Here is a 288,358-nt window from a genome sequence, read left to right as displayed (position 1 = left end):
CATCACACACCCTCTTCCCAAAATGAAAGTAGTCAGACTTTTAGATTTTACTTCAAATTCTATGCATTATTCATTTCAGTTTTATAAAGAACTTCCGCCTTCAAATATGTTCTGGGGTCAGACAGGTTCCTGACAAGAAAAGGGAGTGGAGGGAAGATTATAAAGCTCATTGCCCATGGCTGCTCTGGGTCGGGAAAGGAGGACTCTCTGTTTAGTGTCCCCTGTACCTAAACCGTGCATTTGTTTATCCCATTCCAGTAATATTTTCACTTTGTTCCAACAGTTTCTGCTTTTGCAAGTGTTCTTTTCTTTTTTTTTTTCCAACCTCTTTCCATTTCTAGTTTTAACTGAAGCTCCTTTTCACTCTGTCAGCCCCTCTCCTGACCCCCGGCCCTACACCCCCACATCCAAACACACCTTGATGGTCAGGTTCATGTGTCAACTTTACCTAGGCCCCAGGCTCCAGTCAATCCAACAGTAATCCAGGTGCTGCTGTAAAGGCATTTTTGTAGTTCAAATTAAAGTCCATAACCCCTTGACTTTATGTAAGGAACATTATGCTAAATAATCTGAGGGGGCCTCATTCGGTCAGTCAAAAGATCTTAAGGGGGAGAGCTGAGGTTTTCCGGAAGAATTTCAGCCTGGTTTCCAACTCATACTTCTCAACAGCTTGACCCCAACCCAGCCTCCTAATCTCATGAACTGATTCCTTGCAATGACTCTCTTCATGACATTCTGCTGGTTCTGTGTCTCCAGTCGAACACTGACGAGCACACACACCTTTATATTTTGCCCCCTCGTGGTGTGGAGGGGCCAACAGACCACTGCCACTTACTGCCACCAGCAAGGTCACATAAATGGTCTTACCACCAATAAAACCAGCATAATAAAGCCCGCCTTCCAGGCTTACTGAGAGGATTAAATGGGAGTACTTATACATATTTCATGCCACCAAGAGACTCTCAATAAATTGGTTTCATTTCTTTCTCTTGCCCTGTTTTTCCTTTAATTATTTACGTTTTTCCTCTCCTTGTGACATACTTTACAATTTGTTTTCAGATTGTGTGAAAAACCTTCTCATTGAAATCTCCAATATCTATAAATAATAAAATATCTCTTCAATGGCGTGGGCCATTAGCCTTGGAAATAACTAAGGTCATTGGAATTTTTATTCAGACCTCCTCATTTTTCAGGTTTTAATTCAATAAGTGATATATTTTTTTTTCCTAACAAAAGATTCACGGCCTAAATCACTAAATAGCCAGCATAACTCAGATCCATATGTGAAAAGTAGTCACTGTACATTCTTGAATCATTCAAAGCTTTCAGAGATTCCCTTAAAATGCTAATCCGTCCATTCATATTTTATTATTTTTCTGTTTTTACATGGTTCAGAATAATAGGCTTTTGGTCATGAAAATTATAACATTTCACTTCTTAAAGCTGCCATTTCCCCCTCAGATCCTTGCACCAGTCACCTGTGTGAGTGCTTAGCTTCTAGACATTCTCTTTGAAATATTTCACCAGCTAAGACTTCTAATCCCAAATCGTCTACCCACTGCATCATCAAAGGAAATATACCGATAAAACCGAAATTTCATTATAGTTTACTTAATACATTTCAGTGGGAAACCCAAAACAGAGAAAAAGGCATGAGATAATCTTTGAAAGTATCGTAATGACTCTGCTGTCAGTTGGAAAAATATAGCCTCTGGAACTCATTTTCTCTGAGGAGTAATCCTTGTTATTTTCTAAAAACTAGAATGCTATTCACACCAGAAGTTTTCCAGCCTCTGTGCATGTGGAACCACAGAGTGTCCTTTCCATGTCCTGGTTCTCAGGCTTGCATCCCATACCAGGTACAACAATATCTTGATGACAAGGACTAGGAGACAGGACTTCTCAAATGGCACAACCAAATTTGAGAATCTGTGATGTGCTCTGAGCTACTCTTCCTCAAATTGTGGTTTAAGACCCACTAGCATGATGTCACCTCTTGGGGACCCTATTGGACTGGCAGATACTGAGTCCATCCTAGACCTATTGGATCATAGTCTGCTCTTTCAGAAACACCCACAGATGATTCTCCTGGGCTTATGAAACCACAGCTTTCTTGCCCTGCTTTTTTTGGTCAAATGTCTTCCATAGTCTCTTCATTACTTCTGGTAGAATTAGGACCAGTGAGGTGACCTTCTAGGGTAATGTAAACAATAGATCACTTTTTAAATTTTGTTTATCTTGCATAATGCAAACTCTGTATCTACCTGCCCACCTAGCTTTTTAAGGTAGGATACATGTGTTTTAGGGGATACACAGTTCACCAGTCATATGCTGTCCTTAGAGAGCTTTTCTGGTCCAACCACACCAGGAAGAGTGGCACACACTTCATTATCATCGAAGGCTAAAATGGCATTCCTTTCCACCAAAGCCTGCCATGGAAGAAAGGGCAGATTAGAGAAAATTTCTAGAAGAATATGTCACCCTACTTTGTATGTAATTAGCTCCTTGTTATATCTGAACACTTGACCCTACCTTTCATGACAAATTAGCCACGTTTCCTTCTTCCTCTCTCAAAATAAGTTTCTAATTGAAATTAATTCACAGTCAAGCAAAATATGATTGCCTTGCCCACTTCCCCACATGCATATCTTTTCTTGCGCTGCAAAGTGACATTTGAACATGGTGCAGAAATGCAGGCATCCTCCTGTTTAATGGATCTGCACACCCTTCACTCTTCACCTTCCCCTCTTAGTAGATACCTCATCATTTCTTTTTAACGCAATGCAGAAGTTAATTACTGACTTTCTGTTAACAACGCCAAGTGAGCCTGGAAATTGAACCCAACTGGCTCCAACGAATTTCTTTCCACTTTTCATAATAAATGCACAGAGATAACACAATAAATAGTTTGAAACATGAAATAATGTTTCTATTAATATATTTTTTCTAACTTCCATTATTTTTTTACTCTGTGCAAATGATGCCATTGCATACTGACAATAAAGAGTCAGATATAACAGGAATTTAAGGAATGTTTTCCAAGGATCCCTTGAAGACGTTGAGTAGACATGTATCTGGGGCTGCATCGAGTCCCTGTAATGTGTGGGTAGGACAAGAACTCTTATGCACTAGTTAAGAGTTTCCTAACTTACAATGTTTCCCCTTTACTTGAGTCACTACCAGGAAAAGCAAAAGGTGTCTCCTTAGAGAGACACCTCACAGCCAAGCCTTCCTCCTCTGCTTTTCAGGGTGACATTTATCTCCACATCGTCGACACATCCAGGCAGGCACCCAGAGTAGTTTGGTGCTTGTCTAAATGCTGCAGTGGCAGGAAAAGTCTGCCTATGAGCTAAATACATTGGAAGAAGATCACAGTCCCAATCTCTTCGAATTAAGTTTTAAAGCACTTAGCTACTTCTGCACCCATGCAGTCGGTTGTGTGGTTCCAGTCCGTTCAATGATGCCTTTTCTCACTAGGGAAAATGCTGTCACTTTTCCCACTAGGTCCTTGAGAATCCTCCCTGACATGAAAGCTTTGAATATTTGTGAGATATCCTTGGGGTGCCTGGGTGGCTCAGTTGGTTAAGCATCTGCCTTCACTCAGGTCATGATCCCAGGGTTCTGAGATCAAGCCCAACAACGGAAAAAAAAAAAAACCCAACAACGGGGTCCCTCCCCAGCAGGGAGTCTGCTTCTCCCTCTCCCTCTGCCCTTGCTTATGCTGGCTCTCTCTCTCTCTCTCTCTCTCTCTCTCTCTCTCTCAAATAAATATTTTTTAAAAAAAAAATATCCCTAAACAGAATTGATGTATTCTTTTCTAACCAGTACAATCTTAATATTTTCCTTGGTCACAGGAAGCCACATGATCACCAAGAGAAGCCAAGGAATGAGGCCTGCAGCCGATTTCTCCTTCACAGCCCTCAGAAAGGACCCACTCGGATTACCTTTTGATTTCAGACTCCCAGACTCCAGTCTGAGAGACAGATTTCTGCTGGTTGGGCCCCCAGTCGGTGGTAGGTTGTGATGGCAGCCCTGGCAAGCTGACATAAGCCCCACAGGGTTTCCAGGATTGGAAGACACGGAGGTCAGAGGTCAAGGCAGCTCACTTGCAAATGCACAAGGGTGCATTCCTCATCCAGCAGATAAGGAGCATCTTTTCTAAGAAGGAAGAGTATCAAGTGTTTCCTTTCTCCTGTGGGATCAGCTGTGGCCACTTCCTGGTTCCTCAAGCCAGATGTCAACTCAAAGAGTCTAAGGGCTGCTTGTCCTTGCTTCTAGAGCCTCCCACCAAACACACGGTCCCAGCTTCCTTTCTGACATCTGCGCGAATCCCTCTCCGTCCTGTTCATTCCATGTAAGTGTGTCACCAAGACGAGATGTCAGCTAAATCAGGGCCCGACGTGGCTGGTCCGTGTGTGAATCTAGAAGTCTGAGCAGGTGACTGAGTCCCTCCTCTCCCTCTGCATTGAGTTTTTGAATTCTTTCTTCCCTAATCAGGCTGTCACTTTTATTAGGAGCATTCAACATACTTTTTCTCTCGCCACAACTGCTGTAGTCTCATCAATACCTTCTTGGCAGCTGTTTGATTTCCAAAGAGAATAGCAATTAGTACAGACTTATCTGAAGGCATATTCCCTGAACTCTTTCAACAGGCTTGTAACCAACCTCTTATCTGACTATTTTTGCCAAAATGAGCCATCTCTATATCTATCATTTTTTCCTCTCTCTCTGAGGCTTATTTATGATGGTAAAAATATCTTAGAATTATTCCTGGTGAATTTATAATAGTTCCCACAACACTTTCCATCAGGTGACTGCTGTTTCTCGTAAGCAAATCTTGGGAAGAGAAATCCTTCCTGGGAATCCTTTCTTTTCCTTCCTAGCTTTGGAAACATGGTATCAATCTCCACTTTAACCTTGAGTTTCTATTCTCTTGGGGAGTTGAATGCAGGGAAAATAAGAGAAGTAGCAGTTCCTGTACTCATTTTCTATTTTTTCTTCTCTCTGCCCCCACTTTGGGGACCCCTCACACCACTGTGTCCTTCTGAGCCTGCACCAACGAGCTGCCCTCTTCTCTCGGGAGTGATGCACCAGAAGTGATGCTAACAGGCCTCAGCTAGAGCCCCATGGACCCCCTCACAGGGGCCCTCACATTTCTCTACATCTCTGATTCATGCTCTGTCAGCAAGCAGCAAGTGCATGAGAGGAGCCTGCCTACCTGAGGAAAGGAGGAGAGCCCTGGTCCCAGGCCACATCAGGGGCCTCGTGCACCACAGCTCACTTGTGCCCAGGTGGAGTGGGGCTGACTGGAAGCAACGGGGGAGGGAGAGAAGGTTCTGTGCCTAAGGACAGGCCTAAAAGGGACAAAGACTGGCCTCTCTGGACATTGATGCATTTTCATAAACAGGAAATGTTACTGGCTGAGTTGTGTCCCCCACAAACTCCTGCATCCACGTCTTCCCTCCCAGGACCTGAAATACAACTGTGCAGAGGTGTGGAGAGAAGATCTTTAAAGAGGTGATTAAGGTGAAGCAAGGCCGCACAGGTGGGGCTCTACTCCAACACCACAGGTGCCCTGGTAGGAGTTCTCGAGTGGGCCACAGGTGCAGAGGGGAGACCAGATGAGGCTGCAGGGAGAAGATGGTCATCTAGGAGCCAAGGACAGAGGCCCAGAAGTATCCAGCCCTCTGGCACCCTAATCTCAGACCTCTGGCCTCCAGACCTGTGCGACAGTAAAGGCTGGTGCTTTGCCCGAGCAAACTGTTACAGAAAACCATCTACCTCAGTCTCTACTTAAAACTAAGAGAAGCTGTAAAATAACACTTTCTTTAAATTTCATGGATCAATTTAGTAGGAGAGATTCCCATTTGCCAGGTGCACAAACTGTGACTCCCAGAAGCTGATGGAAACTTCACTTCATCCCTTTCCTGAGCCAAGGTGGGATATGCAGATACTTTATTTTATTTTATGTATTTTATTTATTTTATTTTATTTTATTTGTTATTTTGTTATTTTATTTCATTTATTTTTAGAGAAAGAGAATTGTGAGGGGCTCGATCTCATGACCCTGAAATCATGACCTGACCCAAAATCAAGAGTTGGTCGCCTAACCGACTGAGCCCCCCCAAGTGCCCCAGTTTGCAGACTTCTTGCATATCTTTCCAGTACCTGGCAATCCTTGTCACATCAGCTGGTGTACAAAGCTGCTACCCCCTTTGTCTATGCCGTTCAGTCTTTGGGATGGCTGTGTTATCTGGGAACGGAGGGTCTCTCCCTTCCACCTCTGCTTCCCACCTCACTGCCCCTCTCACCATCATTCCTTGGGGCCTTGCAAGTTCACTAAGAGTCTCTGCTGTGTGACAACCCCCTCAGCTAAGGTTCATCCCAGGCCCAGGTGACACCTCAGCAGGCTGAAGTAGGAGCCACATACCTCACCCTACTGTGACCAGCCTTCCCCGGTGTCATCCTGAAATTATATCAAATATCCATGAATGACTCTTTGTGTGTTTATCTCCATTGGGATGCGAAGTCTTGTCATGGGTAGTAGTCTGATTTAAACGATCATATAGCTTAATTATACGTGCGTGTGTGCATGTGAACACGTGCTTGCATATGCTTTTCTATGCGTTGGTGCTTGCGTGTGCATTCATAGAACATCAAAGGTCTACTGTTGCCAAATTAAAGGTAACCTCCTCAGCCTGACATTCAAAGACCTTTGCAGAATGGCCCCAGTTTTCCTTTGGGGCCTTACCTCCCTCAGTTGAGATGTACATTTTTTATATTTTTCTCCTTGTGATGTCTTCCTGTGGTCAGAAACCTCCCCTCCACCTGGGGGGGTGAAGCAGCCCCCGTCCTGCCTCCCCTGCTCCAATTCTGTCAATTGCCTTAAGGTTTAGTTTCAATGTTACCCTTATCTGTGGAGATATTTCCTGGCCTGCATCACCCACCTACCTCCACCCAGAACCTTAAAACCTTCTTTGACTCTGCTTATTCTTCTCTTATGATTTGTATTCTTGCTTCGTATTTCACGAATGGGTGTTTCTATCTTGTTCCTCCCAGGATAAATGTCAAACCCGGTATGAGTTTGCTAGGGCTGCCTCAACACAGTGCCCCAAACAGGGTGGCTTAAATAACAGAAATATACTTCCCCACAGTTCTGGAGATTGCAAGTCGAGAATCGAGGTGGCAGCTGGATTGGTTCCTTCAGGGGAGAGTCTGTAATCCTCTGTTCTTCATTCCTTAGCTTTGCTACTTAACGCCAATCTCTGCCTTCATGTTCCTATGATGTCTTTCTGTGCTCACATTTCTCCTGTTCACAAAGACAGTCATAGTGGAGGAGGACCCAGCCAACTAACTAATTATATCTCCCAAGGCCCTATTTCTAAATATGGTCACCTTCTTAGGTGTGGCAGATGAGGACCACCTCATAGGAATTTGGGTGGGGCACGATTCACCAAGCTCCTTTACAAAGGCTGCCTTCTCCCTCCATAGGGTTTGATCACCCTACCCAATGCTTCTCTCATTATGGCAACTCCATCATTTTGTTGAATTGAAAGATGCCATTTACACTGTAGTACAAGCTGGTACATAGTTAACGATTCAGCAACACAGTTTAGGTTTTTATTGGCCACAGTGACTTTGTTTTTATGTATTCGAATTGAAAGTTTATCCTGCTATCTCGTTTCCACTTTTATGTGGCACGGCCCTACTGATGCAAGGCTCTGGAGAAGCTTAGAGTCTTCACACTAACAGAACACAGAATAATGGTGTGGTCAGGAGAAGGAGGTTGTAGTGGGTGAGCACAAAAGAAGATAAAGTGGCAGAGGGGAAGAAATTTGTCGTTTGGCAGATACTCAGCTTGTTCAGAATGCAGAAAATCACCTATTTGAACAGTGTCAGTAGCAGTGGGCCCTAGGGACACATTTATTTACATGTTTTCCTCAAGCCACAGCCGAGCCATTTCTTTGAAAGTCTTATAGATCTCAAGCTTGTTGACTCCAGAACTGAAGTGTTAGATTTTTTTATACAACTTTGCCCTTCAAATTTATATTATTGTCTCCCTTTTCAGCGTGTTGTGATATATGCAATTTATATTCAAAATGTCTTCTAAGACAATCTATTCCTCTAGCCCAGGGAAGTACTTTGAAATCTCTTTGTGAAACAGTATTTCTTCTGCTACTTTCTGTCAAAGAGATTTCCAAATGGCCTCTAGAATCATGTTTTTCCTATTACATTTTTTAACAGCCCTGTTCACAACTCACAGTGGGCTGTATAACCGGCTGCCACTCAGGACCATTCACCTAAGCCAACTGGAGTGAGTCTTACTGGAAAAGGATGCCTATTACCTTCAGACATAGTGACATCTTTATAAACAAATGACAATATGCATCTGGCTTAGAAGTTATTTATGAATTTTAGCATAAATAACAAATCAATTAAAATGAAATAAACCTTAAAGTGAAAGCAAATAACACATTTAAATAATTTCTGTGGTCTCTACTCATATATATCACTTCAACGTCATCTAAGAATTAATTTAACACAGTATCCAAACATGAAGATGATTGTTGGAACTTACTAGGCAATGCTATTAATGCTGAGATTTGACGTTTTATTTTCTTCTTTCATTGAATGCATTAGGATGGCCAAATAAAACTTTTGTTTGTTTGGTTTTTGTTTTGTTTTATTGGTTTTTTTTTGTTTGTTTTGTTTGGGTGTGTATGTGTGTGCATTAAGACTTCATTAGAGAACAAATTATGTGGAAAGTGGAAAGACTTAGTCTATTGGTTTTAGTGGTTTGAGAATTGCATATCTGATTTGAAAAAGCCAAAGATTTATTTTAAAATGTATACTATTTATATACCATATCCACAGTAATCAAACTATTGGCGTTAAAATGTAGTCTCTGTAAAACTCTAGATGACCATCTGAAAAAGCAGTTCTAAGAAGGAAGTTCATAGTCATAGATGTCCACCTCATTAATAATAAAAGAATCAAATAAACCATCTAATCTTACAGCTCAAGGAACTGGGAAAAAAAGAAGAAGAACAAATGAAGCCCAAAGTTAGCAGAAGGAAGGAAATAAACATGAGTACTGCAAAAAAATGACATGGAGACTAAAAAGGCAATAGGGGAGTTCATTTAAACTAAGATATGATTCTTTGAAAGATAAATAAAAATTGACAAGCCTTTAGTTAGATTCGCCAAGAAAAGAAGACAGTAGATTCAGGTAAATAAAATCAGAAATAAAAGAGATGTTACAACTGACACTGCAGAAATAAAAGGACCATGAGGCTACTATTAACAATCATACACCAACAAATTGGACAACCTGGTAGAAATAGATAAATTCCTATAAACATACATCCCACTAAGGTGGAATTATGAAGAAAGAAAATCTGACTAGACTGACTACTGATAGGGATAGTGAATCAGTAATCAAACTCTCCTCCCCACCAATGATAAAAGGTCTAGGATGACACAGCTTCATGGGTGAATTCTACCAAATATTCAAAGAAGAATTAATATTAGTCTTTCTCAAACACTTCCAAAAAATAGATAAGAAGAAAGCTCTTCCAGACTTATTTTATAAGGTCAGCATTCCCCTGATATCAGGACCAGACAGGGATGCCAGAGGAAAAAGAAAACTTGGGACCAGTATTCCTAATTCACAGAGATGTAAAATCCTCAACAAAATATTAGCAAACTGAATTCAACAATGTGTTAAGAGGAACAGAAATCATGATCCAGTGGGATTTATTCCAGAGATGCTAAGATGATTCCACATCTGCAAGTCAGTCCATGTGATACATCACATTAACAAAATGAAAAATAAAAATCACACAATCATCTCAATAGTTGTGGAAAAAGCATTTGGCAAAATTCAACATCCATTTATTCTCAACAAAATGTAGAGAAGTAGGTGTAGAAAAGCCGTACTTTGACATAACAAAGTCTTTCCATGACAAGCTAACAGCCAACATTGTAGTGAATGGTGGAAGCTGAAAACCTTTCCTCTAGGATCAGAAACAAGACAAAGATACCCATCCTCACCACTTTTATTCAACATATTTATTGGAAGTCTGACTCACATCCATTAGGCATATTAGAAATAAAAGGCACATGGAAAAGAAAGATGTCACTATTTTCAGATGACATGATTTTATATATAAAAAAGTCATAAAGATTCCATAAAAAAACCTGTGAGAACTAATACACAAATTCGACAAAGTGGTAGGTTACAAAATCAATACACAGAAGTCTGTTGTATTTCTCTGCATTAAAATTAAGCAATAGGGAAAAGAAATAAAAAAAATAAGACCATTCTATTTACAATTGCATCCAAAGGATACAATACCTAGGGATAAATTGAAATGAGGTAAAGACCTGTACTCCGAAAACTACAAGACACTGATGAAAGAAATTGAAGCAGATACAAATAAATGGAAAGACTAACTAGAAAATGTACCTGCATCCCCATGGCCTTTGCAGCATTGTTTATAATAGCCAAGATATGGAAACAATCTAAGTGTTCATTGATGAATAAATGAATAAAGAAGATATGGGAGATATATATGTAATGGAATGTTACTCAGCCATAAAAAAGAATGAAATCCTGCTATTTGTGACAACATGGATAGACCTCCAGGGCATTATGTTAAGTGAAATAAGTCAGACATAGAAAGATAAATAATATACAACCTCACAATCTCCCTTATATGTGGAATCAAAAAAATAAACTTTACTATTAAGTTTTTAATGTAGCCTATATAAAATTCTAGGTTGTCAACTGAAAAAAAGCCATTGATCAAATATGAAATTTAATATAAAGTACTTTTGAGACTTTGACAAATTGCTACATAGTTAAATATATGTCATTAAATTCATTACTTCTCGGATCCCTGGATGGCTCAGCAGTTTAGTGCCTGCCCTCGGCCTAGGGTGTGATCCTGGAGTCCCAGGATGGAGTCCCACGTCAGGCTCCCTGCATGGAGTCTACTTCTCCCTCTGCCTGTGTCTCTGCCTCTCTCTCTCTGGGTCTCTCATGAATAAGTAAATAAAATTTAAAATAAATGAATAAATTTATTACTTCTGTAGAGTTGGCTAATTTTTCTTGATAACTAAAATATGTGTTTATCAAGCTAACATAACTTGCTCCAGAAAAATATATCTACTCTGGATTTGAAACAAGTTTATGTTAATAGTGACTCCAAATTACCATAGCTGTGTATTACAAGGAGATCTCTTGATGAATGCATAATACATGTATATTTGCTTGAGTCTATAAGTGTAAAATAGTCTGTCAGTTAACAACACAAAGAGATGAAGAAAAATCTTCTAAAATGCAGATTAGAAGATATAGAATGAATTTTCATTTTCATATTAATGAAATACACATTTGTATTACACGACGCATGTTAAGTCATTTTTGCTTTGTCTTACTTTGTTTCGATGATTATCTATGAAAAGTGACCGTAAAGCAAATTTGCTTATTTCATGATGTCTAGTGAGCTTTTACAATATACAAGACAGATGATGCTGAACTTTTTTGAAGCCCTGTGCTCCCAGAAAACAGGACTGATTATGAAACACCCTATTGTTTCTTGTTCAATAAAATGGTTAATCACAAAGGACTGTGGCATCCTCAGATATTCTGACATAAGACCCATCTCCACTCTCCCTCATAATTCCCTTGTTTTCTAGAACCCCAAAATTTCTTTCCCTTCTTTGAGATACTGCATTCTCTATGACAATATCCTGATGGAAATGATCTCCTTAATTATCTCATACATAATCATCTTTGATATACCACAATATTATCATGAATGTTTAATTTTGGAGAAATAGTTTATGATTTTCTTACATAATTTAATAGGTAACTGTATAGGCTAATTGGGCTGACAGTATGCAATGCACCTTGCAACGTTATAATTTCCTTTCATATTGAATACTATTTAGACATGGGGAAAAAGAAACTTTAATACAAAGTGATCAAATACCAAAAGAGGCTGGTGTTAAACCAGTGTGGGGCAGACAGTAATTGGAAGCAGCCTTAGAAAAGTAAGTTTGAGGAAAGATAAAGAAAACAAAAATTGCTCTTCCAGCTTAAGAATTATCAAGAAAGCAAAGTTGCTTCGGTGAACCTGTCTCTGTGAAATCTTATTGATTATCAGATAGATTTTTACCACCTTTTTTTGAGGATATGGTGATAATTTGGGAAGCATATATTTTAACTTATCTAAAGAAATTATCTCAAAAATTTCTGGAAAATAACAGCCAGGGGAATCCCTGGGTGGCTCAGTGGTTTAGCGCCTACCTTCGGCCTAGGGCGTGATCCTGGAGACCCGGGATCGAGTCCCACCTTGGGCTCCCTGCATGAAGCCTACTTCTCCCTCTGCCTTTGTCTCTACCTCTCTCTCTCTCTGTCTGTCTCTCATGAATAAATAAAATCTTACAAAAAAAAATAACAGCCAGGAGCCTGAATGTCAAAGGGATGACAGACTGATCTAGAATCTGAAAAAGAACACCCAGCAGTGTCACATCTACGTTATATATTTAGCACTTTGTCACGAGCCTCTATCCAATTAACTCTAAGACTAACTTAGGTTGGGAGAGAAGCTCTGTAGGATTCAACAGTCAGATTTCTTTCTTCCTCTCTCTAAATTGAGAACTTCCTTATTCCTGAAGCAAAAAGTTTCTTTGCAGCTCTCCCTGACATGCCCCTATGTCTCCATTAGCTGCTACATGGATTATGATAAAAAATTGCTTTATTTGCCTCTTCACACTCATATTAAGTAGAACCACTAGACTGTTATTTCTAAAGTACATATTTGTTTATGCTAAATTTTTATGCTATTTTCCAATTGGTGATGGGGAACTATGAAATTTTTTTTAATTTGTGGGTTATCCTAATTATTGTGTATGATATATAAGTAAATTTACAAAATTGCTCCAACTTAGCTTTATATACATGCATACATATACACATGCTTATATCTAAACCTACATATTTATCCTCACAACTCTCTCATATGTAACCTCTACTCCAAATAGCCTGGTCTATTCATGGAACTAGTTCAAGCAAGCCCTACTATTGATTCAAAGGCAAACTCAGGTTGTCTATAAGGGTGATTATATGTGTTTTCATCCCAGACAAATAGACATACACACCACTTGGGCTGTCTAGAGCAAAGTGCCAGGTTTGATCCTCTACTTAGTGTTACTATATTACACAGCAGCAACAATCATGTAATCCTATAGTTGGTGTTTATTGCATCAATAACTTTAAAGGCAATCGCTATGAATCGTTTCCCAATATGATGTAGCATGCCTTATATCTTTCTAATTACTGCCATTTCTCTTCATTTTCTTAGAAAACAGTTTTTTAGTTACATTATATTTGTCTTACTCTTTTCAACACTTTGGTTTGCAAAATTATTCATGTATTATATATACATATATATTTGTATATATTGTATATACATATGTATTATATATTATGTATATATATATATACACATAATGTTGTATTTTGTGTAATAATGGGGTAGGAAAATAGGTATCTGCATTTGGTTATATTTATAAAAAAAAAAGCACTGTAAGAACAAATTAAAAACTAATAAAAAGTATTACCTACAGGGAAAGTGGAGAAGATAGAGAAGAAAACAATATTCCTGAACAGATCTTATTATATTGTAACTTTGAAAAATTTAAATGGTTTGCATATTTAAAAATGAAACTGAATGAAAGAAAAGCAATATCTCAGAATAAAAAGCAAGTCTGCAAATGAAAGTTGAAACTTCTGAAATAAACATAGAAAAGGATTATTTTTTTAAAATGTAGAGCTATCAAGGTTCTGTATCCACAGTTGTATGTATGCAAAGATGAACAGAACTACAAACAAACAAACAAAAAAAAAACACTTAAGCTTAATTTTAAATTTCATTTTTTAGTATAAATAATTGAGATTGTTTTGAAACTATTTTGTAGGTCTAACTGAAGATAAAGCAATTCAGTAATAATGTTAGGATTGTTAAAGTTCTATTTTCTATCTATGTAGGAGGAAGTACACCGATATAAAAATCAGAGAGCTTTCTTTAAAAAAATCTAACAGTGCTTAACTAGAATTGGAAATAGATTAATGAAAGCATGATTTCTTTTCATTTCTAAAAATATGCATATCTTAATTATCTTCAGAAAAAACATAGAAGTAATGCCAGTGGAAGAGTACTAATGAGCACCTTCACACTCAAAAAATGGTTTCTAAATATCATTCCCCATTCTAAAGAACCTGCATCTTCAGAGTAGTGGCCAATCCCGTTGTGGTTTAGGAAACGCATAAATGGTAGTCCCAAAGGACAAGGAAGCCAACATGATGATACAGCCATTGGCTAGAATTGTGAGAATTATATATTAAAAGAGAATAATGCAATTTGGTGGAATGCACCACATAATACAAGTCCATAATGCATTTAGATAAGACAGACATGAACAGAAATCCAGCAAGGCAGAAGCAATAACAGCATTTTGGGCACATTTGGTGAGAAGCGTACCACATCTTCCTCTAAAAATTAGATTGATGAAGGAAATAATTAAGCCTTCTCTTTATAAACTATATTTTATGATATACAAATAGATATAGTTTATTTGAAAAAGTACTTTCCAGAAGAATTCTGCCTATTACATGGGACGGGAATGATTACATAAAGAAATGGCCATTTTTCAACACATAATGAAAATTCAGTCATGTAAAGTCCATCCCAAAAATTAAATGAAAAGTTGATACTGGGCTTCACAGGGAAGGAATCAACCTGTCACCACTTGAACTCACAAAACACAACCCAAGCACCACTAAATATGGACACTGATATTGCATTCTGATATGATTTAAAGTGAAGCACATCACACCACCTATAAAATGTTCTTGCCAAAATGATGAACCTTATCAATCCTTGAAAGCTAACTTGAATTTATATGTAAAATGCAGGTAAGAGAGCAACTTAAGTGATCTCAAGAAACCAAGCTGATAGGTCCGGAATATCGGATATTTTATTGGGCAATTCAGTTTATGCAGTACATCAATGAAAAATAAAAAGAAAGAAAAGGCACGGATGGGAGACTGAACTGCTATCAAATAATGAGTCTGAAGAGACATAATAATAATCTTAAAAAAACAATGTGTGCACTTTGCATCCTCATTCAAAGATTTTTTAAAATTTATTTATTCATGAGACACAAGAGAGAGAGAGAGAGAGACGCAGAGGGAGAAGCAGGTTCCACACCGGGAGCCTGAAACAGGACTCGATCCCAGGTCTCCAGGATCAGGCCCTAGGCTGAAGGCTGCACTAAACCACTGAGCCACCCGGGCTGGCCTGCATGCTCATTCAAATAAAGCATTCTAAAAAGAGACTTTTTAAACTGTGAAAATTTATTGTTAATTTGGTATTAGATATGCATAAAATTATCATTAAAGAATGATACTTTTATTTCACCTTATTGCATTAGAGGTGTTATTTGCAGTAGACATGATAGCGGCATATTTTTAAGAGACATGTAATAAATGACATACATGACACTGAAAATGTTTCAGCATATTTTAAAGAGAAAGAGATGAATCGTATTTGGCAAAATCTTGAAAATTGTTGTATCGGGGTAATGAGTGTTTGTATTATGCTATTCTATTTCTGTATTCTTAAATATTTCATGATATTTTCAGTCAATAACCCTTGGTCAGCTGATATATAACGTGAGTGTCCATCATGTGTTCTAAAGCCAAGTGTATTAGTCCATCCTAATTCCTTAAATGGCTAGTGATTTTATAATGACTGTGAACACAATGACACCTTCCCTTGGAAGCTTCCAAAGCATTTCACAATCAATGTGATAAAACCTGAACCAAGAGTCTCTTATTAACCTCAAACACCGTCATTTTCTTCATTTCTCTAAATTAGGAATATATAATTATATTTTACATAAGTATAATTACATAACTTTATTTTACAGATAAATTATATATAATTGTCTAAAATACAACTATATTATTACCTAATTATTATGTTTTATTTAATTATATATTTTATACCTAAAAGTTGTCATTACCAACTTAGTCTCTTTTATTTTCTTTATCCAACCAAATTCTGCTTATTTTGCCCTTACATATGTGAAAAATCCACAGGCTTCTTGGACATTTTTCTGATTTTCTTGCATCCACTCTTGATCAACTATAATCTGTACTCTTTTAAGAATGTAAATCTTAAAAAAGTCTTAAAAATTTCCCATTTTTCTTAGAACAAACACAAAAGTCCCTCATGTATCCCACAGGGGGTGTCAGATACAGCTCTCTCTCTGTCTTCCATCCAGCTGATTTTGAACTGCATGTGAACTTTTTAAGCTCCTTAAATGTGTCATAGTTCTTCCTGCCTCAGGGCTTTTGCACATCCATCTGTTCTGGCTTAAAAAATGTCTCATGACCTTCCTACTGTTAAGTCCAACCGATAGGTCAATCTCAGATCTTGTTATTTTCTTTTTTTTTTTTGATTCCCTAGATTGAATCAGATGTCCCTTTATTTATTTTCATAAACTCAGATTCCTTTCCTTCTTAGCACTTACCCCTGCTAAACTTTTATTGTTATTTGTGTATTTCCTTAAATTCTCTTTACCTGGATATTTAAGTTCTGGAGTACATGAACCATAGCTGTTTCCTGTTCGTGCTTGTATCAGTGATTGCCAACACAGTGATTGCTAACAGTGCCAACTGCCCAGTTATCTCTCTTTTTTTTTTAAGATTTTATTTATTTATTCATGAGAGGCAGAGAGAGAGAGAGGCAGAGACACAGGCAGAGGGAGAAAGCAGGCTCCATACAGGGAGCCTGACATGGGACTCAATCCTGGATCTCCAGGATCACACCCCAGGCTGAAGGCAGTGCTAAACCACTGAGCCACCAGGGCTGCCTGTTATTTCTTGAATAAATGAATAGATTCATAAATAAATGAGTCTGTGAGTTGCACACTAATTATAGATTTCCTTGCCTCTCAGACTTACTGCTAAATATTTTGTTTTACTGTGATTTTGGATGCATCAAGATCTGGGCCATTCTGCAGCAAAGTTGTGTAGAAAGCACAAATTATTTTCACATTTTCAGCCTTCCTCGTCATTTATCTCAGCTCCCCAGCCTACCATGACTTCTCATTTTTGTGGTCCAGGGACCACAAAGACATGCCTCTGTTGTCTCTCCTGTAGAAAATACCTCTGAGGAAAGAATCTGGAAGACTTCATTCAGTATGTAATGACAGGATTTCTCTCACATTCAACAAATATTTATTCTTTTTACTCTTTATTTTTCTTTCTTTCTTTTTTTTTTTTTTTTCTGGTCACACCAGATAGAAGGCATGCACAAAGCATTGTGCTTACAAAGGAAAATAGAACTCCCTGTGTCCTGTGTCCTAGAGAGGTTGTAATTTGTTGCTACTCCTAGAGGGCTTTTCATTAGTAAGGCATAGTGTCACAGAAAAGATCATTTGTAATATTGGGATTGGTAGAATTTCAGATATGCATCAAGTTGGGAGCTATTTTAGTGATATCAAATAAAAATTTTCCTTAACTATAAACTCGTGTGAAAATGAATCATTAATCCTCAATGGGAAGTCAGGCTCACTATGCAAAGGAGGACAGATGGAAGGCAAATCGCCAAATGGGGAGTCTGCTCTGATGACCACTGGCTCTCAGAAAAGCCCGACACTGAACTATGTCTTAAGTCTGATCGCCTCCTCAGGTCTCTAGTTTCGAATGGTTCCATTTTGAGCATGTCATCTCCCTCCAAATCTTGGCTTCTAATACCACTCAATCATCGTGTCCATATTTGAACTTCATATACATCGATTTATATAGTGCATAGTGTTTTGTGTCTGACTTTTCCTGCTTGACATTATTTTTGCGAGATTTACCCACTTTGTTGCACCCAGTTGGAGTTGACTTATTCTCAGTGTTGTAGAGTATTCCATTACGTGAAAATACAGACTATTCAAATATAGTGTATGAGAACACTCATTGTGGCACTAATAGACCCAAGCTGAAATCTACTCAAATGCCAACCAATAGCAAAATGGATAAATAAATACATTCTAGATACTATTTTGAATTTTTTAAAGCAAATGTTCTACAGCACAAACTATAGAATAGTTTTCTTTAGGAAGCTATTTTTCAAAATAAATGTTCTATATTTATTTAAGAGTCTCATAATGTTATTATTTGTGGTAGTAATGTAATGTTTATTCTTATTTTTGTAAGAAGAGCTTGCTGCTTGGCAGGCCCTGATAAGACTGTGCCTTGGCCAAATACTATTCCAAAAAGAGCTGTGTTTCCTGATTTTGCTTATCACTTCAGACATTGACATCCTGATTATGATTGTCAATTGTCTCAGGAATTATGTCTAAGGATCCATGGAGACATGAGGCTAAGGGGAGGATGTTTTGACTTCAAACTCCATATTGGTAACAAAAGAGTGAATTGAGAGGGAGTGAATCTGCCCTGTGGAATGCAACCTTACAGAGTTTGTTCATTTCCTGTCCAATCTTCAACATACCTGGAATTGTGAGTGAATGTACATGATAATTCATAAATTTGAAACATATTAACACAACACTATAGGAGTCTATTCATCTCCAATCTCTTTCCATTAGAAGTTGAATTAATCTTGGGGTGCCTGAGTGGCTCAGTTGGTTAGGCCTTTAACTCTTGGTTTCAGCTCAGGTCATGATCTCAAGGCCATGAGATTGAGCCCATGTCAGGCTCTGAACTCAGTGCAACATCTCCTTGAGATTTTCTCTCCCTCTTCCTCTGTCCCTCCTGATCGTGGGCTCTCTCTCTTTCTAAAATAAATAAATATTTATTTTTTAAAAAATTGGATTAATCTTTAACAACACAAATCTCAGAGAACTGTCTTCAGACAACTCCAGTGTGGATTATCTTCCTTTGTTATTGCTCAAGTTAAATATTGTGTACTATCTTCATCTTCTTATGGCATGGTGTTTGGATGGGATGTTGGAGCAAGATTCCCAATGATCAAACTCTGCTCCTTGTGACTTGCATGACTTAGCATTCCTTCTCCATCTCAGTAGTCTCATCTGCAAAACTGAAATGACAATGCTCAATTTGGGGCTGGGTTCATACACAGCTAATGTATGACAATCATTACATGGGAGACAATCACTTGCACATATTAGCGATTGTTGGCATGTTGGCATGCATAATAAGATCAGACCCTTTCTAGAAATGTAAGTGCTTTCACTCTTTTGTGCTATAAGTTTTCAAAGGTCAAAATTTTAAATGAAAGTCATTCTGGTCCACATATATTTTTTGCTTCAGCTATTGCTGGTCTGTTTTTTCACAGAAATTAATCACATCATGTTTCTTGTCAAATTATTTTATATAATGCCTACAGTCTTATTTATTACCAGGAATCTATTTGCATGATTCTAAAACTATTCTCTTGTTATCTTTGTATCATCTGTCCCAGTAAATCCTCCGAAGTATGGTTTTATGGTCTCCATGTTCTTGACGAAAACAGTCATTTCTACTTAAGAAGGGCTGGTTGCAGGGTTGTGGGTGGAACCTGTGTCATCACACAGGACCTGCACCAGAATACCACACACTTGGTTTAATACCCTGCCTTGCCATCCTGAAATTATTAAATACTTTTTAAATAGGGTGTCCTGTGCTTTCATTTTATACCAGGACCTCCAAATTTTGAAAACAGTCCTGGCACAAGATGGAAGATAAAAATGTCTTTACCACAGTCAGGCTTCCAAGGAGGACATCTCTGCATGGGAGTGTAGGACATAGGATGGGTATTAAAGAGTACCTCCAGGATCCCTATCAATGGGAAGGATGAGAAGGAAGCATAATTGGACAGAGGGAGAAATTGAGCCGTCATCCAGGACCACCCTTAGCTGAGTGCTCAGGAATTAGATTGTCCCATTAGAAGTGTCCAGATTTGAACTGAGATGACCATGACTTTATCTCTCTCTCTGCCTCTCAATAATCAGTTACTGAATCTAGGCTGTCCCACACAAGGATGAGAACTCCTGGTGGTGGGGGGCGGAGCGGGGGGGGAGTGCTCTGCAGTCAAGGAGTCAATGTAATTGTTGAAAGGCTTGATATCCAAAGATCCAAGTCACCAGCATTGACAGCATCTAGAACTGACTCCTTCATTGTCAAGGACTTGTACAGCACGTTACCCTGTCCCCTGATCTTCTGCCCTTACTCTCCTGAGACACCTGCGTAGCACCCTCAAATATCCTCTTGGCACTGGCAGTCAGCCAGTGTGTTTACTCTTCAATCATTTTCTAGTCACTGTTTCATAAACTGAGTTTTCCTTCTAACTTGTGATGAATTTTTATGGGTCCATCCACACATTCTCACTACTTCCCCTTTGGCCTATTTATGGATTTATTTGTTGGATGGGTATCTATACTCAAAAATTCAGCCCATGGCAATGGAATGGGGTAAGGCTAATTGAAGTGGAATTGAATCTGGGACCCTGACCTCATTACTGTGCCTCTTAGACCAAGAAAATGACCGCATTTGCCTCACGAAACTAGGCTGCTCCAGTTGCCAGCAGAGGAGTGAGGACCATTCAACCATCTACTATATTTATACATATAGCTTATAAAGTCCAGCAAATTTAGGCAACAATCCATTGGCTATCTACTTTAGTATAACGAAATCAATTCTTCATTATCAATTAATAGCAAAACAAATCAATAAGTTCTTAAGTGTGTTAACTTTGCCAACAAATTAGCATAATATGAAGTGCCAGCTAATCCTTCCACTCTGGTTTGCTTTATAAAATCAGAGGCAGCATTAAACACACCCATGCACACACATGCACACACACATGCATGCATAACTAGAAACTTACAATTATGTACCAGAAACTAAAATTTCAAAAATTAGACACAATATCAGGATCTTGCTGATGTGCTCTATTAGAGTAAAAAAATAAATAAGGTAAAGAAGGCAAAAGAAATAAGAAAAAAGAAGTTCATTAATTTAAAAAAATAATAAAAATAAACAAAGGATGGTCTGGACCGGAGACAAAAGAAAGAGGACAGGTCGCTGTTTTCTAGAAACATTCCAGAGATGCTAAGTGAGGTAGGAAGAAGGCATTTAACTTTAATTGTGGACCTATTGATTACTGCTGATTTGGATCAATTTCTTTGAAATTGAAGCAAGAAAAATTATCATTTGCAAATTCTGTGTTGAGACTCTCAAAGCCTAGAAAGCATCAGTATTTCTCCAGTAACTTGACTCCTTTTTCTCTAGTATCATATAAAATGCCAGCTGGGTCACAGTATATAAAAGGCTAAATGGAAGCTGTGAAAAAAAATCATTGTTGCCTAGGTGCTTTCATCATCCTTAGTATTTAGAATAAACAACTCCAAATATTTCCAACTATTTCTGATACCACACTTTTTAATATTGGGTTCCTGAGATACTGGAAATCCATTTGAACCAAACCACCTGTCTCTCTTAAGCAAAGGATATCAACCTGGAAGTTATAAAATTAACATCCAAATGGCTATTGCTTGAAAAGGGAAATAAAATCTTACATGGTATCATTCCAGATATGCTGGAGGGGTCTAATCCCACAAACTAAACATGTATGTGTTCTATTACTGCAGGTCCATGCACTATGATCTTATACCTGATAAAACTGTTAATCCCCTAGAGGACCACATCCCATCATGGTCGTCACTTTTTATACTACTGGATGAATTATTGCATGGCATCTAGATAGAGGCCCCCCCCTTAAGCAGTCAGCCGCCCAGTTCAGTGCACAATAAACCTCGGGAAACACTGTGACTAGTCTTGTTCTTACTCCTGGCTTTGCAATTGCATCCCAATATTTTAAATGCTTACTTCTGGTTTAGCTCCTCCATTACTGGGTGAACTTTCTGAAGTCAAGGATTTTTTTTGAAACTGAATTTTCCTGGCATCGTGCCTGGTTACAGCAAATTCTCAATGAATGCTTGCAGAAGGAAGAGGTAATAGAATTGACGAACACGCACACACACACAAAGAATTGACGAACACCTGCTGCTCCAGGCAACACACACACGCACGCACACACGTGCGCTCACACAGACTTTTAGTATTTAGATAAGAAAATTGAGATTCAGCACTTTACTGACAGATGCAAGGACACTCAGCATGTTGGCAGCTCTGATTATAATGCACAGGCTTTTCATTTGAGGTCCAGCGTTCTTTCAAAGGCATAAACTCTTCTTGCCACTGCAATCTTTTTAATATCTGTTGAATTCTTTTGCTGTCTTCTTTCACATGGACCTGAGGGACACAAACAGCCTTACACTAAAATTATTCTACTCTACTCAAACACATAATAACAGATCCATCCAATTCTGAAACTAATATGAGCCATTACTGTGTGAAAATCGTTCTCACTGAATTCTCAAGCACGGCAGAGTAAGAGTAGCTATGAAGCTGTCTCTGCTTTAAAACTAAAATCTCTGTAGGAACTCCAAAAAATTGTTACCTATCTAATAATAGGATAGTTGTTCCTCTCTACAAAGAAATCGGTAAAATATGCTTTCCTGCGGAGGAGCTCCGTGGCACAAGCATACTAACAAGGGGATTAGACGCTTTGCAAACTTCTTTAGTAAAAGAACTGATTTTTTTCTTTTTTTTTTTTAATGGGCATTTCTGTTTCCTAGCAACTGGAAAGTTCTACACTAATCTATATCCACCTTCTTATGGGAATAGATCAACTCAGGTGCTATTTATGGCACTTGAGCTTTGGGGGGAAAAAGGAGAAAGACAACCTGAAAATAATTTATCATTTTGTTTTGATCCCGGGTTTTGGTTTAAATTATATGGTCCTGATTCAACTGTCTTAGGTTTGTAATTACAGCATCGAAACCAGAGTAGGGGAAGAAAATGTCACTTCTTCCCTTTTAGGTTCTTTGGTTCATCTAATGATTAAATTGACATAGGACAGATTAACAGGAGCAATAGAAACTTAATTTTGTGCATAGGAGAGCTCATAAACATATGGGGCTCAAAAAAGTGACCAGAAGGAGCAGCTTTATGTCTTTTAGACAAACAATATATATATATATATATATATATATATATATATATATGAAGAATTGATGAAATAAAGGAGTTTGCACTTGGGTAGCAGATTAGTGAAGTAACAAGGTTTGTTTACTCAGGCTGCTCAGTACTGAATTCCTTGTGTCTGGTGATATAGATACCTCTTGACCTGCCTGTACAAGGAGTATGACTTTCACTCAGGAGATTTATTTCCTGCTTCCAGGGCGCAATGGAGGGTCAGAGTGTCCTTTGTACCCTGGCTGCTTCTTAGGTAATTTTCATTTAAAATAATCAATATGGCAAATTGGTACATTTGGGGCCACCAACCCATGAACCTGAACAGATTACACAGGTGCTCTATAGTTATTAAAAAAGGAAGACTAGTGTATATTTTTATAAATATTTTCCTATTTTGTTAAAGATTTTATTTATTTATTCATGAGAACACACACACGAGAGAGAGAGAGAGAGAGAGAGAGAGAGAGAGGGGCAGAGAGAGGCAGAGACACAGGCAGAGGGAGAAGCAGGCTCCATGCAGGGAGCCTGACGTGGGATTTGATCCCAGGTCTCCAGGATCAAGCCCTGGGCTGAAGGCATCGCTAAACCGCTGAGCCACCCAGGCTGCCCCAAATATTTTCCTATTAAAAAACAATCCGAATTAGTGTGGTTACTTGTTTCAAAACCCACTCTGAATCTGGAAAGCGCCGCTGTAGTTGTGTACTTGGGAAACGTATCAGGCCATGGGAGGGATGACTCTTCCTCCCTCTCCACCCATGTCACTAAAGAAATTTGGGGATGGAAAATCACAGTTATATGTCCCAACTTGCTTATTTATGCAAATCTGAAGGCAGAAGTCCTGGAAGTAGAATCTCAGGACCATCATTTGTCAAAATTCATCTCTCGTAAAGCCTGGCACTCTTGCCATATACCAAATCTCCTCAAAATATCTCACCAACAATAGAGCTCCAAATTTCCATCTGAAATTCATTCAGGATATGCAGTTCAAACTTGCACAAATTTAGGCATGACACAATGTGCTGGGGATGCAGTTTGAATCAGCAGCCTACAAATATTACATATGCATTTTAAGGGAATATAATATCAGTCCATGATTGATGATTTTGATAGTGCTAAAATACTTCTTTCTGGATTTAAAGTTAGACTTATGGCCAATATCGTTTCTTTACTATCATCCTGTTGCTGGGGAAGAAAAATCTTGTCTTCTCCCTTCTCAGTTCTTTGGCTGGTCCAATAATTAAATTGACATAAGTCACATTAACAAAAGGAAAAAAAACAAATTTAATTTTGTGCGTACAACAACTGCAGAGAGATGAGGCTTCTGGACAGTTGGTCAGTTGGGGCTCCCATGTCATCCTGAGCCAAGAAGAAGGGGGTAGGGGTCTGAGTCTTCAAAGAAGAGAAAGACAATTCACAGGAAGATGGGAAGAGCAAATGTGTGGCAAATAAATGTTTGCCATGTCATGCAGATAAGTCTTTCTGCTGTAAAAGTTATCCCTGACATTATCTCTCTTCTGGGACAGGTTTTCTATGTAAATTCTTTGAGGGATTTAGGGAGAAGGGTAAAAAAAAATACCCTAAAAACCTCTTTCTGTGTATGTTAAACCATGATTGCGTTCAACTCAAAATAAACCACATGCCAACATGGCACATTCTGGGGTCATTTATTTTCCTCCCCCTCACAATCATCTTGGCGTATTTCTAATTTAGAAACTATTTTTAATTAGTAGATTAAAAAATTGTGATGCCTGGTTGGCTCAGTGGTTGAGTATCTGCCTTCGGCTCAGGACATGATCCTGGAATCCCAGGACCGAGTCCCACATTGGGCTCCCTGCATGGAGCCTGCTTCTCTTCCCTCTGCCTATGTCTCTGTGTCTCTCATGAATAAACTAAAATCTTTAAAAAAGTAATAAATAAAAACTCAAGGAGCCCTAGTAGGCAAATGTATAGACCTAAACAGAGGTCTATAAGAAGAGTGTTACAGAGTAATACTTCAGCACACATCTGAGCGCTTTGTTTGAGAACACTTTCTTTTACTGTGGCATCATACAAATTCCTGTTTAAAGTACCATGAGTTTAAGATGTTAAATTAATTTAAAAAATAAACTCTAGGGATCCCTGGGTGGTGCAGCGGTTTGGCGCTTGCCTTTGGCCCAGGGCACGATCCTGGAGACCCGGGATTGAATCCCACATCGGGCTCCCGGTGCTCAGAGCCTGCTTCTCCCTCTGCCTATGTCTCTGCCTCTCTCTCTCTCTCTGTGTGTGACTATCATAAATAAACAAACAAAAAAAAATAAAAAAAATAAACTCTAAATAATTTAATAATTTGAAATACAGTGAAAGAAGAAACTGTATTGTTTGCATTTAGATGTACACAGAATGTATATTTTTATGATTTTATTTTATTTTTAAAAAGATTTCTTTATTTATATGAGAGAGAGATCATGGGTAGGATGGAGCAGAAGAAGAGAGAATCTCAAGCAGAGTCTGCACAGAGCACAGAGCCTGACACCAGCTTGATCTCACAGCCCTGAGATCACGACCTGAGCCAAAACCAAGAGTCAGACACTTAACAGACTGTGCCACCCAGGTGTCCCTATTTTTATAATTTTAAAACTAACAATAAGGATTCCTTAGTGTCTCAGTATGTTGAGTGTCTGACTCTTGGTTTCAGCTCAGGTCATGATCTCAGAGTCCTAGAATCAAGTTCCACACCCAGCTCCGTGCTCAGCAGGTGCTTGAAGATTCTCTTCCTCAGCCCCTCCATTCTCTCCCTCTCTCAAATAAATAAATAAATAAATAAATAAATAAATAAATAAATAAATCTTTTTTAAAAACTAAGAATAATACAGATTTAGATGTATATTTTTATGATTTCAAAACTAGTAATCTAATACTTGGTCCATCACTACTGAATGTATAAGGGTTTTAAAGATGCTTTATATGCAATAATTTCATGAGAAACAAATTTTGATGGAATCTCACTAACATAGGCAAATACGTCAGAGAGGATTTAATAGTACCCACTGCCTTATTTAATCTATTTTACTAACTTGCTGTTATGGTCAATGATATAATCCATTTTAATTAAATCTCAGTTAATCTTTACCTATTATGTGAAGGATATGTGTGATCCAGACTGTATTCAGATATATTAGATAAGATCTCACTAATTATTAAATCAGAATCTAAATCTCTGAAACTAATTTTTAAAACCTACCATCTGCCAATCATGTATTCATGCCTTCATTTGTTCCCTTTAATGTGGACTGAGCACCACAGGAAGTATATCCTTATTGGGAATACAGAAATAAACTAGACATGAGGGCTTACAATATGAGGGATGTGATGTCTATGTAAGTAGGTATTTGATAACATGTGTGAGAAATGTTATAAAAGTGGCATAAACAAATGCTTTAGGAGCTCCAGGAAAGAGCAGTCTAGCAGTAGGTTAACAAGCAAGTCTACATTCTGTTGCAAGGCTGGCTGTTAAGAGGGATTCATAATTGTAGTCACAGTGGCCTCCTGTGGTCATAAGGTATTTCTACAAAGTGATATCCTTCAGTTACCCTCAAAAAAAGTCTTAAGAGCTTATACACATACATTTGTACTTAACGCTGGGACATGAAAAGGGACTGAGGAAGTAGCTCAGAATAGCCCTCTTCCTTATCGCTTCTCTTAACCTAGAATGTTTGCTTTCAAAGATTTAGGAAATGCAACTGAGGAGAGTAGGAAAAACTGACCATGGGGGGCACTTGGGTGGCTCAGTGGTTGAGCATCTGCCTTTGGCTCAGGGCATGATCCCAGGGTTCTAGGATCAAGTCCCACATCAGGCTCCCTACAGGGAGCTTCCTTCTCCCTCTGCCTATGTCTCTGCCTATCTCTCCGTGAAAACCAAAAGCCAAACACCAAACACAAAAACTGACCATGGGTGGTTCTTTTCAAGACAGGCCAATTCTTTCTGGGTCCACATTCTTATTTCAGCACATTATGATTGTTATTTCCATTGTGATTTTTTCATTTTATTTCCTTAAGTCAATTGATTCTATAATAATATTTTATAAAAGAATACATGGCACACAGTTTCAGGAAAATTATAAGCCCCAATTATTTTAAAATCAGCAAATGAATAAGACGTTTGGAGAGGGCAAGAAAACAAAATTATTCAAAACTCAAGAGACAATATTTGTCTTTCAAAAGTCCTTTGATGGAAAGGCCCTATATTCAAAACGAATCTACTAGGGTATCATTTAAAAGAAACAACATCTCAAGCTATAGCCAATCCTGTCATATCAGAAAATAAAGTCAGTAATCATTGGCATTTACCTTCATATATTTCCATGGGAAAGGAAAGAAAGTGGATGGAAAAAAGTAAATGTCTCTGTAAATGATGACAACATCTTTATACTGGCAAATTATTTCAAAGTACAAGTAAACAAAAAGATATGTAGTTTTATTTTGAGTCAAACAGGTAATTTGTTGTTAAAGTTTGATGTCCACTGTTTAAAAAGAAAAATCACATTGTCCTCCACGTTAGAAGTTTTTAAATAAATGGCTCATATTGGAAATATCCAGGCATATGTCTTCTATTAACATGTATAATTTAGATTTTCTAAACTCAAATTTATTTATTTTTTTCTGTTGTGAGATAGAATATTATCTAGAGGACATATTACTCAAAAGTATTCAAATGTCAGGTATGTAGTTCCTGATCAAAAAGACCTCACATTTTGTTATTTTTATATAAGCAAGAATTTCCCACCCCGACTCAGTACAGATTATACAATATGGCAAAATTGGTTATTTAATGAGTCACAACACAGTAGGATAATGTAATGTGGCCAATAAAATGACAAACAGAATTAACTATTAAGTGCCTGATAGGTGCTTCTGCTTCATGGGGCAAAACAATCTATATGGATGTCTTTCCACTCAGTAAATGGGGGAACAAATATTCTCTAAGCTTTCACAGTATATAGATATTCACATGATAACCTCCCAGCCAGGAGCCTCCCTTTCCTAGAGGTACCCACATATTCTTTGGGTTGCTTATCATCTCATTCCCTTCAGAAGCAATAGAAAACCAACAACACTGGTGTCCTCTTTAGTTTAAGAAATTGTCTCATGACAAAAGTTTAGAAGAAATTCCATTGCGAATAGGACCACAAACCTCGATTTTCCCTATCGAAAATGGAAATTATTTCCACTTATGGGTGTGATAAGGAGCAAGTTACATCTGTAAACTCCTGGCATCAAAGATTCACCTGCAAAATTTGGTAACTCAGGGGATCCCTGGGTGATAAGGAGCAAGTTACATCTGTAAACTCCTGGCATCAAAGATTCACCTGCAAAATTTGGTAACTCAGGGGATCCCTGGGTGGCGCAGCGGTTTGGCACCTGCCTTTGGCCCAGGGCGTGATCCTGGAGACCCGGGATCGAATCCCACATCGGGCTCCCGGTGCATGGAGCCTGCTTCTCCCTCTGCCTATGTCTCTGCCTCTCTCTCTCTCTCTCTCTCTCTGTGGGACTATCATAAATAAATAAAAATTAAAAAAAATTTGGTAACTCATCATTCTCACTATGATGACATCATCAGCCTTGAATTTTCACATTTAAAATATCGAGTCAGTTGTGTGGCCTTCTATTCATAGGAAAAAGTATCTGAAATGTTTACCCCATGTAGGTGAATTAATCACGGTCACGATCAATGCCCAGTGAAGCCCAGATGCAAAGAAAAAACAAGCCAGGGCCCGTGAGCTAGGGAGTGGGGGCAGGGCATCTTCTTTCCTTTCCCATAAACTGTGAACCTCAGGGACTCTGACCAACTATTGTAAAATACTATGTTCCCTATAGGCCTATATTTTCTTGAAGACAAAAGTTGTTTTGTGATGAATTTAAATAGTTGTGCACATCCCAAAGTCCAGTGATTGGGCCATAGAAGAAACAAAAAATAATCCTCACATATTAGTGTATGACCTGCTCACCAGTGACTTAACATACTCTTGTCTCAAGACTAAGTTTGCAACTGTTAAGCAGTCAGTTGATGACTACAAATGAAAAGCTCTTGAGACTCTGATTACATTTTCTGAGCTGAGCCACAGCCCTGACACGCTGGCAGCTGGTGCTTCTCTCGGGCACCCAGGCTGGTGTGAATAGAAAGTGACAGCAGTGTGCTACATGTCACATTTGAATGAACAGCTACCATGACAGGAAGACTTTTCTTGTCAACATGATAAGTGTGGCTCTGTGAGAGCCCACATTCCATGTTATTTCTCCCTGGAGGGAAGCTGGTACCTGATAAATAGACTTCATTCCATGAGGTCAACATTTATGTAGGAAGTATCTGCCATTGTCAGGTGCTGGGGTTATCCTGTGGGACCGCGTGCCTGCTCTCAGAGAGCTTTCATTCCCTGGGACAGACAGGGGAGGAGGGGTCAGATAGGGAATCAGGTCCATAAGTAAGAGCATCTGTAATCCTGGGATGAGCTTTGAGTGAAACAGACACTGCAGGGCAAGGGAGACAGAAGGACTGGAATCTCTTGAACACAGAGGTCAGGAGAAGGTGGCTGAGATGAGGAAGGTAGAGCTGCCGTGGGAAGGTCAAGGAAAGAAACATCCCAAGAGGGAAAATAGCAGGGCCAGGTCACCGTGATAGCAAATCTTGGCGAGCCCATGGGCTGAGACAGGCTTTGACAGCTCTATCTGCACAATGTATATGACACATTATGTGACTTCATAGACATAACACGTATGTGATAATACGCAACTATGGATACACATTACATATGATACGATAGGTAATTATATTCACATCATACACATAAGCAAAAGGACTGTCCCCAAAATACATCAATCTGCAAAACAGTGGCTTCTAATAGGTTCTAAAGCAATGTCGAGTATTAAAAAAATGTGTAAGTATTTGGAAATATATTTAGTTCTTAATTATTTGTTATGCTTCCTTTTCATTCATCCCACACCCTTCAGGAGCTGACTCTTCCTAGGAAAAATGCTAGAGTGGAGTTCCCCCTGGCCCACACCTCCATTCCATCCCCATGCTCACAGAAAATGAAAATATATCCCAGAAGATCTCGAAAGGAAGTGCCAAGAAAACTCAATCTAGTCCATTTTTATATCTAATGTCACCTACAGGGAGCCTAGTTATGCCGCCACCCTTGCTGGCGGATACCATGACCTGTTGTACGCTCTTACTCCATTTATGCTGATGACGAAATTCCAAGTGGTCTGTGAATCATCTGCTATTTCCTACACATCTATTTTAGACTTGCCAAGGGAGAAGCAGTTCTGAAATATGTTGTTCTAGCGCTGCTTTTTTCCAAATGACATATGCCACATAATCTCCCATACCGCCACAGGAAATCCTGGACACTTTTTTTTAATTGCACAGCATCCACTGCCACTGATGCAGTCACCAGAGTATTATTTGGCAAGAGGGTATTACTCTAGCCAGGACCAAGCAACACGGCGTGCCAGCAACTAAAACTTGGTGGTATTTTGAGAATGTTGGGGGGGGGGAGCACTTTATCCAGCATGTGATGTCTGATTGATGCTTTGTGGCAAGATCAAGACCTCCCCGTGTCCTCTGCTTCAGCAGCTCATAGTTAGGCCACTTCAAATGCCCTGGGCTTTCAGGCCAGGCTGCTAGAATTTCAAGAGACCATGTTTCAGTTACAAGGTAGAGTTTCGAGCTCAGCCCATTATTTGTAGACATTTGTTTTGTTCATGGCAAATTATACTCACAGACTGAGATTATTTTTGCCACTGATTTAACACTGGTTCACTGGGGGAATCAATATTTCACAAGCCAATAGCACACAGAGTAAGGTCTCCTAAAAAGCCAATAAAGTAATAGCATCCTCCAAATCGATGATAGCTTCAGCATACTGCTGTTCCAGGCAAAGAGGAGCTAAAGAAATAAAATCCAAATTTAGTTGAGTTGTACCTTCCTGGGAGTCGGTTCTCTGAAGAGGTGACTTTGCCAACCAAGAGCGGACGACCAGCTGCCATGGCAAAACAGGGCCGAGGCGCCAGCGCGGGTGCTATCCATGGTGCTGGTGTTGGCAGGCAGATGATCTCCTTCATGGGGCATGGTTTTCACTGCTGCCAACAAGGAGTAGCCTTGCCACCGCAGGGGCTAATGTCCCAAGGTCTTCGAAGTGCTTTTTATATCAGCAAAGAGTGGTCTGGCCCAGACTGAACACTCTTGGTAAATCATCACAAATTCTCTGGATTTAAGCTCTAAATGTCTGTCACCTCGTTGTCACTCCTTCATATGTTCCTCTGGATGAGCACCCAGTGGCACAATTTTGACCACGTCATCCTGACACAGCCTTCTCAGTGCAAATGAACTCAGCCCCAGATCAAAACAGTGTTACTTAAGCTATAAAACAAGAGAATTTGAAACCATAACAAAGTAACGCACCACAGCAATGTTATTCGACAAGTGAGTTTGAAAAAAGGAAAGTGTTAAGGAATGCATTGTGTCATTACTTGTCACATGATTCATTAATTTACCTTTTTTTCCCTAAGGTAATGGGATTTTTTTTTAAATTTTTTATTTATTTATGAGAGAGAGAGAGAGAGAGAGAGAGAGAGAGAGAGAGAGAGAGACAGAGACGCAGGCAGAGGGAGAAGCAGGCTCCATGCACCGGAAGCCCGACATGGGATTCGATCCCGGGTCTCCAGGATCGCGCCCTGGGCCAAAGGCAGGCGCCAAACCGCTGCGCCACCCAGGGATCCCGGTAATGGGATTTTTAAGTAAAAAAATGTTGCTTTGAGCCCAACTGATCCTTTTTTAAACGTTAGCTAGTTTTGCTTGCGTGTGTGAGTGTGCATATATGTAGGTGTGTGTAACAAAGGAACAGGAGAAGGGTGGAGCCTACTACCCCCTAGACGACATATGCTACAGATGCTACAGACCATAAACTAGTGTCACGTGCCACTGAGGCTTCATACTGATCACGTAAAGATAACCAGTGGACAAAAATGATTGCCTGGGCTCTTACTGATTCTGTGTGAGACCTGGTATTTCACAACGATAGCACCAAAACAGAATCATCTGGGATCATTGGACATGTGCATATACTTTCTTCATCATTACTTCCATTTCTAGAGTCTAGACACTCTTAGTTCTATCTGTTTAGCTACTGCAGCATCTTTGTTCCAGGCCAGCTCCCTCATAGGCTAGGAGCATGGAGGACCTGCTCACATTGGCATATACTTGCACCTAAATTAGGATCTTTTATGCAGATACCACATATTTTCCCAGATGCAGGTGCAAGTGCAGGTTTAGGTCTCTTGTGTAATTAACACGACCCAGGCAGAGTTGGTGTAGTATTGAGGGGTATGAGCATGATATGGACAATGACGAGTCCCACATCAGTGCCGTCACCCAAGACTTGGCCACTTAGCTTTTCTAGTGGGACCACAAGAACATTCTTTTTGGAGAGGTGGCATGATGATAGCGGTGTTAGGGAAGTAAAAATCACTACATATAAGTTTTAGGGCAAATATATGATTTTTTATCCTTAGGGTAGAAATCGAAAAATGAAAATATTAAGTAAGTGATTAGAAATATTTTTAAGTCTCTTGTTACATATTTTTTTCTTTAGAAAGCATTTCCACTAATTTTGCCTTTTATATTAAAGAATAGTACTCCTTTGTGATGTTGATTACACTATTAACTTTAATTCATCTTGACTTATTTGATGGGAGTAAATATTTTTCATTTAGTTTACATGCTACAGTTTCATTACTAATGTATATGAATATTTATCATTTTTATTTGTTTAATGTCATTTACATTTTTCTTTCATAAATCGTTAAGTTCGGGTCCATTCCTTTTACTGTGGTGCTGGTAAAAATATGTTTATAAGAGACTCTTAAAAATAAATCCTTTTTTGATCATTTTTAATAAAATATTTTCCTCATTTGTCATTTGCTTATGATATTACTGAACCATGATTGTTTTCACATTTTATATGGTCAAATACATTATGCTTTTTCCTTATATTTTTGTAATATATTTGTTTTACACATTTACATGTTGAAGTGATGATAAACTTTACAATAAAATTTGGAAAGCTCTATAAAAAAGAAAAGAATGCGTTTATAAAACATAAGAGCAAGTCATATAAATGTGATAGATATCAGATTGGATGAGATATTGATGAAAAATATCTCGAGAGAAGAGAGAAAATAGGGTGAAATAAATCCTCAACAAGGGACAAGCAAGGGGGAGGATCCATTTTATTTTATTTTTTAAAAGATTTTATTTATTTATTCATGAGAGACAGAGAGGGGCAGAGATACAGGCAGAGGGAGAAGCAGGCTTCTGAAGGAGCCCACTGCAGGACTCGATCCCGGGACCCCAGGATCATGACCTGAGCCAAAGGCTGAAGATGCCCAACCACTGAGCCACCCGTGCATCCAGAGGAACCATTTTAGAAGAACAAAAAAGAGCATTCCGATTGAGGAGAAGAGATAAAGTCAGCAAGTGAGAAAGCAAAATTCTTGGGAAGAGTGCATTCAAGAAGGAGAGAGTCATTAAGAGTGTCATGTAATGCAGAGCTGCCAAGAAAAACAAAGATTGAGGAAAAGGCACTTGAATTGATCTGCTATTTGTAAAACCCTCAGCTGCCACTCCAACCCTCCAGTACTTTCATGATAAGCCCCAGCTAATGACTCAAACTATCATCTGCAAAGCAACAGAGGTATGTGGAGAATCCCATTTAATGCAGTTAAGAAACTGACATTTATCACTCCATTCCCTGCAATGCAGAATTTGCTAAAATAAAATATCCTGACACAGGGAAGATTGTGGAGATATGAACGCTGGCTATGAACATTCAAAATGTGACATTTGTTCAAGAAGTTGTCATAACATTTTATAGATCTCTACTTTTAAAAATGCAATTTCAAGAAGCATTCTCCCAGAATAAGGACATCTCCTACAACAGCATCAATTGTAAAGTACAATTTCTATTTGGGGAAACAATGTGGATATCCACCTGGGGAAAAGAATCAACCTGTGCTTTCCTTGCTGAAACTGTGCATGTACCCATGCCTCCCCCAACATGCCACCCACTCCTGCATGATTTCCCCGAAGGCCACAAGGCACTGTCTTATATTTTGCCTAATTTTAACATCCACCTTCTGCAAAACAATCAACTGCCATTACAATTCTTTATGTCCTCAACCCCTTACATGCCTTTGAAATCCAACTTATGTCTCTGATCCTCTACACAACCATTCTTTATGGTTTTCTTAACTTTTTGTTTTGTTTTTTTGTTTCATCAAACTCAACAAATTCTATTTATCCTTATGTAACATTATCCTCTGTAGCACTTAACCCACAAACAATTTATTGCCTTGGCTTCTAGGACATGAAAGTTTTCTTGCCCTCTTCTGTGACTGTGCTTTCTTTCTATCTTTTAATGGATCCAAACCCATTTCCATCTCCTTATACTGCCAATCTTTTCCAAGTTTATGAATTTTACCACCTTTCTCTCTCTCTCCATACATTCCACCCTCACCCAATTGGCCATCTCACATACTACAAAGATTTAATTCATAGTTCTGTTATCATGTACATGTTAGTTTTCAGGAAAAAGCTACCAGAAAAGATGGCCAAATATGTGTTGAAAATTTGCCTCAAGGGGCATTTGCTTCTCAGTGTAGTCATTCTAAGTTTAGCAACAACTGGCTTGTTGTGTTATGCATTTCTTATCCTCATTTTTATCCATTTCCTAGAGATAAGTACAACCCAAGAAAGAAACCTTCCTTGTGGATCCGTGATATTTTTGACTGCTGAGTGACGAGCAACACCATCATGTCCCCCAAGAGAACAAAACAACGACCAGGAGGTTGCTATGAGAGCCAAGGGAAAAGACGTTAAGTGATTTTTAAGAGAAACATCAAGATCTCATAGTAGATGAAACATATTTCTCTGTTTTACAGTGATTTTTCTCTAAATATCAAAACTAGTCATTAGCATCAGAATATTTTCTTCCTGCCAGAGGGCACTGGTGTGATACTGACAAATCCTCAGGATCCAATCCCCTAACTCAGGGTTTCCTACCGGTCACCTGGTGGGTATTCATCATTATAATACTTACTTGTGCTAGATCTATTCCCATTCACAGCTTTATGTTAATTTAGTCACATTCGGAATTGAGATGCTCTTATAAGAAAAGACATCTGACCTTTTAATGACATCTAGAAAACTACCTGGTTCTAGTATCAGCACACTGAACGATCCCTTCTCAGATGGGATACCTGGAGAGATATTTATGAAAATCGCCCGCATGACCCATTTTGTGTTGATTTTATTCATCCAGTGCTACGTATTTTCACTTTACCCTGAATGCTCTTGGCCATTTTCAAAGACTCTATGTAGATCACTCCTACCTATCTTTTGAGCTCCAGACTATCTGTGTAGATGACTTTTGACACATTTCCACCATGTTGCCAAAAGCAACCACTTAAACTAAGGCACATTCAAAGTCAACGTCACTGCCGTATCTGTGCCTTCCATCCCTTCCCCCCAGAAACTAATCATCCGTAGTTGCTTCTTGGATTTCCTTTATGGAACATTGTTCTCAACATCTCACCATGCTTTGAAACATCACTATTGGTTCCCCATCTCCTGTTTATATCTACCCTGGACATATTTCTAATCCCATGATACCCATCTTGGTTCAAGTCCTCGATACTTGCACAGAATAGTGCAGCAACCCTCCTTGCTGGACCCCAGCTTCTAATTTCAACTGAATCAATCTTTCTAATTAGCACCAGCAGAATGCTCCTAACTCAGCGTTCTATCTGCGTTGCATTCCTGGCACTAAAGTCTTTATTGGCTTCCACTGGACTTACTAAAACCTAAAGTAAGATACAGAGAATAACTAAAACATAAATGCAATCAGACAAAGCCAGATTTGAATCCTAAATATACCACCTTTTAGATTTATGACTGGCATGAATTCCTTCATTTGTAATATGGGTGTAATACTATTCCTTACTCAGTGTTTAGTATCATACAAGGCAAATATTAACCTATTATTATTATTATTATTATTATTATTATTCAACTTATTTCTCAGAATATTGAAAACACCTGGTGATTTGACTCCAGATAAAGTTTTTAATTTGAATACCTTCACTCTGTCTTTTAAGCAAACCGATTCCCAAATAGGTTCTCAATAAGCATCTACTTTCTCGTTTCCATTATTTTCTTGCTATTCTATTTTCCTAATACAGATTCTGGGTGTCTACTTATTAAATTGTATCCATTCTTTCAAATTCCGATGCATTGCCATTATCTTTAAGAATACAACTTCTCCCTTCATCTTGGTAAGAATAAAATTGATAATATTGATACCATAATCAATATTAATTTAACTATTACAGTCTGTCGTACTATGCCTTAAGAGCTTTACATATATTTCGATGTAATCTCCCTCTCTTGGATCTTCATAGCATTTTGACCACTCTAACTCATCTTACGTACAGTGGGTAAAATTATATTTCTAAATTACTGTTCAGATCGTGTCGTCTTCCTGCTCGAAATCTTTTCCTGGATCCCATTATCCCCCCCAAAAATAGCACTCGAATTCCTCGGCTGCTGATTCAACCCACTACTACTCACTGATCCAATTGTCCTCTGGTCTCCTGGATATACACACGGGCACTTCTCTCAAATTCAGCCATGTGCTACCCTGCATATACTTCTTGCTTTCCCGATGCTGCGTCCCTGCCATGCTGCCTCCCCTACCCAGACACTCTTCCCACTCTACCACCCTGCCTTCCTGTCTTTAGAAACTACTTCAAGTCCTGCCCCCTGAAACCGTCTTTAGTAGCAACAATTTTGAATGATCTCACTCACTGAATATGCAAGTACTGTCTGCATCTCTCATTTGGAAACTAACAATGCAAGAAGTTTTTAGTGTGGGTTTTTTGTTTTTTGGGGTTTTTTTGGGGGGTGGGGGTATTTGTCTCTTACTTCTGGAAATAACTCAAAAGCTATTCAAGGACAAAGAATATGTTTTATGCTTCTTTGTCTAATGCAGACACTATTTTAGGTCTGATGAAATGGCACATCATTTCCTCTTTAGGTTGCCTTTCCTTGCTGCCTTTCTCTTCTCAGATAAGCAAAGAGCTGGAAGATCCCAGGGAAAGAGAACATGGTATTGACCAGAAGAGCCACAGCTTTGAGCCACAAAGAAGAATATTTGGAATCTTACACTAGACAACAATCTTGAAAGTCAAGCTTTGTTGAAAGAAGCTACACATTCATCCATAGGCCGCTCAATGGACCAAGAGGCAGGCTTGGCTAACTTAATCTTTGACCTGAGGAAGGGAAAACCTCAACCAGACTTGAGGAAGACATAGAAAGTGTGTATCTTCAGGTTTGGGGTGATTGAGAAAGGGCTGACTGGAGACTCACCAAAAAAAGTAGGGCTGAGACACAGACATCCGGTCCTTTCCTCTCCAGCTGCAGTCCCAGAATTGGGGCAAGGGTGTGAGCCAGTTGCTATGGGTTTGTTATGTGCAACCCAGTACCTTCACAGAGCTCAAGTCTGCACCGTTGGCAGGCTCTGCTCCTCAATGCGTCAGCTGTGTCAACGCTAAGTGGGGGCTAAAGTCCTTGGAAGGCAAGCTCACTTGTTTCTTCACAGGGTGGTGCTGGGGCGGGACCAGGTGGGAGAGACAGCAGAGGCCCCTCACACATTTCTCTCTAACTCCATATGGATGAATTCATGTTAACTGGACTTCTTATGTTGTGGCTCATTTATGAAAGTGGGGGAGAGAGAGAAAGAGAGAGAGAGAACGTGAAAAGTCTGATCAGATAATCAGACAGGTGTTACTAAGGATGACCCAACCCGCACGCAATGGAAGAAAGTTAAACCCACTGTGGAAGGAGTGTCAAAAAATCTACAGATAGGTTTGGAAAGCACCACAGCACCTATTGCAGTTTCTTTTCTTTTTTTTTTTTTTAAGATTTTATTTATTTATTCATGAGAGACAGAAAGAGATAGAGAAAGAGAGAGAGAGGCAGAGACACAGGCAGAGGGAGAGGTAGGGTCCACAGAGGGAGCCCAGTGGGGGACTCAATCCCAGAACCCCGGGATCATGCCCTGAGCCAAAGGCAGATGATCAACCGTTGAGCCACCCAGGTGTCCCTGTATTGTAGTTTCAAGGAAATCTGAAAACAGAGGAAGACTACCGACCACTGCACATTTAGGAATCTTGCAGCGCCACTGTGCCAGGCACACCTTGCACCAGCATAGATGGAACGGTGTTTCCCTTGTGAGAGCGCAGCCTGTCTGGACGGAGAAAACGCATTGATCCCCTGTGAAGCAGGAAGGATCCCGAAGTTCCAAAAAGCCTCTCAATTGACACACCGAGTAGCAGTGGAGAGGGGAAGACAAACAAGAAGTAAACGTGTTCAGGCTTGACTTCAGGGCAGAGATCAAATGAGAGCTGAAATCGCATGTCATCCCCTCCAAGAGGTAAGATGCGCTGGGACAGGGGGAGAGGAAGGGCCGTGTCCTGACCAAGTCACCGTCTTTGTCACAGGATGCCAGCGGAGCTCAGGAGCAGTGTCGGGAGGGCTGCTTGGTGGAGCGCGACAGCGCCCACCCCCAAGCCCACAAGAGGCCCCTACCTCGAGGGCCGTGAGCGCACACTACCGCTTTCTCATCAGGACTCCCTTAGGGGGAGAAGGTGGAAAAGGCTGAAAGACTGAGCATTACCTAAGGAGCCACCGTATCTATCTGACATCATCTCTGAAAGGAAACGTGTCTTAGAATAGCTGGAAATCACTTCTGGAAAGGCTGGGAAGAGACAGCGAGGTGCTCTTCATGTCTCTAGTACCCAGTGGGGGGCTTAGATTGGAGGCCTTACAGGAGAGACTGATTAAATGTAGGATATGAAAAGTCATACTCTATTTCCTTTGTGCATATAAGTTAATGTAAGTAGATTTCTGACAGTGGCGTGAATATACCCACATTACAACACGCTGTGAGTGCCTTGCATATAGAACGGATTCAATAAATATGTATTAAGTTGGGCCTTAAAGGAATTTGCAAATGCAGAGAATTCCAAAGAGCACTTCAACAGCGAACACACATTACAAGCAATCAACCCCAGGGTGTGTTTAGGAAGGTCGGCGGATGAGTCTTCTGGCCTCGCAGCTGTCACTCATCTCCCAAGGGACTACCTGGCGTGCAACTGGGTGCCTGGCACGCTAGAGCACTTACACGGTGATACAGCAGGGTGGCCGGGGGTGACTCTCCTGCTCATCTCTTGGGCGCAGGACACACATGGTGCTGCCCCTGCTGCTGCTGACAGTTTTGTCCCCCGGCTTCTGCACACCAACCCTGCTACAGGGCGGTCGCCTCTGGCTTCTGTCCACCTGCTCATTTAGTCACTTAGTGACGTGGACCTCCAGCTATGAGCACCAGGCTGAGAGACTCCAGCTACCCGACTTCTAAATAACGAGTGCTGATCTTTCATCTTATAAAGGGAAGGCTTGAACTTCCTGACGAAGGAGTGTGATGAAGAACAATCAGCTTGCCACCACCTTTGAGATCATGAGACAGGCCTTGTGTCTCAAAGTAGGAAAACACCCTTGGCACTTTGACACCTGAGAGAGAGGTCCAGCTGTATGTGTGTGGGGGGGGGTGGAGAGGGGGAGAGTCCACCTGTAAACACTGAGATAGCCACTTACTGGGCATCTGTGATTTCCTCTCCTCTCTGGGTATCTAGTTATCCCTTCTAGATCGCCCATGTCTCACTCCCTTTATTTATTTTTTTTCACCCCCTTTAAATAATACTGTTAATTTACTGTTAATTTTCGGGAAAATGGAGCCATATCAGCCGGTGAAAGGAAAGCCTCTGCACCACAGAGGCTGGTGCAGGTTGAAAACCAGGAAGATGACAGGTCAGACCCGGGATGCTTTTCCCACTTCTGCTTCCTGCCAGCGGCCTCAGATGACAGTGGGCAGAGGGCAGCATCTGCTCAGGACGCAGGCAGGTGCGAGGGTAGGCCCTCAGAGCTTACCTGCCAACCTCGGAAGCAAAGTGGAGAATCTAATCCAGGGCCTTAGGCTGTGTAGACCTCGTTCACTGCGCCATCCCGAAGGCACAGGAGATCCTGGGTCCCTCTTTTCTCCGGGTCGTAGTGACTCGTAAATCACAGTTGCTTTTGCAATCCGTGTCTTACAGTGCCACGGTGTCCTCTCAGGTTTCAGTGTGACTTTAATGTCACAGAACTCCGAGGTCACTGGTCAGCTCAGAACTCACCTGATTCACCCAGCATGTATTTTAAAAGTTTCAGTCAACATCAGGGAGGATATTTACATGCAGACTGAGTTCCTGTGATCCTGGGTCCAGCAGGCTGCAGACTGACGTGATGCGGGGAGACAGGGAGGAGAGGCCAAAATGCAGAGCACCTTCGAGGTCCGATGGGAAGAATTATTAATCACCCGAAGAACGCCAGCTCCCCACCCCAGAATGATAGACCAATGCAGGACAAATGGATAGAGGCGGTGTCCCCAAACATCGAGGGCCCAAAGACAAATAGTGAGAACCTCTGTGCCAGTGTCCAGGGGGAAATAAAAACAAAGAGAAAACAATGTGAGCAGTTAATACTCTAATAGAGGTTTGGGCTAGAATCCCAAATGGGCAGACTGTATCCTCCCCTTGGTTGCCCCCCTTCCCATCAGTGATCCCTCCTAGGATCAAGTCTGTGGCGAGGAGCTAACTGACAGTAAGTCAATCCAAAAATTGAAGACTGGAAGAAAAGTGGAAAGCATTCCCTAAAATGATCTCTCAGTTACTTGAATCTCTATGGCCTGGAAGAGAGCCATAGAGATTTTAAAATCCAGGTATAATGGGAGAAGAGCAGAAATGGTTAATTGCACGGATCAAACCTATATTGTACAGAACCCTCCAGCTTCCCTCCTCTAGAATGTTTCCAGGATCCTTTTGGACTGATGATGAACTTTAGGCTGCTTCAAAGACCCACATGGGTGTCTTCAAAGGGGCTGTCGCCTGTTAACGGTTCCTTAAATCGTATTGATCGATTAACCTCTCTCCACCTAGAAGTGAAGATCTTTGAGGGCAAGTGTTTTGGGCCTTGCTCTATTCCCCACATGGCACCCAAGAGCGTCCTGCAGAGCCACGTAATGCTATTCTGTTCCTGTCCTTTACAGTAATAGCCTCAGGCAGGGCCTATTACCTGCCATTTTTGGAAAAATGGAAAGAACTGACTATGTATAATGAAGGTCATCCCCTCAGCCCCATCCAGTGCAGAGACGAAAGAGAGGGTCAGACTCTGCAAATGTTTAATTTGCATCAGGACCGGGTAGCCACTATCAATGTAATTTCATGCAAAATAAGATTGGTGTCTGGACACTGAATAATTCATATGTAACTTACATAAATATATTTCCATTTGTGCTGAATTGTGCACATTTAGGTTAACTTGGGTTTTTGGTACTTATCCCCTAAAAAGATACTCTTATTAAATGAAGTAGAGATGTGTTATTTTCAAGTGGACTTCCTGTTCCATAGGGAAAGATCTGCTGTGCCATCTTGTAACCCTGGGCTTAGCCAGCCTGCGTGATTTAGACGGTTGCGTGCGGCCCCCGATATTATTGCTCTAGGGTCGTGTGATACCAGCTCCCAACAACAAATAAGTGGCAGCCCGTTTCTGATAGAGGAAGAAACATGACTTTTATTTTGAGCAGTCAGCTTGCATTACTTAAAATATCCCCGGCCTCCTTTTCCCTATGTTTAACAGCTTTCTTCAGAAATAATTCACAGACCATAAAATGTACCTATTTAAAAATATACAAATCTGTGTTTTCCAGTGTACTCACAGCATAGTAAAAACCATCACAACAATGCAAGTGATTTTTTCTGTTCGTCACCCCAAAAAAGAAACCCCATACTTCCCTGGAGTCACCCCCATTTCTCCTGTCCTACAGGAGATTTGGGCCCTACACCGCCCCAAATCTACTTCCTGCCTCTGGCTGACCTGGGCACTGCAGATAAATGGGGTCACAGAATTGATGGTTTCTTTTGTGTTGCCTCCGTCACTTAACAGCATTTTGGTGATTTGTTCATGTCACATGAGTTAGAACTTCCTCCTCTTTCTTGCAAATCCAACGCCGTTGTATGGATATACCACATTTTGTTATGGGCTCACTGACTGATGGACGTTGAGGGGTTTTCAGCTCTCTGGCTAAATCTTGCAGTATTTTAAAAAGATGAATTTTTGAAAATTTCTGAAGCCTACTTTTGCTTTAACACTTTGGAAGTGTGAAAGTCAGCCTCTACTCCACATTCCAACACAGCAGCCTCCCCCGGCTCGTTGGCAGGGCAACCACACCAGACCCTGCCGCCGTTACTATCAAGATGGGCTTCCATTTCTTCTCCCCTTACATTCAGTGGCACGATCAAGATAACTGGCTGTCTTTTTTTCCCCCCTCTCATTCACTGGCTGATTCTGTGTCACCAATAGTCTTCATAATATGATGGAATAAAAATAAACACCTCCCCAAATTTGAACATGGGCCCTAGGATGGTAGCTAGAAAAAAAGAATCTGTTTCTCTTCAATTCAGCTACTGCCCACTGGGGAACACAAGCGTTGTCTTCATTTCCTCTAGACCTGGGGTTGATTTATAGCGGAGTGACCTGGCTGGTACTCTGCCCTGAGATGTAAGAAACTTCGGAAAGAAGCAGCAGCTGTGAAGTACAAAGTGGTACCAAACAAACCAGGCGAAAATCCGAAAGCAAAGCCAGAGCTAACAAAACTCTCATTACTACATATTTTGTTTGCTTGCTATGCTTTTTTGATTTCTTGATTCCTAATTGTCTTTATCTAAACGTGGAATGTTTAATGCGTACAGACACACAGAAACACACACATACACACGGATGCACACACTCTAAGTGTTCAATTAGTAAAATACATTTTGGATTCCTTTTCTTTCCTTCCTTCCTTCCTTCCTTCCTTCCTTCCTTCCTTCCTTCCTTCCTTCCTTTCTTTTCCTTTCTCTCTCGGTCTGTCTCTGAGCAGCGTATGAATTGGGACCTCACTATGTTTTAATTATTCCTTGTTATGGAGCTGTCTTTCTGGGAAGGAGGAGAGCAGCTTGGATGGCCTGCAGGAAATAAGGGACACACCAAAAAGCTGAAGAGACTGCATTTATGAAGACATATTTGACAGCACATATAAGACATGCCTTTCAAACCCAGTACCAGGCTTAGGTTCTGTTGCATTTATCAGAAAAATAAAATACAATAACATGGCTCATGTGGAAGATAAACCCAGAGATCAGAAATCTATGATTAGTATGGCAATTCCCACATCTGATTCAGGGCCAGACTATGGCTGTTCCACTCTACCACCACAGAATTTGTTTTTATCCAGCAGATCAACTCATGGCACAACATGGCTGCTGGGTTTCTAGCCATTACAGCCATATTCCATGTTGTAGGGATGAGGAAGAGAAAGGACAAAAAGAAGCATGCCACATATGGCTTAGCATCTTTTAAACTCATCTTCCATGATGTCATAAACAATCCTCTCACTTAACACTGAATTAGCTACAAGTTTGTCACATATATTCATAATCTACTTACAAAGAAACAGAGAAGGGAGTCCTTTCCTGACTTCACGCTTGTCCCCTTTCCAAGCTGGGTGGTGTTATGAAAGAGCGAGTGGAGCATGTATATTGGGCAGACAACTCTGCTGCTGGGTCTATCTTCCCATGTCCATACAGAACCCAGGACTCGTGCTTATCATAAGTTAAAACAAACAAACAAAAGGATTAAGGACTTTGATTGTTTCACTGACTCATTCCTATTTTTATTGCCTGATATCTCCGCTTATCCACTGAACAAGCATTTCTTGAATTTCTCTTGTGTAGACATCGTTCTAGATTCTGAGATTTAAGAGGATGAGGAAGACAAAACACCTGCCCTCAGAAACTTCTATTTCAAAGGGGGAGACAACAAAAGCAAGACGAACACACACACACACACACACACACGATGACAGGTGGCCATGAGTTCTCAGAATAAACATGAAGAATAAGGAGACAGTGATTAGAAGGGGTTTAGGGAGTATTTGAGCGTTTGCCTAAACAAAACGGAGAAGCCGGCCCTGCCCGTACTTGGTCACAAAACCAAGGTAGCTGCTTTGGGGACAGATGGAGTTTGGGGGCAGGTGGAAATGTCAGTTGGCTGTCGGATATTCGAGGCTGGTGGCCTAGAGACACTCGGTTTTGTGAACTTTCGTGGATCTTCAATGCATGGGAAATGGGGAAGCCCCCTTCCCAGGTGGGTGCCTTTGGAGGGGAGTAGAGTCCCCTGGGCTGCGGCAGGGGAGGGTGGGGCCGAGGCCGGGGGGGGGGGTGAGGGCAGGGAGAGCTAAGCAGGTGCAGCCTATGAGCTGGGAAAGTGTCTGCAGCAGCAGGGGCTCAAAAGGAAGTCACAAGAGGCCTCCTCCAGGAAGGAGAAATAAGCCAAGCTGCCAAGCACTACCGAGAAAAGCCAAAGACAGGGACGGATAACTTGCTGCCGGTAGAGGACCCAGTGATTCCACCGTCATGCTGGTCTCAGAGGCCTTTCTCACCATCGTTTGGTGGATTAGAACAAAAGCTGTTAGTGGCTCGGGTGATGAGCTAGTCTAGACTGGCAGGTCCCCGGTTATGAAGAGTTCCTTTTCCACACCCTCTGCACCTGTGCTCCCAGAGGCCCCACAGCACAGATGTAGGAACTGAGCCCCGCACGCACACCACTTCCGTGTGTATCACTCACGGTGTCCAAGAGTCATTGTGAGGCACTTTAACCACGCTAACGAAAGACAAAAAAGGACTCTACACAATAATTTTTCTTTTTTTTTTCCATAAGAACAAGCTTCAACATCTTTCTTTCCAGTCAGCTACTGGGCTAGTATGGTTCCAAATACAATTTCTTTTTTCTCATCTCAGTAGTTTTATTTGGAAATCATCTTAGATTTCCCAAAGAGTTGCAAAAGACAGTCGATTCCTGGGCACCCTTCGCCCAGTGTCTTCTGACGGTAGCATCTGATATAACCACCGCACATTTATCAGAACTAAATACAGTAAGCTTCACGGAAGGGTCAATTTTTGTTCGAATCCCCCCAGTTTTTCCACAAACATCCTTTTTCTATTCCCGGATCGCAAGCAGAGTAACACTTTGCATTAGTCATGCTGCCTCTTTAGAATGCCCTAACCCATGACCTTTTTTTCTTGCAATGGTTTTCATGACCTGAATACTCGCAAAGAGTGCCCAGCAGGTGTTTTGGAGAATATCCCTCAATGTGGGCCTATTTAATGCTGTCTCCTGGGCCTTGCATGGGCGTTATAATCCGGGGTAAGGACTCAGAGGCTATGTGCTCACCGCCCTGAATCACATCAGGAGGGTAAGTGCTAGGGATGTGACAGATGACTGTGACCATGGGGGTTAATGCCCCGTTGGCCGGGTTACTAGTTTTCTCTTTGCACAGTGTGTTCCTTAGCAAGAATCACCCAATACAGTGCATGCTCAAGGGGAGGGAGGAATGCTGCACATTTTGGAGGAAAGAGTATCAAAGAATTAATGATCAGACATTTATTAAAACCCCTGCACTGGGGAGCCTGGGTGCTCAGTCAGGTGGGTCTCTGACTCTTGATTTCCGCTCAGGTCCTGATCTTGGGGTTGTGAGAAGAGCCTCAGTTCAGGCAGCCCGCTGAGCGCGAAGCCTGCTCAAGATTCTCTCTCTCCCTCTGCCTCTGCCCTCCCATCCACTCCTGTGTGCAAGCGCCCACTCTCTCACTCACTCTGTCAAATAAGTAAATAGACCTTCTTTTTTAAAGCCCATCACAATAATTAAAATAGATTTCGGGAAGACAGTTGGAGTATATGCAGGTGTCTGGTTTCCCCTTCAAGTTCTGCTCACTGATGTTAGCGCTCGTCATGGATTTTGCCCAAAGCAGTTATAACTGTGCTGCTTCAACAGTTCTCTCCTCTTCTTCCCTGTTCTTCTGTCTTCATTAACTGGGATTCTTCTGTAAAGAAGACTAGTCTCTTTCTCTCTCTTTTTTAAAGATTTTATTTATTTATTCATGAGAGACAGAGAAAGAGGCAGAGACACAGGCAGAGGAAGAAGGAGGCTCCCTCCAGGGAGCCTGATGCAGGACTCGATCCCAGGATCCCAGGATCCCAGGATCCCAGGATCACAACCTGAGCCAAAGACAGACGCTCAACCACTGAGCCACCTGGATGCCCCAGGACTAGTCTCTTACTTTTCTTTTCTTTTCTTTTCTTTTCTTTTCTTTTCTTTTCTTTTCTTTTCTTTTTTTTTCTTTTCTTTCCTTTCCTTTCCTTTTCTTCTTTTTTCTCATTCTCTCTTTCTCTCTCTTTCTTTCTTTCTTTTTTCCTTCCTTCCTTCCTTCCTTCCTTCCTTCCTTCCTTCCTTCCTTCCTCCTTCTTTTTTGCAATCATTCATTCCTTCATTTAATCATTTATTTATCTAAGTGTGGATTCATTTTTGTTTTTTGATTTCACTCTCTGTGTTATAATCCAGTACGTTTCAGTGTGTTTCTGTCTGTTGATGTTTTTGCTCACATTGGTCCAGCTTTGGCCATTTGGGAACACCTCCATGTTAGTTTCCAGGTTCTTCTGTCATGTTCCCCATTCTGATATGTGGCCCATCTTATGCATTTGCTGTCCTGGACTTAGAATCCATCATCTCTCCTGGGAGCCCTAACAACAAGTGATATTTATTAGAGAATGACATTTAGAAGCCAATATCTGGGTATTTAATGTCTGTAACACTCTCAAATTAAAATGACTAATTTATCTAGCCCTCTTCTTTTGAAACATGGATCCAACTTTTACTGGTAAAGTTCACGAGAGCAACAGAGTTATTACCTGAGAATCTGAAAAAAAAAAAAAAAAAAAACAAAGACAAAGACAAAACACCTAGATACATCTGTCCTCATAGAGTTATCCGTAATGGATCGAAAGAGAAGTATGTAGTCACCTTCAAAAATAATTAAATAAGTACATTTCCAGGGCCACATTAATTATTAACATATAGAAAAATATATCAGCAAAATAGTGCTTTTCACAGTTGCAGTGATGAACACTAAACGTTTCCGAATCAAACACAAACCCAAGGAGAGGAATACACATAGAAGCAAATTTTGAATATTCAGATGCTGTTGGCATTGCTAGTCTTATCTTACAGGTAGAGATCCAATCCTTGCCGGTCATACTGAATTATTCCTGGTTCCTGAGCATCTCGGACTGAAGCCATCGAGAAGGAACACCTGTTCTCCCGGCCCGGCCTCACTTACCTCCGTGCCCCTGCAGCCCTGTCATCTCAGGAGAACTCCCCACCTGCCCAGCTGCTCAAGCTAAAAAGCATTCCTGGGCTCCTCTCCATTCAGTGCGTCACCAAATCCAAAATTTACCTTGAGCAGAGAGCCCTGGTCAAAATCACTGGCATTTGGAAGCCACTATTTTCTCAGGCTCCTGACAGGTTCCCCCAATTTCATCCTTGTACGAATTTCAATCTGTTTGTCACACAGCAGTTGAGGATTCTTAACACATAAATCTGAGCATGTCACTTCCCTGCTGGGGTCCTTCCCACCACTCCACTCAGGATAAAGCCGATGTCTGGTACAATTTTTGGGACAAGTGGCCTGATCAGGCAGCCCGGTGCCCTCGGCTGGGTCTCACCCCTGCACTTACTCATCTTGAATCTCCTCTTCCTTCCCAGTTCCACACCTTCCCGTAAGAGTCTGCTCTTTCCCCTATATTAACTTCTCTCTACCTGTGGTTTTTCTACTCAAGACCAAATAATCAGAGAGATGGTCCATGGTCCTGTCATCAAAAATAGGGTTTTCTGTTATGTTCACACAGCATGTTCTATTTTCTCCTTATAACATGGATCATGAATTCAGATCACAAATCACAAACTCATGTGTCTATCAAAAAGAACCTTCATTCCCGGGTTGTCATAAATTTAATCTCAAACCTTTGGAGATGTTCTCCATCCTGTGGGTTCTAAGGGGCCAAGTACTGGTGTGACTTTCTGGGAGCAACCACCTGTTCCCTGTGGTCAGTCTCTGTTCTGTGTCTTCATTCAGTGACCCCCTCAGGCCCTGGTGGGCCATCATAAGAATCTACACCCAAGGCCTCTCGTCTCTGCTCACTCATGCTCTACATGCTTATTCAGGTCACACAAGAAGTGTCCTATGGCTTCCATGTGACACCAAGGGGACCTAGTGAGGCTGTCTGTGATCCTGCTGCCTGGATAAATCACCAGCAGTTTCTAAAGTGGGGTTCCCCCTTCTTCCCAGATATTCGCCCAGGAGAAACAGAAGCATCCCCTGCTCCTGGGTTCCCCAGAGCTACTTAGAAGCTTTATCATCACCCTCTCTGAGAAGCTTGGTCAATAGTGGGTAGAGAACAAACCCTCTTTCTCAACAATTCTCCAATGGGAAAACTTCTCCTGGCCTCCAAATGCTTCTCTTCATGGCACTTGCGAACATATTCCATTCTGGGGGAGCTTCCTTCTGCCTACAGCCTGGGTGTTTGCTCACGTAGTGATTTCTGCTGTGTCCTTTCTCACATCCGCCAGGATGTGCTGGCTCAGGATTCATGGCGGTGTTGGCTATGGATGGGTTTTGGGGGAGATGAGACTGGGTTTTGGTGAATATACATAGCCTCTTAATCATACAACTGTGCATAATATTGATTTATTTTAAAATTCTTAGGAAACCCCAGTCAAGTATGAAACCTTGTTTCATTGAGGATTAAATACAGAGATAAACTCTTCACTGAGCCCCTTGCACTTCCCTCTGCATCTTCCTGAGCAGAGAAACCCGGGATGTGCGTTCCACCTAATACACTTACTACATTAGCTGTGAAAACTGCCTGAAAACAATCCTGCTTCTCATTGTGCTTTGGCTTTCCCAGGGAGATAACCCGCGGTTACTTAGAGAAAGCGACAGTCTTTTGATTCTGCACTTCAATTCACACGTTCCACCTAAAGTTCAAGGACTGTATTTTTCTTTCTTTTTTTTTTCAAACACTAGATAAACTTTCAAGAGATACCCCGAGGAAGAGTAATTACTTTGGAATCGATTCTGCTGTTCAAGTGGCTTCTCACTTTGGAGAAACAATTAGAGTTTTCCACTCCTCGGCCTCAATTCCTGGAATAATGGGGCATCGGAATTCTTCAGGATGAAGTGAAGAGCAGAGGCCGAGATGGAGCACGAAGATCTCACAGAGGCAGTGCCTTCCCTTACTACCCTGCAGTGCACCTGCCGCAGGCTCTGTTAAGTTGTGCCAAGTCCCATGAATGTGGAAGCCCCACCGGCCTTGGGAGCCACACATGCATTTCTGCAACCTGAGTCCTCGTGTCTCCTAAGGACATGTGGGTTGGATGCTCGCAAATCCATAAATCCCAATGTCATGCCAAAGGCACGCAAAGCAAATCCCAGAGGAAGGAAGAGAGCTTTCCCATTCTGTGGGAAAAACAAGAAGCAGTTGGATGCAAATAGTGCTGAGCATGGGGCCAGCAGGAACCCAAAATTATGCTGCGTCAGTCCCCAATCTGATCATTTTGGATAGATCTGGCCACGAAAAGTGTTCTCTCTTGTTTCTTCCTAGAATTTTTGGACAGCTGATACCTGTGGCCAGAAAACATTTGTAGGGATTTAAAAAAAAAGAGTAGTATATTTATTATCTAAATTCCGAGTTATCTTCACATAGTAAGAGATTGATACTAGAGATGCACACATAGACAGGAAGTCTCTGGGCACAGAAGTATTTCTGCATCAAATGAAATTACGATATTGGATTTGTCATCACCAAATTTCTTAATCTCATCTTCTGAGGTTGTGGTTGAATCCTCCTGGAATGCATTTTCCTTGGTCAGTTATTTATATCATGTTATAGTAAAACAAAAACAAAAACACAAAACAATAGTGGCATGTTTATTATTTCTGACACAGAATTCTACTAGCAGCACGCACCAAGTCCCTCTCCATGTCACCGAGTCCCTCTCCACGTCAGTCCCGGTACTTAAGCAGTGGGACCAAGAATCGGTGATAGGGTGCAAGACATAAAGAGACACTAAACCAAAGTTCTAAGAATACCTAGTCAAAGAGGGCATACTGTTCACGGCAAATGCACGTTATTACTAAAATGTCACCATGCACTAAAGGGGGGCTAATCTGGGCTACTCTGTTGTGTTTATTTTCTACGTTTAGGTAAGACCCTAGAAGAGAAGACATCCAGCTTAGAAATCAGGTTTCAGATCTTCTCATTAGAATATGATAAAGAACTTGAAGAAATCAAGTCAAACAAATCTAGAATCACTATAGGAGCCAAGTCAGAGGAGCAAAAACGTGTAACTTTCAGCTGGGAAGATGATCAGGGTCTTCTACACTAATTAATAGCACATCAAGGAAATAAATCATCCTGTCATGCCCTCCAAAGGGAGGCCACCAAATGAAGGTCTGGGATTTCACACTATCATACATGAGAAACTGCCCGGGGTTCTGGCCCTTGCTGAGGTCCCAATGAACCCTCATGGGGTGCTAACTTCATGTCAGCTCTCATTTTCTCCTTACTGACCCATCAGCAGCATTCCACAGATGCCTTCTCCTCCTCCTTGACATACCTCTGCACTGGTTCCAGGACACCATACTCCCCTGGTGTTCCTTCCTCCTACGTCAGTGGTTTCCCCTCTTAGGAACATGTCTGCGGCTTCTCCTTTCTTCCCCTAGTTTCCTGAGTATCAAGGGTTCAGGTTTATTTTCTCTTCTCTGTGCTTACTCACCCCCTGCTAATCCAACCCTGTCTTGTGGCCTCGGACCATCTATATACTGGCAATTTCTATATCTGGGTTTTAAGTCTCAAGCTCCTGAAATTCAGACTCATATCCAGCCACCAATATGAAATAGCAACTTGGACGTCTAATAGATATCCCCAAAATGCTGTGTGCATGGTGTGATCCTAATATCTCTCGTCATATCTGCTCCATGGCAGCTTTCCCAGCTATGTGACAGCAAATTCTTCCTTCCATTCCCTCAGTCCAGATCCTCCATCTCATCTTTCACTCATCTCACTGTTGACACATCATGGCCAAGGATTACATAGAAAATCCCAGGACTGTTCCACCTACTAAAAATCCCAGGCTGTCCCACCTACTGAAGAGTAGGAACTGGTTTGGCTCTGTGGGTGAAGTCTCATCCCCCCACCACCCAGCTCTTCTCTGGTTGCACCTACACTGTCTTTCTGCTCCTCCAGGAAGCCCACAGGCCAATCCCCACCTCCCACCATCAGCACCCACCATTTCCTCTGAATGAAATGAAATATTCTTCCCCTAGGTGTCCACCTAGCTAAACCCCATGCTCCCTTCCAGTGTCTGCTTCATGGCGCCTCCCCAGAAAGCCCACCTGTTCCAGCTCATTTGAATTTACAACATGCTCTCCAAATCCTTCTTAGTCTACATTTTACTTTTCCCCAAGGACCTACCACCTCCTCACTATGTGACTTACCTGTTAGTTTTGTTTATGGATGTTGTATGCAAGAACATAAGACCCACGGGGCAGGCATCTCCGCTTTGTTGAAGGATGCACCCAAATGCCTGGAAGAGTGTGAATTATAGAGTATATAGAAACGGGTGAAAATTACTGAACAATCAAGAATTCTGTGAATAAATACCAAAAAGTTAGAAAATATTAAAAAGTTACCAAGAGCGGAATTAAAAGTATAATAGCCTGAAGATGTATACCTGCACGGCCTCTGGGCTAGGTGAGGGCTCCTTCTCCTCCCCCCTTTCCCACCTGGGGTAATGCTCCATTCCAAAAAAGAGCTCTGAAACCACAACGTTGGCAGATAAATAAATGAACTCAAAACTACATGAAGCATCCATATGTCTGGGCTTATTTTATTTATTTCTCTTAGCCTCTTGCTTTTAAAGAGCAACCTTCAGTTATCCATTCCAGAAAACACTGTAGGGAGACTCCTGAAACAAATGAATGAAGAAAATAGGTTTGCAAAATCAGGGAAATTTTGCTTGTTTACATTTTCCCAGCTGTTATCACTTTGGCTTCATTCTTCAAATTCAAAAGAGTAATACGTGGAAAACACAACAGATTTGCCCTTCTATTTGTTTCCAGTAACCTTGTTTCAATATCAATACAGTCCCTCTCTAATCCTTAACTGTTAAATATAGCAAAAAAACCTCCCTTTTTTTTTTTGGATTGTTTTCCACGTGTGTTTTTCTTATTCCATTAAAAATCGTCGTTTTGATGCTCTACCAGGGATGATGTATTCCTTGTTTCAAAAAGAAGGTGGATATCCCTCATAAAGAATCCATTGCTCATCTTTGACTTTGAAAATGGATTTAAAGATCTATAGGAGTGAGGATAAGCATTCAAAGCCTGTACTTCTATTAGTATTAAGAAAAGTAGAGAGAATGACATATGCACACACATGTAGAGAGAATGACATATGCACACACATAGACCCGAACCAAAGTTGGACATTCATAACATGAACCACTGCATAGGGCGATTCAGTCTGTAAGCACAGCTTCCTCCATCACAGGAAGGACACAGAAGCTCTTCAGTTGTGGAGGAGATGAACCAGAGGGATGTGGCACTAAGGGAATCGGGGTCACAGAGAGGAGCGTGTCCTTTTTGGTGGCCTGTTGACTTTGGCAGGAGTTGGGGGTGGGTAACAGAAGGAAGAAGGGACAGCTATAGAGAGCCCTAGAGCAGTGGGGATTGTACTCCTCTGTCAGGACCCTGGGAGGATGCCATCTGCCATAGGTGCCCCCTCAGGAAAGGAAAAGAAAAAAGAAGGAAGCTGAGGGGCAGAGAAACCACGGCAGGAAGTTGAAACCTACTTGATTGACCGTCAACCATGAAATGGCTATGTAAATTGGAATAGATGACAAAAATCTCAGAAACGTACATTTAAAAGCTTTCCACAATCCAGAAGACAGGGACTGACAAAGACGCTAATTTCATCTTTTGAAACACAAAGACAGGAAAAGTTATTAAAATATACTGTGTGATTTTAAAACTGACCCCTGTGGTTGCCTGTACTGTGTTCCCGTTAGTAAAGTTTGATCTAGTCCATCTTGAGTAAATAATAGCCATATGGCATCTTTTAAGATTTTCAGTTTCATTTTCTCTAACGTAGAGCAGGAATCTGCAGAATTGGGAAGCAATCCGATTTCAGAATCAGAATGAATTTTTATGTTTTCTTCAATCTTCTAAATCTCTCACTCATACACAGTGTTTTTTTTCCCACTTATTTCTATCAAGTTTTTCAAAACTATTCAATATAATTTTTACAGAAAAAAATTCTTCCTGTGGCTTCATATCTCATCCCTTTAGATGACAATTGATTCTATGCTACAGTTAAAATAATAAGCTCAACCATGGCACGGTGGTAAAGAAACAAAACCACCTCTTGGTAAGCATACAACTAACTACAGGAAGCAGAAATTCTATAAATTTACAAAGCAGAGAGCATCCAGCTAAGCCCGAAGCAGCCCTAGTCACATGGGCTGATGTCAATATGTCTAAGAAATAGAAAAATAAATAAAATAAAATGAATAAGGAAAAGGAAATCTGGGTTGAATGATAATCCATTAGAGAACATCTCCTTAACTCCAATTAACTTCTTTTTCTTCCTTTTTTTTCCAATTAACTTCTGAAGTAATTATTGCCTTAAAGTCTTCTGAGAAGCATAAAACAAGCTGACGTTATCAGCTTGTTATCAAGGGCCCCCCTTCTGTACAGACACGCACAGGAGGGGAGGCCGCAGAGGTAGGGCGGCAGGTGCACCCTCCCACACCTGCGCAGACACCTGTTCCTAAGGGCCCTCACCTGGCCTCAGGGCTGCGGGCCCGTAAGCAGGTGGCCGCTAATGCTCTGCTAGCTCTTCGTAGGGTGCCCTCTGCTCAATCGCCTACACTCAAAACAGCAAGTCGATTGCAAACATTTTTTTTTAATTATGAAAGTTAATGCATCAACAAACTAGAAGCAAACCATGAATTTTTCATCTAGTTTGAAAACAGGCGGTCAAAATCTATTTTGCAATTAATGTTGCATTTTATTTGACTTGTGATCAATACCTGGAGGGGTTGTGGAGTGTGGAAGGGGAAGCACTTATTTCCATATGCAAGTGTCCGGGCGGTTTCCCCTTTAATGCTCATGCCTATTCTATTCCACTGCTTCTGGAGGCAGAGAGGCAAGGGACAGGCATTAACATAAAATAATTGTATTTTAGGCTTTTAATCACATGTAAAACAATCAGTACACAATTCGGGAGTGCTGGTTCATTGGATGAGATTCAGCCGCCAAAGCAAGATTTTAGAACCTCTGTGCTTGTAGAAAGTTCCATTCTTGTCCATATGAGAGTCCCCAGCCCCCTCTCGTGGTGTCCTCGAGGTACTACCACCACTCAGCCCTCCGAGGGTTCTTTCTGTTAAGTCGGGATTTTCTATTACCAGAAAGTCATTTGGAAGAAATAATTGAGAATATGTTTTTGTCTCCACAACTGCAATCCATTTTAGACATCCCTAAAGAATTTATGTTTCCATCAATTTTAACAAAATCAATTATTTTCCCTTAAAATCCAAATCTCTAATCCATTTGACCAGTGTAGGCGTTTCATTGAAGATTTCTTAAAATCGTGTTTACCTTGAGCAAAACTTGAAACAAAAGCAGAAGTATGTCAATGACCATCTGAAAATTTTGAGCTGAAGAGGCTGACATGGTGAGACAAGGAGCCCTGCTTCGCTGGTTCCTGCCCGGTCAAGCAGAAGATTACATAAGTCCCCCGTAAGCACTTACAGAGACAAAGGGCATAGAAAATCCACACTTCACACGTCACATTAGGGAGGGCATGAGGGCGAGTTTTAACCAGACCCGAGGCCCCGTGCGGCCCTCATTCTCCCGCTTGCCAGTGCTGCGTGGTGATTGACAATGTGGACAATGTCTTGGACATTACCTTAGAGGTGCACACACACACAGCACACGGTGCTGAAAGAGAACTCATGAGACATCTGGAATGCTGGATCACACCAGTGTTGTCCAGGTGCATGAGGTATCCAGGGGGAGACCAGGAGGCAGTGAGATTGCATCTGTAGATAACTGAATTTCAAACAGTTGTGCCGTTTTTTTAAAGATTTTATCTATTTATATGAAAAAGAAAAAGAGTGAACACAAGAAGGGAGAGGGGCAGAGGAGAGGGAGAAGCAGGCTCCCCTGAGCAGGGAGTCCAATGGGGGGTGGGGGAGCTCTATCCTACAACCCTGGGATCATGACCCCGCAGAAGGAAGTCACTTAATGTACTGAGCCACCCAGGTGGCTCAGGTGGTGCCATTCTTAATAGAAGTTTCTCTGCATAACAATAGATGTGTTATAAATAAAGATTTATTTATTTTATATATAGAGAGAGTGTGTGCTCAGGTAGGGGGATGGACAGATGCAGAGGGAGAGAGAATCTCAAGCAGACTCCCCGTTGAGTGTGGAACCTGCTGTGGGGCTTGATTTCATGACACTGAGACCATGACCTGAGCCGAATCTAGAGTCAGAGGAGTGGGACGACTGGGTGGCTCAGTGGATGAGTGCCTGCAAGTCTGCCTTTGGCTCAGGTCGTGATCCCGGGGTCCTGGGATCAAGTCCTGCATTGGGATCCCTCGCAGAGAGCCTGCTTCTCCCTCTTCCTGTGTTTCTGCCTCTCTCTATGTCTCTGATGAATAAATAAATTAGAAAAAAAAGAGAGAGGAGTAACCAACCTGGCCACCCAGGTGCCCCATAATAGGTTCAATTTAGAACAATACTGTCAAAATAGAGCTCTGAAATCATCTTAAAGGATTTTTAATAAAGCAATTTATATGGTTTTTAACTTATCTGAAGAAATCACCATGTTAACTTTATATATATATAAATATCAGCTTTATATATATATACACACACACAGGAATATATACTTGTATCTATATATATAAAACAGGAATAAATACATTTGTATCTATATCTATAGATATAGCCTATATAGAGAAAGAGGGAGAGAGACTTTATATATAAAGATAAACTTTATATATATAGAGAGAGTCAAGTGGCCCTTCAATTTTGCATATAGAAAAGAAGATGAGCTCCCTTCATTTCTTCATGAATCACCTCTACATAACCATATTTTAAAAGCAAAAATAAATTTACTTTGGAATAAGACATTATAAGAAAAGTAGAATGTAGGTTCTTTGTCGAAACATATTCACAGAAAACTCACTCACAGTGTAATTGAATTTAACTCATGCCAAATCCAGAAATGAGTTCAAACCAGAATAACACGCAGTGAGAAAATCAACACGTTCTTCCAGAAGACAAATGATATTTACAATGAAGACACCTAATTTTGGATTCCGGTTACTCCATTTATGAGCTTGGTGATCTTGGTCAAGTCAATTAACCTCAGAGCCCCTCAGTGTCCTCATCACTGAGGCAGAGATTAACTTCTCTGACAGTCATCGTGATGAGCAAGTGAGACATGATCTGGGACAAAGTCTGGGACCCTGAGCAGCAAGGAAACTTGCCGCCTTAGAATCAATACGGGGTACCGAGACAACGCTCAGAAAAAGGATTCAGGATGACAAGGACATGACAGTTCCCAAGACCTAGGGGATGAGTTTGCCCTGATTGCCTATCAAACTTTCAGCTAGTAATGAAAGCACTTTTGGATAACACAGTTATTGTGAAGAGAGAGTACCTACAAGACAAAGCAAAGCTCATCTGCGGACGTAAGGTGCCTTTGGGATAAAGTGTATGAATCAGGCAAGATCCAAAAATATGGAGACGTTCTGAAGCCAAATTGGCCTCCTGTCCCTAGGCCAGGAGTTGACTTTATTGACAATGCGCCACCTGTTTGCAGATCCAAGCTCACCTGATTCCTGGCAGGCTCAGGAACCGTGACCTTGAAAATCTCATCTCCTAGGACCTTTCCTCTAAACAAGGCAGCGGTTATTTGCTGTTTCTTCTACAGGTAAATAAAAACAGGCTTCTCTCTATCACGGTGTCCTTGAAAACACTCTGGAAAGAGGTCTGTCCGAGTTTGGAGGGTGCAGGTTTGGGGTGGTCTCCCTGGTGGGCTCCTCCGTTGCAACAGAAATAGAAGCTCCCTGCTTTAAGCAGAAAAAGAAACAGAATAATGAAAAGGATCGGGAACGCTCACACAGGCACAAGAAGGCAGCTGTGCTGGAGCTAAAAGCCAAGTTCCTGCCATGGGCACACGGGGGTGGACGGGGGTGGCGGGGGTGTAGAGCTGTGTCCAGAGCAGCCAGGGAGACCGGTTTGCACCACTTACACCACCAGCAGCACTGAATGGTGCCAGCAGCCCTGGGGGTGGTCCCGGGGGCAGCAGGTGCCAGTGGAAGAGGTTTGGTGCGGGCGACACCTGCGGAACAGGAAGGCCCTGGGAGCAGAGGAGGCAGGGGGAACCTCAGGCCTGATTAGGTCTCTGGATGGGGGAAACGGGGAGCACGGCCTGGGCAGGAAGAGCCGCTGACCGCGGGGTCGCCTGGGCAAAGAGCGCGCGCACAGAAGCCCCCGTGGGCACGGAGAAGCAGGCGGCCCACCCCCACGCCCAGGCACCGGCTAAGCTGTGGGGGACCAGCGCCCCCCGCCCCGGGGTCCTGGGGACCATCTGGCCCAGCTGCTCCGGGAGGCTCCCGCCCACGCAGGCCCGCGACAGGTTCCCCCCTGCGGGATCCGAGCAGCATCGGCCAGGACCGGCCACGGCAGCCGCGGAGGGCTGGGCGCCCTTCACCGGCCCCGACGGCGAGCCGACGCCCTGGGGGCTGCGGAGCCGGGAGCCCAGGCCCGGGAGCAGACACGCGCAACGCAGGTGTCCTTGGCGAAGGTCGACAGCGCTCGCAGACAGCCCGATGAGAACAGTTTCTAGCACATTCGGGCCACGCCTTTTGGGAGCCCCGCCGCCCCTCCCTCGTAGCTGGTAGTTCTACCCCCCCCCCCCGGGGGCTACGCTGGTAGCGAGACGCGGCTGCCATCCGCGCACCAGGCAGCGCCGACCGCGGCCCTGAGCGATTCCCCCGTCGGGCCACAGGCACCAGCAGGGATCTAACTGGTTGGGGCCGCGGAGGAGCCGCGGGGCAGGGGGAGCTGCGGGGCGGGGAGCTGCGGGCCGGAGCTGCTGCGGGGCGGGGAGCTGCGGGGCGGGAGCTGCTGCGGGGCAGGAGCTGCTGCGGGGCGGGGAGCTGCGGGGCGGGAGCTGCTGCGGGGCAGGAGCTGCTGCGGGACGGGAGCTGCTGCGGGGCGGGGAGCTGCGGGGCGGGAGCTGCTGCGGGGCAGGAGCTGCTGCGGGGCGGGAGCTGCTGCGGGGCGGGGAGCTGTGGGGCGGGGAGCTGCGGAGGAGCTGCGGGGCGGGGGGGAGCTGCGGGGCGGGGAGCTGCGGGGCGGGGGGAGCTGCGGGGCGGGGAGCTGCGGGGCGAGCGGCCAGCGCGGCTCCGGGAGGTTGCTTGGGGAGCAGGGGCTCGGCGGGGCCGCCCTCGCCCCCTTCCGTCGCGGGCCCGGGGCAAGGCTGCGCCGCCTGATTCCTTGCCGGCGCCCCTGAGGGCAGCCTCCTGCGGTCTCACTCGGGGTGTCGGGTTGTCGGCAGAATCCGGTTCCCTGCGGCTTCAGGACTTCCCTGCGGCTTCTTAGGGGCTCCGGGCGGAGGTCATCCTCAGCTTGGAGACAGTGCCCACCCTTGTTCCCTGGCACGGGGTTCGGGGGTCGTAGGACGCGGCGGGGCTCGCCGCCCCTGACCCCCCCCCCCCGCCGTGCCCCTCCGGTCCCTGCCCCCCGGCCGTGCCCTTCTGCCCCTGCCCTGCCCTCCCCCGGCCATGCCCCCCTGCCCGTCCTGCCCCCTTCCCCACTCCACTTCTCGTTCTGAGGCCTCCCGCCGTCACCCTGGGCCCCCCCGCAGGGATAGTTGCCCTCTGTGAAGGTCAGCTGGTTTTTGTAACCGGAGTCTTATGTGCCCAGGACCCTGGGAACAGCATGTAGATCCGTGTGCGATTGAATAACCAGGGCACGGGAGGGGGCCTCCTCCGAAGCGCGCCTGCCCCGAGGCCACGGGACCTCGCGGTGCCCCGTCTTCGTGCTGGCCCGAGAGGTGCTTATTGCTTCCGTGCGTGGCCCAGCTCGCTCTCTTTCACAGACACCCCAAATTTAAAGCAAGAGTCACATAGAACACGCTGTAGTTTTCCTCGTCTTATCCATACTCGCTTACACACGTACAGTACGTAGTAGATATCTACCGGACACGGAGACCATCCGTATACATCTCACACAGACACGTGTAGAGGTCACCCCGCATATTCGCAGAAATGCGGTGCTTCGGGTCGGGTCCTGGACTCGGTGAAGGGCCCGCTCGCAAAGCCGCATCCACACGTACGTGCACCGCATCCCCGACACGTGCAGCCCACGGCCTCAGTGTCCGCGTTTCCTGGAGGCACCGTGCAGGGCGGCGGCGGCGGACCCCGAAGTCCGAAAAGCTCTTGTGCAACGTGCATCCTAATCGCTAAGCCGCGCCCGAGGACCATCCCCGCACGTACAGGGCCCTCCGGGGTTGGGAAAGGAGCTGACATTTGGGGGCACCTGGGACTTTGGTGATCTGCCTTGTTCCATCCCGGAGGGGCCGCCTTTCGGTATCTGAGCATCAGGCTCCTGCATCTCTTCAGTGAGAGCAGCACCTGCGAGGTAACGGCTCCGTCCGCGTGGGAAACCGCGGCCGTGGCGGTGTCCCTGGACGGCGTCTGTGCCCGCACCCCTCCCCGTGCAGAGAGGTGCTCTCGTGGGAGCTCTGTTTGCCCCCAAGATGCTTTGGCGGAGCCCAGACACAGAGAACTTTCCTATCACTCGCATGTCCTCGGAAGTCCTAGGAGTTCTCCTGGGGGGGGGGGGGGGGATAAATGCACTGCGGCCCAGATGGCTCGATGCATCAAAAGCTTTTAATCTTTGTTATTCTGTTTTTTGTTTTTGTTTTCCTTTTCCCCTAGCAGATACCCTTGCATCTCCTCAGTTCGACAGCCACTCAGCCTCAAAGGAAGATGGAAAGATGTGGCTCAAAGAACTTCCAGTAAGTGAATAAAAACAGGCAAGCACAGATGTGGGTTTGTCAGCTTTTGAAGCCATCTCATCACTGCTTTCAAAGTGAATATGTTTTGTGATGCTTCTATGGGCCGTTCGAGATAGCACGTTACCCCTGGAAATCACTTTAATCAAATTACTCCCTTTTTCATACTGGTTTTTTTCTTGTTACAACGGGCACATAATTTTCGGCAGTTGGGCAGAAAAATAATTGAGCATAATTGTATTTCAAAGGCCTATTGATCAGTTCTGGGAAAGATGGAAGAGCCACATGCCTCCCCAGTTCTCTCTCCTAGAACTGGAAATCCCTGGGCATGAGACAACCAACAGGTACAAGAAGACAGCTGAAGGCAGGGTAAAGAAAGCAGAATGGGTAGGGAGCTGGGGATGTGAGGAAGGAGGGGGCCGTAAGTTCCCCGTGTCTCCTGTTGGCTCCCCTACATCGCACCCAAGGGGAAGAGGCCACTAATATGCCTTGATTACTTTGTCATTACTAGGACTGATTACAGGTGCTTAGTTGACAAATGTGCAAACAGTTGGGACTAGACATTACAGAAGTCTCACATAATTCATTTTTGAAAAGTGCAAAAGCCACCTGCATGCACACACACACACACCTATTCTATCTAAGTTATATAGAAAACCAAAACTCACATTTTGATTAAGGATTTTACAAAATCCTGAAGCTAGAGGGGACGATGAACCTCCAGCCATCAACTGGCCATGTTCCCTTCAATCAGACAGGGTGATGTCAAACATTTCAGCTTGTCACCTTCTTTGACATCTGCTGACGGTACAGTGATGGCCTACTTCTGCGATGCTATTAAAAACTCCTCCTAGACTCTAATAAGACTGTTTCTTCCTTGGAAGTTCTCCGTCTTTGAAATAGCTGCTAGCTTTTCATAGGGGAGAAGGGAGGGTGTTGGCGGGGAGGGAGCGATATCTCCTCCTGGGCACATGTCACTAGGGATTAACTATTGGCCTCAAAACTGTCTGAGGCTGTGCCCCAGATTAATTGTAAAACATATTATAGGAACAACTTCTGGACTCATTAGTGCACAATTATCCATGTGAAATTGCATAAAGTTATGGGGTGGAAAGGGGTTGGGGGTCACATGTCAGGAAGTGCAGCTACTCAGTAACTGGGAGGCTTTTCGAGGTAACCAGGTCCTGCTGGTGGCCCAGGCAAGCAGCTCCAAGCACTGCCGGAGGATCACAGAACAGGTGAATACCCTCGCAAGGGACCCATTATGCACACGTTTATTTATATACATGTAAACATCTTAAACTATAGAACTTAAAGATGATTTCACGACCTAAGATCTGAAGTAGTCCACCGGAACAGAGAAAAAATAAATCACTTTCCAGGTATAGTTATTACATTGCAACTATTTCTTAAATTTATATATATGGGCTTGTTTTTGTTTTTTTGTTTCTATTTGTGGCAACTGCTTCGAGCAATTTGCCTGATTCTGTCTCTACTTGTCTGATTTGAATTCTCTCCTTCTCTTTCTCTCTCTCTCTCTCTTTTTTTTTTTTTTAAGATTTTGTTTATTTATGAGAGACAAAGGCAGAGGGAGAAACAGACTCCCTGTGGGAAGCCCGATGCAGGACTCCATCCCAGGACCCCGAGGACCACGACCTGAGCCGAAGGCAGATGCTCAACCACTGAGTCACCCAGGTGCTCCTCTCTCTCTTTTTTTAAATGAAGATCAAACATCATGTGTTCAAAACCTTGGCTACTCCCTCTTCAGGTCCTTCACTCTTGATCTGTCTGCTTTGGCTTATTTCTCCTGAGAGGCAACCAGCTTCTAGGACTTCTCTGTCCCAACTGCTACAATTTGTCACTGTTTCCATTGATTTGAATATTCTATGCAGCTGTTAAAATTAGTTTGCAGGTTTATGCCTCTTATTTCACTGAATTTCACAACTTAAACACATCATACAGATCTGACACGATACTGATGTTACAAATGGGGAAACCAAGGAAACCTAGAAAGACGAGGTGACTGAGCAAAATCTTAACTAGAACTAGCAGCCCGGGCTGTGACAGCCCTTCCGTGGGCTCCCAGCTGCCGTCGGATGTTACAGGGGACCGGCTATTGGTCTCCAAATTGCATCTGAGGCTGTATATAAAATTAATTGCAAAATGTACTAAAGGAACTATTTGTGGCGCATTAGTGCACAACTATCCATGTGACATTGCACAGTTATGAGGCCATTTCTAAAGTGTCTTCCTTTCTTTCTCTAGGTAGATTGTATCTGATCTAAAGTGTTGAGTGGTTACTGTAGCCTAGGCAGCTGGCATAACATGGTGTGCAAATGTACCCGGTTCTTGCCTTCACAGAACTCACAGTTAGAGGTCATCAGATCATTCCACAAACATATTTATCATGACAAACATGAAGTGCTGTGCAAGTAAATATGGGATGTGCTGGGAAGGTAAAATCGGGAGCCGGTTCTAGTCTGCTGGTCAGGGAAGAATTATCTGAGGCAGACATACATGATCTGAAATGTGATGAGAAGGAGCTGATGGGGACGGGCAGGAGGAGGACGTCAGCTGGAGCACTGGTCCTGAGAGAGGGAGTCGGTGGGACCACCCTGGGGACTGGAAAGGAGGTGGGATGGGCTGGAAAGAAGTGAGGGCAGGAGAGAAGGTGGGGACGGGGTGTTTTTGCAGGTTGCAGGGACAGGCAGGGGGGTTCTGGTGGTCTTTATACCAGGAGCCTTGGAAAGCTGAGGAAGGAAGGAAGGAAGGAAGGAAGGAAGGAAGGAAGGAAGGAAGGAAGGAAAAAGAAAAGAAAAAAGGCATATGTCTTCACAAAAAAAATTCTGGCTGCATTTTGGAAAGGATACTACTCAGTGTCGAGGGTGGAGGATGGTGTATTGAGGTGTATCTAAGCTACCACAGTGATCTTGAAAAACCTAAGTGGTCACAAAATATACTCTGAAGATGATACGTAGCAAGAGATTCAGATCCATTCACAGTGAGACATTTAAGGACTCTCTGGAGCTCCGGGTGTGAGGGAGCTTCCCTCCTCCCACAGGCCCGCATTGTGTCAACAAGCACAGTCCTTCCTTTCTTTTTTTTGGTGGTCATTCCTTTGCTCCTTGTCACTTTAAAGAAAACACTGTGGTCCCTCTAGAACCTTTTTTAAATAGATATCTATAATTTTTCATTATAGTATACGTTGCTATAAAGGATATAATCCAGGGATAAAGTATATTGGGACAATGCAAAATAAAATTGTTATGTAATCCTCTGCAAGTATTCAATAAAATATAAGTTTTTTTAAAGATTTTATTTATTTATTCATGAGAGAGTCAGAGAGAGAGGCAGAGACACAAACTGAGAGAGAAGCAGGCTCCCAGTAAGGAGCCCAATGTGGGACTCGATCCCAGGACCCTGGGATCACACGCTGAGCCAAAGGCAGACGTTCAACCACTGAGCCACCCAGGCATACCTAAAAATCTAAATATTATGGCAATCTGATATTTATCATAAGCCATTTAAAATGCTCCAGAACAAGCTCTTCTTTAAAAGCCAGTGACTTTACATTGACCAGTTTCTTCTTGAATCTGTATGTCCTTCCTGCCTCTGCTGGAGAACATCTGGAAGCATGGTTTATTGAATGTCCTGCCATATGTCTGTGCCACAAGACTGAGCATGTACATTTAATTTGCACAACTTCTCTGTGTTCAAAAGGCATTAGGGTAAACATTTATTTTTGACTACCTGACTATTGCAATTATTATTAGCAAAAGCATTTTGAGAAACAAATTACTATATGTTTTATGAAATATTAGGCATGAAAAGCAAATTCATGGGACACGAATCTCATGAGAGAGAGAGAGAGAGATGATGATGATGATGATGATGTTTTCTTTCATTTCCAAATACTTCATAGCTGTGTGTGTTAGCACCACGTCTTGCTACAATGAAGTAGGGTGGGGCACAATTTTATTTCTATTTTACTGTTTTTACAAATGTTAAGTGTTTAAAAACCTGGCTCAGAGAGACAAGAATGGAAATAAAATTTGTTTTACCAATGCCATTTATTTCTTCAAGCCCCTTTCAAGCTATATTCAAATATCACAGAGTGATCTAGAAAATGAAATGATTTTTAATATTCCACCCTGTGACAACTTGATTAACTTTTGTCTAAAAGGAACTTCAAAGACTTAATAATGGGCAAAGAGATTGTGTTTTTTCAATTAAATGTTGGGACATCTTGCAGACCTTTGAGGCTATCTGATCCTCTAGCTTTCTCTGTTTTTCTTTTTCCTTTCTTTTTTTTTTTTTGGCTGAGCTATTTTATGCCTGTTTAAGATGCAGAAAACTGAAGGTAATGATAATTCTTTTTCATAGATATTCAAATGCATTTTATTAGGTGGAAATTCAGTTAATTTCTACCTTTAAGAAAGATGTTGCCAACATTGCATTTTGTGCAAAATCATGTCCGCACTCCTGATGGTTTGTGCGTGTCTGCCTTTGGATTATTGTTTGAAATGGCTTTCCTGTCTACTGGTCCCACCAGTAACCAACAAGCTAAATAAAATCTTTGCATGTGTTTATTTTAGGTCTGTAGGAGAGTCACAGCAACATTGTGACGCTGCTGTCTGGGGTCGTGTAGATCAACCTCATCGCTGCAAGTGGACCGTGTGGGAGAGAGCCAACTGGCCAGCTCAACATAGGCCTTGGCTTTTATTATTCACTTGTGCTCTATTGACCCAACAGAAGTCTGTTTCCAAACTGTTCCCAAGAATGGGCTGCACTGGACTTGCTGAAAAAGGATATGCTGCTGCAATTTATGGGCAATTTTACATGATCATAGATGTAGAACAAATACTTATTCCACAGTCTCTTCCAAGGGAAAAATATGTCTTCTTCAGACCCTTGTTTATTTCAAACTTGAAGTATTTGCCTGATACATTCTGTCCTGCCCACGTCTATTCATACAGGAAATAAGCAAAACACTTGCCCATGTGGAGCTATCCTGCCTTCCTAAGACTTTGGCCCTTCAGGCTAACCGCCCAGTATACTTTCAAATGTTATTTTTATGACCCAGAATTTAGTGTCATCCTTATCACCGCTGTTTCCAATGGCCTCAGCTTATCTCGCTCTGCCTTATAGTGCAGGGGTCCTGCTCCATGTGATAAGAAGTATATCAGCACTTTATTCTTCTTCCCAGATTCCATTTTTCCATTAATTTAATCCAAGATTATCTTGCAGTCATAGCATGCTGTCGCCATGCACAGAGGTTGCAACCCAACGCATGCGACAGGCATTGTCTTGCACTCACAGCTCCTCCTGGCTTCACTTCATATTAATTGTTATTTTATACCCAAATCAAAGTTTTTTCATGACTGTTGAATTTCGTATTTTGAAATTCACCCTGTCTTTCAAAGTTGCTGGGTACAAATTTGGGCATCCTGATTCACTATGCTACGTATCTTCTCTCATACTCAGCTTGGAGTTTTACTAAGAATAGGTAAGTAGGGTCTCAATATAATTTTCAGGGCTTAATAAATATGTAAAAGAGGACAAGGTAGGGCTCAGCAATAATCTTTTCCTCACAGGGATACCCAACAGAACCAGCACTGTTCTGATACCTATCTACCTATGTACCGGCCATCTATCTATCCCAAGATCATTTGTTGACTTGCAATTAAGTTCATATTCAGATCCTTCAAGCTTTTAACATAACACTCATATTTATTCTATCATCAAGCATCCCAGTAAATTTTTAGAAGAAAATCTGGTTTATTTTAGTTAATTAATTTCTACATTGATTCCTTGATATTCCAAGTACATAAACCTCCTTAACATTCTGTTTTTAAAAAATCTTAAGTGACATAATTTTTTATGAACAGCTTTATTGAGGTATGACTGACAAAAACTGCACATATAATGTATGTATTTTGATAAATTTGGACACATATATGCCCCTGTCACATATATATACCCATCATCACAGTCAAGGTCATAAACCTGCCCATCACCTCCAAACACTTCCTCACGTCTCTCCTCTTTTGTGGTAAGAACCCTGACCATGAAATTACTCTCTGGTGTTTTTTTAAAGTGCATTGTTGTGCCCAAGATTACGTGTCCGAGGAACCACCAAGGAGCCGACACCGATGCAAACACAGGAGGGTTTATTTACAAGCTCGAGCTTGGATCCAAGTATACCCGACACAGAGGAGCAGGGACTTGGGGACCCCAAGGTGCGTTCCAGCTTAGTTTTATGGGCTGCTCTAGGGGACCTCTAGAAGGGGAGGGGAGGGATTTCTCAAGTTCTGTTTACATTCTGATATGGGGCTTTCAAGGGCATTGAGCTCTGTTCTCATTCTTTTTTTTTTTTTTTAAATTTTATTTATTTATTTATGATAGGCACACAGTGAGAGAGAGAGAGAGAGAGAGGCAGAGACACAGGCAGAGGGAGAAGCAGGCTCCATGCACCGAGAGCCCGACGTGGGATTCGATCCCGGGTCTCCAGGATCGCGCTCTGGGCCAAAGGCAGGCGCCAAACCGCTGCGCCACCCAGGGATCCCCTCTGTTCTCATTCTAATATGGGGCTTCCTGCCACTGGCTGGGGTTCTCTTCTCATTCTAATATAGGGCTTTCTAGGGCGTTAAACTGTAAACTGTTTTTTCCTGTAACTGAAGCAAGGTAAATTCCAGCTCTTATTCACAGGGGCCTGGGACTGTACTTGTGCTAACGCTGAATTTAAAGTGGAATGGCCTTAATTTTCTCGGCCTCCACAGCATAATACAATATTGTTAACTCTTCATATGTTTAATCCTAATCCCAGTGTGGGATTTGGAGGTGGAACCTTTGGGAGGTAATTAGGGTTAGATTCAATAATAAGGGTAGGGCCATCATGAAGGGATTAATGCCTTTTCAAAAAAGGTAGAGACAAGATTGTTTTTCTTTCCATTATGTGAAGAAGAAGGCCTCCCATGGAAAGCCAGGAAGGGGGGTCCTCCCCGGGAACTGAATCATCTTGGAATTCCTAGACTCTGGAACTGTGATAAATAAATTTCTGTGGAGTAAGTCCCCAGTCTCTGATATTGATATAGCAGGCAGAACTAAGACACAGAATCCATGAGTATACCCAATATTTATATTTTGTGTATCTACAAGATTGATTCAGTGTCCTCAGTGCGTAGCCAGGCTGACCTGCATGGAGAGTGATTCCAAGCATATTTAGATAAATCAGGACTTGAGGCATTGGTGCAATTGAGCTTCCAGTAAGTTTTATGTGACCTTCAGCCTCTTGGAGTTACTCATCCACAGCTACTCCAAGCAGAGGGGAGCAGGACCTAAAACTCCTGCTTTTAGTCTGTTCTGGAAACTGTTCGGTTGTCATTGTGTATCCCAGCTAGCTTTTTGCCTTTATTACTTAGACAAATGACACTTAATTTTTTTATGTGGCTACTTCTAAAATCTGACCTCCATCGGCCTATATTGTTTTACGTTACAATGCTGTACTATCAATTTCTAAGAGATATTAGTTTTCTAGCTTCTAAAATAATCATGCCTATGATTTTTGTATATAAGATTTAAAGAAACATTTTAAAATTTTTAATAAAAATTAATATTTAACAAAAAATACACCATTGGCTAAATAATTTATATATAATTTTTTAGAGGTGGAGCAACACTTGTTTGATTTACTAAAGTATTTTCTGTATTCAGCTTTTGAATTAACGCTTAGCCTTCTCCTGACAATTGAGCATATGGTGCTGTGCCCAAGATTGCGAATCCGAGGAACCACCAAGGAGCCAACAGTGATGCAAGTGCACTAAGTCCAGCTTAGTTTTATGGGCTGCTCTAGGGGACCTCTGGAAGGGGGGGAGGGATTTCTCAAGTTCTGTTTACATTCTGATATGGGGTTTTCAAGGGCATTGAGATCTGTTCTCATTCTAATATGGGGCTTTCTGGGGCGTTAAGCTGTAAACTGTTTTTTTTTTTTTTCCTGTAACTGAAGTAATGTAAATTTTAGCTCTTATTCACAGGGGCCTGGGATAGCAGTACTTGTGCTAACACTGAACTTAAAGTGGAATGGCCTTAATTTTCTCGGCCTCCACATGGTGTTCACACATTTTCATAAATGAATCTTCATAAGTATGGTAACGTGCTCATCATGCAAGTATATGGTACAAAATCTTAGGGCAACGGAAATGTAGTTGTGCTATTTCCCTGAAACAGAAAACTTATCTGATAACATGACATGTCCTCTTCACTCCAGTAGATGTCTCTCTTATACTTTCGCAAGAATCTAGAAACTGCAATAAGGCAATGATCTTTTTAATAGAGAGTTGTCTATAGATGTTTGGTGATACTTTTTTACTCTCTTGAGAGAGAGAGCGTTTTTGAAAATCAATTCAAAACGTGTCATCATTAGGGAAATATTTTCCTACTGTTTATGCATAACTGTATTTTTATTTTATTTCTTTTCACACAACTTTAAGTAAAATTGGAGGATGATTCTAACAATTACAAAGGTGGGAGGGGCTTTCAGTTACTTAGGATGCTAACCAAATGCTTAGGAAAGCAACACCCTGTGCGCCTGGATGTTTGCAGTCTCTACTTCTTACTCTGGAACAGATGATGGCAGACCCATCAGTGTTCTGGAGGGGCAAAGTGTACTGTTCAATCCTGCAGCAAGCCTCAGATTATTTGATCTTGGTTTAACTTCCTGACGCTGCTTTACTTGGCAGAGGATGTCTGGTGACAGCTGTGGGATAACAGCTGTGATTTTTTTCCTTTAATGAGTAAAATGAGCCTTGAGAGTGGGGTAGGAAGTGTCCTCTTGAAGCGCGGTCCCCTCTACGTCACTTTAGATGAATGATTGAGCAAGATTATATATAATAGGGGAAAAAATGCTTCCAAGTGCTCTTTCCCAAAGGAAGGTTATCCATCATCACTCAAATCTATAAAATCCATCATTCTTTCCTCCCCATTTTATGAGACGCAAGAAATGTGATGCAGGTTAAGGGAGAGAACTGAAAGCAAACATTGATGCCTGGAAATTCAAAATTGAGTCTGCATCACTCCCAAGTCACACTCTCTCCACTGCACACACACACACACACACACACACACACACACACACACACACGAACTCTGCTCTCTGGCCTTACAGGTGGCACATTGCCATATCTGAGCTTCATATAGTTTTTGTATTAGTATTCATCATGTATATATGGGCTCAGAAATCAAATCAGTTGCATGACAAAGACTTAAATAGTTTACCTTGAATTTAAAACACTTTTTTTTTCAATTGCTAAGTTTTTTAACTCATTCTTTCAAGGAAGTGAATATTAAAATAAAAACTGGTAATCTATCTTATCATAGGGGAAGGGTTTGGATCCCATAAGATCCTTCTAATTCTAAAACAAAAAAAAAGTCTTCTGGTTTTACTTACCATATATCTTTCAAGTTAGGAAAAATAGAGTAACACTTCTTTGAAAGACTTCTTCAATTCTTGTCAATTCTGCCCATTAAAATACCCTTGTAAACAGTGATATAAAGCAGCCATAGGAACTGAGTGAACCAAATCCTTTAGATCATGACTATTGAATGATAATGCGTAAAACCTAAAAATTCAATGTTCTCGATGAAACCAACATTCTTCCAGTATAAAATAATATCGATGCTAGCTATTTCAATGTTGAAGTTTCCAAAGTATATAATTTTTTTTGTAGTAAAGGAAGTGAGCTAAATTTTTTATGCTAAACAAATTGTACACGTTTGCCTTCAAGTATGAAACAACATGTATTAAATTGTTTCCTCAGCAAGAATAGTACAGCAGAGTATGATTCAGAGCAAATATGACAACTGGGTACAATTTTTGTTTGGTCCTGATATTTGAAGTTACTGGAAATAGTCACAATATAATAGTCACAATACAATCATAATGATGATCATCATCATAGTGTCTTGGTTAAAAGTGTATTATCTTGCCTTCACACTTCTTAGTTGTACATCAATCATGTTTACCCTCCTGGAACATAAGGATGATTATTTGTAGGGGTGATGTGAGCCTATTATTCTAATGTAACAAGTCCCCGATTGATTTCCTCTGTAACTCACTCCCTATAAATGCTTGCTACCTCTCAATAACGATGGAATCTCAGGCTCTGAAGGGCCTTGTCACTCCATCTCTATTGCTGGCTTGGGACAGATGACACCATGAGCTTTCTGACTTGTCAACAGATAAAACATTCTTCCTTTTTAATAAATTAATGGGAATGCCGCACCTTGAAGACATGTTTTTGTTTTCTTATTTTGTTTTTTGTTTTTTTGTTTTTTTTTAAGAATCATATAGGGAAGCTCTGCTTTGATAAAGATGAAAGAGAAGTACCTTTTTCCCCTCTTCTTCCTGCTAAGCACTAATAAAACTCTGAACTTTATATGTAAAGCAAACAGAAGAAAATTCTGAAAGGTAGAGAGAAGAAGGCAGACTAGCCAGTGACCTTAAAACTCAAGAAAGGAGTTAACTGAGTTCCTGGGTTTTCTTTTGGCTCATATAAACCACATACAAAACTGAAGAATTCTACTGGCAACTCGGAATCATGGATGGATGCAGTCAGAAAAGCCTGCTCTCTCTGGCTCAAGGATCTGGAAAGGGGGTGTACTGGGAAATAGAACATTTGAGACAGTAATCTCTCTACTCCAGCAAATACTACAAGAAAAAAAAAAGAGGCCTTATTCTACCTCTGCCATCAAAGAGAGCGAGGAGCAAAAAAACCCTAAATATAAATAAATAAATAAATAAATATAAATAAACAAAGAGAGCAAGGAGCTTAGATTTCTGATTTCCCTAGGCTCTAAACTCCCAACTGGATGGTATCATGCTAGCTGGGCAATAACAAGGTGCCCTCACATAGAGATACTGGACTTCCAGCCCCATCTGGCAGTAATGAGATGCCACATTCACCTCCCTGCTGGGTTCTATCACCAATGGTCTAGTGCCCAGCAGTAATGAGGCCAAGCTCTCCACTCCCCTCGATGTTAGCAAAGGCCAACTTTGGAGCGTTAACAAGCTGCCCCTATGCCTCCAAGCCACTGAGGGTCTGATAGGGAAATGGAGTAAGGAGCATCCCTACCCTACTCCCTGGTATTAAGAGACTGACTGTGAGAACCTGGACCTCCAACCCCACTGGCAATAAAGAGGTGCTGCTCCCTTCTCCTGTCTAAGGGATGTAAGGGGAGACCAGCTAAAAGAATAAATGGAAATGAGACCCAGATTATCCCAATATAATACTCAAAATGTTCTGGTTTCATTGAAAGTCACTCACCACACCAGGATCCAGGAAAAACTTGATTTAAATGAGAAAAATCAACCAAAAGAGTTCAAACACCAAAATGATACAGATATTAAAGTTATTTGTTTGATAAGGAATTAAAAGACATCACAACAAAAAAGCTTTCACATTACAAGCACAAAGGAAAGTAAAGATAGGAGTCTTCAGGAAGGAAATCAAAGATACAAAGATGAAACAAATGGAAATTTTAGAACTGTAGAATACAATAACTGAGACAAAAAGCTCAGTGGATAGAATGGAGAGACAGAAGGAAACCAGTGAACTTGAAGGCAGAACAATGCTTATTGCCTAGTAGCTAAACAAGAGAAAAGCCGACTGAAGAAAACGCACAGAGCAATGGTGGCATGGGCACTTACAGCACAAGACCTGAACCACGGGCCTTGGTGGTCCTGGATGGAGATGGGAGGGCAGGACTGCAAAAGTAGCTGAAAAACAATGACTAAAAAGTTCATGAATTTAGCCAAAGATGTAGACCTATGGATTTGAGAGGCTGTATGAACTACAAAGAACACCTGAAGAAATCCACAGCAAGACACATCGTCAAATTTATGAAAACCTAGGACAAAAGAAACTTTAAAAGTAGTGAAGAACATCTTAGCTGCCATGCAATTATGGGGAATTTCTCATCAAAATAAAGGGTTTTTAAATGCTGAGAGAAAAGGCCTTTCAATCTTAAATTCCGTACTCAGTGAAAATATCCTTCAGTCATGAAGGGGACCTAGGATACTTACAGATGAAGAAAACCAAGAGTACGTATTGCCAGCCCCCATGGTCTGATGGAATGACTAAACGATGTTCTCTAAACTGAAAGGAAGCCACAAAAAATCAACTGTGGAACATCAGAAAGAAAGGAAAGATGCAAGAAGCAAAAAGATGGATAAATACAATAGACTTTCCTTCCTGAGTTTCCTTTATTATGTTTGATGGTAGAAGCAAAAACATAGCATGGCCTTATGTGGGTTTCAATGCAAGTAAATGACACATTTAAGGCAGTTATTTAAAAATGGGGAAGACCACTGTAATATAAAGACAAGTAGAGTTTCTATATTTCCTCAACCTGGTAAAATGTCCAAAGTAGACTGTAAGTGTTGGAGTTATATAGTCCTGGAGCAACCTCTAAAAGTTATCCAAGATCAATCCAAATGCCATATAAATAAATCAAGATAAATTCTAAAAATTATTTAAGCAACTCCCAGAAAGGCAGATAAATGAAAAACAGAGCAAACTGAAAGCAAAACAGAAAATGGCAGATGTAGGTCCAAAAATATCAATAGGCACGTTATAATTGAATGGTCTAAACACTCCAACTAAAACACAGAGATTTGTAAAATGGATATATATAAGAAATGAACAAAACAAAGCAAAACCAACTAGCAAACAATGAAAATAGACCTAAGAAAACTGACCCAACTATAAGCTGCTTATAAGAAAATCACTTCAAATATAATAATACGGCTGGGTGGAAAATTAAAGGATGAAGAAAGATCTACCATGCAAACATTAATGAAAAGAAAGCAGAAGTAGCTCTATTAAAATCAATTAGCATTGACTTCAGAGTAAAGAAAATTGCCAGAAACAGAAACAGACATTACATAATGATCCACCAAGAAGTAGCCATAGCAACCCCGAATGTGCGTGTGCCAAACAACAGAGCTGCAAAATAATGGTAATGCATCAGGGATGGACAGAATCAGGAGGAGAGACAGACAATCCACGCTTCCCATTGGAGACCAGCACCTGTCACTAAACAATTCATAGAACAACTAGACAGAAAACCAACAAGGGTAGAGAAGAACTCAACAACCCTGCCAACCCAACAGGATCTAATCTATAATCACAGAACACTTCAAATAGCAATGGGGTCTGCACTCTTTTCAAGTGCTCATGGCACATTTACCAAGACAGACCATACCCCGAGTCAGAAAACAAACCTCAGTAAATTTAAACAATTGAAATCATATACAAGGTGTTCCTTGGTCACAGTGGAATTAAGCTGGAAATCAATAACACAGAAAGCCAGGAAAAACCCCCAAACACGTAAGGAACTAAACAATATACTTCTAAATCATCCTTAGGTCAAACAGGAAATCTCAAGGGAAATAAAAGAAGTACTTCGAACCAAATGAAAATACAAACACACTGAACCGAATATATTCATAGGATTTAGAGAATGATCCCTAGGGAGTTAAAAAAAAAAGGTAATGAACTAAGATTTACAAAGAAGCTAAGGATGAATCAGTGTCTCTGTCACAAAATATCAGTTTCTTAGTATTTTGATGTGATTGTATGGTGTTTTACCTTATTTTTTTTTAGAAATTAGTAATAATGATTACCATCAAGTACTAGTTTTGTGGTGCTTTAAATGCTTTAGTGTTGTATATATAAAGAAGAATCAAATGGAAAACCGAATATCTACCGCACTTCAGAGAAGCAGTTCCACTTGCAAGTCCTTGCTAGACACTGAGTAACTAGACTATTCCCTCAAATGCACTTACCTTTCTTTTACATTAGAAACAGCCTCCTTCTGGGAAGGGCTTTGTTGTTTAAAGAAAAATAAAGACTTCATTCCATTGCCCTGATCCCAATGAGGACAACTTAGATTCAAGAGAAAGGAAGGCAGCTGATGTGCTTTCTAAACATCTGGCAAAAACATTTTAAAACACTGATTTAACACATTGGGAGGGATTTATAGAAGGTTTTTTTTTTTTTGCATGTAATATCAGAAGGAATGATTATGAGGCTGTTTCATTTTAAACTCAAAGTTCTAACAAACTGATGTGATGCTATCCTCTGAATAGCTACCACTGACCCGCCATCACTTATAGGTTCCTACCTGGGAAGTCTACCTTAAAACCCTGCTCATAATTGTTATATGAGCAAAAAAGAATCAAAATGTCATTTGCTATTCCTAACAGTAAAAGAACACCATGAACTACTCAATACTGTTGATATAAAACATGAGGGAGATGTTATAAAACTCAATGACAGGTATAAACATCCTTCAAAACGCATGTAAGATCAATCAGCCCAATTGATTACCAGCAGCTTCATGCAGGTAAGACAACTGCAGGTCCTGGTGGGAGCCATGCTTATAAAATGCCTTCCACTGGGAGCCCTCCCCCAGGGGGTAACAGCGCTTCCCTCCCTAACATGCCCAGTACACAGTGGAAGCTCGGGGAATTCAGCTGAGAAAACAGGGCGGGTGGAGAATGAGTATGAGTTATGTGATCAATCAAGTCAGAAGTCAATGCAACGGATAGGATAATTAGTATAAAATTAGTGTGTCATTAATCTGAAATGAGGAAACGCGGGTGGGGGGAGGGAGAGAGAGAGGGAGGGGGGGGAAGAAAGATTCAGACAGAGGGAGAGAAAGAGACTCATTCAAATTGCCTTAGGCAGTTCATTTATTGGAAAGTAGTTTATTGTGAAACTGTGAACAATATATTAATGCCTCCAGGCAGATACTTTCTATTTGAAATATAAACTGAATCTTAGAGCTAGAAGGTCCTTGAAAATCATTTGGTTCTTTATTTTACACATGGGAAAATCACGCAATTCAGCGATTTACTCAAAGGCACAGCCAGGCAGTAGCAGAGCTGATCATAGAGACTGCTTCTACCAATTCTCAGTTTATTTCTGATCAGACTGCTTATCCTTCTCCCAAAATTGCTAGTGTCAAACAGAACTCTGGTCTTTTTATTATTATTTTTTTTTTATTTTTATGCACAAGACTACACTTCCTCCGGCTGACACACAGGGCAGTTGGTGACATGCAGAGAGGTGGGTGCTGTTGGCCGGCCCACCAGAAGGCAGGTGCAGGTCACTGACCATGGAGCCTGGCGGGGATTTGGTGCCCATCCTCAGGCCTGTGATCTCACCCCAGCGGGCCAGTTACCAGCACTGCTGTCTTTTGTGAGCATTTAAGACTTCTCTGGGCCTCTCTGTTCTCAGGAGTGAACTACTACACAAATTAACTTTACAAAATGTGCAAACATATCCTACACAGCTACGTGTGAACACACAGGGCTGCTGTTACTCTCATAGTGCTTTCTAATTGGTTCGCACACATCCAGACTTGCCCTTGTCAAAGCATTCTTGGCAAATAGTGAACAGGATCAACCTCTTCCGTCACAGCCATGAGGCTCTGGTCTTCTATATTAGTTCTTCCTTGTCTTCTAATTGCCAACAAATAAAGTATAAATCACTCAGCATGGCTGCAGGAAAATGCCCCACCACCCCCCACCCCCACCTGGCCCCAGGTAGACAGGATGACAGGGATGGTGGCCTGAACACATGACCCGTCTAATCAACTATACCTTTCTGCACATTTATGCCCTGATCAGATCATTCTTTCCTTCCAGAAAAAAAAAAAAAAACACTTTATTAAGTGCCCAAACACAGCCTACTCTATGACGCCTCACTGTGTCAGCTGCAATGTCAACATTGAACATTCGCATAGAAGCCTTGCAGCAACATCCCACTGAGGGACCATGTTTAGGGACTATTTTATAGCTAAAATACATTTAACACAGCCATTTCTCACCATTTAAAAAATTATCCTACTGTGGTTTTCAAAACAGTTCCACATTATATTGAATAAATTCTGGAGGCTGGTAACAACCAGCCTCCAGAATAATATCATAAACTATTTTGAGTTACTGTGATAGGAAACTCAAATTCTAAATTTAACTGAGGACATAACTTACAAAACAGTTAGTCACATTAAAAGAAAATTCATCACTTGATTCTTGCAAACAGTGATTTCCCTGAGTGCTTTTAAAACATCATTTGATGTATGCCAAAGATTTCGGGGGCATGGTGTTGCATAAAGCAAGGTACAAGTTGTTGATTTAGTATTTTCAAAAGGGTGGTTCAGTTCTCAGAGCTGTCAAGATAGAACTAAATATGTTAGAAATTACTGAATTGATATTTCAGGAAAAACTGCATTTTCCCAAAAGTTTGGCACAGCTTTGATTTTTAAATAAAGGATTCTTATTTTTGTTTATGGCTAGTTCAACTGACTTAAAAACATAAACCCAACAATTCTCTTAAATAATATGGTAGTATTATTAGTAAATATATCTGGGAATAATAGACTATGTCTTCAGCTTTAATGGATGAAAAGGAACGTATAGATGTAGATTTAGATGTGATGTAGAGAGATCTATCCTCTTAAGTGTAAAATACCTTAACAGTGAGAATATTAAAAACTGGAGAATCTAGAATATCACATATATACTGTTAATGTTCCGCAACTGGAATCTTATGGAATCAAGACACATTATCCCTATATCCACTGAATGCCAATAATCAATTAAAAAGTTGATTGACTTTTGGTTGTAATAACAGTCGTACTGCATTTATGCAATGAATTAGAGTGCACAATAACAATGCAGGCTTCTTAAGTCTTATCCAGTAAAATCTTCCAAACACTCTGTGCAATAAGTAAGACAGACTCACACAAATAAAAGCTATCTGGGCCACCAGTAAAAAGGGAAAATACATCAAGACCAATCCAATGAATAGATGGCCGTATGAATAATTTGAATTTGAAGGGGCTACTAGTATTATTTTGAGAGATGAGTAGCACTGAAGCAGTAAACTCTCCGGGAGCAGAAGACATCCCATGTGAAGGAGTGTGTGCTGGCAAAAGAAGTGTGTTTTGAAAACAAAGGAGTCCTGTGAGTTGGCTACACCTAGAAAGCTCACTGGTTCTCCTCTGGCCAAGACCATGGATTCCAATGGTCTCTGACCACTACAAAGCATGAACTTTGATGCTGCCTACATGCTGGAAGAGGTGTCTGCAACTTAGTGTGATGCAAATTTGCTGCACAAAATTGTAAGAGATGTTATTTTCTCCAACCCCAGAAACATCTGTTATTAAATACGTTTTACAATTCTTATTTCATATTTACTATGTTAATAGAAAATATGAAAAAGATTTTGCTTATCTGATAGGTGAAAATGCTTCAATGTTTTGTTTTTTTGAATACTAATGAAGTTGAATATTAATCTATACATATTGGCCATGGGGTTGCTTCTTTAGTAAATTGCCTACTCATAACAAGATATACATTCTTGATTTTTCTCCCCAAATTGCTCATCTATTTTCTGCATATATAAAGCCATATACTAAGCCATTGCTGGAGTTCATGTTAAAACCTCATGAGTCATTCTAGATTTTTCTCTGTTCCTTACCCTCCATATAAAATCTTTCAGCCTCTACTACCTATTCAATCTCCAAAATATGTCTGGAAGTCATCTTGTAGACAGCTGCTATAGCTTTCCATCTAGTCTGCATTTCCTGGAGACTTTATTTATTTATTTATTTATTTATTTATTTATTTATTTATTTATTTATTATTGGAGTTCAATTTTCCAACATATAGCATAACACCCAGTGCTCATCCCATTGAGTGCCCCCCTCAGTGCCCGTCACCCAGTCACCCCCACCCCCCGCCCACCTCCCTTTCTACCACCCCTTGTTCGTTTCCCAGAGTTAGGAGTCTCTCATGTTCTGTCTCTCCCTTTCTGATATTTCCCACTCAAAAAAAAAAAAAAAAGAGAGACTCTTTATATAGTCATGTACTTTGAGAGTTTGGCCTAAAACAATCTCAGCTTGGAGGATGGACTGCTACTTTGCAATGCATTCTTCCAATAGGGACCTTGCTGTGTTTTTCCCCACAAGTCACATGTCACGAGTGTTACAATCCTTCCACCCTCCCACTCTCCAAATACACTTTCCACAGAGCTGCCAGAGTGACCATTTGAGATAGAAATCTGATTAGGTTGCTATACAGTTCAGATAGCCATGATTATCTACCATTTAGAAAATGTCTACATTTTTTTAAAAATTATTTTTACTTTGAAATAATTTCAATCTTCACAGAAAAATTGCAGGTACAATACAAAGAACTTTTCCCCAAAAACCATTTCAGAAAAAGTAGTCAACATGTTGTCCATCATTTCAAATATTAGAGTGTGCATTTCCTACAAATGGGGCTTTCTCCTATATAATCACAAGATGGTCAACAAAAGTAGGAAACAAAAGTAGATACATTACTACAATGTCACCCTTAGATCTCATTTAAGTTTTTCTAGCTGTTCCAACAACATTTGTGTGTATGAGTACACATGTGCACACGTGCCAAGGGCAAACTAAACACTTGATAAATGTCAGCTGTCATTTTGAAAACAAATCCAAGCTACTCATTTTACAGAAGGAGAAACTGAGGTCTAAAAGGGAGATGTGACTTCAAAAGCATTCTTTAGAGTAAAATGATCCAGATCAAAATCATATCTTCAAATTAATTACGTCTCTTTCTCAATCTTTTCTTGATTCTGATGCTTTTGAAAATTACAAGCTAGTTATCTTCTATAATGTCCTTTCATTTTGGTTTATCTCCTCTCTTTATAGGATTTGACTCAGGTAATGCATCTGTGAAGCAAAAACTGAAGTATAGTGTGTTATTTTCATTGTGTCCTATCAAGTTTGATTTGAATCATCTCTATTGATGTGAACTTAAAGTTACTTTAAGGTAACTTTATAGAGAAGCCTGGGAGATGCTCCTTGTCTGGGTAACCAACACCATATTTGAGAGCCAGGACATTTCTGTCACCTCCTTCTCTGTCTCTCTCTCTCTCAGTTGTAGCTGTCACATTAGCTAGAAACCAGAACTCAGCTTTGTCTTCTCCCTTTTCCTACTTCCTCCCAGCCAGTTATCAAGCAAATACATCAAAAAGACTAACTTCACTTGGGGGAAAAGCTTTTCCACTTGTCAACATTAGTAGAGACAATGTCAGCTGACAGGGCACTGACTGAATAGAGGAGCCTGATCTTACAGGAAAGAGCTGGGCTGGGGAATCATTAGGATGAGTAGATCATACTAAAAAGAAGAATGAACAAAATCACTTGGAAAACATTTATGGAATAAGGGACAAGAACAGAATCCTTAGAAACACCAACATTAATGGGATTGTTGCAGGACAAGAAGCTCGAATAATAAAGTATCACTGAAAGGGTCCAACAGAGCCACAGGGAGAGGAAGAAGTAGCTAGAAGAAAGAGCCTCATCAACAGCAGAGCTTCATCAACAGCAGATATACCTGCAGAGTGACTTAGCCAGTCTTTGAAAGGAGAAAAAATAGAGATTCGAAACATTTACCTGTTTCCAGGATAAATAAGGATTTATATATCTTGCTCTGGGAAGAAGGAAAACTAACACACACTAGATCCCAATACACATTAGTCATTTTGTTAGGTATCTTAGAATGATCTTATTTAATAAACTCTCATGAGAAAAAAAATGTAAGTAGGCATCATTATTCCTGAAGGTATAGTCCAAGCAATACTCAGTTGGCAAATGTCTTACAAATAGATTAGCACTCCAGTCTTTCAGAACCTCAGCCTATGCTAGACCATGTATGCCAAAGAAAGATGAAAATAAGTTCAGATGTCTATGATGATAAAACTAATACTATGTCAGAGACATAGATTTCTGTTGCCCTCTCTTTAAGTGTTTATATTAGAGTTTGATTTTGTGAGTTATAAGTTCTTTTTTAAAACATTCTGAAGGACAAAATTCTCCTCTGCCTTATAAATGTCCAAAATCAAATGTAGACCACACTAGTGATGATTGGAAGCAGGCATTTGGGAAATAAAGACTGGAGAACATATAATGCAGAAATATTCCCCATATATTTATCCTCTTAGTTACCATGTACTTAGTAACTGCTTAAAATATCCCAAGTGCCCTCTTAATGTAGAGAATACAGTAATCAGTAAAACACACAAAAGTCCCTGTTCTCACAGAGCTTCCTGTCACAGAATGAGATGACAGAGAATAAAACCACCAAATACAATATGCTAAGGGATCATGATCACTATAAAAAATAAGGCAGGGTCAAGGGCTCAAGACAGGTGACAGTGGGGTAGGTGGAGTGTAGGGGCAAAAGAGAATGGAGCAGCACTCTTTAGACAGAGAACCCATGGAAGTCATCTCTGTCAGGATGATAAGTGAGCAGAGACCTTGAATCAGTGAGCCAGTGTCGTGGCTATATAGGGGAAGAGCTAACAAGGCAAAATGGCAGGCCTTTGCCATTTGAGAAACAGCAAGGAGGCCATTGTGGTTGACTTGGAGGAGATAAGAGATGGATGTTTGGAAGCTGGGGAAAGACTGTGTAGGAAGTACTATAGTGGATATTTAATGGTAAATGTTCTATTTTGAACCAGTGAGCCCTTTTTATTTTAGTAATGTATTCTATTCTACTTGATATTCACCAACAAGGACACTGTGCAGATGTTCAAACTCTAAAGATGGAGCACTTAGAATGGAAGAAACCCATTAGCTCACTGCCTCTATTTCTCTGGCAGTGCAGAGCAGAGGTTAAAAAGATACTTAGCAATTATCTACAACTTTAATAAGCTGAGTCCTTGTAATTAGCCATTCACGGCATCCCACTGTGGTACATCTAAGCATTGTAGTTTCCAGTTTCTAGATGGAGAACTGGAGTCAGTAATAAAGCTGAAGGCTCCTAAGGACATTATTTTCAAGTCTAGCTTAAATTTTCGGCTTACTAACTTCATGATATGTTATTAGACTGGAAAACCCCAAATCATGAATTGTTCTAGATGCAATACTCACATGGCTCATTACACACAAAGGTACTTAACAGCTTTTAAGACAGAGGAGGAGAGTTACAATCACAGACCCCTGTCTAAGGATTTTGTCTTCAACTGGAAATGCATGGGTTTAAGGCAGAAAGGTCAAGTTCATCACATGAAGACTTCTGCAGTGGCAGTCCTATAAAGCATGCCATTTTGAACACAGAATCAATGATGTGTCTCTGTAGGGTTACTTTGTTTGAATCAAAGAGAAGTTCTTTATCACCACACTATTGTTATATAAACTTTAGAAACTATTTTTAAAATCATAAGAATATTAGCTAGAAGCATAGAGATAAAAGTTTTGTAATGAATAGAAATAAGGATATAAAACATTGGCAAAATATTAGAGAGGAACACCTCTTAAAAATATGTTAGGAATATGAGCTTTGTTGATAACCAGGTATGGGCCCAGCCCTAGCTATGTAGAATTTGGCAAGATTCTCAATCTTTCTAAGCCGTTTAAAATGGGAAAAGTAATACTTACTTCAGAGTCACTGTGAGTGTCACAATACCTGTAACTTGGTGAGCACAATTCCTGGCATATAGTAAGCACTTAAAAAACTGTAGCTCTTAGAAAAAATACTTTAAAAATTACACTGTTTTTTTTTTATATTTAAGTGATAAAATGTATTAGTCTCCATTTCAAGACTCCTTAAAATATACTTTTAAAGATCTACAAAAGTCTCACATCCAATACTTTAAAGAGATCAATAAAATATTTCCATGCATTTTTATCATGTAATACAGTGTAGGTTTTATATATTATAAAAGTCATTTTTGTAAAATTTCCATGAGGAATTCCAGCTTCTAAAAGAGATCAGTTATATCTACACAACGTGGCAATATCTGATTACATCTAACATTTGACTATAAAGTGTAGCTGTTAGGAAATAAATAATGAAATAGTAAATGGTGTTCATATTTTAAACTATTTTTTTCTGTATGTCATTTCAGCATGTGTTCCTGGGATTGGAAAGAGGCATCCTGCATGGTAATATGACCATAGAGATGTGGGTTATTCATATCAAGGACATTTTAACCCCAAAATTGTTTCCTAAAACAACTCTATATCTCATGCTGAAATAATTGGATAGTGAAGAAAAAAAATAACTTACCCAATCAGAGATATATAAGAATTTCATGATGAAATTGGAATTTTTCTTTCTTGTAAAAATTTAACAGCATGAGAAACATTCACTTGATTGTATAGACATTTGATTGTCTATTATTTCTGGAAAATAAACAGAATAAATCAAATGCATTTTTTCTTTCTATATTCTAAATGTGGTCTTGACACAGATTCTAAAATATAAAAGCTCAACCTTTCCAGAGGGATCAAGCGATACTCACACCACATGGTTGTATGTATTCTGGAATCCAAATAGGAAACCTCCCTGGTTTTATTCCGCTTGGTGTCTCTGTGGGCTGGTGAGTGGTAATTTAGGTTAATGATCGTCAGCTGCATTCCAAGCTTTAACACTAACCACCTCTTTTCACTTGTTTTCTCTCACATTAACTATCTACAGATGATTTCACTTGCAAAAAAGGAAATACTTTAAAGTGAGTCATCCTGAAGCCACACTGTAGGGGGTGCTGGTGGTTGTGTTCTGTGTGAGCTTACCACGCCGGAAGACTATTTTGAGTTGATTGTAGAGTACTCATTGCCTGTTGTGTCATTGGTTAGCAGCAATCTTCATATAGTAACGTGTCACTAAATGCTGTATCACCACTACCTAGGATAATGAGCTCATTGCCCGAATTTTCCATAAAAGAGATACTGAGAAGAAATCTAAGGCAAACCTCAATTACCAAATTCAGATCAGGGGCTTCTGGGTGGCTCAGTTAGTTAAGCGATAGACTCTTGGTTTCAGCTCAGGTCATGATCTTAAGGATCCTGGGATGAGGCTCAAATTCGGCTCCTGAGCACTGAGGGGGAGTGTGCTTGTAGATTTTCTCTCTTCCTCTTCTTCTCCCTCTGCCCTTCCTCTGTTTGTACTTTCTCTCTCTAAATTAGTAGATAAAAAATCTTTTAAAAAATTCAGGTCAACTCTCGGTTAAAAAAAATAGAGTCCAGGATCTAAAAATCAAGATTTATTATCTTTCTCAACAATCTACCATTTTACAGCATTTTCGTGTTATCTCATGCAGCCTATATTTACAGTCTCATTAATCTTCTAAGCCACATAATAACCAGAGTGTATTTTTTTCTGTTTAATAGATGAAAATTCAGGGAGATACAGAAATATAAGTGGTCACACAACAGCTAAGCGCCTGCCAGTCCATCTGGTTTTCCTGTTATGCGACACTTGCTCCATTTTCAAAAACTTCTGAGATGCTGTCAATATTTTAGAAGACATTTATAAAGACTATATCTGCCCTTTGAAGTAGAAATTTAATTGATGCAGCCCATATAGTAATTTCTAGAAATATAAAATTAGACATAAACCCATATCAACATGTATACATACCTCATTCCTTTACTTACAACAAAGTGAAAATAATCTGTATGTTTTAATAACTGATACCAATATTTTCTCAGCAAGGCAACAATAAAAAAGATTTCTGAAAAATATGAACAAACAAATACATAATACTTTAGGACATGGTTGAGGTAGAAAGTCAGGCTTTGTGTTGATAGGATGGCTTCAAAAGAAAAAAATCAGACCAGTGGTCATGAGATGAAAAGAGAGAATTGCCTTTAAGCTTTCAAAGAGAAGTTACATAAAAACATAAAAGTGGGAATTGAGGACTGCAGAGAAGATTCAGGGGAGGACAGGACCCTAGCCATTACATGGAAAAATTGTCAAGAAAATCTCCATTTTTGCAGAGTCCAAAATGACAAACAAAATTTAAAATCTCGGCTATGTGATTTTTAATGTGTATTGGGTTCAAAGACCGGAAGCACATCTTGTGATCCTCAAGTGTTTGGTGAAGGCTTCCTTACTCACAAATGCTTTGAGTAGAATGTGGTTGTGCTGGATAGAGTGAGAGGCTGGACATTTTCTCTCCTGTATTTTCATGAAGGTAAGCAGACTCATGGCATGCAAGCAAAAATGACTCTTAAAATACAAGACTTTTTATACTTAAATGGGAAAAATGTTTTAGAGAGAGCTTAGACACCTTTGTCTTTGGGATATCAATGACTAGCCAATGGGGATTTGGGTCTTCAATTTCATTGGCCAGCCCAGAGAAGTATATGTATACATGAGGCCAATGTGTCTTGGACTCTGTACATTTTTCTGCTCAGCCACCTTCATCATGGCGATTTTTTTCCTTATAAAATCAAAATAACCACTTCATTGTCAGACACTACGTTTACAGTCCAAGTGGAAAGGAGAGAAAGTAAAAGTTGTGGCCCACTTGACTCCTTTTGGGCCAAAACCAATACCATTTGTTGAAGCCGCACTCAGTGAACAGCTTGGGCGTCACTGCCTAGAGCTCATCCACATGGCTGTGTGTAGCTGGGAGGTGGACACTTAGCTGGGCACATAGATGCTCCAAACAAAATTAAGATTCTGTCATTAAAGAGAAGGGACGCAGTGACAACACTTTGAGGCTGCGGAGCTCTCCAGGGTACTGGGGACATCATTCCACCTTATAAAAACAATTCTTAAAGTCTGAAAGTCCAGAGAACTGGGAGTTTGTCATTCTGTCCTCAATTTTAACAACGCTCTACGTGTTCCCCCTATTCGTACCATAGAGTTAATTAATGCAAACGGTAGTTTCCTGGAATAGACTCATTAGGTAAATCCCAAATGGATCTCAGGCTGCCAGTTAGGAATAAAAAGATGTAGGCTTGTGTACAGCGACTGCATTAATTAGAACCCATCTGGTTTCATGAAAAGACTCCAAAATCTTTACAAGCCAAAAGGATGTGTTTTATCTGCTGTGACAATAGCAGCACCTAAGGCTCTCTGTCAACTGGTTTGGTAATTAGTATGCCAGGGCGTCTACAGCTTACTTTTCTGCTGGCCACCCTCCTCCCCAAAGTTCTCCATGTCTAGCATATTTCGAGAAATCATTAAAGTCCACAACATCATGACTGCAGAGACCCATTATTTCTTTTTTTTTTATCTTTTAAAGAGACAATATTTTCCCTTTCAGATTTTGTTAGTATTGACTAAAATATGGTCTTAGGAAATGAAATCTGCTTTGCAGATGCATTAGATCTATCTTGTTTTTTTCCTGACAGAGTTCACATGGTATGTGGGGGGCATTCAGCAGACAGCACTGAACTGACAATGAGAAGGAATGAGGTGGTATTCTCTGATCTGTTGAGAGACCTTCAGGAAGGAACTTGACTATTCTGGCTTCCAACTTCTCATCTGCAAAGCCAGGAGTTTGGGCTAGATGATTCTCAGAATACTCTATGCTATGTAGATCATTTGATAGAGGTTCCTTTTATTAGAGGGTAAAGAGTTGATTCCCCAATGCTTCCAGGTACTGTCATTCACAAAGAAGACTGAGAAGGGAGTGCGATTTGGGCAAAGACTAAAAAACAAAAGAAATGTAAAAGTGTTAGTTTATGTCTAGACAATACTGAGTACCCACCTTGGTGGGAACTAATGAGAGGCACTCATAGGTAGGTTTAGCTATTAGATCACCCCAATTATTTGTAAATGTATATAAATAATTAAATATCCCCAATCAGGGACAAAAAAGTACAGTATGTACAAAAATGCATGATGTACATTTATGTATAAAAAATACTGGTAGCATTCCATGTGGTCACCCTAATGAGGTGGCCGGGAGAACAGGACTTCTGTATATGAAATATAATATACAGCAATATATGGTAATAGTACTATGTGTCACCCTGATGATCGTGATGCCAGGACCGAAGCATCTTTTTTGTTTGGGTGGCAGGAAAAGAGTGATGGGGTAGAAATGAATAAGTCTGAAATGGAAATGATAACAAATGATCAATACAAGGGGACTATGCTTAGTCATGTAAATTAATTAAAAGTGATCTCTGTCCTTTTACTCATGCTAAAGAAGTAAACTTTATATCTACTAGAGTTCCATTTATTCCATAAATAAGTCACAAAAGAATTCAATAAATGCTGTTAATGTTTACAGAGTTGGGGCTACTGGGATGGCTACTGGGATGGCTCAGTCAGTTAAGCGTTCAACTCTTGATTTTGGCTCAGGTCATGATCTCAGGGTTGTTAGATCCAGCTTGGCATTGGGCTCTGCGCTCAGCAGGGAGTCTGCTTATTCCTCTCTCTCTGCTCCTTCCCCCACTCATGCACTCTCTCTCAAATAAAATCTGAAAAAAATAATTTAAGAAGTTGAAGAAAATAGAAGTTAATAAGGAAATAGAACTTCAGTATGCTAACTCCTATATTGAAGTTTTACTGTTTTGTCTCCTCTTGTCCCCTGAAATGTGTATTTTCTAAAACCAGGTATTTTCATTATCCCCTCCAAGACCCTAATAATCTTTATATAGTGACTATTATAATTAGTATTATTAATATTGACCAACAATTTAGTTACTTAGGGAAGATTTTTTTTTAATTTAAATTCACTCTGCTATTTCTCTGGAAGAATACTGCTTTAATCTTCAGGTTCCAAAAGAGATTAAAAACCTCATAGCATCCACCTAATTCTTGGGAAACTTTTATGACAGAAAAACAAATAGACCCAACCACTCCTTCTCACATGGTAATGCAGTTCAGATGGGTTAATTGATAACTCATGCATAATGCAGGATAATTATTCATAAATAAAGAGCAATTTTGGAAGAGACATGCCAGAAATCATGACTAGAATACTTAGTAAAGTTTTGGCTTAAGACTGGGTGGAAGAAATTTGCTAATACATTCTACAAATACTTATTAGACATCATCTGCATCACTCTGCTAGATTCTACTGATAAAATATAAATAGGACCATCCCTCATTGCAAATATCCAAATTTAATGGAGAAAAGCAACCAACAAAAACTGTTATTGCAATGACATATTGTGGTACATTAATCCAAGATTCTGAAAGCAGACTTATAGCGGTGGCCACACCAGACTGATAACGTCAGGCATACTCTGGAATGCAAGAAAGACAGTGAATCTCCTCAGAGATTGCCAAAAGTCAATTTGGCAAACAAAGGAGGTAAGATGATCCTAAAGACCCCAGGTTAAAACAGAAGTTACTGTAATGAAACTAGGTCTCTGAAATTCCAATTTGGCACCAAAGAAATATTTAAGTCAGCATGTTCTTTATCAAAAGGAAAGGAAATTAATCTAGGATGTCCACTTAGAAAATTTATATGCCTGAATGTCAGTAATGGCAATTAATGGGAAATAATATATATGATGACTGAGAAAGGAAGGGCCAGAGAACCTTCAAAGTCACTTAAAGAGGGATTGTCTTTGTTGAAATTTGGTCAACTGTAGTTTGAACTGATTGAAACTCAAAGGAACATTAAAAAACCCTTGAGGTTTACAGGACAAGAGATGGGGTTGAGGGTAGCATTAATGGCTTATAGTATTAGTAGCTTATGGCTACTTTGAAAAATGGATCCTGAAAACTCTGTCCAGAAAATGACAGAAATTTAGGTAATTTCCGTATTCAGAGCACAAGAACATCACTGAATTAGGTTCAGACTAATTAAACTCAGGCTTTCTGCCCTACCTGGGTGGCTTCTCTCACATCAACCTTCCAAGAATATGATCTCGTTTTCCCCACTGTGTTGCAGTGGTTTGCGTGAACACTCGATGACTTTCTTCTCTGCTAATGACCATAAGCTTCTCAAAGTCAGAGAACCACTCTCTTTTTTTGTACATCATTGTCTCTTCAGATCCGGCATGACACTAAGCAAAGTTTGAGTTGCAAGAGTGAACAGTGAGTGAATATATTAATTTACAAGAAGATAATCTGAGCAGGACCTTTATGAGGAAAAGTGTACAACTCGACCTCTGCTTCCTGTCTGGTCTCACCTCCCAGGCAGAACATCTGAAATGGACTGCCCCCTTCTCAACCACTGGCAGCACTCCTCCTCTTTGGAAGGGCCTTGGCAACTCTCTTTCCCAGAAAACATATTTTTCTTTGACTCCCAGCTTAAGAGTCACTGGAGGGGCATAGGCTATGTCTCCAGGCACACTACATTTGAATTGTGCCACTGCCAAAGAAAGTTTGTCATTGTGAGGTCACAGGAAGGCAATGTATATTTAAAAAGAGAGAGAGAGAGAGACCAATTTCAGGCATGTAGAAACATATCCTTTTAATATTCTTTGGGAACTACTGCTTTCACAATACTCAATTTATACTATATTATGCAACATAAATAAAATATATTTCTTTGTAGCTCAAATCTATGGTACTATAATTATTTACTTTTCTTTCTCATGAGAACATGAATGATCATACCTACATTTCTAGCTCTCAGGAGAAGTGTCTAGTACAGATCCTATAAATAAATGACTATTTAATGTATGAACAGATGACTGAATGACAAAGTGGTCAAATAAATATTTTCTGAAACACAAAAATGAGACAGTTTTACATGGGCATAATTAAATCACTTTATTGCTGAACTTTGTTATACATATATGAAATGTACATATATAATTATACATGTACTTTTTAATGCTTTATATATTTGCCATAAATATTTTGTTACTGTTGCTGGTCGAAAGTCACACTAATAAGCACTCTTGATTTTTACCAAAAGCCTGATAAGCAGTATAGGAAAATTGTCATGATGCTAGGCAAAATCCATATGTACAACATTACTTGCATTTGTTAATTAAATTTTTGTATTTTGATTTAAGTTAAGATTCATTTCAGAAGCAATCTGTCAGATTATTCAAGTTGGAAGACAGTACAAACAGTCACTTTATTCTGAGATGCTTTAAAAGAATGTGGGTGGGAGAGAAGAGAGATTCTTCTTCAAGAACAAAATTGAAAAGTTGAGTTTCCTGTTGCCAGTAACTATATTCTTACATAAGTTTCTCTATGTCTTTGCTATGAAGAAGGGTACAGGAAAGGACAGAAAGGATGACAGTGACCTAGCAGATCTCTAGAGTTAAAAAGGAAAAACAAAACCACTCCTTTATTTATACCAAATACTGTAGGTTGGGAGAATATAGTAGATAGAGAAGCCAGTCGAACCCTAACCCCTGGAGGTGGGAAACAAATACCCAGCTTTCAGTATCAAAACCAGTTGCTGATGAGTAACTTAGGCGTGTCCTTGTTAAAAATGCCAAGAGAAGGTGGATTTCAGGAGGCCAACAGGTACTGGGCAAAGCAGTGAAACTAAGTGTTGATCCTAGCATGAAGACATTTCAGACAAAGGAGAAGAGGGGGGCGGTGCTGCTCTAAATCTGGAGCTGTCCTTGGAATTTTTTTACATGTTATTATGCAATTTGCATAACAACTTTACAAGGTAGATACCTTAGTTCAATTTTTTTACATATCCTGGCACTAAGATACACAGAGGGCAGGTAACTATGAAACTTATAAAGGTCACAGATATATTCACTGGAAAGCTTGAATTCAGTGTGTTTGATGCCAAAGTACTTTTTAAAATTTCTATAATTTTAATTGAACACTTTGAATAAGGAATTCTGGACCTTGAAAGTCATACTTAGAGTGGGGGGTTACTTTCTGAAACATACTTTACAGGAGAAATTTTATAGAGAAGTGAGGTGGATTGCATTACTGTTGCCAATGATTTGCTCCCCTTTTCTTTGTCAGACATTTTGCATTCTTCCCCACAGATCTGGGTCTGGCCATTGTTACAGGTTTGGCCAGTGGAATGTAGCTAATATGAAATAAACCAAGACCAAGCAGAAACTTCAGAAATATCACTTGAATGTCTTCCAAAGATCTTGTTTTTTCCTCCCCAATGAGAATCACATGTCCTCAGTGTAAGCTTCTCCTCCAAACCAGCTCTGGAATGAGAAATATGGGGAGCAGAGCTGCAGAAGCCACTGCCTCTGACATTGTAAGGAGAGTGAGATATAAATGTTTGTTTGTATGGTTCACGGATCATATCTTACTACTGCCAAAATGACTATTATAGAAGAAAAATGTCTTGGTGCTGGAAGCTACAAGGCCCCTTGATGTGAAGAAAGAAAGCAAGAGAGAGAAAGGAAGGAAGGAAGGAAGGAAGGAAGGAAGGAAGGAAGGAAGGAAGGAAGGAAAAAAGAAAAAATATTATTTAAAAAATATTTTTCTAAGTGATTTATGTTTTCATTCACCAAATATACATTGATAACCTGCTATGTTCCTGGAATTATATTGAATATTGTAGACAGGGAAGTAATTGAAACAAACAACACAGAGCTGCTGCTCTCCATGGAGTTTCCCATCTAGAGGGATGACTGTTTCCTTCACTAATTGTTGGCCCTTTGGTGTAATGCTTATCTCATTGGGGAGGTGGGTTGAGGAACACAAGTGAGCACCACCCAACAGGGATATAGGAACATAGGTACTGAGAACTGACTGCAGACCAGTGACAGATGGTGTTTCAGCTGAAATGAAGGTCAAACAACAAGGGACAGTGGATATTTAGAAGCTGTAAAATCCAGTAATCAAGACAGAAGTCTCACAAGAACACAAGAACGTATTTTTTCTGACACAATTCTTTTATTAAGTTTATACATTAAAACTTGGCATGATGTTGTTGAACACATGTAAAGGCAAACACCGCCAGGTAAGTCTCCTCTTGGACATTTGTGCAACATCACCATTTATGAAGATTCCAAGAGTTTCAACATTTCAAGTGAGAGAGGCAGAAACCAGGTGTCTTTGTCGTCACCGTAAATGACATTCTGAGTTGGGAATCGTCTCCAGATACATTCTCTGTGATGCTGTGGGGAAGGTTCATGACACATTCACCATACTATAGACCCAGCTCTTTTTCATGCTATTTTGGAAATATTATACTCAATAAATCATGTTTTGCATCCAAAAATCAGTATTCACTTGCGTCTAACAAAATGTTGTCTATAGTCTGGTTTAGTCACAGATAGACAGCATGGTGTATCACTGTTTTGATTGGATTATTAAGAGTCAAATAATATATCTGTGTATACAAACAATGAATTTAATATTAATTCTATTCAATAATAAATTGGCAGCAGTATTATGGATAAAGATTCTTTTATCTCTCAGAGACATAGACAGAATAAGTAACATCTGTAACTGAGAGAAGGCTGTTAATCTTTATTTAGTGGGTACTGATAAATGGGGCTGAATCTCATAACGAACATTTAATAGCAGGTTTTGTTTCCAAAGTGCTTCCTCTGCATTAATCTTTATGACAGCATCAGTGACAGTGCCATCATTTTGCTTTAGGTTTGTATATCCTGCACACATGAAGCTGCTTTTTCTTCCCCACCAAATATAGCTTAATGGGCTGTCCCTTGGTATGTAGTAAGACCTTATATTTATGATCTATGATTTAAAAATACAGGCTTTTAAAAACATTTGCTTACCTGAATATGTCATTTTCATATGCTTGTGCTACATTACCTATCACAAAAAATATATGTAATTTCTTATAAACTCAGTGGGCTCAAACTCTGTACAGACTCAACAAATGGTAGCCATATTGATAATAAAAAGTAAAGTACATTTTCTAGAGTACAGATTTTTAAAAATATAGTCAGTATATAATATACCAATATCATTATCAACACATTAAATCCTTAGTCTCATTTCTAGACATTGAGAAGAAAACTGTTCCTATTTTTGCTTGTATAATGTCATAATCCTCTTGCCTATGGGTGTGCAATCCACTTGACATCAAAGCCAACACATGCCATTCCTGTTTCTTGTCCTCCTACTGGCACTACTCCACCAGTCAAAGCAGTTAGGGTAAATATTCACTGTATCATTTCCATAGGCTTATTTGCCCATGTTAATTCTCTGATGTCTTCTATCATACCCCCCACCCACCCCCACCCACAGTCAATTTGGTAGAATGAAGTGAATTTATTGCAATATACATAATTTTTAAAATTTCAAGTGTGTTCCACCCAGTGGCCAAGAATCACTGCACCTTTACTGGCAATGACACAACTTAGATTAGACCACAGGACAAATCTTCCACCTGTATCCATCAGGGTTCAGTCAGGAAAATAGAATTTCCATAGAAATGATAAGAATGAGGAATTTAGTGTGGGAGTTGGGGATCCCACCAATGTGAGAGATGACTAGTGAAAGCCTGGAAGAGCAGCCACTGCACCGCAGGAACTGGAGAGAAGCCAAAGCTCATGGGGATTGTTGGAGCCTCTACATCTGGTCACCATGATGGAGAACTGGGAGCTCACAGTTGTGGCTGAGAAACTGCTACATCTGCCCACTGCGGCCTCCTAAGAAGAATGACTTCCACTCCATCTTCCCCTCCAAATCCTTTATGAGTTCCTCTCATTGACAAACTCCATCTCAGAGCTAGAGAGGGAAGGGATACTTTTAAACCTAGTTTGCAATCCTAGTAGACAGTGTTGGTGGTGCTTCATTAACAACAGACAATTCAACATAATTCCTATAAAGAGAAACCAAATAAATAACTACTGATGCGGAGGAAAATAGTTTTCATAGAGATAAGGATGCATATATATTGGTTTTTTTGTTTTGTTTTGTTTTGCCTTTACCCTCCAAATGGTTTTAAATTCTTTCTTTGGCATTGGTCATTGAACATCACTAAGCATCAATCCTCTCAAAAGAAAAAACACAGGGCTAGTCATACTCCCCCCAAAAAATCTGGTTCCAAAGGTTGAATTTGGAAAGCGCATATCAAGCATTAGCCCATATCTGGGGCTCAGTATATGAAGTCAGTACTTTGGTAGCAAATGAGTGTGTCAGTAGGAAGCTTACATGAGAATCTGGGAGTCCCACCATTCATTGGCTGTTAACTGGATAAATTGGTTGACTTCTTTTAAGATTCAGTTTACTTACCTGTAAAATGAAGAATGTAATAATATCTTCCTTCAGAATGACAGTCAGGATACAATTAAACAAAACAATGTGTGTCCAAGAATCTTCTTTAGTTAACCTTATCTTACTCGTAGCAACTTGTCATGTTCATGATGAATGCTTATTCTAAGTCATGAGAAAGCTAAGTGTCTATTGTTGAAAACCAGACCCTCTTAACAGATGTGTGTGTTGCTTGCCTTTGCTGTGACTGAGCTCCAGCTTCTGGAGCAGGTATTCTAACCTGCCCAGCACCATCAGGTAAAGAGTGCTCCATGGAAAGCAATGGCATAGAGTCCGGTTCTAAATAGGGTTTTGTTGTGATTGCATTGCTGTTTTATAATAAGCACAATTTCCAAAATGTTTTCTTGGATAGTCCTTAGATATATCCTTTCAGAACTTGATAAGAAGATTGAGCTGTCTATTTACAAAGAATTGCACCAAAAGTGTAATGGTATCTGAAAAAAATACAAGCATATCAATTCCATTATACTCGGTAAACCTTGAGAATACAAATCTCTAATCTTTTCTTCCCAAGTCCACCAGGAATAGTTGAAAGATTCCCTTGATTAAAAAGTAAGAAAAACAGAAAAAAAATGAAATGGTATACTCCAAATAATCCACAGCTGTTTCAAGCCTTGCCATGCCTTGTATACCTTTTTTTTTAAAATCTTGCTTCTTATATATTTTTCTGCTCTTCACATTTATTTATGATCTATACTCCCTTCACAAACTCACCCAAATTTGAATCATAATTCTATACGGATAATTTCTCTAGTGTAAATCACTTTAATATACACTTCTCCACTTGTTCATATGGATTGTCTCAGAGTGATGGCATTAAATTTGCCCCATGATAATTTCTTTTATTATGGAAAAATTTTCATTCAATCAAAAAGTATTTATTGTGCATCTAGGATATTTCAGGAAGGTGTTATATTCTGGGGATACAAAAACGAAAAGGATTTTCCTTCCTCAACAAGCTAGTACACTAGTAGGAAAGAAAGATATCAAAATATACAACTTAGTTATTGTATAACAAAATTAATTTGGTAAACCCCTGCTTCCAGAGGACAGAGTTAGATCATACAGTATTTATCTTATCTCTACATCAAGCCATTGAATAATGAATGACATATGAAAAGAAAATTACTTTGAAGGCAATTCGACAAAGAGGTAATAAGTCCAGGAATTTTACAAGGTACAAATGAAGGATAGGATTTGTCAGTGATAAGCACTTGTGCGAGATTCGACTGGAGGAGATAAGAGGGAGGCCATTATTCTCCAAAGGCACTTGCAGCCAGATGCATGTTTGATACTCACATATGTGCAGGTGTGTTCTTCAGAACTACCCTCCCCACTTGCCTTCTGTAGCTTCACATAGTCTTGTGGCATTTTTCAGAGAATCTTAAGAATCGTAGAATCTTCCAGGCATCATCAGGCTAAGAGCTTTAATGTAGTTTCTCTGACCTTTACTCTTCAGGTTTCCCAAAGGTTATTTAAGCCCTTAATCCCTACATATGTTTTAATGCCTTGAATACATACAGTGGCTTTGGTTTTCTTGACTGCACTGACAGACATGCCACACTTGCTTCATCTCTCAGCTGCACCATTGCATTTCCTCTCCCCTTACTCCTTTCCAGACTATTTTCAACACAGCAGACAGAGCAGAGCTGGAAAAGCAGAGCCATGTTGTGCCAGTGCTCTGCCAAAGCCCTCCAGTGGCTTCCCATTTTAAAATAAATACAGAGCAAAATCCGTATTTTCCAGCATTACTTGATGACCTTTACCTGATCTTACTCCAAGGCCACTCCCCTTCATCGCTTCCTGCAATCTCTCTCCTGCTCTGTCCCCACTCATGTCTTCTCAACCACACCCAGCACACTCCTGCCAGAAAACTCTTCCCTCAGATATTGACAAGTCTCACTACTTTACTTACTCCATTAAGATTGTGGTCAGACATCACATTCTCAGAGACGCTGCCCAGGTCTTTTCCACACGAAATGCCAATTCGGTATCTCAACACTCTTGTTCCCTAACAGCCTTATTAATTTCATTTTTGTCAAGGCACATTCACAACATGCCATATCATTTTTATTGTTTTCACATTTCTTTGTTCTTTATTTTATGTTTCCTTCACCTAGATTATGTGTCACAAAAGGAGTATTTTTGTCCGTTTTGTGACTAAAACAGCTCTGTGCACCTAGTATGGATTCAATAAATATTTATTGAACAAGCTGTTGTTGCTTGTGATGTGTTTATTGAATAAGTTAACAGTGCTCATGATAACCACTTACACAAGCCAAAGGAGCATACAGCTTTGGCACTGAAATTCTTGGAATTCTCAAAGAATTTAACTGTAGGAAACTCCTTGAGGAAGCAAAAAAGTCAGATTTCAAATCAGACTTACAAGAATCACATATTTCATACAGAATCAAAATTCACCAATAATTCAAAGAATTCAGGTAATTATGAGCTAAATGGAATGCATATGGAAACATGGCTGTACAAACCAAACTCACTAGGCCCTTGACAGCATAGCATGGTAGGTGAACCCCAACACACTTTACATACAGGGACTCTCTAAGTGGTGTCTGCAGAGCATCACTTACACAAAGATACTTTAGTTATGAAACATTGTCATTTATTACTGATAGAGTCACATGCTGACTCTTGACAGTTTTTGGCAGATCTTGAACCATACATTAATCCATAAATTCTAAATGCATGTACCGTAAGCAACCAAAGGAGACCATGCCAAAATCATTTCATAGATAAAGATTCTCCATTATTTTTCTCCTGGATCCCTATGGGAATGCCTAAAGCATGCCTTCAAGGAGAAAGGACTATATTATTTATAACGCCTGAGCCTTGTCTTTCCTGTCTCTGTACTTGCGAGGTTAGGAAGAGTGGATTTAAAACATTGACTAAGGGCAGCCCCAGTGGCACAGCGGTTTAGTGCCGCCTGCAGCCCGGGGTGTGATCCTGGAGACCCGGGATCGAATCTCATATCAGGCTCCCTGCATGGAGCCTGCTTCTCCCTCTGTTTGTGTCTCTGCCTCTCCCTCTCTTTGAATAAATAAATAAATAAATTTTAAAAAATAATAAAATAAAACAGTGACTAATTCATTAAAATTAATAGATGGGAAATCAATGAGAAACAATTTGATTCATGGTTAAGACTATAGATTCCGTGGGCACCTGGGTGGCTCAGTCGGTTAAGCATCCACCTTCAGCTCAGGTCATGATCCCAGGGTCCTGGGATCAAGTCTCACGTCAGTCTCCCTACTCAGCAGGGGGTCTGCTTTACCCTCTGGCTCTGCTCCCTGTCCCCTGCTTGTATTTTTTTTTCTCTCAAATAAATAGAATCTTAAAAAAAAAAAGACTATAGATTCTATATCCAGACTTCCAAAGTTTAAATCCCGACCTTATGATGTATTAGTTACAGAATCTTAGGAATGATATTTAACTTCTTTGGACCTTATTTTTCTCATCTGTAAAACAAAGCTAATAATAACAATCTTATAAGGCTGTTGTGAGGATTACCTGTGTAAATACCTGTAAAATACTTAGAACAGTGTCTCATACAAACTGAACACTCAGCAGTGATTACTTATGCAGAGCTCCTGTTTTGCTGGTTCTCATTCCATTGAGATAAACCTGTTCTTTCTGTGACTTCAGAAACGGCTGCATTTGCTAGATTTATGAGGGAAAACATGTGAGTGTTCTGGGCAAAGTCTGGATTGAAGTAGTGTCAAGAATACTTTTTGTATTAAATGAGTTTATCATAACTAGCTATGGTTTCATCTGATTAAGCCAGAAAAATGGATCTTTTCCCCCTGTATAATCACAAACTGCAGAAAATCACAATTTAAATAGACCACAGACTGAGTCAAAATTAGTTCACCTATGAGCCACATTTCGTTGTCTCCTTGTTCCCTTGACATAAAAGTTTGATGGTGGTTGACTTAGATGAAAATTCTTACCACCAGGTGATTAGATTTGAAGACTTTCCTTGTGAAAAATCGAATTTATAACACTTAACTTTTAAAGCTCTGTGGCTGATTAGTTAGAATTTAAGTTATTAGCCCCTACAAAATGTTCTGAAATTTCTCACAGACCAGAGCAGGACCTCTAGGCTCTCCTGAAGGCATCTATAGGCCAAAACTGCCCAACCATTTTGACAAAAACTTTATTCCTGAAGAATAAAGTAAAATTTAAAGATCCACAAAAATCGATTATGGTGCACATAAATGAATTAAGAATTTGCTTGGAGCTGGCTAGGTCAGAAATATGAATTAGAAAGAGGATCCATGATGATTTTCATTTCAATGTCATGTCACTACAAATGATAAACCTCTTCCCCCTTATAAGTCCCAACAAGATTTGAGAAATGCCCAACCCATGAAAGGGAACACTTGTTCATTATAAATATATGCATTATAGTCACGTAAATTTTAACAGTTCATTCTCTAGAACTAATATTTCAGAAATAATTTTGTCAGTGTATGAAATTTAACTAGGCAAAGTGTCACAAGGTAAGCAAAAGAATCTCAGGTAAGAATTTTAAAACGCTCTTAGCAAGGACAAGAATGTCAGTTAAAATCCATCATAATCCTCCAGCCAGAAAAACAGAAAACATATCAGATACATTGAGAGGGACTGTGATACAGGGAATCTATTGTGTAGGGTTGAAAAGCCATGAAAACAAAGAAGGAATAAGGAGGTAACACAGGAATCCTAAGTGATGTGAAGGCTGACCAGGCCTCAGACTCAAAAACCAATAGGAGACTGAGGTTTTCAGAATCTAGAATCTAGAAGGTATCCTGAGGAGGCAGGGCTCAGCAGTGCGGTCTGAAGAGGGCATGCTTTTGCTGGTGCAGATACCTCTGAGGGATGCTAGGGGGCGTGGTCTCCAAGTGCCTCAAGGAGATGGAGGCTGCTGTTGAATCCAAGCAATGATGCTTGGATGACACTGATGGAAACAGGAAGCAAAAAGCAAGTAAGTCCCTGAGGTCTTCAGCCGACTCCATCCTTCTCTACTGCTCTCTTAGGAGATCTGGCGGGGACCCTCTGGCAAAAGAAAGGACCAAAGTGCAAAGTCCCAGGCCTGGTGATTCAGAGCCATCAATTGGAGGGTGAGATAGTTTATCTCAGCCACAGGCCCAGTCCTGAAATAAATAGTACTTATTTACAAGAGACTAAAGGATAAGCATCTGGTCAGAAAAGACTTACATACTTTATAAAAATGATAGATAAGTGTTGGCTATAGAAAGGGAGTAGAGAGCATTTTCTCCCAACTGCATTAACAGTTTATAAAATACTTTATTAGCAATTAATGACTTAATCATTTTTAACATATAAAGACTGTCCTTTCAGAAAGTTGGACAAGTTTATTGTAAGAAAACGTGTTCATGGATTACATCTTAACAATGCTGAACTACTTGGAAAAGTTGCGTTTTAAAGAGTGATATTTTTTAAAAGACACTTCCATTCACAGAGTTGGCATATATGAGAAATTAAAAATCATGAATGGCCCATGGTTCCCAAGTATACTGAATTGATATGTACTTCAAGCAATCCTATTTAAATGTTATTCTAAGTTTTTGTACCTTAAGACTTACCTTTTTTGTTGTTGTTGTTGTTTGTATTTTGTCTCTGCTTGTTTGGAAAACACAATCTGCTAATTAATAATTTTTTAAAAAGCTAGCATGCCAGCAATACCAGTTATAAAATAGCATTTCTTCAGGCATACTTGAGAATATGACTTAGTTCTATAACTTCTAGAAGGAAGGGCTACATAAATAGAGGCCAGGGTGGCAAGTTGGGACAGTGCTTCTATGACAAAGAAATTTAATTATTTCTCAAATCAAATTGTTCTACTCATTTGCTCATTTGACCGACCCACACTGACTGTGCACTTAACAATTATTTTTGAAAGATACCCAGATTGGTCTTATATTTTCTTATATTCTCTGGTCTTATATTCTAAAAATCAGAAATTTTCAATTTCATATTGTTAATACTAGATCTGTATTGGCTTTTCTTCCAGCATCCTCCTCACTGAGGTCGGTTGGTAATAGGCAGTGTCTGACTCTTGTTGCCACCTAACTAATCACTCCATTCCTGCCATTTGGTCCCATCCTTCATAATCCCTCACTCACTGATATCAGTTGATTAGCACCTCTGAAAGGTGAGATCTTTTCCTGAGTTTTCTAAACCTTTGCGAATCACAAATATGGAGCACTCCTGTTTAGTTAGCAGTGCCTGATTCACAGATTTATGAAAGTGCTTTAGACTAGAGACATTTTTCCAATTTAGAGTACAAATTACAGTAAAGCACAGTGTAAAATCTTCAGCCCCCAGGTTGGTTATCACTGATTTCGTGTCATTGTTGGATACCATTATCTCCAAATCTCTCAGCAACTTTTTCATTAGTGATAGGCTCTCCCTTTCACAGATAAAGCCTTCAAAGCTCAGAGGGTTCAAACAGCTTTTTTTTTAAGAGCACTTAAGTAGTATGAAGTGAACCTGAAGTTTGAATTTGAATTCTTCCTGTTGAGCGCACCTGGGTGGTGCCAGGTGCAGATGTTTAAGCATCTGCCTTCGGCTCAGGTCATGACCCCAGGGTCCTGTGATTGAGTGCCGCATTGGACTCCCTGCAGAGCCTGCTTCTCCCTCTCCCTCTGCAGCAACCCCTGCTTGTGCTCTCTCTGTCAGATAGATAAATAAAATCTTTCAAAAATAAAAAATGAATTTTTCCTGTCGAAAATGGATGCACTATTTTTAGTACATTATACCACATTTTATAAGTGTGGCTCAGAAACTGTAATTGTCTATGTAACTGTCTATATGCTTGCTTATCCACTATTTATATCATGCAAATTTATATTGAACAATTGTCTAGGATTGAAAACAGGATTTTCTTTCAAGCGTTGGTATTTCTGTGTATATTGATGACTAGGGCTTTTGGAGTCACCTAGGGCCTCTAGAGTTCAGTAAAATAATGCACTAAAATAAGCATCAGAGAAAACGTCATTTTAGTGAATAACAATCAGTGAGTTCTGAAAGTGAGTCATTTCACTGTGAATACAAGAAGACTGGAAATCATTCTTCATTACTGCTCCTTTATAGAAGATGTGCTTGTTTCATGCCGATTATAAATGAAGTTTACACATGACTTAAGAAACACTACGTATTCATAAGGATATAAAAATATCTTCCAATACACTCATTTTATCCTTAAATGATACAGGGTGAAGAGAAGTTGCTATAATATATATTTTTACAGATGAGGAAACACACAACTATGGAGTTACTATGAATACAAACTGACTTCTTTCAGCAAAACATGCTGTGTTGACTACCAGAGAGCCATATGCACATAGGTAAGTGAGGATCGCTGGCTGATTTGGGCATTAATCAGACTAGGTTTGGTGCCAGATTTATCACTCCCTATTGTGCAGTCTTAGAAAAGTTAATAGAAAACTCTCTTTAATATCTTTGTAAATAAATGGAATAACAACCACAACTGTAACAATGAGTATTGTTATTACTAGTGTTAGAACTTGGTAAGATGATCAGTGGAATACTTGACTGTAAAACACACCAAATGGTGTGCAGCACATAGGGCTCAATGGGTTGGTTAGTCAATCATAATCTTAAGAGTTAAAAAAAAATACAGCAGAAGATAAACAGAAAAGCAAGACAGATGTTTCTGGATATAACAGTTATTCTTTCTTAGTGTTTTGTTTTGTATTGTTTTAATTTCCTTTACTCATTCCTATCTCAATGGAGAAAACATACTGCCATCAGAAGATTCGACTTAAAGTATAATTCATAAAGCATATCACATTAAGAAACATTAAAATACTGTCCTTATAATAAAATATGAATGCCTTGAGATGAAACTACATGCGCTCAGAAATCATGATGCAAATGCCAACCTACTCTTCCAACTATATTTACTATTTCTCCTTTTGTCTACTCCTACTCTTCAGCTAAGTTAAAAAAATACATGGCCTCCCAACTACACCCTGCTCCAATTTCTCTAGGTGAAAATCTCTCCTTGCTCCAGTATTTGATGATCTCCAACCTTCAAGAACTGCTCAAAAGGACAACTATTCATTAAGCCTTTCTTGATTCCTGAGAAGATATTTGTATCCCATATTTATGCTACTGACTTCTTTATTATAAAACATCATCTGGAGGTACTTGTGTAGTGCAGTCAGCTAAGAAGCTGACTTTTGGTTTCAGCTCAGGTCATGACCTTGGGGTTGTGGAATTGAACCCCTCATTGGGCTCTACGCTCAGCTCAGAGTCTGCTTGAGATTCTCTCTCTCTTTCCTTCTGCCTCTCACCCTCCTCATGCACATGCTCTCTCTCAGGTAAATAAATAAAATCTTTTAAAAAATCATTTGCATTGTATTCTCTTGACAACTGAATATATTTTATCTTCCATACAAGATTGTGAAGGGGGAGAACCATTTAGCTTTTTAACATGAAAAACTTGGCAAATAACTTTGGTCTTCATTTTTTGGATCTAGCTCCTCTAAGCGCCTTTTATCCTCTGAAGCTCATAATCCTATTCCCCAAGATTGCTGCCTTTTTTTTTTTAACCATCCCCAAAGCATTTAGGAAGAATCCCAGTATATAGATTGTACAGGATCAAAATGACTGGCTATGTTGATATTAAACTTAACTGGTGAGAAAGTGATGAGAGAGTACAAATTTCATAATGTTACATAATAGAAATGTCTTCTTTTAAACAATGTATACATTGTGTTTTCTGTTCACTGTTACATTTTGCATCTACATCTGAGAGTAAAAAGATAACTTTTCAAAGAATCGATCAATGTAAAATGGCATGCCTCAGACTTTGGAGAGATGGTAGAAAGTTGAGGACAAACAAGAATATTCTGACTGCACATTTCCTAGGAATATAAAGCAGTGTTTTCACTACATCATCGTGCTAGTGCAGAAATAAACAATTTTCTGGAAACCAACCCTAGACCCTTGTAAATGACATAAGTCTGAAGTAGGTAGAGTTTATTATTCTTACTCTGAGGAGTTAAAGTCATATTAAGAGGGCATTACTTCTTTAATAATGCACAAATAAGTACAGAACCAGAGGCCTTACCTACACAAAAAAATGATGATGTATTAAGAGTGCCTGACATTGGTCACTCATGTTTGGTATTTCTATGACACCACTGGATTTATTCGAGCGACATTAGTCAGTTAAAGAAATTTGTAGTACAGTTTAAGCAACTCATTAACAAAACTAATCAAGATAAATCTGTTAAAAAAGGGCCTCAGATTTGTGGAACAAAATTATTTATAAAACCATATTTCTGGCTATTTTTCCGATATATTTTACTTTGCTACTTATTTCCAAACTTTAAGAGAGGAATGGGAAATTTTAATGAAATATGATAAGCGATTTATCATAGATTCAAGGCTTCATTCTTCTATTCTTCATATGTAACAATTCATTGGCTGGCCCCCCATGCCACGAGTGTGACAGATAGACACAAGCAAAGGGAAGAAAGAACGCAGAAGTAGACATGATATTGAAACTGACTCACTTCAGTGAAGTTAGAAAAACCTGAAACTCGCTTTTCAAATCATATACATTTAGGATTCAGAGAATTTTAGAGATTTTATTTATTTAACCTCCCTCTAGAGTTGGAATCTGACAGGACTCATTTTCATCTTTGAAATATACAAACTTCATAATAAGATAAAATGCTATTAATTATTTTACCACCAAAACATCAATAAGTTATTTGCCATTACTTTAATTAAGGTAACAGGAACCAGTATCATATTTTGTCATTTATTATGATATTCTGAGGTCAAGGAAAATCCATTCATGGGATTTTTTTTAAAAGCTATCAAATTTGAGGAAAACTCAAATTCCTAAGGGAGGAAAAACATAGAAAAAGTTGATGCAACAGCTTATGTGAATATTCATTCAGTTTTTGTCAAAGTCCTAACTTTATTAAACACCAGGAATAACAGTTTATGGAGTCAGACCCACTGAAATATTTTTAGTGGAAAAAAATGATGCAAAACAGAAAAGTCAACATTTCCAGTGTGGATTGTTCTCCTTCAAAAGTCCAAAGACATTTATCTACAGTTACGTTTATAGCCACATTTTAATTATCTGACCAAATGAAAGTGATTTATGGAAAACCAACATCACATATGTCTACTTTGCAATATGATGCATAGCAATTGCATGTATATAAAATCAGGTACAAAAAATTTTGTTTCCAAATCAGCACACCAACCTTGAATTAGGCAACTGAAATGCACTTGGACAAAAGTAAGAGGCTGAATGCAGGTTTTCACCGGTGTTGCATAGACTCATGATATGTCTCCCAGTTTTTGAAAGTGAATTCAAAAATAAAGAAATAAAAGGAAAACAGCTATTTTCAAATTAACTAACATAGTGTGCAATTATGTTTTTGGAGAACATTTTGTGGAATTAATAAAGCACTTGTGTAAGTCATATTTGAATTCACTTTATCAAAAAATATAATTATTTATTAAAATAAGTTGATTTGAAACATCTTGAAACATCTTGAACATCTTGAAACATCTCATTCCTTACCTACGATGTGTCTTCCCATTTGAATGTAAATGTAAAGTTGATATTCAGGTGATAGGGTCTGATGTACCAGTAAATAGGAGTTTTTAATATATGGATACATTTCAGTACTGGCTTTTAAAGAGCTTCTTCCAGGGGCCTCCGAGGTATAGTGGAATCCCACACTTTCAAGGTCCTGCATCTAGAGATCTTGAGGGCTAATGTAAGCCATGAGGTCTCTGCCCTGACATCACACTACCTTTCTTTGTGATTCGTCAGTGACTGATATTAAATATTTTTAGTATGACCACTGAGGAGACCTAGTCATCATTTGAAATATTTGTGCTCTCCCCTGGAGTTGTTGTGTATTAAATATACATAAGAAATCCATTTTTATCATTTTGCTTAGTGTGTTTGGATTTTGTTGTTTCATTAGTGGATTTCTAGTGCAAATATCTTTTAAGCAGTGAAACAGCAGATCAGAAGCATCTGCATATTTAGAACTGCCTGTGCACAGCTATAGGGCAAGTGAATGGCAAGTGGTTCACCTCATTTATTTTCCTTTTTTTTTCTGTTACAGATAAGTCTTGACATGAATATCATACTTTTTTTGAGATTATTCATTCAAATTGTTAAGGGTCCTATGAAGATTTCTACATAGGGAAAGTAAAATATGGCTAATCACTTCAAAAATAATCTGTGGATGCATTACATTTGAATTAGAGGGCATAAAAATTGGCATGCAATTAAATAAATCAGTCAAGTCAAATACTAAAGGCTAAATTATGGCATGAGCAATGTGTATAAAATATGTAGCAAAACAACAGAAATAATCTTTCTTTATCATGTTCAATATATTTTTTTCTATTCATCAGTTTATCACATTCATGGAAGTGATTATTTATGAATATCGACTTTTTTTCAAGGTAGGTTATTCAGAATTGCTATGGTAGTTCTTTAATGTTTCTATCATAAAATTTTATTTTCTTTCCCATTTGTTTTTCTAGCATATATGAAGTTGAATTCCTAACAGAGATGTATGTAAGTAATTCATCTATGGATTCATAAAGTCTGCTTGAGTCACAAGGTTTTAACTGTGATAGACCGGAGTACTTTACTATTTGAAGGACAGACTTCTGTAGAATTCAGCAGTTTTGGAGATGTTGGTAAGCAGATTTATAGTAATTCTGATTTTTAAAATTTATTTTCTAAGAATACACATTGAATATTTAAAAAGTATCCATTTATTAAATCAAACTTTCGAGAGTGTGTATATGATTCAATGGCAATCAAATGTAGTATATGATTTTACTTTATTTATATTAAACACATCATGATTAGTAAGCTTTCAGGTATTATATGTGCACCTGAGTATGAGAACAACTCAGAATGGTATAATTTGGGTCATAAAAGGGCCTGTGATTTTAAAGCATTTAAAAAGATTTTACTATTCTAAAAGGAGAACATATTCCATAAAACTTGAGAGATCAAATTTAGAGAAGTAAGCCTCAATACTAAAAGACATCCTAGAGCCTAACAGGTAGAAAGAGTTGATATAAAGTGTGCACTTATGTAAGTCAGTTTTTATCACTCTAATAGAAGAAAACATTTTTCTTAACTCAAGTTAGGAAATATTATACATTTTTATATATCTTTATATAAAAAGTTACAAGTAGCAAGCATATGACACAAAGAAATGGAAGCGTAACAGCAGTTTTTGGGAATGCATGCTTTTTACAATGTGTCTAATAAAAAGGATATTTTTCCAACTCAAATATCGAGTATTGACATGCAGGGTATTTTTTCAGACTCTCAATTCAGTCATATTGCTAAGTGCTTAATCAAAAAACATTTCTATTGATGGGTATGAATGGTAAAATACCTGATTTCAAAAACTCTTTCTGAAACTTAGTATCTTCCTTTGATAGAAAACAAAAAAGGAAATTGGGAGGGGGGAACATTTGGGAAAGACCCCCCAAAAATGAGATGTTTCTTATTGCAATCTAGTTATTTTTACTCATGACTTTTGGCTGCATTTAATCATAATACAACAACAGATGTTTATAGTCCATAAAACTCTAGCTGGTGCTTCCATGGTCCATATTTTCACTTCTTAACTGTAGCATGTTCAAAATCCCTCAGGAACGCACTATTTTCAAGCAGTCTATCTAATGAAAACAACGTACATGTAACACAAAGTTCATCCAAAATTGTGTTGTTCACATATCACACAACGTACAATTATATAACAAGGACATGAAACAACATAGAAACAAAGTGAAACTAACAGTAAAAATAAAAGTTGGGATAGTCTTAATCAGGAACTAATTTCTTCTTCAAGTTTCCAGTAAATCTCAAAATGTATTTAAAAACTAAGGAGCACTTGGTGGCCAGCAACCAAATTACGAAATGAACATATCATTGTGCAGCGGGGATGTCTTGCCGAAGGAATAACAAATGTCTGGAATTCTTAAGTTTGGATAAAGGCAGTGGAATGAATTTAGAAATATGTCCACTTTTCACAATTCACTATAGAATTTTCGTTTCACAGTCCCCATGTTTGTATAAATAGTTCTTCTCTGAAAATAAAACACAGTTAAAACATTTTCTCCCAATGAAAAATGCATACAAATACACCAATTTATTAAGGTAAGATAGAGCATGGAAATGCATTCCCCTAATTCAAGAATAGTTGATAGGCTTGAAGTGTTTTGAAGAGTTTAGCTGTCAAGCAAATTTAATTGGAGACAAATTAGTCTAATATAGATATAGATTATCAAGTGCTAAAAATAAAAGCTCTTACGGTATTTGATCACAAAATAGATGTACACATAGACAACTGGTATTTATGGAACATTTTACATTGTTAAGCATTCAAATTTGATATCAGAATTTGGCATAACATGCTGCATATAATCTTGATGAAATAAGCTACATATTCATGCAAAAATAAGAGTGCACAGATTGCATAAGTACCACCAAATACTTAGTGCATGAGTCTGAGTAGAATATTGCCAAATTAAATAAGAAAATTACCAGCTTTATATGTTGACTTCAGTTATATTGAGACAATATTCCATTTTTTGTTTTGAAAAACTTGCATTTCTTCTGATATTTTTGAAACAAGTTTACTAGTTTTTTTCGATTTTTACCTTAAATCATGTAAAAATTAACTTGCTAATTTAACATCCTCTTTTACTAACATTGTAGTACAATGCCTGATGGTAAGAATATGAACATTTACTTTAAAGATATGTATACTAAAAATCATCACTCCATCAGCATTGAATTCAGTATATCTCTGGTTATGAAATATTATGAAACACTTATCTCAAGAAATAATGAATAAATAGCACATTCTCTAAAAAATCTACAAGACAGTTGCAACAAAACAAAACGAAACAGAATACAACAAGGTGGAAGAAAGAACCAAGGGCATTCGCTTACCTTGAATTTTCTTTTTAGACCCTAGTTGTGTTGTATTCAGATTCATGTTTGCTTAGAGACCCAATGAGGCAGAACCTGGAATGTTATGGCTATTTCATTCAACAAAGTAATATTTGCACAAAAAATAAATATGCATACAAGTATTTACTTAAAAGCATTCCTAAAAATTCATGAAACCAAGGAAATAGATTTGTTCCATCAGCATGCAAAAATATTAAATCAACTAAAAATATTTTAAGTTTTGAGGATGCATAATGAATTGAGAAAGTATGTCCATATATAAAACAAACTAAATGCTAGTAAACATGCAAAACAAAACATATGGATTTGGGGATCTAAAATCAATTTTTTTCTAAACTAAATTTTCTTCCCCCCAAATTTTTACCAATTTTAGGGCAAATAATACAATACAGATAATATTATCTTTATATTAAAAAGAAAATGAATCAAATTTTTCTACTATTTTTTCTACATTTAAATATAAATGTTTAGTATTTTAGCATACCATACTATCATATGCAATTTGTAATATAAGTATTATGTGATATGTGGAAAAAAGGATTTCAGTATTTTCACTTTCATAAAAAAATATAATACATTATATTGCAAAATATGTTATTTTTACATTAAAATTATTCAACAAGATGGCTTAACCATCTTGGTAAGGCAGTTATTTCCAAGTATCATTTCATATCTGAAAGTATATTATCGATGAGAGCAAAATTCATGACTATGTGGAAGGAAGCAAATTAGGAATACAAATTTATAATATAAATTAAAACCATAATTTTCATAGAAATAAATATCATGTGTGTGTATAAATAAATGATCTTTGGCATGTGTGTGTGCTCACACACCCACACACACACCTAGGTACACAAACAGGGTTTAGGAAGGATATGGATAGCACTGGAACAGAAAAAAGTGGGGAAAAAACTTGAAACACTATGATTTAAATCATTAATAAAAAGAGAAACTGAAATATGAAGCTCAAATAGAACACAATTATTCTGGAGGCATTTCAGTCCTCAGGTTATAGGTGTCATCAAAAAATCTATTGATACTGACCGCTGGACGGCTTTGTCGTGTCGGGACAGCCTGTGACTTGTCGTTGGCACCTCCTCGATCTCATCGATGTCACAGGCATCTGCGGCATCTTGCGAGTAGTTGTGTTTCATGACGAGGATGTTTCTTCTGTTCATGGGCGGGATGAGGGGTTTGACGGGCTGCGGGGGCATCTCTGTCAGTACAGAAGCATCTCTCGTGCTGAGGTTACTGCGGCTGCCTTTCGTACTGGACACTTGGGACCCACAGTGATGGTCGTGAACGCACTTGGAAGAGGACCTCCGCAGTTTATGATAGTTCTCAAAGTCATCGGCCACATCTGCAAAGTCAGCGGTAGCTCCTGTCCCTCTGAGAGTACATAACTCATAATGAGGAGGTTCAAACACCTCCTGGAAAACAGTCTGGTCAAAGTCTGATTTCCTTTGGACATACTTTTTACGAGGCTGTTTGATCTGCACAATGACAGAAATGATAATAAGGATGATCACAATGCAGGAAGTCACGCCAATGACAGTCCCACTGGTGTTGGTGAGCTGGTCCAGCAGGCTGGCTTTCCTCTTCTCTACAGGTCGAGGGGAGTGAAAACAACAAACAAAACAAGAAACAATCAACCATGCATTAATATGGTAGTCAAAGCACCTACAAAGAAGTATACTGAGCACAGAATTTTTACAGGCTTATAGTTACATGAAAAAATATTTAAAATGAAACAAGAAGCTTCCCTTTCCACAAGGGCCCCATCTTCTAGCCTTAGCGACAGACCTCCCGTTGCCCAGCATCCCTACTTTAAACATACATTTGGAGAAGATCTTACAAGACCTGTTAGCATGACATTTGGGAATCAAGTAGTTATGTTAAAAACAATAAATCATTTTTCTTCTCATAGGTATAAGGTAACATCTCAAACTCTACGAGTGGGAACATGACCCTACCTATATTGTTCTGAGTTTATTCAAGACATAAATAACTGAACTCAAAGTAACACCAATTTCTGAGACCAAAAGGTAATTAAATTTCATGACAGATACTTCTGGAATGGTGGCATGAGTCTGTCTGTGGGCCTTTTTCCCAGTGAAACAACCACAACTGGGAAAAATGATTAAAAATATATATAGTTTCTGGAGATTGTCCTAATGGAAATACCAAATGCAAGTACATTTATTCATGAAAATTTAGGGAATTTCATTAAGAACAGTGAGAGTCTGTCCTTTAAACCTGTTCCCCCACCTCTACTCCAACTGGCCATGATGGAAGCTTATTTAGGGACTTAGGGAGGTTTCAGACAACAGCATAGTGCTTCCTCTCCCTAATACTCCCCACCTAGAGCTACAGTATCTCCCCGAGAGGAGCAAGCCACAAGCATTTCTCCCCAACCCTTGAATGCATAGTGCAGGCAGGTACTCTATTCTAGGCAGGAGAGGCTGAGTTATCAAGGCCTCTATTTCTCCTCCCAACACCATTGGTAGGATGGAAGCTCTACACTGGGTGCAACAGGCTGAGGATGTGTGTCTCTGATCATACTCCCCTAAGCTCACTCATAGAGTCTATCTGCCTAGAGAGGCAATCTGAGAACCCCAAAGGTTACTATCCTCACCCAGTACTCTATTCATGAAGTAGGGATGTTCCTTTGAGAGAAGTTGGTCACTGTTCCTGCCTCCTTTCAACACCCTGAGCAGTAATGCAGAAGTTTTACCCAGGAAGAGAGGCAGGCCACAAGAGCAGAGAGCACTCTAGCTTTCCTCAAGTTTTTTTTTTTTTTTTTTTTGAAATAGTGTGGAAAAGTTCAAGCCTAGAAATCTAAAACAAAGCCAAACAAAACAAAAACCTAGACATTCTTCTGGTAATCGATTAAAAGCAGACTGTCAAGCTCCTTGGTAGCAACAAACCAGACCCAAGAACAAGTAGAAGCTTAACATAAAATACCAGGAAAATAACAGGTATTAAAAAAAAAAAAGTCCTCCTAGTTTAGAACAAATCATAAAGGCTGGACTCAAAGACTTTTTTAACCCCCAGTGGAATTGAATTTAATTGGATTAAACCTTGGAATAATTTATACTCCTGGGAACTGTCCAAAATCACAGAACACTCATTGAGCAATTAGTGGAGACTAATAGCTGGGTATGATACCGACAAAGACAGATAAACAGAACAGAGAAAGGATGGTCAGAGAGCGCCTTATTGAACCATAATTATCTGAGGCTATGGTATGTGCATCTATGGCACGATCTCCCTACAGCAACATCAGGCACAGACGTCAGTGAAGCAGATCAGCCCTGTCTATCCCTATAAACACATAAACAAGAGAACGATAGGAGCATCAAGCCCTGGGGAGAGAGGAATCAGTATCCAGAATTGCTACAATACATTATCTAACATGAAGTTTCCAAAAAAAAAAAATCACAAAGCATGTAAAAAAAAAACAACAACAACAAGAGAATGCAATCCAAACACAGGGGAGAGGAAAGCCTGCAGAGGGCCAGATCAGATTTAGATAAGGATTTCAAAGCAACTGTGATAAATACGTTCAAGGAACTAAAGGGAGCAATGATTAAAGAAGTAAAGAAAAAGAAGAGGATACGACTTCCGCACATGCAGAACAGCAATGAAGAAATAGAAATTACGAAGCAGAAAAAAGTGAAAAATCTAGAGTAGGACAACATAGTTACTGAAACAAAAACTTCATTTGAGTGACTCAGCAGTACATTTCATCTGGAAGAGGAAAGTATCAGCAAACTTGCAAAGAGATGAGGGAACATTATGCAATTGAAAGGAGATTAAGAAAAAAAGATGCAGAAAAATGAACAGAGCCTCAGGAAATGAGGGAAACTGTCAACAGCACCAACATAATGGATGAGTAGAAAGAGTGAAAGTAAAAGGAAAAGATTCAATAAATAAATCAATAAAAGGTGAAAACTTCCCAAATTTGAGGAACAAATTCACATTCAAGAATTTCAACAAATTCCAAATTAAGATAAATGAAATGATAAGCACACTCTGACATATAAGATTAAAAATGTTGCAAAAAACAAAAAATCTTGAAAGCAACAAGGGAAAAACAACTCCTCACCTAGAAAGGAACCCAATCAGATTAACAGCTGATATATCATCAGAAATTTTGGAGGCCAGAAGACAGAGGCATGACATATTCAAAATGCTGCCGGCAAAACAAAAAACAAAAAACAAAATTCATTGATCAAAAACCTAATATCCAGTATGACTAACTTTCAAAAATGGGGCTGAAATAGACTTTTCCAGATAAACAAAAATAAAGGTAATTTAATGCTGAAAGAAATGCCTTAAAAGAAATATTAAAGTAAATTCTTGGTATTGAAAGTAAGTGACTTCAGACAGTAATTCAAACCCAAATGAAAAAATTAAATGGACATTAAATTAAAAAGGCAAATAAATATTGCCAATAAAGGCAATTATATACATAATTACAAAGGACTGTATAGTTGTATATATCTTCTGCATTCTTCTCTTAACTTTTTAAAAAGAGTAATGTCATATGCATAAAATTGTATTGTTGGGCCTATAACTTAAAAAATCACTAAAGGAATTGAAATGTTACAGAAGAATGTATTCACTCAGTGCAGAAGAGACCAATAAAGGAAGAAAAGAGGGACAAAAATACATGGGACATAGAGGGAGGGAAAGAAGTAAAGTGGCAGATATAAATCCAACTATACATCAATACCAGCATTAAATATGAGTGGATTAAACACTCCAATGAAAAGGCAAATATTTCCAGAATGAATCAAAAAAGAAGACCCAACTATACACTGTCTATAGAAGATATACTTTATAATACAGGTGGACTGAAAACAAAAGGATCAATAAAGATTGGGCATACAAACTTCATTTATAAGAAAGCAGAATGGATGTGCTAGTATTAGACAAAATACTTTAAAGCAAAAAGTTATCAAAAATAAGAAGATAGTTTTATAATGATCAATAAGAGGGCCAATCAGGAAAATACAACAATTTTAAACATATATGAACCTAGCAGTTAAGCTCAAAAATAGAGAAATTGAAAATTTTTCAGAAGTGAAGAAGCAGAAAATTCAACCATAATGTTGGAGACTTCAATAGGTACTTTGAGAAATAGATAAAACAAGGTAGAAAATGGAAACAGAAATAGAAGACTTGAATAATGCTGTAAACCTACATCTCTAGAACAATCCACCTAACAATGGCAACATGCACTCTTTTCAAGGACACATGGGACATTTTCTAGGACACACCATTTATTATTGGTTGATGGAACTAACTCCAATAAATTATAGGCATACCTCATTTTATTGCACTTCACCTTGTTGCACTCCACAGATATTGTGGGTTTTTTTTAAATTGAAGTTTTGTGGCATTGAGCAAGTCTACCAGCACCCTTTTTCCAACAGCATTTGCTCACTTTGTGTCTCTGTGTCACATTTTGATAATTCTTACAATATTCCAAACTTTTTCATCATTATTGTATTTGTTATGGTGACCTGTGATCAGAGATTTTGCTGACAGGGTTCATGATGGTTAGCACTTTTTAGCAATAAGTATTTTCATAATTAAGCTATATAGTACATTGTTTCTATAGACATACTGCTATCACACCCTTAACAGACTACAGTATAGTATAAACAACTTTTATATCCATTAGGAAACCAAAACATTCATTTGACTTGACTTATTGCAATAATTCCTTTATTGTGATGGTCTGGAACTGAACCCACATTGTCTCTGAGATGAGCCTGTCACAATTAATAGAAATGGTAAAAGTGTGTTTCCCTCTCAAAAGAGAATGAATTAGAAAACAAAATACCGGTCTTGCCATCTAGAGAAGATAAACATGGAAGCTCATAATGCATATCCATTCATATTCTCGTCACTCCTCTCTCATGTCAAATAGTCCTTATATACGTGGGAACAAATCCCATTGGGCAAATAAAGCTTATGACTGCCAATCATTAATAGTGCCCATTTAAGATTCTACTACACAAATTAATTTCCCATCCATTCAGAAGTAGTTCCTTGAATAATCACCTCCCCCTCCCCCACCATCAAGGCAACTGAGGCTGCATATGCCTTTCTCCTTGACTGTGAACCATGGCTGCTGTGGCAATGCTTCTCTGCTTTTATCCACAGAAAACATGTTAATAGATAATACTGGTCTTTATGCATGAAAGAGTTTATTGCCTGTTCTTTTCTGCTTGTAAATCAGTTAATATTGAATCTGAATAAAAGAATATGCCTGGCATTTTCAACTTAACTAAAACATACAACATTCAGAACTGAGCCAAGGATTGCTATCTACATAAACAAACCTTTGTGTCCAGGCTAGCAAAGGGAGCAGGGGCATCAGAAGCTGTTTTCACTGGAAAGGAAGAAAAGTATTTTGATACCAGAACTGAAGTCAAGTTAATTGGCTGGAAGTACCTGAAAGCACAAATGTTCCTTCAATGTGCTTCTAGGGCATGCGCATGTTGTCCAATGAAGATAGACTGGGATAAATGAGAGCGGCCGGCACAGAGGAAGGGCTATGTTTTTCCCACCAGGCCTGATGGGAAAAACACACGGCACTAAAAGCTTCACTTCCTCTCCAAGCCTCAGCAGGCTCTACTCAGATGTCTTTAATGAGCATTCGAGTGTTAAAGGTTCTCTACTGTGCATTAATGAATGAGCAAACTTCTGGTAAAAGCAAAGAAAAACGTTTACAAAGGAATTATAAAATATACACGAGGCTCAAAAAAGCCCATATACAAGTCCAATTGTAAGTCTGTCTGATACATCTCCACGTTGTAATAAACTCCTTCCCACTCTATATGCAGAGGATTTTTGCAAATGTTAAGGTCTGATCATTACCTTTACAATGATTTTCGTCCCAAGGATACACACAGTTCTGGAGTCCATTGCAGACCAGCGTATTGTTGATGCACATGTTACTATGGCAGAAGAATGTATTGCCTTCACAGGGAGCTAAAAAAATAAGAAGAAAATAAAAACAAAGAAAAAGTTAGAACTGATCTTCAGTAGTAAATCACTCATATCACAAATCTAAAAACAAAAAGATTAGAATGATAATTTGCCATCAAATTGAGATAAATGATGCGACATTCCATTCTCAGAAGTGTTGCCATGGTGGTAATTATTTCTTGTGTTGCTAACAGAGCTGGCACTTCTCTAGATGTGCTCAGTTTGTAAAACTGGCACAGGAGGGTTTCCATCATAAAAATGAAGTACATTATCTATATGGGTTCTTTTTTAATTTTTTTGACTCAGTGCATTCATTTAACAAAAATTTAATGCCTGCTACATGCATAACTCTATGATTTACACTGAAATTCTATCTATACAAATTTAGTTGTTCAGTGCAAAAAGTCTTAATTAGATTTACACTGAAATTCTATCTGTACAAATTGACTTGTTCAGTGCAAAAAGTCTTAGTTACGGGTGCCTGAGTGGCTGAGCATCTATCTGCCTTTGGCTCAGAGCATGATTCTGGGGTCCTGGGATCAAGTCTCGAATCAGGCTCCCTACAGGGAGCCTGCTTCCCCCTCTGCCTATGTCTCGGCCTCTGTGTGTCATCAGTGAATAAATAATTTTTTAAAAACTTTTTTAAAAAGTCTTAATTAGCACTGAAATAATTTTGTAGAGCACAGGCTTACAAAATACTAATGAAAAATATATATTAAACAAATCCTTACAACATTATTGAAGCATAGGAACAGAACAAAGAATGTCATGGAAATTCAGGACAAGGGAAAATCCTGAACAACATAAGGGAAGTATATATTATCATCAACATTACACACATATATATGGGGATGAAATTAGCCTACTTTGCATGTATTTCACACATTCTAGTAACTTTAGGTACAGTGGTCCATGATTTCCAGATCATTCATTCTGTTTTACATATTAGATACAAAACACATAATTTGGTTAATCGATCAGTGAAAATTAATGATCAGTACTATCTAAATGCCCGTCAAGTTGTAATGACTTTTTCACTTTCAAGACTATATATCACGAGTATTTTAGAAAGTTACCTTCTTTAAATGTATTTGGTATATTAACCAAAGTGTCAGGCAAATAATTAGCACAAAGCAACTTAGTATATTTTAACACTCCTAGAGAAATCCTAACAACAATAACAAAAAAAAAAACCAAAACACTTAAGTCTTGAAAATCAAAAATATGCCAAAGATACAGTAGCCCAAGCAAAAATGATTCCGACTCTCCATAACCTTCCCTGCCACCCCCTTCACAGGAAAACTATTTCTTCTTCCCATGGCTTTGTTTGACTTTAGGTCCCTGACTAAAGATTAAAATCTTTAAGATGTGGTAGTCACTTTGAGAACAAACATAGAGTAGAAAATACTCAGTAGTCATTTTGAAAAGAAAGTATCATGCTTAACCTGGGCTTGTGACTTGTTAAGCATCATATAAGCCTTTTATAATGTAAAATTTAATGATCTGATACATGATTGCAAAAATCTGCTCTTTAGTAAGGAACTAAATTTAAATTTCTGTAGTCAACCATAATGGCTTTTGCAGAACTGATACGGTCTGTTAAGCAGATAATGAATGTTGTCAAAATGTGTACACAGAACAAGAAGTTCTCTACAAATGGAGTGGCTGCAAAATGTCTTAGTAAAGAAAAAAGAAAAAAACTGTAAAAAGTACATATGCACTAATAAATTGGTGGTTCTGAAAATACAGTTATCCATCAAGTAAAATATACCTTTAAGAGAGCATTATTTATTGCCTTTCCAGAATGAGTTGGAAAAATTGCTACAATTACTATTAAGTAGGATGGTTAGTTTTAACAATTTTAAGTATATAAATAAAAATGACATTGCATTCTGTAATGGAATGGAATACAATAGAATATTGGTAAGAGCACTGGAACTTGAATTCTCAATTCTCCAAATGGGATTTTATTTCTAGTTCTGCTGCTTTGTAGTTGTGAACATGTTTCCTAAACTACAAATCAGTGTGTCAGTGTCAGCGATCATTACATATTGGTGGTTTGACTGGTAACAGAACAGGTAATCCAGGACTGTCAACAAATCACATTCCTGACACGCTTCTTCACATCAGATGAGGAGGCAAATGTGCCAGGTAACTGGAATCATCTCACTTTTTAAAATTATTATTATTTCAAGTACTATCTTTTTCTTCTTACTTTTGCCAGAATTTACAGAATTGCTATGCAAACAACAAACAAAAATGAACAAGCAAATCTTGCAATGGCTCAGAAACAAATATCTAACAATTTATATTGGGTTTTGAATGTTCTTGCTATTGTATGTCTGAGTATTTCTCTCATATCAATGCAGACAGGCAAATGGTTCATTAAAGATTCTTATTTCTGTCTCCTGCTGAAAAGATGAAATGGCACCCTCCTACCTCCCAGAGCAAGCTACATTCTTACTGTGCTTCAAGGATGTTTGGACCCACTCTACATACCGACATTATTCCCCATGACCCTCAGCACATTCCTGAGATCTGTGGCTCAGGGCAAACACTTTTTCCCCTCTCTCTTCCTGCAATATCCATTCTTCACTCTACTATCCAAATCGTATCAGCATGGCATTATCTGTACAGTGTTGAAATATTATTCCAAACTACCAGGAAAATTATCTTTTTCTTAAATCCTATTACACTCATAATTTTAAAAAGAGCTTAACACTTAGCATATGCTTATCATCTTTCCCCATGTGTTCCTCGAGGAAAAGGGCATGCCTCCTAAAAATGTTCATTTTTCATCTCTTACATGGTTTAACATTTCTAGGCTTATGGTGAATATTCGACAGATATTTTTAATTGATTAATGTTCCTGAGCAAAATGTTAACTCTGGGGGTGCCTAGATGGGTCAGTCAGTTAAGCATCTGACTCTTGATGTGGGCTCAGGTCACGATCTCAGGATCATGGGATTGAGCCCTGTGTTGAGCTCAGCGTGGAGTCTGCTTTTCCCTCTCCCTCTGCTCCTCCTCCTGCTCACTCACTCACTCAATCTCAAATAAAATCTTAAAAAAAGAAAAAAAAAGAACAGATGAACTCTGGCCAGGGTGCATGCATACCTGAATATCCCAGAAAGCAGGAGACTCTAACAGGTGTGTTTATTAATGGAGATCTAACCTTCAGTGCCATGGTCTTCAGGTATAATCCAATTTGTGATATTCTCAGAAACTATACCTCAGCATCATTTCCACAGCAATCTTACAATGGCAGAGAAGGACACGTTCTACCAGTTTGTGGAGGACTTGTTCTACTTAGAAATTCAATATACATTGTTAAAAGCTCTTGCCTCTTAAAAACCAGCTTCTTCATTTCCTAAAATTACGTGGATGGAATTCAAGGGTAAGATTTACTCATAATAACATGGTGGCCAGGGAAGCTCTACTCACAGTTCAGAGTACTTCATACTCATAGTTCCCAATATCAAAAGTCTACTTATTTCCAGGAGGTTTTCTGTTATTATCAAAATAGCAAAAAAAAAAAAGCTTCATATTGGTTTTTAAAAAGCTAACTATATAGAAGAAACTATTTTCATGGCTTTTTGCCTCTGAACTCATTTTTTTTTGAGAGAAAAAGAGAATGAAAGAGACAATCAAAGGAATCTCAAGCAGACTCCCCACTGAGCAAGGAGCCCGATGTGGGGCTCAATCTCACAACCCTGAGATCATGACCTGAGCCAAAATCAAGAGTCAGATGCTTAACTGACTGAGCCACCCAGACGGCCCATTGCTGAACGATTATAAAGTGTACTGAAATATCCGGAGTGCAGCTATTGCAATCTTGCTTTGGTGGGAGAGCTGACAATGTTAAGTATTTCTTTTTAAGAAAAAGACAGAAACTGAATGTAGTAAAATAATCTACTCAGCCAAAGAAGGTCATGTGTACAAACACTGCATTGCTCTTGATTTAAATCATTCGGGTAACAAGGAAAATGGATATTCTAACATCCATCACATAATGGGTCTTACTTCACCGTTCCCACCTCCCTCCTCCACCAATACATACCCTTTCGGGCAAAGCATTATATTTTTGGGTTATGTGAAAGACTGCATATTAGAATGAAGCTTCATGTGTGTTTCTCCAGACACTTCATCCCAGGACGGCAGAGTCCTGACAACACTCCTGGGGGCAGAGCTGCATCTCGACTGCAAGAATTGATAATCCCTAAGGAGAGACAGCTCCTTCCATGAACACTTACTCAGTTATCACATCTATAAAATGGGGATAAGGACCATACTTACCTAAGTGATTTCATAATTCCAACAGCTTAGGAGAGTGCCAGCCTGTGGATGCAAGCATTACAGCTGTAACCACAAACTGTTCCAGAAGGCAAGCACTGCTCAGGGGCCATGGATTCAAAATGTCTGGGACTGAAACCTGGATCCATGATGTCCAGATTGTGTGAACTTGAGCCAACATTCCTTAAAATGCCCCAGCTTCCATTACACGTGTGTAAGGGGGGGGGGGCTCATCTTGACTACCACATACGGTTGTGGGAATTAAATGTCATCAGTCTTTAAAAATTGTAACCGATATTGTCCAATGGTATAGGATAGATGCACATTAGCTGGTTTTGAATTATGATAATAATTACAAAAAATTAAATCAATAAATGAAATGTACAACATTAAGCAGATAGAGGATACAAAAGTGATGTGACTTAATATTAAATTCCCTGATTTGTAAAGTGAGGAAAGTCATTCACAGATCTCTCATCAGCACTAAATGAGAATGCAGACCTGAAATTCATACATTATAGCATGCAATAAACGGTGTCTAAAATGATGAGTCATACACATAGGTGTCTACTGTCTTGTGTAACAACAAAGCACTGATGTTCTTTAGCTAGTACAACCTTGTAAGAGAAATAATGCAATTAAGTGGGTTTCAGCACATAGATATATAAGCTGTTATATCTCAGGGTAATATTTTAAATATCTATCAGTTCATGGGAACCAACCAGTCGGAGCAGACGGATGCTGACCATTACGCCACACCAGGGCGCTCCACCACAGCCAGGTCTATAGCCACTTGTAAGAAATTGTAAAATAAAATTATGTATCATGAGACATCTTTTTCTCAAAAATGTCTGGGGAATATTTATCTAAGTAGCGTCTCTCGCATATCTTTCTCCAAGCTGTTATTTCCTACAACACCCATCATTCATCTCATAAAAATCCAATCACAAGTGCTAAGCAGACAACTCCCTTCTAGGAGTCAAAAAGTGGTTTTAAATTATTTCTAAAAAAAAAAATTTAATATTACACAAAGTAGCACCATGATAGATAATACAAATAATTAACTTTGCAACTTGCAGAAATTCAGGTGTTTATCCCTCTTCCACCTTGAAAGTAATTATATGAATTTAGCAATATATTTAAATGCGAAAACAAAGTCACTAATATACCAGAGACTTGAATCTCTGAGTTCTTTGATTCCATATTTATGTATAAAAAGAAAAAAAAATAAGTCTGCAACTACTCTCCCTTCTTTATAGGCAACTACAATAAATACACCTAGGATACATTCAGGACTTTACTGAAACTGAAACTTCCTAAGTTATTTTAATATCTTGGGGAGAAATTTATTTGCTATACCCATGCCTTGTGTAAAATACTACTGAAGTTCAATTCTAAAAAAGAAACAAAATAGATATTATGCGTGTTAAATACAACACAAAATGCGGATTGATTTTAATAAGTGCTTGAATCACTTTACAGGAGGAAGTTTTAGGTGTATAAGATAGCTATGATATTCCTTGATTCATAAGATAACAAGACCATCAAGATAATGTGCATTTTCTAACCCTGAATTGAAATGGGAGATATTTAGGTTCCATCTTGGAAAGCCAAGATAGGCAAGTGCGTAGAATAGATCTTGATGTTTTGGCTCCAATATGAAATCCAGGAGTGTTTTTTCTGAAGTGCTTGGTGATCCTATAAACTAAGGCTTGGATGAAAAGGATAACATTGTCCTCCAACTGTAGTAATAAAATTTTCAGAACAGAGAAACACAACACACAGATCTAGTATCTGTATCAATTTTGGCAGTGTTGATGAGAACTTAAAATCCAATTTTAAAATTTCAATTTTAAATATCTTAAGTGAACATTTATCCAAATATTCCATGATAAATTCTTCGGAAACATAAAATTTAATGCAACATTTTGCTCTAGTGAGGAAGGAATGTATTGTGAATTAGTAAGACTGAGAAGCATTGTGCACTTCCATACATCAGCTTTTGGTGAACCCTTCCTTGTTCACAGAAGTCTGGCACCACGAAATCTGTTTAGCTTTGTTCAATCCAGATGTTCCGACTGTATCAGTTTACCACTTGATAGACAAACAGGAACAGAAGCAAAAGCAAACCCTTGAGAAGTCTTGCCCCAGTGTTCAAAACTTATAGGGAGAGAAGTCTTATTTCTGAAGGGAATAGAAAACAGCATGGGGAATTACTAAGGTATAAAATTGGATGACAAATGAGGATACAGAGTATTTTAAATTATAAAGCCTCACACGCAAATATACATATGGAAGATTTTACTGGAAATACTAAGCCAAAATGTGGGCAATGGCTATTTCTGGGATATCCACAAGTTATATTTAGCTTTTATTGAGAAACGTTCCATATGAACATATACACATAAAAATATGTATATACATACTGGGGTATAACACACAGTTAGATGTATATATACATAATATATATAACATATGTTAAATATTATATATACACACACATATATAATATATATAACATATCATATATACATATATACACAACACACATATTTTGTAATTGGGAAACATCTTCTAACTTTTCATGAAAAAAAAAACAAATAGTATTTTTTAAAGTTTGTTTTCTCTTTCATATTTTAGCCAGTAAAATAATAGTTTTCACATAGCACTCATACCTTACTATATTTGAAGATAACAAGTGAACTTAGTCTTTCACTGAATTCACGTTCTTTGGGATTGCTTTGAAATCTTCACTTTTTGCACGCTCACCACTAGGTGGCAAGAGTGCACCGTATTTCCTGAAATAGCATTTCACTCTGTTGGGATGTTTAAATCCTACATGGCATCTGAGACAACACATAGACCTATATGTTGCTGATTTTTAAGAAATAAAAACTTCAGGAGAAGACAACCAAAGTAATTTGGGGCATTAGGTAAGGGAGGACAAGAGAAAGAACTGCAGTCATAACTCTCAACATAAAGTTTTATTTGAAATTTTAAAAAGAATCATAAACCGTATTTGCTGTAACATTAAAGGTCTAATCATGAATGTTTCATCATTTTTCAGCATTGTGCCACATGTTCATCGTTCTGCTCTTGTAATTAAAATTTTTAAATTTGTAGTAACTTTTCTTTAATGCTAAAACCACTAATGCTCCTTCTATATTAGGGTTATTTCTCCCCAACGGCTTTTAAAATTTTTTATTTTATTTCTTTTTCTGTTGTTTTTAAATTTGAGTACAGTTAACATACTGTATTATATTAGCTTCAAGTGTACAATAGAGTGATTCAGCAATTCTATAACATTACTAAGTGCTCATCCTGATAACTGTACTCCTCATCCCCATCACCTTTTTCACCCATCCCCCGGCCCACTTTCCCTCTAGAAACCATCCATTTGTTCTTTGTAGTTAAGAGCTGGTTTTTTTTTTTTGGGGGGGGGGTTGTCTTTTTTCTTTATTTGTTTGTTTTGTTTCTTAAATTCCACAAATGAGTGAAATCATACAGTATTTGTCTTTCTCTAACTTACTTCCCTTAGCATAATACTCTCTAGATCCATTCATGTGGTTACAAATGGTAAGATCTCATTCTTTTAATGACTGAGTAATAATCCATCGTATAACTGCCACATCTTCTTTATCCATTCATCCACCAATGGACACTTGGGCTGATTCCATAATTTGGCTATTGTGAATCATGCTTCAGTAAATGTAAGGTTGCACATATCTTTTCAAATTAGTGTTTTCATCCAACTTCATTCTTTTTTTTATTATTATTTTATTTCTGATAGTCACAGAGAGAGAGAGAGAGAGAGAGAGAGAGAGAGAGAGAGGCAGAGACAGAGGCAGAGGGAGAAGCAGGCTCCATGCATCGGGAGCCCGACATGGGATTCGATCCCGGGTCGCCAGGATTGCGCCCTGGGCCAAAGGCAGGCGCTAAACCGCTGTGCCACCCAGGGATCCCCAACTTCATTCTTTTTAAATAGAGGAATTCACTGAATGCTACTCTCAGGAAATATTAAAACAAAACAGAAATTTAAAACTGGCAGATTTATCTGGAAACATTGATATTTCAAATATTTGTACTTTATGGTAAATAAAGTTATCAGTAGTAGGTTATTTCAAATTCAAAGAACATGGTACTTCACCAAGAAAATTTGGAAACAGAAGTGACTCTTGATCCTATTTTCCTTTTAATGATTATATCATCTAAATAACAGCTCAGATACTCCCTCCACATCTTTAAATCCAAATCTCATTCTCTCCAAGCACATCCTCCTACTTCGTGCCTGCTTCAGATTCTTCTAACTTCTTTGATGTGATGTTTGTCAAAAGTCCGCCCACTTTGCGCTGGCCTCTGTGGTGTCGACACACACATGCACACACACTCACACACACTCATACCCAAGCCATGGGGTCTTCTATTTCTGCTCATCATTATTCCTCCTTAGTCCTCCAATCTGAAGTTGGGATGTAAATGGTCACAGAAATGTGTGGAGCTGTGGGAGGATGAGGATGTAGCTTGGGGGACACTTGCTTCTGCTTTTGAATTCAACTTTTATCAGCCCTGAAGACATTAATTTATTAAAACTTTCTGATACTCAAAATGCTCTAGAGCCTATCATCTTCTTTGCCTGAGAGATGGAAATAAAGCTTAAATTTATTATAAATATGTAAATGTGATACATATCTGCATTATATATTTAAGCAATGAATTAATACTAAATAGCAAGATCTAGCATACTTGGAAACACAATTACTTTTATTCAATAAAGATTTTAATTGATTTAGATGACAGAGAGGACTTTCCCTCTGCTTCTCAGAACCCTGTAGTCAAGTCTCCTGGCCATTATCAGAGGTCTTTTCTCTTCTCTCTCCACAGCCTTCCCCTAGGGGATCCCAGCAGATTCAAAGCCTCTGACACTCTATTTTCTCCTGGGCTCACCCTTATAGCTCTGAATTCCATCTGAGGTCCAGATTTATACCCTTCCATCAAATTCCTGCAAAACATCTCCACTAGGGATTCTAAGTATCACATCAAATGGAACATGGCTGGATGGGCTTACAGAAAACAGCTGTCATCTTAATCCCTTTTACCCCTTCCAAATCCCATTCTTCCCCTCACACACCTTCCTGACATTAATAAGGAGCAGGACCCATACCCTCAGCTATTAAGGCTGAAGGGTTGGGGTCATTCTTGAGGCCTTTCTCCCATAACACTCACATCCAAATGGCCTTTAGTTGTGTCAGATCTATCTATCTATCTATCTATCTATCTATCTATCTATCTATCTACTAACTTCTTATTGTGGTCTCCACTGGTACAAGTGGCTCATGGCCATCTGCCACCAACTGTTCTTCTATAGCAGATCCATGGACACAGCAGCCAGAGGAGACTTTCATTAACAGTGTAAATCAGGAGCACCTGGGTGGCTCAGTAGTTGAACATTTGCCTCTGGCTCAGGTCGTGATCCCGGGGTCCTGGGATCATGTCCCACATTAGGCTCCCCAGAGGGAGCCTGCTTCTCCCTCTACCTATATCTCTGCCTCTCTCTGTGTGTCTCTCATGAATAAATAAATAAAATCTTTTTAAAAATAAGAATAAGAAATAAAAGTATAAATCAGACTATGGTTCACCCCAGTTTCAACTCCAAAACTTTACTTTAAAAGTTAGATTAAATCCAAACTCCTCAATACCCCTTCTGCTCATTCAAAATCTTGACCCAGCTGCCTCTTGAACTCCAGTGTCACCCACCATAACCACGGGACACTGAGATCCACACTCTTCTTCACCATGTTACCTATGTTGTTGTTTTTCCATAATACTTATTAGGACTTGAGTTTATCTTCTTTAATTAACTTCTCTGTACATCTTTTCCCTCCTCTTATAAAAATGCAAAGCAAGGGAGTTATCTTGTGCACTGCTTTCTCACTTGCACTTTGAATAACACATGCCATTTTGGAGATGCTAAATAAATACTTGTTGACTGACAGGTATCAGAACAAAAAAATTTTCAACAGCAAGATGGATGTGAAGTGCCAAATTTCCATTAAATTCTGAAAATGATTTAATTTCTAACAAAGAGCTAAACTTTTCTTAATGAACTTAAGGGAAGAAAATAAAACATCAGCGGTATCAATTTGACTTAAGTATCTGAGTAAGAATTCAAAAACTTCAAAAACTGCATTCAAAAGTCTATAGCTTGCTGCTAAGTATAATTTTAAGTCATGGCATTCTAATTACAAACACATAAAATGAAAAAAAATAAATATATTTGGCCTCAGAATTGTCTCCAAAACAAACGTTTTGTTTTTCCCTAAAATAAATGGAAAAATTTCCCCTGCAACCATAGTTTAAACTTAAAAAGGCCCTAAGGCTATGCAATTAGAGAAAATGACATTTTATTTGAAAAATGTTGACCAGATTTCAGGGCAGAAGTAGATTTATGTCTCTTCTCTTCATCTCCTTTATCATCTTCATATATTTTTTGAAAGATCAATATCGGCCTTTAAAACTCTATGTTCCAATGTGACTTAGTTATCTGTCAAAATATCCAGTATTATTAAGATACATTTTAATCTCTTTTTTTTTTAAATACAAGAAAATCTATTCACAAATTTCAATTTAATCCCACTCACATTTATTAGATTCCCCCAATCTTTCTGCTAGAATCGTACATTGCTATGGCTCCAAAAAGACATTACATTAAGAAAAGAAAAGCATCTTCATGAGGAAATTATATTCGATAGATAGAGGCCATTTCTTTCCTCACATAGGACATGAGCCCCATCATGACTTATCCATTCTGTTTGATTCCAAGAATGAGCATACATTTTTATACTATAATTATATCTGCTTTGGATCAGCTACATGATGATTTCTTCACTACCTGCAGTTAGACAAAGCTATAATGACCATAAGGAATATATTATATTTCTTTGGAGGAATCTGTATTCTGATTATTATTAGTACTTGGACGTGTGTCTCAGGCTTTGTTTTCATGACTGCTGTACACATGCCTGCAACAGTTGGTTAGACCTGCTGTTCTGTTAAAGTTACTATAATTGGTTTCATTGTTGAACATGCCAAGTCCCTAAAGTGGGAACTGAGGTAAATAAAGATTAGAGTGGAGAAAACATGGACCATCATAACCTTAAGTTTGTGATTCTCTTAGTTCAAAGGCTAACAATTCAGAATAATAGTTTCCTGTTTCCATCCAACAACTATATACAGTCTGTTTTCAGTGGTAGACACAAACTACAGCAGCTGTAAAGCTAGCATCAAAGGGACCAATATATGCTATCCCCGAGGATCCTACCAAAAATTACAAGGAATTTACTGTCTTTATTCTTGTCCACAGGATTCTTGGCAGACTGACAATTTAACTAGAGACCACGTTGATCTAAAAAGTTCAATGGAAATTCTGTGAAGTTTTCTAAGTAATTCAACAAATAAACATAGAAACCAACATTATTTAAAGATTTTGGTCTAAAATACTCAAGGAAATTGATTTTAAATTTTAATTATTCCACCAACCTGTATATCTATATGCATACTTTTAAAAAAACATAATTGGAGTTAAATGACAGTCAACAATAAATGTCCATTAATAATTAAATTAAAATATTAAAATATTTCTGATGGTTGTTTTTTTCCTGCTACAATTGGACTCAACCACATGCTTAAAAAGAAGGGGAGGGTGTGGGTCCCTGGCAGATTATACAATTTTTTTCTTTAGATTATACAATTTTATATTATTATCCCTTGCTCAAAATTCTCATTAAATTTGCAAGTAAGAAACTACTGTGAAGATTTCCATAGGTTGTTATTCCATTAACAAACACAAGAGTAGCCATTTGCTCTGAACACATATTTAAAACTCACAGTTGTTCTATAATGTCTCCTTCATTTTCTAGAAAAGAAATTGAGGCTTAAAGTCAAGGTGTTACAGGTAAGAAAGGAGCAGAATGGACTGACTGGTACCAAATGGGTACTCTTACATACATTCTCATCCTATTTCAATTTTTTTTAACAACAAAACACTTGTTTTTTCAGATTTGTAATTCTGTTTTGAAAAATGTCTAACATTAATTTTAGAATTCTAAACACGTATATACTTGCCAAAATTATAGGTTTCTGATGCATCCCCTTTTTGTATTTTTTCTATAGTAATAAAAATATTTAATTTTTAAATACTTTCATTATACAGAAGACTATTTACTCAGTAGTAGGGCATGAATGGGACATGTGTGTAGATAGACCATTACCACTTGGTGCTGTGTACCTTTGGTCTTCAAGTCAAATACCTTTTTTTTTTTTTTTTATAATTTCAGATGAAGAGTATGTCACTTCAATGAAAATAAATCAAATAAACACAAAATAAGAGCATCAGATCTACTGTGGTAAACTGAATAATGGCTCCCAAAGATGCCCACATCTTAATCCCCAGAATTTGTGAATGCTGCTTTTTATGCAAAGGAGATTTTGCAGATGTGAGTAAGAACTTCAAAATGTGGAGATTATTCTGGATTTCTGATGAAATCACAAGTATCTTTACAGAGGGAGGGAGGAGCTCCAAGGGGCAGAATGTGATATAACAAGCAAGTGACAAGATATGAGAGGTTACCTTGCTGGCTTTGAAGGAGGAGCTATATAACCCACGAAGGCAGGAACAGCTCTAGAAGCTGGGACAGGTGAGGGAATGCACTCTCCACTATGGCCTCCCAATAGAGTGGCCTTGTTGACACCATGGTTTCAGCCCACTGAAATCTATTTCGAATAATAGATTTATATTGTTTTAAGCACTAAATCTGTGGTAATCTGTTACAGCAGCACTAGGAATGAAGCCAAAATGCCTATTTATATCAAGTAGCTCATTTCTGAGGGTAATCAGAACACGATCCACCAGCCCCTGTAGATGTAGGTATGACCACACAATACCACAACGGGGGCAGGAAAGGCCAGAAATAAGAAATGTGAAGAATGAGATCTCTGATGTAGGAGGGTGATGGTTTTCAACCAGGACACCCTGCAACTCCTGAGTCACGATTTGTGAAATGGGTCAAGAGCAACATTTTCTAACTACTTACATCATTTAAGATAATAGCAGAAATTCAATGATTTAATCATATCACCCAGCAGAGGAAGGACTGATGTGACCTCTAGTTCTCCAAGGACATTACAAAAATGCAGGTTCAATCATCAGCATCTGTCATGCTATATAAAAGCCATCAAGTAAGAAGGTCTTGGAGGTAAAAAGTGCAGAAATTCTAGTGGAGACCTTGGTAATTATGTAGTCTAAAAGAACAGGTCATTAGATAGTGACCTGTCCTTACCTACTGGCATAATTACCACCCCCAAAAAACTCGATCAGTTATCATTTCCTGACATTGTACATGGGTCTTGATTTTCTCAACACAGAAAATAACATATGTATGGGGCACCTGGGTGGCTCAGTTGGTTAAGTGTCTGACTCTTGATCGCAAGTCTTGATCTCAGGGTTGTGAGTTTAAGCCCCACATTGGGCTCCATGCTGGGTATGGAGTCTACTTAAAATGTATTTATTTATATATCATACATACCTATAAAATATATAAAATTATATATAATATACAATATATTATATATACACATAAAAACGTATATACTCGTTTTCTTAGATTTAATAAATCTCTTCAGAAAGTCATATCAAAGTCTTATCAAAGTTATATTATTGCTTTAAAAAGTGTTTACCAAAAAAACTGCTCATTGTAGAAAAATCATAAAACCTTGAGAATCAAAAAAAAAAATTATCACCTAAAAATCATTACTATTATGTCACTATTAATACACATGTATTACATATATAATAAATACTCTATATTAAATATTTATCGCACATGTTTACAAAAGTATACTTGCACATGTTTTGTTTGCTACTTGCTTTTAAAATTTTATTTTTTCATATACTCAATGTTAGTATCAGTCTAATACATCATTTTAAGGGTGCAAAGAATATATGCATGTTCCAAGAACCAGTTAACCAAGCCACTTAAGCAAGTTTCATTTTTTTTAATGATACTAATCTTACTTATCACTAACATACACATTCCTAGGTATACTCTTTAGATCAGTAGGAGAGACTTCATTTTTATTTTTTAAACCTGCTTTAGAATGCTGACACATACTGCTAAGTTACCCCTCAGAAAACTTCCCCTTTCCTACCAGCATACATATATTCTCATTTTACTACACTATCTCAAAACTGGGTAATTATCGCTATTTTTTTAAACAATTTGATAGATGAAAATGAGGTCTTTTTCCTATTGGAATTTATATCCTTTTATTCTTTAATACAGAAACGTGTGTGTTTCCTGTACCAACAGGCCATTTGCTTCTCATGGATTTATTTCTCACTTTATTTGCCCCATTTTTATCTGGTATGCTTATATAACTTTCTCTAATCGTCTTATAGCATCTTTACTCCTTTCAGGTTAAGAATATTTACCCCACTGCCTGCTGTTTATGTTGCCAATCATTCAATTAAGCTTTTCATTTTTAAATTTTAATTATGTTTTTATAATAATACATATCTTAAATTTTGGATATTTATATATGTGATATGTTCTCTTATCCGTACAGGGTTTTATGTCTGCTTGAGAAAGACGTGCCAAAATAGGAGATATACAGCAGTCTTCCAGCCTATTTCATATATTACTGAAATTTCAATCTATGCCATCTGGTATTTATGCAGCTGTAGGACAGATATAAGTAAATATTTCCTATATTATGGAGTAGTCTTAAAACTTTTTAAAGCACACCAACTCAAAACTGAGGCATGGAGATCTCTATCAATAAAAACATCGCTTTACATTTTTGTCTGTGTTATAATTGGCAACACTGCTTCCTGTAACAAACAGCATGTTTTCTCCTTGCATGAAATACATGTAGATACAATGCCTTTCCATCTCACCATTTACTCCAAACTTGTGAATGTGTTTTCCCTTGCTTTTTCTAGAGAAGAGATTAAATATTATTGCTGTGAGTTGATCGTCATCAATATTTCCTGGTGTATAATCTCAGAGTGTGAGTGAACTTGGTGCATCTTACATTCATAATCAAATATCTCTATACTTTCTCTCCCTTAGAATTCACCAGCTTTAGTTTACTGATGTCCTATGACAAGTGCACTTGCATACTGCAAAACTGGGAACATGCACTGTTGAGGATGGAATGTAAATTATGTACACAAGAGGCAGATGGCATGCCAAAATATGCTCCAAACAAGAAACGATAATAAAACTGAATGGTGAAATAAGAATTGATCACTGTGGCAGAAGAGCAAAAATCCTACTAATAACAAATGCTAGAGGAAGAGCAAAAATCTCCTATGAGAAAAGAATCCAGTGTCTCAGTGGATAATTTGCTGAAATAAAGGACAAAGTGGTGAAGCTGCGGAGCAAAGTACCAAACATAAATGAACATTTTCTGAAGTGAGTCACATACTGGAATTTAGTTTGAGTGAGTGTGGCAGCACCGTAAGAGGAGCAACCATCCACTCACCTCAGCGCCTGGCTGCTCACATGCTTGTGGAAGGAACAAAAGAACAAATGAAGGCATATGAATAAATCATCAAAACGAAAACCCTGATGACTAGGTATGACATTGGAGTGGTTACTCAACCTTTAGGGTCAAGCTGATGTTGGAGGGATTATTTTTTTTTTATATATTTCCTGCAATGCTATCTTCCCACAGCTCCTCAACTACCGAATCTAGAAACAGCAATAAACAGTTAATAAAAAATAATGTTAGTTACTATATGCAAGTAACTTATGTAGATAGACATCTGGATAATCAATTGCATTCAAAAGCACACCTCATTACAAAAAGAATGTGTTTTGGTTTTCTACTGTTGAGTAACAACTTACTACAACCTTACTGGCTTAAAACAACACCCACTTATATCTCACAGTTCTATAAGTCAGAAGTCTGTGTTCGGGGGGGTTCTCTCCTTAGGGTCTCACAAGGCCAACATCAAGGAGGCAACTGGACTGGGGTTCATCTGGAGCATGGGGTCCCCTTTGAGCTCATTCTGGTTGTTGGCAGAACTCGGTCTCTTGGATTATGGGGCTGTCAACCCCCTGGCTGTCAACCGGGTGACATTCTCAGCTCACAAAACCCACCCACACGCTGTGCCATATGGCCTTCCCTACAATAGGGCAGTGTGCTTACAGCCACAGGATATTTGCTACAGCTTAGAATGCCTCTGACGTCTCCCATCCCTGACCTTTCCACCTTCTTTCAAAAAAGCTTATTACCAATATCTGCTGTGTATAGTCAGACCCACTAGGATAGTCTTCCTTTGGTTAATTTAGAATCAACTGATTTGGGGATGGTAACTATTATGAAAAATCCCCTTTGCCACAAAAGGTAACAACAATCATGGAGTGACATTCTGTGATATTCAGATTCTTCCTGCACTCCAGGGGAGGGGTGTTTGCAAGGCCTGTACATCAGGAGATAGATAATACTGGGGTCATCACAAAACTCTGCCTGTCACAGCCCACCAGCTGGCTGACACCCCCACTCCCATGCTTCACTTCCTTCATGGATGCAAAATAGCAACTCTCTTTCTGAAGTCTCCCACGAGTGTCACTGCAATGCAGCACCTGCTCAAGGTCCCAAAGCTCACATCTGAACCATGTAAATGTGGTGCAGAAGAGGCTCCTGGGTGCAGTCCTTGAACTGCAGCCCTGGGGCCCATTTCCCCTCCACCTGTCGACCCAGGGAACCAAAGAGACAAGCCACCTGCCCCAATACCCCAAAACACAATGGTGGGAAAGGCGCAGCATAATGGCCATAGAGATTCCAGTTGGGAGAATGGAGAGTAAATAGCAATAGTTTTGAAGTCCAGCAGAGTAAATGTTGGATTTCTCTGGACTATGTTTCTAGTTTGAGGAAAAACCCTCTGTCAGGGTGGGCTTCACCTTGACATTCTTGGTGCTGCTCTAGGAGTCTTTCTTCCCTTCTTTGAAAGGTGACATATGTTTGAAGTTGGGCAGTTCTATCAGATAGCTCCCACCACAAGAATTTTGGGCTTCTGGTGACATCTTCTCACTAGTATTCTGACCCTTCCAGTCCACATTTCAGGTATTCATTACAGCAACAGCTCCCTTTCAGTACCAAAATCCGCAGTGCTTTTCTAACTGCTGTGGAACAACCACCACAAGTTTAGCATCTTAAAACAACACCCATTTTATAAGCACACAAAGCCAGAAGTCCGAGCACTGGGTCCTCTGACAGGGTCTCCTAAGGTGCAAACAAGGTGTTGGCTGGGGCTGTGGACTGCACCTTGGCCAGGGTTCTCTTCCCAACTTGCTCAGGTTGGTGGCATAATTTACTTCTTTGCAGTCGTGTGACTGAAGTTCCCATTTTCTTGCGAGCTGTCAGCCAGATGCTCTGGGCTCCCCAAGGCTGCCCCTCTCACAGGCAGGCAGTACACAACATACCTGTCTGCATTCTTCCTGCAGGGCAGCAGTTCCTCTGGCCCATGCTTCCCCTTATTTCAGAGAGCTCACCTGATTACTCACATCCACCCAAGAAAATCTCCCTCTTGATGAACGCAAAGCCAATTGATTAAGGGCCATCTGCATGTTGCAAAATCACTTTTGCCACAGAATGTAGTTTAATTTTTTAAATTTTTTAAAGATTTTATTTATTTATTCATGAGAGACACACACAGAGAGAGGCAGAGACACAGGCAGAGGGAGAAGCAGGCTCTGTGCAGGGAGCCTGATGTGGGACTTGATCTCAGGACCCCGGGATCACTCACTCCCTGGGCCGAAGGCAGACGCTCAACCCAGGTGTCCCCAGAATGCAGTTTAATCATGGAACCACTATCCCAAAGGATTCACAGGTTCTGCCTACCTCAAGGGAAAAGGGATGTGAGGTGGGAATCTTTTGGTTCATCTCAAAATTCTGCCTTCAACTCCATTTTCCTTTGAATTTGGGTGCAATTGTATGTATGTCTTCATTGTAAACAAATCTATAGTTTATACCTGACACAGTCTTTGCCACAAATAAAAAATTAAGTAAATTATCTCATTTTAGCAAATTATTATAAACATGCTACAATCTTAAAATGGACAGTTTGTTTTTCACCTCTCTGTATTTGTCTGTTTTTAACAGAAATATGCTACTCATTAATCAAGTCTTAAGTGACTGAGATTTTATTATGCAAAACTTCTAAATGAAAGCAGAAGAGTAGCTGAAAGCAGAATTTCAGAAGTCAAAACTAGGTATTACTTACATTATTCATCCATTCTAGTTATTGCAAATTTATGTTACACAGAAAAAGCTGAAAAAGTTTGGCAGGCAGCTCAATTTGAACACATTTCACTAACATTTCCATTATGTCTATTTATGCAGTTCCATCATGATTGGTTATGAATTTTCATATATAAGTATGCTCAATATTGAAATTATACTAACAATAATCACATTTCTAAAAAATTGAGTGATTATTTTTAGAGTAAAATCAATGACTTATAAAAAGTGATGCAGGGGCACCTGGGTGGTGCAGTCAGCTAAGTATCCAACTGTTAATTTGGGCTCAGGTCATGATCTCAGGGTCATAGGATCAAGCCCCACATCCAGCACCATGCTTAGCGGGGAAGTCTGCTTGAGTCTCTCTTTCCCTTCTCCCTCTACACATTCTTTCACTTTTCTGTAATTTATTAAAATATAAATGTAAAAATATGATGATTTGAAAATATGTTTCTATTTCCATCCATTAGTGTCCAGAGTAGTATGTTCCAGAGCAGAAGTCCCTTGTTTAATTTTACATGAGTCTAATCTTCTAGGTCATATGAAAGTGGTGTACTATATGATTTTAGCATGTTTGTATAAGATGTAGACATAAGATGCAGCAGACAGGACAGAAAGATCAAAATTCAGTTTTTAAAGCACATAAACCACTGCTGACATATTTGAGCTACATGAGTGACATGTAAGTGCTACCTATTGTTATCACCATCTTTATCATCATCATCTTTAGACAATAGAAGCTCTGTCCATTCCTTACAAGTGACAAAGCTATCAACAAGAGAAAGTATGAACTCAGGTCTTCAATCCTTGCCACAGTAGTGTTCAATCTCTAAGCATGGAGTTGAGGGTGTGCAGGGAAATCCAGTTAACTTCCTGCATCTTTTCTTATTCTGTTTCAATTCACACAATGTTTGGGATTGGAATAGATGGTCCCTAAACTCTTCTGTAATATCTAAAAATATAAAAAACATAAAGCAGAATCAGGGGATCCCTGGGTGGCTCAGTGGTTTAGCGCCTGCCTTCAGCCCAGGGCTTGATCCAGGAGTCCTGGGATCGAGTCCCACATCAGGCTCCCTGCGTGGAACCTACTTTCCCTCTGCCTTTGTCTCTGCCTCTCTCTTCTCTCTCTCTCTCTCTTTCATGAATAAATAAATAAAATCTTTAAAAAAAATTTTTTTAAAGAATCAGACCTATAAATACAACAAATGAACTGATGGGGAGGTGGGTTGGAGGCTGGGCAAAATGGGCAAAGAGGGTGGGAGGTACAAGTTCCCAGTTAAGGAATAAGTCACAGGAACAAGAGGCACACCATAAGGACTACAGTCAGTGATACTGTAACAGGGATGTAATGGGGCAGATGGTAGCTACACTTGTGGTGAACATAGCATCATATATAAACTTGTCAAATCACTAAGTTTCATTACCTGAAACTAATGTAACATTGGGTATCAACTATATCAAAAAAAGACATCATATGGTCCCAACACGAGACCTTTTGACAGATTTTGGAATATTGTTGAGTATGCTATAGGCACCTCTCAACACTGCGCTGGGGATACTACCCAATAAATGTCAACAACCAAGAAAAATATCAAGAAACCAAGAAACATCAAGGTGGTTTCTTATTATTTGAGTAAGACAAAGCTGCCATTGATTTCATACTTCTAATCTTTACTCTGTGTCTGTGGGTGTGTATGGAGTAAGATTATAGAGATATACTTTAAATATGAATATTATATGTATTATATAATATTTATAAGATAGTATATTATATATAAACTATATATATGCATATAATATATATTATATAAGTTCTATACCTGTCATCATCAAAAAAACAAAAATGTAACTCAAAATACTCTCTTAGCCACCAGCATCAAATAAAACAATCCCATTTGGGGAACTTGAAACTCCCTAAATAGAATTCCTTTGTTTCCTCATTTAGAGTCCTTAAAATGACCCAAACCACTCATTTTCTGAGTGGCAGCACTGATTGAAGTTCACTTCTTGTTGTTTTGAAATTTTCATCTCCTATCTGGAATACTTTGATTTTAATCGAGAAAGACTTAGTCCATAGTGAACCCTTCATCACAGAATGACTTTGATTTTAGGCATATACAGAATTCCACCCAGTGTTAGCCCCCCAAAAAGAAAAAAAAGCAGAATATCAAAAAGCTACATGGCAACATGACACAGAGGATAAATTTATTCTAATTGAAGCTTATTGTAAAACTTATGAGATGATCACAGAAAATGCTATTTTAATACTCTTCACTGAAATGAGAGTGATAATCCATCCACTGCACAAGAACATAAAAGAATGGGTACTTTCCTCATACAGAGGAAGAATGTCATGTTTTTTTTCTGAATTCAACATTGAAAAGTCCACCCACATGATGGAAGACCTGCAGACCATTTACGTGCATGCATGAAAACTCTATCTTTTAGCCCATATAGAAGTATTTCTAATGGCATTTACACAGTATGATATAATTCACCATTTCTTGAATCAGCAGAATTTTAAAGAATTATATAACTCAGTCACTGCTAGAATTTAATTGAACCTTTGAGGTTTATCAGTCCTTTCCCTACAAAACACAGACATTCCCCTCCACCATCCATGCCATGTGCTGATCTGTTTTCAGAGGGATCACCCTTTATGCACAGCCTATATCCTCTATGGGAATCAACTCAGTTTTGGAATATCTCAGTTCCTATGAGCTAGACATGCTTTCCTAAATTTCACTCAGACGTTTCCCTACAATTTAACAAATAAATCTCACCTTTCAGACATTAATCCATATCACCAACATAAGTCTAAGGCAATTATCACATTTTGAACAACAACAAAATCTCTAAGACAAACACTTCTCCTTTGGGCTCGTCTCATGTTTCTAGCTGCTTTTACATCCTGGTTAACCTCTTCCAAATGATTACTCGCATCCTTGTTCATAAAACCCAAAAAAGAACAGATTATGTAATCTGCTGTTTGACCAGTGCAGCTTTCCCACGAGACTATCTTCTTTGAGTTATTTCACTTTCTTTAATATAAGCCGAGACTGCTAAGGTTCTTTTTAAATAATTGACAAAAATAAAAAGCATTAGCTCATACTGTGTTTGAATGGAATAAAACTTTAGAAAGTTCTAGGCATCAGGGTTCTTCTGCACTACTGTTGTTTTGGTTGATATTTGAAACATAAATATATAATTTCATTTTATCCTTATTACATTTTATGGTACAGTTTTGGCAAAAATTGAAGATTTTTGTGGTATTTGTAAAACCTTGATAACATACAGGTTAGCCCTTCTATATGTGTATTATTTTAATCAGGAATTCTCAACATATTATCACCCAAGACTGAGAAGAATATTAAGTATCTTTCACCTCTCACCAAAGGCAAAAGCTATTGGCTACTGTGGAGTGATCAGCAGTGAGGACATGAAATTTGCTATCTTGTAGCTTGAATTTCTTCCTACCCTAGTCAAGAAAATGACTAATTTTTTTTTTTTTGGCCCAATACCTTGCTGAAATAAAGATGTACTACCTTTAACATTTTGATCAACTGCTGAAATGAGGACATGATAGCAACATGCTGTTTAAATCTGCAATAACACTGGGAGAGATAATGCACTCCATGATGGTATCAAGTTGTAGAAAGATTGAGTGACATTTGGTACTTCTGGCGTCCTAGAATTCTCCAACTGGGTAATTAGAGAGGAATTTCAAGCCAAAACTATTCACTATATAAAATAATTGTCCAGTATATTTAATATTTGTGAGCTGGAAAAAAAAAGCACATGCTGTGCCTATCACCAAGAAATCTTGAGGATTTCAAAAACATTTTGTTTTTTCTATTTAAAAAATACAGTTTCAAAATACAAGATGCTGATTTCTTAAAGCTGAATTTTTCAGGATTATTTTTTTTTCATTTGTATGACATTATTAAACATGAGCTATTCAGGGTTTCTAAAGAACATTCCAAATATATCTATTAATATGACTCATTATTTGTTAGAACATAATTTCCTAAAATTGCTGTGCTTTGCACATAACTCTGGATATCACCCATTGTGCCATTTTAAATATTTTCTGAAACTTTTTCTATTTACTCTCTTCCCAAGCAATTCCCTCTCTTTGCCTACTTTAATTGGAACTCGACTGTCTCAGACCTATTTGCAATAAAGGGGACTGCAAGAGAAGCTTACTAAAGAGAGCCTGACCAAATATTTTTGTGCAGGTTTTTAAGATTGAAAGTCAAACTTCATCAGAGTCTATTTGAAGTCCCATTCACTTCATAAGAGCTAAGCAAAAGACAAGACAAATCATCATTTCCCAGTTGAACAGTGAACTGTCTTAAGGCAAGGCGATGATGCCTGCACCAAAACAGGTAATCAAAATGTCATGTGTAACTCTCCTGTCACTGGATCAAAATGAAGGAAGGGGAATCTCAGTGATTTTAAGGACTTGTGAGACACACCCCAGTGTGCTCACACTGCCGGGACAAAAACCATTAGCAGTTGATGGGCCTTGCAGCCTAGAACCTACGTGAAGGACAAACAATAAAGTGCAGAGAATCTTACGTTCTTGAAAGGATGTGAAGAGCATCTGAAACCGGCTGTTCCGACTGCCCTCATCGGCCCACATGCGGATGACCCCAAGACCTGTGCGGAGCATGACGTCATTGGCCACAGTGCTACAGAACTTGGCTTTCAGGTCCCCCACTGAGCTGCTGCCGTCATACACAGCCACAAAGTTCCTTTTGCATTCGTTTGAATTCTGCATCTCATAGTCCAAGAAGCGTAAGTAAATCTGGAAGATAACAACAAAGATGCAGTCATTTCCTCAAAACAGAACAGGATTTCTCTTTAGTCTCACAAGGTAGTCCTGATGGCAATCAATCTTATGTTTTTTCCCCCTGTGGAAAGGAGGAGGTAAAGCTGTGCAACCAAGATCAAACTGTGTTTAGTATTTTTTTTAGGTGTTATTTTCCTTTCTTCATGCACATAAATGTATGAAAATAAATAAGATATATTACTATTAAAGGAAAACAGAAATGGTATCAGAACATGGTCTCTGATTTCACTTTGTTTAAATCATTTCACACAACCACAGTTTCATTTTTGAAGGAGAGCACAGAAAAGAAAGAAAGAAAGAAGAAAGAAAGAAAGAAAGAAAGAAAGAAAGAAAGAAAGAAAAGAGAGAAAGTAAGAGAGAAAGGGAAAGAGCTAATCTGTGACTGTTCTCACAATATAGAGTCAAGCCATTTAGTTAAGTCCACATAAATAAAAGTTTTATTAACATTTAATGAGTAAAAATTTCCTATACAACATACTACATAGATTATTTTTAAATACTCCCAACTACTCTATAAAGCTTTATTGTCCTATTCAGATGGTGAAACAGAGACTTGGGTGGCAGAAACTGGATGTCAGACAAGGTGTCTCTAACTCCCTAGGCTATGACCCTTCCACAATATAAGACTGCTGCAGACATGCTGTTTTATGATCAACAGATTTTATTGGACTCTGTTCCAATGTGCATTACAAAACCACAAGCAATTAATTCAGCCAAAGATAGGTTTGAAAAAAAGTCATCTGTCCATTCACCCACTGGTTCAACATTATCTACACTGTGGCCTCTGACTTTGTCCCAGACACTATTCAAGGCACCAAGGACACACCAGTGCCCAAAGGAATGAGGCTCAGTGTTGAAAGTGTGTGTCTATTAATCCATGACACACAGACCAATGTCATACCAACAGAAGGGACATAAAGAAAAAAAAAATCTGTGCACTATGAGAGGGATTTCTGGAATGGTTCTAAAACGAAGAAGGCATCCTTCACAAATATCTAAGTATTTTATGTTTTTGAACACGAAAGGCCACAGGCTATTTTCTCTCATACACCCCTCCATTAATGTAACACGGGCGTAAACTGGAGACATGTGTTCAACTAACAATACATCTCTTTCATCTCTATACTCATTTTTGTTTATTTATTCATAAACTATGAATCCCATAAAACAAACATTTCTCAGGTTCCAGATGTCTGCCTTACATTTAAAAGCTTCTGTATTTCAAATTATAAGAAATTTCTCTTGCACCCTCAATGATCTTACTGAATTGGGCAGCAATCCTTGTTAATTTGACCTTCAAAATGGTTGTTTACATCTCTGCTGAAGGGTCTATAACATTTCAACCGTCTCCCAACTGGCCTGGATATGTCTAAGGTTCTAACTTTCCACTCCACTCCCAAAGCCCAGCCCCGTCAAAGTTATATTTCTAAGAAACAGATCTAATAATCACACTACAATCTTCAACTGGCTTCCAAATGGTTATAATAATAATTTTTTAAAAAGTTTAAAAATCATGAACTGGCAAATTTTTGTTCTTAGGTCTGAACATTTCATCCTTATTTTACAAAATGTCATCCTTTATGCACAGGACATTAGTTATATGTGAGTAACCATTCCTTATTCTCTGCCTACTGAGTTCTTCCTGGTTTTTCAATGTCCAATTCAATTGTCACAAGCCCAGTGCAAAATACTCACTGCTCCTAATCCCCAACCATAGCAGAATTTTCTCTGCATCTTCTATGCTAAAATATTATTTTGAATATATTTTAAGCTTTAGTTACTGGTTCTATGAAATTTTTACTAACACCATGTGTTCCTAAAACACTGGTGCAGTGGAGTACACCTTTTTGAATTTCAAGTGTTAAACCATGTGTTGTATATGTGAGGCACTCCATCAGAGTTTGTAAGAGGACATACCTGTGAATGATTGGTGAATTCTAGTTTGTTATTGATTTCATTTGTTAGCTCCCTATCAATTATTGATCAGGGTCCTATATGGCAGACTGTTCTAAGTGCTATAAATAATAATTACATAGACTAATTGGCATCTTATTATTTGCAGTAGGAAAAATCAACTGCAAAAATCCCCCAAACAAGGTCTTTCTAACATAACTCTGAAACGTCAGAGAACCACAAAACAGTCTGCTGCGGATTTTGTAAGAGAAAACCGACTAAAAGTGTGTGTCCCAAGTCAGGAAATACTCATATAACCTTGAGGAAGGAGGACAACAGAGAAATATGAAAAAATGGGCAAAAATTGAGAAAGAGTGGAAAGCCCTTGAGTTTCATTATGCTTTGCTTGGTGAGGTTTTCGTATACAGGCAATCTGTAACATTGCAGCTGGAGCTACTCGAAAATTTCCAAACACTTCGATGCTAACTTTAACTGCCATGACTACAGACGTAAAACATATGCCCTAAGAAAGTATGCCTATTCCTCACTTTCAGGTTATGTTTTATTTTATCAGAAGTTCAACTATTACTCACGTAATCCATCTGGGATTCTCTCTTCCCAACCAAATATTATGTTCCTGAAAACTATCCGGGAAATCCCAGAATGTCTCCTTTACGAAGGCAGATTTGAAAATTTCAAACCTTCCAAGTTTTCACCAACTACTTTGCTTTTCAAATTATCACATGGATTTATAAAAAGGGGATTGGGTCTTTCCAATGACCTTTGCCAGGAAGCTGAAGCAAAGGAGACCAAACAGCTCACTCAAGGGATGTAAGCAATCAATGTGAGAGACTTAAATAGGATTAAGATATCTAACTCTTGTTCTAAAGCTCTTTTCATCACCCCATCCTGGCTGAAAATAAACAGACTGGAACCTCTATAAAAATAAAAATACTTACAAAGTGTAGGTATGCTTATTAGGCAATATACACTTGTTAAATGCAACAAAAATCAAGTATGCATTTATAGTCTCAAATACAATACAATCAATCCAACAGTTTATTAGCCCTCAAAAGAATATGGAATCACAATTGTAAATATACAAAACTCCTAGTAGGAGAAAATAGTGAGTAGGGTACATAAAAAGGTCCTTTGGAATCTAATGTAAAGTAACCCCTCCCTCCAGTGTCCTTTCAAAGCTCTACAAAACCAAACACTCTGCCCACAGAAACTAAAACAAGTAATCATTTGACTAATTAAAGAAAGAAAGATATCCGAGAGCCTAACGTTTCCAGGTTGAGTGAGTCAGTGGCCCAACATGCCTGAAACATATTCAAAGTAGCCTCACATTGCCTGTAGAAGCCCAGCTTAAAATGCTAATTATTTATCTGCATCCTATTACTGGCAATAACTTAAGACATTGCGCTAACACATGATTTCGCTCAAATCTCTCAACAACAGACATGTGTTATAACCATTTTACCACGAAAAAGCCAAGATTGGAAAAAAACTAAGTAACTTTTTCAAAGTGATCCAAGCCCTCAAGTTAACAAATCAGTCTTGAACTCCCATCTGCCTGGTAGGTAGTTTGCCCCTTCATATGACCTGCGCAGACTCGTGTAATTTTTTCTTTTTAATTCTCACAGACTTATGTTCCAGAAAGAAAGTTATAATCTTAAGGAAAACCAACTGCAACAAAATAAATAAAGAAGCAAGCAAAGCCAAACTGTTTTGATTTTCCTACAGGGGCCAGGAAACATGTTGACAATCAAGATAAAAATGAGATTCACAGAAAATAAATGTGTCCCTCTGAAATAAATGGCTGTCTCAAATTTTCTTAAGTTTGTTTTATAGAAGAGCACTGCTATAGTTAGAAAGTCAATTTGCATATTCAGCCATGGTTTCTCATTCGACAGCTCAAAAGAGCATCCCCATTTTCCATACGAGAGGACTAATTGATATTCTTACAATGAAGTTCAATGACTGAGGTCTAAGCACCTTCTCTATTTAAAGGCCATTCTTGGTAGACAGGATACTATTTATAGAGAAAGTGAACAATTAGTCACTAGATTTTATGTATTCACTTCTAAAGCATTCCATTATTATTATTATTATTTTACTTTTTAAAATCATTTAAGACAAGAAATAAAATATGCCAGTGGATATTAGCTTTACTGGGTGCAGAGCGGTTGATGCAAAAGCCAACTATCCTTAGTGAGAAGAATGATCAAGCTTCCCTACACTAGCTTTAGGATACATCATATGAAAGCCTTCCTTATATTGGGATTGAAATGATATCTGGCCAGCTTAAAGCGTATGCCATAAGATCACCACGGGGGAGAATGCCACATGACATGGGTTTTATTTAAGGCAGAAAACCACAGAAAGCTCTTTATCTCTCTGCTGAGAAAAAGGGAAAATGATAAACAGAATCATATATAACTCCAGTAAAATCAGATTACAATCTCCTCTCAGTGAATCATTTTGATGCATTCTTCTTTCTAATCAATCACAAAGAGTTTGAGCTGACAAAATGATTTATTGAACAGGACCAGAGGAGCTTCAGAACACATAAGCAATTTCTGGCTGTATCTGTCTTCCAAATCGCACTAATAGAGCAGAATCCCTTTGGTGTACTTAACGCAAGTAAATTGAGCTAACAATTTACCAAGTAATATATTTACAAACAAACGTTTAATACCAACCTTTCAACCTGGTCCCTCCCCTCATGTCACAATGATATGCAGCAAACAGACACTGTTTGGGGCAATTATTTAAGATTTGCCAGAACAGTTTTCGCCATGAAAATACAAATTAAATGCACAACAGCCCAAGAAACGCTGTCCATGGTTCCAACACTACTCTCCACTTTGATAAATAAAACCACAGTCTAAAAGTATATAGGACAGGACTTGTGTGCTTGCTGTTTTACCTATGACTGGACATGCCAGGCCTTTAGCCATGATATCCCATGAATTTGGACGGTAACAGCACCCTCTTTATTCGGAGGAGAAAACCAGAACATCATACTCTTTTCTGAAATGTCCTAATGACACACCTTATAAGAAATCCCGATGAGCATACTAAAATGATTTTCTGGCCTACATCAGTGAGGATCAAAATATTTCAAGTCCATCTCCAAAATCTGATCATAAAAACTGAGATTTCAGTTAGAAACAAAGTGGAATCATGACATGTTCACTGGTGATTATCTGCTAAAAGTTTCATTTGGTTTACCCAATTTTTATTTTCATTTAGGAGATAATAAAGGCCGACTCAGTCTTTCGAACCCTAAAATTTACCATTGTAAGTGAGTTCAGTTACTACCCTTCATCTGTTGTGTTAGTTTTCTACTTGCCTCATAACAAGTTCCCCGAAATAGAGCAGCTTTAAACAAGACCCATTTAGTATCCCTGAGTTCTGCAGGATACAAGTAACTATGGGCTTGACTGTGTTCTCTGCTAAGGGTGTATGAGGCTGAAAACCAACGTTGCTTGCATTCTAGGACCAAGGTTCCTGTTTTCTTGATGACCATTTCCCAGGGATCACTTCGATCTCCTAGAAAACATTCTTACTTCCTCTGACTTCCTCTTTTACCTACAGCCAGAAAAAAGCCAGCTTTGGGAACACCTGGGTGGCTCAGTGGTTGAGCATCTGCCTTTGGCTCAGGTCATGATCCTGGGGTCCTGGGATCAATTCCCACAACAGGCTCCCCGCAAGGAGCCTGCTTCTCCCTCTGCCTATGTCTCTGCCTCTTTCTCTGTCTCATGAATGAATAAATTAAATTTTTTAAAGGAAGGAAGGAAGGAAGGAAGGAAGGAAGGAAGGAAGGAAGGAAGGAAGGAAGGAAGGAAGAAAGAAGAAAGAAAGAAAGAAAGAAAGAAGAAAGAAAGAAGAAGAAAGAAAGAAAGAAAGAAAGAAAGAAAGAAAGAAAGAAAGAAAGAAAGAAAGAAAAAGAGAGTCCTTTTAGAAGACTCATGTGATTAGATTAGGCTCACCTGGATAAACTTTTTTAATTAACCCAGAGCCAACTGATTGGTAATCTTAACTGCATCAGCAAAATCCCTTTTGCCAGGTAATTTAACATAATCAGGTATGTGATATTTTATATTCACAGTCCCACTGATTGGGCTGGAAATCTTGGGTGTCATCTTTAAGATTCCACCTACAATTAAGTTCATCATACAATTTACTTCAAAACAACTTCACTATAAGATATTGATCTATGATATTTGTCAAGTTTTCCTCTTTATTTAAAATGCTAATTTGATTCAAAACATTTTGAATCAAGTAACAACACATTAAAAATTAATGTGAAGTTTTAAATGATGGGTAATTACTAAAAGCTAGAAATTTATTGTCCCAACACCTTAATTATGAAGTTAATCATCTTCATTTGTGCACTCTTAGAAGTCTTTGACTTATCCCTTTTCCTATCTTAACACATTTGACAATATCCTTAAATAGTGTGGTTTTGTGACATCACACTGGACTGGGGAATCAGGAGAGAGAAATCGTGCCTTAGCTCTGTGATAACAAACCAAATATTTGTGCAATCACTTAGCATAGACTCATCAAGGTTTGGTCATGAGAGGAGTTTAATATTATCTATGCCGAAGAATTACCTGACTTTTAAATTACTGTGCAAAATCTCTGCCAAACTTCATTAGCATTCTTCTATGGACTCTAATTTGATTTTTGGGGAGTTTCATTATTAAAACAAAGACCAAATACTTCTTCATATTGAATCAAAAGCTATATTTTCCCAGTTTCAAGCATTCAAATAGATCGTAGTACTTGAAACCATGAAGATTAATCCTTATCCTCCTGTTCCTCTGTCATATGACAGTCCTTTAAATGTCTGAAGATTGCTATGCTACCATGTTCATTTTTCTAGATATACATTAGTTTTTTATTCCATGAGTTTTAACTGAATGACAGATACTTCACTTGGTATTAGGTAAACTGGGGCTTATTTATTGGAATTCCATGAATAGTTACCATGATTTGATCATCCAACATTCTTTTCTGTTGGTTCTCTTCTGTACCAGATCCAGGAAAAGACATCACAACACCCTTCCTCTAGAGTCTGTACAAAGATATCTCTATATTCCATTATTAACTCATATAAGACTTCATTATTCTGTCTCAGCTTATTGATCTGTTAAAAGAGCTAACCAGTATCAGATTTCCAACGTTCTTTCTGGCTCTAGTATGCCAAAATCTAAAAACTCTGGACTAATCACATTCTAATTAAAGGTGATTATCTGTTTTACTATTTTCTACTTGTCAAGTCTGAGAAGCAATATATACTTGATATAAATTTTAGTAGAACCAAAAAAAAATGTTTAATAGAACCCCAGTAAACTACTGAGCACCTGCATTGTGCAAGATGTTTCAATCCCCAGTTATCATTCAAATATTCACCATGAGCCACTTCAAGTTTAACTTGTGCTTTGATAGTCTATTCTCATAAGTTGCTAGGAACTCCACAAAAATAGAAAGCCCACATAGACAGTCATATCCAGTTCTTGCTTTTCTCCACAGTTATTCAAAGCCACTTCCTATCCTCTAACCTTTAATTTAACCGAGAAAGCCTGTCACAATAGAGTCATCTTTGTCTAGCTCTGCAGGCGGCTTCCCCTTTGGGTCACAGAATGCCAAATTCTCTAACAGACAGGTACACTGGGTATTGTTGCTCTGGAATTGTACAAAAGACAGCCTATTTACAGCTGGAAAAAAAAATAAACGATGTGTGTTTACACTCCCATAAAAACCCTCTCTTCACCACTGTAGTGACAAAGATGCTACTTACAACAATGAGGTGGGGATCAAATGATTCCAGCTAGAAACATTTTTTTAATCTTTCATTCATAGAGTTTAAGAAAAATGACTAGCACTTGCATGTGAACCCACAGATTACGTAAGAGAGCATAATAAACTGCAATCTAGCTCCTTTATAATCCAGGGAGTGGGTTGGCTTTTATGTCACGAACAGCCTTTGATTTTTTAAAAAAGGAATACTGTGTCTTTCTTGTTAATACAATAAAAGTTTTCAAAGATTTGCAAAGATGCAAAGAGTTCTGCCAGTCGCAAAGCTGGAAGATGGAGAATGGCTCCGAATCTCTGTAGCTGGAAGTCTGGGGAAAGTATGCCACACTGCAAACTGTATGCAGACCCCAGAGACATCTCCATGGGAAAGTCAAGTGATGAAAGGCAACCTGTTTCCTGAAATACCAACATCCTCAAAGATGACTCTATTTCGCCCCATCTTGAATATTCACCACCAAATTCTCCTCTACTGATCTTGATTATTTCTTTCACCTATCTACCGTCATAAGCTAGCCTCAACCATGGGGATCATTGCCACATCTGCCTCCTGAGTCTTCTGCTTGTGGTGTGCGCTCCTCTGTCCCTACTTTGCAGGGAAGAACTATTTTTCTGGAATGCAAAACTAATCACATCATTTTCTTGCTTCAACTCCTCCATATATCACTAATGCCATCACAATGAATCCAGGTTCTTTAGCCACCTACAGAGCTCTTTGGCTAAAAGACTCACCATCCACCTCCAAACTTTATTTGCCTCCATGCTTTTATTTGGTCACATTCAATTACTTAATTCCTAAAAAAGCTCACTGTCTTTTGATTTGATGACCCAGATGCTATTCCTTCTACCTAGAGAGCCCTTCCCTAGTCTACCTAACACAGTGTTGTTTCTCATTAAGATTCAGTGGAGGGATCCCTGGGTGGCGCAGCGGTTTGGCGCCTGCCTTTGGCTCAGAGCGCGATCCTGGAGACCCGGGATCGAATCCCATATCGGGCTCCCAGTGCATGGAGCCTGCTTCTCCCTCTGCCTGTGTCTCTGCCTCTCTCTCTCTCTCTCTCTCTCTCTCTCTGTGACTATCATAAATAAATAAATTAAAAAAAAAAAGATTCAGTGGACATCCTGGCTGAATTTGATTCCACATTTGTCTTACTTTCGCAGGTATATGCAGACTTCTCCCTCTCTCTACTACACCTTATGAACATCTTAATGTTCATGTCTCATTCCTTGGATTATTTTGTTACATATTTGTCTAAGACGTAAACTGGAAGCATGAAGACAAGGGATAACATGCTTTCTTCATCTCTCCAACATGATGTTTGAGGATTTACAGAGCCACTAAGTCTACTAATTAAATAATAAACTCTTTCAATTTCAAAAATAGTCAACAACAAACCTAATTAATCAATACTGCTTGATTGAAACTGTATAGCTGAGGAATGACAATAAGGGGAGAGGGATAAGCAAATGAGCAAGACTCCCCACCTATGACAGTGACTGACACAAAATCATCCCCAGTATTTCTTAAAATATTAATAAGAGGATAAATATGGTTGTTCTAAAGAACTAGTTCCAAAGTAGTGGCCTGAGTCTGAATCTGACCCGTAATATATTTAGTTTAATAAGGTAAGTTTACAATTTCAAAAATTTATTGCCAACATTTAAACGTCAAGGTGATCAACATAAAATCTAGACCCCTAGATGAGAAGATTGGGAGACTTGGTCATTTTAGACCGATACTTTTTCATAACAATAATTTTAAAAAAAAGCTTAATAAGCAGTGAAGTCCTGGCTGGCTTCTTTGCATGGGCCACGCTCTCCTAGGTCCTGTTCACCACTGTCCCCCAGTCTTATCACAAGATATTTTATATGCCAGAGATACATGATTTTGCAAGACCTGGACAATTTCTTCCAAAGATACAATATAGTTTGAAAACTGAGCAAACTACAGATTCTGACAGTGAGGGCATACGTGTAATTATACTTAGACCCATGGCTTACGCATAGCACTTTGATCCATTTTCCAGAAAAAGGGAGTCACAGTAGGGTCTCTTGTCCAGGTGATCAAGTGATATCTTCCAAACACCTTCTCCATATTATTTATGACCTCAACACTTCCTTTGATGAGGCAAGACAAATTGCATTTCAAACCCAAATAAAGTAAAGGCTTCTGATTGCACTCTGAAACCCACTAAGCATGTTCGGTCTGTTCAAAGCAGTGCATGTTCCAGACAGTTCCCAAGCTGACTGTTAAATCTGTTTTCACCTTCAGACTGACCTTGGATCGTGGAGGTGCCCGGATGTACCACTTGCAATCCACGGCCTCGCTCGCAGAGGCTTTGCCTTCCTTCATAATTTGTATAGATTCCACGATTCCTTCAGGACCGCCCATCTCAAACTCACATGCTACATAACGAAATGCCAAACAAACATACAAAAATGGAGCTTGAATAATAAACCAAAAGTATATTCCAGAGCAGAAAACAAAGACCTCTGAACATTACGGAGTATTTTACCAACCTGGTAACGGTTTCAAAACTCCAAGGTCCTTAAAGTCAGGATCTTAAAAATTGAGAAAAAGATAATTAGTCTTATTCTGCATTTATTACCTAAAATGATGGTGAGTACAATACCATTAAATTATTCAGGAACCTGCCAAAAAATATATTAAGAGAAATTAACTGGTTAAATAAAAAACTGATAATGGTAAGACTGAAATGTTAATTTATAAAAAAGAATTATTACCATAGGGTTTTTATCAATACAAAGGAAGCCATTTTTAAAAACCTTCCAATGCCACTCTTCATCTAGTCCTCAAATGTAGATATTAACTCCTTATCTCTAAATCCTTAATCGGACACTAAATGTTTTTGTAAAATGTATCCACAGGTAATTCAAGCTTTGGGTAAACTTCTGTCTATGACATATATCATCATTTGATCTGATTTATTGGATTCTATAGATTGATGAAACACAATTTTCTTTACTGAACTCCTGGAAGTACAACTTTAGGCTGTGAAACTGACGGCTTCTCTCGCCAGGCAGGGTGTACTATCCTGTTTCCATCAGATCTTCTTCCCTAATGTATTATTCCATGCTGGCTTCCAAAATATTCCCCAGTATCCACTGTGCCCTCTCAATGCCCAGTCCTGCCCTTGGCTTCCCCCTCACCTGCCCCAGGTCCGGGCAGGTGTCCTTTTCTGCTCATGTACTTGGGGGAAGTTTGACTTATCATGAGCCTCAGAAGCATCCTAACTGTTATAAGCCAAAAATGGTGGGCTTGTTTCCATTTCCTGAAGTTGATTTTGAGATAAGTATGCAACCAGTGGAATGTTAACAGTGAGCCGGCTGGAAGACTTCTGAGAAAGTTTTCTTCAATAAAAAAAGAGAAACAAAGACTATATAGTTTTCTGGCTCACACTATGGTCTGGTTTGTATGGGGTGTCTTTGGGATCCAGCACAGTGGTCAGCTTACGATGCTGACAGGAGCTAACGTGAGGAGATGCTAACTCTCAAGGCTGAGCAGAATAGAAACCTAGAGAAGGTGAATCCCTATGGACCTCACACAGCATCGTATTCTACTCTGTAGTCACACTTCTTTCTCCCTTTTGCTTTTTGAAACAATGTACATCCTTATAATTTCAGTTATTTTGAATTGGATTTTCTTTTACTTATAAATAAAGGGGATTAATGGCTCTGATTTCTCTTGGAGACACCTGGCACCCAATTTTATTTATTTATTTTTTTTTATTATAAATTAATTTTTATTGGTGTTCAATTTACCAACATACAGAATAACACCCAGTGCTCATCCCGTCAAGTGTCCCCCTCCGTGCCCGTCACCCATTCACCCCCACCCCCCGCCCTCCTCCCCTTCCACCACCCCTAGTTCATTTCCCAGAGTTAGAAGTCTTTATGTTCTGTCTCCCTTTCTGATATTTCTCACACATTTCTTCTCCCTTCCCTTATATTCCCTTTCACTATTATTCATATTCCCCAAATGAATGAGAACATACACTGTTTGTCCTTCTCCGACTGACTTACTTCACTCAGCATAATCCCCTCCAGTTCCATCCACGTTGAAGCAAATGGTGGGTATTTGTCGTTTCTAATGGCTGAGGAATATTCCATTGTATACATAAACCACATCTTCTTTATCCATTCATCTTTCGATGGGCACCGAGGCTCCTTCCACAGTTTGGCTATTGTGGACATGGCTGCTAGAAACATCGGGGTGCAGGTGCCCCGGCGTTTCATTGCATCTGAATCTTCGGGGTAAATCCCCAGCAGTGCAATTGCTGGGTCGTAGGGCAGGTCTATTTTTAATTCTTTGAGGAACCTCCACACAGTTTTCCAGAGTGGCTGCACCAGTTCACATTCCCACCAACAGTGTAAGAGGGTTCCCTTTTCTCCACATCCTCTCCAACATTTGTTGTTTCCTGCCTTATTAATTTTCCCCATTCTCACTTTTTAAAAGATGACTGTGAAATTTAATTTCTTTTTACTACTAAAGTATTGGCTGTACATTAAAAATCTTATAAGGCTAGAAATATGTTGAGAGACACTGATAAACAAGAGTCTAGGGCTGAAATATGAAAGGGTAGCACTCTCAGGAGACCATTATTTCTGGATATCAAGACTGTGTGTGCATAGATATCTGTGTGTATCCAAGTGCACTTCTTTGTACGTCTGTGTGCTTGGAAACACAAAGCCTGTGGCTGCAGACTGACTGTATCACTGTACTTATTTTTATTACATTTTTTTTCTAATTTTGTTGAACAGTAATGTGTACTGATACACTGAAATTAAAAGGCCTGGACCAGCCAGGCCCAGTTTAGTTGGGTCAACTATTTAGATGCACTTTATTATAGAACACAATTATAATGTGGTGATACATTTGGAATCAAGATGCAAATATCCCTGTATAATTATTTTGAAAACAGTCCTTTTACCTTTTGGAAGAAGGAAGGAAGGGAGGTAGGCAGGATGAAAGGAGAGAGGGAAGGAAAGAAAAAGAAAAAGAGAGAAGGAAAGAGGGAAAGAGGGAGACAGAACACCTGTACACAATTTCCATAAAGATGCAAAAATGAGGACAAAATAGTTAATGTAGATCAGGATACCCCCAAGTAGATTTTTTGCCTTCATCTAAATTAATGTATATTTGGTTATTCTTTTAGAAAAAGTGCATATATATATTTTTTAAATTATTTATTTGAGAGGGAAAGAGAATGAGTGTGTGCACGAACATGAAGGTGTAGAGGGAGAGGCAGAGGGAGAGAGCATCTCAAGCAGACTCCCCGCTGAGCATGGAGTCTGACATGTGCTTCAATCTCATGACCCTGCGATCACTACCTGAGCTGAAATCAACACTCAGACGCTTAACCCACTGAACCAACCAGGCATCCCTCAAAAAAATGTATATTTAATGCTTAACATGTACAATAAAAGGACTATGTTTTGTACAGAATTACTCAAATTGGTTGTCACCATTAAGCAGTTATATTAGTAGTGAAGAGACCTAATATTTCCCCTACTTTACAGCAAGCTTGCCCACTTCAGTTATCCAGATTCTTTATTATTCAGTATATCCTTTTAACTATTTTGCATAATGTTTAATAATAGTTCTTAGTGATTAGGGACACTTGGGTGGCTCAGTGGTTGAGCATCTGCCTTCAGCTCAGGTTGTGATCCTGGGGTCCTGGGATCTAGTCCTGCATCAGGCTCCCTATGCCTGTGTCTCTGCCTCTCTCTGTGTCTCTCATGAATAAATAAATAACATCTTTAAATAATAATAATAATGATAATAATAATAATAATAATAATCCTTAGTGATTAGAATGTTTCAAGCCTTGCATGGCTGATCCTACGATTCTTGTGAAAATGTAGTTGGTATTCCATTTTCTGGTTTGAAGGCTAACATTTGTCATTTTTGCAACTCATGCTAGTCAGTGCTGAGAGAAATGCCAATTCTGGGATTTGAAAATTTATTTTTGTCTTTGTATTAATGGTGAGAGTGCTCATGGTTAAGAAAAGGGGGAGGGGGAGGGAGAAAAAAACTTTAGGAAACAATTGTTTCTGTACTTCCATTTGAATTCGCCACCAGGAATATCATAGTCACAATAATCAGTGGACCCTATGATTTGCAAAATAGGCAGAAAAAAAAAAAGCAACACAATAACTTGTTAAAGCAGCCTATACCGAATTTAAGAACACTAAGATTGGTTTTTCTGTTCGGGGGCAATAATAATAATTACTACGCAGGAGAATGGTGATGCCAGACTTAGGAAGTCACCTCCTGCTCTAGACTCCCCAGACCTGTTCTCCACTAGCACCTCGAATAAACTGTTAAAAATAGAAATCAAATTGTAATACTCACCTGGCTTTTCATTGCCTGTAGTATAAAACTACAGCTCTTATTAAGAGACTGTCATTCTGTGTGTGTTCTTGTCCCTGTGTGTTCTGTGTTCTGCCCCCCAGCCCAATGAATCACAGGCTCTCGACTTCGCGGTCTCCTCTCAAAACACGCCCCCCTCCCTGTTTCTCCAGATGTGAGGCTGCCCACCCCCACCCCCAGCACCCAGGACATCTGTACCGTCTTCCCCGCACATCTTTGCACAGCTGGATGTCCTTCTTCAGCTCCTGATGGGGGCACTGTCTTCTCCAAAAGGCCCTTCTGGATGAGCCTCTCCGAAGTAGCACTACCTCTCACTCCCTCTTCTCCTGTCATGGTTTCTTTTATCAAAATTCACTATTGTTTTACTATCTATTTACTTTCCTATTGGTCATTGAGTCCCACCAGACTTTAAGGAAGCACACTCTACAGGGGACTTTGGTCTGTTGCTCCTCTCTCTCCAGGGCCTAGCATCCCACTGGAATATATAGTGGGTGCATCATAGGTATTATTGAATTTAGCATATTTCTCTGTGTATACAAAAAATACAATAACCAAGAATTAACTTCAGTTACATTAAATTACAGAGATTTGAGATTTTTTGTGTGTTACCAAAAAGGTCAAACTATGTTCATGATACCACTAAAATGCTCTTTTCACATTCTCAGTTTCTCAGGAATGTATTGCAGAGTTTCCAGATCCTACAAGATATTTGATGACACTATCACTATTGTGGTTACTAAAATATTGGCTTGTGTTTTTAAGAATATTCTAAGGTGGTGGATTTAGGGTATAAATGATGTACCTTTTCACAGATTAATCCAGCCTTTTCTCAACAATGTTATTGGGCATTTATTGGCTCACTTCAATTTTCCCTGCTATAATCTCTGTAACCACATTTTTGTCCAAGACACTGCTACTATGAAATCTAGAATTATGTCTTGAACTTACAGGGAAGCACAACTAGAATTTATGACATTTTCTGTCTTATTTTATAATTACATATACATATATAAAATATTTTACTTTTTTCTAATTTTAAAAATTCTATCTAAATGTATATTATGAAATTCAATCTCCTCTGAAATAAAAGAAATATATCTGTAATATTTCTTTCTGTGCAGGGGAGACATTTGTCGGAGATGAAGGAGACTCAAAGGCTCACTTTCTCCATCACCCTTACATGGTCTATGTCTAAATCTGGAGAAAAGGATGACACTAATATTCCAAGGAGGTCTCTTACTCATCATGAAAAGGAGAAATTTACTCCAAATACAATGGAAAGGCTGTACGTAAAAAATGAAAATACGAAAAAAGCAATCATTCCCCCCAAAAAAGCAATCATTCCTTCAGTTTTATAGATGTTAATACTTTGTTTTATTGTGATTTAGGTAAACAAATATTTTCTAGTGATTTCACTGTGATGGATCGATTGCAAAGATACTTTAAGATAAATAATTGTTTAAAAAAGTATTGGATATTTCAAATGTAGACATAATTAGCTCCTTAGAAGCTAAAATCTCTTACTATACTTTTGAAACTAAAAATGCTAAAGTCAACTGAGGCATCTTATGAAACAAGTTATTATCCTGCTTTGGCTGGAGAAGCACACACAAGAGATGACAGCCTAACAAAACAACGAACTAATGCATGGCTGCCATTGCTGAGTATCTACCGGATGAGTAGTCAGGAAAAAAAAAAAAGGTGGAGGGGGGATTCTGCTATTTTTCAACCATATAGTAACTTGCTTACTTGCTGATTTAAAGTTCTAGCTTTAAACAAGAAGGAGTTAATATCTTGTCTACAGAATTTTACTTTTCTATAACAGATGTACAGAGATGATTGAATTTGCTTCTTTTGCTTGAGTTCATCCAGTGTCAGCATGAACCAATCACCAAAGACCTTTTTCTAAGTAAAATGCTCAGCAACAAATGTGAGCAATGCTGAAATACTCAAATTTTTGGAGAACTTTTGAATGTTATGAGTTATGCTGGAATATCTGTGTTGACATTTGCATTGACGGTGCAAAAGCAACGGTAAATAAACTGCTGATGCCTTAGCATGATTCAAGACAATGGCACCAGACCATGGCCATCGGTATTCATTGTATAATTCATCCCCATGCATTTGTGAGGATAAAGAACTATTTTATTTTTAAAAGTCTCCTGGATGAAAAATTGCTGCTTTTTTAAAATCTAAAATTTTGAGTACATGTCTTTTCTGCAGAATGAACACTGTGAATCTGTTGACTTTAAAGAAAACAACTGACAATATTTGCTGCCAATGATAAAATTCAAGCTTCAAGAAAACCATATCCATCCCTGTGTATCTGACAGCTTTTCAATATTTAGAGCATTTTTAAATGTGATTGTTGATTAAATGAACCAAGATGATTTTTGATGTTCAGCAATGAAATGGGTCAACATTTGGAAGATCGCCTAACAGTGATCCAATAACTGTCAAAAAGTAATGCATAACATTAAAAAGTCATGCATGGGTAAAAAAAGCCATAGGTAGATGTTAATGAGCAGAACAAAAAAACTTCACTGATAGAATTTCACATTCCTCACTGCAACTAATTTTTAAGAAACTATGACTTTGGGACGCCTGGGTGGCTCAGCAGTTGAGCGTCTGCCCCGGACTCCCTCCTGGAGACCCGGGATCGAGTCCCACGTTGGGCTCCCCACACAGAGCCTGGTTCTCCCTCTGCCTATGTCTCTGCCCTCTGCCTCTCTCTCTCTCTCTCTCTCTCTCTCTCTCTCTCTCTCTCTGTGTGTGTGTGTGTGTGTGTATGTGTGTCTCATGAATAAATAAATAGAATCTTTAAAAAAAACTTTTTGAGATTTGAGGTAGTATCCATCTGAAAAGGCTATGGAAAATACTCTTCCCTTTTTCAACTATGTATCTCTGTGAGGCAGAATTTTCTTCATTTACTTCATAAAAATACAAAAAAAATACATTGCAACACATTTAATGAAGAAGATGTGAGAATCTAGTTATCTCCTAATAAGCCAAACATTGAATAGATTTCTAAAAATGTAAAAGAGTGCAATTCTTTTATTCCTTTAATATTTATAAATTAATATTTTAATATCAATCATGCCTTTAAAATATGTTTTTAGGTTAACACATAATTAATTTATTGGTATAATTTTTCTATTTATTAAAAACTACTTAAAATGGCTTGAATGTCTAATACAATAAGTATTGATTAATATACCCATATAAGCAAAGCACTTTGAGGTCTTCAATATTTCCTAAGGCAGGACAAAATATTGCAGAATTTCCACCTTAGCCAGCCCCACCTTTGTATCATACATAAATATCTTCTTCCAACAAAATTCAAAGTTGCAGTTTATTAATTCAGGACTGTGCAATGCATTAGTTTCATTTTCAAAAATTTTCACAATGCTAGGCATACTGTTAATTGACTTTTAGTAAATTAATGTTTATCTGATCAGACTATAACTGAATCAAATCAGAGACATCTTCATTTTACAAACGAACAAAATGGAGGCTCAATTACTTTAGAAAAATGCAACTTGTTTTGACCTAAAACCTAAACCGCTTTATAGCTAACTTAAAACATTGAACCAATCATTAAATATCTCTGAAACTTATTTTCAATTGAAATTGTTGGTCTAGGCTTTTTACAGCTCACATATGTCATTATATCACAAAACACAGTGGTATTCCTCAAACAACAGTTGATAGGAAAACATAATTGCCTGACCTGGCCATGTAACCATAACTACAAAATCCTCTGATTATAAAACTCAACCTCAATACATGGATATGTTTGCAAGGCACAGCTCAACTACCCGTCAGGCTAGTCTTAAAGAATGTTAATATCTCCCTCAAACTTCCACAATCTCACACATCCTGAATCATTTATATAGCTAATAGCAATGATTTCCATTTATTTTGGAAAGTCCTGTAATATCTGTGGGCATATTTTTATTCAGTTAGCTCTTGCATGGAAACTAACTGCCATTCCAATGGCCACGTCGCTGTCTCCATTCTTCTCTCCTCACCTGTAATCCACCTCAACGTTGGCTCTCTGCTTCCTACTAAGATTGAAAACCACTGACTTTGTGGGTTTTGCAATCAGTTAACTGAACTTAAGAGGCCATTTAAAAAAATAATTGCAACAAACCCTGACAGCATAGTACTGAAATAGCTTGCATCATCATATTACCTGATGTATTCACTCTTGTCTAGAAGCAACATTGCTCTAACATAAAATTCATAGTATAATATTTTAAATCTTTTTAGGGGAACTGTTATCTATAAGCATAAGATTGGCAATTACAGCTTCACATAGAGTTTCTCTTTCTCAGGGTTTTAAATTTGGCATCGAGTTTACATATCATGACTTCCGGTTTCACATAAAATTGACTCATATATGGATTTTGGAAATCAAAACTTAAAGAATTTGAAGAAGGAAGTTTGCAAACCCTTTAAAATATTATTGATATTTGCATGGCTTGTACAGATGTTCCGTTTCCTTGTTTTATTTATTTGGCTGTAATATAAAAAGTTTTCTCAAGATGCTCATATTCACATGTTTAAATAAACTGAAGAAGCATAATTCTTTCTTATAAAACATATGCAAACAATCTGGATTTTGCTTGTGCTCACATTAAACAGGCTTTTACAATGTTTGTTTTTGATAGACAGTCACAAGACAATGGTATTATTCTATAGAGAAAATAGGCATTTACCATTCAGAATAAAGAGAAAATTTGTGGAAAGGAAGAAAAAAATCATCAGAAGACCAAAAGAGTGTTAAAGACAATTTTTAAAAAGCCTAGATAGTCCGAGACACCTAGGAGTCTCAGTGGTTGCGCCTCTGTCTTCAGTTCAGGGCGTGATCCCAGGGTACGGGATCAAGTTCCACATTGGGCTCCTTGCAGGGAGCCTACTTCTCCCTCTGCCTGTGTCTCTGCCTCTCTCTCTCTCTCTCTCTCTCTGTGTGTGTGTATATCTCTCATGAATAAATAAATAAAATCTTTTTTTTAAAAGTCTACATATTCCAAAGTTGGGTTTTAGTGTTTACATACTGAATGCAAAGAAAACCAGGGAAGTTCTTAATTGATTATTAGCAACTCCCCGCCTCCTGCACACTTCTCTCAGAAGCCCTTATTCATTCATCCAGTGAAACACATCCTAAATCATAGGAATCCTCAGATAAACAAGTCCATCTTTTGAACCATCTTTTTTTCATATAACTGGTTTAGTAAGACATTTCTTGCTGGCACAGTTGCAATGCCAACCCTGTCAACGAATGAACACTTCCAATGCTCTCTTCTTCCCCTCAACAACTTCACATACACTGCTTTCCCAACATCCAGCAATGTTTACCTATATACACAAGGGAAACATGCTTCCAGTTATAGAATGAATAAGTCACAGGAATAAAAGGCACTGCATTGGGGACAGAGTGAATGAGATCATAACAACATTGTGTGGTGACAGAGGGTAGCAACACTGAAGGTAAGCATAGCATAGTGTGTACAGAAGTTGAGTCCAATATTGTACCCATGAAACTAATGTAGCTTTGTGTGTCAACTACACTCAAATAAAAGAATTTTTTTTGAAGCGTTACTTCATAGGAATCAGGGAGAGGCAAAATTGACCATAAAAAGTTTCATCAATCAAAGAAAGACAATTATCATATGACCTCTCTCATATGTGGAATTTAAGAAACAAAACAGAGGATCATGGGGGAAGGGAGGGAAAAATTAAACAAGATAAAATTAGGGAGACAAACCATAAGAGACTCTTAATCCCAGGAAACAAACTGAGGGTTACTGGAGGAGAAGGGAGTGAGGGGATGGGGTTAACTAGATGATGGACATTAAAGAGGGTATGTGATATGCTGAGTACTGGGTATTTTATAAGATTGCTGAATCACTGACCCCTACACCTCTGAAACCAATAATACATTATATGTTAATTAACTTAATTTAAACTTTAAAAACTCTTAAAAAAATAGAATAGAGCAAATATCATGGCATGTAGTATGGGGCTTGCATCTGAGGTTTCATACCTAGAAGAGAGAGAGACAGAGAATGACATCATGAGGGTGAAGTGAGAGTCTGGGCCTCAGCCAGCAAGTGTGGCACTCAGCTACAGAGGTGCTCCCCACACTGACATGCCAATTGAAAGTGGGGCTGGCACCACAAGTTGTGTGTATGTGTACATGAATGTGTGTGTGCATGCGCACATGTGCACAAGAGCATGCTCAGGGTTGGCATTATTCTCACATCAACCTCTTTTACTCCACTGTGTCACTGTTGCTAAACAAACTGTCATTGAAAATGCAAAACAGATACAAGAAAAAGTTATGTTTCCCTAATTTTATTTAAAAATATAAGTGCAAATATCACGAGGAAGCTTTGTACCTTACAGCTAACTAACTATACTATGGACGTAATAAAGCTGTACAAGCCACGCAAATGTAGCTTCAAGACAACATCTTTCATGCTTCCAGTGGATTTGATGAGCCTTAGCCGGTTCTAAAGAGAGCTGGAATGGCCCCTAATTGGAGATTGTGGGGGTGTCCTCTGTTGGTGCCCTTGGCAAGGACACTAGAGTTTTTATGCCAGGCGCTAGCAGTGCACATGGGGAAGTGGAGCCATGATAGGATTGGAAAAAAATGAGCAAATGCAAAATGCCAAGTTTTGGCCCTACTAGTAGACTGTTGTGGATGCATGTGTGATGCATCTCTTGATAAATATTGGAAATGCACATGGAATAATCTGAAGAGGATGCGTTTCTGCCCACCTGGATGAAGAGTTGAAGTTACCATGTCTGTCTTTAAAAGTGTGTCCTTACTTTAACTCACAACTCTCATCTTCTTGGACTAAGGTCAGAATCATTGAACTCTAGCCATCCTTCCAATCCACAAAATCCAGCCACACGCTTTTTATAAAAGCCATGTATGTGCAACGCATACTGATGTGAATGATTGAGATTAAAAAGACACAAAATGATATTCCCGTCAAGCAATTAAAAAAATGAAAAAAAAGCCCTCTGAAACAATATTATGCTAAATAAAATGGCCCTAAAAGCAAAAGCAAAATATACATCAAAAAGGAGGTCAAATATTAATTTCATAAAGAAGAATTCACCAGAAAGATTTAATGATGCTAAACCTGTGTTATGTAACAACAATTATTGATAGAATTCTACCTTCTAAGGTATTAATCGTCTCCTTTCTAAAAAATTAGGATTAAAAATACCAACTGGTCTTGGTACCAAGCAGAGAACTTACGAAAATCAGTTAGATAATGGAGAGGATTAAGATTTCCTAAAATATAAAGTGCTATATAAACTATCCCATCCATATTTAGATGGGAATTTTAGCTCCTGGATACAAAATATCTAAAATATTGTTTTAAAAATATACCTAAAATATTTTTGTTGCTCTAAAACCATTATTTACAAACCAAAACCCATTGTTGTAACCTCACTATCTATTCTGCATATTGCACTTATTTCCTTTTTTAAAAAAAGATTTTATTTATTTATTTATTTATTTATTTATTTATTTATTTATTTATTCATGAGAGACACACACACACACAGAGACAGAGACACAGGCAGAGGGAGAAGCAGGCTCCATGCAGGGAGACGTGGGACTCGATCCCAGGACTCCAGGATCACGCCCTGGGCTAAAGGCAGCACTAAACCGCTGAGCCACCTGGGCTACCCTGCACTTATTTCTATTAGAAAGCATCTAATGTTGGAATTAAAGAGGATTTCATCTCACTTCCTCAAATGCCTGAGATCAACTGGAGAATACCTGCAGAAAATGCATAACATACTTCCTACTGCATATTTACAAAATTCCAAATAAGGATAGATATACGGTGAATGCCCAGACATCAACTTTCCTTTAACATATGACAACATATACAAAGTATAAAAAGCTCCTTTACGTCAATTTAGCTCAAAATTTATACCTTAATTTTAGAGAATGGTAAAACTGAGCTTATCTGAATATATATGAAGGCCATTTAAAAAAAACTTTGTGCCTCATGTCACAGCTGGCGATTTCAGAGGGCTTCTCCTAGATGCACACACCTGTCTGTGACCTGGAAAGCTCACCATGTACTTGCCTCCTCCATTAGCAAGTAACTTTGGTCCATTTAAGTATAGGGAGATTAAATGATTACAAAAATTAAGATCCGGAATCATTTCGTTTGCATTACTCTCATTTCTTTTCTTCCCCCGAAACTAATTTCTCCAAAATCACAGTGATTCTGAAGTTGGAATGGGTGTCTGAAACCAGTGTATTGTATTTAAATATTTATTTATATGACAGAGAGAAAGAGGATGAGTAGGGCAGAGGGAGAAGGAGAAGCAGACTCCCCACTGAACAAGGAGCCGGATGCAGTACTCCATCCTAGGACCCTGGGATAAAGACCCGAGCCAAAGGCCAGATGGTCAACCACTGAGCCACCCAGGAGCCCTGAAGCCAGTGTTTTTTAATGGTTATTTCATTTGAGATTACAAGTGATCAGTCAGGTACCTGGTTTTGAACCACATGTTAAGAAAATTAGACTACAGCTTCTTACATTCCTCCGCCTCTGAGAAAGAATTATTTCTGGAAAGTTTAGCCTCCATCTTGGGAACTGGGGAAAACTATAAAATGAGTTCCAGACAGAGCTGAGCTGTCAGGGCCCACTTGACCCCAAAGGGCTCATCTAAAAATTGCAAGAAGCAAACACTTTTCTAGCTTACATCAAAATACAACTCAGTATTTCCGTTGAAATATAGATCTTAGAATGTTTAGAAGAGCTGTACTGAGTTTTTCATTGGCATTTAACAAATATTTGTGTAATTGTAAAGCTGGTGCTACATTATCAAAACTTGCAATGCTTCATTTGCCTGAGACTGCAGATGAGAACTAGCTGTTTATGGAAACACTTACTAAATCTATACTCTCTTTGCTCATTTTTCTGTCATTCAAATATAAGAGCACCTAAAGTTATTTCATTAGGAGATGTGAAGATAATGCAAGGATTCCCCAAAGTAATGGTCTAAGGGAGTGTAAATCAATACCATAATTTTTAAGTTGAAAGGGGAGAATTAGGTCTCTCTTATTAAGTCAGAGAGTTTGATTGATGGGATCTCATCAGTTTTATTCCCCTAGACTCTTCATCTTTACTAATTACTAGCCTTCTCCTGATTACCTGAGCTGAAAATTTCTAAAAATTAACTTGACTCCTTCACACCTTTGCTTTCATCAAAACAATATCAAGAGCTTTCAATTATTCTTTGTTAAATCTCTCACTATGAACTCATTACTGTAAAATCTCTCTCTCTCTCCATTTCCAGCCTACCATGGGCTTCTTATCCCTGGCCTTCATCACCTTGGGGTAGCAGAATCCTAGTCAGTCTCTTTGCCTCAGCCCCTCCTCCTTCTGGTGCTTTGTGAATAAAATTTGAGCTAAACTGACAGGAGAAGCAGAAATACATCCTCTCATATAAGGTCAAATGAGTTTTGACAAGGATGCCAAGACCTTCAATGTTGGAAAGTCAGCCTTTGGGGCACATGGTGATGGAAAAGCTCGATATCCACACACAAAGTAATGAATTCAGACCCTTACTTAACATGCACAGAAATTAACTCGAAATTTATCAAAGACCTAAATTGTAAGTCCTAAAACTATAAAACTCCTAGAGCTCATTAGTAAAAATCTTCATGACACTGACTTTGGCAATGATTTCTTAAATAGGATACAAAAGGCACAGACAACAGAAGAAGAAATAAAACAAATTGGACTTCATGAATCTTGAAAAAAATGTATGCATTAAGAGCATACTGACAGAATAAAAAGTCAACTCACTGAACAAGAGAAAAAATTTGCAAAGCAGGTATGTGATAAGGGACTAATGTCCAGCATGCGTAGAGAACTCCTAAGATGCAATATGACCACCAACAAAAACCTAACAATCCACATTCCAAAAATGAACAAATGACTTGAATAGACATTTCTCCAAAGAAGATACACAAATAGACAACAAGCACCTCAGAGGATGCTCAGTGTCACATATTAATGATCAGGAAAAAGCAAACAAAACTACAGTGAAATACCACCTCATGCCCATTAGGATGGCTCTCTCGATAACATAAAAAACGACATGTGTTGGTGAGGATGTAAATAAACTGGATCTCTCGTGCACTGTTGGTAGGAATGTAAAATTGGTACGGCTCCTGCAGAAAACCGTATGGCAGTTCCTCAAAAAATTAAAAATAGAATCAATACAGGACCCCAAAATTCCACCTCTGGGTGGGAATAAAAGACAGAATAGAGAGTAGCTGATCATATCAGATTTCTAGGTAGAAGGAAGAAAATGGAGAGCACACAATATTTAAAGAAGTAATTATTCAGAGTTTTACAAGCTGTTGAGAGAAAATATTTAGAACAGCTAGAGAAAGAGAAAAGCAATTTCTTCAAAGGAGCAAATACTTGTGTTTAACAGAAGCCAGAAGGCACTGGAATGATTTTTTTGTAGGAAACTGGAGGAAGGGCAGCCCAGATGGCTCAGCGGTTTAGTGCCGCCTTCAGCCCAGGATGTGATCCTGGGGTCCTGGGATCAAGTCCCACATCGGGCTCCCTGCATGGAGCCTGCTTCTCCCTCTGCCTGTGTCTCTGCCTCTCTCTCTCTCTCTCTATGTCTCTTATGAATAAATAAAATCTTAAAAAAAAAAAAAAAGGAAACTGGAGGAAGGTGGGTGCCAACCCAAGTTACACATGCAAGAAGATATTATCGCCACATATAGCCTTCAAATCCTAATATCCAGTCTCTACAGACGGACAGTATGGAAGAGACAATGCACCATAAGATGAGCAAATGTTCTAAACAGACATTTCACATAAGAAGAAATCCAGGTGTCCTGGAAACATAACACAAGCTACTTAAGCTTATTAATAGTCAACAACTGGACACTAATTAAAACAACTATGTCATCTCATTACACAGCTAACCAACCAGAAAAACAGACTAAGATGGACAACATCACGTTTTGTGAGGATGTGGGTGAAGGAGAACATATCCACTGCTGATGGTGGTGGACATTGCTACTGCTCCAGTTAAAGAGAATTCCATTTTCTGGGGTGCCAGGGTGACTCAAGCAGGTATGGGTCTGTCTTCGGCTCAGGTTAAAATCCAGGGGGTCCTGGGATCGAGTCCAGGATTGGGCTCCTTGCTCAGTGAAGAGGCTGCTTCTCCCTCTGCCCCTTGCCCCCTGCCTGTGCTTGATCTCTCTCAGATAAATAAATAAAATATTTAAAAAAAGAAAGAAGGAAAGAAAAGAAGGAAGGAAAGAAGGAAGGAAAGAAGGAAAAGGAAAGAAAGGAAAGAAAGGAAAGAAAGGAAAGGAAAGAAGGAAGGAAGGAAGGAAGGAAGGAAGGAAGGAAGGAAGGAAGGAAGGAAGAAAGAAGAGAAAGAAAGAAGAAAGAGAAAGAAAGAAAGAAAGAAAGCAAGAAAGAGAGAGAGAAAGAGAAAGAGAGAAAGAAAGAAAAAGAAAGAAAGAAGGAAAGAAAGAGAGAAAGAGAAAGAAAGAAAGAAAGAAAGAAAGAAAGAAAGAGAAGGAAGGAAGGAAGGAAGGAAGGAAGGAAGGAAGGAAGAAAGAAAGAAAGAAAGAAAGAAAGAAAGAAAGAAAGAAAGAAAGAAGAAAAGAGAAAGAAATGAATTCCATTTTCTGCTTTAGGTGGTGGTTGGAGGTCAGCAAGCCCTTGACAAAACTGTCAATGGTAGCTGGAAGGTCAGTTGCAAAAACTTTGCTGGGCTTTCACACCACTGTGTTATTTCATGGTAGAAAGTGGCTTGGGTAGCACGGTGGCTTAGGTAGCATGGGAATTAGCCAGCACACTCAGTGAGCTGGGGAGGTTAAACTAAGGGGATTTCCAGAAAGAATGTCAACAGTGCTAAGTGCTTTGTCATAGGTACCTGCCACACGGTACAGATGCAGATGGACCTAAGAAGAAATTCTTCATCAGAACCATGGGCGGCTTTGCCAACTCAGGACCCCATTATTGTCTATTTCTTCCTTCTCTAACCTGAAAATTATTCCAAACATAAAATACAGTCTGGGGACAGAGATCAATGAAGAGTGCTGACAGCAGATCCATCCCCTCCTCCAAGGGAGAGCAGTGGGGCTGTTGGCTGGTGGCAGGGGGACGGAGTATCTCAGCCCACTTCCTGGTCCGGCAGGCGTCTCAGAGGACCCTGGGCATATCCCCCCAAAGCACGCTGGTGTGCATCATGTTGTAGGACACAGGAAGCCTCCAAGTTCTGATGACTCTCATACTGGCTTAGATCCAAAGCAACACAAAGACTTCACAATGAATAGAGGCCTCCAGGGGGCTACCCTCCTCAAGTCAGGAAGAACCCTGAGAACCCTGAGAACATGAGCCACTTTGAGGGAGAAGGAAGGAAGACTCCAGAATCAGAGCCCAGAGGCTGGTGGCCAGAGCCACCCCGGGCACCCAGGGGGAATGAGCCCCAGACAAGAAGTCCCTGCTGCCCATCAGAGGACATGGTAACCTGTGCCAGGCTGGATCTGAGAATGCCCATGGCTGACACTACTGTGAGCCTCCCATTTTCCCTCTTTCTAATGGCTTTCCATCCCAGACTTACCATTGCATACTAGGCGGGGGTAGGGGGGAGGTGCAGATAATGTGACTTTTTAGCTCACAGGTCTTGCTATCAAGGGAACTGTACTTGATCAACTGTGCCAATAGGACGCTGCCATGCAGTGCAACCTACACCTGGACCTGATACAGATGATGGGATACTGGATTTCAAGTTGTGTCATACAGAGTGACAAGTGAAGGGTCCTGGAAGGGGGTGAGCACCTGTAGCTTGTGGGAGCTATGTGGCTAGTTATGGCAGGGTGCACACTGAGGTAGCCTATCTTCAGAGATGTTCTCCAGCAGAATTCTTCTCCAGTATGAGGATGACAGTTCCCCATCAAGAGGTGGACATGATGTGTCCTCCCTCTGAATCTGAGCTTGCCCTGGTGCTGCTTTGACCAACAGAATGGAGTGTCATCCTAGACTTCTGAAGCTAGACATCAAGGGACTGGCAGTGTCTGCTTTCTTCCTTTGCAGCACTCACACTTGGGATGCTCGCTCATACAGAACCCAGCAAATACACTGTGAGGAAAGTCAACAGACCACATGGAGAAGCCATGTGGAGGGCAACCAAGTCTCCCCAGGCAACAGCCCCAGCTGAATTCCCAGTCTGTGGCCAATACCAACTGGTTGGCATGGGCGTGAGGACCCTGGACCAACTCAATGCTCAGAACACCATCACATGAAGCAGAAGAACCAACTAGTCAGCTTACGGAAACCAAAGAAATGCACACTGTTATTTCTTTGATATGCACACTTTGATGCACTAAATTTCAGAGCCTTTTGTTTGGTTTTGTTCTCGTTTTTACTGAAAAAGGGTAATACACATACCAAAAGATCCTTACCTATGAAACCTACATACAGAGATTGAAATACCATGCAGTATGGTGGCTCTAGGAAAATCCTGCGTGTTCCCCACTTTCTAGCAGGTATTCACATCCGTGGGCTAACTGCTCCCCCTGCAGCGTGAGCTACTGCTACACCTGTGACTCACTTCTAATAGTGACTCACTTCCACTAATAGTGATGGGATGTCACTTCCAAACTGGTAGAGAGATAGTGGCTTCCATCTTGTTCTTGCCTCTCTTGCTCTGTCTCTGTGTCTCTATGTCTCTCTTATTCTCTCTCTCTCTCTCTCTCTCTCTCTCTCTCTCTCTCTCTCATTTGCTTTAAGGGAAGTCTGTCCTCATATTGTGAACTATAGAGAAACCCCATGGCAAGGAAATACTGTGTTAGACCCACGGCCAGTCCAAACAGAACTTGGTGAATAGCCATGGGTACAGTGAGCTATGAAGTGCAATCTCCTGGAAATGAAAAGGTCACACATCTACACAACCTTTGGTGTGTGTGTCTTAAATAACATTAGCCTTTGGTTGGCATGCAGTAAGAAAATCCAACCTTTGTACTTCCTGATTTTTAGTAGTTATTGTTAATCAAAAATATCACACCATGATCAGAGATGAAACTAAAAGGATATGGATGTATTTAGCAATAATTGTTTGGAAATTAGCAGGAAATCTTTAGAAAATGGATTTGACCACACCATCTATTCAACTTTTAGAAGACTCCTGAAATAAATAAAATTTTCAAGCAGAAATATAAATTCTCTCATGCACTTGTCTCTTGCAGCTTGAGGATATTAAGGAAAATATTGACAATAGCATATATGCCAGATTCTACCTCTGGCAACATGTACCTCCAAATTTAAGAAACAGTATTAAAGTATAAGGAGTAATTTAAGGCATTCTTCTACAAAGACCTCGAATCCTTGCATGACAGAGGCATGCTGGGAAAAATGTGGAAGCTTCTCGTGTACTTCTTCCTCAAAATAAAAATAGATGGTTTGCTCTTCAGAACAAAGTACTCCTTCTACCATTTTAAGCCGATCCTTTAGAAATTAAGACCTTATTCATCCAGTATTTTCAGATTTTAAAATTAAAACCAAGGCATTAAAAAAAGGAGGATTCCTTGCTAATTGAGATGCTATGACTGACTTAGTAAAAATATTTATATTATAATTTGGGGAAAAACCTATACCATAAAATATTATGCTTACTATCTTTATTTTTAAAAACCACTTTATTGTTTATCTGTCAAACAAGGCAATACATTCCTTTGAAACTCCCATGATAGTTATTGCAATTACATGTATCATTTTCCAAAATTAATAGCACAGAAATTAACAATTAGCTAAAAATATAAAAACAGAAGTGTAGTTATGTCTATGTATATATGTGTGTGTATGTGTATATATATTCTATTCCTAAAACACACACACATGCCTCTATAATGAATTCCATTTTTCCACTGATTTAGATGCAAATGTTTCCGCACAAACTCCACTGAGTTGTCCTTTCTTCCATTTATTTTCCATCTGCCCATCAGTTTACGAAGCCACAGTGAATCTGAATCACGGCTCCTTGTTCTCCCTGCCCCTTCTCATCCTCCATTCTTCTTACTTTCCTCCTTTTTCTTTGTCTCTCAACATTGTTCCCTATTTGTGTTGAGAACTGTCCTGGAGAGTGTAAATGCGAGGCCACAGCAATCATGTGGCAATCACATCCAGCCCAGCAGGCATAAGAAAGATCTGCCACATAAAACTGTGCCATAGGGAGACCACTACACATTCCAATCCAATGATGAAAATACCCTTATAGCAAACCTTAGTTTATTTATATATTAGGTATTGCTGCTTTACAGAAAATGACGAGATTCTAAAGTGCTCTATGTTTGCTGAAATTCTGAGAATCGACTAACACTTTCCAATTAAGTGATGCTATGATTTCAAAAATATTTGACATCAATATTGGATTTATTTCAAAATGAGATATTTTCATAACATTCTTAAGTTTTTTCCTAGTAAAAAGGCATTTAATTATTGGGAATTCCAACACTAAAACATGTAAAAGAACCTGGATTTAAAGAGATCCATTTAAATAAAAAACTTGAAAACACTAAAACTCTTAATACAATTATAATTTCATTCCTTAATTTGCATGCTAAAATCCCTTCTCTTGAACACTGATATTTCTATCATGAAAATTTTCACACAGTGAGACATAAAGCAAAAGTAAAATAGTATTAGGCCACAGTAACAACATTAAATATAGAGATATTTCTACATAAAATCGCTGAAAGTAAAAAATGTGTACTTTTTAAAAAATACATAACATTAATTTTGAATTATATTTGATGTGACAAAGACAGCATTTCAGGATATTAAATTTAAATATTATTTCAGGACCTAATTTTTCTTAGGTAAATCACTCCCAGTCTCTATTTCAAAATTTATTTTGCTGATGAGAGATGAATGCAACAGAAACTCAAACACGTAGACGGCACTACTCTAGCACCAGAAAAGTTAAAAGGTTTTCTATTACTGCTTTTGAATGACAAGGAAAGAGTATATTTTACATTAAAGTTATGGGGATTCCTGGGTGGCTCAGTGGTTTGGCACCTGCCTTTAGCCCAGGGTGTGATCCTGGAGCCCCAGGATCGAGTCCCATGTCGGGCTCCCTGCATGGAGTCTGCTTCTCCCTCTGCCTGTGTCTCTGCCTCTCTCTCTGTGTCTCTCATGAATAAATAAATTTTTTAAAAAATCTTAAAAAAATAAAGCCACACTGACTGGACAAATTTTAATTTATGAGCTACTCTAAAATATTTTAAAGAGGTTTCTTTGATGTATAGATAGCCATTTCATGTTCATTTAATTTATATACAGACTATGAGAGAAGAATTTTTTTTTCCATTTCAGAAAATAATAATAAATGTGGGAAGATGAAATTTTATAAGTCCCCGCTTCTAAAGTTTCCTCTTTAGAATTGCAATGTACCTCCATATAGACCAGTTACACCAGCAGGTTCATCAGTGGCAAACCACCAGGCAGACTGGAAGGCAAAATCAACTACAGAATACAGAGGCCTGTCTTTGACTTTGCCAGCTTTACTTCATTAGGCAATAGAACTCGGTGCCTCTCTCCACCCCAGCCCAGCCACTTCTCCATTTGTTCACCAGACATCTTATCTCCTGGCCACAGCTTTGAAAACATAAGATGTTTGAAGACATAAGATGTCTTGACAGACATTTGGCCATACATGATTTCTCTCTTCTCTGAGGCTGTTTCTGAATGAAACTAATCTCTAAATCTCTAAACACGTAAAAAGATTGCCCTCCCAAACATGAGTGGGCCTCATTAACTGATACACTGAATTCCATAATAGAACCAAAAGGGAAACCATCAGAGAGAACCACTGCCAGACTGCTAGGTTGAGACATCAGTCCTCTCCTGCCTTTGAACTCAAACTGAAAAACTGCTGTTGACTCATGAGCCTGCTTGCTCTGGACTGTAACTATGCCAGTGGCTGTCCTGGTTCTCAGACCTTTGGATACAGAGTGAAACTAAATCAACAGCTTTTAGGTCTCCAGCTTGTGGGATGCAGATCTTTGGACTTCTCAGACTCCATAATCATGCAAGCCAACTCCTTATAATAAATCCACACATATCTAAGTATGTCATACGTGTATTACCTATATACACAGACACATATATTCTATTGGTTCTGTTTCACTTGAAAAGCCTAATACTGATGGCACAGAGCCCTTCATGATCTGCCCTGCATCCCTCTCCTGCCCAGGAACAGCCGTAGATCCCCTTTTGCTTCTTGACCCTGAAACAGCTTCCCCTGGCTGACACACTAAATCTTGTCATTTCCTTAGCTCCTTACTTGTCTCCAGGAAATGATATTTATTTGCCCTTTATATCCTCCTTTTATATAAATCAATAAACGTAAGGGAATATCTCAGAAGAATCACGCAATATTTAGCAAGGTCTTACTCTATACCAGGCCCCTGTGTAGGAGCTTTGATACTGATAATCATTAATCCTAAGAGTGATACCTATCTTGGAGGGTGGTCATCACCCTCATTGTCAAAGTTGAAGAGTTGAAGAAAGTGAGGCTTCAGGTAACTGAGAGGACTGGAGAAGGTCACGCTGCAAAACAGGTGGCAAAGCCAGAAATCTGAATGTAGGCAGAGGCCATGGTCTTAATTGCCTCACAATTAAAGTCTCCTTCTAAGATCCAGTATAAAGGAATAGTAACAGGAAAAGCATAAGGCAGTCATGGGACATGTCACTCACTGCTCACCTACGTTACCTGCTGGATCTTCCCCTGCTAGCATCCTGTGAGTCTTCTAAATTGTCCCTGTAGAGGTAGGGTAGGAGAAGGGAGGAGAAGAGGGACTGGTCCTCCCCTGCTGGGATCTGATCAGGGAAGGAGGAGTCTGTGTGGGAAGGGGAGCCTATGCAAGGAGAGGGTCAAGGGTCTTGTACACAACCCTGACTTCTCACAGCTGCTGGGGAATCTGTCTCTCTCACAGACACAGAGAGGATAGTGGGAGTTCTCTGGGAGCTTAGCTGGGACTCTGGTCTCAGAGAGCTAGGGGGCAGAGAGGGTGGACACCAGGGGGACCATGGTGCATGAGCGAGTCAGTGGACTAGGACAGGGAGCCTGACTCCCATGGGCTCACAATGCCAGGAAGCCGCAGGCTGTCCAGTGTGCCATGTCAGCGAGCCAGCTCTGGGGATAATCCATACCACCAATTAGATTGCAACAATCTAATTGGCAGCTGCATGTCACAGCAAAGGAAACAAAGAAAATAAGGTCAGGACCACTGCCCCCTCATGTTCCCTTGTAGGACTTGGGGAAGTGGAGCAGACAGCAGAAGCCATCTGAAGAAGGTACATCAAAAAGAGTTGAGTCGAATCTTGAATATGACTTAAAAAAAAAAAAGAAAATTCACTGGTTAAAATTCATTTGACTACTGCCAAGCACAATTATGAGCACAGGGTCAAGAACAGAATTTTGGTTATAAAATAGGGTGACATGTTCCTGCCCCTGAGTTTTGTGCATCTTGTAACTATAAAACAGAGAATAACTACGCTACTCCTATCAGAAAAACATGGATTGTTGTAGGAATAAAAGTTCAAGACTCAACTTGAGGCAGACACTGTCCTGTAAGCTGTTTTATAAATTATCATATTTGCTTATACAGTCAGATTTCTGTAAATGAAATAAGCAGTAGCAACAAATCTTCCAACCTTCTTCCCTCCTTCCAAAAAAAAAAAAAAAGATATTCAGAAGAACTTCTTGTCCATCATCAAGTTTACACCCACTCGCTTATGCACTGTCTGGTGAGGTTGATCCACCACAAGGGCAGAGCTGAGTAAATTCCACGGAAATAGTGTGACCCCAAAATATTCACTATCTTGTCCATCACCAAAGAGGAGCTTAGTAATGAAAGAACTCTTATCAAAAAGAAGGACCAGTGGATGGTTTATGGAGTAGTGACTCTGTCTGACTATATTTTTGAAAGATCACCCTGGCTGTGGAAAAAAACTCTGCTGGGAACAAGGGCTTGACTTTCTCATACACTTTTATGTCTGTATTATAGAATTTTGCTCTACAGTAATAATGTTTACTCATACTGAACTCCTAATGGATTAGGTAGAACTCTGAAAGTGGGTAGGGTTTTCCAGGTTATTTTAATCTCAGTAAATACAGCTCTCAGAATTCCCACCATTTAGCGGGTACTCACATAATGATTGTTAACGATCTAATGGACTCAAATCATGCACTGGGACTTGGGTGGAGATAACTTTATTTCCGATTATATTTCCACGGCATTCTGTTATTAGTATGTTTCTTCTCTTATAACATTTTTGTGAGCCTCAATCTTAAAATTATGATCTCAAATTGAATTTATAATTACCTGGCTCTGTATACTTGGTGCAGATGAATTAGGTATCACTTTTGAACAATAGAAAATGTTCTGAAAAATATTCATTAACTACTGAGGATATCATAATATGAAAATAGCTCCTAAGTATTTATTTCATTTCTTGAGATGAGAAAGTAACTTAAATTACCATAAAAGAGATTTGGGATTAAATATAAAATCACGCCTTGATTTTAGAATAATAGAATAAGAAACACTGTCAAGTGTTCTTGTGAAAGTTCTAGCAAGTAAGAAATCTCCAGCCATGGACTCATAAGCCAAGAGTAGCATCCATGGAAAGAGATCAGAAGTAGATGGTTTTTGTTCAGTTAATGCCTATTTTTTATATTTCTTAATTTCCAGCCCTCCTGCAAGTAGGAGAGTGTATTTTAAGGTCAGGTGTGTTATTTTTAAGTATTATGTTCTTGACATTTTTCCTTGGTGGAATTCTCTTCTCACTATTTTTTTTTAAAATTGGTGAATTTACTCTTATATTTATATTGATTAGTAAAACATTGGGTCTATTTTTACAACCATATTTTGTGTTCTCTTAACCTTCCTTTTTCTTCTGATTTCATTTCTCCTACTCTCCTGGCTTTTCTTTTTTTTTTTTTTTTTTTTTGTATGATTTCTGTTTCCTGTTTTACTCTCTGATGGCTTGGAAACTACTGACTGTATTTCTGTATCTTTAGCAGTTACAATTTTATTCTCAAATTTGTAAGTTACCTGTTTCATAGTAACTTTCTAGTATTTGTAAAGGCTCACTAGTAAGTTTGTAGAATTTTATAGTTAGTCCCTCTATATTTTCTTGATATTTAATATATTCATAACAAAGTAATTTTTGACAATAACTCTGAGGCCTCTGTTGTACTACTAGTGATTAGGAGTTCGGAGAAGCACCACACGTGTGTGTACATGCATGCATGTGCACACACGTGTACACATCTCCACATGTGTGTGTACACACTTCCCCAACAGAAGTCCTGACAGTCACACCCATGGAGGCCTTCCTGGTCTCATCAGCCACAGGATGACTCTCAGGCCCAAACAATCCCAAAGCGATGGGGTGAGGCCCTGTTGTGGTTGGACCCCACTGGACTAGCCTTCAGTAGCTTGGAGAAAAACATCTGGATTCCAAAACAGAGACTCAGAGGAGAGAGGAATTTGGTGACTAGGAGGCAGGAAAGTGGCCTGAGTGTCAGGTCTGAAACAGATCGTCTCTGGTGCATGAATCCTTCAGCAACACTTCTGTGGGGATTTTGAGCATTGGGAAGCTAGATCTGGGAATCTTTTCTACACTGACCCTTTAGGAGGGATGCTGAAATAGTATTGGTCAGGTAGGTGTTCTCTTTTGCTACAGAAAGAAACAAGAAGGATAACAAGTCATCCTTAGAGGAAAGTTTTCCCCAAAATTAGCACACATATTAATGGGAATAGATTAAAAGGACAAATAAAGAGCACACACGCACACATGCACACACACACACACACACACACACACAAAAGGGAAATCACTGCATGACAGCCAATAGAAATAACACCCAATAATAGATTCTAGAGTTGGGAATCCTCAAATATAAAATATACTTTTTTTCAAAAGTGGCATTTTCAAAACTAAGCAGATAATCAGAAATGATTTTTAAAAAACCACAGAGACTAAACATGGAATCTCCATATACAAATTTGTTAAAGAACAGAAATGACATCTGGTAATATTTAAAGAAATATTAGCTCCGAATTCTTCAGCACAGGTGAAAATAAGTAGCCACTGATCTATAAGGTATATCTTCCACGAAAAAAATAAAAGGAAACCCATGCTTGCAGACATGGCAATAGAATCACAAAGCAGATGATCAAGATAAAACCTTGAAGAGGCAGAAAGAAAGGCCATGTCAATTAAACGAAATGACAGAATGATTGCAGACATTTCAATGGCAGAAACACAAGTCAACAGACAGTCAAATAATATCTACTAAGAGCTGGGAAAAAATACCTGTCAACCTAGAATTGTCAGTGAGCAAAAGGATCTTTCAAGGATGAAGGGGAAATGAAGACATTTAGAGAGTAAGTAAACATTGAGGGATTTTATCTCTAAGAGGCTTGTCTTAAAGGAAATTTTGATGTAGTTCCAAAAGAAAAAATGATCCAAGAACAGTCTCAAATGCAGGAAAGACCAGTAAACAAATGAAATGGTAACAAGGAACACTCCACATTTTCTGATCACAATACAATTTAAATTAAAAGTTAATAACACGAAATAAATCCACTTTGCTGAGAAACTGAATACTGCCATCCTTGCGAAAACCAAAGAGGGGCTCAAAACATTTTAAAAGACTTACTGAACAGTGGTGAAAGGCATCAGATAAGACCTGAATAAGAGGAGAGACTCAGCATGGCGCCATGCTCATTAAACACAATGTTCAACATATTAAAATTGCTAGCTGTCCTCAAGTTGATCTATAGACCAATCAAAGCCCCAGAAGTGATTTTCTTCTTGATAAGAAGGAACATGATAAGCCCTCTCATTCTCTCTTGTTCTCTCTTGTTCTCTCTTGTTCTCTCTCTCTCTCTCTCTTTCTGGAAGAATATAGAGTCAAAAATAACCAAGACATTCCAACCAGTTATGAAGTCTTACTACAACATCATTCATTATTATTATCATTGCTGTATTTTCAGGTCTGGCACATTCCCAACACACCTGCCACATTCAAACCTGTGAACTGAGATGTATCCTTTAACACCCAGCTTCTACCATAGCTGTTACAATGGGTCTATATTTGTTTTACTCCAGTGTCTATTTACTTTTGGAAATACAAGCACATTGTTGGCTCCTTTGCCAAAAAGTTGACTGAGAAACAGACGGAGTGGTAAGGACAGGAGAGGAACCCTAGGGAACCAAACAGATTGGAGAGTTTCTCTCAGACCCAGGCCCACACCAGTACTCCTTAGTTGGGAACAAAAGAACACTGCTCTTGCAGGCTCTCCAGCACATCCTAGCAGCTGTAAAGGCAGCATGCCCATTATGTAGGAATGAACATCGCCTCACTTCAGCTTGAGGCCACAAGGCATTACCCTAGGTTTTGGCCCAGGCAGGTTAAGACACTTCTAAATATGTTTAGAGTGTATCCATCCCCGGCGAAGTAAATAAACCTCACTGCAAGAATAGAGAGACTCCTGGTTGTACCTATAAAGACGATGAGTGATTTGGCAAGATCACGGTGTATGTCCCTGAGGCTGCCTCATGTCTGTCCCCAGATCTACGTATGTGGCTGGAATCAAAGGATTAAGAGATCAATCTTTCATCATATGCCATCGTATGGGGAATAGAAGGCGTCCGAGGACTTGGGGAAGTGACAGCGAGAGTGAGAAAGCAGCTATGCTGAGGTAGGAACAGCAGAGCTGTACTGGCAGAGGCGACAGAGGGTGGAGGTGGTGCTGCCAGGATTGGCAAAAACGAGGTGTCTGCATCCACATGCTGAGCATCCTGGACAGGATCCAAACGCCGGAAATGGGGGTGGCAGCTAGGTGTGAATTTCAGCAACAGCACCACATGCATCCTCAGGAAACTCTTGTCCTATCTCCTCTACTGGGCACTCCAAGGGACAGTGGCATCTAAATTAAGGATCCTGAGCAAGAAGGAGAAAAAGTGACAAAAAGACCAAAGGCCATGGGGGCTTCAGGTTAGCTTGCAATTCCTCAAAGAGGGAGACAGAGAACATTTTTCAGAAGCACACTTTGTTTGGGGGGGTATGATGGGCAGGGGGTGGGGTGGGGGGTCTCACCGGGTAGAAGCAAGGCATAATGACACCTACCTTGAGGGTAATTCTTGGTGGAAGCAAGACTTGCATAAAGAAGGGACAAAAGGTGAGCCTTATAAGCATCCCCTTGACTCTGCACCACCCCTCAAATTCAATCACCTCCCTCCTTCGTGTCACATGCCTGGTCTCCCAGACAAGGACCCAGAAGGGTGAGGTCCCTGCGCTGACGGCCTCCAGTCCTCAGCTTTACCCACCACTCAGGTCTCCATGGTCTGAACTCTACCTGCCCCCTGCGAGGAAACTGTATTGGGCAGGAATATCACTGACTCCTTCTAATCTGAAGACCTGATTGATAATTTATTCCACTATTGTGACTTGAGTAGGTCTCTTTCCCGTGGTTTCCAGGACCCGTCCTCCATCATCCGAAGCTCCCTTTGCCCTAACACTTGCTAGACACCCTGCTGACGAATGATTTTTTGGCTCCTCCAACAGCAGCCTGTCTACTCCATTCAAATATCCTGTCTTTCTCTTACTTGACAATTCTTGGATGAGTAAATGCCATCCCTCCTCACCCATAGTTTCTACTACCAGCTCCATGCAGAGGCCTGACACATGGTTCCACTGACCAGACTCTCTTCTTAATTTAAAACTCTGTGCAACACGTGGAGCTACAATAATGAATGAAAAAGGATCAATTTCTTCAGAGAACTGCAGCCTGGTGTGTCAGATAACAAAAGCCATTGGGTTACTTCACTTCCATATTTCAAAGGTACCTCAAGCTGACAATGTACCAATGAAAATTCACTGTCATTTCTCCTTACGTATATTTGGAACCCAAATGCCACAAATTTTAATATCTCCTTAACACCTGAAGCTACATCTTCCTGTTTATCTCCAGTGCTATCCCTGGAACTCGTATTAATTCACCTGGACATCTCTACGGCTTCCCAATTCATAAACAGTTGCAGCCTCTTCCAACATGCTCTCTGGTGATCTGGTGATGTTTCTGTGTTTCAACTATGCTCCTATCCATATATAAAGTGTTCTGGTATTTCTCACTGTGTCATGACCAAATTCAAACATGTTAGCAGAGCACACCCTGACTTTCTCTTGGTGACTTTCCCAAACACATCACTCATTATGTTTTTTTGCATAGCCTTTATGTCAACCAAGCCAAATGATTTGCAATCTCTTTGGTAGAAAAGCAAGAATAACATTTGTCTTTGGGCACTGCAGTCCCAGAGCCTGAAGCTACGTCATACCTTCCTCCTAAGTGCTTCGAGACCAGATCTGGTTTTCCCTCTTGAGTGTTTCTCTCTTGCCTTGCTTCAGCAGAGTTCAGGGGCTCTTACTTCCTGAAAGCCATATGTTACCTTTATTATGACATATATCACATTGCACCCCCTGTCTTCCCAGGTAGGATATGAACAGGTTCTCTGAGTTTTATTTACCTCCAGTGCCAAGCACATGAATAAGTAACTGATAGATGAACCACGTGATCTTTAAAATTTCTTCTAGCTCTACAATGTACTTATTCTTAAGTTTTGATGCCATGTAGAATATTTTGTAATTCTTAGAAAATAAAATAAAAACATGGTCCCCAAAACTTATCAAAAAATCTTTCACAACATCATAGAAACTCCAGTATGACTCAAAATATTTTTAGGAGAAACGTTCTTGTTTGCCATGGTTAATAAGTCTAAGATCTGAAATTGGGGAGATTTGCATCATCCTCATAAAGATCAAATTTCTTTCAGGGCAATATCAACACATAAAATATTATTTACTTCTATTTATTCTTCAGAAACATCCACTTCCAAATCCTACTGCTAAAGACTAAAGAAATAGTCAAGTAGTCATCCTTGGGCTTTTATTAACCCATACACCACAATAAGCAGATCTCAGAACTCTGGCTCTGGAGATCCTGTGTAACATCTGGCAGTTAATGTTTCTAAGTCCTGTTACACAACATCTTCTGGCTTCCTAGTGTCATCCAATGGATTGATGTGTGGCTAGACTAACCTAATATATTTCTGCTTGCTGCTCTCACTTCTGCAGGCTATTAGTAACGCACAGGCTGAAGTAGTATTTATTATAATTCAGGTTTCCATTTAAATCTTTATAGTTTGAGTGTTTATATGCATAATTTTAGTTATATAGTAGCGTAATAAAAACTGTTCTTAATATCGCTATAGTTTTACTTGCAAATGATACTATTCTATTCCATCTTCTAATGTAGGATTTATAATGAAACAAATAAAATGAGCAAAAAAAAAAGTCAGAAATTCTCTTGGATCATTTGAACATTCTCCAATGTAAATAATTATTATTAATGTAAAATGTTTTTAAATATTTATTCCATTTGCTGTTCTCTGGTCACAAACTTATAATCGTAGTGTAGACAGATGATGATGATGATAGATAGATAGATAGATAGATAGATAGATAGATAGATTCAAAAAGACCCATGGTAAGCACTGAATAAGACACTGCCTCAGATCAATGGATGCTACACATACCTAGAAATATTTAATACATCAACATGTAATGCTACAGAATAACATACAATAAATAACACTGCCAAATCTGGGGGGATAGTCTATAAGAGGAATGCCACAGGAATTTAAAGCAGAGGAAGGTCACCAAGGATAAGATGATCTGGGAAAAAATATTTTATGAGAGAAGTAGAACATTTTCTCTCAACAGGGTAAAATGCAAGGAGAGCTGCACTTTGGATGATTAATGATGAGGAACCTGAGAAAAATATGGCAAAGGGTGGTATAGAGCTTCTCAGAGAAAACAAAAAGTTACTGTATGATCACACTTCCCTTCCTTCAGTTCTGGCTCCTTGGTTGCCATGACAACCACCAAGGTAATTTTGAAATAATACAAAATCAAAAGAGGGAAAAGACAAAGTAATCATTGATTGAATAAACAACCAGTTGGCAGGCTGCACTTAGCTTAGGACTACAAGTGCCCACTGGACATATTTCTTCCTACTCTGGAAACAGATCTAATCATGCTTCTTGTCCAAATGCTCATTAAAGGTTCAAAGGTTTACACTGAAACTAGTGAAGAAGAGTGATTTTAATATATGCCTATTTTTTAAAAAAAATATTTATTTATTCATGAGAGACACACAGAGAGAGGCAGAGACACAAGCAGGCTCCCTCCTTAATATATGCTTACTAAACAACATTCCATTCATTGTCCTGAAAATTTCGCATGCCTGGATTTGTCACCCTAACTTGACAGCTTCATTCTGTTGTTCTCACTTTCCAGGTGAGAGATCTGAATGTCACCAAAGCCACCTGACTACCAACTGGTGCAGCAGGATTTTAATCAGACTCATGTGGTGAGATATTTCCTTCTAAATCACAGCTTTTATTTTGTTGTAGCAAAATCTTTGGAACACCGGTTAAAAGGCTCTACGTAGGGACGCCTGGTTGGCTCAGTGGTTGAGCGTCTGCCTTTGGCTCAGGGCGTGATCCCAGGGGCCTGGGATCGAGTCCCACATCGGGCTCTCCCCACAGGGAGCCTGCTTCTCCCTCTGCCTATGTCACTGCCTCTCTCTTTCTGTCTCTCATGAAAAAATAAATAAAATCTTAAGAAAAAAAAAAGAGAAAAGGTTCTGCCTATGTGTGACTTTGTGCCAGATCTTTAGTATTCAATACTAACAATTTTCCTATAGACACAGTCTCTGCTAGATAATAAGATACAGATAAAATACTTGGGCCCAAGAGCCAATTTCATTTTGAAGTTGTGAGTTTTTTAAGTTAATCAACTAGTTAAGAAATTGATTTCTTTATGAATGATTCAAAAGTAATAGGAAAAAACGTAGTTGTCAATTTCATATGCTGTTGTTCAGATCATAATGAAGTTGAAGATAGAGAAAAATCCATGTTTTATAAATCATTAAGTTATTTACATGTTTACTTTTGGCCCTGAAACCATCTCCAACTTTTTTATTGACTGAGAAATAAAATATTATCTTGAGTTTTTACTGGCACATTTGAGTAAAAATATGGTACATAGATGGTAATTCTCAGGCACTGCTGATAAAAATATATATATATAGTTTCTAGGCTAAAGAACTCACAATATGTTGGGCAGGCAGTGTGGGGAGGTCTAACATTACAATGGAAAGATTATGAATGCCCGAGTAGGGATAAACATAAAAAGTACCTCACAGAAGAGGGTGGACTTCATGTGGGTTGTAAACCAGAAACTGGAATTTGCTAACTGGGAGAAATTTTCTAGATGGAGCAAGTGTTCTCAGAGGCACAAGCGGTGGTACATTGGGTGTTCTGAGTGTGGTTCAAGATGCTCAGAGTTCTGGCACTGGAGCATCCAGAGATGAGGCTAGACAAGGAGGGAGATCACAAAACACTCTGTTTGTTGTACTAAAGACTTTAGATTGTACTCTGCAGACAAAGAGTTGCCAATAAAGAATTTTCATTAGGCCAGCTTCACAATTAGGTGTGAATTTTAGAAAGCCCATTCTAGTAGATGTTCGAGAATAGCGGGGCTGGCGATTCTGAAGTAGGAGCCCAAGCTAAAAATCTGTTCTTCAGTCTCATTGTTAGTGTATAGAAATGCCACTGATTTCTGGGCATTGATTTTGTATCTTGCCTGGCTGCTTAATTGCTGTATGAGTTCTAGCAATCTTGGGGTGGAGGCTTTTGGGTTTTCTATGTAGAGTATCATGTCATCGGCAAAGAGGGAGAGTTTGACTTCTTCTTTGCCAATTTGAATGCCTTTAATGTCTTTTTGTTGTCTGATTGCTGAGGCTAGGACTTCCAATACTATGTTGAATAGCAGTGGTCAGAGTGGACATCCCGGTCTTGTTCCTGATCTTAGGGAAAAGGCTCCCAGTGCTTCCCCATTGAGAATTATATTTGCTGTGGGCTTTTCATAGATGGCTTTTAAGATGTTGAGGAATGTTCCCTCTATCCCTACACTCAATGCCATGGACTTTCTTCAGAGAGTTAGAACAAATTATTTTAAGATTTGTGTGGAATCAGAAAAGACCCCGAATAGCCAGGGGAATTTTAAAAAAGAAAACCATAGCTGGGGGCATCACAATGCCAGATTTCAGGTTGTACTACAAAGCTGTGGTCATCAAGACAGTGTGGTACGGGCACAAAAACAATGATCAATGGAACAGAATAGAGAATCCAGAAGTGGACCCTCAACTTTATGGTCAACTAATATTCGATAAAGGAGGAAAGACTATCCACTGGAAGAAAGACAGTCTCTTCAATAAATGGTGCTGGGAAAATTGGACATCCACATGTAGAAGAATGAAACTAGACCACTCTCTTGCACCAGACACAAAGATAAACTCAAAATGGATGAAAGATCTAAATGTGAGACAAGATTCCATCAAAATCCTAGAGGAGAACACAGGCAACACCCTTTTTGAACTCGGCCACAGTAACTTCTTGCAAGATACCTCCATGAAGGCAAAAGAAACAAAAGCAAAAATGAACTATTGGGACTTCATCAAGATAAGAAGCTTTTGCACAGCAAAGGATACAGTCAACAAAACTAAAAGACAACCTACAGAATGGGAGAAGATATTTGCAAATAACGTATCAGATAAAGGGCTAGTTTCCAAGATCTATAAAGAACTTCTTAAACTCAACACCAAAGAAACAAACAATCCAATCATGAAATGGGCAAAAGACATGAAGAGAAATCTCACAGAGGAAGACATAGACATGGCCAACAAGCACATGAGAAAATGCTCTGCATCACTTGCCATCAGGGAAATAGAAATCAAAACCACAATGAGATACCACCTCACACCAGTGAGAATGGGGAACATTAACAAGGCAGGAAACCACAAATGTTGGAGAGGATGCGGAGAAAAGGGAACCCTCCTGCACTGTTGGTGGGAATGTGAACTGGTGCAGCCACTCTGGAAAACTGTGTGGAGGAACCTCAAAATAGACCTGCCCTACGACCCAGCAATTGCACTGTTGGGGATTTACCCCCAATGATACAGATGCAGTGAAATGCAGGGACACCTGCACCCCGATGTTTCTAGCAGCCATGTCCACAATAGCCAAACTGTGGAAGGGGCTCGGTGCCCATCGAAAGATGAATGGATAAAGAAGATGTGGTCTATGTATACAATGGAATATTACTCAGCCATTAGAAACGACAAATACCCACCATTTGCTTCGACGTGGATGGAACTGGAGGGTATTATGCTGAGTGAAATGAGTCAATCGGAGAAGGACAAACATTATATGGTCTCATTCATTTGGGGAATATAAATAATAGTGAAAGGGAATATAAGGGAAGGGAGAAGAAATGTGTGGGAAATATCAGAAAGGGAGACAGAACATAAAGACTCCTAACTCTGGGAAATGAACTAGGGGTGGTGGAAGGGGAGGGGGGCGGGGGGTGAGGGTGAATGGGTGATGGGCACTGAGGGGGGCACTTGACGGGATGAGCACTGGGTGTTATTCTGTATGTTGGCAAATTGAACACCAATAAAAAATAAATTTATTGTTAAAAAATAAAAATAAAAATCTGTTCTAATAACTTGGGTAAAAAACAATATTAGGAGCACCTAAAATTAGTGCTGAGGTAGAATGATCAGGTGGAGATTCAAAAAATCCCCAGAAAGCATTTCTGTGGTACATGAGGGTAAAGGAGAGGGAAGAATGGTGGATATAATAGCAGGTCACTGCTTGGCAGACCAGGGTTGGCTGTGTCATTATCCCAAATAGGAAACACAGAAGGAAAACCACAGTTTTCTGAGGAGAAAATACTGATATTCTCGAGTTTGAAGAGGAAATGGGACCTGCAAGCGAAAGCAGCAGTGTGTCGGGAAATAAACGGGTGAGAAGTATATCCTTCCATATGTTGACACTATGGCTAATGTTTGGAACACAAACGTGACTCACTTCCTTATGAATCTCACAGTGTAAAGGGAGAAAAAAAATATGTAAATAGATAATTACAATGCAATGTGAGAGAGCAAGGAAAAGATATAGGTACACACACACACACACACACACACACACATACTGGAGTGGAATGGAGCCATCCTTCTCTGTGTTGAGACAGGAAGAGGAAAGGTGTAAAGACAAAGTGAACAAGAGAGTAGCATTTAGAAATGATTCATTAATGTTCTCACCACAGAGAAGAAATGATAACGGTGTGAGGTGATGGAAGTGTCAGCTAACAGGACGGTGATAATCCCTGATGGATATATATGTGGATCAAGCAATGTGGTACACCTTCCACTTCTACGCCACGTTCTAGGTCAGTTCAAACAAACAAACGTTTATCAAGCAGCCTCGAAAAGCAGAATACTCTTTTTAAATAACAGATCAAACTATGGCATTCCCATATTCCTCAGCTTTCAACACTTACTCATTCTCTTATGATTTAAATTAGACTTGCTATTATGTAATTCAAAGCTGCACCTAGATTGGTTCTGACTCCCTCATCTTCTGCTACTTCATTTGAGTGAGAGGTGAGGACTCAGTGAATAGGAAAGAGAAAATCAAATCTATTTCATATGATGCAGACTTGGGTTTCTAGGGGAACCATGGCGCTGTTGAGCAATCACAAACCCTAGGCTTAGGGAATGTTCCATATTCCGTCTTCATCTGGGGTGTGGAATTGATGAACTCAAAGCTGGACATCATAAGTTCAACATCTGGAGTGCATTTAGGGGATGCCTAGTGTGTAGCTCTGAATGCAGAATTGGATCTCTGGAGACAGTGCAGTAACACAAATGAAAGAATACCAAGTAGCCTAGGTTTAAGAATCAATGAATCACTGCATTTCTTGGTAAAATAAAAATTGAGTCAAAGTAATGTTCTTCCTTACTGTGAAGATATCTCTAAGTTTAATTTGTCATTTTAGTTTACACAGGAAGTACCGCATAGGAGTTAAGGCAAGTCTTAGGGTCAGACTGCAAGGACTTTGATTTTTCTGCTGGACTTTGTAAACTGAGTGACGCTGGGTAAGTTTTTCACCTTTTCTTGAGCTTCTACTTTCTTCTTTCTATTAAAGGAAAATAATTACATACAGAACTGATTTGGTGGCTTATCTCAATGGGGTTCAAAGAAGAATAATCTTACTTTATTTCATTTCCCACTCTAGCCTTTGACTGTGGTAGAATTTCCTTTCCCTGTTAGTAAATGAGAGCTTGGGAAGCTCCCCCAGGTTTTTAATTCCTAAGACACCACTTGTTATGAACAGTTAAGACTCCCTTTCTGATATTCCAGCCATTTCAAAATCCAATAGTCACATATCATCACATTTGACCCCTCCCCTCTCCATCCCTAACAGATGTCTCTAAGAGAGCCCTGCAGAGGGAGAGGGGAGACATACTTCCTTCCCTTCCTTCCTTCTTCCTAGCTTCCTCACCCCTCTTATCTCCTGCAACTATCTGGCTGAATCACAGGTTAAAGGAAAAGGAGCAGAAGTTTATAGATTTAGCTGTAGAAATTAGGAATTATCTCTTGACTATTGAGGAATCCCTGTGAGTGGCAGGCATATAAATAATGGTTCTCACACAGAGGTCACAGTGATGAGAGCGATTTGGACTCCTCTTCAACTTGTCGTCTTTGACTCATGCCGTGAGACCACTCTCCTAAGTCCACTAGATTTTACCTCCCTGATGGTCCACCTGGCTGGGCAGGGACCACCTGGCCCATGGGAAACATACATTCTTGCTACACCAAGACATGAGAGTGCAGGTGTGACCCTCTTCTCCCCTGTATTTCTGCTTCCATCACCAGCCAGTCCAACCAGACCCTAGCCTCTTAAGTTCTTCAAGTAAGAAGCAGGCAGCATTCCCTTGGCTCACATGTGTTTCCAAACCCTTGGGCACAGGTGTCCCAGAACTCTCTGGTCACATGGTGCCAGTTCGTCTCTTGTGACAACTTCCCAGCTCCACTTCTTGTGGGAACTCAAAATTTTTAAGACTCTTAGAGAATCTCCAACCAGGATGAAAATTCTCCTATTCTAAGACTTTGTGAATTTTCAGGTTTCTTCATAATAAAGTCTGTTGGGAAGTTGTGGGGTGAATTTTGAGGCACAGTCTTGGTCACTTAAGTCCCACATGAATATACCTAACAGTTGTCCTTAAAATTTAAACATTTTTCCTTACTTATTTTTCTCAACTGTAAGGTTTTGACTAAAATTTGCAGGCAACAGAAAACCTTACATCCTGTTATATCTGTAATAATGCTTAAATGTTTAGGGTTGTCGTGGAGGTTGAAGGCAGTAATGCATAGAGGACCTAAGTAGATTTGCCTGTTATTTTTTTCTGCTCTTTCACAAATCACTGACAATCGCATGAACCTTTAACAGATGTATACTTCTGTTACTATAATGTCAAACAAAAGTAAATAAAATAATGATAATTGTTTTGCTGCAGAGCTCTTAAGAACTGAGTATCAAGAAGTTCTGCTGAATATATGAAGTGAAGATTTTGAATCTGTCCTCTCCCTACTTGAGTCAAAAGAAACGATATAGAATTTGGAGTTAGAAAGAGTGGCTGTCATGGTCATCTCCTCTAGTCACCAGCTACACCAGGCTGTACAAGGCACTTAACTGCTCTGCTAAAGACTGAATGTTTCTGCCTGACCTCCCAAATGCATTTACTGAAAACCTAATCTCCAAGATGATGGTATTAAGTGGTGGGCCCTTTGGAAGGTGGTTAGGTCATGAGGACAGAGCCCTCATAAATGAGATTAATCCCATTATAAAAGGGACCCCAGAAAACTGCCTTTTCCCTTCTCCGTGGGAGGACACAGTGAGGAGGACTGTCTATGGTCCAGGACATTCGCTCTCACCAGATACTCAATATGATCTTGGCCTTCCAGCCTCTAGAACTATGAGAAACAAACTCCTGTTGTTTAGAAGATACCCAGTCTCTGATATTTTGTTATAGCAGCCCAAACGGGCTGAGACAGGTTCCAAAGTTCAAATTACTCACCTATAAAACAGAGGAACAGGGGAAACAATACAAATTCATTTTGAAAAATCAAGTGATCAACGTTTCTAAAAACATTTTTAATGGGATATGAATGATTCTACAATTTTAGAATGTTAGAGCTCCAACAGTCTCAGATGACATCAAGTTCCATATGCTTCTTTTATAAATGAGCAAATGAAGTCTTAAGTGGGTGAAGGACGTGCTCAAGGTCACATGGCTTGTTCTTAATCCAGGACCCATCAGACCTTGGCATTACATAAGTGCCTTGAAGGGGAGATAACCTTCTCTCATTTTAATAGAACACCTCAAATGCCTTTAAAATGCCTACTTCTCTAATTTCTTTTCACAAAAAATAAAGTACATACTCTCCCTAAGGTATATAGAGAGTGTAAATAGAGAGATATTATCCACATTAAAGGAACAGAGAAAGGGGAAAGGTTAATTTTTTTCTAAGCTTCCAATATCCAAGAATATTTAAGAATGGTTCTTATTAAGATGTTTTTGTTTTTAATTCAGCCCTAGTCCTTTGTATTTGCTTGACTGTATTTGTCTATTTATCTCCAACTCCTGGAGAACACAAAGCAGGTGCTAAATGACCACTGGTTGTGAACGTGGAGTACAAGTAAAGGATTTCCAATGCTCTCAGAGTCAGAAGCTGTTCCTACCCCTTCATCATTTGTCCCACTGCCTAGAAGTATAACCCCCGTGTTTTATTCCCTTGAAACCAGGAAGTTTTTTCAGGGCTTATGAGTCACCATTTGAAATGCAGGTTGTCCTGACTTGGCTTGAGTACAACTCCCCATCAGTAGAGACTGGTTTATAGGAGCATTCTCTAGTTAGGACAGGAGCTCAGAATAAATATCTACATGAAAGAGACACCAGATGAGATTCTAAGGTGAGTTCTGACCGTGGACAAGGGAGGGAAACATGGCAGGTGGAAGCGGGAAAGTGTAATACTGAAAGCTAAGAATGAATTAACCACAATTCTCCTTCTCCATCCTCGGTTTGCCTTCTATTCTCATGAGAAACCAGAATAGTCCTAAAATAAACACCCTTGATCTAGTAACATTCAATTTCTATGTGTCCAGTGATTACCCTAGCTCTGGAAGCCATCACAGACATTATCAGAGTGCCATCTAAAGGCAAACAACCCAACAAATAAATCTTTGGGTGCCAGTCAAGCATTTCCTAGTTCAAGGATCATTCTTCCAATGATATAAGCAATAGGGGAATAATTATTGTGGATGGTTTATAAAGATCTCAGAAAGACTGCTAGTGGACTAAAGAAATTTTCCACAAACATGCATTATATAACCCAATAAGGAATTTGAGCTTGCTCCAACAGCCAATTCAGAGGTAAAGGAGGAAGAAAAAAAAAAAAAAAAGCTTCTTGAAAATTGCACTCTGGGATTTAACCAAAAATATAAGATTGTGGCTAATTTAAATTTAAAGGTGGGTTAATTTCCTGGTGACCCAGTGTTTGTTTTAGGGGTTCAAGGTAGAATGATTGACACCAGCCGTGATCACAGTGGGAGGGTAATGAAAAGGTTGGTAGACAGTAAGTAGAGCAGATGAACGGTGACTACCAACATAGTTAATAGCAGGTTATTAGCGACCTTTTGTAGTGTCCCTGCTAATTCATATCACCCCAGGCAATGTATTATTTTCCAAAGAAGGGAGCCCCTTCCTCACCCCTACCAGCAGCATAAATTTGGGGAACAACAGTTGCTGGTTATTTAACTATTTGGTACCCTTCTGTTTTGGTGACATTTGTTCTTCTAGGTGTTCTGATCATCAAAGGGATGAAGGAGAGGCATCTGGGAGGCAGAGGCGGAGTCAGACTTATGGAAAGACAAAAGAATGCGAGATAGGGAGAAGGAAAGAATATTTGGAGGGGAAGTAAATATTTAAATAAAATATTCAGGAAATCTGTTTTTTGATATTTGAAATAATTACCTAACCCAGCTCCTTGAGAAACCTTTAGCAAAATTTGCGTTGTGGATCAGGGACTTGGCTATGATATTTGTGGCTTCGGTAGGGAGGGATGAAATGGTTCCCAACAGTTTATAAACAGGCCCAAGTTGAGAAAAGAAGGCTCACAGTGTCCTATCTAACAGATCACATATATATTATCTTACTTAGTCCTTGCAAAATCAGATCAAAGTCATTGTAATAAGTACCTGGCAGACAAGAAATCTCAAGCACAGAGGGGATAACTGTTTTGTTTTCATTAGTAGCTGGAGAGTATCCTAACTGCAGCAAAACACAGGCTCACCTTACTTCCCTAACCTGTTGCCAGACTTCCCAGAAGTAAAGTCTTAGCTTTGTGCTGCCTGGCACAAAAATTGTGCTCCCCTTACTGTGTCTCATGGCACTTGGACCTGTCACCACTAACACACACCAGGGGTTGTCCCACTTTGGCACCCGCAGTCAAGAAAGTGCGATAAAGAAAAAAGATACAGAGCTGTTTCTGAAGTTTAATTTAAAAAAAAAAAAAGCCAATAGATGCTATTTCTACTTAATAAAACAAATAAAATATATAAGGAAATGTTTGCAGGCAGGAGGAAAAAGGGTGTCACTGCACTTGCAACTTTTCTCTAAGTTTGAAATTGCTTCACTATTTTCATTAGAAGTACAAAGAAATATCTATATTTCTTCAGCTTCTGTGGGGGCAAATATACAAAATGAAGATGACTGAGGCCTGTTATGATTTCAATATTTGAAACAGTCATTTACTCTTTTGTTACTAGCTGACAGCACAGAGATTGAGTGAATTAGTCTTTTCCTATGACAAATATGCATTATGATGTACTTGACAATATATTATTTTTATGGACAATATATTATTTTTATGGAATAAAAATGGACTCATAACATAAATTATAAGCAGTGATATTATTGTTACTAATATTGATGACTAACTTGATGATGATGATGATAACAATGATGAAAATAAAATGTTATAATTAAGATTTTAAAAATCCAGGGCAAATGTTTTACTTAATTATTATACGGGGGGAGATGTTGCTGCTGTATGAAAGATGTTAGATATAGTGAAAAGAGAAACTCTAGGATCACCAAAAACATCTCAAAACTCCACAATCAAATCACAAAGGGTGAAAAAAAAAATCAATATTTTTAAGAAGTTAAGCCCTGAAGCAAATAATTTGTTGACAGTGGGGACTAATACCTAAATATTCTTTTGTCCAGGTCTCAGCTTTGCTAGAGATGCCCTTGAGCATAGTATTTACATTTTTAATCTTTTTTTTTTTCAAAAATCCAAAAATCCAAGAATGGCAATGATATACTACCTATAAAAATCAAATGGGATAATGCACGCAAAGGGCTTAGAACAATGCCTGGTATATAGTAAGAACTCAATAATTCATTATTTTTATTAAGATGAATATCTTATAATAAGATTGTAGAAAGCAGGAATCACTGCCTAATTATACCATTATTTCATATGAATTAATTTTGAATGACTACATTTATCATATATTGTTAAGCCAGATAATTTCACAGAGAAATTTGGGAGAGAGGTGTTTTATCTAATAAATAAATCCAAATACTTTCACTGAGAAAGAAGCTATTTTTTTTCTGTAAATATGTAGGATACACATATAAGAATATTTTGCAAAAGAGAATCCCCTTTCTTAGTCCAACTATCTAAATCGTAGGCATCGGTAACCTCTCTTTCAATATCTTTAAAAGCAAACGTATCATTTTCTATTATTTTATTCTCCAACATAAGTTAGGACACAATCACCAAATCACTGAGGATAGCAACCTCAGACATTTCCACCTCTCTTTCTCTACATGCACACCTGATGTGTCATTACATCTTTGAACTTGCTCTTTCACTACTGTGCCACACACGCTACTCAAATCTTGGTTCTCACAATTTCTTCCGTGCAGTGGGAATTATTTTATCTTCATTCTCTGTGCTTTTAGTCTGTCTCTACTCCATCCATCCATTGCAATTCAATTTAAAATATTAGCACATTTCTGACCTTTCCTGAAGTTATGTCTGTGTCATTCACAGAGGTTACAGAACCATTCACTATCTGAATCAGATTATTCTTCTGGTCCTTTCAACTTCTCTCCTTTCAAAGTCACACATCTACTTTCTAAATGGTCTTGACTACCTACCATACATGTTACCAGCTTTTTCATACCTGGTATCTTACTCCTAACCTTCTTGGATTATTGAGCTCCACTCATTCATTCATTTATTCATATCCAAGTACTTATTCAAATCAATTTTTTTAAATGTCAATGAATGCTAGGCACAGTTAAGGCACTGGAAATTTAAAGGTGTAAACCAAAGTTCCTTCCTTTTAAGAAGTTTGGTGTTGACAGAGAAAAAGAATATTTCTGTAATGGACTCTACAGGGGCATGGTAGAGCTATGGCTGAGTAAGCATGGGCAGACACACATCTATGCGTCTCCCTCTGTCTAGGTCTCCGCCTATCCCCATCCTAGCGATGGAGGGAGGGCTGTGTGGGGAAGTGCCATTGCAGTACAGGCCTCATCCAGTGGCCCCCCCACTTATCCATGGCACTCATCACACTGGTTATAAATACAATTTCTTCAAATACACTAATTTCCTCAAGAACAGAGTCTGTATCTCAACCTCATATCTCAGCATTTAGAATAGAGTCTGAACCAATTAAAGGTCAATAATCTTTTATTGTTGTTGAATGGATCTACAAAACAATGAATCAGAGGTTCAAATGTGATCTCAGGGAAAATCATGCCACAGGTTAAGTAATGTCAGTATTTTGACTGCATCACTAGGTAGAAAAATCTATAATGATAATGTGTCTAGTGCTGGTCTCTCATGAGGAAACTAAAGCTAGGAGATTAAGTAAATTGCTATTGCCAAAGTCACATAAGAAAGTTTCCAAGCCAGAATCTGAACTCAGCCAAAAGCTAGCACTAGGGCCCATGTTTGACCACATTTCATAAAACTAGTATATACGTGTGTGTACTTACATATATATGTGTGTGTACATTACACACACACACACACACACATATATATGCAAGTCCATATACTATATGAAACTATGCAAAAACTATGACAATGAGAAAAATGGGCTTATGAAGAAATGGAGAACTAAAGACACATACAAATAAACTATAGCAATGATTTGGCACATTGCTAATACTCGCTGAAAGGAAGTAAGTATCTTCCAACATCTTTTAAAAGAAAGACCTAAAATAAATTCTTTTTAGCTGAATATGTATTAAGACTACAGCTTCAAATTATTAATGAGTTAAAATTACTAGTATTTTTTCCCTGATGAGGAAGTATAAGTTACATTGAAAATAGTCTGAAACCGGAACACCTGGGTGGCTGGCTCAGCAGTTGAGCAACTGCCTTTGGCTCAGGGCGTGATCCTGGTCCTGGGATTGAGTCCCACATCGGGATTCCTGCAGGGAGTCTGCATTTCCCTCTGTCTATGTCTCTGCCTCTCTGTGTGTGTCTCTCACAAATAAATAAATAGAATTAAAAAAAAAAGCAAACAGTCTGAAAACAGTGAGAATCTCTAGAACATGGGTACTTTATAGGCATAAAGGAATGAATACTTCATCCAAAAATAATGAGAAAAACATACCAAATCACATTTTTTAAAGATTTTCTTTATTTATTCATGAAAGACACAGAGAGAGAAAGGCAGAGACAAAGGCAGAGGGAGAAGCAGGCTCCAGGCAGGGAGCCTGTTGTGGGACTCGATTCAGAGACTGGGATCACGCCCTGAGCCAGAGACAGGTGCTCAACTGCTGAGCCACCCAGGTGTCCCCAAATCACATTTTTCCCCCAAATCACATTTTTTAGAGTGACTTTTACCTTCACAGAAGTCGGGCTTTACTGTGGATTACTCTATGTTCTAGAATAGAACATGTAAGTTGTTGTTAAAAGAAAAACCATATTCTAATTTGAAGCCTAGGCAGTGAAAAGTTTAGCACAATGAACAAGTGCCAACCTTGACATTTCTAACAGAAACCTAACTACCATATTTATTTATATAATTGCTACATCTCTCCTATGTTAGGGGGTCACAAATAGTTCAGATGGAAATGGTATCTGGATCGTTTTTTTCTAGAACATGTGGAAACAGACCAAAACAAAAGCAAAACTAAGAGCGAATGGGACTGGCAGAGTCAGGAAGTGCAATATAGGGCCTGGAGATTCGACAGCCTGGAGGAGCAGCAAGGAGAAGGCAGTGGGGGAGACACTGCCAAGGAGTCGTCAAGAAAAGAGGTGTGCAGCCACTGGCAGTAAATGGAAAATGCTGGAAGGAATGGGTGGCAGGCAGAAGCAGAGGAAGAATCCAAGAAAATAACAAATGGAATGGTCTAAGTGAAAACCATATAAAAGGGGATCCCTGGGTGGCACAGCGGTTTGGCACCTGCCTTTGGCCCAGGGCGCGATCCTGGGGACCCAGGATCGAATCCCACATCGGGCTCCTGGGGCATGGAGCCTGCTTCTCCCTCTGCCTGTGTCTCTGCCTCTCTCTCTCTCTCTTTCTCTCTCTTAAATAAATAAGATCTTAAAAAAAAGAATTCTTCTCCAAAAAAAAAAAAAAAAGATAGTAATAAACACCTGCAACAAAAACTACGAAGAATTTTCTCACCAGTTAGCCAATTATCTATGGCAGAAGGTCTCTGCAGAGCTAATTCATCCTCATGCCCATGGAAGCCCTCGACTTCGGACTTTACTTGCCATCTTGTGACAACTGTCTTCTTTCCTAGTTCCCTCAGCGCAGCCACTGACCATTCTACAAATTCTACTTTGTTTGCCCGCCCAATCTGCTACACTTTCCTCTCACACAGCATCAGCAAGTACAACAGTCTGGGAATATTTTAAGGTAGAACTGATTTTCTGTATCACAATTCTCTCTGAATCACTTAGAGAACCTCCTTGGGACTTTGAAGTGCAAATTTCAGGAGAGAAGTTCCCAGGGAAGAAAAGTCTTCTGATTTGGGTTCTGATCAATAGAGAACAGAAGTGACATATTCATGACTAACATGTCCTCCTGCTTAAAAAAGTCAAGTTTAGTTCTTTTGTGGGTACATGACTTGCTGATTGTCAAGAGTCCTACTATATTATTATCACTCTGTAATTCTTGTGGTAGTCTAGTTGAAGGGAGGTGTCTGAAAGTAGTCGGAAAGGGAAAATGCCATAAGGATGTACTGAGGCAGAATTTCAAGCAAGTCAGCATAGCTGTGAAAATGGTGGGAAGCTGGCCAAGTGAGCAAGCAAGAACAGACAGCAGAGCTCTTTTGAAGCAGAGGCATCGGGCAGATACACCGTGAAGAAGCAGAGGCTTCCAGAGTGCCAGGTTCTACAAATAGCTATTATTACCACAAACAAAAATACCACCATCCCATGCACATCTTCAGGAAGGACTGCAAGTCATTACTTTGTTGCGATTTCAGCCATATTTAGGCATAAGGATGGCATTCACATAAAATCAAATGATATATCTACAGATATATGCAAACATCCACATAGAAGGAGACTGTCAATTTACATGTAGGAGCGTCAAGCTGAAACGATTGGGTATTCTCCATTTGGAACACAGGTATTTTAAAAATTTCAACTGATAGACTCAAAAGTATAATGTTCTTCTTCCCAACAATGAATCCTTACGTTATTTGTTTACTTTCTCTATCACTCCCCAAATTTTAAGACATTTTAGTTAATGACATGCTACACTAATATCTTTGTGCTCCTATCACAAATTAGCACAAATTTAATGTCTTAAAACAGCACAAATTTCTTATCTTACAAGTTCTGGATGTCAAGTCTGAAATGGGTCTTACTGAGTCAAAATCAAAGTGTTGGCAGGGCTATGTTCCTTTTCTGGAGGCTCTAGGAGAAACTTCATTCCTTGCCTTTTTCAGCTTCTTGAGGCTGCCTGCATCTCTTGGCTCATGGGCACCTTCTATCTTCAAAGGTAAGTGCCGCTGGAGTCTTCCTCACATCATATCCTTCTGACAGATTCTTCTGCCTTTTCCTTCTGCACTGAAGGACCCTTATGATTACACTGAGCCCATCCAGATCATCTGGGATAATTCCCTTATCTTTAGGTCAGCTGATTAGCAGCTTTAATTCTGTCCACACCCTTAATTTTCCTCTGCCATGTAAAAGAATATACACACCGGTTCCAGATTTCTAAATGAAGACATCTTTGTGAGCCATTATTATTTCTACCATGATCTAGCCTGTGGCCCACCAAGATTCAAGCCCACCCCCCACACAAAATACATTCATCCCAATCCAAGGCACCCAAACATCTCAACCCACTACATATCAACTCAAAAGTCCAAATCGCATCAGCTCAACATCTGTATCAGCTAACTCAGGTATGGAAGAGCTACTTCCCAGTGGCACAAGTTCTATCTGTGAACCTTTAACTCAAGACACATCTTCCCTGCTCCCAAAACACAATGGTGAGGCAGGCATAGGGTAACATTTATAGACATTTCTGCTTAGAGGGGGAGAAAAGTAGAAGGAAAAAGAATTCCAATAGTCCCAAGCCAACTGTGAAATCCATCTGGAAAACTGTACTTGGTTTCAAGGCCTGGAAATTATCTTCTGTGATTCTCAGCTCTACTTCTGGGCTCCAAATCCCATCATCTGGGCTTGGGGTTGTGCCCACTGAATCAGCCTTCCTCTTTCATGAAAAGTAGAACATGCCTAGGGAGCTGAGAAGTTTTATCAGCAGGTTTCTTGCCTGTAGATATTTGGTGGTCTTACCATTTTCTTTCACTTCATTCTGTCTCCTTCAGTTCAAGATGGCAGCATTTCTGCTGATACGACATTCTCAACAACCTCATGAGTCTCCTGTGTATATCACAAGATCCACTCTATTAGCCAAGAGTCTCCTCCACAGGTCTTTTCTAGATAATCCCATGTCTATTTTTGGCTTCTGCTGAGATGACTGAAGAGATTTATGAGTCACACACTTAATCATTTGAAAGAGCCTTTTGTGAGACTGAATATTTTGATGTTTTTATCTTTCCATAGGATTAGGAAAAGGTTGTCTAACTCTACCTTCATTTTTTTCTCTCTAGAGCATGTCTTTTCAGCCCCATCCCAAGATCCCATAAATGTCAATGGGCAGTGAATCTCTTAATTTTAGAATCGTTGGTAATCTAAAAAATCATTAAGCCTCAATTGCTTTTGGTTTAAAAGTTCTTTCTCCAATCTGTCTCTTCCCTCTTGTGTCTTCCTAAAGCATCAAGAAGAAACCAGGCTGAATCTTCAATACTTTCCTTGAAAATCTCAGTTAAATACTCAAGTTCATTGCTTACATTAAATTCTGCTCTCCATATAATTCCAGGACACAATTCTGGTAAGCTTTCTGACTTGAGAACAAGGATTCCTTTTCCTCCTGTTTCCAAATACATGTCCCTCATTTTCTTCGGAGTCCTCAAAATTGGCACCTTTCCATTCATATTTCTATCAGCACTTTGCATATGACGACATATGTATCATTTAGGGCATGTATGTTTCCACACAATGCTCTTCACTTCCTTGTGAGTCCTCCTTGGCAACGTTGTGAATACCCATATATGTATTACCAGTCTGTTTAAGGCAATACAGGCTTTTCCCATCATGCTTCTCTTCAAAAATTTTCAAGTTTTTGCCCACTGCCGAATTGCAAAACCATGTCCACATTTTTTAGATGAGTTTTGCAGCAGCATTCTACTTTCAGGTAGGAAAATCTGTATCTGTTTCTATCACTACTATAACAAATTATTATAAACTTAGATGATTTAAACAACACAAATGTATGATGTTACAGTTCTTAATGTCAGAAATCTAAAATGGTTCTCACTAGGTTGAAATCCAGGTGATGACAAGGTTGTTTTTTCCTTTCTTCAGGTTCTACGGAAAAATCCACTTTGCGTTTTCCAGTTTCTAGGGGCTCCCCACATTCCTTGGTTCATGGTCCTTTCTCCCATCTTTAAGGACAGAAGTGGCATTGGATTCTTTCTTACATCATACTGACACTGACTCTTCAGCCTCCTTCTTTCACACTGAGGATCTTTTGTGATTACAGTGGGCCCTTCCCGTTGATCCAAATTAATGTCCTTGCATTAAAGTAATCTGATTAGCATCCTTGATACAATCTATTATCTTAATTCCCATTGCCATGCAATGAAATATATTCACAGATTCCAGAGATTAGGTCATAACCATGTTTTGGTGGGGGGAGGGTGGTAGAGGAATTACTCTGTTTACTACAGTCTATCTGATTTTCACTATCTTATAAAATATAAACTCATTATATGGAAGACAGAATCTTGTATATGCTGTATTTCTACAATGTTTATATACAGTACATATATCTTGTATATACTGCATTTCTACAGTACATTTGTTGAATAAATGTAGTGGCAAATACCGCCTAGTGGAAATTGCTATTCTGTGCATTCACTTTAAGAATAGTTGTATGAACTATACTTAAGTAGCTATAATGGCATACAAATTCTAAAATAGGGAAACACTTTTGGTCAAGAAAAAACACTGTGGGTTGCTTTCCTGATAATTTCTTGATTTTTTTGCATAGAAATGAAACAACAATAGGCCTCAAACAATATGCAAATTGCTATGAAAGATAATATTTTTTAAAATTAGGTAATATTTTCTGAGGCAAAATAACAGCAAATGTTTATAATCTGAAATGTATACTTCTTGAGGATGCAATGGTAAGTTAAACAGTAGAACCTTCTAGATTATTTTACCAAGAAGCTTGATGACTCCAGATACCCAGAAAAAAAAAAAAAAAAAAAAACATGACAATGAAGATAGAACATATGCATTATTTTTTTTTCTTTTGGTTTGTTTTTTAAATGTTCCTCTTGCTTAAATGCTATAATTTCTCTTTAAGACTATCTAAGTGAAGGGTAGAAGCTGGCCCTTTGATGCTGGGACTACTGCGTGACTGGGTACAGAGTTGATGTTATTGTGATTGATAGAGGCATACCCTCAGCTCCTCCATAAGACACCTTTGTGCAAATTAGTAAGCGCTATTGACTTCAGGATACAGCTCTGCCCCAGGGCATCTGAATGTAAATGGGATCAGCCCTCCCTTCTCCTTCAGCTGAGTGTCCTTGAGGTACACAACCCTGCATAGCAACTCTGGAGTATGGTGCTGGTGATCAGAAGCAACTGCATCACAAGAAAAAGCCAGAGACATATGCAAGGAAGGAGGAATAATTGTGAGAGACCCAGGAGACAGAAATGGAAGACTTCCCTTGAGTATTTCACATATGAGCCTCAGGTTTCGAGTCACAAGAACATTTTACACACAGCTGACCATGTCAATCACAGCATATAATTGAGAACAGGAAATGAATCACACACCTCAGGCTCAGATGGGTTGAAAGGGCAGAGTTTTATAACACACTAGAGGGAGAGGAGCCACATCATTACCTCTTTGGTCATTCTGAATGGAAAGACATTTCAGACAACATGAAAAAGATTAATTTTTAAATTCATACGCCAGCTAATGGTAAAATGTGATACAGTATTGCCCCCTTAATTAAACTTCTTAATATAACTGTACTAAAAGTGCTTGCAATGTGTGATGTAATTAAAGTCATATCTCTAAGCTTTGAAGAAGGTATATCAGCACAATTGTTATATAACACATAAACAAGCAGTAACTTAACTTCTACACAGAGTCATAAACCTGGGCAGCAGATTTTATCTAGACCTTTGGTATCTTCATCTAAAATGAAAAGGCTGAATGAGGTGAACTCCAAGCTCCTTTCAGATCTAAAGAAAATACACATCTACAACAGAAATATGCCTGAGTCTCCATGTGGTCGAGTCCCAAATGTACTGTAATCAATCTCATGTGCCAGCAATTAACCACTAAATAAATATAAACAACTAAAAACACTTTTCTCTGCCTCTCCAGGAAACAAGTTGAAGAAGGCATTCTTTCTGTACAGGAAACTTCTTAAAAATCTTCCTTCTCCTTTGTTACTGCCTTCAGTATTCTCTGCACAGATGGCAGCTAATCCTGGAAATCCTCTCTCCCACTCTCAACTTCTCTCCTGAACACCCACCAAGACCAAATAGCATTTTGTCTCTCTATTCCTCATCCCTCCCCCTAAGTCCTGTATTGTATAGATCAGATGAACTAAGTCACGGGCTGGGTGGATGAAAGTAAGGAATATACAAAACTGCCCTCACATGAATATGTATGTCAGTGTCCATTACACACTCATAATTTTGTTCCTGCTATGACTCTCAAGTTTTTAATTTTATTTCTTAAAAACTAAGCCCCCAAAAGAAATGTGAGAGGGGGTTCAAGATGGTAGCATATGAAGACCCTGAACTCAACTACCCCATGGATACATCAATTCCACTGTTAGATATAAAACAATCTTCTCTGAAAAAGACCAGAAAACTATCCAAATAGCTCCTCTACAACAAAGGATATTAAGAGGTGAGAAGAAGCAGAGACATGATTTTGCCAAGCAGGTGAAGTGGGAAGAATCTCACACATACAGAGTATATCACTGAGGAACAAGAAGTCTGAGCCCTACATCAGGCATTCTAACTCATGAGATCTGCACTGGAGTGATGAGTCTTCAAAAATTTTGGCTTGGGATGCCTGGGTGGCTCAGTGGTTGAGCATCTGCCTTTGGCTCAGGGTGTGATCCCACAGTCTGGGATAGAGTCCCACATTGAGCTCCTTGTGGGGAGCCTGCTTTTCCCACTGCCTATGTCTCTGCCCTTCTCCTTCTCTTTATGCCTCTCATGAATAAATAAATACAATCTTTAAAAAAAATTTGGCTTTAAAAACCAACGGGGCTTACATACAGAGACGCAAAGGGTTGTAAGAAACAAACATCCACGTCCAGGAATCCTAGAGAATTCCAAATAAGATAATCCCAAACAGACCTACAGCATAACACATTATAGTTAAATGCCAAGAGTTAAAGATAAGAAAGAATCTTAAAAGCAGCAAGAAAAAAACAACTTTTGGGCACCTGGGTGGCTCAGTCAGTTAAGTGCCTGTCTTCAGCTTAGGTTATGATCCCAGGGTTTTGGGATCGAGTCCTGCATCAGATTCCCTGCTCAGCTGGGAGTCTGCTTCTCCCTCTACCCTTCCCCCTGCTTGTGATTGTTCTCTCTCAAATAAATAAATAAAATCTTAAAAAAAAAAAAAAGAAAAAAATTGTTACATATAAGAGAATGTCCAGGGCAGCCCCAGTGGCACAGCAGTTTGGCGCCGCCTGCAGCCCAGGGCATGATCGAGTCCCACGTTGGGCTCCCTGCATGGAGCCTGCTTCTCCCTCTGCCTGTGTCTCTGCCTCTCTCTCTCTCTCTCTCTCTCTGTCGCTCATGAATAAATAAATAAAATCTTTAAAAAAAGGAAAAAAAAGAGAATGTCCAGGAAACCACCAGCAGATTTTTTAGCAGAAACTTTGAAGGCCAGACGACAGTGTCATGATGTTTTCAAAGTATTGAAAGCAAAAAAAGTTTTTAACCATGAATATTCCATCCAGCAAGGTTATCATTCTTAATTGAAGGAGAGTTAAGTTTTTCTTAAAAACTAAAAGAGTTCACCACCATTAAATTGGCCTTATAAGAAATGGCAAGAGTGGGCATTCTTGTCTTGTTCCTAATCTTAGAGGTAAAGCTTTTGGCTTTTCACCATTAAGTATGATGAGCTATACATCATGAGAACTACTCTAAGCTGAAAAGAAATAGCATTGATTGGTAGCAAGAAAGCATATGAAAGTAAAAATATCATTGGTAAAAGGAAATACATAATAAAGATAGTGGATTAACTATTTATAAAAGTTAGCATGAAGTTTAAAAGACAAAAGTAGCAAAAATAAAAATAACCATAACTAAAACAATTAGTTACGGGATACGCAAAATAAAAAGGTATAAAAGCTGACATCAAAAACATAAAACATAATACATACAGTTTTAGAATGCATTCAAACTTAACTTGCCGGATGCCTGGATGGCTCAGTTGGTTAAATGGCCGCCTCTTGATTTTAGCTCAGATCACCATCTCAGGGTTGTGGGATCAAATCCCACACAGGGCTCTGTGCTCAGCAGGGAGTATGCGGGAGATTATCTCCATCCCCCTCCTCCTCTGCTCTTCTCTGCTCACACTCTCACTCTAAAGTAAATAAGTAAAATATTTATAAAAAATATTTTTTATCAACTTATAATAGACTGGTATATGTGAACTGATAAGCTTCATGGTACCTACAAAGCAAAAACCTGTAGATACAAAAAAGATACTAAGAGTGGAATCTAAACATAACACCAAAGAAAGACATCAAACCACAACTGAAGAAAGCAAGAGAAAAAAGAGAGAGGAACTACAAAACTAGTCTCAATAAATTTAAGAAGATTAAAAACATGCCAAGCATCTTTTCTGACCAAAAATGTATGAAACTGAAAATCAATGACAAAAAAGGAAACTGGGAAAATCACAAATATGTGGTGATTAAACAACATTCTGCTGAACAACTAATGAATCAATGAATACATTAAAAAAGAAATTAAAAAATACCTTGAGACAAATGAAAATACAACATACCAAAATCAACGGGAGGCAGCAAAAGCAGTTCTAAGAGCTCACAGGCCTATCTCAAGAAACAAGAGAAAAACTCAAATAAATAATCTAACTTTACACCCATGGAACTAGGAAAAGAGAAACAAATAAAGCCCAAAGTTAGTAGACTGCAAGAAACAATAAAATCAGAGTGAAAAGAATGAAATAAAGACTAAAAAGACAAGAAGAAAGGTAAATGGTTTCAAAGAGCTGGGTTTTTTTTTTTTGAAAAGATAAACAAAACTGATAAACCTATAGCTACACCCACAAAGGAAAAGAGAGTGAGGGCTTAAATAAATAAAATCTGAAATGAAAGAGAAGTTACAAGTGACCAAAGGAATACAAAAGATCATAAGAAGCTACCATGAACAATCATACACCAACAAATTGGACGACCTAGAAGAAATGGATAAATTCCTAGAAACATACAGTCTTCCAAGACTGAATCATGAAGTAGAAAATCTGTATAGACCAACTGCTAGCAGGAAGATAGAATAAATAATCAAAACCCTCTCAAAAAGAAAAATACAAGATCAGATGGCTTCACAGTGAATTCTACCAAACATTCAAAGAAAATTTTAATATTAAGTTATCATTCTAAAACTTGTCGAAAAAATTGAAGAGGAGGAAATACTTACAAACTCATTTTATGGGGTCAGCATTACCCTGAAACCAAAATCAGACAAGAACATCACAAAACGAGAGAAAAAGAAGAAAAGAAAGCAAAAGAAAAAAAAAAAGAAAGAAAGAAAGAAAGAAAGAAAGAAAGAAAGAAAGAAAGAAAGAAGAAGAAGAAAAAGAAAGAAAGAAAGAAAGAAGAAAGAAAGAAAGAAAGAAAGAAAGAAAGAAAGAAAGAAAGAAAGAAAGAAAGAAGAAAAGCAAAGGCCATTACCCTTGATGAACAGAGATGCAAAAATCCTCAACAAAATATTAGCGAACTGGGATCCCTGGGTGGCGCAGCGGTTTGGCGCCTGCCTTTGGCCCAGGGCGCGATCCTGGAGACCCGGGATCGAATCCCATATCGGGCTCCCGGTGCATGGAGCCTGCTTCTCCCTCTGCCTATGTCTCTGCCTCTCTCTCTTTCTCTCTCTGTGACTATCATAAATAGATTTAAAAAAAAAAGATTCTATATATTAAAAAAAATATATTAGCGAACTGAATTCAGTAAAAATGGTTAATATACATACACCAGGATCAACTGGGATTTATTCAAGGTATGTAAGGATAGTTCAATGTCGACAAATTTATTCACATAATATACCACATTAACAAAATGAAGGATAAAAATTACATGATCAACTCAAATAGATGCAGAAAAAGCATCTGACAAAACTCAACACTCACTTATGATAAAAACTCAACAAAGCAGGTATAGAGGGAATGTAAATCAACATAATAAAGGACATCTATAACAAACCCACAGCTAACATCATACTTAATGGTGAAAGCCAAAAGCTTTTCCTCTAAGATTAGGAACAAGACAAGAATGCCCACTCTTGCCATTTTTATTCAACATAATGTTGGAAGTCTTAGCCGGAGCAAGAAAAAGAAATAAAAGGCATCCAAATTAGAAAGGAAGAAGTGAAACTGTCACTACTGGAGAACAACGTAATTCTACATACAGAAAATGCTAAAGACTCCACAAAAAAAAAATGTTAGGACTATTAAATGAATCCAAATCAATAACAAAATTCTGTTGTCTTTTTATATACTAACAAAAAACTATCAATTAGGATAGTTAAGGATCAAAAAAATTCTTAAATTAAGAAAACAACCTCATTTACAATTGCTTCAATAAAAACCCTAGGAATTAATTCATCCAAGGAGGTGAAAGTCCTGTACACTGAACACTACAAGACATTGATGAAAGAAATTGAAGAAGATACAAATAAATGTAAAGATATTCTGTGCTCATGGATTGGAATAATTTATATTGTTAAAATATCCATATTATCCAAGGTAGCCTATAGACTCAATGCATTCCATACTAAAATCTCATTGGCATTTTTCAGAGAAATAAAACAAATAATCCAAAAATTTGTATGAACCACAAAAGGTCCCAAATATCCAAAGCAATATTAAGAATAAGAACAATGATTAAGGCATTGCTGTGCTTAATTTCAGACTACATTACAAAGAAATAGTAATCAAAACAGCATAGTATTGGCATAAAAACAGACACAGAGATTAACAGAAGATAACAGAGAGCCCAGAAATAAACTCACACATATACAGTCAATTAATTTATAGCAGAGGCAAGAATATACAATGGGGAAAAGGCAGTGTCTTCAATAAATGGTGTTGGGAAAACTGGAGAGTCACACAAAAAAGAATGCAACTGGCCCACTATCTTACACTAGACACAAAAATTAATTCAAAATGGATTAAAGATTTGAATATATGACCAGAAATCACACAACTTCCTAGAATAAAACATAAGTAGTAAGCTCCTTGACATCATTCTTGGCAATACTTTTTTGGCTCTGACTCTAAAGGTAATGGTAACACATGAAAAATAAACAAATGGAATTATATCACACTAAAAAGCTTCTGCACAGTAAAACAAACCATCAACAAAACAAAAAGGCAAGCTATGGAATGGGAGAAGACATTTTCAAATCACATTTCTGAAGATATATTTCTGATATATCCCAAATATTTAAAGAAATCATACAACTCAATAACAAAAAACAACCTAATTTTTTAAACGGCAGAGGATCTGAATAGACATTTTTTCCAAAGAAGACATACTAATGGCCAACAGGCACATGAAAAGATGTTCAACGTCCCATCATCAGAGGTAAATGCAAATCAAAACCACAGTAAGATATCATCTCATATCTCCAAGAATAGATCTTGTCAAAAAGACAAGAAATAACAACTGTTGGCAAGAACGCATCGAAAAGGGACCCCTTAAAAAAAAGAAAAGGGACCCCTTGTGCACTATTGGTGCACTATAACTTGGTGCAGCCACTGTGGAAAACAGTATGGCGGTTTCTTAAAAAACTAAAAATATAGCTATCATATGATCTAGCAATTCCACCTCTGGGTATTTATTCAAAGAAAACAAACGCACTAATTGAAAAACATACACAATGAACTCTATGTTCATTGCAGCCTTGCTTACAACAGCCAAGATGTGGAAACAACTCAAATGTCCATCAACGAATGAGCGGTTAAAGAAGATAATATATACACATACGTACAAAGACAGTGAATTCCCTGACACACACACACACACCACACACACACACAATGGAATACTACTCAGCCATATAAATAATGAAATCTTACCATCTGTGACAACATTGACGAACCCTAAAGGCACTACACCACTATGTGAAGTAAATCAGGCTTAGAAAGTCAACATCCTTTAAAAATATGAAAGCATTATTAATAAATGCTAGACCCATTTAAACTGTATGACTTTACTTACGTATGGAATCCAAAGAACAAACCAAATGAACAAACAAAACGAAACTCAACTCAGAGATGCAAAGAACGGGTTAGTGGTTGCCAGATGGGAAGGAATTTGGAGGGTTGGTGAAACTGGAGAAGCAGATCCAGAGGTACAATCTCCAAGTCATAAACAGATGAGTCGTGGGGATGTAATGTATGGCATGGTGATCACAGCCAATAATAATGTATTGCATGTAAAACCTTATGTGGTGATGGAGAAACGAGACTTCTTGTAAGCATTTCCCAATGTACACAAATATCAAATTATTGTTACACATCTGAAATTAATGCAATGTTACATGTCAATTGTACCTCAGTAAAAAAAAAAAAAACAAAAAAAAAAAAAGAAGAGGAAACGTGATTTTGTATCATACATTTTCTTTTTGACAGCCTTTGCTGGGCTGCAGTTGGACTATTTGGATCCACAGCAGAAAGATAATAGAAAGACGACACAATGCTATCTGTCTCAATGTACTTAATCTTTTATTTCTATGTGAAAAAAACAAGTAATTAGACAAAGTCCTTCCTCCAACTTCAGCCTTTAAAAACTTTTATTCTTTCATCTTTTAGAGCAAAGTTCAAATTAAAATTCAGTTGTTGAAAAAAATGATATAGATAGATGCATGCATTCTTTCCCCTCTCTCATCAGAGCATATATAACAACTCTGATTATGTAGAGGCGAAAATGTAAGAACTTTCAATATGGTTGATACTCGCACATACTTTCACATTTCAGAGGCAAAGAAGAAAAGCACTATGCTAGATAATTAAAATAGCATCAAGTCCATGACGATATTTTACCTAAATAATATATTTCATTTAATATGCATAGAAATCTTTTTAGAACACTCAATTTCAATCACTGCAGTATATCCCTTCCACTGCCTTTGATGTCAATCAGCTTGGAGTCCAACAGGAAGCTAGGAATTGGGCAGAATGTTCCTAGAGCACTTTGAGCTCTCAGATGAAAGGTGCTGTTTAAGTACAAAGTATTCTAATAATCTCAATATATTTAACAACTCCACTCACTTGCACATTAATACCTCACCTGTTTGGTATTTTGAGGCAAAATCCTTGAGTTAAATTTCTCCAATAGGGTATACAACACATTGTTTCACAAAACTCGTTCAGAAAAAAAAAATCATCAAAAGAGGGAGAGTTCATAAACATTACGTTATATATCTATGATTAGCAGAAAATGTCTCTGCTAAGATAAAAAGTACAAGGCTAACAAAAGATACTTGTTCATAAAGAGATTGAAAAGATTAATTTCCCCAAGAGTAGAGCATCCTAGATGTTTTTCTTCCTTAATATTGAATAAAGCTTCTCGTAACGCTACTGGACTGGGGGATACACCAGATGTTACACGTTTTCTCCTTCATTTATATTTTCCAGTGGTAAAGAAAATTGAGGTATGTAGGCAGCTGGCTGGAAGGGAGAATCCTTTTCTACTTGAAAAGCATTCTCAATTTGAGTTAAAAAAAAAATGGATGAATGGTATCCCTCTGCTCCAAAAATTCATCTAAAGATTATCGACTATAGTATTTCTCTTCTTTGATATTTACATAAGTAGTACCAAAAATGTAGCATCCTTTAAAAAATATGAAAGCATTATTAATAAATGCTAATAAATCTTCACCATCTCCATCTATATCCCTTCAACTCATCCTTATTCTCCTCTACCCCCTACCTAGCTAGGCTAATCATTATTCATCTTTCTGCAATACACTTGATTTAAATCTTTCTTTAAGATAAAGAAAATTGTCTTATGAAGATGAGAAAACAATATAATTTTATTACAATGAGTATTTTTATACCTCTTCTCATTAAATTATGTGTAGGCTCCCAAATTTTCCAATCATGTAATTTTTACCATTTTCAGAGATTCTAACTCATTCCTCTTCTCAGAATTGGAAGTGCATTGGTGAGGAGACCCAGCAACACAAGTCTGTTTACACAGGAAGAGGTTCCCTTACAGACATCACCCTGTAGCCTCCCATCAGGGCTCAGGGTCCCTTAGTCCTTCCAGGCCCCACCCTTGTCCTTTGTCTCTGCAGATTGCAGGGTTACACCCAGCTGATTTTTCTCTGACTGCTGCTCAACCTCACAATCCTTATGCATGCTCTACTATAACCCTAGGTGACTCATCAGCATTTCGTGGGCCTGGGGACTGTACACAGTATCCAAAGATAACCATAATCCATGAAATAAAAAGTGAGGACTAGTCCAATGTATCCGGAGAAACAGGAACTACCCCTTCAAGAGTGCTTCAATGGCATCTTCTCTGGCTCTGCCCTCCTACCTGGAATATTCACAGATGACCTCCAGTTAGCTAGCTCCCATCCACCACCAATCCAGAAGTATGGCTACTAGGCACACAGGAGCTCAAAGGAAAAGGCTGGCTTTTTTTTGAAGTTGCGTAGGAAGAAAAGTCAAAGAGACTCAGGTATTAAGAAACAGAAACAAATTTTGAGACAAGAGTTGACCCAAATTAGTGTCCCGGTCAGACAGGATGAAAGCAGAGGCTGTACAGAGAATTGATACCATGGCAGTCTGAGATGCAGAGCACCCTTGAAAAAATGATCCATGCTATGGAGATGAATCATCATGTACCTTAGCTGGGTGCTACTCAACAGGCATTTATGTAATTAAGCTTTACCATTTGGATTGCCACTCACTACATAATCTTATTATAAACCTGATATCCATGTATGTATGTTTGCTTACAAGAAAAACTTAGCTGTGTGATTCAAAGAATTCTTATTGAGAATGCATGTAGGTTTACATGTGTGTACGTGTGTATGTGTGTGAGTATCAATGTGTACATGTCTAATGCATGTTCAGGCTTTTTAGCTTGGTTGACGTGATTCATTCCTAAAAGTGGGTATATTCTCAGTAAGCTGACTTCAAGTTTCTGAGACTAAGATCCAGATTCCAGACGGGAGTAAGTTCACAAACATAAGAAAGATCACCTGGCCTTCCCACTGATATTTCTGCTCGGACATATTTTACGGTTGCCATTACAAATAACTACAACCCTCGCATGGAGGCTTAGACCCATTTAAACAAACTAACAGGGAAAAGTGACATCTTACAGGTATGAGTTTTGCACATCTGCCCCCCAAATCAGAGGAAGAGCAGTTATAATCTAAAAGCTCTGGGACACTCATTCTCCCAATAAACTATTAACGAGGCCCCTTTGCTCTTAAAGAACACATGATCAAATAAATAAAAATAATAGCAACCAATAGTTGAGATCTCCTAGGAAGTGAAAAATCCACAAATAAGCATTGGTTGGCAAGCCATCAATCTTCGATTAATCCTATGTGGTGGTCAATAGCATCCCTATTTCATAAATTAAAATATTGAGGCACAGACCATGAAGGACTATGGCCACAGTTTACAGCAAGCAAGAAATAAGAAAGCCAGGACTGAGGCCACATCTGTTCCAAAACCAGCCACAGTTGGGTCCAGCTCTCAAAGTAACCTGGTGGCCAAGGCCTCCCCCTCCAATACCCGGTCCACAGGGATGCCCTGGTGATTTCAGCAGTGCTTTATGGCTTAAATCATGAAGCTGACTTCAGGAACTCTACCTTTTCAATTTCCCCAAACCACCGCTTGAAGCATACAACCAAATCAAAATTAAGCCCAAATTAAACTGAAGCCTGCCTGACTCCATAGTCTAAATTATGCTGTCTAAATTATGACTTCATCCCCACCCCCCCTTCCTGTTTCATTAACTAATTGGCTTCCTCAATACTGCCTCTTTCTGGAATGAGTTGTGGATGATTGTGCCACTCAGGCAATGGCCTTGGGCCACGGAACATCAATGTCTGCAGTCATGGAAGTTTTACAAGTCTCCCTTTTATGGTCCTACTGTCCCTTCATAAGCCAAGTGTGTGCCTCTCCATGTACTTACTCTAGTTTATCTAAGTGGAAACAGAAGCCTGGCTCCATCACTCATCCTCAATTTCATGGAAATCATTTCCTCACTTTTCCTTCTGATTCACTGGTTAATGGCAATAAAGTCTCCTTTTATATACAGATAAAGTGGCTCGAAAGGAACACGGCTCAGAGAACATCGCACAGGGAACAGAGTGGCTTTTTAAAACCCTGGGAGAGCCGAATGAGCTGCAACACTTATGTTCTCCCCGTTAAAGCTAGAAATGTGAACCGCATTCCTTATTTGATAGGGTTGACCCTACAATTTTATACAAAATCCTAGACATTATTCCCATGATCTCCAATCCCAGGATGAAAACAGAATTTATAAAAAAGCCTAGAACTATCTCTGGGTCCTGGTTATACCCGAAAATATCAGTTAAGAAAAAAAAATATTTCCATTTATAACTCTAGCACTAATAAAGGAATCCCAATGTTTGCAACTTTTCAGAACACGTCAAGTTAGTTTGATCACCAATATGAAATACCCATGCTTTCTGTGAACAATCCAATATTAACAAAGCATAATTAAGACCACGATGTCTCTTAGTGATACTATGAAAACATTCCTAATGTTTAAGGTTAGCACATATGGTACCATTAATATATGATTTACTTAACATAAACCATGATATCATAATGAATCATTAATCATTAATCTTATATTAATTATTTTAAAAATTTCAGTGCTTTATCCGAGCATCTGAGCCCTGCTCTTATACTGCCACCTCTGTAACATGGAATAGAAACTTCAACAAATTTTACGTATATTCCAATTTCATGTATTGCCTGTTATAACCTTAGTAAAACAATTTATACAACCTGGAAAAATATGCAATTACATATAAATAACATGTTTTATGTAAGTTGAGTCATCTTTCCACTAAAAAAAATGACTTCACTTCATCAAATCTCAAATCGCTTCAGCCTGATGTTGCAATTCAAAAATGTGATAACCAATTTTTATTGTAATAAATGACAACTCATCAAGTGAGCCAGTCAACATCACAGACCCTTTTTTGATATTAGCAGGTTAAAAGGAAAATTGACATAGAATGCATAATTGTATAATGACAGATAATTTCTGCAGACCTTGTAAATGAGTATTTGGCCACTATGGGTCTCAGTTTTGCTTTTATCAGAACTCTTAGGAATTTGCATTTCTAAAACGGGATTATACTGCTTTACACCTAAGAACCATTTGCTTTAAAAATTATAATTTTCAGAACAAAAGAATTTTTTATTCAAATTCTCCAAAGATTATTCTGATGGATACATTTTACAACACTACAATTGCCTTTTCAAGTTTATAGGGATTCAATGTATACTGTAATTAGTTTCTTTATTACAGGCTGCCTCTCAAATTACACATTTCAGCATAATGGAAGTCCATTTAATTAACTATGCTCCTGAGGATCATGCCTACCCCTGAATCACTACACTTCACCTCTAGTGGAGACTAAATTTTAAGGAAACTTTCTTTTCCGTTCAGAATTTATAAAACGAAAAGAGAAAGTACTGTAGATGTGATTTTAAAAAGAGCTAGAAAATTCTTTGAAAAAATATGAAGTTGTCTTACAAAAGTTCTTGTACTACAAAGACAGACAACTAAGGAAGAAAAAAATATAAGAAAAAAACCAAACCCTCACTTACCAGGTGTGAAATTGTATCGAGCTGAAAATCCCATAGATTCCAGCTCTCCATCAGCAAAAAATTTAATCCATAGAAATCTTCCACTGGATTTTATTACAGGTGGATTTTGTTGTCCACAAAAACGTCCAATTATTGGAGAAAATCCGAAAGGTCCATCTCGAACTTCAATATGATCAAATTTGCACTCCCAAGACGGTTCAATAGAGTACTTTTCATCAAAGTAAAGTTCAATGCACTGTCTTGGGGCAGCTGAAAAAAGGAAAGATTCTATCTAGAAGGCCATTTTTTACTCTTTAGTTAGATTTTTGTAATTCTACTTCAGATTTCATCTGTACATCTTCTATCAAACTTTGAGCATGACATGCATGGAAGTGCAAAGCAAGTCTCTAACACTTAGCATTCTAAGGGATAACATTTCTGTAAGAATGTCTTAGGGATGCTCCTTAAAACTCATGATGTTGCACACAAGATTATTTGGACATAAAATGACCATTTCGATGTCTAACACATTCCTAATAAATCACAGTATTTTTGTAAAAGACCACTAACGTCAGGTTTAGAAAGTAGACGTCTTTTTGTCACCTTTCCCATATCTTCTTAAGTATCCAGTTTTAAGATCAAAAACCACTTAATGGGTGGCTTTTGCGTAGGTGGGTGGCTCAGTGGTTGAGCATCTGCCTTTGGCTTAAGTCATAATCCTGAGGTCCTGGAATTGAGTCCCGCATCAGGCTCTCTGCAGGGAGCCTGCTTCTCCCTCTGCCTGTGTCTCTGCCTTTCTCTCTCTCTCTCATGAATAATAAAATATTAAAAAAAAAAAACACTTAGGAATTGTTCAGCACAGAGTTATCCAAACATTCAAATGGTCCCAGTCAAACGTCTTGGTTAGACCCAAATGCATATCCAAGGGCATTAAGAATACTTTTTCTAGCACACAAATCTTACCATGTTACCCTCAGGTTTCAACTTATTCAGCAACTCTCTATCAGCTACAGAAAAATGATCAATGCACTTGACATTGCAGGAGCTTTATGGGTATCCTACAACTCATACTTCCAGGGTCTCTCCATTCCACACACAGCCCAACTCAGGCCACTTCAGACACACTGTGTTTTCTAAGGCAACAGGTTCTTTCAGGCTTTCATGTATTTTACGACTTTCTGAAGTATCTATCTTCAATTTGCTAAAACTCCTCTTTATGCAGGAAAATCTTGCTTAAAAGAACCACTCCTCTAAATCTGCTCGCTAAAGACAAAATCTATTCACCTTATTTCAGCATTTAGTACAGTACTTGTCATTGAGGATTTCTCCAAAAAAAAAAAAAAAAGAAAAATCTCTGTTGGATGAATAGTAAATGAGCTTATCTTCATAAATGTTTTTTATAGCTCTCTAAAGAGTCAGGAAGAGCCTCATAGGGCCAGCAGCTCTAGAAACCTCCACATGGATGCATTTGCTAGTTCCCTTGCATTCTTCCTTTGCCATGTCCAAAAAAGCTCAAAATCCTGGCACTCCAGACTGATCTTCAGCCAGGATACCCCAGAATAGCCATAACAGTTGTCGAAATATCCGCACACATTTATCCTAGTTAGTAAACAGCTGTTGCCTTGAGTCCTTTGAGTGCTTCCTGGCCATGTGGCCCTCTTCAGGGACCAACACCCTCCAGAAACTTGCAAGTTACAAACTGGCACAGCAGGGTCTGCTCCCCATGTGGTCAGTAATCATTCTGAATGACTGCTATCCACGCCACACCTGTTCTTAAATATGTACTGAATATCATCCTTGATTGCTTTAAAATTAAAGCATTGCATGCATGGATATCAAAAATTTATAGAGAATTGAGATACATGATGACTTGAAAGTTAGAGAATTATAGAATAATCTTAGCTCATTCGATTAAAGGTCAATGCATGTGACAAGACTATTTTAGGAATTATTATTATTTTTTTAGGAATTATTTTTAATCTCTAAAAAATGTTTATGACTCTTTGGACATTGAGAAGAGACATTTATTACTCTTACAAAAAAAAAAAAAGAAAAGAAAAAAAAAAACAGGAATGGTTTTACCGACCACTACTGTATATTCACAGAGGTCAACAAATGTAATATTACCATAATGGTAGATATGATGATGTTTCAATGATTTTTTTAAACATCTGCAAATTGGAAAGTATCCTAAGAAATTATTTGGAAAACCATGTTTTTCCCCTTAAGGTTATTAGTCCCGTAACAAAAAGGCAAAGGCTTAAGAAACTGGACCTATTATTAGCGTTAAGTAGATTGTTTATATGTATTACAATCTTATAGACTGTGCCTGGTTGTTTATCTCCTCTTTGGCAAGCCAGTATGATAAGTTTTAGAGAAAATAAACAATTTCAGAATGAAGAATATTTTTTTTTAGATGTAAATAATGTATGGCTAGGGAATAGTAAAGCAATGAGGGTAACCTTTGCTAATTTACTTAAATCTCTATTAAGCAATAATATCAATCTATTTTTCCCTATTAAGAAATGCAGGGCCATTGAACATGAGCTCATTTATGTATATCTTCATTTTCACTGTTGCTTAACTTCTGTCCAACATGGATGAAGAAACCTCTCAACATTCCTTCACAATACTTACTATCATCATGGCTTTGGGTAGGCCTACACTTAATGTGGACAGTCCATCTTTCTTTGGTCCAGCACATTGAGCTACACACACTCATACGTGAAATTCCACTAACTGAATTTTAGAAGGCAATAAAATAACGTTTTAAAAATAAGCATGTCATAGAGTTGTTGTAATTAAAAACAAGCGATTATTAGGGATGCCCGGCTCAGTGGTTGAGTGTCTGCCTCTGGCTCAGGTCATGATCCTGGGGTCCTGGGATCAAGTCCGACATCGGGGTCCCTGCAAGGAGCCTGCTTCTCCCTCTGCCTATGTCTCTGCGTCTTTCTGTGTGTCTCATGAATAAATAAAAAAAATATTTTTTTTTAAAAAGTGATGATAAAAATAAATCAATCAATATTTTTTTTTAAAAAAGTGATGATAGTGTATGCAAGTCCCTCGAAACTAAGTTCAGCTCCCTACACTTACATTTTCCTCCCTTTCCAATCACTAATGCACAGCTGCCTTGCGCTTCTACATTTTCTCTAAGTCATCTTGTATCTAAATCTGAGGTTCCTTTTTGAGAGGTCTTAACCCCTCCTAACATGTCTTTGGACACACTGGAACGTCTGAGTACTTTCACCTGAATAGTGCACAGAGGTACCAGATATTGCCTCCTATTTGTGGACAAGCTGAAATCCATGAAAGGGATCTTTATTTCTGGGACTAGGACTCCACTCTCATTCCTCAGAACCTATCTGCCCTCAAGAAACTTGACCGATGACTTAGACCTTTCTTGTATTTTACATTTACCTTTTTCTATTGAATAGGCTACTCTTTTCAGAATGAAACATGACAGTATGCCCCCAGAAAGAAGAAAGGACAAAGAGAAATTGCCTTTCTACCTTCGGTCCACCAATATCCACCCCCCACACCTCCATCATCTGTGAGCCAGCCTCTGCCCCCATGAGGGCAATGAATGCACAAATCCTAAGGTTACCATCAGCCTCTCAAAGGCTTCATGCAATAGATGTGTTTGCTTTTTCCTCATCTCTCTTTGCTGTGATAACTGGTACTTTAACTACTCCCTTCCTCCTGAAATGTTACCTGCACTACATGCTAGGTCATCTTTCACCTGACCTCCAGTCCATCTTGCAGGTTTGTCCTGCACAGTCCCTGCTACCCTTCTCCTTATGCTCCCAACCCTTACCTGTTGTTTTTCAGAAACCTATCCTATGTCATCTTTCCGCTCCTTCTAGACCAGAGCTCTGGGTGCCACTGGAATTCCAATGGAGAGCTATTATAATATATGAGGCCCACAGCTCCACCAAAGACCAATTCAACCAGACTTCTTGGGGACAGACCCAAGCATCTGTATTTTTTGAAAGATTTAAAACATAGTGCTCCAACTATTCTCTCTGCATCATTTTATTCATACCAAGAGTCTCAACAACAATCCATATTTATGACTTATAAATATCTATTTTCAGCCTAGAGCTCTCCCGTCAGCTAAAGACTCATGTATACTATTTCTTTACGGGACATCTCCATAAACACCAAAATGGAATTCATTATTTTTTTTCCTTTAAACCCTTTTTCTCCACCCATGTTCTTTACCTGGCATAGCAATTCCAACTATACATCACCAAGCCAAAAACTTTGGAATAGTCTTGGGATTTCCTCCCTCTCCTTCCCACATTCCATCACTCGTGACTCAGTTTCCCGAAGACCTCTCACTTCTTCCTTTGACACCACACACAGCCAACGCCACTTGTGTAGTTCAGGCTTTCACTGTGATTTACATGGTCTTTCACAAAAGCTTCTGCTTACATCTCTTCCTTCAGTCCAAAATATCAACACATTATCTTTCCACCTAAATTATTTCCATGTCACACTGCTATCATACAAAGCTCAAACTGCCATGGCTGGAGTAGATAGAAAACCAAGTTTTCCTTTATCTGAGACTGTCGACTTCATGAGCCTCCTTATTTGTTCCTCTCCTACACATGGGTCCTGATCACACCGTATCTCAAACTTTTGCACAGGCCATTCTGTATAGAGAATTACCTCTCAGAAGTTCTTCAAAACTGAGCAGAAGTATCTCCTCCTCCTGAGAGGCTCCTCTCCTCTCTGCTCCAAATACTGCTGATTTGGGGGCCCCTTTAGATTGTTTACGAAAGGGGTATGGTCCTCAGACCATATTATAAGTTCCCCAGGCAAGTTCCATGGTTGTTTTGTTAAAGACTCTCTAAACTGTACCTAGAAGAGTGCTGGTTTCTTAGTAGTTGTTCAATAAATATTTGTTAAATAAACGTTTGGATGAAACAGTGGCTAGGGGCACCTGGGTGACTCAGTCAGTTAGACATCTGCCTTTGGCTCAGGTCATGGTCTCGGGGTCCTGGGATGGAAGCCCATGTCAGACATCCTGCTCATTGGAGAGTCCGCTTCTCTCTTTCCCTCTGCCTCTATCCTCCCTCCTCACTTGTGCTCTCAGCTCTTTCTCATGCTCTCTCTCTCTCAAATGAATAAATAAAATAATAAAAAAAAAAGAAAAAGAAAAAAACAGTGGCTGGTAGGAAGTACTTCAAAAAGAGTGTAGAAGTATGATTAATAGTATATTGACTTCACAACTTCAAGTTCTGGCCTTGACATAACTACGAATGAATGTAAATATGTGCATAGATATTAAAAATAAAATGCTGGTGATGCTTTTTAATTCTAATTAACTATAAACACAAAAGCACAATTAATATGCAAAGATTTGCTTCTGAATTAATCCTTTAAATGAGAGAACTAATTGATTTTATTCTTTTTAATAATTCAAAGTTTTAAAATACCATTGCTTCAAAACATAAATTATGTGAATTTAAGCAAGACATTTAACCTCTCTGTGCCTATTTCTTGGTCTATAAAATGAGAACAACAAAAAAACCCTACTTCCTACGATTAAATGTTCTAATACATGCTAAGTTCTTTGAGAGTTATATATATTTTATATATGTATATATGTATGTATATATAATACACGCGCACACATATGCATATAATAGATAAGGAATATTAACTTGGTAAAAAGAACCACTAAGTTTAAGCCAGAATTTCCATATTTCAATTTCCTTTTCTATCAATCACATGAGGAATAAAACTGCCAGAGCTGAGATTTCTCAGTTTTATCCTTTTATGAAAGAAGCTTCGTTTTCCCTCTGCTTTTAGCGCAGTGTGTCTTTGGTAAAAGTTCACCCTCAAGCACAAAAAAAGAGAGAGGTAGTATCTTTAACTTAAAAGTTACAGAAAGGAAAAAGAATCATTTCTAGATAAGAATTCTTGGAATCAGTAAAACAGAGAGCATTTCTCTTTCAAAGATCTACCAAATGAACATGCCCCTCATTTAGGTATAAATACTGAGCATACACTGTCTTTTTCATTAAGATGGCTCAATCTGTCTCTGCCTGAGTGGGTGGAGAGATGAAGAAGGGTTGCAGGTTTGGGGCTATTAGGTATTAACACTTACAATATTGAAATCTTCATCACTAGATGAAATGATCATTCATTTTAGAAAGCTGTACTTAATCGAGTGGTGTCCGCAAGGGTAATGGAAATTGGAAATGTTCAAAGGCAAATGAATCTCTTTTTCAGCACTATTTATCTTTTGAGTTAGGAAAGAAAATGATGAAAAGAAGCATCATAATTTGGAATCCTGACTTTGGCACTGAAGTATGATAATGTCACTTGTTAGCACAAATTCAGGCAACTATCATTCAGATTGTTTGGAAACATGACTATAGATTTATTTTTGACATTAAGATGTATTTTTGTACTTGATATTATTAAGGGAAAAAATAACGAATATATACGTTTTTTCTGTCAACCAAAAAATACTAGTTTCTAAAATCGTTATACATTAGGTAATATTATGCCAACTCTCCATCCATTCCTTAATTTAGAATTCTAAATCAATTAAATCAACTGCAAAATCAACTGTTATCGATTAGCTTTTATTTGCCAGAATGTACTTATTCATAACCCATTACCAATAATTTCAATAATTAGCTTGATTCCAAATTTTACAGTTATTGATTCATTAAGAGAGAGTTCTCTGTACGGTCTCCAAAACCAATTTTTGTAATGTCCGTAGGCAATACTCTCCATCTAAAGCATAGAGGTGGCCAGGTTTGGCTTGGAGCTCTCTCCAGCCCTGGCTCTCTCCCCCTTACCTTCTATGATGTAGATGCACTCTCGGTCAGGGGGGTACTTGCTGGGGTAGTTGGGAGAGGTAAAGATACCTCCCTCTGCATGTTTTGTCCAAGTTCCACACTGCACTGACTTCTGAGTTTCCGAGGTGGTTTGCTTTTCTGCAAAAAATAAAAACAGAAGCCATCATCCAGTTTTCTCTAGGACTAAAAATAGAGAGGACATTCTTATAATATCCATTAGCAAATTAATTTTCAAATGTTGTCTTAGTCAAAATCAATCAGTCATACACACTATAAAATGTGCAGATATTCTGGAATATTAAGAATACAGGGAACACAGGAAAATGTGAATAATTAGAGGTCTTCCACTGCATTTTCCCAAAGAAACACACCTGTTCCTTTCTTGGTTGCCCCAGACAAATGGAAGATGATTAAACTTGCTACAACTGAAACAGAAAAGAAAAATTAGAAAGAGGTCATATTAATTAATACACACTGAAAGGATCACATTCTATAACAACATAAGGATCAAATAATATCAAAGCAGATTAACTGTATTACTGTTAACTGTTCCACGTTAACTCAGAATATGCCAAAACTGGTTAAAAACGCACAAATCAGGAAAATTTCGGAATCCCTCCGGGAAGTAATGCAAGTTAAGGATGGATGAGACTCAAAAACTGCATATGTGTACATTGTCACATTAGAGTAGGACTTCAGGACCTGTATTTTTTTCTAAACTGCCCTTGGGGAATGGCTTTGCCAGGGCCTCTGAAGGAAGAGTGAACCAGCTGAAAGGCTGTAAAGACAAAGGATGTGGAAGGACTCCATGACTGACCTAAGGTGTTGCTGTATTTGAGAAAATAAATACTTAGGCAAATCTTTAAGGCCGGTGGGGGGAGGGGAACAGGAGAAAAACATAAATGTGGGTTGGAGGCATTAAGCAGCATTATAAAAACGTTTCTTACAAAAAGGTACTATACCACCAAGTAACCCCTTCCTAAGCTATGAAACTAATTCCTTCTAACCTTAACTTCGACTTAATATTTAGTATTACCCAGAAATAGACTCTTACTGTAAGAAAGGTGATTTCTCTGAGGATTTTACTGAGCCAGTTTTTCAGTTACCAAAGAGATGATCTGCAACAAGAGTAAGTCTGCAAAGCCCCTTGCAACCGGAACTTCTGTTTTACTTTCACATCTTGATTCACCCAACATTTTTATAAAGCCTGAAACTAGAAAAGTAATAAAGCAATCTAGTCTTCGGAATTTCTAGTTTTTTCCCCTCTTAGTCTGTCCTTCCCTAAAAGCTCTAAATTCCATTAGGTGCGTAATCATATTTCCACTCAAAATTAATTTGGGAAGGGGAAGGTATAATTAATTCACAATGATTTCCTAAGCTGAAGCTCTCGGCAGGAGCTTCCGCGTCTGTCTTCAGATTCCTCCAAGAAAAGAATGCGGGCCTTCACGCCGGTGTCTGGGAACGTGTATCAGTTCCAATACTCTGCACTCCTGCCTGGCCATCTGCTTCTAGATCACAACACTGGCCGTGGTGGTGGTTTAAGCAGGCAGAAAGTAATGATAATGATAATAATAATAAAAAGTAAAATAAAATCTTGTTCTAACTTGCCATGATTCTAGACACACACGAACACACAGGGGCACGGCCATCAGTACGAGGGCGTACGCGCGGTGCTGTCCTTACTCTGCTTTCCCTGTGCTGATGGAATCACACGCGGAGACGAGGACGAGGACAAACACATCCACAAGCGGGTCTTCTAGCAGCTGCGTGGCACAGGATTCACGCGGGAACCCTCGCTTGCTAACGTGAAGTCTCCACCACTCGTTGCCTCACGCTGCCTTTTGCTCTGCTGACTTCCGAGGCCATTTTCCGCCCCGCTGCAGGCGCCCCCACGCGCCCCCACGCGCCCCGAACCGCGACACCAGAGGTCTCGGGGCCGCCGGCGCTGGCGCTCGCCCTCGCCCTCCCGCAGGCGGGGCCCGTTCGCGGCGCCCGAAAGTCCCTCCTGGAGCGAGCCCCGGGCCGGCGGCGCTCGGGAGGCCCCGCGGGAGGACTCGCCCCGCGCGCCCGCCCCTTCCACCCGCGCCCGCGCCGCGCCCGCACCCGCACCCGCACCCGCGCCCGCACCCGGGCCCGCTCGCAGCCGCTCCCGCACGTGCTCGCCCCCGCCCCGGGCCGTCGCGGCGGACGGAGGACGCGGTCCTGCGCCGCCCCCGAGACCCGCGCCCGCGCCCCGGCGCCGCCCCCGCGCCCCGGCGACTGTGCGGCAGCCCAGAAAGTTTACAGGCGCCGGCCCTGGCGGCGGCGGCGGCGGCGGCGGCGGCGGCGGGGGGTCCGCGTGGAGCGCGCGGCGAGGCTTCCCCTGCGCGTTCGGCCACGAGGGAGGAGGGAGGGAGGAGGAGGAGGGACGGCGAGTGGACCCGCGCGGCGGGAAAGGTACTCACTGTGGAACAAACTGCGTCCATAGATCATGTCTGTTCGTTACACCAGAGGCTCCGAGCTCCACTAATTCCATTTAGAGACGGGAAGACTTGCAGTGGTGGGGAGAGGACGGAGTCGGGGGGATTTTAAATGTGCAAACCCACAACCGAATTAGCGGGGGAGGGGGGAGAGATCCGAGCCCACACAGCGGCAAGATCCGAATCCTGGCGTCCTCCGCCCCTGGCTCGCTCTGGCTCCGGCTCTGGCTCTGGCTCTCTCACCGCCGCGAAGCCAGCATCCCCACCATGACGCTCGCATCACGCCCGGGCGCCGGGCGCCACCATCAGCACCGCCGGCGGCATCACCCTCCTCCTTTGCATCATCGCCGCCGCCGCAGCTGTCAGGAGGACGCGCGGGCAGCCGGCGCGCGGGCGGCGGAGGGCGCGGGGCGAGCCCTGGGGCGCCCGGGCCGGGCCGGGGCCGGGGCCGGGCGGCGGGCGCGGCGAGGCGGGGGCCAGTCCAGACCGACGGCAGCGACGGGGCGGGCGGCGGCGGCGGCGGCGGCGGCTGGGGCGCGTTCAGTCCCCGGTTTCATACACCACGAGCAGCAGGTCGGAGCAGCGTCTCCGGGAGGACGTCCGGCAGCAGCCCTCCTCTCTCCAGCCCTTGGGGATCTTCCGCTGAGGCATTGAAGACAGGGGGAAGGGGTCCGTCATGGGCTCGCGGGCTCCGCGCCACCTCTGCGATCTTGCGGAAAGAGGAGCGGGTGGGTGGGCGTCTGGGAGGAGGGCGTGAGGGTGGCGGAGGGGAACCGGGGTGGCCGAGGGGGCGGGGAAGGGGGAGGAGGAAGGAGCAGCAAGACGGCAGAGTTACCAAGTGGGCGCCTGAGTCATAGCCGTGGGCTGCGCGACCCTCCGGGAAGCCCGGGGCCGGGGCGAACCTGGGCGGCGCGGCGCGGCCGGCGCCCCCGGGGCTGGTGCGCGGCGGAGTGGGGCGGCGGTGGCGGCTGCAAGGACATCACACCCGCTCGGATCCCGGGGGAGGGGAGGGAGGGGAGGGGAGGGGAGGGGAGGGGAGGGGAGGGGAGGGGAGGGGGGGGTGAGGACCGATCACTCGGGCTGGGCTGGGATCCGTCACTCGGCCAGCCCCGGCCGAGGGGGCCCGAGCGGAGCAGGCAAATCCCCAGCTGGATCCCTACGCCCGGGACTCGGCGAGCAAGGGGGAGGGGCCATCGCGTGACAATCCCCTTTGGGGTTCAGTTTTCACTTTTTAAGGCTTGGAGATTGCGGTCGATCCGCACCCCACAGATTGCATCTGTCTAGAGGAAGCGGGTTTTCTCTCTCCTCGGGGCTCGGTTGGGGCGGGGGGCGCGGGGGGCAGGCTCTGCCGTGGGCCGCGCTCTCAGGCTGGAGCCGAGGCCGGGGCGCGCCGGAGGCAAAGGCAGCAGTAAAAGTTTCGCGGCTAGTGGCCTGGCCGGTGCGGAGGTCGCCCCCAGCAAACTGCCTCTGCGAAGTCGCCTTCCTCCTCCCCACGACATTTAGAACCCGCAAGGCAAGCCCAGAACCCCTCCTACCCCACCGCTCCAGGCGCAGACGCGCGCGCGCATCGCGCTCAACTCGGGAGGGGGGAGAAAGAGTTGCTGGGGAAGCCGCCCCGGAAAGGCCCCGGCTCGTAAAATGCGAATAAATGAATAGGAAGGAACGGTAAACAGCGGGCGGCCCGCGGAGGGCCGGAGCGGCGGGACTGAGGGGGAGTCCCTCCCCGGCCGCCGCCGCAGCACCTCCTCCCCCCGGCCCCGGCCCCCGCCCGCCCTCCCCGGCCGCTGCGGACTGGCCGCGCCACCCGGACCCCGCGGCCCCGAAGCCGGAGACCCCCCGCCCCCGCCCCCGCCTCCGCGGTCCCGGCCCCCCGCAACCCCACCCCCCCACCCCCCGGCTCCCGAGCGCGGCCTGGGGCTTGGTTGGGGGCGCAGGCGGCGATTCTTCGGGGACTAGGCAGAACTAAGGAGGCCGGCAGCGGAGAGGCGGGGCGCCGCGGAGCCTGGCATCACCTCCGAAGGCCGAGGAGAGAGGACAGGGCCGTGAGAGCCGGCGCGAGAGGGCTGGCGCGGGGCTGCGGCCGCCGCGGGGCTCCCGGCCTGGCCTCCTCCCCGCGGCACCTGCTGCTGCGGCGCCGGGCGGCCCGCCTGGGGGCGTGCGTGCGGGTGGCGGTGCCCGCGCCCCGGCCGCCTGCCCCCCCCCCCACGGTGGCCGCTGGGGGCCGGGGGGGGGGGCGGCTCCTGCCCGTCACGTGGCAGAGGGACCGTGAGGCGACCCCGGAGGCCAGCAGGGCTCCCCGGGTCCAGACCCAACCTCCAGACTCCTTCCACTGAGCTTTTGGTTCCTGGATCCCAGGCAACTGCGAGTCCTCGACGTGGGTAAAAGTGGCCGGGAGAGGGTAGAGAGGGTGTGTGTGTGCGTGTGTGTGCGCCCGCGCGCGCGTGTCTGTGTGTCTTTCCATTTCATGAATGGTGGGTAGATGGGGCAGGAAGGAACGAAGAGCCAGAGGGACCGATCGACAGCAGAGACTGCGCACCCGCAGAGCGCCAGCTCCACGCGAACTGGGCGCGGGAGAGAGGAGCTGCCAGCTCAAGAGCCCAGGCTTGGCGCATCCACAGGAAGCCAGGAGGAGCGCCCGAAAACCCGTGTGTATCTGGCCACGCACGTCCCTGTAGAAGGGTCGAGAGGGAAGTAGGCGGGGGGTCCCGCGGGAGTCGGGGACCCCTGCGTGCGCCAGCGCTGGGGTTGGGGGTGGAGGGGAGTGCAGTTGAGGAAGAAATGCCCCAACTGCAAAGAAGCACAAGCGACCAGAGGGTGGCCAGGAGACCCTTAGAGTGGCTGGTAGATGTGTGAGTAGATGACGGCGAAGATGCAGGTGCCCGAGGCGGGAGGGCGGCCCTTGAGAAATAGTCCACACCAAATGTTCATAGTGGAAGGCTGAAACCTTTAAAACCGGATGGTAATTACGGTTTACATCCGGAAAATATGTCTTCTTTAGGAAAATGATAAAATCATCCAACAGCAGCGATGTTAAAATATATATCTGAAGGGAAATTACTGCATTTCTCAGTTGCCATTTGAAGAGGATAGAAACTTGGCCTTTGCTAAATCCACCCACTCAGGTATGTCTAACATGTTTCCTACTCTTCACCCAGGTCAGTTTCCCAGCACCCCGAATGTTACTGGGCCAAGGAAGTGGCCACCGAAATTTTGCTGCAAAAGGGGTTCTTGCTGGAAATGCAGGAAGGAAATCCCAGAAGAGAAAAAAGGAGGGGATGGCAGGGGTGATACAAACGTTTATACATTTTCTCACTGCTCCACCGTAACCTAATGGCTCCGCGTGTCTGTGTTGCAAGTCCAATTCTCAGACAGAGTGGCCTGTTTGATTTATGAACCCCAGCGCTCTCCTGGGCGTGTCTGGGGCTAAGACATGGCCTTTCTGCTCAGACCTCAGTGCTGAGGGCATGAGTATGCACGTCCTGGACCAGGTCCTCCGCTCACTCACCCAGAGACTGAAACTGACCCATGGTGTGGCTTTGCACTATTGCCCTAATCCTCCTGGGCTGTGACTGCCAGTTTTCCTTGAAAATTCTATTCATTTTCCTACACAGGCATGCAGAAATACTTTTAACTACCCACCACATTCTGCTCTGTTGGCACACTGCCTTCTCACTTTTGAGTTCAGAACCACCACTTGCTGAGTAATGCTACCTCCCTAATGGGAACCCACAAGATATTTTTTTTTTTTCTAAGAAAAACCAACATATGGGAAAAGTTCAGCTTCTCCAAGGAAGGTTATGCATACATATGGTCCAACTTCAAGACATGATTGTTTTGAAACGGAGTGGTTATAAGCGGAGAGCTTTCCCTCAGAGAACTGTCCCAGAAGAGCATGCTTGTCATAGTTCTTCAAAATCAACCTCGAAATAGAGACTGCTTATAGAAGATAAGGCTAAATGCATACTTCTGGAACCCAGTCAAGGTGACAGTGGTTTCCTTACACTTCCACTTTATAACAAAGCCCTTAAAAGAATTGGTTTAGGACACTTGCTCCTCTGATTCAAAAGCAAGTAGTATTTGTCTGCTTGCTCATAGCTCTGTATAGAAAATTAAATGCTCCAGAGCCTCTCGGACTCTTTCCTTAATTCATCTGTGGTATTGGCATCCTCAAAGTTGTTTTCATATGGCTGTCACAGGTGATACTACAAAACAACAAATGAAATAGTGCTCCTGACACACTCTATATTAAACAATTTTATTTTAAAGAAATTATTTTCGTTTATTTACATAGTTACATAAAGTTGTGAGTTCTTTTCATTTTATTAACTCACCAATCTACCCATCATGGTGTTGGTTTATCAAACACATTTATTCATACATAATGTGCTGACAAATATCAGAGTGTCTTTAAAAATCGTCTGCAATTCTTACATGAAACTGGTTTGAACCAACATGGGAAGCCATTTCCCTTGAACAGCCTGTAAATATATCATGACAGAGTAGAAAATCTTCATTTTACAGAAAATAGTTAAAAGCATTGAAATCTTACATTTAAACCAGGCAAGATATCTTATGAACATGGCTAGAGAAATAAGACATGTTTTTCTTAGAAGTATGAGTACGTTGTGTTGTTAGGTATCACAGGACCGTTAGCCTCTTGTGGTGGAAAATTATCGGGCCACTATGCTATTTAGCCAGTTTTCATCAGTACTTAGGAGTTGTATGGTCATTGTCCACACTGTTTCATATCAAATGATAGCCGTGCTCCAGGAACAATGCATTATTATCTCTGTCTGGGGAAATGTGAGATGAATAAAAATAATTCCATGATCCACCAGTCCATGCAAAAATTTAGAAAAACCTTATTTTCCTTTTGACTAGTATTTAGTTGACAGTGGCTTATAAAAATAACATCACAATTAAAAAAAATCACTAGCCTAATGAATAGCTTGTAGTCTATAAATCAGCATAAACAAAAGAGACGTCTATAATGATCATCCTGAGATAGAAAGATCCTGTACTCTCTGTACAGGATCCACCTTTGTACTGACTTAGGCCACAGCATCTACTCACTGTGATTTTGGGGGGGAAAACAATCTCTGGTTGAAAGAGGCATTTAACCACATTTGGCAGATTTAAGTTTAGCTGAAAAACAAACGTATGCATTTCATGGCAAAACATTCATTAAGAAATACAAAGTTTCACTTAAAGTTGCTAAATCACATATGTGATTATGGCCTATGGGTCAGATATAATTTTTTTCCTTGGGACACCTGGGTGGCTCAGCAGTGGAGCATCTGTCTTCAGCCCAGGGCTTGATCCTGGAGTCCTGGGATATAGAGTTCCACATCGGGCTCCCTGCATGGAGCCTGTTTCTCCCTCTGCCTATGTCTCTGCCTCTCTCTCTCTCTCTCTCTGTCTCTCATGAATAAATAGATAAAATCTTTTTTAAAAATCATAATTTTTTATCCTTAATTATATAAGTTAAAAGCATCACTGAAATTTACTTCCTTTATGTATTTAGGACACATCATATTATTATGATGGTGATTCATTGGGTGTCAAGTAGATGCTTTAGAAAATAGCAAAAGTCAGGATGTGCTTGTTGAGAGTAACCCTGAATATTGGGCTAGGACAGGACTTATGTCTGACTCATGAAATAATTCTAGAGTGAACCGCTATGGTTTATGGAAATAAATGTTGAATCAAAATACTGTTTTTTTTAAATATATATAATAGCAAAGTCATGTATCTACTCTTCTTTCCTTGGATGTCCATTCTTTTATATTCAATATGCTATCAGGAAATATCCCAAATGTTTTCATTTCCTTTTGCAAGACAAGAAGAGAAATATAAAATAGCTCTTTCCTCCAGTTTTAGGGCAGACGGGATTGCAAAAAAAAAAAAAAAATACAATTTCAGAGGGAGTGATACTGCAGCAGAATTTTTGCCAAGCGTTACAGTTAGGATGATTTTAAAACATCAAGGGAAAATGCCATCAATGCTTTTTAGTAAATGTATCATTTAAAATAGTAGTCTTCAAAATAGTTTTCTAATTGACATGTAGTTAATTTTGCAATATATGTCTCTTGGAAATAAAGGATTTATTATAGTTACAACTGGCTGTGCACAGTACATGCCTCCTGATAATTGCTGTTCCTTCTAAAAGGATGATTTCTAACTGAGTGGAAGAAAAGAAGAGGTGGCTGGAAAGGATATAAAGCACTAAACTTCTGAGGGGCACTCTGAAAGCTGTCTTAACACAGTCCTTTGCACAGAATGGCCTTCTGTCAAGGGAATGGATAGGGAAACAATGGGACAGACCCAGACTGGTAAGAATTATTATATATGCACAGGATACAAATTTGAATATTTTATTTTTTTAAATAGGTTTGCTTAGAGACTGTAAGCTGGATGGCATGTTTGGTATTATAGGAACCAGTTCCCACGAGGTCAGGGCACGAGAACTGAGTAACATCTGAGTTGAGCTAGCATCAGAGAAGACTAAGTTAAAATCATTTTCAATCTTTTTCATAATGAAAAAGCACAACAGTTCTTTCGGTCAAAGGTTAAAATCTGATACTTCTGAGTTATGTATTTTATTAAGTCCAAATTCTTAACGGTCCTTGCTTCACTTAAAAATCATGTTTGGACCACAATTTACCAACATTCCCAATGTCAGCAGCCCTTGTAATCCAGATGAACGATTGATCACTCACCACAATCTCTGCCATCCTCTGCTACTCTGAGACATGATGTAGGAAATATCCACACTATTGAACCATTTTCACTAACGTAGCTTTACATCTCTGCCAACACTGTTACGACACCACTTTTGACCGTTTGGGACACAAGAGTTAGAATGGTTAAGGCTTATGTGTGTGAGTTAGCAGTACTTGATCTTCTCCCATTTTATCATTTTAAAAATGAAGAAAATGAGAGCAAAGGAAGTGCAGTAATTTCCACAGTGTTACTTTATTTATAACATAGTAACTGTTGGAATCCAGATCTTCTAACTCATGGTGAAAAACAAAAACGAATCTTGCTGTTCAACTTGAATTCCTTCCCCTGAGCTTCAAAGGAAAGCCCTAATCTGCCATTGGTGTCCTTCCTCACTTCTGACCGAACTGTGTTATGCCTCCAGAACCACCACTGCTGAACATAAGTGTCCATGAGGGTTAGGATTTAAAAAAAAAAAAAAAAAGTTCAAGGAGCAATTAAAGATAAGAGCAGGTGCATTGTAGGAAAAAAAGCACCAGGAGCAGAAATGCCTTGGTACACAGAAAGTATAAGTGGGGAATGGCAGAGGTCATTGAACTGTTGTAGTCTTACCGGAGACAATAACTACCTATTCATCCAGACACACACTCACGCAACATAAGGAGAAAGCAGGTGGGTACGCCTTACATATAACCAAGCTAAATAGCATCACCTGTTAGAAGACGTGACAATTCCTTAAGAAGATTTTTACAGTGTCTGAATGTGATGTGTACAAGTTAAGAAGATTGGAGTCAGGAACTTGGTGGTAAATGCAAGATCTCTCAATTAGTAAATACGCAAATATGACTTAAACTCTCGTAGCCTATTTCTCTCACCTGTAAGACAAGAATAGTAACATACAGAAGTTATTTAATGATTAAACAGATTTGCATACAAAGCACAGAGCCTGGCAGGCATACGTAAATAAATGCTGCTTTTTTTTTTTTTCACACAGTGATGGAAACTACCTATTCTTGTGTCTGGTAGATGGAAGCAATTTCATAAAAAACCTAAGTACCTGGATAATAACTCTACCCATACCTATTTCTGTGTCTATGTCTGTACTATCTCTGAATTTACATCTCAGTCTCTACCAATCCCTATAGTACATAATTCTATCATTAAGACATACGTGATTTTATAATTTAATGTAACAATGTTGATTCATATCTAAGCTGAGAGACGTTAGCATATATCACAGCCATGCTCAATAACTAATACAAATATTGTGAGATGCTCTTCAAGAAATCAAAGATATTGGTATCCTGACTTGAGAAAGCAGATATACAGCAGGCAAGGGGATATGAGCGTGTGTGTGGAAGGGGGGGGGGTTGCTGAGGAAGAGTTTGTATGCCTTTTTTAAAGATTTATTTACTTATTTGAGAGAGAGAGAGAGCAAGCAGGGGGAGAGGCAGAGGGAGAAGGAGAGAACCCTCAAGTAGGCTCCCCACTTCATGTCATGGACTAGAGGTTCCATCCCAGGACCCCAGGACCATGACCTGAGCTGAAATCAAGAGTGAGATGCTTGGGATGCCTGGATGGCTCAGCAGTTGAGCATCTGCCTTCAGCTCAGGCCGTGATCCAGGTCTGGGATCGAATCTCGCATCGGGCTCCCTGTGAGGAGCCTGCTTTTCCCTCTGCCTATATCTATGCCTCTCTCTGTGTGTCTCTTGTGAATAAGTAAATAAAATATTTTTTTTAAAAAGAGAATTGGATGCTTAATTGACTGAGACACCCAGACATACCAGAGTTTGCATTAATGCCATAAATCTACCATTGTGTTGCTCTGAAGCTTAGGTCAATATACTTTTATTAAAAACATTGTGGGTTTCCTATAGATCTTATTGGAATGGCTCTCCTCCATCAGATAAAAATCACATTCATTAATCTATTTGAGTGATTTGTTTCTCAGCCTTGGGCTAAGAGTTAGGCACCATAGAACAATGCTTTCAGACCATTAGTTGCTCTCTTGGTCTAGTTGAGAGGATCTACAAGATACACATAAGATTCTTGAGGCCTTTTCTTCTCTCTGCATTTTTAACCATGATTCTTATAACTTCACCTTCGATTTGAACTTACTCTGAGGCCTGGTTTCACTGGACATAACCCAGATCTGACTTTGTTTTGTTTGAGGCCATTTCTTAAATTTGAGAGTATTTTGCTATCTAGAAAGGCTTAGGATGACAAAAAGCTTTGTTTTTTGAACTTAGCACGTTCTAGGTCCTTCATATTTCCTTTAAATTCTGCTTGAAAGATGAACAGTTTCATCTTTAGCTAGAAGACACCTGTTGGCATTTTCTCAGTAAGCTCCTTAGCCAAATTCATTCCATCATTAGGTATATTTTCTACTTGCTACATTATCACTGGTAACAGTTGTGTTACACTTTCTATTACTACACAACACATGCCAACTTTTCTTCTGCTCAGTAACAACTTACACATTGTCTTTTCAGTTCCTACATCAGTTTCCTCAGGGTCCTAGGGCCTCCAATTCTGCTCAGTCCCCAAGACAGTGCCATTAGTTTCAGCTCTCTCTTAAAGCAGCACCTGTTCACTTCTAGGTACTAATTCTGTTCTGTGTAACAAACTGCTCCAGGGCATTGCTTGAAAACAAAACATCAGGAAGAGTGTGGAAGGGTGGTTTGGTTCTGCTCTACATAGTATCAGCTGAAATGGCAAGAATTGAGGCTCAGCTTCCACAAAACTCCCTTACTCACAAGTCTGACACCTGTTCCTTCTCTCTCGCTCTCCCTCTCCTTAATGAGATATCCTCCTCCCGTGTTTCCACGTGGCCGGGGCTTCTCACATCATGGTATTCTCAAGATTACAAGCCCTTCTCGTAGTGCTTTCCGACTCAACAGGGACTGCAAACTGCAAGGCCAGGGAAAGCGTATGATGCAAGTGCAGAATGATAACATTTCTGTCATATTCTGTTGGTCAAAGAAGTCATGGGGTCCACTCAGTTTTCAGGGAATAGAAAATTAGAATCCATCTCTCAACAGGGGAATGACATGGTTGCATTGCAGAAAAGCCTATGGGATTGGAGATATTATGAAGACCATCTTTGAAAAATACAATCTGCTGCAACTGCCCCATTGCCGTCCTCAAGCTAGAACACATCAGGGTGAGTGTGTGGCTGACAACACCCAATATCCAGGGAGACCAGGAATGAGGCTATACTGGGTAGCTATTGAAATAGTGCAGTTACCAGCATCTTTTAGTTTAATCTATATCCAATCCTTCTTGGGTTGATCAACTTGGGATAGTGTTATGAGGTGAGCAAAGGATGGGGAAATCAAGATACAAACACGAGAGTTTTCCTCTTCTGAGACACACTCTAAACTCCCATCCCCTAAACTCAAAGAAGAACAAACTAACCCTTGGATTTTTGCTTCTCTTTTACATAAGCATCATATCAAAATAGCTGTTAGCCCCAAGAGAATAACAAATGACTTTGTGCAAGCACTCTGAAAGAAAGACAAGGCATAATACCTACACAAGCATAGGAGGAAATATGCACCATAAAAGAAAGTTATTGAAAACTTTAAGAAGTTACAAAGCTGAGTAGAATGTTCTCTTACCTGGCTACAATAATTCCTTCCTGTCTCTCCACAGTCCTTTACAATATAACATTGATATCCCCCCCCCCGCCCCCCATAAAGATCTTGAAGTTCACTTCTCCTACCACCTAAATCTGGTGATTTACTTTGGCCAATGAGACATTATCAAACATGATATAAGCAGAGACTTAGCAAGTACTTACAAATTGAGCTCAACCTCCTACTGATGAGAATTCTTCTATCATCATTGAGAAAACCTGACAGCCTCTTAAAGGATGATACTACCTGGAACATAGATGAGCCATCCCAGTGAAGGCTCCTAGAACAACAAACTCCCAGCCAAGTGCCATAACCATCTGCAAGATGTCTGTGTGAGATCATCTTAGACCATCCAACACTAGTTGAGCCACTAATGACTACTGTTGAATGGATGACTTCAGACAAGACCAGCTTTAAAACCACCTAACTAAACACAGTACAAACTGCAAACTATAAAATCATGAGTTAATAAATTGAGTATTGCTTTAAGCTGCTAGGTTTTGAGTTGGTTTATTCTATAGCAATAGATAACTGACACAAAGAGAAGACATTGAAAGTATTGGGTATGAGAATGATCATTGTTGAAATGTTAAAAAAATTAATGAATGTATTGAAATGGTCAAAATTGAAGTACTTTCTCAGAAGGCATCAAGAAAATGTTAATAGATATGGAGGATAGACATATAAGATTATACATACACCTTGGAATGAAAGGATTAAAAACATGACAAAATATAAGAAGTATTTCAAGTTAATAACATAATTAAAGAATCTTATCAGACCTCAAGTTAAAAAAACACATATGAGTACTGAACAGCTTATTTCGGAGAAAAAAATAAAAAAACTTGAAGACCAATAATAACATTCAATAAAATCAAAACCAAAAGGAAATTCTGAACGATTAAGAAGAAAGGAAAAAGAAAACAATAACAAACACGGCCAAACAGAAACAAACATAGATCACGTCACAAAAGTAGAATTATATTCACAGCGATCTTCTGAAAAGCATCACTAGGCACAAAAAGTTGATAAAGCTGTATTGTCAATGTTAAAGAAAAACACTGCTTGTAAACCATTGCTTAAATTCAAGAGGGAAAAGAAAGATGTTTTCAGCACACCCAATTTTAAAGAATGCTTAGATGTGTTAAAGAAACAAGAATAATGACTTCAGGAGGATATATTACAATATGGAAGTAAAGGTGAAGAAAGTCTTGGAAGATTTATTGTTCTCTAAATGAGCAATTGACATATATTGCATTATGGGGGAAGGTGGAAAGAACAGAGAGGATAAATGTGCTTTAAGTTTCCTGTCTGGTTTGGATAAAAAATATAGATATTGAATATCACAAGCCGTTGGTAGGGAAGGCAAGTTTAACTCTATATAAATAAATTAGGGGTAATCACTATATGAGTAGAACAATGTAAAATGTTTGTATCACTTAAGAAATATTCAATCCATCCAACAGAAGATGCAAGTAAAAACAGATAACTAAATAAATAAAGCAAGAAAGCAAAAGAGAACTGTAATTACAATATATCTATAATAATTATTTAAATTTAACTTAATTACCATGAACACATAAGGGTTAAGTATATCAATGAAAGCAGTGTTTCTGATTCAATATCAAATGATATCAACTAAAATGAAATCCATCAACAAGGTATCTGTAAGGGAAATATTTCACATAATTTATAGACATAGAATAAATGATTAGCAAAATGCATCACAGTCAAATATGTATACCCAGATGACAATTTTATTTCCCCCCCTTTTTAATTTAAATTCAATTTGCCAACATATAGTATAAACACCCAGTACTCACCACATCTTGGGCCCTCCTTAATGCCTGTCACCCAGTTACCCCTCCAGCAACCCTCAGTTTGTTTCCCAGAGTTAGGAGGCTCTCATGGTTTGTCTTCCTCTCGGATTTTTCCCCATTCAGTTTCCCCCCTTCCCTTATGGTCCTTTGCACTACTTCTTATATTCCACATATGAGTGAAACCATATGATAATTGTCTTTCTCTGATTGACTTATTTCACTTAGCGTAATACCCTTCAGTTTCGTCCACACTGATATAAATGGTATTTGTCCTTCCTGAGGTCTGAGTAATAGTGCATTGTGTATATACACGACATCTTCTTTGTCCATTCATCTGTCGAAGGACATTGAGACTCCTTCCACAGTTTGGCTATTGTGGGTATTGCTGCTATGAAGATTGAGGTGCAGGTGCCCCTTCATTTCACTACATCTGTATCTTTGGGGTAAATACTCAGTAGTGCGATTGCTGGGTCATAGGGTAACTCTACTTATAACTTCTTGAGGAATCTCCACACTATTTTCCAGAGTGGCTATACCAGCTTGCATTCCCACCAACAGTGCATGAGAGTTCACCTTTCTCCACATCCTCGCCAATATTTGTTGTTTCCTGTCTTGTTAATTTTAGCCATTCTTACTGGTGTGAGGCGGTATCTCATTGTGGTTTTGATTTGTATTCCTCTGATGACACGTGATATGGAGCAGTTTTTCATGTGCTTCTTGGCCATGTGTAGGTGTTTTGGAGAAATGTCTGTTCATGTCTTCTGCTCATTTTTTGACTGGATTGTTTTTTGGGTGTTGAATTTAATAAGTTCTTTATAGATCTTGGATACTAGCCCTTTATCTGATATGTTGTTTACAAATATCTCCTCCCAATCTGTAGGTTGTCTTGTAGTTTTGTTGACTGTTTCCTTCGCTGTACAGAAGCTTTTTATCTTGATGACGTCCCAATAGTTCATTTTGTTTCCCTTGCCTTTATAGATGTATCTTACAAGAAGTTGCTATGGCCGAGGTTAAAAAGGTTGCTGTCTATGTTCTCCTCTAGGATTTTGATGGATTCCTGCCTCACATTTAGATCTTTCATCCATTTTGAGTGTATCTTTGTGCATCGTGTTAAGAGAATGGTCCAGTTTCATTCTTCTGTATGTGGCTGTCCAATTTCCCCAGCACAATTTATTGAAGAGACAGACTGTTTTTTTTCCCCCATTGGATATTCTTTCTTGCTTTGTCAAAGATTAGTTGACCATAGAGCTGAGTGCCCATTTCTGGGTTCTCTATTCTGTTCCATTGACCTATGTGTCTGTTTTTATGCCAGTACCATACTGTCTTGTTGATCACAGCTTTGTAATAGAGCTGCAAGTCAGGCATTGTGATACCCCCAGCTGTGGTTTTCTTTTTCAATATTCCTCTAGCTATTCAGGGTCTTTTCTGGTTCCATACAGATCTTAGGATTATTTGTTCCAAGTCTGTGAAGAAAGTCCACAGTATTTTGATAGCGATTGCACTGAATGTGTAAATTGCTCTGGGTAGAATAGACATTTTCACAATATTTGTTCTTGCAATCCATGAGCACAGAATGTTTTCCTATCTCTTTGTGTCTTCCTCAATTTCTTTCTCTTTTTTTTTAATTTTTATTTATTTATGATAGTCACAGAGAGAGAGAGAGAGGCAGAGACACAGGCAGAGGGAGAAGCAGGCTCCACGCACCGGGAGCCCGACGTGGGATTCGATCCCGGGTCTCCAGGATCACGCCCTGGGCCAAAGGCAGGCGCCAAACCGCTGTGCCACCCAGGGATCCCTCAATTTCTTTCTTAAATGTTCTATAGTTACTAGAGTACAAGTTTTTAACCTCTTTGGTTAGGTTTATTCCTAGATATCTTATGGGTTTTGGTGCAATTGTAAATGGGATCGATTCTTCAATTTCTCTTCTTCAGTCTCATTGTTGGTGTATAGAAATGCAACCGATTTCTGTGTGATGATTTTGTATCCTGCCACACTGCTGAATTGCTGTTATTAGTTCTAGCAATTTGGGGGTGGAGTCTTTTGGGTTCTTCACCAGATGACAATTTTAATATTAACCAAATATAACTAAAACAAAATAAATATCATGAAGGAAAAAATGTTGTCATATATTTGTAGAAAAAGAGAATATGGCAAACTGATAGAATGTTCCTGAACATACTTGCAGCGAAAATTGAGCCTTGGATTAACATTTTTCTAACAAAGGATAAATGAAAAAATAGTGAATTATATTAAATAATAATTGTAGCTTAAGGGCACCTGGGTGGCTCAGTGGTTGAGCATCTGCCTTTGGCACAGGTTGTGATCCCGGGGTACTGTGATCAAGTCCCACACCGGGCTCCCCACAGGGAGCCTGCTTCTTCCTCTGCCTGTGTCTCTGCGTCTTTCTGTGTCTCTCACGAATAAAGAAATAAAATCTTTTAAAAATATAATAGTAGCTTAAAATTCTTAATTCAGTCACCTCAGAAACTTGATTAAATATATCTGAAATTAAAAGATTGAGAACCCATGAATATAAGATCATTTTATTTGATATAAGCAGAAATTTAAATTCAATTAAAATAAACATATTTTAAACTCCTAGTAAACATTTATTAAAAATAAATGCATGCTATGCAAAAAAACAAAGCTGGTAAATTAAAAGAATAAGCATATAGATCAAATATCAGAATACAGTAATATTAGAAACTAATATGCAAAGTATAGTTTAGTGCCATGTACCTGGAAACCAAAACAATAATATCAGTGGCATTAAAATTACTTCTATTTAATATGTGCTTCTTAGATCAAAAATGAAATTATAAGGGAAAGATCCAAATCTAGAACTTAATGACAAGTATAGAGACAAATCTCCAAATCTGTGGGCTGCTATACAGCAGTGTTTAGAAGAAAATGAGGTTTCTCATACAGAGCAAAGAAACAAAAACCCTACATATAAAAAACTGTAAGCTTAAAAGTAGAAAATGAAGAAAGAAGGAACAAAGAGAATGCTAGAAATCAGTGAAATAGACCGAAAGAATCAGGATGATTATTAAATCCAAATTCTGGTTTTTTGAAATAAATAGATTGTCTCTGACAAGATTGAACAAGAAAGGAAATAAGATGCATGTAAACAACATAAAAAAAGAAAAGGAGAAAATTAGAGATTAAAAACAAGCCAAAGAATATTATTAACAACCACATGTAAACAAATTTGAAAACCAGGATGATATGGATAAAGGTAGAGTAAAATATGAAAGACAAACATTTGTGGAAGAAAATACAGAAACTTGGGTATATCAGTAACCGCAAAAAAATTGAATTGTTGATTCTGTTCACTACCTCTCATCTCACCACTAACAGAAAAAGAAGGAAAGAAAAGAGTGCATACATGCATGAGTGAATGAAGAAATACGTTAAATGCGTCCCGGGACAAGACAATATTACATCCATGACAAATTTTACCTCTGCAGACATAATCTAGGTTCTATACACGGCGTTCCAGATTTTTTTTTAACAGAGGTAAAGCTGAAAATCTCATTTCATGAAGCTGGTATAGCTTCAGCATCAGAACCAGATACAATGAACTCTGGTGCAGCATTATCCTCTTGGGCCTTTTCCTGTCGGTTCACACTGGCTCATCTTCCACTGCTAGCACGTGCCAACGGTTTTCAACAGGCTCTCTCTGGAGGCCCACCCTTGAGTAGCTCTCAGCCAGGGGGAAAAGTGCAAGCAACCTTCAAACAAGGACTGTCTGGAGCTGGTGTCCCTCACTCATCCTGTGGTGGGATCCCCAGGCCCATGTTTGACCCTGACTTCTAGATTTCCCAGCAGTAGCTTGTTGGATAACACACACACAGATGGCTGATTCTTTTCCTAGCCTCAGTAACCTTATACCCTGATAATACTTCCAAGAAGAACCTCTAAAATAACCACTTATGTACAGATTCTTATTCCAGAGGTTGTTTTTGGTTTGTTAGTTTGGTTTGGTTTTGGTTTTGGTTTTCTTCTAGGGAAAAGCAAAGAAAACAATTGGTTTGGTACCCAAAGTGCTCCTGGGATGCCGATCCTAAGGATGGGATTCTGGATTTGAATCATTCACTGGCCATATAGTAACAAATACTCCATTGATGGGGATAATCAGAAGCTTAATGCCCCCCGTGTGGTATAATATCATAATGGCTGAGGCTTTTGCCTACAGAAAGTTGGCATAGAAGAATACTTAAAACAGAGAGCCCTGGCATTTGCCAGTCACGACTGCATCTGTATTAAAGTCAGGCTGCAATGGGAAGGTACTGGGACCCTAAGACCTGTGATGGTCAGGAGGTGGTGGCCTGTGCCTGAGAACTTTGAATATTCAGATTCCTCTAACTCCTCTGGGCCAGCACAAGTGTCTCATCTACACATGCTAGAAAAGCCTCCCCTTGTCTCAAAACCGCATAAATCCCTACCCTCAGGCAAATGCCATGAGGTGGATAAGTATTTTCTCAAGGTCTGAACCTCAGCTCCCTTCATAGCATGCATTTATTTTTAATAAATGTTTACTAGGAGTTTAAAATATGTTTATTTTAATGGAATTTAAATTTCTGCTTATATCAAATGAAATGATCTTATATTCATGGGTTCTCAATTACTAGATTAAGGTCTCAGGGTGGCTTAACTGGGGAAGTCCTATCTCTTCTGAGACAAAAGAGATCATCAACCAAATCTGGGAATGGATCTTGAAGGTGCTATGTCATACCCTTGAAAGCAGCATCTCCAGATGATTCACTGTAAGCCATTATTCTTTGAAGGCATCAAGGAAACATTCCAGTGGTTTATTATCAGTACCTGCTTCAAGTATCCTTGTCAAATCATTACATTCTGGGTCACGGGAAAGTTCCCTCATATCAAAATCACCTTATTGATATTCATGCTTTGTCCCCAGTCTGGTACCTGCCCATTAATTCCCAGTTCCTGCTACTAATGCTGTTCTCAAAACAGTAACAGGAGTTCCCCAGTTGGGACATGCTGATCCTTGAACTTGGTCATTGGTCTGGAAACAAGGAAGGTGAGGGAGGAAGTAAATTTTAAATCATAAGTGATCATGTTATCTTCAGTATGGAAAAATAACTGTTTTCCTATATTTGAGCAAATATTAGGGTTTGAGGGTTAGGCTAAGTTCAGAAATAAGAAAATGGAGCTAGTCATATTTTTGTTCATGGAATGCATAGTTTGCTAGATTTACACCCAGCTGTCTTCCTTTGCTCCACAAAACAAATTTATTTCCAAATTTGAATGAAGCATTCCTCATAACATGCATATAGCTACCAAGGAGATTCCCCCTGAAATCTTATGCAAAAATTTCTCTCAAAACTGAAAAAGGGAAAAATAATTGTAATAAATGTGGCAGCTACAGAAACCTACAGAACATATTAAGGATGATTCGTGAGAATCCAGGGGGCTAGTCAAATTAATGTCAAATAGATTATTTGTGCAGATTTGTGATCACAACAATTAATCTTTTTGTTTGTTTCTGGAATTTCTCCCGAATTATTTTTTTTTCAAATGACAAAGTCCTCAAGAGAAGAGCAAAGCTCTTATATATAAAGTCTCTTCTCTTCACGTTTTTATTTTCCTTTTCAAGAAGATTCTGTATTGAATAAACAGAGAGTACATTTGCAAGGCAGTGAGAGAAGGTCAGATTGATTCATGAAGAGCCAGTATGCTTGCTAGAGTAACACTTCTTACACAGCCAAAGGGTATGTTTTGCAAAACCCAGGCCAACTGAATTTGGCAGTGATACCAAGAGTGTATACTTCCTTTAAAAAGAATGAAAAAGTCATAATTTTGACCCCCTGTAAATAGGAAAAAAAAAACAGTCAATAAATGAAAATAGATTGGATAAACAGATAGGGAAATACATGATGATGATGATGATGATGATGATGATTATGATGATAGATAGATGATAGATAGATAGATAGATAGATAGATAGATAGAAAATGAATATTCATGACAGAATTTAATACCTTATTTTCATCTACCTAGACTTTACTTTCAAGCACCATACTATCCATCTTTTTGAAGTGAAGGATTTGCCTTTCCTTAGGCAATCTATACATTAATTTAAAGATGGAACACATTGTCCTTGTTACCCTTAGCAATAAGGATTTTTTATGATTTATTCTTAGTATATACCTTTGACTCATATTCTTTTATTTTAGGCACACAACTCAGGATTCGTAACTGCATACATATGGATAGAGGTGCTTGAAAAGAAAATCTGCTCTTCTGGAATACTGAATGCAAAATAAAAGCCCTATCACTGAAAGCAGAGTTTGGAGACTAGAAATGGAAGATGGAACACAGTTTTTAAAGGGATTATTAAAATCTAACAAGTCTGCACTTTGCTTAAGCACTATGAAATGTAAAAATAGATTGTTCCACTCCTGCCTCCAGGGTTACAGGATGATTTAGGGTCAGCCAACTAATGCAGAAAATTGTATAACCAGAGTGACTGGTCAGGAATTATCATGTGATCAAAACAATGAGACATAGTGACACGACTTCTGTCAAATATTCAGGTAGGAGTCTGTTGAGGTATCTCCATAGGACAGGAGCCAAATGGATGTTTACCTTAAGGTTTTAAGAAAATGGCTATGTTGTCTGTTAAGTATTACTGAACCTGCTCAGGAAGGATAATTTTATACCAATATACAATCTATCTGTATTATACAGGGTAATACAGATGTGCAAGGAAAGAAGCATGCAAGCTTTCAGGGTGGGACAGGTGCCAGAGAGGAAGACGTAAGCCTGGGAATAAAGAGAAACCTTAGAATAAAAGCCAATAGCAAAAGAAAGAAGAAAGAAGAAGAAGAAGAAGAAGAAGAAGAAGAAGAAGAAGAAAAAGAAAGAAAGAAAGAAAGAAAGAAAGAAAGAAAGAAAGAAAGAAAGAAAGAAAGAAGAAAGAAGAAAAGTAGAACAGATACAAAATATTCCAAATAATTTGAGTTTCTGTATTAAATTGTGTCTAAAGTACTACTCCTGGGCTTTTCAGTGTTATAAGTCAATAAGTCTAGTTTCTCAAAAGTCCATTTACATTGATTTATCATCATTGCACAGAAAAGGAGTCCAAATTGATACAATATGATTTAAAGCAATTTTGTCTGAAGAAATCCTGCTCTGGTCGGGTTGACAGCAGGGATAGCCGCAGAGAGCCCAGCCTCTGGAGGTGTTGTCCTACAAGGGGGAGAAGCAGACCATGAACAACACAGGTCCTCAGCTGGTTGTTGGATTGTGTGGGATATGCACCCAAAACAAACCCAGTGTTTCTGGATTTTAATTGATTGAACTTATTTTTTTTTCTTTTAATTGTAGTAAAACCACATAACATGAAATCTACCCTTTAACAAAATTTTAAGTGAAGAACACAGTATTGTTATTTAAATGCATGTTATTGCAGGGCAGATGTCAAGGACTTTTTCATCTTGTGTGACTGATACTCTATGCCTGCTGATCAGCTGGCCCCCTTCCCCCAGCCGCTGACATCCACAATTATCCTCTCAGCTTCCATGACACTGACTATTTTAGGAACCTCATGTTGATGAAATTATGCAGTATTTGTCCCTCTCTGGTTTGTTTCATCTGGCATAGCATCCTCAAAGTTCATTATGTTAGCGCATACAGCAGGGTATACTTTTTTAAGGCTAACTAATATTCCATTGTGTGATATATATCACATTTTCTTTTTCCAGTTATCCATCAACACCGTTTAAATTGTTTTCACTACTTAGCTACTGTGATTAATGTTGCAGTAAACACAGGAGCGCAAGTTATCTCTTCAAGATCTTGATCTCCATGTTCTAGGGTTAGATGGTTGGGTCATAAAGTAGTTCAATTCTTCATTTTTGTAAGGAACCTCCATTTTGTCTCCTATAGAGAGGGAACCATCTCCTATTCCCACCGACGTTGTAAGAAAGCTTCAGTTTCTTCCCATCCTTACCACAATTCTTATTTTTATTTTTTGTTTGTATGTCTTTTTTGAAGAAATGTCTATTCACATTTTTTTTTTTTTTTTTTTGCCCATCAGGTTATTTGTTTGTTTGGTCATGGGTTTTGTGCTTGCTGGGTTTTTTTGTTTGTTTGTTCGTTTGTTGTTGAATATAAGAGTTCCTTATGTGTTTTGGAGTATTAACCCCTTATCTGAGATATATGGTTTACAAATATTTTCTTTCTTAGTTTTGCTTTTTTGCTCTGTGGACTATTTTTCTGCTGTGCAGAAGCTTTCTACTTTGATGTAGTCTCACTTATCTATTTTTGCTTTTGATGCCGTTGCTTTTCTATCAATACAGAAACAATTAAATATGGCAATTATGAAAACAGTATATCTTTTCCTTCAATACTGTGTATTTGTTTATTTGCATTTAACCAAATAATAATGATTATTTAGTCATTATTTAGAACCATGCATTCTCCTAATCAATTTGCATATGGTAACTGATACAAAAAAGGATAATTCTTTGAGGTATGTGCCTTTTATCCTTTTTTTTCCAAAAAGAAAAACTAGGGCATGGGGAGATTGAGCTATATACTAAGGAGCGGATTCAAACATAGGCAGTTTTGCTGCAGAAGCCTTACATTTAAACATTAGATCACATTGCTTCTCCACTATGTTATTACTTGTTTAATTCAATAAATAAATATTGGTGTGTAAATGAAATGAATGGTTAAATTAATGAACAGAGTATTGATATGGTAAGAAATTACTAGCATTGCCATTTAGAAATACTTTAGGAATAAGACCTAAGTCTAGAAAATTGAATTAACCAAAATACACTGTATATGAGAAAGAATTTCTATTATTTGTTTATTTCAAGGGACAAAATATCCTATGTCTTAGTTGGCTATTGATAAATTGTTTTATAGGACCCAAAATTGAGTAATAAGGTAATATAATCTATTATTTTTTTAATGATTATACCAGCCTGGAGGCAAATTCACAGCAATTGTAAGCATTCTCATATAAATCTTTACAAGAATGTTTCGGGTTTATACAAATAGGTAGTCATATAGCCACTTTGACCAAGAGGGGACAAGCTTCAGGCTAATGTCAATATACTGAAGATGGTAGTATGAAAAGATTGAAAGAAACGGTTTGATGATATCACTTGGCTGTTGAAATTACCTCCAGAATTTCCAGGAAGTGGAAAATCTATACTATTATTAAGTCATTTTAGTTTTCAAAAAATGCACAAAATTTTCTCTAACACACACTAACATTTAGATTTTTGACTATAAGGCTTCTTAAATAGTGTTTAGGTTTGTTTGTGTTAAAATTCAACATCTGTGACGGAAAACCCTTTCCAGACTATTGGTCCCTTTAAAAGCACCCCGTGATATGCATAGAGAAAAGGGTTAGGTATCAGGAAAACACAAAGCGGGATCCCTGGGTGGCACAGCGGTTTAGTGCCTGCTTTTGGCCCAGGGCACGATCCTGGAGACCGAGGATCGAGTCCCACATCGGGCTCCCGGTGCATGGAGCCTGCTTCTCCCTCTGCCTGTGTCTCTGCCTCTCTCTCTCTCACTGTGTGCCTATCATAAATAAATAAAATTAAAAAAAAAAAGGAAAACACAAAGCACCAAATGCATAATTTGCAGCTAGTAACACCCGAAGTCATCTGTCATCCGTTGTCTTTTCCTAAGTCAGCTTCAAGAATTATCAAACAGCAAAGATATCACTGTGCATAAAGTCACTGCCACAAATCGTGTGGGGTAGCAAATTGGGAGAGGAACCAGGTGCCTGGAGAAGCGGAGTAGGTGGAGGAGAAGAAGTGGGGACCCACGAGGCAGGACTAAGATAGGCTGTGGCATTCGCAAACGCAACTTAACAGAAACAGGTGGAATGGCAGCAAGCTACAAGACTCTCTCTCTCTCTACTTTCTTTTAGATTCACTCACAAGCTGTAGGCTTCTTTTCCTGACATAATACATTTCTACTTTCTCATTCAAGGTTGCTGGTCTTGTTCATTTACGGATACATTTAAATTGTAGAAAACTGAACAGATCTTTGTTTTCATTTCCTGTCACTGTTCCCTAAAGATAATTTTTAGTATCTGCTGAGAAGTTGAATGATAAGACTGGATATGTCACTTTGTAGACAAGAGAAGAAGCCCTGCATGGACCGCTTGTATATGATGGCTCACACCCTCATTTATCGAACCAATTTCATACGCTCAGTTGTTGGTCCATGACATCAAAACCTGGGCTGTACAAGCTTCCGACTGGTGATCATACCAGCCCACAGTGACAAGGTGGCATTAGTGGAATGCAAGAAGGAAAATGGCCATTTTGTTTCCAAATTAGTTCTCGGCGATATTTTGTTCAGACAAGCAAATCTAAGGAAAAACAAAAATTTACAAATTATTGAAAATAATGGAAATAACATTGGAAGATTCTTACTTCGAAAAGTCCACGGTTCTGGAGTTGGCATTGGACCAACAGAGACATCTTGAGCTTCTCTTTACAAAGTTATTTTTTCTCAAATAACATGAACATGGACAGAAATAACATAATCATGAAAGACTTTTAATGAAAAACAACGATCTCCTCCTCCTTCCCTCTTTCTTTCCCTCCAAGGCAATAGGTTTTTCATCTTTCAGCTTTTCATTTGGGTGCTAACACCCATACCTGTGAAGTTACTTAGGCCACCGTATCCTGAGTTCTCAGAGTGAGACACAGCCCATTTCCTTCCTGTTATGACAGCTAAAGATTTATCTATTGTTCATGGCAAACTACCTCCTTCTTCATCTTTTCATGAGATTTGTAGTATATTTACTTAAATAAAAGATGAATATTCTGTGTGTATAACGACATGATGATGTAAATAATGTTTACTCCAAAGTCAAGATGTGGAACATGATTATTTTTCTTTCAGTTAGAAATTTTGTTTGTCACTGGGCTTTCAGACTTTCTTTTCCTACTGTAATGTTCCCTTCATAATAAAAGAGGTTTTTAAAAATTCAACCTAGCAAGTGTTCTAGGGGAATCACATTTTTTTTTCTTGGTAATCTCTAAACTGAATGTTCTCTCTTCCAGCTCCCGATTGATCTAGTTGCCCTCTAGGTTATAAACCTGGTGATATTCATTCATTCCTTTGTTTTTCAATGTACTGTTCCTTGTTTCTTCAGTGTAGCCGGTATTTGGCATCTGTTGCTCTGCAGCCATGAAATCTTTTGGGGGAATCACCTTATTCCACTCTTGGATAATAATGATTTTACTGAGAGTGACCCTCATAACAGGAGGTGGATTCTGAATAGTCTAAACTTCGTACTCTAATTCCTCTTGTTCCAGCTTTGCCAGAGTAATCAGTTGGGGCCAAGAGGAGTGATCAGAGATTATATTGTTGTCTTTTGTCACTGTTTGTGAGGAGAGAAAAGCTGTTTTTTTCTCCCAAAAACATGAGGTTAAGAGAGTGTGCCTGAATCCCTGCATTCACTTGTAGTCAAAGGAAGAGAGGATTGAGTAAGCAGGTCCAAGAGTGACCTACAAGATGAAGGTCATCAATCGTGTGGAAAGCACTATTTGAGTCTAACACCAACCTCCCCCTTAAACCATTATGCAAATTAGTAAAGAATATCCTTCTCATTAATGCTGCTGCTGCTGTTGTTATTTGCTTATGCTACTTTTGTTGGTATTAGGATATTCAAAGTAAAAAGTGACCTGAATGATACATCAGATCAAAAACATTTTTGGCCTAATATTCAGTTTGGCTGAAACTCTTTGTCATATAATTTCCTGAGAAAAGCTTACAAGGGGAAGAAATTGTTCTGGGTTCTTTCATGACTGGAAATTCTTTTATTTGACTTTCACTTAATTGATAGCTTTGTGAGGTATAACATTTTAGATTGAAAATATTTTTTTCCTTTCATATTTTGAAAGCATTTAGAGTCTGGTATTGAGAATAAGAAGTAAAAGAAAAAAATTCTGAAACTTATTCTTATGTAATTTAACTTTGTTTTTATTTCTGGAAGCATTCTGAATATTCTTATTATTCCTGATTATCTTAAATTTTATGAGATTTCACCTTGGTCTATTTAGTTTGTTTTGTTTTTCTTCATCTCAGTAGGACCCTCAATGGGTACTTTGAGTTGGAGGCTTTCTCAAGTATCTGTTTGTCCATACTTGGTTTTAAGAATAATGTGATTAAAAGATAGGGGAAATGTGGATACATTTATAAGACTTGTCTATTGTCAGATTTGCTTAAGAATGATTGGAAGCAGGCTAGATGTAATTATGCTGAGAGAGAACCAAATTCTAGACTATGGATTGCTCTTCTATTAAGAAAGTTTAATTTCCCCAGGGACGAAAGCTTGGATCTCCTGCCTAGGGAATGGGAGGGAAGACAGATGCCAGACATGCAAAATTCTGTGCATGAAGGCAGGGTATGACAGTCTACAACTGTATATAAAGGTTTTTCAGTTAATTTTCCTCTTTTCAGCCCAGATGAATGTCTACCCTCCTTTGCATCTTGGATCTCCAGCACTAAGTGAAGTTGAAATGCCAGAATTGTGTAACAGACAGTGGCCAAGGGATGGAAAGGCTGGGGTAAATGGGCGTGTTAGTGAGGGCATACTCTGTAAGACCTGCAGAGGATTACTATCCACAATAAAGTCCAAAGGATCTACCATTAACTCTCATCATGAGGAATGAGCTGGTGACCAGAGCTCCAGCATCACCAAATGTTTAGTGGTGGCCTTCCTCTTACACCAGGGCATATGGCAAGAGAAGTCATTACAGAATTAGGCACACTAATAGCAATGTGGCTAACAGAACCCTAAAACAAAAGAAACCAAGTGGATAGAGTGTCACCATTATCATGTTGGAATGAGAGCAGGAAAGAATGCTAATCTACTGCAAGTTATGGAAATAATTAAAAGAACACAGCAACCCTAAGAACAACATAGATGGCAAGTCAGCAGGGTTGGTAGTACCAGAATATATCAAGGAGATATGCCTAGGATGCTGAAATCCCCCCAAAATGTCAAAATCTTTTGTTCCATTTCTGGCCCTGAGCCAGCTTTCTGAAGTAGAACCCATGGACTGAAGAGGAGGCCATGTTCCCAGAAAGAAGGATTCCAAATGCTGCCATCGTCCTTGCCAATGCTCTGCTGCCTCTGGGCCGCTAGAGCCAGGGCTCTACAGTCACATCCTTGGGCCAATGTGTAAGGAGTGTATCAGTTTCTAAGGGCTACTGTAACTAGGCAGCTTACACACAATAAATGCATTCTTTCATAGTTCCAGAAGCTATAAGTCTGAGACTATGGTGTCAGCCGGGTTGGCTCCTGCTGTGAGGAGAATCTGTTCCAGGCCTTTCCCTGAGCTAGTAGCTTGCTGGCAATTTCTGGTATTCTTTGCCTTGTAGAAAATCACCCCAAACTCTTCCTTCATGTTCACATCATGGTCATTCTGTGTTTATGTCTGTGTCCAAACCTTGTTTTGCAAGGACACCAGATGAGGGCCCACCCATTCCAGTATACCTCCTCTTAACAATTGTATCTGTGACAGCTTCTTTGCAAATAGAGTCACATTTGAGGTACTGGGGGTTAGTATTTCAACATATCGATCCTATGGGGACACAACTGAACCCATAACACTGAGGAAAGGTCATGTTAAACCATTTTGAGCACCACTGGACACAAGTCCAGGTTGACATTAGTATTTAAAGACCCCACGTATAATCATGACCCCTGTTAGAATGGGGGGCAAATGGCATCCAGGTCACAAATGTCATCCGTGGTGGGAGGGCCAAGCAGAAGCCTGTGAAACTGCCCCTTCACCCTCAGTTAAGGCAGTGAATCCAAACTACACTGCATGGGCCGGGGAGGGGGTGGGTTGCGGGGGATGGAAGCACAACAGAAACAGAGGAACCTTTAAGAATATAAATGAGGAGTAAGCAAACTACAGCTTATGGGCCAAATCCAGACCACAAACCATTATTGCATGGCTCATTGGCTAAAAATGGTTTTTATGGATTCAAAGGATCTTGAAGCCAAACAAGAAGATACATCACAGGGATCAGAAGTGATTCAAAAAGCCTAAAATATGTACTATCCGATCCTTTACAGAAACACTCTGCCTTCCTGTCAAAATGATTCAGAGCCCTAGTCCTTTGCTGTTTAATGACTACTGACCATTCTTGTCCCTGTAGAAAAAGGGCACGTTCTAGATGATGATGGTACACTACTACAGTCATGACCCAACTACTAGGACCTCAGATACATGCCGTCTGTCCATATAGGTTTCTCTATTCCATCGGAAGAGAGTATGCTGTCAGCAGACAATACCCAGATGTCAGCTCCTTCAGGATCCACTCACTAGCCGCCTCCCTGGGTAGCCTGTGGCCCATAAAAGCTGCAGGCAAACTCCGACTGGCAGGTTATGCTCCAGAATGCCCTGTGGGGTGGGCCAAGCCTTTAGGGGATCTGCATCGCTCTTTGCTTTTTCCCTCTAACCAGCCTTGCTTTGGATATAGCAGTTGGTTTTATCTTCCTAGGAAGGTTAATGATGCATTAATTCAACTGAAGAAATAGAAATAAATCAAAAAGTGAACAAATAAATATCTGGCCCAGTTAAAGTCAAGTTGTGGACATTCCTCGGGCTGTAGGTATCTACATCTCTTGTTCTCCCTCCGACCAAGGTGAAGCTGTGAGCTCTGCTGAGCCGCATTCTCTCTTCCTGTAAAATGCCCTGATTCCCTTCATTGCCTATGGTTAAGATCAAGCACTGACTTGAAGTCTCCAACTCTTAAATATGTGCTTCTGTTCTTCTCACTATAGTTTGAGCAACATCAAAAGAAGCTTTTTACCCCCAGAATCAAGATGTTATGAGCATGAAAGTTTTCCTAATATAAATTTATAAATATTAATCTATGACTATGACCATAAATGTGGAATGTCCCAACTGACTTCAGGACGCTCCATTCCCATACATTTTGTCACAAATGTGACTCACGTGGAAAGAAGCGTGTTCTCAACCCAGGATGATGTTCTTACATGGCTGTTTTCCACATCCTTGAAAATAATTAAAGAGAAGTGCAGATGGCTTTCCTGATGGCACACCATTTTTTCCCCTCTCTTTTAAAAGACAGGGGTAGGTAGGATCTTGTCCCCTCGTTATCCAATGCTAGAAGAAATTTTTTTTGGTTTCTTTGAACTGAAGAAAATAAAATTTGTAAGTCAAGTGGTTTACATGCCAGTTTTGTTTTGTTTTCTCCCAAATCCATGCCATGAAAACAGCCTGGCAACACGGGTTTGCACCAGGTGTAGATACAGAACCGCCCTGTGGTCTGGGCCACAGCACTATGTCTGGCATCAGGCTGTAGGAGACCTGAGTCCTGGGAACCCGTTTCTGACAAGGCCTATACAAGAATGTGAGGTTTTTTGCCTTTGTTGTGTCAGCCAGAGGAGAACTTAATCTGGAATGAAGAACATTTTATCCTATTGATATCCATTACTTTTTTAATGTTCTCTTTATTTTGACCAAACCCAAACCTCTTTGATTAGGATAAGGTACACAGGCAGATCTGCTCCATATTATATAGTTCTAATTAAATGCAGTTAATTGAAAAACCTAACTAAGTTTTTATTTGGCAGATTTTATGACTAGAGCATTTTAATTAAGTAGAATTTCCAAGGGATATTGATAATAGTATTGGGTTTTAAATTGAGAACAAAATCTCCTTACTTCGGGAAAATGAAAGGAGCAAATAGAGACCATATTTCTTTTCTTCCTTAATGAAAACTCATGCTGCATCCGTGCATAGAACTTCACAGTGCAACAGATGACTGGTGTATTTAAGCCATTAGATGCAGAGGCAGGGAGGTGATTTCAAGCAGGCACAGGGAGTGGGGGCCCACGAAGAGTTGGCTCATTAGGGTTTTCGACACTGCTGCCAATGTGTTTATCTTGTTCTGAAACCACACGTGCAAAACGGAAATCGAAAAGTTCAAGAGAAATAATTCTCAGCAATTGCCATTTGGGCAAAGGTGTTTCTTTACCTTTGTTTGCTGTTTGTTATCCTTGCCCCTCTAATGGAAACATTCAAGAAAATAAACAAGAGAACCTGCAAGGTGCTAGAAACATGCTTTTGAAAAGCTCACACTTTTCTCTGCACACGCGGCTTTGTTCACGCCACAACTGTCTCGCTCGTTTCCCCATTTCACTGGGGACAGGTCAAGCATCCTTCTCTGTCACCTTTGTCCTCTCAGTGAAGACAGGACTGCAGAGGGAAGGGGCAAGATCATGAGAAACAGAATTAGGTGATGAAGGGAGAGTGGAGGATGGTTCACAGATTTCAGATGTGAAAGGGGGGCCGAGGGGACCTCTGTGTCAGGAGCTTCCATCAAATGTTTGCTGTTTCAAAGTCACAGTCCGTCTCGATGGATGTAGGGAACTGCAAATTATCCTCTAATTTTCAAGCATTGATTTGGATAGACAAACGGATGCCTTAGAGTAGCATGAATAAAAATGAAATTGCGTAATTGTAGTAATATAACAAAAGCAAGCTAAAAGTCATTTTCTGTCTCTCCCTTTCCTCTAGCTTGTTTTGATGAGAACGCCACACCTATTAAGCATTATTCATATTCAGTGTCAAATATTCCGTTTGATATAGTGGGGTCTGACAGTGAAATAAAAGCTGTATTTAAAAGATAGTGTGTTCAGTGACTGTTAGGCTCTATGAGTGTATTATAAAGTTATCCTTTAACATATTACAAAAAAAAAGAGGATTTTTGAGCTTCTTGCTGTTACTATGGAAACAGTATAGTGTTAAAAACAATAGCAAACATTACCAGAATATAAAGCAAATCTATCCTATCTATACTCTTTATTTCTAAACTTGATAGACACTTCACAACTCTCTGGGCATTTGTCAAAAACACTACTATGTAAATATTGACAATTAAATTCAATAACCTCCTAGAGTTTATGGTATTATATCATATAGCACAGGGGACGGTGACATGCACTCACGAGGATTATAATGGAAATTTTGACAGGAACCAAAATCATCAAAATTGATGTAGTTATTTCGAATATCTTTAAATGTATCAAATATATGTAAAAGCCACTTCCTTTCAGAGAAGTTTAGTTCTAAGTATGTTTATTCTGCCTATTTATAAGACTTTCAGTAGCCTACAGGGCAGGATTCTAATTAAATTACATATGTCTACATAAGGTTGAACATTTAAAAGGATAGAGTGTCAATGGAAACATTTAGAATTCAGTTACCATAGACCATATTTCACCTAATTCAATAAAATGAAGCATAGAGTATTCATGTAAGTTTTATAATATTGACTTGTGAAAGAAGAAAAATTGACTTTTTTAAAAAGATAGAATGGAAAACATTCATTTGGCTCTGTGAGTTCGTGAAATTGTAAGTTCTTTAAATTCTTTGTAACATGGGAGATACTTACTCAAAAAATGGAATGCTCTTTGCGATCCCTGGGTGGCTCAGTGCCTTCCGCCCAAGGCATGATCCTGAAGTCCCTGGATGGAGTCCCACATCAGGCTTCTGCATGGAGCCTGCTTTTCCCTCTGCTTGCGTCTCTGCCTCTGTGTGTGTGTGTGTGTGTGTGTGTGTGTGTGTCATGAATAAAATAAAATCTTTAAAAAAATGGAATGCTCTTAACTCCAGAGAAAGAAACTTGCAATAGAGAATTAATGATATTTTAAGTCCCGGTCTAGAAGAAATCTAGCATCATTAAACTGTTAATGTTAAAGGAAGTCAGATGTCTTTCTACCCATAATTTCTATGCCATCTTTATTATAGATTCAAGTATACAAATTTCGATGTTATGATTTTTATGCTTAAGTGCACAAGTACAATCCAATCTGCTCAATATATTCTGCATAAGTGATCTAAAATAAATAGCATTATGCACTCCTTTCCTACGGACCACACAGTATGCTGATCAAATGAAGAAGCAGTACAAGAAATTACTTTCGAGATTCAAAATGAAGTTTTGGGCAGCCTCGGTGGCTCAGCAGTTTAGCGAGGCCTTCAGCCCAGGGCGTGATCCTGGAGACCTGGGATTGAGTCCCATGTCAGGCTCCCTGCATGGAGCCTGCTTCTCCCTCTGCCTGTGTCTCTGCCTCTCTGTCTCTCTCTGAGTGTGTGGGTCTCTCACGAATAAATAAATAAAATCTTTAAAAAAAATGAAGTGTTGTTTTAATTAAAACAATTATAAATACTAGTAGGTTGCTACTCACTACAATACACTTACTAAGAGGTCTTGGGCCATTAGAACGTCATTTTTAAAAAACGTATTATTTTTTTATAACTAATATACCTAATAAACCAAGAGGATAAGCTTCTTTACAGGCATGGTTTCCACTGAACAATGAGAGCAGGGGTCATGCTCTTTGTATTTAGTCTACTTTGTATTGTCTGACAAATTTCATTTTTCTCTTCCATCCTGAACTTATTCCTCTATTTTGCTAGTGACATCACTACTGTCTGCCTTGTGGCAACTTAACCCTTCATGAAAACATCCTAGTTCGTTTGTATGAATACACCATGACTTGTTTACTCTTTAGCATGTTGAGGTACACTTGGATTGTTTCCAGGTCAGGCTATTATGAAGTAAGTGGTTATAAACATTTTTACATAAATTAAAAAAAAAAGTCCTAGTTCCTCAAGCTTTCAGTTCATATCTGATTACTGCCCAGTCCTAATCTTAAGTGAATATCTGGCAGTTAGCCTTCGATTTTGGGTAACATTGTCAGAAAAAGTAGACCTGTCCCTCCTGTTTTGGTTGTAGATTCACTGAACTTTAAGTCTGTGTCTATTTCCTGCCAGACTAGAGAGCATTATCTGTGATAAAGGTTTGCTAATTTTTTATTTGCCTGGTGGGTGGAAGTAGCACATCCACTGTTCTGTGGGAGCAGTATTTGATCTAAGGGAACAGTCTTTGTGATACTTCAAATAGTTGTGAAACATCGAAATCAATGATCCTAACCCCAGAATCTGATGTAGGTGGTAGTCTATTGTCAGAGAGAATAATATTTTTTCATTTATTGGCTTTTGATGGATCACTCCATTTTATGGATTCAAAAATATATTCTACAATGCATTATATAGAAAATACAATTTGCTAAACAAATGAAAGTATGAAAATGATTCATCATATCCAATAAACTCATCTTCTTTACCACCACCAGCATGGAACGATTTTTAGGACAAGAAAATAAACTCTAATTTTTACCACTAATTTTTTTAGGGAAATATTGCAAGCAGATTTTAATTTTAATTAATATATTGTCTCCTACAAATTATAAGAAAACAAGGGCAGGTTGTTACCTATAATTTCCATTATAGAGGCATAGAAATACATGATTGATGTTTCATTCATTCATTCATTCATTTTTATTTATTTTTAATCAGGTGTACACCTAAAAGCTAACTGAGGAAGGACAAATACAAATTAATTTCTGTTAATCAAGAAATACAAACTAATTTCTTAGACTAGAATGACTACCACTTCAAAGTGTGACAGCTTCAAATTCTAAGAAAGGCAGTCCGTATGTGTAGATACTTTTATAGGTATTTTTTTTTACTTTTTCACTTTGCATATATTAGTACATTTAAGGGTGAGTTATATTATGTTGTACTTATTCTCTTCAAATAATCTATAGGACGTATTGATCAATCAATCGCTGCTTTTCCACTGTCCCTTGAAATTATGAGAAATGCTCAGATCCATTAGCATTATTTCCACTGTCCCCCACGCCCACCTGATTTATCTGGCCCCTCCAGATTATCCCAAGAAGGCATTATTTGAAATGAAGCCTTATCTAAGTTATCTTTCTATTTCCAAAGATGCTCTGGAAAATGGAACTCAAGAGATGTTCTCTTTTCATCTTTCACTGATCCTAGACAGCTCCATTATTTCTTTCACATGTGTGCCTCTTAAACCGGCTGTTAGCAGTCTGCTGCACAATCTTCCTTGCATTAATGCCACCACATATGGATTCCAGGAGGACATGTTTTTAAAGCATGCATTCTTCTCTTCACAGAGTCCTACGATGTATTCTGTGATAGACCTGGGTTCACAGCAACATTCTTCGGCCACTGCTCCCCCTGTGCAGTCGCAGTCACAAGCCTTTCATTGACACAACTATCATTTCAGGCTTTAAGCCACTAAATAAAGCTGAGACAGACCACAGTGATATACCTGATTCCAGAATCGTGAGCACTGAAGGCGAAGGAAGGAATACAAATTTGTCTATAGCCTTATATCACAAAGCACACGAAACAGGAAACCAACCAACTTACTTTGGCCAGCAGAAAGCTACAAAGGTCATATTTTATGTGCAATTATTTCCCCTTAAATACCATATTCTCCAAGAGCCTCAGCCTAACCCAGAATTGAAAGATTCAATTTAAAGACAACATTTGGGTTTTTTTTTTTAATGATTTTATTTGTTCATGAGAGACACACAGAGAGAGAGAGGCAGAAACACGGGCAGAGGGAGAAGCAAGCTCCATGCAGGGAGCCTGATGTGGAACTCAATCCCAGGACCCCAGGATCACAACCTGAACCAAAGGCACTGACTCAACCACTGAGCCACCCAGGTGCCCCTCAAAGAGAACATTTAAAGCTCTTGCTAATTTCCACCCTTTGTACAGGGCTACCACCTTATCTCAGGCAGGGACAACATCTAAGATACAGATTAGCATGTGATAAGACTCCCTAGACTAGGATGCCCAGTATATGTCACAGCTCAGGGACTCTGAGAGCTATTTTTAGATTGCTTCCTAAGATAATTAAAACAGATCAATTATGTTAAACTTTAAATTTTAAATCAGATATCAAATTAAGAGTCATGATGCTCTATTTCTAACATATCATGCACAGAATGATGCCTACACATTTCAAGCTCTTCAAATGCTTCTCCCTTCACATTCTTCCTGTGGTTTTATTTTGGCCACAGTTTCTGGAAAGAGAGAATGCTGACTGTGGGCAAAGATTCTTATTGTCCCTGCCACCTGCCCACATTGAAATCTGAATAATGCTGGCAATATGGAAACATTTTAAGGAAAACTAACTCAACACACACACACACACACACACACACACACACGCCCCCCACCACACACACACTTGGGTCCCCATATCTTTAAATTAATATATACATTCTGTAACTTTGACAAAGCATTCACTAAAAGAAAGTATTATTATTAGTGCTACTTGCAATCTATTTAATAGTGATTCTGGCAGGGAAGCAGAAAACCAATATGAAAATGAGGCAACATCAGAGTAAGTCAACTATCTTGCAATTTGGTGTTTCATTTAGAACAATTTAAGAGAAAGAGGGGCTATCAGGTGGTCATTTGTTTATAAACCACCGCTTTCAGTTATAGTCATTTATTTCATAGATGTACAGCCACAATAAGTTATAATAATAAAAATAGCTAAGATTATTTTAGAAATAAAGCATAACATTATTCAGAAAAATGAATTAAATATGATGTATAACCTGGCTGTATATCTGACTCTTAGAATCTTATACTGTTTCAATTTAATTCGCTGATGCAAAATTTAACATATTTTATACCTTTGTTTTTTCTAGAACATTCAGTTTATTATGATAGCTGTTTGGTAAATTAGTTTGTATTTACTTACCCTTTATTTATTATATGATAAGTAAATATTTTTATATATGTCTCACCTACTTCTGTGTGAATTTTTAAATACAGACTGTTTTATACGATTTCCACCAAAGTACAACGATGTATATATCGCAAGTTGTTTAATAAATACTTAAAATCAACTTTAGACCTTTAACAAGATGACATTAGCAAAATTGAGCTTATAATAATCATTTTTGGTACTTTCATCCATGACATTTGCTAAGTATCCCAAATTAGTCTTTTAAAATGCCTGCAAGTCTCCTGCTCCTCAAAAATGTGGGATATGGGGGGGAAAAAAGCACTTAAAAAAGATTTAATAAATTATTTGTAATGCTTTTCATATAACCTGAAGAAAATTAACTTCTATGCTATTATAGCCAGTGCCTTCTATTAGCTCTCCTGTAATACGAACAAGTTTCTGATCTTTCATTTTCTTTACCACTTTCCGTAAAAGAATATCCTCAGAATATTGTCAATAGTCCTCAGATTCAGTGCCTAGCATAAAATATCTACTCCGGGTTAGTTCTTGCTAATGTCCACGACCAGCAGCTGTAGCATCTGCCCCGAAAGTTGGTGTATAGACTCTCAAACTTCACCCACATCCATGGACTCATCTGATATGATACGATTCCCAGGTGATTCATGTGTCCTTTCAAGTTCAAGAAGCACCAGGCCATGAGCTAAGACAGGTTGTTTACTAACCTTGAAGAGCTATGTTTTTTCTGATAACGCAGTGTACAGCCGACTTACCTTTTTCCGAAGCTTATATTATGCTTGCAATTAACTATTAATCCGGGCTTTTCGTAATGAATTGATTTTAATTTCAGCCTCTTTCACGTAATGATAATGGTGATAATCATAATAGCAACTAATATTTCTAGAGTGATTACTTAGTTTCAGGTACCTTGCTAAGGAGCTCATGCATATTATCTTGTTTAATCCATTTATGAAAAAGGAGACTGAATATTAGGAAATAAGTAATCGACCGAAGTCACAGAAGAAATAGTGATATTTCATTGATTCAATCCCATTTCTATCTAACTCTAGAATCCACTTTCTTAAGTCTTGCAATCTTTCCTCATTAAATACACACGTATGCACACACCTATATGCAAGACTGGACATTTTTTTCCTTATGACATTTCATATTTCCTGTTTCAGTCTTTCATTACAGTTTTCCAAAGTCCATTGTAAATTCTGCTGTTGCCATTCTTCATGACAGACTTCTCGCTTTGCACTATTGATATATTTGTTTAACTGGTACTTTATTTATATCCTAGCAAGTAAGTGATAAAATATTACAATAAACAGTCAAGGACAGAACCCATCTGGCTGGTGCCCACACATCTCAAGTAGCAATCTATAGAATGCTTGTTTGTCTAGTAAACTTCACTATGCTATTATTCAATCTGTATATTGGTATATTTCAGGTTGAAGACATAGAGATCTTAATACCTAGAAATCTGCTGCAGAAACGAGGCAGGAAAATAGACAGAATTTAATTTGACGAGAGGTTGTAGGAAAGCTGTGAAGAGACCATCTATGAGGAACAATCAATATGATCAGGAGAAATTTCCAAAGGCTATCGAGAACTCTGTTCAGCACAGAAATTGATGGTGCCTGGTTTTAGAAAAGAATGAAACGTCTTCTTTATTAAGGAAAGGGGTGAGACTTTCAGTAAGTAGAAGCCTACCCTCAAATCAAAAACTTAGTCCGTCTGAGAAAGAATGTGTCCACCCTGCATAAACCTGCACACTTCATCTGCGCTGCAGCCCAAGGGACAGGACCTGGACCGTTTGGCTTTGATAATCAGTGGGGCTTGCATTCACGAGTCCCACAAGTTTTATTTGGAGAGCAGGAAGACAGAAGCTTCAGATTATAAGCTTTATTTTATGATAAACATTATTTTGAGGGGTGCCTGGGTGGCTCAGTGGTTGACATCTGCCTTTGGCACAGGTCATGATCCTGGGATCCTGGGATCGAGTCCCACATCAGGCTCCCTGCAAAGAGCCTGTTTCTCCCTCTGCCTGTGTCCCTGGATCTCTCTGTGTGTCTCTCATGAATAAATAAATATTTTTTAAATGTATTTTGAATAGGAAAAATACATTTTAATTAATTTATAGTGAATATGTGATAAGAAATAGCATATAAATATATCAATTAAATATTAACACAAATTTGATTACAAATAACTAAATAAATGAATTATAAAATTTTTTATTATTCATTTATCCATGACAGATAGAGAGAAAGAGACAGGCAGAGGGAGAAGCAGGCTCTATGTATGGAGCCCAACATGGGACTCGATCCCTAGTCTCCAGGATCACACCCTGTGTTGAAGGCGGCGCTAAACCACTGGGCCACCAGGGCTGTCAAATTATAAAATTTTACAGAATACAACACATTTGTAAAATTACATATATATTATAATTTTTATGATACATACACATGCATACATTTGTTTACTGAGCACCCAGATCAAAAAAGGAAATAACTTATGATTTAGTTGAGAAACAAAATCATGACTGTTTAGGGGGAATTTTTTTCTCATGACCTTAGCTTTGAGGAGTAGAGATCACATGGAGCTTTACTTTAGTCACATAGTAACCAAATTATAACAATCCTTGACATATTTTAACTGTAAAGTCAGAAACTGACTTCCCTTTTATTTTATGCATTAATCTCCCAAGGAAAGTTATTAGTAAAATTCATTGAACTTGTTCAAATATTCTAAATCAATCTTTGTATGTAATCACTTACACTGGTTGAAATTTACCACTAACTACATTATATCATCAATTATAATCTTGTATTTAAAAGGCTATTAATAAGACAAATTAATGCATTTGTCTCAAATCATATACCTTTCAGTATGAAATGGATTTCAGATTCATGATATTTTCTGATGGAATATTTGATCTTAAAAAGTAGAAATTAAATCAAACTCAAGTGTTGGAAAATTAAACAAAGATGAGTTTAACCTATTGTGATTGACTTAATCCTGTGACAACTGATTTCAAACAAAAGAGCATAGGGGACTGAATCAAATATTAATCAAACTAAAAATATGACCTATATGATATTTTTTATTTCATCAAGTTTCATATTAGTGCCTGACGTTTAGATGCTAAATGTGTGTTGATTAATAAGTCTTAGAAAATAAAAATGGAATGGAATTAACAATTAGTTATGCTAATGACAAAATAATCTAATTATGTAATTCTAGTTGCCTGTCCCTAAAGAGTCTATGTGCCTAGACATAATCTTGAGAGTGTTGACTATTAAATTATACTGTGACCATCACCTGTAATAATGTCAAGGACTGTGAGATTCGAGTGGACATTTTCCTTTGGTTGCAAGTCCCAAAATACTCCATTCTTTAACCTTTAGTAGAGGGAGTCATTCTCCCAAATAATAATTTTTGTTGTATTTCAACAGAAGGATACCCAGTACCTATTCCAACTATGCAAATTCACTCTTGGTTCCAAAGCAATTATTATTGTTGGAATTGCTAGTTATCTAATGTCTTATTCCTGGTATGTATGACTATAAGCAATGTCATTGTAGTACCTAACATTGTTTACTCATTTTTAATTCTCAGAAAACGATGGTTTGACATAGCAAGATACATGGGTATCATCCAGTACTTTGTAGCTTTGATCTCATAGTGAGAAAACATGAAGCATTAAAAGAGCATGCTGGATACACTCCTGAGAAGTTTAAGAGCTAAGTAATATTGAGGATAAAGCACCCTCCTCAGGTATGAATGTGAGATGCCAACATTTTCCAGTGGAAAATATCGTTAAATTTACAAATGTGAAAAACTATTCAATATCAAATTAGTGTCTCCTGGTATTATGTACAAAGACAATAAAATGAAAAAAAATTATAGTCATAACAAGAAATTATCCAGCACTCTACAGTGAAGTTTGCTGAGGGAAAAGGACAGAAATCGATGGGACTCACATTCAATTTAAGAGTATCTGATGGAATTTCAATAAAAAGGCAAATAAATGTTTTTGTATCAAAAGGGATAGTTAAGATATAAATATCACCAAGAAAATTATCTGAGAGTTTAGTAAAATGATAAGGTGATAAAACAGCAATTCATGACACCCCCTAGGCACTCAACATGCTCATAGAATCAATACAGTGTTCTACCGAAGGTTATACAAATCTTGATCTAGATTTCAGAGCCCCAAACTATATAGATAAGAAATAGCAAAGAATCTTTTGTTTATCTTCTTGAAAACAGTTAGAAGATGCAAATCAACCTTTGAATGGCACCTGTTGTGGTCAATACTCACCCTAAGTGGTTCATATGTCCATTGCTTTATCAATCTAGAATCTGTTAGAGTCACAGAGGCAAGAATTCCTGGTTCTGAGAAAAGCTGCATATCTAAGTAACCATGCTTTTGATGAAGCATTTAGATACATATGAAATCCACCTTCTTCTGATTTTTTGTACTAGTGACTAATCTCTCATGGCACAATTAATTCATGGCATTAACAATTTAACTCATCAGCCAGTGAGTAGCATTTACTGTGCATCCTATCAATAATAACTGGTAATAAATAACATGGGGATAAAAAAATAAAAATGTACATAGCAAAATACATACAGCATTGTGTAGTTTTCTTGCCAACAGTGTTTTAATTCTGTTCTTTTTTTTTAAATTTTTGTTTATTTATGATAGGCACACAGTGAGAGAGAGAGAGAGAGGCAGAGACACAGGCAGAGGGAGAAGCAGGCTCCATGCACCGGGAGCCCGACGTGGGACTCGATCCCTGGTCTCCAGGATCGTGCCCTGGGCCAAAGGCAGGCGCTAAACCATGCGCCACCCAGGGATCCCTAATTCTGTTCTAAAAATGAGAAAGGACAAGACTTCAAAAATATGTTATTCTCATAAAATACTGAAAATCCAAGGGACTTCTCTAGAGTTGGGTAAAATAAAGAGACATGAAAAACCAAATGTCACATGTGGATCATGAGGAAAAAAAAATTGCAGGAGCTATTTTTGAGACAATTGGTCATATTTGAATATGGGCCTCTGGGATGGAAAGGATTAAGCAGCAATTCTGTGCTTTCTTCTCTCCCAGTAGCAGTGGGAAGCCCCCAAAGAGGGAAAAAAAAGAAGAGTGAACTATTTGCTTGTAAACATCCTATTATCACATATTCTTGCAAGAAGATAACAGTGTTTTCTAGCAAGACTGTTTATCTGTGAAGCCTTTTAAGCTGGATATACCAGGTTGTCTAGAATTACGTACAATAAACAAGTGTGCATTCTGCAGGTTGGTGGAGCATGGCTCCTTGGAAAACATCAAATAAGCTTACAGCAGTTGTGCAAGCAAGTTTAAAATGTTTTCAGAGCAAAATAGCTCTCATTCTTCTAAGTAATAGGAGGTGCACAACTTGCCCAGGGACCTTGCATGTTCTTCAAGACCCAAGGATGTCAAGGTGGTGAGAAAGGACCTTGGAGAGCTGAGATGATGGTTTCAAATCTTTCCTCTGTTTGGATCTCTTGAGTTCAGTCTTTGGAACCATTAACCTTATCCTTAGTAAAATATCAGATTCCTGTGAGTGTAATTTGATAATCTAATGCTGGTAATATAGCTGCTGGTCATCGGGAGACTGCCAGTGCACTGTCCAAGCACCAAGAATCTATGCCTCCCTGAGTCCCCCAGGCCAACCCCAAGCTTAGAGGAAGAGAAGACTCACCACACTTGCTCACTGTCTTCCCTCCTGCTTATGGTCAGGGGGCCCAGACATATTCCACTGAAACAAGTGTTTCACTACCTTAAGTGAATGCAGACATATTCAGTCCCCAGAACTGTCATCACTCTGGGGTTCTCAAATGACTGTCTCTGTTCTCTTGTCTGGCACAGAGTGGGAAAAGTCCTGGGCAGGTATAGGCAGGGAATTGTGAGCCCTGAAACTGGCCTTTCTGTCCTCTGTTCCATTAGAATGCAGAAATAGCACCAATGCATCTTCTGCTCTACAGATATGGATGGATGTCTTCCTAGCACATGGCTGAGCAGTTCTATAGAATAAACCTGGAGCTCTTAGTGACTCCATGGAGAAGAGTTGCACAACAACCCTGAGGTGAGTAGACATTGATAAAATAGAGAAATAAACATCTCTCTTTTTTAATCCACTGCATTTTGTGATTTTCTTGATTGGACATTTCCTTAATTATCTCTTAATAATGAATATTGAGAATGAATGCCTCTTTCCTCACATTTTGCCAAAAGTTACCAAACTTTTTTTATTTCTACTAACTGCTAGGCAAAAATGATATACTGTTATCCTTTTTAGCTTCTTGCTTAATATGATGAATGAGATTAATAATATTTTATGTTGATTAAAAGTCATTCCTACTTGCAGAGAACTTTTCTTTCCTCATTTTCTTCATTTTCCCATGGGCTTCTGTCTATAATTATTATTGTTGGTATTTAGGAATATAGAGCTTATGGTGCCATGACTGTCATAAGTGATTTTCTTCATTTTCAACTTTACTTTCTTTTACATTTGTGGTAATATTTTGCCATGCAGAATATCACAACATTTCAGGTAACAACCTTTTTATGTCTTTTTTTAGTGATTCTTGATTTCTGTTTCATGCTTACAAAGATCTTCCATACACCAAATTTTTTTACAATCTATATTTTCTTTTAGTGCTTTATGATTTATTTTGTTTTTCTTTCACATAATTAATCCCTTTGGAATTTATTATGGTAAAAGCTGTAAACTTGTGATTCATTGTGATTCATCTTTAACTGGCTAGCTTATTATCCCAGTATTTATTGAATAATCCATCTTTCCCCCATAGATTGAAATGACTATGTTATAGTATTAATACTGGAACTTAATATTCAGATAAATATGACTCTGTAGACCAAACATCAGAGTGGAATATCATTTGTAATCATAGTGTAGGATGCCAGTTTAAGTTTATTCCCGCAAGATATATTTCTTGTTATTAACTCAAACTTTATTGGGAATGGATATTAAGATGGTGTTGAAGGAGTGGAGTAGAAAACAAAGTCAACACTAAATATCTAGATCTAATAAAGCTTTATTTTATTTTATTATTATTTTTTAAATTTCAGTCCCAGATAGTTAATTTATTTTTTTTAAGATTTTATTTATTTATTCATGAGAGAGAGAGAGAGAGAGAGAGAGAGAGAGAAGCACAGACACAGGCAGAGGGAGAAGCAGGCTCCATGCAGGGAGTCTGACATGGGACTCGATCCTGGGTCTCCAGAATCAGGCCCTGGGCTGAAAGCAGCGCCAAACCTTAAGCCACCCGGGCTGCCCTAAAGCTTTATTTTAGAAGATACTTTGTGTTCTCACTTTTTTCTTCCCTCTGAGAAAATATTTCTCAAATATCTAAGTTTTCATTGAATTACCATTTTAGTAACAAAGATCTAGATTATTATCTCTTAAGTATTAATTCTATAATCTGAATTATCTACCTGTATATATGATAGTTTTTATTAAATATATATTTTACTACTTTCAAATAAATTAAGAAAATTCAATCAAATAAATTATGATTGATGGGTATTCACACATTGATTTGTATTGATTTTGCCCATAGGCTTCCTGGATGACTGGCTCATATGTGACACTCTGCCTAAAGACCTGTACAAGTTTTTAGATATTGTATGAACTTTTCTTGTATGGATCTTCTTTATTCAGCACCATGAATGGAACGTGATTGCTTGCTACTTGCTTAGGAGTGAAAGGATAGAATATCACACTCAAATTATTCCACTTCAGACAAATAAAGATTCTCAAACCAGGTGAAACTGAAAATAAATAGAATTGTTAACTGAGCTTGCTACATTCAAGGCATTTGCCAATCTAAACACTGTTTAAATTTAATTGAAGGATTCGTGAATGAAAAGGGAGTATAATAAAAGCTATCATAATAAGATACAATTCACACACGGCAGTCACCCACACAAGTTAATAGGGCTTTTGTAGGCAATGGATTACTCTGTTAAGGTCAGAGGTCACACTGTGGAAACCCAGATTGAGTTTTCTATGGGAGGGCATGATTTAGGGTAATAGCATATCCACATCGTAATCAAACACAAGATTTTGTCCAAGTGAAGGGATGTGAAAGGGCTCCCTCATTAAGATTTTTAGATCATAATGCATAATGTATAATCTTGCCTGTAAAATTAGTGACTCCAGCAGTGGATGGGATTTTCTGGCTAAAGAGGCCTTTCTACTCCTGAATCCTGACATAATCATCTGACCTGTCCTCCAAATTCCACATAGGCATCTGTGGGCAATGATCCAGAAATCTTTTCCACCCCTTAGATTTCCCATTCCAATCATTCTGAGGCTATGAGCTCTTGATAGCATTCTTGAAGCACACCAGTGAAACCGGGAAGAAGGTAAATGCCAACTTCTACAGAACCCATGTTAAGAAGAAATGAGAATTAGTCTCCTTTTGGTCTTTTCTTAACATAAAAGCAGAAAGCTCATGTCTTTATTTTCTCCTGTTTTTTTTTTTTTCTTTAAAATTGTTTCAACTCTTCTCAAGCTGCAGAACTGTGCATCTAATCCTTGATAGTTTCTTCTTCTTTCTTGAATTACTTGACTGCAGTCTGTGGTTCTTTTTTTCAAGAGCTACCATATGAATATGTTTCTGAAGGAACCAGTGATTTACGTTCACCCCGGTGTGGCTGTAAGGCAGATTCCTCTCACTGCCCTCCTTCGGGAGCTCCTAGTTCTTGGGGACTTGTTCTGCCGCTCGGTTTCTTCCACTTTTGCTCTTGGCATTCTTGACTGTCTTGTCAGAGAGGTTGTAAAAGCAAATTGATGTCTCACTCTTTTCTATGCACTTCCTCTTAGTCATTCCCCCCCCCGCCCCGAAAGATCTCTGGATCACTGATTTTCTTTTCTTTTCTTTTTTTTATTATCCAAATAGAATCTTACTGTAGGAACCTAAACAATATTCTTTCCCTGTATTTTCATTGTGTACTTTCTATTTTTTAAATGTTGAATATTAAAAGAAAAGGATGACACGGAAACCAAGGCTTACATCCTAGGTTGCTATTTTGCAGTGCCTCAAAGAGAAAGGAAAATGGGCTGCAGTGTTAACTTCTAATTAAGAAGGGACACTTAGGGGGATCCCTGGGTGGCTTAGTGGTTTAGTGCCTACCTTCAGCCCAGGGCATGATCCTGGAGTCCCAGGATCGAGTCCCACATCAGGCTCCCTGCGTGGAGCCTGCTTCTCCTCCCTCTGTCTGTGTCTCTGCCTCTCTCTCTCTGTGTGTCCCTCATGAATAAATAAATAAATAAAGTCTTTAAAAAAAAAAAAGAAGGGACACTTAACCCTTCAGCATATAGGAGTGATAGTTTCTGATAATGTATAGTTTTTGGAATTGTTGCTGTTCAAAATAGAACTTAAGTGGCATGACATGTAGTGTCTAATGGAAGATTATATATTGAAACGTGTATTGATGAGCATATGGTGATGAAAATAGCAAAGAGAATAGTTCATTCACCCAACAAATATTTATTTATTGGGCAGCTACTATATTCTAAGTGTGGAGGATACAGCAGTGAACAAACACGCAGAGTTCTTTCTTGGGAGAGCTCAGGCATCTAGCAATGCATATTTCAAAGGTCAGATATAGATTGATGCTATAAAGAAAAATAAAAGAGAGAAAGGGCTAGAGAGAGAAGATACATTAAATATTAGCAAGTACTATAGGAGAAGCTTTTCTAATGGGGCACTCTGCTCAGATTCCTGATGGGTGTCAGGCTGATTTGGGAAGCGCTCCTGTCAAGACAGAAGAGACCTACCAACTCCTCAAGTCTTATCTCTGAAAACATCATCTGTTTGTTCTGAATATGAGATATGTTTTCTTTTAAAATTAACAATAACTAACAGTGAATAACTGTGGGCCCCCACACTGATTCAGGAATCCTAGTCACTTATTTAAATGAATTAGTGCTCTTGACAATGAGCTTATATAAAGAGTCATAAATATTAAATATCTGCAACCCAGGAAAACCTCCATTCATCTCCATGCCATTTCCAGGGAATGCACCTGGCAGCTTGGAAAAAACTTACCATCATCAATTTTAGTGAGTTTCTGACCCCTACCTATAGCGTGGGTGGGTGCGTGAATGGTGTTCTGTTAAAAACAGCTAGCAGGAGTGACTGTCTTTCTCATGGTAAGTGTATAAGCACACATCTGGCTCTGCTAACAGTGTCTTCTGTCCTAAGGCTCCAGCTATTTCCCATTTCCATCATCCCATTGCATGGTACTTCCATTTCGGTGACTGAGAAGCAAACTATGCCATCTGCTCTGTAAGAATTTCATCTTAGTCAATACTGTCTGTAATTTATAGATAACAAAAGTAAAACCGAGAGGTGCTAAGTAAATGAGCAGATGCCATATGCACAGTGAGCATAGGACCTGGGATTCAAACCAGGCTTTGATCACTCGGGAGAGCAAGGGCACTACTCCAGGCAGTGGTTCCCAAAATTCAGTGTGCATCATAAATGCACTTGTGAGAATGCAGGCTTTGGGCTCCATCCCAGAGACTTTAACTCAATCATTCTGGGCCCAAGAATTTGTGTTCCTGACATTCCAGGTGGTGCTGATGCTGCTCACCTCCATTCATCTATTCCATGCCAAGTAGAGGCTCACTTTTGCTTTTGAAAGTTTGAAATTGGGGCACCTGGGTGGCTTAATGGTTGAGTGTCTGCCTTTGGCTCGGGTCATGGTCCCTGAGTCCTGGGATCAAGTCCTGCATTGGGCTCCCCACAGGGAACCTACTTTGCCCTCTGCCTATGTCTCTGCCTCTCTCTCTGTGTCTCTCGTGAATAAATAAATAAGATCTTTTAAAAAAAGTTTGGAACTTTGAAGTTTTTATCTTTTTTCTTTTAACCTAAGGTACTTGTGTGAAAAAAGAAAGAAAGAAAAAGACAGTGACTCGGAGAAGTGTTTTCACCCTCTGGTGATTTGCCCCTTTATCTGTCATGAGGTTGGGTTAATGGGACAGTACAGACAAAGTTTTCCATGGTTAGAAAGCAACAATTCTCTTAGAATTATAGTGTTAAGGGAAATAAAGAGCTTTTTCACATTGACAGTGGCTTATAAAGTGCACTTACCTCTCAGGAGCCAACAGTTTCAAATAATTAGCATTACCAAGTCACTCTTGGTTAGCTCCTTCTACAGAACTTGTTTTAATCTGAATTGGGAACACTGCCCTGGCCGCTCGCCAGACCATAGACATTCTAAAGCTCTTAACAATCTCAGAAGGTACATTGCCAAATACTTTTCCTAAGTGACTTACCACTGTTGAACTTGAGTGAAAATAAAAGGGAGAACAGGCCTCTTGGGTCTTCCCTTCTCAAAAATTATTTGCTAAGATGTCCCGTGTGCAGACATGCATCATTCCTAAGGACCTGAATATACCTGCAAAGATACAGTCATCCAAAACATTTTGCAATTTAACCATTATCAATGAATTTTTCTGGCTCTGTAGCTTAACGAGCAATTTGTTTTTCCTGATAGCCTCTGGGAAGTTCTTGGTGATTGCCTAGGATGGAGCCACATTGGAGGGTAGATACCCTTTTGCTTTGCTGTGAAGGAAGGAGGCAGGAAGACTACAATTCCCTAGGTTTTGGAGGAAGGGGAGGTCTTTTTATGAGGTTATTGGGTATCATCTCTCATCTTAAATCTGCATTTGAGGTTTTTATCCTGAGTTTAAACAGTTATAAAAGCTGTATTTTGTAAAACTGTAAATGTTGACATTATGAACTATAACTATGTATTCTTACCTAAGTATATGTTGCAGATTATATACACTGATGTCATTCAGTACCGACCAGAGTCTATTTTAAAAAAAGAAAGAAATTTCCTTTTTAAGTTATGAATTTTACATTGTTGCATTTTCCTCTCTGAACTTTTTTTTAAGACTTTATTTTATCTTTTTATTTGAGAGAAAAAGAGAGAGAGCACAAGCAGGAGGAGTGGCAGACAGAGGAGGAGGAAGAAGCTGACTCCCCGATGAGCAGGGAGCCTGATGCAGGGCTCAATCTCAGGACCCTGGGGTCACAACCTGAGCTGAAGGCAGATGCTTAACTGACTGAACGACCCAGGCACCCTTCTCTCTGAACTTCTAATTGCATTTCACCTTTTGCACAGTTATCATATCCTAATACAGTATGCCTTGATTTTAAAAAAAAATATTTCACTGTACATCCATACTATCTCTCTACATGTATGTGTATACACATATATATACATAATTTAAAATGTTCTTGTGACCCTAATTTATTAATCTTTTCTTCTCAGTTGGTGTATCATTATAATTATTATTGGTATACAGATAATAAAAACAATACAAACATATGAAATGTTTGAAAATAGCATAAAGAGAAAGATTTGTTGGAAATGCATCTATTAATGAGAAATGAGAAAGTAAAAACTCAGAACAGTTCCAATGACAGCCACCATTCTGCCAACATTCTGTAGGTACATGGACATGAACATCAGTAAAGAACCCAGAGAAACTCACTTACATGCTTAGTGAAGAGAAAGCCGCAGACTGATTCTAAGTTGGGTCCTGCATGATAGCATCCAGATCTGCCCGAATAAACTCTTTAATGACTAAAAGCTCCATATCAGTAAAGGCACCCATTCACTTCTTTTCCACACTTCTTCCATTTTAATTTCATTTCTACAACCTGGAAAATAATCCTGTTAGGTTTTTGAAAGCAGGACCATGTGGCTAACTCCTGTTATAATCGATCATGAGTCATTTTGAATGTTGTCTTCCATATGGCTGTATATTTCATATTAAAGTGCAGCCATTTTAACTTGCCCAGAGTTCCCCCCAAATGAAATTCAGCTCAAAATAAATAAACCCATCAATCAATAAATATTACACATGTAAAATTGACTCTATAGAGCACTAGACTTAGACTTTTACAAGCTAATAATTGTCACATTTATGGTCTCTGTTCTTTCTAGGACTGTAAAAATAATATTGAGTTCTTCTCTTAAATCTGTGAGAAAAAGAAAATACACTTATCTGCAATGGATAATAAAAGGTATCAAATCAATAGAAAATTCTCACTTAATTTTATGATTAAACCAAGGCATCTAAACAAATTCTGTGTTTTTTTCCCCATAAGTTCTTATAGCCTAGAGTCCCCAGATATACCTGAGATACTTATTCAGAATTTTGAGAGGCAGTGCCTATATATGTTTCCTAATCCCAAGTTAAATTTAGTGTATTTAAAGAAATGTAGCACATCTTTCTTTTTCTCTTTGTGTGAATCACACCACACACACACACACACACACAGAATACTTTCAATAGAGAATTTGAAATCGTTAAAAAAAGGAACGAGGCATTAATCTATAGGAATATCCAAGAAAAAGAAAGTTGAGATATTTTTTGTTAAAATTATACAAGGTACATTACCATCCATTCTGTGTAATAAAGAAATAAGCAAAGAAAGAATTTCCACTCTATTCTGGCAGTGTAGAAATAAAGCATTTCTGCCATGTTCTACAAGAACCTCTGGAAAGTTTGATTTATGACATTGCACAGTAATCCGAACATACCTATGGGACAACAACCTTCTATTTGTGCCAAGTCAAGTGCTTGTTCATTTTTCCGTCTCATGTTTGTTTCTCTCAAAGCCTAGGAAATAATAGTAATAATAATGATACCAATAACAATAATAATAAATCAATATATCAATGGAAAATAACACTTTATTCATAAACAGAAACAACAGACAGTGAAGTGATACCACCACTAACTGAAATCACTGAATATCTATTAAAAATGGTGATTAGAGCAAGGCCCTGATGTGAGAAACCTGATAACTTACCAGTTTATCTTTATTTTCTTTATTAATCACTATTTTCAGGGGGCAGGACAGTTAATACTTGAAATTATAACTTGAAAAGTATGTTGCACACCTATAGGCCCCTAAAAAGCCATTGCTTATATATAAGCTATGGAACTACCTATCCAGATTCAGAAGCATGAGGATGCATTAGCTGTGATGGAAAAGAGGAAGCAACGTCTGCAGTTGGGCAAGTCCAGATGGGCCGCAGGGCAGAGGTCTTGACAGCCCAACACCACTGCCTAGAGTACAGTGTGGCACTAAAACTGCAATGAGAAAAAAGAGGCGCAAAAAGGGAATCTCCATATTCTTTTACTATTTCCTTTGGTAAAGAGTAGTAACCCACAATATTCATAACATCTTGAGATCTCTTTAGAATTATGGTAAATCATCCTTGACAAAATTTAAAGACACAGCCATCCCACAAAGTAAGTTTTAAAAATTTCTTCAAAAACCCCCTATTATTGAAAATGTAATACCACAAGACAGAAATTGCTTTTAATTTTATTACATTATGTATAATATTAGTTATTTTAAAAACTGGAAATAATAGTAGTAAAGATTCTACTTTCTGTAAAAAGCATCTATGTGTTCTTAAAATGTTGGCACAATGAAAACTTCTGCACGACGTAGAAAACACAGAATGGAATGAGAAATGATATTAACTTCTTGATTTCAATTTTTTTCCAATTGTTTGATTAGTTGACAATCACTGAAACTGACAACTTATTCTTTTCCTATAACATTAAATTTGATTTAGTTAAAAGCTGGTTTGGTACAATTACACAAAATTCCATTTTGAAATTGATGAGTCACTTGTTCTGATACATTTAACTTCAGGAGGCTGTTTTATTAGATACAAACATATTTAGATGTTTTATTTGTTTCTAATATATTGGTCCGTTCTCATTGTGAAATGTCTCTGTCTCAATAATACATCTTCCATTGATATAGTCTGTTTTTTGTATGTTTTCCCTCAGCTTTCCTTTGATGAATATTTGTAACATATATTTTACAGCATGTCTGTTTTAACACTCATCGGTACCTTTAAATTTACAGGAGATGTTTTGTATGAAGCTTATAGTAGATGCATTATAAAATTTAGTCTGATTAGACTATAATTTTAATTGGATAATCTGATTTATCTTTAATGTGCCCACTGATAGAAATTTGTGTAAATCGACCATATAATTATTTATGCCCCTTCTTGTCTCACCTGTTATATATTCTTCTGTTTCTTTTCTCCTTTTAATTTTCAATTCAATTTCAATTAAGTTTTTCCTGTATTATAGGTTATTTCACTAATTTTTAGTAATCTGAAAATTACAAAATGCATCATTGAACTTATTAAAATACAATATACAGTAGACTTTTAACACTTCTTAGAAATGGCAAGAAACTTAAAACACTTTAATTCTTATTTTATTCCCCAAAACAACTTTTAGTTTTCCATACAATTGGGGTCAACTCTTTTGCTTTTATATACATTTATTACATACCTAAGATTTTATCGTTATCATTTTAGTGCAACAGCCTTCATTTATATCCTTGGATTTACTTTTAGTAGGGCTTTCTATTCCTTGTTTCCTATCTATACTTCTATCTGGGATCATTTTTCTTCTATCCAAAGAATGCTTTATTTCTTTTAATGCAGGTCTGCTCTTCATTAATTCTATTTTTTCTTTTTTAAGGACCTTTTTGCTACATATGGAATTCTGAATTAACAGGGGCACCTGGGTGGCTCAGTGGTTGAGCATCTGCCTTTGGCTCAGATTGTGATCCTGGGATCCTGAGATCGAGTCCCACATTGGGCTCCCCATAGGGAGCCTGCTTCTCCCTCTGCCTGTGTCTCTGCTTCTCTTTCTGTGTCTGTCATGAATAAATGAATAAAATCTTTAAAAAAAAGAATTCTTAATTAACAATATTTTCATCTTACACTTTGATCCATCCATTTTCTTCAGTTTCCTATCTTTATCTGTTGAGAAGTCATCTATGTCTTTGAAGGCAGTATTTCTCTAGATGCTTTTAAGCTTCTTTATCTTAAATTTAACAATTTTACTATGATATGCTTGTATGGTTTTCTTTATATTTCTCTGCTTGGGGTTATAGAGCTTTATGTTGAGGTTTTTAATACTTGGGGGGGAACCTCAGCTATTACATCTCCAAATATTGCTTTGATCTCATTTTTTCTCTCTTTTCTCAAATTCCAAGCACAGTTGTTTCAAATATTTCTGTTATATTCAATTTTAATCTTTCATTTGTTTTTGTATATTTCAAGCTTTTATCTCCATGCTTCGATGTGTACATTTTCTTCTGACTTATCTCTAGTTTACTATTCCTCTTTCCAAGTGTGTCTAAACTAATGTTAAAACTATTAATTGACCTGATTAATGTTTTCCAAGTGTGTCTAACCTAATGTTAAAACTATTAATTGACCTAATTAATATATTTCCCCTTGTAGAATTTCTCTTGCTAATTTTGCATAACGTTTTATTCTCTCCTGATACTCTATATTAATGACGATTATTTTAAAGTTATTGTTGGCTAATTGCAATATTGTGATGTCCTATGGGTCTTTCTCTGCATTTATTTTTATTTTTGTTTTAGTCAATTCTTGACTTTTTTATGCATTGTTATTTCCCAATGAATAATGGTTGTGTCTGAAAAATTATAGATAATTTAGGAATCTAGGTGATGTTATTTTTGCCCAGAGAAGATGTTATGAAGTTAGAATAGGGGAAAATGATTATTTACCAAATAAAAATTCAACTACCTAAACCTAGCTTTGAGTTTTTATGAGACCTGGTTTACCAGGTTTACTTCATTGTAGTCATTATTGGGTCCAAACTAAAAGTATGATATGCTTATTGAAGCATATACTCCTTGGAGAATCCTCAATTCAAACTTTCTACGCTCCCAATATTGCTTCTTGAGACTGCTGAAAGCTCTACTCAGTATCAGCTGCTGCTTAAAATCAGCAAATACCCCAAGGACAAAAGTACTACCTGAGATGTGACACCCCCTCTCTCTATGACATTAACTTTAATATCAGTGCTGCCTTGGTCATGCTCTGATGCTCTTAAACAGATTCTTTTTTATATATATAATTTTTTAAAGATTTTATTTATTTATTAGAGGAAGAAAGAGAGGAAAAGCAGATTCCCTGTCGAGCAGAGAACTGGATGCAGGTCTTAAATGCATTCTTAAAGTCAGTTTTACAGTTCTGATTGTTATTGGTGGAAATGCCAGTCTTACAGAGCCAGAGATAAAATTTTAAAATATATATTTTATAAAACAATCTAAAATAGGTCAATTAGCCACTATTCTTATTCTTTTTTAGTTCACTACCTGTAGTAATCTCACTTTTAGAAAATATAAGCAAGTAATAAGATAGGAAAATACTAATCCAGTATTACATTAATTTCCCATGTAACTGACAAGTTTTTGAAGTCTTGAGAGGCATTTTGATCAATATGCCTAGGGGTATCACTGTTCTCAACTGCATACTGATTCATGAAAAAAGTTGCTAAGGATTTTCAACACTGGATTCAATTAGCATTTGGAAAGTAGGAACTGATCATCATTCCCAGAACAATGTATCTCAAGTCATATGATGTTGAGTTAGTCTGGTAACATTTTATAGACCATTATACAATGCAAATTAGATGTTATGTAATGACATATGAGAAAATAAAAATAACTTGTGTTTAAGAAATCAAATACATGAGAGTCATTATATACTTTATTGAAATTGTGAGCACATAAGAAAAAGGAAGAATTTAGAAAACCTAAAATTACTAAGCAGATTACTTATGGATGGTTGCTTTCATTATAAATTATTTTTCTTATTAAAAGAGAGGTAATTTTACATATCAGATTGCTTGGTATATGTGAATGATTACTTAAATATTACTAATTGCTTGGCCAATTGAATGTGAAGAAGAGAAAGCTTAAACTCATAGCCCTATATTAATAAATGGCTAATATTTATTCAGTGTTTTCTGAATTGCATCGAATAATTTATTTATTGAAAGACACTTCACAGAATAACAAGGTTGATTCTCACATTTAACAAATATGTACACTAACATCCACAAAAGCATCTGCTCTTAAAGAGTGTTGATATTTGTCTTTGATAGAAGCAAGATTTAAATCCAGTTCTAATGAGTCCTGTACTACATTTCTCTCCCTTCTACTAGCCTTTCCTGAGTTTTATGGTGCTTGATAATCACTGCTAACTAATTAATAAGGAGAGTATTCATAAAGAGAGTATTAATTTCATTAAAGGAGAAATTCTAGTTGTTCAGTGACTTAGGATGTGTTAGTAATATGGTGATTGCTTTTTAAATTTATGGTATATGATAACTTTATAATAATTATAAGGTGAATATGTAAGAATATATTTTTTACTTTGAAATAAACATGATATATTTTGAAGCTTTGTGAGAAGGACTAAACTGGGGGAAAAACAAGAAAAGAATATGATATAAATATTATATTTTCACAGATAATCATATTTCTTGGAAAATATGTGAGGCCATCATACCCAAAGGAAATAAGTAACATTTTTTCCACAAACTGAGAATTTGTACACCATTCATTTATATGCATCATTTACACATTCAAATCTCACATTTCATATTTGTTGAAATATATATTACATACATATTTAATACAATAAGTAAGCAACTTATTTATTATTCACCTGCATTTTCTTACCACAAGTTTTAAAAATAATTTGTATAAGATTACCTGAGGTTTATGGTTTTCAGTAAAATAAAATTAAATTTTTATACAGTAGGAAGTGAAATACAATGTCTGCAGGTACATTAATCTTTGCTCTGTATAATTTCATCCTATAGGATATAGATTTCTGACTTAGCTTAGATTTCTTTCTCAGACTAAATGTGTTCACAGATAAAAGCATTCAGCATCACACTAAAGTTCTATGAAGTTTATAACACGATATTCATATTCAGCTCAGAGAGATGAGCACTAAATCTTAGATAAATAAACAAAATAAAAAAGTAGTCACTTTGATTCTTCTGGTTTTTATTTCTCAAGATCAGAAAAATAATCTTGGATTTTAGCATGTTGAGCTTTAAGCTGTTGGTAATCAAGACACTGTGAGGAGCCATAGTATGTGCATCATTATGGGCACATGTAAATAACAATGACAGTTTCCACTCACCGAGCCATAGCATGTGAGAAGTTCTAGACTAACCACTTAGCATACATGCCTCAGTTCTTATTTATAGGATACCTGTGATACTCATTTATAGAAAGAGATCATGAAATTTAGAGAGGCTAAGGTACATGCATGAAATCTCACAGCTCTGCAATAGGCTTAGAATGCAAACTCCAGTTGTCTGAACCCAAATGCTGAGTTAGAGCATCATGTTACATCCACACTCATTCCTAAATGGTTTCCAGTTTAAACACTGATTATTTTACATATGGATATTCATGTTTATTGATCTCTTTTAACTCTGACAACAAACCTGAGAGGGAAGATGTGGGACCTGCAGTCTGAGCATCTCACACACAAAGAAGCAAAAGTTAGAGCTAAAACCAATGCACCTGCCCAGCATGCCTGTGCCTCTTACAGCTGCCCAGAACATTTCATTTCCCAGCCCCACACTGGCTACTCTGTGCTTGAAGATCTGCCTTTCAGTCATTTCCTCTCTTAAACCTTAAGCTGCTCTACGAATGCACACATCATTGGAACTATTACTAGAGAAAGCTGTTGAGAGCAGCAAGGTTTGTAATTACCCTGTTTATCAAGGCTCCTGTTGGCTATACATCCCCAGAACCTGGAGAGAGTTTGCAAAGGTTTATACTCATCCAGGCCTTGGAATTCAGTTGGAGTGCCTGGACATGGAGCTGCACATAGGCATTGACTCAGATCCCTAGCGCATCTAGAGTTCAGAACTGCTGGCCCACCTGCTTCAGTCCATGAGGCCGCCTGGGTGTGGGTAAGTCCTGAGAAATCAAACTGTATATAGTCTGGGCCCTCAGTGAGGTTCCAAAGGTCCAGCACAATTGGTTCTACTTGGGTGAAGGCCATGCCAATCTAGAGTAGAGTTTGGTTGTTAAGAAATGGTCCAGAGTCACCACAGTGCATTGATCACTCATAAATTAACCTGGAAATGCAGAAAGTAAAGTAATATGAGCACCAAAAGATAGATACAGGAAAGTTTCAGGAGTTTTGTAGATTGAGTCTAATAATGACAACCATCAATTTTTTTTTTCCACCAGCCCACTCCTTGTCCACCCACATAACTCTTACCAGAGAGTGTCTTACTCTTCATGGTTGTGCTCTTGCTCTCAGAATGGGCTGCTTACAATCGTCCCTTCTGTCCCTTGTCCATGTCTTCTCATGGTCAGCAGTTCTGATACCCTTGGAACATGTGATATGAAGTTACTACTGGAATAATAACCTAAAATGTTGAGTATTACTAGTTTAATTCCTGGATAAATTTTTAGAAGTATATCAAGCTTCTGCACTTAAGAAACTTGCCAGCTGACATACAAATCAAATGTCTATAACTTACAATTAAAAATAACTAACCAACCCTGAAAACATGACAATATGGAGTAGATTTAGAGCCATCATATTAGTCGTATTATCTTTCTCCTGAAAATGTGGTGATATATTTCATCCCCCAATTACCCAAAAGCAAAGCCCAAATTTGTAGATTATAATCAAATAAGACCTAAAAAGATACCAGAGCATTTGAAATCAAAGCAAGGAGTAGATCCTTTGATTTAAAGAAATTTTTAGTACAGTTAATAAGCTGACCATGGAACATGTGGGTTAAGAGATGAAGTGGGCAAAATAAAAGCTTGGAAATTGCCTGCATACATGAGGATATTTTTTTTTATAATTTTTTTTATCAGTGTTCAATTTGCCAACATATAGAATAATACCCAGTGCTCATCTCATACAGTGCCCCTCTCAGTGCCTGCCACCCAGTCACCCCCACCCCCCACCCACCTCCCCTTCCACCACCCCTAGTTCATTTCCCAGAGTTAGGAGTCCATGCGGATATTTTGAAAATGGATTGTAAATCAGTCCTTGTTCTTATGATAATTTAAAAAGTTTTTTCAACCAAGTAATTGCTTGCAGAATTATAAAACTGGAAGTTGATATATGAAATAAGACATTCATGCTTATTTTAAAGACACTTGTAGGTTGAGCCCTAGCATAACTTCTATTTATTGTTTTGTATATATCCTTTTTTTTTCAGAAATCCCATTAATTATGTTTTCTTTTTCTTTTTTTTTTTTGTTTGTTTTTTATTTTATTTTTCTGTAGGAGTTCTGGCCCCTGTCCACAGAATTTCCATCTATTTCCAGCTGAGCAAGTACAGTACACAAGAGCTCAGGAGAATGTGCAGCATATAAAAAATAAGCTCAGGGTGGCTCAGTGGGTTAAGTCTCTGCCCTTGGCTCAGGTCATTGTCTTGGGGTCCTGGGGTCCCTGCTCAGTGTGGAGTCTGCACACTCCCTTTGCCCCTTCCCCAACTTGTGAACACATACTCTCTCTCTCTCTCAAATAATTAAACAAAATCTTAAAAAAAAAATAAGTTCATACTGAAAGTTCTCCATAGACAAACGCATAATTTTAGCAATTTTCATTATGTGTTGGGGTCCTGGGGGGTTTTAGGATTCCACATATCATCACATCTATGGTTATGACCTATTACCATGAAAAAGAAAAACCAGAATAAACAAAGGGAAAAAGTACATGGGGCAAAATCAGGGAGAAATCAGGTACAAGGCTCCAAGAGTCCTTTCTCAGTAAAACCACACAGGATGCCCTGAGCCTCTCAGCCTTAAGACGAGAAAGCACACCTGACGTCTACAAGGGAAGCTCCTTAGAGACTCAGTGCTCATGGAGGCTACTGGGGGCTGGTCACCTAGATGCCCTCGGACACCATGTGCCCAAATTCCAGATTCTCAGAAGGAAAACAGTTTCAGCATGAGCCATGTTATTTGCACAAAAAGTCTAGGTAGAGTGAGCCACCCTAAATGAGGAATGGTGGGAACTTTGCTGAAATCCACCTTCCCAGACACCATCCGAGGGCCAACTTATGGGCAAGCCTCTCAGGACCCCACTAGCCTTATTGTATTAACTTTTTGTGCACAGCCCCGTCCATCTTCCAGTCTTATTCTACTTAAACTTTAAGGTAAATTCACACGGGAATCACATTTATCGATTACAGGTCTATCAATTAACATAATGGTGGAGGAACGACAGTAATTTCCTTATACAATTTTAGAGGATTTTTTAATATACCCCAGAGAACAAGTTTTTTGTTTGTTTAGTTGGTTGGGATATTTAGGGGGTCAGGGAAGTAGTTGTTTGTTTTTTTTTTGTTTTCATTTGTAAAATATGGCATTAACGTTTTCCTTCATGCAGCACTAATAACCTAATTTTTCTCAAAAGTAAGCCTTGTATTTGAAAGGAATTCAGCTGCTTTGGTAAAACCCTTCAGGTTTAAAAAAAAATTCCTTCTCTGCATATACTTGCAAGAATTATTTAAAGGGTCCAATTCAAATGCGATCACTGTATTCAAGGGCTTTTATGAGAAAAAAGAAAACGATAAAAGCAGTGATATATATTATGGATAATGGCTAAATTTATGTTGAAAAATGTTTTGGGCCCTCACAGAATAAATCAGCTGGAATTGCTATATAATGAATTATTGAAGTACTGACTTATTTATTTACTTATGTGACACGTGCAGAGTTTCAGAAGTTCAAGATCTCAAATTAGAAGTTTGATATCGGCTGCATGATCTTCACGTAAATGTCTCCTCAGATGGATTTATTTTTTACCTTGACCTTTAATTTTAGGATAACTTTGATTATAATTATTCTCTTCGCGCAACTGAAGTTGAGGTGGTACTTGAAGATTCAACATTAATTTCTTCAGCAATATTACATTTTAGCAAACCATTATTTTTCCCCCAAACAAGACTCTAAATATTCTTCAGAATGAAGCATGAGAAACCAGAATTTAGCTGGGTAGAAACATAGATATTTCCTTCAGGATAATTAATGCTAGCTGCTCCAACATTCAAACCACAAAATCTCATTGGCTAAACACAACAGTGCTTATTTCTTACCTGTATAAAGTCCTTCCTGGGTCTGGCAACTTTCACAGATATTTGGGATATTTTTGTCTTAAGACTCATCTTCTTGTCCCGAAAGCTCTTCCAGGCACCGCTGAAAGAGAAGAGAAACACTAGAAACACACTGGAGTTTTAATCTCTTGGCCCGAGAAGGACAGCATCACTATGCACAACCCATTTCCCAAATTAATCAATCCAATTGATTCATAATCAATTAATGATAATCCCAAATTTTAATGGCTAAAACCCAACTTCCAGGAAGACAGGGGAAATGTGAAGAAGCAAATGGAGTATTTGATAAGCAGAATCTTTCTTGTTACTCCTAATTCCTTTTTTCTTTTTTTCAGATGTTGAGCAAAAACTCAGTCTTCTCCTTTTCACACCACTTACATTTGGTGGTTTTCATCCAATAGACACCTAGGAAGAAACCCAGACAAGGAAAAGACAATTATCTGACACGTTGGGATCGCTATCATGATGGGCATTTCAACAGCATGCATAGAAAGAGAGGCAACTGATTGCCAACAGATAAAGTAGTTTACCCAGAGCAAATGTCATTTCAGCTAAAATGTCATAAAAATACCTTCTCTGTTCTGGCATTGATCTTTGCACTTGAGAAGCCAATTTCCCACACCTCAGCCCAGGCATTTTCCTCTGGCTATTCTTCATACCACCAGTACTATTCCCTGTGAAGAAGTGAGTGAGGAGAGACTAAGAGGTTGAAGGACAAAGTGTTTTCTGTTAGCCTCCAAAATGACCATGAAGCTATTAAAAACAAAAAAAATAGGGTGTTTTGTATAGTGCCAGAAGAATCTCCCTATAATTAGAAATCAATACATACAACATATGTTTCCAGCTGCATTTCTATGTTCCCACATGAAATCCATTTTCTGGCCAGTTTGTCTAAATGTGATAGACACAGGCTATGATCTCTTTTATTTCTTTTTTTTTCTTCAAAACACTCCACTGTCCTAGAGTTTGCTTCTCTCCATATTCCATCCAGATTTTAGTTTTCTTTAAGATGCAACTTGAATCCAATATGCTCACCTGTGTTTTCCTTACTGTGCAATTTTTCAGAACTTCTCAGAACTCTAAAATATCACTTTTAAAGTTTTTTTTCCCAGCCTAAACTGTTTTATCTTTATATAATCACGTGTTAATTTTTTAATTGTTTTAAAGATTTATTTATTTATTTGGGAGAGAGAAAGAGAGCAAGGTCAAGTGAGAGAATGGCAAAGGGAGAGAGAGAATCTCAAGCTGACTCCCTGCTGTGTGCAGAGCCCAACACAGGACTCCATCCCAGAACCCATGAGATCATGACCTGAGGTAAAATGGAGTCAGATCCTCAATGGACTGGGACACTGTGGCTCTGCCCTAAATCACTTACATTTTTGAATAGAGTATCAGAATATTATACATAATAGCCCCTTAATTCCTATTGAATAAATATTCAAGTTTTAAAAGTTCAGCACATACTGGCCAATTTTAAAGTTCAATTTTAGGGGGTTCAATATTTATACTTTTCTCTGTTACTGAATAGAAAACCTTAAAATAAATGACCACTTATATAAGTCAGCATTTGAGTATTAATATTTTGATACAAGACTACAAATGCTATTTTACTGATATATTAATTGCTGTGAAGAGTTCTATGTATTTATCGACAAATTATTGGATTTTGCAACTGTGAACCTTACCCACCAAACACAAAGTTATAAATCTATGGGAGGAATATTAAAATCAATATTGTCAGTGAAGTAGAAGGATTTTTAATAGTACAAAAAAATCCAAGGAAATTATAATCTCTGGAATTCAAGAAAAAAAAATTGATTGAAATGCAAAGAAAGCTGACATTTCCATTTATAGATGGAATTTTAGGCAACAGTGAATAATTAACTTAAGAACAAATAGCCCATCCATCTCCATACTTATAAATGATTTTATAGCTATCTTAAACTCCTTTTTATTCACACTTTCAAGGCCAAGCATGGTGTTTAACTTGTCATATAACTCAGAATGGAAGTGGTGATTAGAAAAGAGGAAAGGAAAGAGCATATTCACATTCTTGTTTGATTTCTGCTCAATATTTACAATCTGTGGTAGATTTAGAATAAATTTCTTACATTTATGTAGCACTCTATCATTATAAAGTATCTTAATCTTTATTATTTTAATTGGATTTATTTTATGAAGAATAGCTTCTCTATCCTTACATTAGGATCCTTACATTAGGAATGTGGACCCACTCTTCTCATAACCCATTTCAAGACAAGTTAATGTACATCCATATTCAGGCAGCAGAAGTTTTAACTTTCTTTTTAGTTCCATTTAGGGGCTGAGTCAAAGTGGGCAGCAATGGTATTTTCCAGGGAACAGATGCATCCCTTCCCTGATCTCAATTCCTTTCTTATTCTGAGTTATTATTCATATTCATTATCTTGCTTGGTCTGGAGTAATGTGAATAAAAGAGAGTTTAAAATAGATGTCAAAGAGTGCCTGGGGGGCCCAATAGGTTGAGCAGCCTACACTTGACGTAGGCTTAAGTCATGATTTCAGGGTCGTGGGTTCAAGCCTAGCATGAGGCTCTGCACTCAGCATGAAGTCTGGTGGAGATTCTCTCCTCCTCCCTCCCCCTGCTCAAGTGTGCTCTCTCTCTCTCACATAAATAAATAAATACCCAATCATTTAACAGTATGAAGGCTATGGGTTATTTGTCCTTGAGTTAATAATTCATCATTGCCTAAATTCCATCTATTGACTAAAATACTGGCTTTCCTTGCATTTCAGTCCACTCAGATAGCTAGATATGCATGACAGTGATGTAAGGCCACGTCTTTTCCTTTCCTGGGGTGAGGTGGGTAAGAAAAGAAGGGTAAGGTGAAAGCAACTTGACTCAAGTGGATATAAAACTCTCTGAAGTTTGGTCCATCAGAAATTTTCTCGGCCCCCTTGCAGACACCAGAAAACATCAGTGACAGAGGCGTGAAAAGCTTAGAGGAACTCAGGAGATGGGACATGCGAATCCTACATCAATCATGCCTCCTGGGCACATGCTAGTAAGTTATAGTCATTTCATCTCATAGTTCTGCTACTGAATAATGTCTACCCGGCAGAGCAGACTCAAGCTCACAAATAAAAACTTCCTGGGGATAGTGGCTCCACCACGCAAGGTGCCAATTGTTCTTTTAAACTTTGATTTCTTTTTTCTTTGACTTTTTTTTTCCCAAAAGGAAAGGTAAAAGCTGAGTGTATGTAGAGTTCAATAGAAGGAACTCAGTTAGATTTTTCAGGTCTCAGAGTAAGCCTGTCTGCTCTGTGCAAATAGCTGGTGTTGACTGAACACATTGAAGGCTGCTTCCTGGAATGGAAATCATCACGGATGGAGAGTTTCCACATTGCGTGTAGTCTACTCACTTCCAGGAGAGATCTGTTGACTCATGAGTTTCTCAAAAAGGATTAACTGAGAAAATATGATGAGCAATGTTATTTGAAAATTTTGATGAAATACAAAGAACCATCATTTTTTTTTAATGTTAGGAGCTCTTTAGAATAAAACTTTGGAGTTATTAAAGTATAACAGATTCTATTTATTGAATGTCCTGTCCATCTAGTGGATGCAGGAGATACAGAGTGACAAGTCAGGGTTACTTCATTCTGTCAACAAAGTTAAAGTCACTGAAGGTTGAGTGTGTGGTTTCTGGAGAAGACAGCTTGGATTAAGCCCCCCACTGTCCCCCAAGGCCTGCTGCTATGGACTTTGTGATGTTGGGCAAGTTACTTAACATTTTAATACTTCATTTTCCTTATCTTAAATAAAAAACACCTATTTCTGTAGATGTTATCTGGAGTAGATGTGTTATAGTCATAATATGCTCCAAGCAATGCCTGACTAAGGATATAATAGTTTGTTCACATTATTATTTCAGACAAAGTCTGATGTTACTCCTAGCTTGGACAGCTGTTCAATTTGACCACCACATGCCCTGTCTTCTTAGATGCTTTTTATTCAAAACTCAATTTAAAATCGGTTATCACTCTAGAAGACGGTCTGATTATGCAGACTAGTTGCCTTTATAAATGAATAGCTTTTTTGATCATCTGAAAATAATATTAAATATTTAAAAACAAATGAGGAAGATCAGTAGAATTATATAGATAACAGGAGGGGGAAAATGTAATTCTAGTACATACATAGCTTATTAGATGTAGCTTTTATGATACATAATTAAATTGGTTGGAAAGTGATTCAATTGCCCTAATCAAGTAGCCCAAAACAATAATGCCATAAAAAAGAAAGAGTTGTATCTACTCAAGAGAAATGAAAAAATACATTTTTTTACTACAAGTCTACAAAAACTTGTAGTAAAGGGTTTATAGTAGCTTTATGTGTATTAGCTCCAAACTGGAAACACCAAATCCAATCTGCACCTGGATAGACAAACAATCCATACAACTGGATACTAAAATTCTGGTACCAATTTCAGTTCATGATGTTTCCCACATCACCAAGCAATTCCCAGATCTCATAGATGGAGAACTCAGTTGCACAAAATTCCCCTTGCTTCAGATGCTAATCACAAGCCCCAGTTGTCACCCAGGCTTCTGATGGACTGTCTATAGATAGGAGGTTCCAACAACTCTCTCACTGGGTTTGATTAATTTGCTAGAGTGGGTCACAGAATTCAGAGAAAATTTTACTTACAAGATTACTGGTTTATTAAAAAAGGATATAACCTAGGCACAGCCAGATGGAGATGCACAGGGGAAAGGCATCGCGCTCCCCAGTCCTCTCCAAGAGCACCACTCTGTCTGAATCTCCATGTGTCACCAACCCAAAAACTCCCTGAATTTTGTCCTTTGGGTTTCTATGGAGGTTTCATTACATAGACAAGATTAATTAAATTAGCCATTGTCAGTTGATCCAACCTCAAGCTCCTGTCCCTTATCCAGAGGTCAGAAGGGTAGAATTGAAAACTCCAATCCTCTAATATGGCTGGCTCCTCAGCCACATGATAGATGCTTTCCAAAAGCTGCATCATTCACATGAAAAAACATCGTTATTGCTCTCACCACTTAGAAAATTCCAAGGTTTTTAGGAGTTCTGTACCAGAAAGGACAAAGACCAAATATATATTTCTTATCATGAATTGTAGTATCACAAATACTACTCAGCAATCAATAGAAACCAACTACTGGTCCATGAAACAAAATGGATGAAACTCAAAATCATCACGTTGCATGAAAGAAACCAGTCACCAAATAGTGCACATATAGCAGACACGTATGTGTGTCATGTATACCATATTATACCATTTTTATGAAATATTAATGCATCTATAATAACGGGAAGCAAAACAGTGGTTGCTTATGGCTAACTGCAGAGGGAGGGCAGACTCCCAAGGGGCTGAGGAATCTTTTCAGGGTGATGGAAATATTCTGCACCTTGATCACAGTGGTGGTTTTCTTGATGAAATAACTGCAAAGATTCATTGAATTGATATTTTATGTGGCTGTTTATTTTGCCTGGCACACCATTACTTCTCTCTTGGGTTTAGGTGGATGGTCTGCTTTTCTAGGTAGCGCACTGTCCTTTTCATTTACACACCTGCTTTCCTGGGGAGACTGTGAGCAAGAATATGGGATGTTGACCTTTCTTTATTAATGGGTAATCCAGTCCCTTACAACATAATGTTTGGCTTATGCTTCTTAAAACAAACTAGTTATTCAGGGCCCTGCCACAGAACTCAAGAGCCTGATGGGAGAGGCAGCTAATGTGGGGGTGAGTTAAGTGCTAATACAGTGCTCAGCGTGGGTAGTACATGAGAACAGAGACCAATGATTCTCCAAGGTCAAACTCAAAATCCACTTCATTCTACTTCACTGAGTCCCATAGGGAATTTCTGTGTCTGCTTTCAATTTTTAACATGTAGGGATTATAGCATACATCTGATTCTAATGGCATACTGTGAATAGTGTAGTTTTCATGTGTGCGTGACTTACCTTCTACACAAAAGTGAATTCACGATAGGCCTGAGAGTTCTTTATAGTCCCTTGTGTCTCCAGAAGAGCATTATGAGTCTAGGTGGAGTCCAGTTGCTATCTCTTACGGATGTCTATGTGTTCTTGGTGACAATAATGATGACTCATTTTACTAAATAGGCTCCTATACACTTGAAAGGCTAATCTGCCAAAATGCATTATAAATAGCATGATATATAAAAAGATATATGTGGCTTAAGGTCAGGGTAATTATGCTATGATTAACCATCCTATCTAGATTTAAGACAACTGTGAAAATCTCCTAAAGGAGCTTGGCATTTGAATAAGCTTTTGTGGTATAATTATGCTTAAGTAAATATTTTATGTAAGTTTGCAGCAAAGGAACTATATTTAGCCGTGAGTCTATGATAAAAATACCAACACTCCTGCACTAATTTTGAAATGCAAGTTAAAATTAACTATCATTTTATAAATAAAATTTAACATGAATTATATATCAAATCAATTAAGTTCTGAATTCTTTTTGTTAAATTATGGCATTTTGAGAACAAAATGCTTACTTAATAGCAGCTCCTGATATTAGTTAATTTCAGTAATGGTGGTGACTCATAACCAGTTGCAACTATGAGAAGAATTTCTGAAAGTCGCAAAAAGGGCATCTGGGTTTCTGGAAATACAGCCTTAGTGAGCATATTGGTTATTAAGCTTCTGTCTCTCTGTTTCAAACCCATCCTGGTAGACTTTGTGACACAGGGTTGAATTCTTCAGACCACATTATTCCTTTGACAGATATACAGGGTTCCCTCCTTTGAGCTCCTGAATGAGCATCATAGGCAGATAAAGCTGTCCTTAGCCCTGTATCCCACATAGAGAGGCTGCCTTTCAAACTTCAAAATTCTAATTATTCCAATTCCTATCCTTTATTCTTAAACTTTGTAAGAAATAGCTGCCTACTACACAGCCACAGGTATCTCAGTGTTGCCTTTTTGTCTATTCAGATCTCAAAAGCTGGGCAGCAATTATTTGGACATTAAATTCTTTCTCAATGCTGTTAAAACAACTGGTGTCGATTCAGTGTCCTAATTGGACCCTGACTGATAGAGCTAAGCAGGCATCCTCCAGATAAATGCCTGTGTGTTCCTTGGGCTCTAATGAATACTAGTTGTGCTGGTTGCCAAGAATGGTGGTTCAATGGCAGGGGACTCCACATTAGAGTATCTCAGATGTGGATTCAAATCCATTTTCTTTCTGCCACGTGACCTGGGACAGTTACTCAGCTTCTTGCACTTCTTGCAGCCATACTTCCCTTCATGTGTGACAAATATATTTAGTGATAACCAGATGCAGAATTATCACAATAAGCAAATGTTCATGAAAGCTCTGAGTTTGGCAAAGTAGTATATTGTCTAATCATCCCTTCTGCAACTAGAAATTACTACTTCTTGATTATTTATGTGTGATCCTTTCTATTGCTACAAGCAGATAGTTACAATGCATCTCTCTTAAGAAGTTAGGTTCACGTTTGAACCGAGGTCGAAACCCAAGCACCTGTCAGGCAACCATTCATTACTGTGTCACTTAGCCCTTAGGAATGTTCCGTGATCCTATTGTATTGTGGTCATTTCGTGCATTTCTTTTAGTAGTAGATGTAAGGGCCTTGGGGGCACAGTTGTATGTCATTGGTACATCTGCCGTTTTGTAATCAGACTTTATCATGTTGGGTAACACCCATCTAAATTAGCTGATGCCCCAGGCCTTAAATTAAAAGCCAGTACTTGACTGCAATGTGCCAGTTTAATTTGAGCTGCATTTTCTGTTTGAAATGACAGAGTGGTTGATTTGAGCTGCTGGATTGTTCTTTGGACTCTTCTCTGCCTTCAGCCTCTGTCTTTGCTAGGCTGCTAAAAGCCATAGCCTTCATCATCCCCTAGGCCAACGTTCTCTTCCAGCTTGTCCGGCAGATTAAGGGGAATGAAAGCCACATTCAAGCTGGCTTTCATATTTTTATATTCCAATAGTCTATTTCTCTATGTAAACAAATGCTCACTTACAGAAAAATAAGACACTCTAGCTTTGTCTAAGACCCTTATTCATTTTTTTTAAAAAATATTATTTATTTATTCATTGATTTGAAAAAGAGAGTAGGGAGCGGGGTGGAGGGAGGGGGAGAGAGAGAAGCTCAAGCAGACTCTGCGCTGAGCAGAGGAGCCTGATGCGAGGCTTGATCTCATGGCCCTGAGACAACGACTGAGCTGAAGTCAACAGTCAGATGCTTAATTGACGAAGTCACCTGGGTGCCCCTTTTATTCATTTTTTAAAAAAATTCTCAATTCTATAACGGGCACATAGTTGACTCATAAGGAAGATGATAGGAAAGACAGAATAGAAGGAAAATAAATGGACAGGAACAAAGCAGATAAAAGTAAGGAAGGGCAAGAGGGAGGCAGGAGACAGTCTGATAATTGTTCCTGAAGATTGTTGTGGTTTTTTGTCTGTGTAGTGCTTGTCTGGGCTGTTCAATGAAATCTGTATTTCCTTTAATAAGCAGCCTAATGTTTCCACTCAGTTTTTGTTACTTGTTTGTTTATATATTTATTTTTAATTTTGTGTCTGAATTTTTAAGAAAGCCAGTGGCTGGACAGAATTTTACACACCAGCGTGCCCAGCCAGTAGGGCTTCCAACCTCTGTGTATGGAACTGTTTATGTGTAGGTAAGGCATTCCAAACAGGATGCTCTCAGGTCTGCCCCATGTCTTACTTTCATTCTTTCTTTCTTTTTAAAATAAACTCTTTAGAGTAGTTTCAGGTCATACAAGAATTCCTATATACTTCCTACCCTCTTTCCTATGTCATTAACACATTATAATAAAGTACATTTTTTGTAATTCATAGGCCAAAACCTGGGATGCCTGGGTGGCTCAGCGGTTGAGCTTCTGCCTTCAGCTCAGGTCGTGACCCCAGAGTCCTGGATTGGGCTCCGTTTGTGGAGCCTGCTTCTCCCTCTGCCTGTGTCTCTGCCTTTCTCTGTGTCTCTCATGAATAAATAAATAAAATCTTTAAAAAAAATAGGTCAGAACTGACACATTACTAACAAAAAGACTCACTTTATTCATTGGTTTTCACCTGTTCCAGGATCCCATGCAGAATATGACAGTATACTTGACCACCAATTCTCCTCAGCTCCTCTAGAGAATGAGAGTGTCCCAATTTTCCTTGGTTCAGTAACCTTGATGGTTTTGGGTGCTACCAGTCAGCTAGTATGTAATGTCCTTTAATATAGGTTTGCTTGGTTAAATATGGCTTATGGGTCTTGGGAGGAAGAACATAGAACACAGTTTGCATCACATCATCCCAAGAGTACGTGTTATTGGCACACCTTATTATTGTTGACATTAAACCTGAGGGTGTGCCTGACAGATTTCTCCACTGTAAATCTGCTCTTCTTGTCCCTTTCTGCACTGTACACTTTGAAAGGAAGTCACTACATGCACCCGACACTTAAGAGGTAAGGAGTTGTGCTCCACTCCCTCAAGGGCAGGGTGTCTACAACACATAATTTGAAACTCTTTGTGGGAAATCTGTTTCTTCTCCTTCGTTTATTTACTTACTTACCACTTTTGTATCAGTATGGACTCATGGGAATTTATTTCATATTTCAGGTGACCATTCAGGAATACACTTTTTATTGCATTGTTGTTCTAGCTTTATCCTTTGGGAGCTCTTTCAGTTGGATCCATTGTCCCTTGACATACATCCATTACTGTACTATTTTTTTTTTGAGCACTTCTTTTATTTCTAGTGTCTCAGGCTAATCTTGTACGTTCTCTGCACCAGCACTTGAATAAGCCATTTCTTCAAGAATTCGTGTTTCCTCCTTGTAAAATGATATGAGAAGCCAAGGTATGTGCACTGGATGCTCAGTCTTACTTTGCACTGGGCCCCTTCAGGTCTCTTCTGCTCATGCATGGTCCTCAGGCCTGGCTAGGAATGTGTAATATCTTGATCTCTGTCGCATCTTGGCTGCATATACACTCAGACTTAACCAGGACTATGCTTGCTCCAACTGTGATGGCAACCTCAGACTAAGAGAACCCAGCATTTGGCATGCCCCACCACTTGCCTTGCCTTCAAGAAGTCACTGCCACAAACAGATCTGCTGAGCATGGCCATCACCCACTGCTGAAAGATGAGCCTGTCCCTGTTAACTAAGAAGAATCTTGTACTCACTGTATGCCTTTTCCTCTCAGAAACGTGGCACTGCCAAGCTAGAAGCAGGGCGTACAAGTGCCTTCAGGCCAGAGTACCACAAACTCCAACTGTTTTTTTCCTGATATTGAGAAATTTTTCAGTCATAAGGGATTCTTATATTGTTATTTGCCTTTAGTCAATTTCCAGAGCACTGTTTTGTTATCAATTTTGTTCAAATTTATAGTTACTTTTAGGCAGCAGTATTTGCTGATTTTGTCACTTGGCCACAGCTAGAAATCTTGCTTTCATCATTTATTAGGACATGGAAGCCTGAAGTAGAATGGACTCTGGATGCCCTTGTGAGTCATATTTACACTAAAGACTGGGAAAGAAGTCCCATGAATATTCAGGGTCCACCTGCCACATCAGTGCAATTTTTCAGAGTCTGGCAGCCTGGGTCATTCTGGAGCACATCAGAATTAAAAGGCCAAGTTATTGCATCTTATACTGAAGAGCACTGGGAGAGAAGTACAGCACTTGGCAGGGCTCCTTGCATTTTGAGACAGTATGCTCTCATCTGCCCATTTATCGGATGACTTGGAAGGTTGCTGGTTCTGAGTGGAGCTGAGAGGAGGGTAAGACCACAGCAGGCTCAGGCTGCAGTTCAAAAGTACCTGCCAGTTGGGCATTTGATGCAGCAGCCCGGGTGCTTCTTCTAATGTAGTGATTAAGAGGATGCCATGTGGTGTACCTGCCAACCTCAAGAGTTAGACCACTAGGTGTCTGCTGTGAGACCATGCCGTCTGTAAGGAGAATTTGTTTACCATTCTAAAACCAGCTTCTGGCAGCTATTAGGCCCTGATAGAGACTAAACATCTAACTATGAAGAGACAAGTGACGACATCAGCAGGGGTGTTCAGCATCCCTGCTGCACCCCTCAACAAGGCTTGATGGTCAGAGGGCTCAGCTGCAACCTGTTATGTAAGGGATGTTATATATTTGGGATCAGATCTGAGCAGGCTCCAGAGCACAGGAAGCTACACAAAAGAATGGTCCAAACCACCATGTTTATCTGCCTCTGTAGCACTGATAGTTATCATTCAGCTCCCACATATGGCCTTACGGGGATAAGAATGTATACTCCAGCCAGCTGACAGAGGAAGAAATATTCCAAATCCAGTTCAAGATGAGCCTCTATATATTATTTCAGACCAAAACCTCCCTGAAGAGCACTAACCTTACATTCAGGGGTGATCCTGAAAGACAGCGGTAAGGAAATTCTCCCAGGAGGCCAACTGTAAGCAGTATACATTGTTATGTGTTGGGAGAAGAAACATGGGTGAGAAAAACATCTACTTGTGGACAGAGGAATGGTTTGGCTGGGTGGTCAGTAGCCTTGAAGGGGCAATACTGAAAGATTGGAGACAAAAAAAAAAAAAGCTATGGAGAAGTGTATACACAGGCAAGAGTGTGCGGAGTGTTTGGGGGATTTTCTTTCCTATTGATGCACACGAGAAAGCATCCATGCAGACGAGATAAATAAGCAACCAGGCAGATGGGCGAGCTCATTGAGTTGAGCGGCCAATTTCTAAACTTCTTCACTTATATTTCCATCATCGCCCATGAATGGAGCGACCATGTTGCAGGGATGGAAGCCCAGGTATGGTCAAGGTGGATTTAGCTATTGCTATTGGTGAAAACCTGAGCAGCCAGCAACAGAAACTAAGGCAGAGCCTAGATAAGGTACAAATCTTTGAGGAAATGAGCCAGCCATGTGATGATAGCCTTTTTTGTGTCCACCATGGAGGGGAAGTGTTTGTCTTTACTAAGAATGGGCCACATTCTGGAGCTGCGTTCTTTGACTTCAGAACCCCAGCCAGTATCACTAGGCCAGTGCTCTGATTGGTTGTTGTCATGAGATTGTGCCCAGAAGCACCTCAGACAAAGGAACCTGCTCTAAGATAAAGGTCGGACTTTATGAGCAATTGTCTGGTAAGATGCAGTGTGTACGTCAATCTCCAGCCAGTACAAAGTAGTAGAAGAGGCATGTTTGGGTAATTTGTGTTTCTTGTCTTGGCCACTTCAGGCTGTGCTTGAACAGGCCCTGGTTCCCAGGGGAGATGTGCTGGTACTAGAGCACAGAGTGAGTGATCACAGCATTCCAGCTTATGGCTGGCACCTGGTCATCCTGGTTAGCCATCAGACACATAGAAGAGTCAATATGCTGCTGGGATAATTGACTCATATTGTCTTGGAAAGAGGAACATGCTCCTTCATGGCAGGGACAGGGAGAAGGATACCTGGAGCTTAGTAGATTCATCAGTGTATCCGTTTGGACTCTTGTGCCCCAAAATGACTATATGTGCAATTATGATGACTATGGCCAAAAACACAATAAACTGGTGCAGAAACCTGGAGGGATGGAGGAGGGCTTGGTTATTCCCCTTGCTTGAGCAACACAAATCAGCAAAGTGCTGGCTGTGGTTACACTGAGCACATGTAAGAGGAAGGAGATGATGGGTCCCAGAAGTGGCCCTGAGACGAACTGAAGCATTGGGAAATGCAGCTTGATCCACAAACCCTCTCTGGGGAGATCCTCCTTTTCCTGTGTCCAACAATAACCATTTGGAAGAAGCAGTGACACAACCAGGCAAACATACCTTGAATACAAGTGGATCTACCTGTAGCGAGGGGCAGGTGGAGGCAGTTGCTGTCCATGGTCTGTCCAGCCCCGCAGAAGTCTCTGTAGATCCTGAACTGTGCACAGTGAGGACTGATTGTATTGGTTAGAGATCTTCAAAATATTCTATCTATTTAAGGTATACTTTTGGTAAATTTCCACGGGATTTTATGTTAAATGATTTTTAAACAAACCAAAAAAAAGTAAAACTGGCAAAAACCATGCACATACATATTTGTCTGAAGTTGGCACTGTCCATATATCCAGGCTTCCTCTTAGATTCTAAGATTTTGGATAGCCTAGAATAATTTGGGTTTGAAAAGAAATAATCTTTAAATGAGCACTTGGCAAGTTATTTCCCAGGATGACTTCTCTAAAATCAAAATGTGGCTACTTCTGGGATGTGATTCATATTCTGCTCAGTAAGAATGAATCTATGCTAGCTTATCCTAGAGTAAACATTAGAAAATCAAATACCTTCTTATGTCTGTAAACATCAATCAAACAACCCAAACAATTTATGTATTGTCAACTACACACTTGGTTAACAGTGCATATGTATGACTGGAGAGATAAGATAAAGCAAGTAGCATGACAGTGAGTCCTAC

General features: G+C 38.9%; 1 protein-coding gene across 5 annotated transcripts; it reads right to left on the bottom strand.

Annotated features, from left to right (window-relative positions):
• Positions 1–93,643: 93,643 nt before the first annotated feature.
• LOC129514432 (neuropilin and tolloid-like protein 1) lies at positions 93,644–218,189 on the bottom strand. Of its 5 annotated transcripts, none has more exons than XM_055332994.1 (11): positions 217,215–217,347; positions 215,903–215,956; positions 215,532–215,669; positions 208,735–208,983; positions 148,035–148,076; positions 147,793–147,920; positions 137,522–137,750; positions 114,236–114,349; positions 108,386–108,944; positions 107,318–107,392; positions 93,644–93,734 (listed from the first exon to the last, which is right to left on the bottom strand). In XM_055332994.1, the coding sequence occupies exons 1-10, from the start codon at positions 217,270–217,272 to the stop codon at positions 107,332–107,334; spliced, it is 1,632 nt and encodes a 543-aa protein (XP_055188969.1). In that variant the 5' UTR covers positions 217,273–217,347; the 3' UTR covers positions 93,644–93,734; positions 107,318–107,331. The 5 variants fall into 5 exon arrangements, with proteins under 5 accessions (XP_055188969.1, XP_055188970.1, XP_055188967.1 ...); XM_055332995.1 differs by lacking the exons at positions 93,644–93,734; positions 217,215–217,347 and adding exons at positions 104,863–106,449; positions 217,976–218,189; XM_055332992.1 differs by lacking the exon at positions 93,644–93,734 and adding an exon at positions 104,863–106,449.
• Positions 218,190–288,358: the final 70,169 nt, after the last annotated feature.

This window comes from Nyctereutes procyonoides, unplaced genomic scaffold (assembly GCF_905146905.1).
Source record: "Nyctereutes procyonoides isolate TBG_1078 unplaced genomic scaffold, NYPRO_anot_genome, whole genome shotgun sequence".
In the NCBI taxonomy this organism is placed as follows: domain Eukaryota; kingdom Metazoa; phylum Chordata; class Mammalia; order Carnivora; family Canidae; genus Nyctereutes; species Nyctereutes procyonoides.
Note: the sequence above shows the minus strand (reverse complement) of the source record. Positions and strands in the feature narration are given on the sequence as shown.

Bases quoted from the DNA above. Each gene is read 5' to 3' on its own strand.
- LOC129514432 (XM_055332994.1), bottom strand. From the start codon at position 217,272: ATGTGTTTGTCCTCGTCCTCGTCTCCGCGTGTGATTCCATCAGCACAG. The intron at 208,984-215,531 runs GTAAGGGGGAGA...TCCTTTTTTCAG, and splicing joins GTGCATCTACATCATAGAAG to CTGCCCCAAGACAGTGCATT. The intron at 148,077-208,734 runs GTAAGTGAGGGT...TCAATTTTTAAG, and splicing joins TCGATACAATTTCACACCTG to ATCCTGACTTTAAGGACCTT.